At 41.6% G+C, this 246,131-nt stretch overlaps 1 protein-coding gene, 1 non-coding gene and 1 pseudogene across 5 annotated transcripts; 2 read left to right on the forward strand and 1 right to left on the reverse strand.

Moving 5' to 3' along the window:
* Positions 1-457: 457 nt before the first annotated feature.
* On the reverse strand, positions 458-149,286 carry LOC129633733 (neuronal acetylcholine receptor subunit alpha-7). Of its 4 annotated transcripts, none has more exons than XM_055555636.1 (10): positions 149,155-149,286; positions 148,754-148,893; positions 94,015-94,059; positions 85,660-85,769; positions 28,698-28,777; positions 23,847-24,014; positions 15,166-15,360; positions 13,716-13,802; positions 10,090-10,199; positions 458-4,830 (listed from the first exon to the last, which is right to left on the reverse strand). In XM_055555636.1, the coding sequence occupies exons 1-10, from the start codon at positions 149,198-149,200 to the stop codon at positions 4,312-4,314; spliced, it is 1,500 nt and encodes a 499-aa protein (XP_055411611.1). In that variant the 5' UTR covers positions 149,201-149,286; the 3' UTR covers positions 458-4,311. The 4 variants fall into 4 exon arrangements, with proteins under 4 accessions (XP_055411611.1, XP_055411608.1, XP_055411609.1 ...); XM_055555633.1 differs by having other exon boundaries at positions 85,660-85,817; XM_055555634.1 differs by lacking the exon at positions 94,015-94,059 and having other exon boundaries at positions 85,660-85,817.
* LOC129634672 (U6 spliceosomal RNA) lies at positions 50,390-50,498 on the forward strand. Its single transcript, XR_008705841.1, has one exon. It is a non-coding gene; the product is annotated as a U6 spliceosomal RNA (small nuclear RNA).
* A 56,151-nt stretch (positions 149,287-205,437) lies between the features above and the next one.
* On the forward strand, positions 205,438-207,166 carry LOC129633906 (wee1-like protein kinase 2; annotated as a pseudogene).
* The last annotated feature ends 38,965 nt before the right edge of the window (positions 207,167-246,131 follow it).

Consider the following 246,131-nt stretch of genomic DNA (forward strand, 5'->3'; position numbering starts at 1 on the left):
AAAATTAATTTTCTAAAAAAAAAATATGTTCCAAAATTGACTCAGAAATGCCCCAGGACCTAACATGCCCAGTGGGAGAAATCCAAAAGCACCCCAGTGTATGCCCAGACAGCTCCCCACCCTGGTGAGACATTTGACACTTAAGTAGAAGATGATTCTAAAACCCAGTAAATGATTGCAGAATATACAGCATTCTTTGGTTTCTTTCTGTTTTGCACACAAGAGCAAGCTGCAGAATGATTCATCTCCTATGTGAAATGGATAGCAAAAACCATAAGTAGAGATCATCTCAGGAACATAGTCACAGATTGGTTTGAAGCAATCTATTAATATACTATGTCCTATAAGAGCAAAGGGAAACCCTTCTAATCATCTCCATGGATACTGAGAAGGTTGTGACAAAAAAAAAAACAACCCAAAAAACCCAGCATATATTTCCCCCAGAAAGCCTTAACACTTTGAGAATACACAGATACTGTTTATTATAAGCAAAACACATGCTTTCATTCCAGTTAAATGGTGAGCCATTAAATCATCCTATTGATGTCAGGAACAGGTATGCAGCCTGAATCACTATTCTTTAATACTGTTCTCAAATGCAGTTGGCTAAGAGAAAGAAATAGGGGAATTAGTGTAAAGGGGGAGGCAAAAGAAAATCTTAGAAACAGTAAGAAATTACAATTAGGGTATTTGATTATAACACTGATATACAAAATCAACTACTATCCTATATATCTGGTGAGAATACAAAATGTAAAAAATTATTCCATTGAAAATGATAGCCAATGATAAAATATCTAGAAATAGACAATAACAAATTCATAGGATCTATCTGAACAAAACCGTAGAACTCTATGAGTGACACGAGATTTGAATATAAGTTGGATGGCAGCATTCTTGGATAGGAAAACAATTAATCTACAAATTCACTGTGGCCCCATTTTTTAAAAAAAGTTATGTGTGTATGAGGAAGACAGTTAAAGGGAAAGAGAGGCAAGTGTTCCGAGGAGCCTTGACCTGAAAATATTTATATTAATATGAATATTTTATATTAATAGGAATGAAGCCTCAGAAATTAAAGGAATTCATAGGGAGATAAATCAATAAAACAGAAGTAGATTCAAACACTTTGAGGAATTTAGTTACAAATAAGGTGGCATTTGAACAAAGGGGGAAAAGACTATATAATTTTATACCAGAATGCACTGTTAAATATTTTGCTAGCATAACTTACTAAACTTTTGAAGGGAAAAAAAATTACATCTTTACCTTCATTTCCTGCAATAAATGAATTTCTGGGAGGTAAAAGTAGGTAAAGATAAACAGATGAAACCATAAGGATTTAGAAGAAAATATGAGTAAATTTATTTATAATCTTAGAATGGGAAAGGTCTTTTAGAACTGGAAACAAATTCTGGGATCTAAAATGGAAAACAAGGATAAATTGACAACATAAAACTTTAAATTTTATATATGTGACAATAAGAAAATCAATAGAGAACCTCAAAAGACAAAAATATTTTCAAGACATAAGACAGAAAATTTTCAAAATATACATCCAAGTTAATTAAGAAAGAGCCAAAACTGTGTAAGGACATAAATTTACCAAAAAGTGACCAGAAAACATTTGAAATGATGTTCAACTTCACTCCTAATAAAGTGAACTAAGAATAATATTGTAATATTATTCTTCACTAGACTAGAATAAAAGCTGTTTGAGAAAACTGAGAAATTGATCATTTCATTATACTTTTGATAAGTGTAACCACAGATCAATTTTTGAAGAATCATCCGACAATAATTGACAAAAGTGTTAAATACACATAGTCTGAAATTCAGCAACTCCATTTTCAAGTTCCAATCGATATCAAGATACAGTCACAAAAGTATGCCATGATATAAGTACAAGGATGCTAATTCTAGATCTGTGTATAAAAATAAAGACAGGACATATTCTATAGATTCACTAATAAAAGACTAATCAAAGAAATTAGTGCACAGGGACAATGGAAGGCTAAGCAGCCATTAAGAATGAGGTAGATCTTTGTATGTTGTTATGGAAAGATCTCTTAACATCCAATGAAAAAAGCAAAGTGCAGGGCACTGCGCACAGCACAGGTTCTAGAAATGGACAGAAAAGGAGGTTCTCTCTCCACGTCCCCTTTCTCCTTCCTTGGTCTCTCTCCTTTGTTTCTTTCTGGAAATGCCCGTCCCTCCCCAGAAGCTCACTCACTGGTGGTCCCCTATGAGGAGATAAGGCAGGGATGGTGGTGGGGCACTTATTTTCAGCCCTTCATACTTGTCTTTCTACATGTGCATCTTTTCCTTATTACTACGTTTTAAATCACAGAGTAGTTATTTGCATGGTCAAAATCCAAACTCCTTCTGTTTGCCTTTTTATGTTTTCTGTATAAAATACAAAACAAAAAAGGTTTTGTTATTAAAGCAAAATGCAGTAGGGCTCAACTTGGAATAGCAGTAAGAAATGAAGTACTCTGTTTATATATCAAAATACTTCTAGTTGTTTCTAAAGACACTTTAATAATAGAGAAAAAAAATGTGCATTTTTATCTACTCCATATAGAATGAGTGTACTCTGAGGACAGCCCTGCTCCAAACGGCATTATGCTGGAACGCCCTTATTCATCAACTTTCTCACTGTAAACCAGGTACCTTTTCTGAAGGTTCTCACATACACATTATCACAGACACATAGACATAGAGCAGGCACACACCTCCATCTTCCTCAGTGCACACAAATCCACCCAAAAATGAGCGAACTAAATGCTGGAGAAGGGCACGCAATTTCTTGTGCTCTGAAAAATCAAATCTTCCCTCATAACGTAGCCATTTCAGGGGTTAGAAGCAAATTAAAGATCCCCAGGAGTTCAGGCATTTTTCGGCAGTTTTGAGCTCTGCGAGTTTACTAGATGAAATAACAGAACAGGACAGACTGTCTTGTCCTGTGTCTTCCTCTGATCACATTCAACAGTTAAGATGGGAGAAGCAAAGTGACGACTGTCAGGTAGAAAATCTAAGTGGAGAACCGCATCACCACTTGGATTTAAAAGAAAGTCCCCCTTGCTTTCAAAACACAAGCTTCCAGTGAATCTACTCATTCAGCCAGCTCTCTGGGCTGAAGCTGGGGTGCATAAACTGAGCCTTGCCAAACCAGAAACCGGAGTTACTGGGTATGCAGCCACTGCTAGTCTATCAGCCTCTCCTGCTAACCACCACTGGTCTGCCATTCAGGAAAGCCATCAGCCACACCACCCCCTCCCCAGTTCCTGCAACACAGGGAGCCTTTTAGCCTTTTAGCCCTGACACAAGGAGAAAATGCATGGAATACTTTGGTGACTTTATGTTGTGCATTTGTATGGATCCACAAGTTTTATAAGGCTAACCAACTCCAATATATGTGAAACATTTAATACACTGTTAAAAAAACATAGGTGGTTTAATTTAGCTTCAGCTATTATTACATTGGGTGGTAATTCTAATAGAATTCTACTTGTCCTCTACAACAGATTCACTCAACCGCCTGGTGCCTAGGGGCAGCAAAGGAAGCTTGAGAGCATCTGGGATCTACAGAAATTCCCCCGACTTGACTGAATCTGGTCCTGGTTCAGAATCAACACACACCTGTGTACATCCTGATTCCCAAGAGGGTAAGTTGGCAAAAATCAGGCTGGCAAAAGCATAATTTACAAGATAACTATTATTGTCTCTTTTTAAAAGTGCAGACATAGCATAGAAGTGTTTATCAACTGTCTTTGGTAGAGAAAATTAAAGTCTGAATTGAAGAAAAACGAGTAGTTGGGTTTTTAGTTTTGTTTCATCAATCATCTGATGGGTTTACTGAGTGTGGTTTATTATTGTGATTAACTTCAATTTAGGTTTGTACACAGGCAAAAGCAGGTATGAATTTTCATGTAGGCCCTCATGGCAAGTGACATGCAGGCATGCAAACCCGCTGTCCAGGCCTCCCCTGGCAGTCAGTCCTGAGCTACCCCAACCTCTGAAGGGCTCACCAGGCAATGTGGGATGGACAAAACTACCTCTTGGGGGTCCTGCTGACCATAAGGACGGCTCCAAGGATATCAAGTGGCCCACTAAAGAGGGTTAAACTGAAACGTGCTGAGATCCCATTACTGAAAGTAACAAGGAAACTGAAACAGACATGACAGCGATGGGGTACATGTATGTTTTTCAAGGTTTAATGCTGCTGTGGGATCAGCCATCCCAAGTTCTCTTTAAGCCATCATCATGGCATATCTGTGTATGTCCTACACGCTGGGAGCCAGGGCTGGGTCAAGCGAAGTCTTTGGATACAGCTTCAACGAAGTTGGGTGCCGACATCAGGATGCCGATGGTGCAGAGGATGGTGAAGACGGAGAAGGCCATGAGACACAGGCGGTCCACCACACAGGCCGCGAACTTCCACTCGCTGCACACGGCCTCACTTTCGTCCTGGCAGCGGAAGCGGTGGGCGATGTAGCGCACCTCCTCCAGGATCTTGGCTAGGTCCGGGTCCCCCTCAGAGGGCTGGCCGCCATGCAGCAGGTGTTCGTCATGGGTTGGGGAGCAGGCCACGCGGCCGCACACGACCCCTGAGTCAGGGGTGGGCGCGCAGTGCATGGTGTCCAGGCCGCGAAAGCCGATGTACAGCAGGTTGCCATTGGTGGCCGGTGGCCCCGCCACTGCGCTCATCTCCACGCTGGCCAGGCTGCAGCGGCGCTGCTTGTGCTGGCAGGCCGGCCGCACCTTGTCCTCCCCCGGCCTCTTCATGCGAAGGAACCAGGCGCACCAGTTCAGGAGGATGACTCTGGTCTGCGGAGACAGCACAGTCTTAGAGGAGCTGGGCAGGGCCCACAGCTGATCCTGACAGCAAGGGGGTACAACTGTAATACTTGCTAGACTTCGTGGGGGTGGACCCTGGGCGTGACAGGTCGCCACACCTTCCCAGGCGAGTTTACACAGGCAAGCAGTGCCAACGGGGTATGATGGTTCAATCAATTGTGAGGTGATGCTAAAGCAATGCAGAAAATCACCCTGGGAAGAAGCTATGGGCACAGTGCCATCTCAGGGAAGACAGCCTGTGTGGGTGAAGAGGGTTGTCTTCTCAAGGGAGCCCTGAGCTGGGGAACACAGCATTTTACATCTGGAACTAGGGACCATTATCTTCAGCTCTGTGTGAGGTACCCCAGTGTGCAGCAGCAAACTCATAAAGGCACCCCTGGAGATGTTAAGTTTTAAAGGACAACCCTGTGAGACTTGAGACACCATGTGCATCCCTAGCCTGAAGCAGTCCAGACTGTTACATTAGATCACTGCATTCCTTGCATGATATCCTACCCTTGCAAAGCAGATTTTGGAACTTGTCCTGATAAAAGCCAAGTGCCAAAAAAGTCATCATGGAACAGACAAGCAGGGTAGCATGCTCCCAAGGTGTGAGGTTTGCTGTGCCGACAGGTGCTAAGTTGTCAGGGCATAAGTACTTAGTAAGTTGTTTTGACCTGTTTTATTTATAGAACCATTAGGTATTCCTTTTGTCCTAGGTACTCTCTGGAAAACACAAAACCCTGACTCATGAAAGGTGCTGTGAACCATGGCAGCTTAGGAACCTCTAACCTAATCCATTAGGCTGCAGTGAAGACTGAATGAGATGATACAAGACAAAGTGCTGTGGAGTCTGAAGCTGGAGTTGGCAGACTTTCTTTAAAGGGCCAGATGGTAAATATTTTAGCTCTGCTGATGGAGTACAAAATCAGCTCAAATCCTTTGCATTTATGGCTGATGTATACACACATATATATGCACTGTGTGTGTGTGTATATATATATATATGTAAATATATAAATCACTTTACATCAGAAACTAACACAACACTGTAAATCAACTATACTTGAATAAAATAAATTTTTTAAAAAGTGTCTTAGGCTCAAAGAGATGAATAAACTGGCTCAAGGTCATACAGTGAGTCTGAGTCACCTAATGTGTTCTGACTTCCACAGACTCATCCATAAAAAGGTCTGTCTGTTAGGTTCTCCGCAAGCCCCCATGACTTTAACCCAACCCCCACTGGGAAGGCACCAGAAAGCCAGAGCCAGAACTCAAGGAAGCACATGGGTTGTGAATGTGCCCAAACCGACACATTGGTGCAGGGAGACCTGAGCCTCAGATTCAGGGCTTTGCTTTGCCCCACACGTGGGGGTCCGCGCATCCCCTGGGGCACAGCTCAAGCTAAATCTATTTTGAATTTTATGGCCTGAATCATTAGCTTTCAAGGCTAAAGCATCTCAGAAGATGAGATTATCCTCTTGGCACGTTTCAGTCTGTGCTTGTGACCTCTTCTGTTAGGTTAGGGTTTTGTTTCTGGCTGTGCAAATGTCACATAATGCCACCGCGCTGGCAGTGTTTTCTTCATGGCAACAGATTATAATGAAAGCTCCTTGGAGGTTGTTTATGTTTCAAAAACACATAGAAAGAAAGAAAAGAAAAACGCAGTGTGTTATATAAAATGAAAGAGAAATACAAATTTTGTATTTGCTTTGCACCATTGCTTCAACATGTTCTTGTGCTGAGAGGTGAATAACCAGCATATGCTCTAATTCAGTGGAGAAGGCGATGGCACCCCACTCCAGTACTCCTGCCTGGAAGATCCCATGGACAGAGAAGCCTGGTGGGCTGCAGTCCATGGGGTCGCGGAGGGTCGGACACGACTAAGCGACTTCACTTTCACTTTTCACTTTCATGCACTGGAGAAGGAAATGGCAACCCACTCCAGTGTTCTTGCCTGGAGAATCCCAGGGACGGGGGAGCCTGGTGGGCTGCCGTCTATGGGGTCACACAGAGTCAGACATGACTGAAGTGACTTAGCAGGAGCAGCTCTAATTTAGAGTTCTCTGGAACAGTAAAGTGCTGCTGCTGCTGCTGCTACTAAGTCGCTTCAGTCGTGTCCGACTCTGTGCGACCCCATGGACGGCAGCCCACCAGGCTCCCCCATCCCTGGGATTCTCCAGGCAAGAACACTGGAGTAGGTTGCCATTTCCTTCTCCAGTGCATGAAAGTGAAAAGTGAAAGTGAAGTCGCTCAGTCATGTCCGACTTCACAACCCCATGGACTGTAGCCCACCAGGCCCCTCTGTCCATGGGATTTTCCAGGCAAGAATACTGGAGTGGGTTGCCATTGCCTTCTTCACCAGGTCATTAAAAATGGTTTTGTATCTTACTGCCTTAATTTCCTTCTCTGTACGACAGTCAAAACAGAAAAAATAAGAATATGTGTTTATATTTTGGCATCTGCATAAATACTAGAAGGAAAAAGAAATTAATTGAAACGGTTATTAATTGGTGGTGGAAGTAGGGGTAGGAATGGGAGCAGAATTTTCTTATGTATAATTCTTTGATTTTGACTTCTGATACTTGTAAATCTTATTTCAAACAGATGGGTGGATAGACAAGAAGGTCTTTCAAGGTTCTAAGTCAGAAGAGAATGTACGTGAATGTACACAAATATGTCTCAGCTTTTTTTTTTTTTTTTTGAGGGGTGGGGAGTGGACTTCTCAAAACAAGCCTGCAGACTGTGGTGACATGACCTATGTGAGAGGTTGTACCATTTTGGGGAGCCCATTGCTGATGCCATGAGAGAGTTATCAAGTATGAGGACTTGCTGTGAAAAAAATTCAAGGATAGTCACTCTGTAAAGCCAATTTCTTTAAAAAAAAAAAAAGAAAAGAAAAGAAAAAAAAGGTCTTAAGTTAACTTTTGTGTAACTGTAAATTATTGTGCAATGGATACTTTTAGAAGGCCCAGGAACTCCCTGCTCCTGGAGATTAAGGAAATGCATTTTACATCTTGCAGCTGCATTCAGTCCTAAACTGACTCTGAACTTGGACTCAAGATTATGGGTCAGCAAAGACAGGGTTGTTTTGGCATGAGAAGGCTTCTTTAGCTCCCAGTGGTCCCTAAGCCTTGCTCTCTGGACGGGAAGACTGGAAGGTTTGTGGGGCCCCAGAAACAAGTGGGGTGAGGGGTTGGGGTACAGCTCTGCTCTGGCTGGGGGTTTGGTCACATCATCACATGAGGTGGGAAAAGTCCATGCCCTGCTCAGCCCCCAACCAAGGTCTGCCAACATGGCAAATAGATGGGAAAACAGTGGAAACAGTGTCAGACTTTATTTTTTGGGGCTCCAAAATCACTGCAGATGGTGACTGCAGCCATGAAATTAAAAGACACTTACTCCTTGGAAGGAAAGTTATGACCAACCTAGATAGCAGATTCAAAAGCGGAGACATTACTTTGCCAACAAAGGTCCATCTAGTCAAGGTTATGTTTTTTCCAGTGGTCACGTATGGATGTGAGATTTGGACTGTGAAGAAAGCTGAGCGCCAAAGAATTGATGCTTTTGAACCGTGGTGTTGGAGAAGACTCTTGAGAGTCCCTTGGACTGCAAGGAGATCCAACTAGTCCATTCTGAAGGAGATCAGCCCTGGGATTTCTTTGGAAGGAATGATGCTAAAGCTGAAACTCCAGTACTTTGGCCACCTCATGCAAAGAGTTGACTCATTGGAAAAGACTCTGATGCTGGGAGGGATTGGGGGCAGGAGGAGAAGGGGATGACAGAGGATGAGATGGCTGGATGGCATCACTGACTCAATGGATGTGAGTCTGAGTGAACTCTGGGAGTTGGTGATGGACAGGGAGGCCTGGCGTGCTGCAATTTATGGGGTCTCAAGAGTCGGACACGACTGAGCAACTGAACTGAACTGAACTGAAACAAGAGTGGGTATAGTGTTTTGGACGCTGGACTTATATGGAGCACAGCCGTGGCTTGAGAAGCATTAGCACACATCACAAGCCATCAGTGCTGGGAAATGTGGGGACCATGGGGCCTGACCTGGGCTACGATGACAAATGTTTATTTTCCATCCATTTCCTTTTATCACATCCCCCGTCACCACTGTTAACCACTTACCTTTATTTTATAGACTTTTGGTTAAATGACTTTCCTATGTGTATTGTGATAAAATAAAGTTTCATATATTGAGATGGAGGGAAGTCATTCTGGCTTATACATGAGTTAACTTGAATTCCCTGGTGGCTCAGACGGTAAAGCGTCTGCCTACAAGGCAGGAGACCCGGGTTCAATCCCTAGGTCGGGAAGATCTCCTGAAGAAGGAAATGGCAACCCACTCCAGTATTCTTGCCTGGAAAATCCCACGGATGGAGGAGCCTGATAGGCTACAGTTCATGGGGTCGCAAAGAGTCGGACACAACTGTGTGATTTCACTTTTCAAAATAGCCTACGGCCTATCAAACATACATTGTACATCTGCTCTAATTATTAAAGGAAAGGGCACCCTGACCCAAAGTAAAGTATGTCCATGATAAAAATTAAATGCCTCTCTTCCTGGAATGTCAGTGCCAGCCCTCTGATGATAAGACTCCCTTCTCAGGAACCAAGGCCATGCTGAATCAATGTGTACAGGCTGATCTGTTATTTTTACCTTGAAGAAATGTAACCTCAACTTGTAATGTTCTTTGTTCTGACAAGATATAAAACTGTGCTGAAAACCCTGCTTCTCCAGAGCAGTTTCTCAGAGTCATCTGGGAAGCTGGTTTCCAGGCTAGATCTCAGTTTGATAAAATTCCTTTCTATTCTTCTTATTGTTTATTGATTATTTTGTCGACAACTGAATGTATAAGTGTACACTGCTCACTGTTTCTTACTCTTTTCACTCCTCATTCTGTTTTGAAGCTGCAGCCAGCAGCTGTCGTCTTCTGTGCTGCTTCTAACACTGTATGTGCAGAAAGGAGGTTTAGAAACACTGTTCAGTGAGAGGTGCAGAGCAGTGACCTAAGCCCATTTCTGGGATGTCAGATTGTAAGGACAGCCCTGTGGGATCCTGATAGCACTCACCCTATTCCCCTGGATGCAGAGATATGCAGACATGTGAGGAACTGTAGCTTTTTGTTTCGGAATCCAAGTTTTCTAGGGGATTTTTAAAAATAGATGTCATCCTCGGAGCCCCCTCTGGGGAAGGCACCCTGATCCCTCTTCTGGCGGAGTTGCTGGGGAGGAACTCACCCACTTGGGCATCTTGCCACCATCGGGGTCGTGGTGGTGGTACTGTAGCACGATCACCGTGACGACCACAGAGAGGCCCACGATGATCATGGTGCTGGCGAAGTACTGGGCTGCAGAGAGCGCAGATGCAGGGGTGTTACCACAGCACGGTGCGGGGAACCCAGACGGTGGCATCCTGACCAGGGGCTGGGGAGTGAGGCTCAAGAGCACAGCGTGACCTCTTCCAGGCCTGCCGCCCACAGCCCACAGCATACAGAGCTGCCTCCTCCAGTCCTGGTGAGCAGCCTCACCAGCTGGCTGAACTTTCAGGAACCCTGACTGCTTCGTTCTTTGGTGAAAGTTAAGTGCGCCTCACAGGACGGTGATAAGGTTGTCTGATAAGGAAGCATCACTGTCAGAACTGAAACCACTGGTACACAGAGGAGGGGTCACGACAGTTCTGACTGCAGGCCGTGGGCAGGCTGCAGAGGTCTAGCAAGGGCAGATCGGGTGCCACCCAGCTGTCTTTTCAGGCCTGGAAAATGACTCTACTTACAGCAGGCTCTGGCTCCATCAACTCAGGGCCATGGGGGCGGGGAGTGCCAGCTGGCCAGTCTGAGGAAGAGGTCAGCTGCAGTGTCCTTTCAGGCTGAGAACATCAGCTTCAGCTTTGATGGTAAGGATGCGTTTCTCTACCTTGGCCCAGGTGAGCAGCAGCATGGAGCTCCCTCCTGGTACACTGGCTGTCATCTGTGAGCCTAAATGGCCACTTAGCCTCTCTGGGCCTCAGGTTCTTTACTGTATAACACGGACAGAAATGCCTTCTCTGCAGGGTTGGTGCAGAGATTAACAATTTTATGGGCCAAGGGTATAGGAAAAAGTTGGCACAGGTGGGCATTCTTTAACTGTCAACTATGATTATTAAACCTTCAGTGTGGAGGAGTGATAAATTAGAAGATTGGGATTAACACATACACTACTATATATAAAATAGATAACCAATAAGGACCTACTGTATAGCACAGGGAACTTTACTCAACATTTTGTAATAACCTGTAAGGGAAAAGAATCTGAAAAACTATATATAAAAGTATATATATATATATATATATATATAAAACTGAACCACTGTGCTGTATGCCTGAAACCAACAAGATACTGCAAATCAATCATACTTCAAAAAATAATAAAAAAGGGATTAGAAGCATGGATTCAAGTGCAAAACGAGTATTAAAAATAACGAAGCAAAAATATGTATGATCAATGCCTTAAGCAAGCAAAAAAATAAATTATCCTAACATAAATGCAATAAATAGATAAACCTTCATTGTGGCTATCCACTAAGGGGCTGAGCTCTTAAACAGACATCCTTGTACAAGGCTAAGTATGTGGCCATACACTTGGTTAAAAACACCTCCTACCCTCCAGGCAGGCAGGAACTCATTGCTTTCCGATGGAGACCAAGAGGAACATACAAGGAGCTACTGGAGGAGGACATTTGAGACTTGACATCAGCATCAGGGACCTCTGGGAAGGGGAGGGAAGGGGGACCAAACCATGACTGTTATGGGCTGCATACTGTGTACCCCTAAAATTTGTACATTGAAATTCTAAACAACAAGTACTTTAGAATGTGACTATGTTTTAAGAGAGGGCCTTCAAAGAGGAGATTAATTAAAGTGAGAACGTTAGTGTGGCACCTGGCCCAAACCGGCTGGTGTCCTCATAAAAAGGGGAAATTTGGGAACTCAAAGGGGCACAGAGATGTGAAGACACAGAGGAAAGACCATTTCGGGGAACAGCAGAGGGTACCTGTCTGCAAGACAAGGAGGGAGACCAACCCTGCTGGCCCTTTGATCCTGGACGCACAGCCTTCAAAACCAGGAACAAATAAATTTCTCTTGTGTAAGCCACCCAGTCTGAGGACTTTTATTGTGGCAGCCTTAGCAGACTCATACAGTGACCTACAGAGATCCAGGGGGACTGGATGCCACAGCTGAAATCTTGACAACAGAGGTCGAAGGCCAACAGCTGTCCTTCTTCTAGAAGGCCTTCCAGAAGGCCATTCCATTCTTCTAGATGTGGGCTAGGCACCCGCCGAGCCTGTGGGTTCATCAGACATCAGGGCCTGCTGACTGCCTGCTTAAGGGTGGTTTCTGCTGCAGGTCTCTACTAAAAGTTAAAGGATGGGGTCAGAAGGTCAGGTTGAAGTATACTTGTTTCTGGGATGGCTCTGAGAAAAACATGACATCCATAGAGGCTCTTTATACCTATAGGCTCTCTGGTCAAATATTATACATCCAGGAAGCTCCAAGAAGAAGGGCCTTGGCTTCTGAATTTGTGAAGTAAAGCCTGAGGGTATCACGTAAGGACCCCTATTCCTACTTACCCCTGGTTAACTACACAGGACTGCCACTGTATAAACTGCTTTTCTCTTTCTGACCTCCACCATCAAGTGGGAGTGGGGACTCTCATCAAACCTAATATCTACTGGCAGAATGTTTGCTTCCTGTCCTCACAACTGGCTTGGAGGTGTGGTTTCCTGACCAGGAACTGAACCTTGACTGCAATAGCCAGGGTATTGGGTCCTCTCTGGGCCACTGAGCACCCCTGCTCTGCATGTTCCTGTTTATTCCAGTTCAGTCCAGTCCAGAGAGGTGCATAGCAACAGGTGATGCTGCCTCCTGTGTTTGTTATCTCTCCCTGGGCAGAAGATCATCTTTACACCTGCCTTTGTGTGTGGTTTGTTTGCTCTCTCTACATCCCCTTTGCTGGACCAGTCCCTGCTTAACCTACATCACACTCACATGACTGACTGTCTCCCTAATCACAGAGCTAATCAATAAATACCTACAGACTTTTCCCCCATAGCCAGCTAGTGATTGTTTAAATCTTTAGATTAGAATGGCTCCTGATTCATAATTTAACAAGAGAAGACCTCTGTACCTTGAAGGTACTCAGCCCAAAGGGCTAAGAGGGCTGTGACCCTTCACTGGTTTCCCTGGTAACCAATGGACCAATCTGACTTCAATTCTCTTAGGTAACTGATGGGGTGTCACTCCATAACCCTTTTGCTTCAGACGTGTAAGATCTCCCATCTATCAAACCATTGGTGTCTCTGGGCTCTTTCTTCTGTCTAAAGTCTGGGCAAGTACAGGGCTGGGAGGCCTGTGGGGTGTAGCCCAACATGCGGCCAAAATATATTTGTCCTGTTCACCTTCTCTCACAAGCTTTAACTTTCTACAGAGATGTCAAGTTATCTCGGGAAACAACAGCTAAGAGTTAAAGTGTGACAATGAATTTGTGGAAAAACAGTGACTCAAGCTAAAATAATGAATCTCTGATGGTAAAAATCTCTGGCTCCATAACAAGTGTGTGGAGAGGTGCACTGTGGGAGGAAAGGGGGCATTTCTGCATCTTAAGGCCAAACCACAAAGCTGGATTCCCTGTCCCCTTCTGTGTGCCCAGGTAAGCAGAGGCCATGAGTCAACTCTGAGTAATTAAAGCAAGTCATCCCCTCATAGCAGAAAGGGGTGGTGTGCAGCTCTCTGGGGTCCTGGAGGACATGTTTCTGCTCTCTGCCTGTGCTGGGAAATCCCAGGCACTGTCGAAGCCCAGGTCTTTAGAGGAGCCGGCTGCTTGCTTACCTATTAAGGGCACTGAATCAGAGGTCGCAGGCATGATCTCAGCTACCAGCAGCATGAAGACGGTGAGGGAGAGTAAAACTGTGATTCCTGAAACAGAGACACACACTGAGCCCTGAGACAGAAAAGAACGCAAGGCCTGAACTCCAGGCAACCTGAGATTCAAAGGAGGTATGAGGGTGGTAGCCGTTAACATTCCCAACACCAAATGGAATGCCTGGTTTTCTACATTCATAGGAATGGGCATTTTTCTGAGGACTGTTGAGAAATCCCTGGAGAGATAAACTTAGAAGCCAGAACTTAGAACATCTCAAAATAAATCATTGACTTCAGCACACATATCTCTTTTATTATTAATACATTAGTATCTAGAGGTAATTTCCAAGCAGCAGGAAAAACAAGAGATACAGTTGGAAGACATGGCTTCTGGTCTTGACTTTGCTACTTACTAGCTGTGAGACCTTGGATAAGTCATTTATGTGCCTAAGCTGAGCCCTATGAATAAAAATATCACCTGCTATATCAATAAACAATAGATGTTGCAGCCATCAAGCCATCACATTGCAGACTCCCAGATGGTGCACCCTGAGGACACTCAGGATGAGAAAACACAGGATACTGGTCTTGGAGAGCTCAGGTATACATCACAGGAATGATTTCAGTGAACCCAGACTCTTTGCATCTTCCCAAGCATAGGAAAGCACTAAATTTATTAACTTGAGAAGTCTGGTTTTTAAATAGTAATCTTTTGATGTTTCAACTACTCTGTCTGTGGCAAAAACTCCTAAATATATCCTAGTTTCTTCCTTACCTCTTTGGAGCATTCCCTCAGAGCTATCTGGGATGCTTTAGCCCAAGCCTGAAGTCCTTAGAAAGTCCACCAAATAAAACATACTTTCACTTTTTGGTTGAGCTTTGTAGTCAGAAAGTCGACTACAGTAGTCAGACACTTGTAGTCAGAAGTTATAGGTTTGAGAATGATTTCTATGTGTATCAAACACAATCTTTAGTAACTCTTTGAGATGTTGCGGGACTCATTTCACCAATCTAAATCATAGTTTTCTTATCTTCCTATTGGAGGATGGTAAGGAATTACATTGTGTGTGACAATATAGAAATGCAAGCTGATACTATATTAAACTTAACGGTGTTCTGTCCACAACATATCCCAGCTGGCTGCCACCAAGGGGTGTGGAGGGGTGTCAGGAGGGGAGAAGGCACAGACCCCTCAGGGAAGAACTGGTCCTTCCCTTGGCATGCCCATCCTCTCTGCAGGATCAGAGGAGCTTGTGGAATCTCAGGAGGGCCCGGCCACCCCGCACAGGGGGCTGTGGTGTCAGGGAGTCACCCTGGGCTGGGATGTACTGAGCAGACCCTGGATATCTCTGCACTGGGCCCCTGACTGCCACCCTCAAAGCAGGCCCCTCCCATCCAGCTCAGACCCAGTACTCACCCAGGGAGATTTTCTCTCCAGAGTCTGCAGGGAGTAAGAAGACGAGGAGGGCTAGGGCAGAGATGAGCACACAGGGGATGAGCAGGTTGAGGCCATAGTAGAGAGTCCTGCGGCGGATGGTGACTGTGAAGGTCACGTCTGGGTAGGGTTCTTTGCAGCACTCGTAGAACTTTTCACTCCGCTTGCCCAAGATCCCTTCATTGCCGGGGGGCGGGTAGGGAGAGAGGAGGGAACCACCATTGAAACAATGGGACCCTGTTGGTTTTAAGGGGTTGTAACACACACATAGAGGCATGGAATTTGCTAAGTACAGAAAACTGGCTGTTTGAATAAATGCTTTAGTTTTAATATATATTTATTTAAGGGTACCTTAGTGATATTTGAACAAACTGGCAGATTTTTTTTTTTGACTGCAGATTATATGATTTTTTTATTTTTGTCACTTTATTTTTTAACTGAAGGATAATTGCTTTACAGAATTTTGTTTTGTCAAACAACAATAATCAACCATAGGTACACCCATGTCCCCTCCCTCCCGAACCTCCCTCCCATCCCTCTACCCATCCTACCCTTCTAGATTGTCACAGAGCCCTTGTTTGAGTTCCCTGAGTCATGTAGCAGATTCCCACTGGCTATCTATTTTACATATGGTATTGTAAGTTTCCATGTTACTCTCTCCATACATCTCACCCTCTTCTTCCTCCCCATCCCCCATGTCCATAGGTCTGTTCTCTATGTGTGTTTCTCCATTGCTGCCCTTAAAATTAATTCATCAGTGCCTCTTTCTAGATTCCATATATATGTGTAAGTATATGATATTTATATTTCTCTTTCTGACTTACATCACTCTGTATAATAGGCTCTAGGTTCATCCACTTCATTGGAACTGACTCAAATGCATTCCTTTTTACAGCTGAGCAGTACTCCACTGTAGATCTGTACCATAGCTTCTTGATTCATTCATTTTTCATTGGACATCTAGGTTGCTTCCATGTTCTAGCTATTGTAAATAGTGCTGCAATGAACACTGGGGTACATGTGTCTTTTTCAATTTTGGTTTCCTCAGGGTATATGTCTAGAAGTGGGATTGCTAGGTCATATGGTGGTTTTATTCCTAGTTTTTTAAGGAATCTCCATACTGTCTTCTATAGTGGCTGTATCAATTTACATTCCTATCAGCAATGCAAGAGGGTTCCCTTTCTTCACGCCCTCTCCAGTATTTATTGTTTGTAGACTCTTTGATGATGGCCATTTTGACTGGTGTGAGGTGGTATCTCATTGTAGTTTTGATTTGCATTTCTCTAATAATGACCAATGTTGAGCATCCTTTCATGCTAGGTCATAAAGTGTTAGCCATCTTTATGTCTTCTTTGGAGAAATGTTTGTTTAGGTCTTTTCCCACTTTTTGATTGGGTTATTTGTTTTTCTGGTATTGAGTTGTATGAGCTGCTTATATATTTTGGAAATCAATCCTTTGTCAGTTGTTTCCTTTGCTATTACTTTCTCCCATTCTGAGGGTTGTCTTTTCACCTTGTTTGTAGTTTCACTTGCTGTGCAAAAGTTGATAATGTTTAATTTAGTCCCACTTGTTTATTTTTATTTCCATTACTCTAGGAGGTGGGTCATAGAAATCTTCCTTTGATTTATGGCATCGAGTGTTCTGCCTATGTTTTCTTCTAAGAGTTTTATAGTTTCTGGTCTTACATTAGTTTTATAGTTTCTGGTCTTACAAAATGGTCTTTGATCCATTTTGAGCTTATCTTTATGTATGGTATTAGGAAGTGTTCTAATTTCATTCTTTTACAAGTAGCTGTCCAATTTTCCCAGCACCACTTACTGAAGAGGCTATCTTTGCTCCATTGTATATTCTTGCCTCCTTTTAAAAAAATAAGGTACCCGTAGGTGAGTGGATTTATCTCTGGGCTCTCTATCTTGTTCCATTGGTCAATATTTCTGTTTTGTGCCAAACTGTCTTGATGACTGTAGCTTTGTAGTATAATCTGAAGTCAGGACGGTTGATTCCTCCAGCTCCATTCTTCTTTATTAAGACTGCTTTGGCGATTTAGGGTCTTGTGTTTCCATATGAATTGTGAAATTTTTGGTTCTAGTTCTGTGAAAAATGCCATTAGTAATTTGATAGGGATCACACTGAATCTATAGATTGTATTTGGTAGTATTGTCACTTTCACAATATTGATTCTTCCTACCTAGGAACATGGACTATCTCTCCATCTGTTTATGTTGTCTTTATTTCATCAGTGTCTTATAATTTTCCATATACAGTTCTATGTTTCGTTAGGTAGGTTTATTCCCAGATACTTTATTCTTTTTATTGCAATGGTGAATGGAATTGATTCCTTAATTTCTCTTTTGGATTTTTCATTGTTAGTATACAGAAATGTAAGTGATTTCTGTGTATTAACCGTGTATCTCATGACTTTGCTGAATTCACTGATTAGCTCTAGTAATATTCTGATAGTTTCTTTTGGGTTTTCTATGTATAGTATCATGTCATCTGCAAACAGTGAGAGTTTTACTTCTTTTCCAATCTGGATTCTTTTTATTTCTTTTTCTTCTCTGATTCTCATAGTGAGGACTTCCAAAACTATGTTGAATACCAGTGGTGAGAGTGGACACCCTTGTCTTGTTCCTGATCTTAGAGGGAATGCTTTTAGTTTTTCACCACTGAGAATAATGTTTGTTGTGGGCTTATCATATATGGCCTTTACTATGTTGAGGTAGATTCCTTCTATGTCCATTTTTTTTGAAGTGTTTTTTAATCATAAATGGATGCTGAATATTATTAAAGGCTTTTTATGTATCTATTGAATGATCATATGGTTTTTTATCTTTCAACTTGTTAATATGGTATATCATATTGGTTCATTTGTGTATATTGAAGAATCCTTGCATCCCTGGAATAAATCTGACTTGATCATGGTGCATCTGCTTTTTAATGTGTTATTGAATTCTGTTTGCTAGAATTTTGTTGAGGATTTTTACATCTATGTTCATCAGTGATACTGGTCTGTAATTTTCTGTTTTTGTGTTGTCTTTGTCTGGTTTTGGTTTCGGGGTGATTGTGGCCTCATAGAATGAGTTTGGAAATGTTCTTTCCTCTGCAATTTTTTGGAAGAGTTTCAGAAAACTAGTCATTAGCTCTTCTCTGAATGTTTGACAGAATTTTCCTATCAAGCCATCTTGCCCTGGGCTTTAGTTTTTTGGGGGAGATTTTTTTATCACAGTTTCGATTTCAGCATTTGTAACTTGCTTCTTCATAATATCTATTTCTTCTTGGTTCAGTCTTGGGAAGTTGAAGTTTTCTAAGAATCTGTCCATTTCCTCTGTGTTGTCCATTTTATTAGCATGTAGTTGCTCATAATATTCTCTTATGATCCTTTGTGTTTCTATGTTACCTGTTGTAACCTCTTCTTTTCCATTTCTAATTTTATTTTTCTCCCTTTTTTCTTGATGAGTCTGGCTAGTGGTTTGTCAATTTTATTTATCTTCTCAAAGAACAAGCTTTTAGTTTTATTAATCTTTGCTATGTTTCCTATATTTCTTTGTCATTTATTTCTGCTCTGATCTTTATGATTTCTTTCCCTCTGTTGACTTTGGTTTTTTGTTGTTGTTGTTGTTCTTCTTTTTCCAGCTGCTTAAGATGTAGAGTTAGGTTGTCTATTTGATGCTTTTCTTATTTCTTGAGGTAGGACTGTATTGCTATCAACTTCCCTCTTAGAACTGCTTTTGCTAAATCCCATTGTGTTTTCACTGTCATTAGTTTCTAGAAATCTTTTGATTTCCCTTATTTCTTCAGTAACCTCTTTGTTATTTAGTAATGTATTATTTAATCTCCATGAGTTAGTGTTTTTTGCAGTTTTTTCCCCCCTGCAGTTGATATCCAGTATCATAGCATTGTTATCAGAAAAAATGCTTGATATGATTTCAATTTTCTTAAATTTATTGAGGCATGATTTGTGGTCCAAGATGCAGTCTCTCCTGGAGAATGATCTATGTGCACTTGAGAAGAAAGCATATTCTTCCTTTATTTTGATGGAAAGCCCTGAAGATATCAATCAGGTCCATTTGGTCTAATGTTTCATTTAAGGTTTGTGTTTCCTTATTGATTCCCTTTTGATGATTTGTCCTCTGGTGTAAGAGGGGGTGTTAAAGTCCCCTACTAGTATTGTGTTACTCTCAATTTCCCCTCTTATACCTGTTAGCATTTGCCTTATGTACTGAGGTGCTCCTATGTTGGGTGCATAAATATTTACAATTATAATGTCTTCTTGGATTGATCCCTTGATCATTATGCAGTGTCCTTCTTTATCTCATAATATTCTTTATTTTAAAGTCTATTTTGTCTGAAATAACAATTGCTACTCTGGCTTTCTTTTGACATTCAAAAGAAATATGGAATACCTTTTCCCATCCTTTTAACTTTCAGTCTGCATGTGTCTCAAGGTCTGAAGTGGGGCTCTTGTAGGCAGTGTATATATATGGGTCTTGCTTTTGTATCCAGTCAGTCAGTCTGTATCTTTTGGCTGGGGCATTTAATCCATTTACATTTAAGGTAATTATTGATATATCTATTCCTATTGTGGAGAAGGAAATGGCAACCCACTCCAGGATTCTTGCTTGGGAAATTCCATGGACAGAGGAGCCTGGCAGACTGTAGTCCATGGGATCACAAAGAGTCAGATGCAACTGAGTGACTAAATAGCATATTCTTATTGGCACTATCCTAATCATTTGGGGTTTGTTTTTGTCGTTTTTTTCCTTTCTCTTGTGTTTACTGGCTATGTAAGTCCTTTTAGTATTTGTTGTAAGGCTGGTTTGATGGTGCTAAATTCTCTTTACTTTTGCTTGTCTGTGAAGTTTTTGATTTATTCACCAATTTTGAATGAGATTTTTGCCAGGTATAGTAATATTAGCTGTAGATTTTTTTTTTCAGTACTTTAAATATACCCTGTCATTCCCTTCTGGCCTGCAGAGTTTCTGCTGAAAGATCCACTGTTAATCCTATGGGTTTTCCTTTGTGTGTTACTTGTTGCCTTTCTCTTGCTGCTTTCAATGTTCTTTCTTTGTGCTTAATCTCTGGTAGCTTGATTAATATGTGTCTTGATGTGCTTCTCTTTGGGTTTATCCTATAAGGGACTCTCTGCACTTGTTGGACTTGACTATTTTCTTTTCCATGTTGGGAAAGTTTTCAAGTATAATTTCTTCAAAAATGTTCTCAGTGCCTTTCTTTTCTTCTTCTTATTCCTCTGGGGCCCCTATAACTCAAATGGTGGTGCATTTAATATTGTCCCAAAGGTCTCTGAGGCTCTCCTCAATTCTTTTAATTTTTTTCCTTTATTCTGCTCTTCAGCAGTCATTTCCACCATTATATCTTCCAGCTCACTTATTCATTCTTCTGCCTCAGTTATTCTGCTACTGGTTCCTTCTGGAGTATTTTTAATTTCAGTAATTGTGGTATTCATTTCTATTTGCTTATTCTTAATTTCTTCTATGTCTTCGGTGATTGTATTAACTGTGTTAATTTTATCTTGCATTTTCTCCATTCTATTTTCAAGTCTTTGGAGCATCTTTCGGAGAAGGCGATGACACCTCACTCTAGTACTCTTGCCTGGAAAATCCCATGGACGGAGGAGCCTGATAGGCTGCAGTCCATGGGGTCGCAAAGAGTCAGACATAGCTGCGTGACTTCACTTTCACTTTTCACTTTCATGCACTGGAGAAGGAAATGGCAACCCACTCCAGTGTTCTTGCTTGGAGAATCCCAGGGACAGGGGAGCCTGGTGGGCTGTCGTCTATGGGGTCACACAGAGTTGGACACAACTGAAGTGACTTAGCAGCAGCAGCAGCAGCAGCAGCAGCAGGAGCATCTTTACTATCATTATTCTGAATTCTCTTTCAGGCAGACTGCTTATTTCCTCCTCACTGATTTGGCCTTGTGAGTTTCTACCTTGTTCTTTCATTTATGCTGTATTTCTCTGTTTTTTTCCTCTTTTTTTTTTTTCTAACTTGCTCCACTTGAGGTCTGCTTTTCTCAGGCTTTAGGGTTGTATTCCTTCTTCCTTTTGGTTTTTGCCCTTTGAGGGAAATGTTGGTTGAGTAATTTGTATTGACTTCTTGTTAGGGGTGACTTGTGCCTATGTTCTAGTGGGAGGAGATCAAGTAGATCAGGTAGGTAATTACAGAAATGTTGGGACATATACACACACTTCCACACACATCAGATCAGATCAGTTGCTCAGTAGTGTCCGACTCTTTGCGACCCCATGAATCGCAGCACGCCAGGCCTCCCTGTCCATCACCAACTCCTGGAGTTCACTCAGACTCACGTCCATCGAGTCAGTGATGCCATCCAGCCATCGAATCCTCTGTCATCCCCTTCTCCTCTTGCCCCCAATCCCTCCCAGCATCAGAGTCTTCTCCAATGAGTCAGCTCTTCACATGAGGTGGCCAAAGTACTGGAGTTTCAGCTTTAGCATCATTCCTTCCAAAGAAATCCCAGGGCTGATCTCCTTCAGAATGGACTGGTTGGATCTCCTTGCAGTCCAAGGGACTCTCAAGAGTCTTCTCCAACACCACAGTTCAAAAGCATCAATTCTTCGGCACTCAGCCTTTTTCACAGTCCAACTCTCACAACCATACATGACCACAGGAAAAACCATAGCCTTGACTAGACGAACCTTTGTTGGCAAAGTAATGTCTCTGCTTTTGAATAGTTATAACCAAAGTATTCTAAAGAAGAGTACAGGAGATTGACTTGGTGAGCAGGGGAAACCAAAAGTGATATTGACCAATTAAAAGCAGAGCTAACTAATGCTCAATCTGGAAAACTGGGCCTGAGAGGAGTACCACATGAGGAATATAGCAAAGAGAGCTCAACAATTTAACTTACTTGGTGAAAAAAGAAAGTGTATAGGAAAAAAGGGAGAAGAAAAAAAGAGAAAAATAAAAAAGAGGAGAGGGAGAGAAAAGAGAAAAGGAAGGGGTGGAAAATAGGGTTAAAAAGAGAGAGAAGAGAAAAAATAGAAAAGCAAAGATAAATGGTTGTATGTGAGAAAGATTCATATATATTCAGGAATAGCTACAGCCGGTAAAGAATTATAAAGAAAAGCAGTTGAATATATCAAAAAACAAAATCAGAAACATCACCAAAAGAAAAAAAGGTGAAAAAGAAAAAAAATCTTAAAATGATTTTTTTTTTTAAATGAGAAAAACAAAGAGGAAAAGAACACCTCTTTTGCAGGTATGGAAAACCACAGCACCACAAAAGGCTAATATGAAGGTAGAAATATGTAGGGGGAATAAACAGTGGATTTATAAGAAAAAAAGTTCTCAAGGTCATAGTTCTTGGTTGTGGAGTCTGCTCCCATAGATGGGGTTGGATTAGTGTCCTGTTATGTTTTCCTGGTTGGGGGTGCTTGTGCCTGTGTTCTGGTTGATGGAGCTGGATTTCATCTCTCTGAAGGGTGGTGCAGTGTCCAATAGTAGGTTTTGGGGTGTCTATGGGTTCAATATGTCTTTGGGCAGTACTTCTGGCTTTGGCAGTGTTAGATATGTCTATTTCTGCAACCGTGTCAAACTGGCCGTCTCAACATAGCTTCACTGCTGAACTGGAAGATTTTTTTACATATTTGAATTACACATGCTACTGACTGAGTGTGTCCCCCCGAAGTTCACATGCTGAAATCCTAACCTCCATAGTGATGGTTATTTGGAGGTGAGGGCCTTAGGTGGTGATTAGGTTATAGAGGGAGCCTCAAGAATGGGATTAGTGCCCTTATAAAAGGAACCCTAGAGAGATCTCCTGTCCCTTTTGCCATGCGAGGACACAGCCTGAAGACCTTTGTCTATGAACCAGGAAGCAGGTCCTCACCAGACACTGAGTCTGCCAACCCATTGATCTTGAGCCCTTAGTCTCCCAACTTTGAGAAATAAATGTCTGTTGTTTATAAGCCACCTGGTCTATGGCATTCTGTTACAATAGTCGGAATGGACTAAGACACCATGATTATAAATAATACACTGTAACTGCTAAGTCACCTCAGTCATGTCCTACTCTATACAACCCCATAGACGGCAGCCCACCAGGCTTCCCCATCCCTGGTATTCTCCAGGCAAGAACACTGGAGTGGGTTGCCGTTTCCTTCTCCAATGCATGAAAGTGAAAAGTGAAAGTGAAGTTGCTCAGTCGTGTCTGACTCTTAGCGACCCCATGGACTGCAGCCTGCCAGGCTCCTCCGTCCATGGGATTTTCCAGGCAAGAGTACTGGAGTGGGGTGCCATTGCCTTCTCCAATACACTGTAAACTCAATACCATTATAAACATAATTATTATTTTTCTATTTAAATCATTAAATACAGGTTCTCATCAACTGCAATTTGCTGTCCCACCTGATTTTAGGGATGGAGCAGATCTGAGTGATATACAGACGCCCATACTTGCACTGACCTTACCATAACTGCAAGTTCCTCATGGAAAGCACTGCATTTTCCAATTGGTTTTTTGTGTGTGTCTAAGCCTAGAGCTCTCAGTAAATCATGGAGAATGCTGCAGGGTTCAATAAGTGCTCATGCTGAAAAGCAGAGTGGAAAATCCCAGCCTTTTTAAGCCAGCACAGTAATAAAGCAGCTTCCTTCTAGGTTGCCAGTATTGCTGGGCTTACCCACAAGGTCCCATTCTCCATTTGGGATATAGCCGCTAATGTCTGCCTCCTGCATTTGCAGATCCAAGGACCATCCTCCATAAGACCAGGACCCAAACTTCAGTTTGCACTGCTGCACATCAAAGGGGAACCAGCGCACGTCGATGTAGCAGGAGCTCTTAAAGATGCCTACACGGGCAATAAGACAGACCAAGACCTGTGTTAGACACACAGCTGTTGGTGGGAATGCAAATTGGTGCAGCCACTACGGAAACAGTACAAAGGCTCCTCAAAAAATTATAAATAGAACTAAATATGATCTTGTAATCCCACTCCTGCATATACATCCAAAGGAAACAAAATTGGTATCTTAAAGATCTATCTGCACCCATATTCACTGCAGCATTACTCACAACAGTCAAGACATAGAAACAACCTAAGTGTTTGTTGATGGATAAATAAATAAAATAAAAAATATATGTATCTATAATTAAATTTATATGGATTATATGCAATATATTCCTGATGATTATTATTATTCAGCCTTTAAAAAGATGAAAATCTTGCCATTTCCAACAACATGGATGAACCTGGAGGACCTTATGCTAAGTGAAATAAGTCAGACACAGAAAGACACATCCTGTATAATATCATTTACGTGAAGAATTTGAAAAAAATAAATTTGAACTCAGAAACAGAGAGCAGAATAGTGATTGCCAAGGGCTGGAGGATGGCAGAAATGGGGGAGAAGTTGATCAAAGCGTACAAACTTTCAGTTGTAAGAGGAGGATTCACTGTGAGGATCTAATATATAGCACCATGACTAGAGTTAAAATTTCAAGTATGCCTGAAATTAACTATGTGAGGTGATGGGTATGTTAATCTGATTGTTGAAATAAATGGTTTCACAACATGTGTGCATGTGTGTGTGTGTATGCATGTGTAAACATATCATACACTCACACACACACTTACATATAAGTGCATTCATGCTAAGTCACTTCAATCGTGTCTAACTCTTTGCGACTCTATAGATTGTAGCCTGCCTGGCTCCTCTGTCCATGGGATTCTGGAGTGGGTTGCCATGCCCTCCTCCAAGGGATCTTCCCAGCCCAGGGATCGAACCCATGTATATACATACATATATATGACACAGATATATATATACACACACACATATGTATGTGTATATATGTGTGAATGTATATATGATATATACATTTGTCAACTACACCTCGATAATGCTGGAAAAAAAATGCACAGCAATTCCTTGGTCTCCATCTCATACACTGTTCATAATACACACAGCCTGCCCTTCATGGAGTGAAACTCTTGCTGGCCTGATCAAAGGTTGGCAAATTAAATGATGCATCATTACGGATACTCTGCATGTCTCAGGATCAATGCTCTGCACATATCCCCTGGACCATTTGTGCTCCCTTTAGGAGGAGGAGGTGTGAATACCAGAGTCTCTCACTTGGGTGTGACTAAAGAGGCTTCAATCCATTCTGCCCACCCAAACAGTAGCTAAACCTATCCAGAACAAGCTGGGTCTTTTTGGAAAAATCTCTAGAAAAGAAGTTCAGCTGAGGCCCTACTGTCTTTTACATTTCAAAGACTATACTGACATTTTCTATTCTGAGATATCTGTGCAAAAAATTAAATGTTCTGTAAACTTTCTCATGCCATGCACGTGCATCTCCAAATTCTAAACAGTAAGAGACATGTAAAGAATGTTAAAAAATCCAATACAAGCTGATAAAAATAATGAAGCGCTTAGAAACAGACTCTGAAAGTTGTGTGTGTGTGTGTGTGTGTGTGTGTGTGTTTGGTGAGGAGTGGAAGGAGCATTTTCTTTATGTTAAAAATTGAGGAAATATTTGGTTTATCTAGAAATATATGTGGAAGATAATTTTAACTCGCTTGAATTCTAGATTATAAACAGAAGAAAAACTAACAGGTTTTAGATGAGGAGGTAGTGTTTGGACAAAAATTAGTTTCCACTGAAAAGGACAGGACAAGCTGGCAGGGAGTTTCCCAGCACGTCACTGAGATAAGCCCATTCCAGTGGGCTTTTATGCCCTTTTATGCCCATTTATGCCCAAGTGCTCCCTGCTGTCCAGAGAAGGACCAGAAGGCAGTGATGGCACAAACAGCTAAGGGTCCCAGTGTTCTCAGGGACAGGCCGGTGCTCTATAAATCTGCTGCTGCTGCTACTAAGTCACTTCAGTCGTGTCCGACTCTGTGCGACCCCATAGACGGCAGCCCACTAGGCTCCTCTGTCCCTGGGATTCTCCACGCAAGAATACTGGAGTGGGTTGCCATTTCCTTCTCCAATGCATGAAAGTGAAAAGTCAAAGTGAAGTCGCTCAGTTGTGCCCGACTCTTAGCGACCCTATGGTCTGGAGCCTACCAGGCTCCTCCGTCCATGGGATTTTCCAGGCAAGAGTACTGGAGTGGGGTGCCATTGCCTTCTCTGATTTAGAGAAAGGAAATGCCTCAAAACTCAGAGAATAGTTGAAAAAAACAAGTGAATGGAGGAAGGGACTCAGGGACCCCCTCACCCACAACCAAACTGTGAAAGGATAATAGATTTCCTGTCTCCTCAAGTCTCTTTAAACGGGATTTGCAGCATCACATCCAGTGTCTGCAGGAATCTGGAAGTCATTACAGACACTGCCCTCTCATTATTGGGCTAGATCCCCTGAAACCCTCATTGCCGGCAGAAAATGAACTCTGTAGCTGTAATATTCCATTTCTATGAAATGACCAGAAAAAGAGACTCTCTAGAGACAGAAAGCAGGTCAGTGGTTGCCGGTGGCTGGCAGTGAGGGTGGGGATTAACTGCAAACAGGCAAAAGGGATCTTTAGGGGGGTGATGGCAAATGTTCTAGAACTAGATTGTAGTCGTGGTCCTAAAACTCTGTCAATGTACTAAATATCATTGAATCATCTACCTAAAATGGGTCAGTTGTATGATATGTAATTTATAATACATATCAATAATGTAATTTATAATATCTCAATAATGCTGTTAAAAAATAAAACTGTGACGGGAAAAAAAGTCATTTCATAACCAAGTCTATTTCAAAGCTTCCACTTGAAACACCTTTTGCCTGTTCAGTTGCTAGAGCAGAGCAGCTTCCCAGACAGGTCTATGTGACCCCAGGTACAGGCTTGCTGCCCAAACCAGACTGCCCCACACCCTCCAGCCAGGGTAGGGGAGACTCCCACAGTCAAAGCTCAGTGTGCCCTCCTGACGGACTCCAGGGGCCGTGGAGGCTGGGACACAGGCACGGGGCCCAGAGGGGCTGCGTACAGAGGACTCGTGGGTCAGGAGTGCTGCTCCTGTGGCTGAAAATGGCCCCAACCTTCAATACAACCCACAGCCCCATATTCTTCTGCATGGATGACTGCTGGAGATCATTTTCCACAATAGCCCTCATGATAAAAGATACAACTTCTAGGCCTGCTGTAAAAGAGTGTACAGTGATGGAAGACCCTCTCCAAGCTCTGTGTTAGGAAGAAGGTTTGCAAGGCCTGAGGGAGGCGAGGAGGGGTTGAGGAAGAAGCAAGGAAGCACAAGCTGTAAGACAGAAAACCTGAAAAGTCTGAAGTCCTTCCATCTCTGCAGACAACAGTGGATGGTATCTGCTTATGATCAGTTCAGTCCCTCACACATTTGTTTACCTCCACGTGAGCCAGGCCCCTGGTTGATGAGTGGTGGTTCTAATAGAAATAAACACAGCTCCTTCCTTTGGGGTGCTTATCCTCTGTTAACCCGGAAGAGCACAAAAACCACCACCCAGGAGGCAGAGCCAGCTCTACTGTGAGCACTGTGTGTGTGTATATGTGTGTGTGTGTGTGAGTGTGTGTGTATATGTGCAATATGTAGAGTGTGTAGTGTGTGGTATGCTTCTGTGTAATGTGTCTATTTGTGTGATGTGGTGTGTGTATGTATGTGTATGGTGGGTAATGTGTATTCATGTGGGGTGTGTGTGTGTTATGCAGTATGTGTGTGTGGTATGTGGGCTGGTAGTGAGGTGGGAGGTGGCTGCAGGCTGCCTGGGAGCAGGAAGTTAAACAAACAGTTGCAGTAGGGGAAATAACTCTGGGAAAGAACATGTGAAAAACCATCCAGGAGGTTTTTAAAAAATCTGTTAGTATCTCAAGGCCAGGAAGCCCAAGTCTCCCACCACATGGCTACTCATGAGTGGCCCAGGGCCCTGCGAACTGATAGGAATGATGGGCTGGTGAGAGGAGATTCAATCCAAGGAAGCAGTTATCCATCAGCTGTCTGAGAAGAGACACGCTTTCAGGAAGAAACCATCAGATCTCACCTCTAAGATGTGAGAAACCATCAGATCTCACCAGCAAGATGCACTGGGCTTTACTGTGCATGCTCAAGAAGCCAGCCCAGCAAGGTCAACACCTGGAGGGCAGCACCTGCCCGGGTATCCAGTGCAGTGGGAAGGAAAATTGGGGTTGTGAGGGAAGAAATGGCCAAGGGATTGGCTTGCAGATTGTAAGAAGGATGGGAATGACCTAACAAAGGAGATTCGTTTCAGTTGTGGAAGAAATTTAGACAACACAAGACAGACAATAAGGACAGAGGGCATGTGCTGGCAAAGACAGCTTGAGCCATGATCCCAAGACCAAAAAAAAAAAAAAAACAAAAACCCAGGAAGACAGCATTGCCACATTCAGGGAATATACAGGGGCGTGGAGGAGAAGAAGGCAAGAGCAGCAGGCATGTGTGATAGCTAAGGATGCCCAGAGCACAGAGCTAGCTGCTGCCCCTGGGGGCACCATAGGGCACCCCAACCTCCCTCACACTGTCTAAATGCAGGGAACAAAGGGAGTGGTACTTACCTGGAGGGAGGTACTGGCAGTGCCCAGAAGAATTCACTAACACATTGGTGTGGAACGTAGCATCAAACCGTTCATCAGCACTAGAAACAAGAGAAGGATCCATGAACCAAGCCGGCCAGGCAGTGGGTTCCCCATGCCCTTGGGGTGGTTGTTTCCGTGGTCTGAGAAGCTCTGAGAAAGGCTGTTGCTTTCAGGTGGGGCAGCTGGCAGCAGTGTGAGAGCCCCATGTGGGGCTGACCTGGAAGGTCTTCCCAGAGGACAGGGGGATGGGGCCAATGCCCTCCTCCATTTCACAGGGATGCTGATTTTTTCCACATGCATGTAAAACAAAGCTCTTAGCAAAAACGAAACCTGAAGACAACTTAGGAGGTCATTACAGATGAGACATTTCAATCTATCTACAGGAGACAAGAGTGTAGGGAGGTGGGGGAGCAAAGTGCCTCTCTATCAGCCCAGAAGAGTGGGATTTGGACCCACTGTATTCAAGGCTTTAGTTTCAGCCCCATGAATGGGTCCAAAACTCAGATGATGCTTGATAAATCCATCTTGAGTGATTGAGGCTGCAGGTGCCCAGGGGAGCTGGGCAGCCTTTAGGGGTACCAGGCTCCAGGACTGGTGATGACAGGTGGAGAGAACAGAATCAGGTTCAAGTTAAGATAAATGCACCCCAGCCGCACCCCTAACCATGCTCAGAACCTCCTCCAGACGGCAGTGACCAACCTGGTTAAAAGAAGGCACACAAAACAGGAAGGAAAAAATAATTAAGACAAAAAGCCCTGAACATCCAGGTCTTTCACTTTCTGTGTTCTGACACTTTGACATCTGGGGCTTTGCTGACCCTGGACGGACTGTCCCCATCACCCCACTGCCCCAGATTAGCCAATTCCTGGAGATAGCAAACAACTCAATCAAATGAAAACCAACTAATCCAGAGCCCACACCCCAACTAGCTCCTTTATGGAGTTCTTATCTCCTGGCCACCATCCACCCACCCTAATCACCGCAGGGGTAGACACCAGACAAATAGCAACAAGCCATATGCATCAGAGCCTGCTGAAAGCATTCCAAGTTCTAGCCATGCTTACCTTGCCTCACCGCTTCCCTGTGGAAACCACAATAAAGGCTTTTAAGCACGTCTTCTCCCCAAGCCCTCTGCCTTCTGATTGACCCTGGTGCTTCCCTGTGTGGCCCTGTGTGGCCCTGTGTGGCGAGCAAGCCTCCTGTTTCTAGGGAACTGTGAGTATCTAATAAACTTCCTTCCTTCATCATTTCTGTGTCTGCATCTTACCATACCTGATTAAAACATATCCTTAAAATACTGCTCTCAGTTCAGCTCAGTTCAGTCGCTCAGTCATGTCCAACTCTTCGTGACCCCATGAATTGCAGCACGCCAGGCCTCCCTGTCCATCAACAACTCCCGGAGTTCACTCAAACTCACGTCCCTTGAGTCGGTGATGCCATCCAGCCATCTCATGCTCTGTCGTCCCCTTTTCCTCCCGCTCCCAATCCCTCCCAGCAACAGAGTCTTTTGCAATGAGTCAACTCTTCGCATCCTGCCCTATGTATGAATAAAAACTAAATGGCCTTAAGAAAATGTAGGCAGCCAGTCATGGTACCAGCACCATGAGTTAAATTCCCCTCCTTTTAGCAACTGGAGGACCTCTGCTATGGGCTGCCCATGTCTCCAGAGCCTCTGCAGTCTTTTCTGTCTCCAGCATTCTCTAAAGGGGAAAGTCACCATCACGAGATGTCTGAGGCCAGGCTTCATTGTGAGAGACACAGTCAAGGATAGAGATAAGAAAGACCCAAGAAGAAACTGACAATGAAAGGAATGAAAAATCCTTTCATTCAAAAATAAATGAAAATCTTTTATTGAAAAGAAAATAAAAAATAAAATCCTTTCAAAAAATAAAAAAAGTAATACCCTCATAAAAATTCAAATGGATATTGCATTTAGAAAAACAGAGGGCAATATGGAAGTTAAATATGATCTATGAAATACATATTTAAAAATGGGTGGGAGGTTTGGCTGGTAAGAATCACTGAGATGAAATAGAAGACAGAAGGGATGAGGGTCTCAAAGTAAAGGCTGAGGAAATTCACTCAACAGAAGTGGAGGAAACATCAGGGGAGTGGGAGGGAGAGAAATCACATGGAGAAATTTTAGAGCTGAAGGAAACCCCTAAAGTATGAAGACAAAAAAAAAAAAAAAAAAAACACGGTGTTTTCAAGAACATTCAGGTGTTTCTTATGTATATTTTCTTGGCCATGGACTTGATCATCAGCTCCAGAAAAAGGAGAGTGAACACTAAAGAAGAAGAAACAAACTTTCAGACTAAACTTAAAGATCCAGAAAAGGGATTTTCAGGATGAACTGTGTAGAGGGTGTAGTAAAAGGGTTGGAGGTCCAAATTACAGCAAGATATGAGGGGTCTTTGAAGAGAGTAAAGTGTATTCAGAGTAATGAACAGAAGAAACAACAAGATGGAAAACACCACAGATTTGATGACGGACTCATTGTTTTAAAAAACCTTTAATTAAAAAACAGCACCAGAAACTTCAGGAAAAACTGTACAAGCTAGCTTTGGTTTGAAGATAAAAAATGTGATGCTGCTGAAAGGAAGGAGGAAGACTAAGCTATGATAAAATAATAATCCTCCTAGATGAAGGTCACATCTACTCCCTCACTTGTACACACATTCAGGGAGTGAGGAAGAGGAAGGCTCAAGATATAAATATTCTTTGCTTGACAGCAGCCTGTACCCAGGTGTCCTAATGAGACACCAACAGTGACTGGGTGCCAAATAGCTGAGCACGTGGGCCTTCACAAACTCACCCTGGATTTTACCCTGCTTTTTAAATTAGGGTCTCTGGAACTCCAAGATTCTGTGGAGGTGCTTCAGGTTTCTATAAGTGTTTGATTCCAAGTTTCTTTTCCTTGTGTTTCAAAATACAAATAAAAATCCAAACACACTCAAACAATTGTTTTCAAAATCTTAACTCTTCAGACACTCAATGTATTCATTAACATGGCCCGTTTGACTACTTTACTGGGGAAAGTTTAGCTTACAACTCCTGTTGCCATGAATACTGCATGTATTTGGAACTCTTGGAAATGAGTCATCCAGTAAGATTTCAGGTTTGCAGTATTACTCTATTAAAACAATTCACATTGGATCCTACAATTCCAGCATAGAACCTGCATCTGCCTTGACATCTCTCCCCACCTCTGTAGCAACAAAGGCAGAAAGCACAGTGTGATGCTGGCAGAGCTTTGCTTATTTTAAGCTTGGGTGTCAACTTGTCTAATTTTTATAGTAATAATAAAGACTGTGGGCAACTGTTAGTGATTAATTTTGGATGGAAAACATACACACAGCTCCTTCTTCACGGATTTGAATCAATTTAACTGAAGAGACTCTAGAGATCACAAGGCAAGTAGGTAAAAAAGATAAAAATCTGTTACCATTAGCAACAGCTTACCTTTGTGACTCAGTGATTTCTGAATATGGTTCAACCAAAATAGAATACTGAGATAAACGGAACTGTACCACTGGCATCATCATCAAAATTCAAATCTTAATACTCAGTGTGGAAGTTTTAGGTTCTTTCCCACAGGCAAATTGATTTTATATGTAAATGATATAAAAGTAATTCTGGTAATAATTATGTGCTAATACCACTTTATCTGTTTTCACCATTAGGGCTGGAGATAAACTTTGTTTGAAAAGGGGTCCTGTGCTAAAATCTGAGTCTGAAAACAGGAAGGGGATGAAAAGTCCCTGCGAAATACGAGTAACCAAAACTATGTCAAGGACCTGACAGGCGACACCACCAGGAATGCCCAGGACACATGGCACCCCAGCCTTTGTAGGCAGCAGACTCTGGTCACCCTGGAGGCTGGGTGGGCCCATATAACTCATTTTCTTTCTCTGTGCTGGTGTGCATATGAAACCTTCTGTATTCAAGTTTTAGGAACTGGTCAAACATTTATATTTTTTTCTTGACTACTGGAAAACAGGGTGCACCCTCAGAGCTTTTGACAACCCTGGCACATGGCTCTTCACTCCCCTCAAAAGCTCTTCTCTCTGGCTGCCATGGTCCCCGTCCAGCAAGTGATGGATAGATGAGCTGGGCACCCCCACCGAGAGGTGCTCATGGAGAGGGAGGGTTATTTAAGCCCAATATTCAAGGTGCGGGTCCTACATCATCAGAGGACTCCTGGAAGGGCTCTAAAGATGCACAGAAGGCTCAAAAGTGGAAAGGTGAGGGTGTTGCCAGCAGAAAGGGCAGTCTGGTCACACGCCTGGAGATAGACTGGACCAAGGGAGGCTTCACGAAGGTAAGGTGTGGTTGGAGCAGGGGTGAGTGAGATGCTGCCCCAGGCAGCAAGGCAAGTACTAGAGGGGCTTGAGAGCAAACCACCAGTGGCTGTGCCTGCAGGACCCAAGGGCCCATCCTTACAGGAGGATTTCAAACTCTGCTTCCAGATGTCCAGCAGCACAGGCAGGCAGAGCCCAGGGGGCACAAGTGAACCCTGGGGGTCTGGGCTAAGATTGCTCCCTCCTCCTCATCCCCAGGGTGTAACACAGTGCTAGATCCGGCCCTGGGAAGTGCTCCTGGCACTGGAAGCTGCTGCTGCTGCTAAGTCGCTTCAGTCGTGTCCGACTCTGTGCGACCCCATAGACAGCAGCCCACCAGGCTCCCCTGTCCCTGGGATTCTCCAAGCAAGAACACTGGAGTGGGTTGCCATTTCCTTCTCCAATGCATGAAAGTGAAAAGTGAAAGTGAAGTCGCTCAGTTGTGTCCAACTCTTAGCGACCCCATGGACTGCAGCCCACCAGGCTCCTCCGTCCATGGGATTTTCCAGGCAAGAGTACTGGAGTGGGTTGCCATTGCCTTCTCCGACACTGGAAGCAGAGCCCTCCAATCCCAGCTCAGTGCGGTCTCTGCTTATCTCACCTGGCAGCCCCGATCCCCACCTCTGAGCAAAAAACCCAGGGCCAATACACTGCTGCCAAGAGCACACTGCGGGCTCCTGAGGTGAGGACTGTCATGAATAGGGTCTCGGGCACCATCAGAACTGTTTCCCCTGAGGTCACATGGTCCTCAAAAGACAGAAAGAGGGAGAGCAGAAAAGACAAAAATGATCTTAATTTTCCTAACACAAAAAAGAAATCATGATTACATGATGAGGATCGAGATGTCAGTAACGCTACAGTGGCAATTACATTGCAATATAAATGTGAATCAGGGATTCCCTAGTGACTCAGCGGTAAAGAACCGGCCTGCAATGCAGAAGCTGCAAGCGCTGCAGGTGGCGCAGGTTTGATGCCTGGGTGGAGAAGATCCCCTGGAGGAGGATCTGGCAACCTACTCCAGTATTCTAGCCTGGACAGAGAAGTCTGGCAGGCTACAGTCCATAGGGTCACAAAGCGCCAGACACAACTGAAGTGACTTAGCACATGGCACATACACCTGTATCAAATCAACACACTGTACATGGTAAACATACAGTATTTTATATATACCTTAATTATATCTCAATAAAATAATAAAGTTTAAAATATTGTAAGAAAAAAGTATGTAAAGAAAAAAGAGGAAATCCATCTATCTCAACCAACTGTAAATGGAAGGTGTCATTTATCTTAAATCTCTTAATAAAAAATAAAGCTGCCAATTACATGTTAAGATACCACTGATGCCTAGATTTCAGAGGAAAAGTATCTGTAGAGAAAAGATCAATTTTGTTTCAAAAATGACTAGTTAAGTCCTTTATCTGGGTATTTTTATTTTGCTTTATATTTTATTCTAAAGTGTTAGGACAGATTCAAATTATAGCAATGTGACTTGTCATAGATGGTGACCAAAAAGTCTTGAGCAGAACTGAAATTTCATGGTTGTTTCTACCTTTCAGAGATCCTAGGAGGCAGAGATCTAGGCATTAGCAGGAGGCTTCCAGAAGAATTTATCAATATCTTTTCTTTAATCACCAATTTACTGTTACATGGTATATAACATGGATGTAATGATAACAATCAGATGTAACACTGCATAGATTATAACAATGTTACAACAGTGTTAAAAATGATATAACATAATAATGGATGCTTGCTCCTTGGAAGAAAAGCTATGACAAACCTAGATAACATATTAAAAAGCAGAGATACTACTTTGTGGACAAAGGTCGTCCATATAGTCAAAGCTATGATTTTTCCAGTAGTCACGTATGGATGTGAGAGTTGGACCATAAAGAAGGCTGACTACTGAAGAATTGATGCTTTTGAACTGTGGTGCTGGAGAAGACTCTTGAGAGCCTGTTGGACTGCAAGGAGATCAAACCAGTCAACCCTAAAAGAAATCAACCCTGAATATTCATTGGAAGGGCTGATGCTGAAACTGAAGCTCCAATACTTTGGCCGTCTGATGTAAAGAGTCGACTCAATGGAAAAGACCCTGATGCTGGGAAAGATTGAAAGTAGGAGGACAAGGGGATGACAGAGGACTAGATGGTTGGATGGCATCACCAACTCAATGGACATGAGTTTGAGCAAGCTTCAGGAGATGGTGAAGGATGGGGAAGCCTGGCGTGCTGCAGTCCATGGGGTCGCAAAGAGCCGGACACAACTGAGCAACTGAACAACAAATAACAGTGTTATAAATATGGGATAAATGTTACCACGGAATATGTCAAGTTTCTGGGTTCCCAATTTTGTTTCTTGATTAACAAAGGACTATTTCTGATCCAGGACAACATCATTTTAATCACTACAACAGTATGGAAACATTGGTATTTGGCAGGCTAAGTCCTCCAACTTTGTCCTTTGTTTAAAAATTATCTTACCTATCCCTTGGCCCTTTATTCATGTCCAATTCCAAGAAGACTGAGTGGAGCCTTCAGTTGGAATCACATAAAATTTACAGACTAGTTTGGGAGATTTTGACATCTTTATGGTATTGAGTTTTCCCAGAAATAAATATATAACTCATCATTTACTTTGGTCTTAGATTTTTTCAGTTGACATTTTTTAATACCTGCAGATATTAGAAATAAGATTTAATTACATTTTCTAAATGTTGCAAGAGTAAAGATATACATTCATATTTTCATACTTGTATCCAAAATATTTTGTCTAGACAGTCTCTAAGAGTTCTTCATGTAAAAAAGTCATAGAGTCTGAATGATGATAATCTAGTTTGTTGTTGTTTAGTCGCTAAGTCTTGTCTGACTCTCCGCAACCCCATGGACTGTAGCCCACCAGACTCTTCTGTCCATGGGATTTCCCAGGCAAGAATACTGGAGTGGGTTGCCATTCCCTTCTCCAGGGGATCTTCCCAACCCAGGAATTGAACTTGTGTCTCCTGCATTGCAGGTGAATTCTTTATCACTGAAACATATTCCTTTCTAATTCTCAATGTTTTGTTCTTTTACTTTTTTATTATTTAAATTCATACCATTATTAAGATATTTTTAAGTGATCTTTATTCTGCCTGCTTGCTGCTAAGTTGCTTCAGTCGTGTCCGACTCTGTGTGACCCCATAGATGACAGCCCATCGGGCTCCCCCGTCCCTGGGATTCTCCTGGGTTGCCATTTCCTTCTTCAATGCATGAAAGTGAAAAGTGAAGGTGAAGTCGCTCAGTCGTGTCCGACTCTTAGCGACCTCATGGACTGCAGCCTACCAGGCTCCACTGTCCATGGGATTTTCCAGGCAAGAGTACTGGAGTGGGTTGCCATTGCCTTCTCCGGATCTTTATTCTAGACCAGCCAAAACTATGAAGACAGTAAAGTTAAATGGCTTCCAGGAGTTGGAGGTAGAAAGGGATGAATAGGAAAAAGCACAGAAGATTTTTAAGGCAGTGAAACTATTCTGTATGCTACTATAATGCTGGATACATGTCATTATACCTTTGTCCACACCCATACAATGTACAACATAAAGAGTGAGCCCCAGGGTAAACCATGTACTTTGGGTGTATATTGCTGATCCTGTTCACACTGTCCACATTGTTCGCTGAACCCAGGGTGGGTGAGGCACAAGCTAAGAGGCTGGAAGAAGACTTGAGGATCTGTAGGAAATACAGACACATTTATTCTCTTCTGGCAACAGCCATAGCATAACCTAATACAACATCACCTCTCTTCTGGCTGACACAGCAGCCGTAACAGTATTCTCTCCTAGTTGACACAGCAGCCATGGCAGTAGACACGCTATATTCTATCCTCTTGTGGCTGACCCAACGGACAGCCATGACGCAGCAGTAATGCTGCCACTTTCCAGGTGGAGTTCACATATCCCTACAGCACAAAGTAGCTCGTGACCAAGCAAGTACCTGCTTGTGATGGGCATGTGCACTGGTTTAAATGAGCTCAGCTGATACACAGTCATTATTTACAAGATGTGGGGCCAGAGAGCCTGAACATGCCATCTTGGCTAATTTGCTCTCTCCCCACAGGGTGATAATTATTTGTCAGTGTTGGCTCATCAACTGCAACAAATAAACATTGTTGTTCAGTCACTAAGTCATGCCTGACTCTTTGCAATCCCATGGACTGCAGCACACCAGGCTTCCCTGTCTTTCAGTATCTCTTGGATTTGCCCAAACTCATGCTCATTGAGTCAGTGATGTCATTCAACCATCTCATCCTGTTGCTCGCTTCTTCTCTTGCCCTCAATCTTTCCCAGAATCAGGGTCTTTTCTGATGAGCCAGTTCTTTGCATCAGGTGGCCAAAATATTGGAGTTTCAGCTTCAGCATCAGTTCTTCCAACGAACATTCAGGGCTGATTTCCTGTAGGACTGAGTGGTTGGATCTCCTTGCTGTCCCAGGGGCTGTTACGAGTCTTCTCCAGCAACACAGTTTGATAGCATAAATTCTTTGGTGCTCAGCCTTCTTTATGGTCTACCTCTCACATCCATACATGACTACTGGAAAAACCCACAGATTTGACTAGATGGACCTTTGTCAGAAAAGTGACGTCTCTGCTTCTTAATACACCACTCTGGTGGAAGTGTTCATAATGGGGTAGGCATTGCATGTGTGAAGGGAGGGGTATATGGGAAATCTGTGAACCTTCTCAATTATGCTGGGGATGTAAAACTAAAGTATATTTTAAAGAAATAAATAGATTCAATTATGTTAACTATTTTTTCTATTTTCTCTAGAATCAGCTTATATTTTTCTAGAAAAAATAAATCCTGGCTAAATTTCCAAATTTATCACCATAAAGTTGTCCATAATATTCTATTTTAAAAATGCCATCTATGGATATAGACTTCTTTTATATCTAATAAACATTTATTTGTATCTTCTTTACTTTCTTGATAATTATTCCCTGAGGCATGTTCATTTTATTGGTTCTTTTTAAAACTATTTATTCCTTCTTGATTTCTATCTTATTTTTCTCATTTAATAAGTCTGTACTCTTTTCTTTATTTTTGTTTATTTATGTAATATTTTTCTAAGTTCTTGTGATTGGTATTAATAATTAATTCAAATTTTGCTTTTAAAACCTTGTGGATCACAACTAACTGTGGGAAATTCTTAAAGAGATGGGAATACCAGACTGTCTTACCTGCCTCCTGAGAAACCTGTATGTAGGTCAAGAAGCAACAGTTAGAACCGGACATGGAACAATGGATTGGTTCCAACTTGGGAAAGGAGTACATCAGGCTGCATATTGTCACCTTGCTTATTTAACTTACATGCAGAGTAGATTATGTGAAATGCCGGACTGGATGAAGCACAAGCTAGAATCAAGACTGCTGGGGGAAATAACAATAACTTCAGATATGCAGATGACACCACCCTTATGGCAGAAAATGAAGAGGAATTAAACAGCCTCTTGATGAAAGTGAAAGCAGAGAGTGAAAAAGCTGGCTTAAAACTCAACATTCAAACAATGTAGATTGTGGCATCCGGTCCTATCACTTCATGGCAAATGGGGAAACAATGGAAACAGCGACAGACTTTATTTTCTTGGGCTCCAAAATCACTGCAGATGGTAACTGCAGCCATGAAATTAAAAGACGCTTGCTCCTTGGAAGAAAAGCTATGACCAACCTAGACAGCATATTAAAAAGCAGAGACATTACTTCGCTGACAAAGGTCCATCCAGTCAAAGCTATGGTTTTTCCAGTAGTTATGTATGGATGTGAGAGTTGGCCCATAAAGAAAGCTGAGTACCCAAGAATTGATGCTTTTGGACTGTGGTGTTCGAGAAGACTCTTGAAAGCTCCTTGGACTGCAAAGCAGTCAGACCAGTTAATCCTAAAGGAAATCAGTCCTGAATTTATTGGAAGGACTGATGCTAAAGCTGAAGCTCCAATTTTGGCCACCTGATACAAAGATCACACTCATTAGAAAAGACCCTGACGCTTGAATGCAGGAGGAGAGGGGGACGATAGAGTATAAGATGGTTGGATGGCAACACCGACTCTATGGACATGAGTTTGAGCAAGCTCCGGGAGTTGGTGATGGGACAGCGATGCCTGGTGTGCTACAGTCTATGGGATCACAAGGAGTTGGACAAGACCGAGTGACTGAACTGAACTGTCTAATGTAAGCATTTAAGGCTATGGATTTCTCCTTACATATACATACACATGCTCTCACACATTCACACCCACTGAAGTTTTTTTTTTATTCACATTTGGGTTATTTGGTTCTCTAGATATATATTTTCAGTAGATTGAGGACATATCTCTATCTGTGTCTATCTATATCCATTTCTCTACATTAGATGAGGCTTGTTAACTGTGGAATTCTATTGATACACACTTTTTTCCCTTCTTCAACTATCAAGTACTAAAAAAGTACACTAAAATCTTCTATCATAATTATGGATTTATCTACCAATTTTTCATTTGTATCAAAGTAATTTTATTAGGTGTATACATGTGAAATTTGTTATATATTTTTAGAAATTTCATTACTTGAACTTTAACCTTAATAGTACCTCTTTTCTTATAGCAAGTGTGCATGCATATGAGTGTGTATGTGTTTTCCTGTTGTAAACATAGTCATTTAATTCCATCTTGTTCCTGTTAATCAAATACATCTTTTCCTTTTTTTTTTTTTTTTTTTTTTTGCCTCTTGTGTACTTACACTTTATTTCCATCCAAATAATGTATAACTGGATTTTTAAATATATATATAGATAGATACAGACATACATAGATAGATGTGTGGTGGCTAAGTTGCTTCAGCTGTCTCTGACTCTTTGTGACCTCATTGACGTAGCCTTCCAGGCTCCTCTGTTCATGGGATTTTCCAGGCAAGAATACTGGAGTGGATTGCCATTTACCATAGCAGATCTTTCAGACCCAGGGGTTGAACCCAAGTGTGTTATGTCTCTTTCTTTGGTAGGCAGGTTCTTTACCAATTCTGCCACCTAAGAAGCCTCTGATAGATAGTTGATAGACAGATAGTTGGGGAATCTCTGTCTTTTTAACTAACTGCCTAATCCTCTCTCTTGTCTCTTAAAATGCTTGGTTTTATTCTTACTCTTAAATTTTGCCCTCTTTATTTCTTTCTCTTTGATTGCACTTCCCTTGTTTCTTTAGGCTTCTCATATTCTCTTTATTCTTTCCCTACTAGCTTCTCATCTGTCTGGAAATTAAAAAAATATTCTTATGCTTCTGATAGTTATTCTTATGCTTTTTATCCCTTTAAAATGAACATTTATTGCTCTTTTCTAATTACAGAAATAAAGCATATTCACAAAAAGGGAAAACGGAAAGCACTGGTAGGTACAAAATAATTAATGAAATTATTTAAGGAATTAAAAATAAAATTACCCATAATTTTGTAACCCAGAGGTAACCTCTTTACCACTTTTTTCTGAACTTTTTCTATGGATGTGGATACACTTGTTGAATATAATGCAGATGCATACCATATGCATACACACAGATATTTTAAACAAAATTTTGGACCTTACATACAATAATCTAGAATTTGGGTTTTTTCCCCCACCTTAGCAATGTATCACAGATAGTTTTGATTCTTACATTTTAAACATGTATATCTTACTCAAAGCTGGTAACTAACTCTATGCTCTGCTAGAGCAACTTACATCCAACTAAGTGTTTTACCTCCAAGTACCATCCACACAGTGCTTTATTATTCTCAGCATTTTAATCTCACGTTGTTTTTACCCCCACCCTCAAGTTCACTGTTAATATTACATATGCTCAAACTTGTTTATATTTACCTGAATTTTTAACTGTATTTCTTCTCAGACCCTGTTCCTACATTTATACTCTGATAGTTTCATTAAGGCAGTTTACCTCTTCATGGCAACAATAATTCTTGAGTCCTTCTTTTCCTGAAAATGTCCTGATTTTGCCCCTCATGCAAAGAATGTTTAGCGGGTACAGAATTCTAGGTCGGCAATTATTTTCCATCAAACTTTAATGTTACTCTTATCTTTTTCTGCTTCTGACTGTTGCCTCTAAAAGGCCTGCAGTCAGTCTAATCTTCATGCTTTCGTAACAAACTATCTTTTGTTCTTTCCTTGTTTCCAGCACCTCCTTAGCTTCCTGCATTCTGCAGGCTTTAGTAAAATTGTCTAGGTGCCCATTCTTGTTATTTATGTTTCCTCAGACTTCTTGTATCTCCTGAAACTGAGGATTTATGTTGTTCATCAATATTATTAAATTCTCGGCCATTCTTTTCAAACATGGCTTCTGGAGAAAAAAATAGTATCATATTTCACTGGAAAACCCATCCTCTACAAGCACACAGCTCTGAGCTGGCTACCTGAGGTCTGGGACTACATCTGAGATCTTTGGAAGCTCTTTATAAGCTGGCAGGCAGGGGAGAGATGTATAAATTATGTGTTGCCTGGGAGTGATTTCACTGCTGTTGATTTGATTTCCTGTGCCCTCTAAATAAACACATTTTATGTCCACTTACAATTCATCTCAACCTTTACTTCATATACATTTGTCCTGGTTTGACTTTTCCTTTAATTGGATCTAACATCTGCCTGGTTCCCTGTTTTATGAGTAAAATTAATTCTTTAGCATGTGTCCATTTTTTACATATCTGTATATGGGTCACAATTTTATCTTTACACTGAAAAATCATCTCCTAACACTTCTCCCATGTTCTATTATTTCCTTCTACAATACCAGCCACTGCATGGGGGAGCACCTTCGCATGAGAGGAACTCATAAGCCCTGTCTCAGGGTTAATAAGTGTGGAGTCACTCGTGAGTGGGGTTCATGTATCCACAAATATTGCTTTCTGCCAGACCTCAGACATACTGTGCTGTTATTTTGATGACTCTTCCTATTTTTGACTTATTTGAAAAATAGGAATAATAACAGTACCCTTCTCAGAAATGTTGTAAACATATGTAAAATATTTGCAGGACCTGCTACAGAGAAGCACCTGAGAAGCGTGAGATATTCCCACAACTGTTCACTATTCTTTTATATTTCCCAACTATGAAAATATGATTTCATATTTTACTGCCTATGATTCAACCCAGGAAATTGCTTCTACTCTTTCGACTGTCTCATCTGACACTCAATACTTCTACCAAGATTTCAATTTTTAAAAAATTTCATTGGCGTGTCATTGATTTATAATGTGTACAGCACCCTGATTCAGTTATACACACAAATATGTATAACTATATGGGAGTGTATGTGTGTGTACATATACTAGCTTCCTGGGTGGCTCAGTGGTAAAGAATCCACCTGCAAATATAACAGATACAGGAGATGCAGGTTCGATCCCTGGATCAGGAAGATCTCCTAGAGGAGGAAATGGATCCAGTAATCTTGCCTGGAAGATTCCATAGACAGAGGAGCCTGGAGGGCTTATAGTCCATGGGGTCACAAAGAGTTGAACATTACTGAGCATGTGCACATACACACATACATATATTCTTTTTTAAGATTCCTTTCCCTTATAGGTTATTACAAAATATTGAGAATACTTCCTTGTGCTATACAGTAGGTCCTTGTTGTTTATCTAGCTTATATACATTAGTGTATGTTAATCCCAAACTCCTAATTTATCCCTCCTCCACCTTTCTCCTTTGATAACTGTAAGTGTTTTTTTACATTAATGAGTTTATTTCTGTTTTGTAGATAAATTGAGTTTTTTATTGTAACATCTATAATTTTCATCTCTTATTAATTTTAAGTGATTTTTTTCAAAGCAGCTATTCAAAGAGTGTTTTGCTTTTTTCTTGCATTTTCAATTCTTGTACTTGATTATTTAAACATTATTTATTAGTTTCTATTATCTAAAATTCAGAACCAGATCTGCAGTTTGTTGTATCTGCTGATATTTGCTCCAAGAGAGCTGCTGTTTCTTTATATGTTTTTTTGTAAGCTTAAATTTCAACTCATCTATTTGTGCATGTCTGTCTGCCTTTGAGTTCCATTGCTATCCATATGTCTTCAACCCTGACGGTCTTTGCAACATTTGCTGTGAAATCTAATGAAGGCCTATGCAAAGAGCTTAGGAGTTACAAATGCAGCCACAGTGTTGGTGGAAACAAAGGACAGGTGGGGGAAGAGCAGAGCCCTGTGGCTGTCCCCTCACAGCTTTCCAGCCCCCACTCTGGGACACCAACCACTGGAGTTTGTGCTATTTGTCAGGTGGCAGAAAACTCAAGGCTCAAACACCGATGCACCACCGTGGAGCTTGGACAGCACATATCTTGCCTTCCAGATGCCACAGACTGGAATGAATCTTCAGTCTCCAAGCCCCTGGTTGTGACATGGAACTTGCCCTCGCATAGCCAGAAACAGGTTAGCTTCCTGTTCACCTTCCTGTACTGAGAAGGAGATACTCCTCTGGCCCCCTTCTCAGAGAGGGCAGTGCTTCAAAGGCAGTACCTGCTCAGTCCCGGCCCACCGCGTCTGAGAGGGCAGGGCCCAGGTCTCACCCCTGCCTCCCTAGTTTTTGTGTAGTGTTAGTTGCTCAGTCGTATCTGGCTCTTTGCAACCCTAGGGACTGTAGCCCACCAGGCTTCTCTGTCCTTGGGATTCTCCAGGCAAGAATACTGGAGTGGGTTGCAATTTCCTTCTCCAGTGATCTTCTTTCCCGACTTGGGGATCAAACACGGGTTTTCTGCATCACAGGCAGATTCTTTACCGTTTGAGCTGCAAGGAAGCTCCCTACAGGGAAGCTTCCTCCCTAGGAGAGCTTTTTTGTGACCTGGGACACAGGACTGCTCTCTGAGCTTCCAGGGCTACACGTGGGGAAAGCACTGGCCTCTGCCCTCCTGGGCTGCCCAGAGCCCCTACAGTTCCTCTAACACAGAGGTGGGGCAGCCTACTTTATGAACGTGAATGAGGCCGTGAAGTAAAAGTGAATTCTCCATTTCTAAGCTGTGTAACCTGTGACACCCTTTCTTTCCAGGGCCATGAAACCAAGGGAGCAAGAGAAAGCTAGCCACCTCCTCCAGGGAAGGGAGAGCTTCCGCCGCTGGTGCCCTTGGTTACTGTGCACACAAGGACTGTGTATCAGGTGTGGACACTCTCACAGGAGTGAAGGTGACCAGAAAATACAGAGTGAAAGGTGCTGACTGCGCACTCTGCCCACCTGGGCTCGTGGCCTCTGAGCAGGCATGCAGGTCACCATGAAAACCTCCCACCTAACTGGATCCACCAAGTCCCTGCCTGAAGTTCCTCAGTAATTGGCTGAAAAGTGACCAGACTAATTTTTTAAGGGAGTTTTTCCTTTAGGTGAAGAATATAAAGAAATTAATCAACAATAATCTGAATAAATATGAACTCTAAATAAACTAAGCATATGTTTTTGAAAAATACCACTTGCTATGACAATATAAATAAAATCTAAAAATGATAACACAGAAACATTGTTTTTACCTTCAAGAAGTTAATCTGAAGATGTCCTGCCTAAAGTTATACTAAATATTTCCACCAAAAAACTGAAGCAAGAAGGTTAATAATGAAAAATAAAAACCTGGTTTAGATTAAGTGGAACGTATCATCAGGGACCTAATTTGCTTATAAGTAAACTAGGCTGGTATAATGTGTTTGGAAAGAAATTTCATAAAATGGAACAAGAGGATTTAAGAACCTTAAAAAGCCCACGTTTCATCTGGAAAAATATATATGATTAAAATAAATACATTCACAAATATGTTTATTATCATTTCCAAAAAAACAAGAATTAGAGCTCAGACTTTCAGTTATGGATAGAATAGACACTTACTTATTTGCATGGACTGAACTGCCCCCTCCCCAAATTCATATGTTGCTGGAGTCCTAACCCCCAGTATGACTATATTTGGAAATAGGACCTTTAAGGAGGTAATTAAGGCCAAGGGCAGTCATAAGAATGGAGTCTTAATCCAATAGGACTGGTAGCCTTATAAAAATAGGCTAAATTAGTATTCATCGCCTCTCTCTTCTCTTCCATAGGAGAACACAATGAGAAGCCAGACAGGGAGGTTTCTCTTGGAAAAGAATTGGCTGACTATTGATCTTGGATTTCCAGCCTCCAGAACTGGGAAAAATAAAATTCTCCATTTTTATGTATTCATTACAGTCACTTAAGAGTTTTGTGGAACAACAACAGTTCCACAAAATATATATATTTGTCTATATATAGATAAATAAGAAATAAAGTGCAATGGTCTGGGTATTCTGCCCCAAATAAACACCTACTTTGGGGGGGAAAAGCCCAGAGTGTGATATTTTGTTATCAGTGTTTTACAGCACTATTACTTCCATTAACTATACCTAAAACTCCTAACATAATATATAAACACACATAAGGCCACTGTGAACATGCAGAGAAGAAAGCAGAAGGACTGACACGAGGACCCTGGGCTTCCATTTGTCTCATATTCCAAACTGAGTCCTGGAGAAGCATCAAAAGTGTAGACAGAAACAACGAAAACATCTTAAGAAAAGCCAAATGACCAGGAAACAGCAACCAGAGAGACAGAAAACAAAATAAGTAAAAGTCCCACCTCAGCTAAATACCAAAGGAGAAACTCATGTTCTACCACCAACCCCATCAACTGTGGACTGTAGGCTGCCAACCAAATTACATATACCAAGAAAATGTTATTACAACAAGCAAGATTTACAATATTATTTCCAGATAAACTAGACTTTAGACGAAAGAAAATTACAAAGGGCAGATGATAAATTTACATACTGATTAAAAATTCCATCTACCAAGAAGACACAGCAATCATACACTCTTTTCCAAACAAACAAGCTGAAAAATATAGGAACCAAAACCAGAAAGAAGTTTTAAAAAAAGAAAGAGACAAATCCACATTCTTCAACACTCCTCCTCAATACTCGATAAGAGGACAACTAGGAAAGTCATAGAACGCACACCATTAACAAATAGGACCTAACTGACAGAAAACACTTCCCCAACACAGCAAAAACAATGTTTTCAAGTCCCCATGGAACATATGCTAGACAGATCACAACTTGTGCCATAAAATCCTCAACAAATTTAAAAGAATTTAAACCATACAGAATGTGTGATTTTTGTCTGCAATGGAATCAAATTAAAAACAAGTTAAAAAAAAAAAAAGGAGATAAGAGGAGAATTTCCAAACACTCGGAATATAAACACCATTAAAAAAAAAATAATCTATGAGTCAAAAACAAATGCTACAGAGAACTCAAAAGATAAACTGAACTGAAGAAAATAACATACCAAAATTTTTGAAGCACAGGTAAAGAACAGAGAGGGAGATTTGTTGTTGTTCAGTCACTAAGCCATTGATGATTCTTTGTGACCTCATGAACTGCAGCATGCCAGGCTTCCCTATTCCTCACTGTCTTCCAGAGTTTGCTCAGACTCAAGCCCATTGAGTCAGTGATGCCACCAAACCATCTCATCCTCTGTTGTCCCCTTCTCTTCTTGCCCTCAATCTTTCCCAGCATCAGGGTCTTTTCCAATGCGTTGGCGCTTCGCATCAGGTGGCCAAAGTATTGGAGCTGCAGCTTCAGCATCAGACCTTCCAATGAATAGTCAGGGTTGATTTCCTTTAGGATTGACTGGTTTGATCTCCTTGCTGTCCAAGGGACTCTCAAGAGTCTTCTCCAGTACCACAGTTCAAAAGCATCAATTCTTTGGCACTCAGCCTTCTTTATGGTCCAACTCTCACATCCGTACATGACTACTGGAAAAACCATAGCTTTGACTATACTGCCCTTTGTTGGCAAAGTGATGTCTCTGTTTTTTAATATGCTGTCTAGGTTTGTCATAGCTGTTCTTCCAAGAGCAAATGTCTTTTAATTTCGTTGCTGCAGTCTGCAGTGATTTTGGAGTCCAAGAAAATAAGATCTTTCATTATTTCCACTTTCCCCTCCATCTATTTGCCATGGAGTGATGGGATCAGATGCCATGATCTTCGTTTTTTGAATGCTGAGTTTTAAGCCAGCTTTTTCATTCTCCTCTTTCACCTTCATCAAGAGGCTCTTTATCTCCTCTTCACTTTCTGCCTTTATTATAGTATCATCTGCATACCTGAGGTTGTTGGTATTTCTCCCGGCAATCTTGATTCCAGTTTGTGCTTCATCCAGCCTGGCATTTCATATGACGAACTCTGCATGTAAGTTAAATAAGCAGGGTGACAAAATACAACCTTGACGTTCTCCTTTCCCAATTTTGAACCAGTCGGCTGTTACATGTCTGGTTCTAACTGCTGCTTCTTGACCTGCATACAGATTTCTCAGGAGGCAGATAAGGTGGTCTGGTATTCCCATCTCTTTAAGAATTTTCCAGTTTGTTATGATCCACACAGTCAAAGGTTTTTGGCGTAGTCAATGAAGCAGATTTTTTTTTTTTAATTTACTTTTCTTAGAGCTTTTTCTGTGATCTAGCAGATGTTGGCATTTTGATCTCTGGTTCCTCTGCCTTTTCTAAATCCAACTTGTACATCTGGAAGTTCTCAGTTCATATATTGCTGAAGTCTAGCTTGAAGGATTTTGAGCATTACCTTGCTAGCATGTGAAATGAATACAATTCTGAGGTAGTTTTAACATTCTTTGGCATTGCCCTTCTTGGGATCAGAATGAAAACTGACCTTTTACAGTGCTGTGGCCACTGCTGAGTTTTCCAAATTTGCTGGCATATTGAATGAAGTACTTTAACAGCATCATCTTTTAGGGTTAGAAATAGCTCAGCTAGAATTCCATCACCTTCACTAGCTTTGTTCATAGTAATACTTTCTAGGGCCCACTTGACTTCACATTCCAGAATGTCTGGCTCTAGGTGAGTGACCACACCATCATGGTTATCTGGGTCATTAAGACCTTTTTGTACAGTTCTTCTGAGTATTCTTGCCACCTCTTCTTAATATCTTCTGCTTCTGTTATGTCCTTGCTATTTCTGTCCTTTAGAGTGCCCATATTTGCATGAAATGTTCCCTTGGTATCTTTAATTTTCTTGAAGAGATCTCTAGTCTTTCCCATTCTATTGTCTTCCTCTATTTCTCTGCATGGCTCACGTAAGAAGGCTTTCTTATCTCTCCTTGCTATTCTCTGGAACTCTGCATTCAGTTGGGTCTATCTCTCCTCTTATCCTTTGCTTTTCACTTCTTTTCTCAGCTATTTGTAAGGCCTCCTCAGACAACCACTTTGCCTTCTTGCATTTCTTTTGCTTGGGCATGGTTTTAGTCATCACCTCCTGTGCAATGACATGAACCTCCATCCACAGTTCTTCAGGCATTCCAACTCCCAGATTTAGTCCCTTGAATCTATTTGTCATCTCCACTGTACAATCATAAGAGATTTGATTTAGGTCATAAATGAATTGCCTAGTAGTTTTCCCTACTTTCTTCAATTTGAGCCTGTATTTTGCAGTAAGGAGTTGATGACCTGAGCCACAGTAAGCTCTAGATCTTTTCTTTGCTGACTGTATAGAGCTTCTCCATCTTCGGCTGCAAAGAATACAATCAATCTGATTTTGGTATTGACCAGAGAGGGAAATGTATAGTAGTAAATGCTTACACTAGAAGAAATCTCAAGTCTGTAACTCCATGCTCACTCTTCAAGTAACAAGAAAGGAGAAGCAAAAAATAAACCTATAAAAGTAGAGAGAATGAAATATAAATATAGGAAGAAAAATCAATGAAAGTAAGAAAATAAAAACAATAGGGAAAATCAATGAAACAAAAATCTACTTCTTTGAAAAGATCAATTAAATGGACAAGCCAATAGCAGGAATGAATTTGAGTATATTACCACAAGCCCTATACACATCAAAAAAATGACAAGGGAATGTTGCAAACAACTCTTCACATATGCATTTCACATTTTAGATGAAATAAACCAATTCCTTGGAAAAGAACAACCTACTAAAACTTAAATGAGAGAAAATAAACTGAACAGTCACAAAATTATTAAACAAACTGAATTAATAATTTAAAAATTCCTGAAAAGAATTCACTAGGTCCTGATAATTTCACTAGAAAATTCTACTGAACAATTAAGAAGGATTAATACTAGTTCTATAACTTTCTAACAGAAAGTAGAAGATGAGAGAATATCTATCCACTCATTTTAAGAAGCTAATATTGTTCTGAAAACAAAACCACAAAAATGATACTGAAAAAATAATAAGAAAAAAGCTAGAAATGTATAGACTACATTCCCTCATAAACATACATAAAAATCCTTAACAAGAAATAAGAAAATACAATTCAACAGCTTATATAAAGAATTATACACATAACCAAGTGGGGTTTATTCCATGATTGCAAGGCTGGTTGAGCATTTCAAAACTGATCACGGAATCAACTATGTGTGTGTTATGTTAGTCGCTCAGTCGTGTCCGACTCTGCAACACCATGGACTGTAGCCTGCCAGGCTGAACAATAAAAAGCACATGCTTATATCAACTGATGCCAAAAAAAAAGGGGGGACTGATAATATTTAACATTCTTGCAGAATGAAAACTGTCATAAAACTAGAATTAGAGAGGGATTTCCTCAGCCTGTTAAAGAACATCTACCAAAAAAAAAAAAAGAAAAACACAACTAGTATAATGCTAAAAAGACTGAGTGCCTTCCCTCTAAGATCTTGAACTACTCAGAGATATCTGCTTTCAACAGTCTTATTCAAAATAATACTGGAGTCCTCACCAGGAGAGCAGAGGAAATAAAGGCATACAGACTAGAAAGAAACAAAACTGTCTTATTTGCGGTTAACAAGATGATAGAAATCATTTACATGACTATGTGGACAGCCCCAAGAAATCTCTAACAGCAACAACAAAACCCCACAAGTCCAAAAACGAATACATGAGTGGAGCAAAGTCAGAAGATACAAGATCAATATTAAAAAAAGAATTGTGAAGGAGGGTTCGAGATGGTGGCATAGGATGATTCTGAACTCATTTCCTTCCACAGACACAACAGATCCACAACTACATATGGGATAATCTCCTCATAAAGGGGCCTGAAACCTGGATGAACAGCACCTCAACAACAAAGGGTACAAGGACAGCATTGAGATAGTGAGGACACGCACAGAGATGTCTCACCAAGAAAGAAAGAAATCACACCCTGGCTGCAGTGATCCACAATTAAGAAGGATCACAAAGGTCCTGATCTTTTCTCTGAGGAGTAAGGGACTCAAGTTCCATATCATGTACCTTGACCCCTAGATCCTGCACAGGAGAGATGAGTCCCCCAAACACCCGATTTTAAAAACCAAAAGAGAGTGCTCACGTTGGCAGCACATACACTAAAATTGCAACAATACAGAGAAGATTAGCATGGTCCCTGAAATCAAGGATGATGCACAAATTTGTGAAGCATTCCTTATTTTTTGCCTTATTTACAAAACAGAAACACACTCGTAGACATAGAAAACAATTTTATGGCTACCAAACAGGGAGGGAAGGGATAAATTAGGATTTGGGGATTTACATACACATACTACTATATACAAAATAAACACAAGAAACTACTATACAGCAAAGGGAACTATACTTAATATCTTGTAATAACCTTTAGTGGAAAATAATCCAAAAAAGTGTATATCTCTCTCTCTCTCTCTAAATCACTTTGCTATACACCTGGAATCAACACAACACTATAAATCAACTACAGTTCAATTTTTTTAAAAAGCTGAAAGGGAATGCATCTAGGAAAACCACAGAAGTGAGAGAATAGAAGACTTGCTCTTAAAGAGCCCACATGCAGACTCACCCAACTCCAAAACCAGCATGAAAACACCAGATTAAAAAGCATATGTAGGAGGAGGAGCCAAGATGGCGGAGGAGTAGGACAGGGAGAACACTTTCTCCCCCACAAATTCATCAAAAAAGCATTTAAACGTCGAGTAAATTCCACAAAACAACTTCTGAATGCCGGCAGAGGACATCAGGCACCCAGAAAAGCAGCCCAACTCTTTGAAAGGAGATGTATTCTCAGCTTCAAGTGTCTGTTATATCAACTTCTCTGGAAATCTGGTCAGATCTAAATAAGATTTCAACTGATGGGGATGCACATGATGTACTACAAAGATTTGTGTCCTGGAGAGAAAAATCTTTATCACAAAGCTCCCATGATTTGGCATACTTATTAATTTACAGGGACCATCCTAATTATGTAGGAGCAACATATCATGGAATGGCATGTGATCCAAAGTTTGCTGCAGGACTTGCTCTGTATTCGAAGATGATAACTTTAGAGGCATTTTCAGTTCTTTTCACGCAGTTACTTGGAATTATGCTGGGATTAAAGTATAATAATAACATCTATGAATGTTCCTGTCCAGGAATTGCATGCATAATGAATCCTGAAGCAATGTAAGACGTGATTTTTATCAAAACTTTGTCTTCTTTTGGGAGATATTTATAGCATTCCTTGATGTACTATATCTTTGATATAACGTAGATAAAAGCATTTTTACTAAATACCTATGAATTATTTTAATGTTTATTAAAGGAATGAGTATTTGATATTGTAGGAAATGTGCTTCATATTTCTATGCTCAGTGCTGTAGTATCAAGTCATTGATGATGAGTTCTTGTGAAGCACTGGAATCTTGATGTGAGATTTATTCATCCTATCAAAAAAAATTTAAGCATGTACTGTTACAAGAATTGTGTTAGTCTGTCATGTGAATGATTAACAAGATAGAAAAGTGTTATATATTTTGTATTAGTCTATCAGGGACAGAATTTTAAAGTCAACATGAGAATAAGCAAAATTTAAATGACTTATATTAAGTGCTGAGAGAAAAATAAACAGGGAATACATGGAGAAGAGAAACTTTATGATTAAAAAAGAGGGGTCTAGGAAGCTTTCTATGAGACAAAACGCATGTTGGGACCTGAAACAGAAGAAATAAGTCTGGTCACATGAAGAACTCGTTGAAAACTTTTCAGGGAAAGACAGTGAAGTGGTACGTGGATATGAAGAAATGTTAAAAGCTCAAAAGACTGGAAAGGATAAAACAAACCAAAAGAAATGACTGAAATTATATGGGAGAATATTAAAAGCATAGAATTTTTTTAAAGATGGTAAAATACAATCAGGTTAAAGAATCATGATTCAGAGAAAGAGGTCCAGGAAGGACTAGAAAATGTAGGAAAGGAGCTAAGCAAGCAATCATGATGCAGAAATTGGGATTTTATGATAAATGTAACAAAACACATTTTAATTGATTTATGCAGCATGGATAATAAAATATGTTTTGTAACATGAATGTTAAAAATTTCACACAGAATAACAATAGGGTAATACTGTTACTGAATTAAGTCCTATGGACCCTAGCTTCTCTGGCTGGACAGGGGATGGTTCTTGTTTTGTTTTATTCAAGAAGCAGAGTAATGAAATGGAAGCTGAGATACCTCAACAGATAAAATTTCTTCAATGGACAAAGAACAAAAAAGTTCACAGATGAACTTCTCACCCACGTGGTGATACGGATTTACTTTTAAAAAGTAAAGACGAAGGAAGGAAGAGTAAGGCTAGTGATGCAGAACCATATGCATTAGTCCTCCAGGGAAGGGGCAGGGCTTTTTCAAAGGAGTGGGGTGCCTACATTTATCAATCCTTTTTGAACAATAATGTCCATTTATGGGCACTGGTAGGTGTGTCATTTAATACTGTAATGTAGTAAAATAAACATATAATGAGACTCAAAAAAAAAAAAAAAAAAAGCATATGTATTGCAGGTCAAGGGAAACCACTTACCAAGCTTGAAGCATCACCAGAGAGGCAGAAACCAGTTCAGATGCTCCCGGGGGACTAGGAGACATTGGCAGGAAGCATTTTTGCCATTTCAGAGTACCTTGCTAATTCATAAATCGCTCAGTCGTGTCCGACCCTTTACGACCCCATGGACTGTAACCTATCAGGCTCCTCCATCCATGAGATTTTCCAGGCAAGAATACTTGGAGTGGGTTGCCATTTCCTTCTCCAGGAGTTCTTCCCAACCCAGGGATTGAACCTGGGTCTACCTTGCTAATTCGCAGGCACCATTTTGAAAGTCTCCAAGTTTATAGCACCAGTGAGTGTGTCCCGCTGAGAGTTCCATCCACTCCTGCACATCAGCCAAGTGACAGCCTCGCCTACCAGTGGTGCAGCCCTTGCAGGAAGGTCTCAAAGCCGGTCTGGAGGGTGTACCTCATCCACCAGCACAGCACGGCACCCGTGGCTATGTCCCTCAGCCATCTGGGGGGTCAGCCTAGCTCACTAGCCCGCCACAGAAGCAGCTATGTCCCCACAAGAAAGTGGGGTACATGCAGCCCACATAGAGGACACCTGAATGCCTGGCTCTAGTGGCCAGGCAGAAATGCACCTCTGAGCCCCATAGGCATTTCCTAAATAAGGTCACTCCTTCAAGACTGGGACGGATAGCTGATTCACCTAATACATAGAAACAAGCACAGAGAATTAAGAAAACTGAGACAGAGGAATATGCTCCAATGGGAAGAATAAGACAACATCTCAAAAATAACTAAATAAAGTGGAAATAAGCACTCTATCTGATAAAGAGTTAATAGTAATGGTTATATAGATGATCACCAAACTCAGGAAATAAATGGATGGGCACAGTGAGAATGTCAACAGAGATAGAAAATACAAGAAAGTACCAAATAGAAGTTATACCCAAACTGAAAGATACACTAGAGGAGTTCACCACAGCAGACTGGATGAGCCAAAAGAACAAATAAGCAAACGGGAAGATAAAATAATTGAACTCATCCAGACAGAACAGTAAAATGAAAAAGAACTTAAAAAGTGAAGATACCTAAAGGGAGCTTTGAGATACCATCAAGCAGAAGAGCAATTTGCATTATAGAGGTTCCAGATGGAGAGGATAAAGAAAAAGTACCAGAAAAATTATTTGAAGAAACAGTGGCTGAAAACTTCCCCAATCTGTGAAAGGAAATACACATCCAGAGAAGTGCAGATGATTTCAAATAAGATGAATCTATAGACACATACACCAAGACATAGTAGAATTAAAATAACAAAAGTTAAGGATAGAGGAAATTCTAAAAGGAGAAAGAGAAAAACAAGGTAACATACAAGAGGTCTATCAGTAGAATTCTCTGCAGAAACTGTACAGACCAGAAGGGAGTGGCATGATATACTAACGGTGCTGAAAGTAAAAAAAAAAGAAAAATTCTAGCCATGATTCTCTGCCTAGAAAGCTTATCATTCAGAATTGAAGAAGAGATCAAGATATTTCAAGATAATTAAAGCTAAAGGAGTTCATCATCACTAAACCAACCCAACAAGAAATGTTAAAGGGACTTTTTAAGCTGAAAAGAGAAAAAGAAATGGCATAATTAATAATAAGAAAACAAAAGTAAAAATCTCACTGAAAACGTTAACATATAATAAACACAGTGAACTAGTCCCTTATAAAATAAGCAGGAAGGTCAAAAGACAAAGCAATAAAATTAACTAAAATTAAAATAATTACTTAAGGGATGCATAAAATAAAGAGATTTAAAGTGAGTCATTGAAAGTATAAAATATGGGGCTTGCTGTGTTTAGTCACTCAGCTGTGTCTGACTCTTTGTGACCCCATGGATTGTAGTCCACAGGTTCCTCGGTCCTTGAGATTTTTCAGGCAAGAATACTGGAGTGGGTTGCCATTTCCTCCTCCAGGGGATCTTCCTAGCCCAGGAATAAAACATGGGGGAGTATCAAAAAGATAAAGTTTTGGAATATATTCAAATTTAAGTTGCTACCAACTTAAAACAGACTAATTGTATAGGATGCTATATGTGAACATCAGAGTATGGCAACACATACCTATTGATACTCACTTTAAATGTAACTGGACTAAATTTATCAATCAGAATACATAGAGTGGATGAATGGACAAAAAAAAAAAAAAAAAAAAAAAAAAAAAAAGACCAAAATACAGGCTGCCTACAAGAGATTCAATTCAGAAGAAAGGACACACATAGACTAAAACTGAAGAGATGGAAAAAGATATTCCATGCAAAGGGAAAGGAAAAGAAAGTTGGAATAGCTATACTCATATCAGACCAAATGGAATTTAAAACTAACAGTGAAATAAAAGACAGAGAAGGGCATTATGTAATAATAGGGTTGTTACTGAGCAACCAATGGGTCATCTATAAAATCAAAAATTATCTAGAGAGAAATGAAACAGAAATATGACATACTAAAATCTATGGGATACAGTAAAGAGACTACTCTACACATGGACACCACCAGATGGTCAACACCGAAAATCAGATTGATTATATTCTTTGCAGCCAAAGATGGAGAAGCTCTATACAGTCAGCAAAAACAAGACCAGGAGCTGACTGTGGCTCAGATCATGACCTCGTTATTGCAAAATTCAGACTTAAATTGAAGAAAGTAGGGAAAACCACTAGACCATTCAGGTATGACCTAAATCAAATCCTTTATGATTATACAGTGGAAGTGACAAACAGATTCAAGGGATTAGATGTGATAGACAGAGTGCCTGAAGAACTATGGACAGAGGTTCATAACACGGTACAGGAGGCGGTGATCAAAACCATCCCCAAGAAGACATGTAAAAAGGCAAAATGGTTGTCTGAGAAGGCCTTACAAGCAGCTGAGAAAAGAAGAGAAGCAAAAAGCAAAGGAGAAAAGCAAAGATACATCCATCTGAATGCAGAGATCCAAACAATAGCAAAGAGAGATAAGAAAGCCTTCCTCAGTGATCAATGCAAAAAAATAGAGGAAAACAATAGAATGGGAAAGACTAGAGATCTCTTCAAGAAAATTAGAGATACCAAGGGAACTTTCATGCAAAGATGGGCACTATCAAGGACAGAAACAGCAAGGATGTAACAGAAGCAGAAGATATTAAGAAGAGGTTGCAAGAATACACAGAAGAACTGTACAGAAAAGATCTTCACGACCCAGATAACCATGATGATGTGATCACTTACCTAGAGCCAGACATTCTGGAGTGCAAGTCAAGTAGGCCTTAGGAAGCAGCACTATGAACAAAGCTAGTGGAGGTGACTGAATTCCAGCTGAACTATTTCAAATCCTAAAAGATGATGCTGTGAAAGTGCTGCACTCAATATACCAGCAAATTTGGAAAACTCAGCAGTGGCCACAGAACTGGAAAAGGTCAGTTTTCATTCCAATCCCAAAGAAAGGCAAAGCAAAAGAATGTTCAAACTACCACACAATTGCACTCATCTAATACACTGGCAAAGTAATGCTCAAAATTCTCCAAGCTAGGTTTCATTAGTACATGAACCAAGAATGTCCAGATGTTGAAGCTGGATTTAGAAAAGGCAGAAGAACCAGAGATCAAATTGCCAACATCCGTTGTATCATAGGAAAAGCAAGAGAGTTCCAGAAAAACATCTACTTCTGCTTCATTGACTACGCTAAAGCCTTTGACTGTGTGGATCATTACAAACTGGGGAAAATTCTTCAAGGGATGGGAATACCAGACTACCTGACCTGCCTCTTGAGAAATCTGTATTCAGGTCAAGAAGCAACAGTTAGAACTGGACATGGACAACAGACTGATTCCAAATTGGGAAAGGAGTATGTCAAGGCTGTATATTGTCACCTTGCTTATTTAATTCATATGCAGAGTACATCATGTAAAATGCTGGACTGGATGAAGCACAAGCTGGAATTAAGACAGCCAGGAGAAATATTAATAACTTCAGATATGCAGATGACACCACCATTATGGCAGAAAGCAAAGAGTAACTAAAGAGCCTCTTGATGAAAGTGAAAGAGGAGAGTGAAAAAGCTGACTTAAAACTCAACATTCAAAAAACTAAGATCATGGCATCCTGTCCCATTACTTCAAGGCAAACAGATGGGGAAACAATGAGAGACTTTATTTTCTTGGGCTCCAAAATCACTACAGATGGTGACTGCAGCCATGAAATTAAATGATGTTTGCTCCTTGGAAGAAAAGCTATGACAACCCTAGACAGGATATTAAAAAGCAGAGACATTACTTTACCAACAAAGGTCCATATAGTCAAAGCTATCTATGATTTTTCCAATAGTCATGTATGGATGTGAGTTGGACCATAAAGAAAGCTGAGTGCCTAAGAATTGATGCTTTTGAACTATGGTGTTGGAGAAGACTCTTGAGAGTCCCTTGAACAACAAGGAGATCAAACCAGTCAATCCTAAAGGAAATCAATCCTGAGTATTCAATGGAAGGACAGATGCTGAGGTTGAAGCTCCAATACTTTGGCCACTGGATGTGAAGAACTGACTCATTGGAAAAGACCCTGATACTGGGAAAGATGGAAGGCAGGAGGAGAGGGGAACAACAGAGGATGAGATAGTTGGATGGCATCACCAACCCGATGGACATGAGTTTGAGCAAGCTCTGGGAGTTAGTGATGGACAGAGAGGCCTAGCGTGCTGTAGTCCATGGGCTGGCAAAGAGTCAGACATGACTGAATGACAGAACTGAACTGAAAGCATCTTTAAAAGTTCACATCAATACAGGTTTGCCTCATAAAACAAGAAAAATTTCTCCAAAGTAATCTAACTTTACACGTAATGGGACTAGGAAAAGAAGAACAAACAAAGCTCAGAATTAGTAGAAGAGAGGAAATAATAAAGCTTAGGGCAGATATGAAAGGAATAGAGAAAAAACTAGTAGAAAAGATGAATGAAATGAAGACCTGGTTCTTTGAAAAGATAAACAAAGTTAACAAACCTTTAGCTAGAGTAACCAGAAAAAAAGAGAGAAGACTCAAATGAATAAATCAGAAATGAAAGAAAAAAATGCTACAACCTCAGAAATATAAAGGACCATAAGAGATCCAACAAACAATTATGTGCCAACAAGTTGGATAATCTAGAAGAAAGGGATAAATTCACAGAAACATATAACTTCCAACACTGAATCTTAATGATACAGAAAATCTGAAAAGACCAATCAATAGCAAAAAGACTAAAACAGTAATAAAAAAATACAATAAAAAAACCCAGGACCAGATGGCTCACTGGATAATTGCACAGAGTATTTAAAGAAAATTTAATATCCATCTTTCTCAAACTCTTCAAAAATTGAAAAGAAGAGAGACTTCCCACATATATTTTACATAGGAAGCATTACTGTGATACCAAAACCATATGTGGTCATGACAGAAAAAAAATAAAGGCCAATATACTTGACAAACATCTGTGTAAATATCCTCAATAAAATAACAGCAAATCTAATCCAACAATACATTAAAAAGATCATATATGATAACCACGTGAGGTTTATTCCAAGGATGAAAGAATGGTTCAAATCCATGTATCAATCAATGTGATACATCAAAATGAAGAATAAAAAGCATATGATCACCTCAATAGATGCAGAACAAGAATCTGACACAATTCAACAACTATTGATGATAAAAATTCTCAACAAAGTGGCCACAGACATAATATACCCCAACTCAATAAAATCCACATATGACAAACCCACAGCTAACATCATACTCAATGGTGAAAAGCCAAAAGATTTTCCCCTAAGATCAGTAACAGGATAAGGGCATCCCTTCTTGCCACTTTTATTCAGCACAGTTTCAGATGTCCTAACCCAAAGCAATTAGGGAAGAAAAAGAAATGAAAGGCATTCAGATCAGAAAGAACAAAGTAAAACTGTCACTACTTACAGATGATATGATACTATATAGATATAACTAAGTTTCCATCACAAATAATCATGAATAACCAAAACAATCTTGACAAAGAAGAAAGCTGGAGGTACCATGCACTTTGATTTCAAACTACAATACAAAGCTATAGTAATCAAAATGGTATGGTACTGGCACATAAACAAACACACAAGTCAATGGAATAGAATTGAGAGCCCCAAAATATACTCACACATATATGCACAATTAATTTACAACAGAGGAGCAAACAACACATAATGGAGAAATGATAGTCTATTAGATAAATGGTGGAAAAACTTGACAGAAACAAGCAAAACAATGAAACAAGTCCACTATCTTACACCATCTGTGTGTGAGCTAAGTGGCTTCTGTTGTGTCTGACTCTTTGTGACCCTATGAACTACAGCCTACCAAGCTCATCTGACCATGGGATTCCCCAGGCAAGAATACTGGAGTAGGCTGCCATTTCCTCCTCCAGGGGATCTTCTCAACCCAGGAAGTAAACCCTCATCTCTTATATCTCCTGCACTGGCAGGCAGGTTCTTCACCACTAGTGGCCACCAGTGGGTTACAGTCCATAGGGTCACAAACAAAGGACTACATCACACTAAAAAGCTTCTGAAAAGCAAAGAAAAATTACCATCTAAATCAAAAGGCAACCTCCTGAAGGCAAATAGATATTTGTAAATTATATATTTGATATGGACTTGATATCAAAAATATATAAAGAACTCACACAGAAGATGGCAAAGAATTAAGACATGGAGATAATTTTCCTCCCCAAAAATACATCAAAAATACATCTGCATGTGGAACAACTCCTACAGAACACCTGCTGAAAGCTGGCAGAAGACGTCAGACTTCCAAAAAGGCAAGCTAAACTCCATATAAAGCAGTAGGGAAAAGGCAGTAAGAAAATAAAGAGACAAAACAGACACCTTGGGGAGAGAGGTGTGAAGGTAGAAAAGTTTCTATATACTTGGAAACTTCCTCAGGGGCAGGGACAGGAGGGAGATACAGAACCTCAGAGAGGAGCACAGCAACAAGTGCGTGCAAGACAAAGTAGAGAGAATTCGGTAAGAAATCAAAGTTGACCAGCACTTCTCAGCCAAGAAGCTGTTTGCACACTCAAATGACGAGTATGGGCTGGGTGCTGAGGCTCAGACTTCCTTCAGGGGTTGGACTCCAGGGAGAGGAATGGGGTTGACAACTGTGGAGATACTCGGACGGGGTTAATACAACACAGCCAAGGGAGTCCAGGGGAAAACCTGGGTCTGCCCAGAGAGGCAAGAGATCATTGTCCCAGGAACCCTCTAACTCCATGTACTCCCAGACCACAGGACCACCCCCCACTACCACTTTGAGAGTGCTGTAGGAGGGATGAGCTGGCTGTGGTCTGTGACTGCAGAGGTGGGCATGATGGCCACCTCAGCAGTTGCCAAGCTGTATGCAGGGGCAGGTCACTACCCACAGCTTTCAGGGAGCCTTTGCATCTTGGCTCTTCCTAGAGACCCATGACCCAAGGCCAATTCATCTGGGAGAGCACACAACATGGCTTAGCCTGTAGCAACATCCAGCAGGCCTCTACCACCTGAGGCACCCCCTGAACATCCCAATGGTGGCTATCTTATCCCTCCCTCTCCCCAGTACAACTGAGCAAGGGAGTCCTAATAAGGGAACAGACACCAGAGGGCAGCCTACAATGAGGGGTGGGACCAAAACAAAAGCAGAGCACCAAGAGGCTGTGTGACCAAGAAGAGGAAGGGAATGCACTCCTGCAGCAGCAGGTGCGGTGGATTATCCCCACAACTAGCTTGAGACTGTGGACTTTGGGGGCAATAGTGAACCTTGTGAACAAGCCGGAGTAAGGCCAGATCTGAGTAGGACCTGACCCTACAGTGCCCACAGCAAGTCCAGAAACTGTACAATAAATACTGGAGGATTTTCTGAGTAGATAGATTGGAGCACACCGTATGGCGAGGACAGCTGACATCACAGGGTAATATTCTTATTATTTTTTGTTCAGTCACTAAGTTGTGTCTGACTCATGGTGCCATGGACTGCAGCCTGCCAGTCTCCTCTGTTTTCCACCATCTCCTAGAGTTTGTTCAAACTCATGTTTATTGCGTCAGTGATGCTATCTAACCATCTCATCCTTTGCGGCCCCCCTTCTCTTTTGCCTTCAATCTTTCCCAACATCAGGGTCTTTTCCAATGAGTTGGCCTTTCACATTACATGGCCAAAGTAATAGAGCTTTATCATCAGCATCAGTCCTTCCAATGAATATTAAGGGTTGATCTCCATATGACTGATCTCCTTGCAGTCCAAGGGACTGTCAAGAGTCTTCGCAAGCACCACAATTTGAACACATCAATTGTTCAGTGCTCGTCCTTCTTTATGGTCAAATGCTCATATTGATACATGACTACTGGAAAAAAACATTGCTTTGAATATATGGAGCTTCATTGGCAAAGTGGTATCTCTGTTTTTAAATAAGCTGTGTAAGTTGGTTATAGCTTTTCTTCCAAGGAGCAAGCATCTTTTAATTTCATGGCTGAAATCACAGTTCGCAGTGATTTTGGAGCCCAAGAAAATAAAATCTGTCACTGCATCAACTTTTCCCCCTTCAGTTTGCCATAAAGTGATGGGATATATATATACATACATACATATATATATATATATATATACGAACACACACACACACACACACACATACATACACACATACATACACACACACACAATTATGACTGATTCATGTTGTTGTATGGCAGAAGCCAATACAAAATTGTACAGCAATTTTCCACCAATTAAAAAATAATTTAAAATTTAAAAAAAGACCTCACACAAATCAACAATAACAAAACAATGCAATCAAAAATAGGCAGTGGATCTACATAGATATTTTTCCAAGGAAGACATAGAAATGGCCAACAGAAACATGAATGAAAAAAAAACGTGCAGCATCACTAATTATTCAGATCAGATCAGTTGCTCAGTTGTGTCTGACTCTTTGCGACCCCATGAATTGCAGCACGCCAGGCCTCCCTGTCCATCACCAACTCCTAGAGTTCACTCAGACTCATGTCCATCGAGTCAGTGATGCCATCCAGCCATCTCATCCTCTGTCGGCCCCTTCTCCTCCTGCCCCCAATCCCTCCCAGCATCAGAGTCTTTTCCAATGAGTCAACTCTTCACATGAGGTGGCCAAAGTACTGGAGTTTCAGCTTTAGCATCATTCCTTCCAAAGAATTCCCAGGGCTGATCTCCTTCAGAATGGACTGGTTGGATCGCCTTGCAGTCCAAGGAACTCTCAAGAGTCTTCTCCAACACCACACTTCAAAAGCATCAATTCTTTGGCATTCAGCCTTCTTCACAGTCCAACTCTCACAGCCATACATGACCACAGGAAAAACCATAGCCTTGACTAGACGAACCTTTGTTGGCAAAGTAATGTCTCTGCTTTTGTTTTTTGTTTTTTTTTTTTTTTAATTTTATTTTATTTTTAAACTTTACATAACTGTATTAGTTTTTCCAAATATCAAAATGAATCCACCACAGGTATACATGTGTTCCCCATCCTGAACCCTCCTCCCTCCTCCCTCCCCATTCCATCCCTCTGGGTCGTCCCAGTGCACCAGCCCCAAGCATCCAGTATCGTGCATCGAACCTGGACTGGCAACTCATTTCATACATGATATTTTACATGTTTTGAATATGCTATCTAGGTTGGTCATAACTTTCCTTCCAAGGAGTAAGCGTCGTTTAATTTCATGGCTGCAGTCACCATCTGCAGTGATTTTGGAGCCCAGAAAAATAAAGTCTGACACTGTTTCCACTGTTTCCCCATCTATTTCCCATGAAGTGGTGGGACCGGATGCCATGATCTTTGTTTTCTGAATGTTGAGCTTGAAGCCAACTTTTTCACTCTCCACTTTCACTTTCATCAAGAGGCTTTTGAGTTCTTCTTCACTTTCTGCCATAAGGGTGGTGTCATCTGCATATCTGAGGTTATTGATATTTCTCCCGGCAATCTTGATTCCAGCTTGTGTTTCTTCCAGTCCAGCGTTTCTCATGATGTACTCTGCATATAAGTTAAACAAACAGGGTGACAATATACAGCCTTGACGAACTCCTTTTCCTATTTGGAACCAGGCTGTTGTTCCATGTCCAGTTCTAACTCTTGCTTCCTGACCTGCATACAAATTCTCAAGAGGCAGGTCAGGTGGTCTGGTATTCCCATCTCTTGAAGAATTTTCCACAGTTGATTGTGATCCACACAGTCAAAGGCTTTGGCATAGTCAATAAAGCAGAAACAGATGTTTTTCTGGAACTCTCTTGCTTTTTCCATGATCCAGCGGATGTTGGCAATTTGATCTCTTGTTCCTCTGCCTTTTCTAAAACCAGCTTGAACATCTGGAAGTTCACGGTTCACATATTGCGGAAGCCTGTCTTGGAGAATTTTGAGCATTACTTTACTAGCGTGTGAGATGAGTGCAATTGTGCGGTAGTTTGAGCATTCTTTGGCATTGCCTTTCTTTGGGATTGGAATGAAAACTGCCCTTTTCCAGTCCTGTGGCCACTGCTGAGTTTTCCAAATTTGCTGGCATATTGAGTGCAGCACTTTCACAGCATCATCTCTCAGGATTTGGAATAGTTCGGAAATCCAAATCAAAACCACGAAGACATATCATCTCACATCTGCCAGAATGGGCATCATCCAAAGGAGAAGAAATAACTAATGTTGGAAATGATATGAATGAAAGGCAATCTTCTTACACTGTTGGTGGGACTATAAATTGGTACAGCCACTATGGAAAACGGTAAGGAAACTCTTTTAAAAATTAAGACTAGAACTACCATATGGTCCAGCTATTTTATTTCTGGTCATTTATCAAATAACTCAAGAACACTAATCTGTTTAGATACAGTCACTTCTGTGTTCACTGCAGCATAATTTACAATAATCAAGATATCATAACAACCTAAGTGTCCACCGATGGAGAATGGATAAAGAAGACACACCCACACAATGGAATACTACTCAGTCCTCAAAAGAATGAAACCCTGCCATTTGCAACAATATGGATGGACCTTGAAGGTGAAATAAGTCAAACAAATATGGTAATATTTCACTCATGTGTGGAATCTAAACAAACTAATAATGGAACAAAATAAAGCAAATACAAACTCATAGGTACAGAGATCAGATTAGTGGTTACCATAGGGGAAGAGGGTTTGGAGGATGGGTAAAATAAGTGAAGTGGGTCAACTATATGGTGGTGGATGGTAACTAGACTTGTAGTGGTCATCACTTTGAAGTGTATACAGATTTCAGATTATAATGTACACCCCAAATTAACAGACTGGTTCCAAATAGGAAAAGGAGTATGTCAAGGCTGTATATTGTCACCCTGCTTATTTAACTTATATGCAGAGTACATCATGAAAAATGCTGGGCTGGATGAAGTACAAGCTGGAATCAAGATTGCTGTCAGAAACATCAATAACCTCAGATATGCAGATGACACCACCCTTATGGCATAAAGTGAAGAAGACCTAAAGAGCCTCTTGATGCAAGTGAAAGAGGAGAGTGAAAAAGTTGGCTTAAAGCTCAACATTCAGAAAACAAGGATGATGGAATCTGGTCCCATTACTTCATGGCAAGTAGACAGAGAAACAGTGGAAACAGTGGCAGACTTTATTTTTGGGGGCTCCAAAATCACTGCAGATGGTGACTGCAGCCATGAAATAAAAAGACGCTTACTCCTTGGAAGAAACGTTATGACCAACCTAGACAGCATTTTAAAAAGCAGAGACATTACTTTGCCAACAAAGGTCCATCTAGTCAAGGCTATGGTTTTTCCAGTAGTCATGTATGGATGTGAGAGTTGCACTATAAAGAAAGCTAAGCACCGAAAAATTTATGCTTTTGAACTGTGGTGTTGGAGAAGATTCTTGAGAGTCCCTTGGACTGCAAGGAGATCCAACCAGTCCATCCTAAAGGAAATCAGTCCTGAATGTTCACTGGAAGGACTGATATTGAAGCTGAAACTCCAATACTTTGGCCACCTGATGTGAAGAGCTGACTCATTTGAAAAGACCTTGATGCTGGGAAAGATTGAAGGTGAGAGGAGAAGGGGACGACAGAGGATGAGATGGTTGGATGTCATCACCGACTCAATGTACATGAGTTTCAGTAAACTCCGGGAGTTGGTGATGGACAGGGAGGCCTGGTGTGCTGCAGTCCATGGGGTTGCAGAGTCTGAGTGACTGAATTGAACTGAACTGATGTCTATAAGCAACCATGGAAAGTGAAAATTCAATATAATAAATTGTAATTAAATGATACTCTTAAATATAAATTTAACAAAACATTTACAGAACCTGTATGCTGAAAATTACAAAATACCCATGAAAAAAATCATAGAGTTAAACCAGAATCAAACATTGGGAGAGGCAATACTAGTTGATGGAGGGACACAGATCAAAATTGGGAGAGGCAATTTTTCCCCAAATAATCTTTCAATTTAACAAAGTGACTATCAAATTTCCAGTAAGTTTTTTTTTTAATTTTATTTTATTTTTAAACTTTACATAATTGTATTAGTTTTGCCAAATATCAAAATGAATCCACCACAGGTATACATGTGTTCCCCATCCTGAACCCTCCTCCCTCCTCCCTTCCCCATTCCATCCCTCTGGGTCGTCCCAGTGCACCAGCCCCAAGCATCCAGTATCGTGCATCGAACCTGGACTGGCAACTCGTTTCATACATGATATTTTACATGTTTCAATGCCATTCTCCCAAATCTTCCCACCCTCTCCCTCTCCCACAGAGTCCATAAGACTGTTCTATACATCAGTGTCTCTTTTGCTGTCTCGTACACAGGGTTATTGTTACCATCTTTCTAAATTCCATATATATGCGTTAGTATACTGTATTGGTGTTTCTCTTTCTGGCTTACTTCACTCTGTATAATAGGCTCCAGTTTCATCCACCTCATTAGAACTGATTCAAATGTATTCTTTTTAATGGCTGAGTAATACTCCATTGTGTATATGTACCACAGCTTTCTTATCCATTCATCTGCTGATGGGCATCTAGGTTGCTTCCATGTCCTGGCTATTATAAACAGTGCTGCGATGAACACTGGGGTACACATGTCTCTTTCCCTTCTGGTTTCCTCAGTGTGTATGCCCAGCACTGGGATTGCTGGATCATAAGGCAGTTCTATTTCCAGTTTTTTAAGGAATCTCCACACTGTTCTCCATAGTGGCTGTACTAGGTTGCATTCCCACCAACAGTGTAAGAGGGTTCCCTTTTCTCCACACCCTCTCCAGCATTTATTACTTGTAGACTTTTGGATCGCAGCCATTCTGACTGGTGTGAAATGGTACCTCATAGTGGTTTTGATTTGCATTTCTGTTTTTTGTAGACATAGACAAGGTCACTCTGAATTTATAGAGACATAGGCAAATGAACTAAAAGAGCTAAAACAATTTTGAAAAATAAGAATAAACTGAGAGGAAAAACACTATTTAATGTTAAGCCTTACTTAAAACTAAAGCAAGGAAGACAACATCGTACTAGTTGATGGAGGGACACAGATCAAAAGAACAGAACAGAGAACCCAACAGCAGACCCACACAGATATGCCCAACTGACTTTGACAAAGACTTAAGGCAATTCAAAGGAGGAATATTATAACCTTTTCAAAGAAAGGAGTTGGACAACCTGGAAAACCACAGGCAAAAAGAATTCTGAATGAAGTCGCACACATTATACAAGATTTCACAAAAATTAACTCAAGATGAATCACAGACTTTTATGTAATCCTTAACTATAAAACTCAGAAGGAAACAGGAGAGAATCTTCAGGACACAGGGGTAGATTAAGATTTCTTAGACTTGATACCTAAACACAACCCATCAAGAAGATTCATTTAAATAAAAATGTTTAAAACTTTACTCTGTGAAAAATCCAGTTAGGAATGTGACAAGCTACCAAAGGATAAAAAGTATTTCAACAGATATCCAACTAGACTCATAGTTAGAATATAATATATAAAGAATTATCAAAATGCAAAAGTAAAAAATAAATAATAAAATCAGCAATGATCAAATTAGAAAAAAGGCAAAATAAATGAACAGATACTTGATTAAAGAGGATATGCATACCTAATAAATACACAGGAAAATGTTCAACATTTTCCCATCATTAGTCATTGTAGAAATGCAAACTAAAACCACAATATTACTACATACCTATGAGAATGATCAAAGTAAAAAATAATGATAACATCAAATCCTTGTGAAGATGCAGTATAGCTGAGTCATGTATTTCTGAGGAGAATGTAAATGGTACAGGACTACTGAAATGGATAGGTAGTTTCTTATAAAACTCAACAGCCATGAATTATACAACCCAGCAACTGTAATTTTGTCTAATTTATACCAGAGAAATAAAAATTTATGTTCACATAAAAACCTATACATGAATGTTCATAGTAGCTACATTTACAATAGCTTAAAACTATAAACAACACAAATGTCCCTCAACGAATGGATATTTAAACACATGTTGTACATCTATACTATGGAATGTTATTTAGCCCCTCTCAAAATGTTAAGAGTTCATTTATATAATATTATTGAAATGTCATAATTATATATACATCAGTGCAGTTCAGTTCAATCGCTCAGTTGTGTCTTACTCTTTGAGACCCCATGGATTACATCACGCCAGGCCTCCCTGTCCACCCCCAACTGCCGGATATGTGTGTGTGTATATATATAAAATGACACCACTATTGAGGGAAGAGGGGGATGGAAATGAAGCAATTAGACTTTGTAATGGCTATTGATACTAGTCGAACCATGAAGACTTTTTTTTTTCTTGCCCTTAATCTGGCCATCATGGTCAACAAAAGAGTCTGAAATGCAGTACTTGGATGCAATCTCAAAAACGACAGAATGATCTCTGTTCGTTTCCAACGCAAACCATTCAATATCACAGTAATCCAAGTCTATGCCCCAACCAGTAACGCTAAAGAAGCTGAAGTTGAACGGTTCTATGGAGACCTATAAGACCTTTTAGAACTAACACCCAAAAATGATGTCCTTTTCATTATAGGGGACTGGAATGCAAAAGTAGGAAGTCAAGAAACACCTGGAGTACCAGGCAAATTTGGCCTTGGAATACGGAATGAAGCAGGGCAAAGACTGATAGAGTTTTGCCAAGAAAATGCACTGGTCATAACAAACACCCTCTTCCAACAACACAAGAGAAGACTCTATACATAGACATCACCAGATGGTCAACACTGAAATTAGATTGATTATGTTCTTTGCAGCCAAAGATGGAGAAGCTCTATACAGTCAGCAAAAACAAGACTGGGAGCTGACTGTGGCTCAGACCATGAACTCCTTATTGCCAAATTCAGACTGAAACTGAAGAAAGTAGGGAAAACCACTAGACCATTCAGGTATGACCTAAATCAAGTCCCTTATGATTATACAGTGGAAGTGAGAAATAGATTTAAGGGCCTAGATCTGATAGACAGAGTGCCTGATGAATTATGGAATGACGTTTGTGACATTGTACAGGAGACAGGGATCAAGACCATCCCCATGGAAAAGAAATGCAAAAAAGCAAAATGGCTGTCTGGGGAGGCCTTACAAATAGCTGTGAAAAGAAGAGAAGTGAAAAGCAAAGGAGAAAAGGAAAGATATAAACATCTGAATGCAGAGTTCCAAAGAATAGCAAGAAGAGATAAGAAAGCCTTCTTCAGCAATCAATGCAAAGAAATAGAGGAAAACAACAAAATGGGAAAGACTAGGGATCTCTTCAAGAAAATCAGAGATACCAAAGGAACATCTCATGCAAAGATGAGCTCGATAAAGGACAGAAATGGTATGGACCTAACAGAAGCAGAAGTTATTAAGAAGACATGGCAAGAATACATGGAAGAACTGTACAAAAAAGATCTTCACGACTCAGATAATCACGATGGTGTGATCACTCACCTAGAGCCAGACATCCTGGAATGTGAAGTCAAGTGGGCCTTAGAAATCATCACTACAAACAAAGCTAGTGGAGGTGATGGAATTCCAGTTGAGCTATTTCAAATCCTGAAAGATGATGCTGTGAAAGTGCTGCACTCAATATGCCAGCAAATTTGGAAAACTCAGCAGTGGCCACAGGACTGGAAAAGGGCAGTTTTCATTCCAATCCCAAAGAAAGGCAATGCCAAAGAATGCTCAGACTACCACACAATTGCACTCATCTCACACGCCAGTAAAGTAATGCTCAAAATTCTCCAAGACAGGCTTCCGCAATATGTGAACCGTGAACTTCCAGATGTTCAAGCTGGTTTTAGAAAAGGCAGAGGAACCAGAGATCAAATTGCCAACATCTGCTGGATCATGGAAAAAGCAAGAGAGTTCCAGAAAAACATCTATTTCTGCTTTATTGACTATGCCAAAGCCTTTGACTGTGTGGATCACAATCAACTGTGGAAAATTCTTCAAGAGATGGGAATACCAGACCACCTGAACTGCCTCTTGAGAATTTGTATGCAGGTCAGGAAGCAAGAGTTAGAACTGGACATGGAACAACAGCCTGGTTCCAAATAGGAAAAGGAGTTCGTCAAGGCTGTATATTGTCACCCTGTTTATTTAACTTATATGCAGAGTACATCATGAGAAACGCTGGACTGGAAGAAACACAAGCTGGAATCAAGACTGCTGGGAGAAATATCAATAACCTCAGATATGTAGATGACACAACCCTTATGGCAGAAAGTGAAGAGGAACTCAAAAGCCTCTTGATGAAAGTGAAAGTGGAGAGTGAAAAAGTTGGCTTCAAGCTCAACATTCAGAAAACAAAGATCATGGCATCCGGTCCCACCACTTCATGGGAAATAGATGGGGAAACAGTGGAAACAGTGTCAGACTTTATTTTTCTGGGCTCCAAAATCACTGCAGATGGTGACTGCAGCCATGAAATTAAACGACACTTACTCCTTGGAAGGAAAGTTATGACCAACCTAGATAGCATATTCAAAAGCAGAGACATTACTTTGCCAACAAAGGTTCGTCTAGTCAAGGCTATGGTTTTTCCTGTGGTCATGTATGGCTGTGAGAGTTGGACTGTGAAAAAGGCTGAGCGCCGAACAATTGATGCTTTTGAAGTGTGGTGTTGGAGAAGACTCTTGAGAGTCCCTTGGACTGCAAGGAGATCCAACCGGTCCATTCTGAAGGAGATCAGCCCTGGGATTTCTTTGGAAGGAATGATACTAAAGCTGAAACTCCAGTACTTTGGCCACCTCATGTGAAGAGTTGACTCATTGGAAAAGACTCTGATGCTGGGAGGGATTGGGGGCAGGAGGAGAAGGGGCCAACAGAGGATGAGATGGCTGGATGGCATCACTGGCTCGATGGACATGAGTCTGAGTGAACTCCGGGAGTTGGTGATGGACAGGGAGGCCTGGCATGCTTCGATTCATGGGGTCGCAAAGAGTCGGACACGACTGAGCAACTGATCTGATCTGATCTGATCTGAATATGAAGTTGGTTTTTACATTAAGTGAGGTAAAGGGTCAACAAAGCCAAGACAAAAAAGAAAATCACAACATCCTCTGGAAGGCCAGGAAGATGCCACTTGCCGCAAGTCTTTACAGGCACTCACTGGAAGTCTAGGGCTTCCCTCGTAGATCAGTAGTTAAAGAATCTGTCTGCAGTGCAGGAGACCTGGGTTCAATCCCTGGGTCAGGAAGATCCTCTGGAGAAGGAATGGCAACCCATTCCAGTATCCTTGCCTGGAAAATCCCATGGACAGAGGAGCCTGATGGGCTGCAGTCCATGGGGTCGCAAAGAGTTGGGGGTGACTGAGTGACTAAAATTTTCACTTTCTTTACTGGAAGTCTATAAAATGGAGCCCATTCTGTGTTCTGCTAAGAACATCAAAGGAACTCTGTTATAGTCATAACACATCTTGCCTGTTGATTACAAAGTGGATCAGGAATCCTGTAATAATTCACTAAAGTTCTCTGAAACTACTACATCCTGGAAAAATGAAAAGCAATACCCAAGTACCAGGGAGAAGCACTCAGATGGTTAGAATCAAGTCCCATTTGTTCTTTCGTCATTGGCCACCTTCATCATTCAGTTTCTCTCTCTCCCTCTGTCTCTAGACAGCAAGAGAGAGACAAGAATTTAATTAAGGTTATTGTATGGGCTGAAATTCCTGATATCAAACCCCCAAATTCCTCCTAGTTTCCACCTAATTAAAGATATGCAAGTGTATCTTGGGTATCCATGCCCCGCAGGTCGAAGTCTATCCAAGTTTGGTCCACGGGCCACTAGCAGCATATTCCTGAGCTGTACTCCACATCTGCTGCAGCCTACCCTGGGAGGGGTGGGGAGGTAGAGATGAAGCCTTCACTGCTAGCAAGTACTTAGGAGCTTCTTAGGCAGAGCTGCTGCTGCTGCTGCTAAGTCGCTTCAGTTGTGTCCGACTCTGTGCGACCCCATAGACGGCAGCCCACCAGGCTCCCCCATCCCTGGGTCTTCTCCAGGCAAGAACACTGGAGTGGGTTGCCATTTCCTTCTCCAGTAACCTCCCTGCTGCTGCTGCTGCTGCTAAGTTGCTTAGGCAGAGCAGAAGTCAGAAAATCAAATCAGAAAAGTCAAAATGAGTAGGAGGATCGAGAGTACCCATATGGGCTGCAACGACTCAGAGGACTACCCCAAAGAAAACTCTGAGCAGCCTGGGAATTTTTAAAGCTCACTGACTGTCTCCTCATGAACCTTCTGACAGGTGCAGGAGGACTGCAGATATTGCTAGCATGGGGGCAGAGCGGTTCTAGGTTCTAGATCCTGGCCCTGGAACTTCCCTGCAGCAATGGTGCTTCCGGTTACAAACTCTTTTAGGTGCAATAGCTCAGATGCTGAAGAGTCTGCCTGCAAAGCAGGAGACCCCAGTTCGTTCCGTGGGTTGGGAAGATACCCTAGAGAAGAGAATGGCTACCAACTCTGGTGTTCTTGCCTGGAGAACCCCATGGACAGAGGAGCCTGGTGGGCTATATATAATCACAGGATCGCAAAGAGTCGGACACGACAGAGCAACTAACATTTTCACTTTTCTTATGTGCTTTGATGAGTTTTTAATCCCAGATAGGCAAAGATGGATGAAATTCATAGACTTACTATATACTCATGTTAGACAAGGAAGCAAAGACATAATCTTAACAGAGACAGAACTACCATTAAATTCAGCTCTCATGGGCTGGTACAGTTGTCCCAGATTTACCCCTCAATATTTCACAGTTATCCTCCTCACTGTTTTCCATTTTGCTTCCCTGTTAGTCACTGATGTGTAGCTATTATTTCATCTTCCTTACTCAACTCTAGCTCCAAGTCTGTCAGCAGAATCTATTTTTAAGCCAATAATCAACTAGAAGTAACAGGCAGCCCTTGTGTCTTCCTGCTATATTTAGATCTTATTTTTCATTTTTTATTATCCGTGCTCTGGCTACACCCTCCAGCAGACTGCTGACAGAAGAGATATCTGCTATCTTTGCCTTCTGTTTGACTTGGACGTGGATCTAACTTCTCAACTGCAAGTTTATGTTTGCTGCAGTTTTCCTGTGGATTGTGTTTATCCAATCATTAAAGTTTCCTTTTAGTCTTGCCTTATAATGTGTTCCATGAAGAATCAGAGCTGAATTTAATATTGTTTTTCTGACTCTGTTAATTTGTTTCTTTTTTTTCAACATGGATACAAACTAACATGAACTGTTACTAAACCGACCAAATTAATCCATCCTTGCCTACCTGGGATAAAAATTATGTGGTATTTTTCATTCAGCATGCTGCTGGAATTCATCAGGGTATCTGCATTCTTATTTACATGTAAGATCTGTCAGCTGTTCCCTTCTGTTGAGATGTCTTCACCATGCTACCTAATATGTGTTAGCTTTATAAATTTTCCACTTTTTAATCCATGTTCCAGAATAATTTATTCAACATATATTTATCTATTCCTTGATACTATGTAAAAACGTACCCTTTAAAATGTAAATATTTCCCAAACTTTTCCACTTTTATGTATTTTAAGTCTATTCTGATTTTATACCTCGTAGGCATATTTAGTAATTTTTATTTCCCTACAAAATCACCTGCTACCATCAGGTGTTCAATTTATGTATATGTTCTTTCATTCATTCACTTTTCAGATGTTTTCAAAGAACTAGATTTTCATTTAGAATTTCTGTTTTTATAAATGTGTATGTTTTTGTTTTAGCCTTGGAAAGATATCAGATTTAGCAGTATTCTTATTCAACAAATAAAAACTAAAGACAAAGGACAAGAAAAGAAACAAAATGAGTATCTTTTGTATTTCTCAAGTTTACTGAGAAAACAGTGTGATCCTGAACTGCTAAATCTGCTGTCTTTCTGTGGCATTTTACAGATATACCTTCTTCGATGGCTTTATTTTCATTATGTTCAATAATTTTGATTAAAATCTATCTTATGAACATGTTATAAAGTTGGTTTTTGTTTGTTTGCTTTCAACCAATTAAGAGAGTCTATTTTGTTTTGGGAATTGTTATGGGACTTAAACCTACTTGCATGTTTCTAATTAGAGATTGTCTTACTTTCTGTTATTCTGTAAGCTCTTTTTACTATTGATATTGCTTATTTTTCTATTCAGGCATTAGGTGCACTGACAATTTTTTATTCCTTATTTTGTGTCTAGTGGTTTGGAAGCTATTACCACTTCTTTTCCTGTTAGCTACTCAGATATTTAACACACTGATTCACTTGTACTATTTAAAGTGCTGTGCCTTTGTGCATCTAACTAAGGTATGCGTATCATTCAGGGACCAGAGAAGCCCCACAGCAAACTTCTACTGTTACTGCTCTGTGTCTCCATCTCTTACCAACCATATCTCTTGCTATTATTCATATTTAAAATATTATCAAATATTTAAACTTAACTATGACTTTCAGAGGTTCTTTGTTAACAATTTCAGACTGTACTCCAGTCAGTATTTGAACCAAGATTTTCTCTCCCATTTCTTCCCCAGCTCAGCAAGTTGGAGATTGACTGCTGACCATGAAGCCAGCACCATAGGCCTCCCTCTGTCTCCAGCTGCACCTGAGGAGTTTTGTTCCCAGAATTTCCCAACCCTTCCCAGCTACCTGGGGGAGGCAACGAAATTTTACTTGGTTTATTCTTATATTGCTGAAATATATCCTTGAGTAATGCTTTCAGACAGAACTGAAATGACTTGAGTCTTTACAAACTTGAAAATTTCTTGTTTTTTTTTTTTTTTTTTTGTCTGCTGTGGTGAACTCCTGTAGTATATTTTTCATCTTATTTATGACTTCTCTTTGGTTGTTGTTGTTCAGTCACTAAGTCATGTTGGATGCTTTGCAACCCCACAGATTGCAGCATGCCAGGTTTCCCTGTCCTTCACTACATCCCAGAGTTTGCTCAAACTCATGTCCATTTAATCAGCGATGGCATACAACCATCTAAACCTCTGTTTCCCCCTTCTCCTCCTGCCTGCAGACTTTCCCAGCATCAAAGTCTTTCCCAATGAGTCAGCTCTCCGAATCAGGTGGTCAAAGTATCAGGGCTTCAGCTTTAGCATCAGTCCTTTGAATGAAGAGTCAGAGTTGATTTCCTTTAGGATCAACTGGTTTGATGTCCTTGCAGTCCAAGGGACTCTCAAGAGTCTTCTCCAGCACCACAATTTGAAAGCATCAATTCTTCAGTGCTCAGCCTTCTTTATGGTCCAGCTCTCACATCCATACATGACTATTGGAAAAACCGTAGCTTTGACTATATAGACTCTGTCAGCAAAGTAGTATCTTTGCTTTTTAATATGCTGTCTAGGTCTGTCATAGCTTTCTTTCCAAAGAGCAAATGTCTTTTAATATCATGGCTGCAGTAACCATCCACAGTGATTTTGGAGCCCAAGAAAAGAATCTGTTACTGTTTCCACTTTTTCCCTATTTATTTGTCATGAAGTGATAGGGCCAGATACCATGATCTAAGTTTTTTGATTGCTGAGTTTTAAGCCAGCTTTTTTACTCTCCTCTTTCACCTTTATCAATATTCTCTTTAGTTCCTCTTCACTTTCTGCCATTAGGGTGTAATCATCTGCATATCTGAGGTTATTGATAGTTTTACTAGAAATCTTGATTCCAGTTTGTGATTCAACCAGCCGGCACTGTGCATGATGTACAACGCACATAACTTAAATGAGCAGGGTGACAATATACAGCTGTGACGTACTCCTTTCCCAATTCGGAACCAGCCCATTGTTCCATGTCACTGTTATCTTCAATAAAAGACTATAAATCATGCTAAAAGATAACTGGAGCAGTTTAAATAGGATACTCCTTCATAACAGATTGGTATGGAATGTGAAGGAGAAAAGAGAATGATAAACTCTATGGGTTATGACCCATAAGCCACACTGCTGCCCCAAACAAGCCAGAATTACTGGTGCTGGGACTGAATCTCTCCATCTAGAGCTGTGAGTGCCAAGCATTAAGGCCTCCAGCAATCCCCTACTAAACCAGGGCCATGGCCCCCAATACTGCATCCACTCACTCTAATTTGCTGCCTTCTATGTGCTTTTTGCCACATTCACTTTTGGTAAAAACAAACAAACAAGCAAACAAACAAACAAACATATGAATAGAACATAGTCCCTTTGACAAAGCTCACTGGCTAGAGACGAGAAACCTGAGTGTTAAACTGTATTTGCCATGTGACATGATGCTGAGAAACACTAAGTTCTCTGAGGTCCACTGCATCCCAGAGGCAGAGACAGCACAGGGTGTCAAGGGCAGAGTCCTGGAGGAGAAGTCCGGCTGGATGGATCTGAATGACTTACTGTACTTCATCCTGGCCTAATATCCTGTTCATTACCCTCTTCCTTGAATTTAAAGCAATGCATTGGGGGTCCTGCAATATTTGTTCCCTCCCAAGATCGTCACTCACTGTCTGCTCTAAGAGCCCCTAGCCATGGCCTCATCTAGAGCTTCTGAGTGAGATGTCCTGTCCTGTCAGCTTCCAAGCCTTCATCCAACTGTTGTCTCCTTGTAGCCACTTGTCCTGGGAGGACCACATACATTATTACCTAAGCTGGGCCACTCTTAAAAGTGAAAGGGATACAGTTAATAGCTGTGCCAGGACTGCCCCCAACAGATGGCTCCTATCTGGCCCCTTCCCAGAAACAACCTCTCCCCCCTCCCACTAGATGACGATCTCTCTCCTCCAGAGCTTTCTAGATGCCAGACCCCTGACTCACATTATCTTTTCTATAAGATGATCTTTTCTATAAGATGAGCCCTTGTCTTAGACCCATGATGAGGTCATCAAGTGTTGCAAAAGTCAAAGGTTTGGGAGTCTGTCCTGTGTTTCACACACACCAACACCTTGGTTCTGTGTTTCAGAAACAGTTTCTTTAATTGTGAGGGAGGAAGAGTAACTCCACAAGACTTCACTGCAGTCAGAATTCAGATCAGGTGAGCCCACCAGGATACAGCCATGTGTGACTGACTACAAAAGCCTCAAGGACAGTGAAGGTGTGTCCTGAGACGATTCCCCTGAGCAGAACTGACAGCATCAGCTACACACCCGCCTGGAGGCCCTGCCCCCCAGCCTGGTTCCTCCAGATTTCAAGGCATGCCGTGGACACACTCAGCTTGACCTTGCCCCTGTACAGCTGAGGTCCTGAGGGCTTCAGAAGAACCCAGCACCCGCTCCTACCAAGTCTTGTCCTTGTCAATCACAACTTCCTCTGCTCTCCTTCCTCTGTGTGGGCAGACAGTGAGCATAGCCTGGGTGTGTGTGTGGGTTTGTGTGTGTGTTAAACTGCTTAGTCATGTCCAACTCTTGTTACCCCATGGACTGTAGCTGTAGCCTGAGTAGGCAGTGGAAATCCTGTAGGAACCCCCATAGCAGGCTGGGGAGAGGGCACAGTGAGAGCTGACCTTGCCCCCTCCACTCCTGCAGGAGGCTTTGGAGGATGACCAAACTCCCCATTGAATTCCTGTCTCACCTATTTACTACACAGACCCTTACAGCCAAGTTGGCTCCGTGTCTGATGCCAGGAAGATCAATAAACTCATCTGCCAAAGCCAGTCTCTTGGGCTGGATGGATCTCACAGCCCTCAGGGTGCAGGGAGCAGAGGGCTTCCTGAGGTAGCCTGGCACCACGGGTAGGAAGACAGTATTAAAGGGCCACCCTGGATGCAAAGCCGTCCCTAGAAAACTCTGCTGGCTGCAGTGCCTGGCTCTCTGAAATTCTGTTCCAGCTCTCACCCAGCAGCTTGCATTCTGTCATTCCAAGCTGGCCAGCAAGGGATTTGTTCAAGGAAAAGTCGGTTGTCGATGATGAGGCAAGATCATCAAGAAGTGATGGTCTGAAAATCCCTCAGTGGCTCTGAAACTGGGAGAAGCCAGACTCACTCCTTCCAGAAAGAAAGAGAGGCTGAGACAGAATGGCCAGAGAAGGTCTGAAAATGCAGTCTATTCTGAGGGAGGGAGAGAGGAGTGACTTCAATTTGTCTAACTTGTGGAAAAATAAAACACAAGAGCTCTAAAAGCACAACTAGAGGCAAGTACTCTGGAGTCAGGCATGTCCTGCTGGGGGATCTCAGGGAAGTGGCTGAACTTCTTTGTGCACTGGTTTCCTGCACTTGGGCCTCCCTGGTGGCTCAGATGGTAAAAAAAAAAATATGCCTGTGACATGGGAGACCTGGGTTCGATCCCTGGGTTGGGAAGATCCTGTAGAGGAGGGCATGGCAATCCACTCCAGTAATCTTGCCTGGAGAATCCTCATGGACATAGGAGCCTGGTGGGCTACAGTCCATGGGGTCACAAAGAGTCAGATACTACTGAGCAACTATGCACACACACATTCTTGCCCTGAGATGTGAATGCTAATGCAGACTTCGGAGCCATTCAGCCCTTTGCAGAAAGAGTGGAGCAAAGCAAGGGCACTAAAGATCTGCAAGTGCAGTCCATGCTGTGAGGAGAGGCTGGGCTCCAAATCAGGATGAGGCAGCCAGGTCTCTGGGCTCCCAGCAGCTGAGTGAGTATGCACATCCATGTGCCCTCCATCCCCTGATTTTACCAAGATACTGGAGGAACAAACACAGATAAAACACAACCACCGCCGTAAGCTGGGAGGGGTGTACAAGCAGAAAAGAAGCGATAATAACTTTCAAACAAGATAACCATGGGATGGAAATCAGTTGCTAGCAAGTCAGAGAAAGAATATGAATTCGAATTTTGACCGTTACTGAGAGCAAAAATGGAAATGCAATCCTACAGAGGCTCTCCTGTCTCATTCAAAGTAAAACCAAAGACCCAGTAGACTTGGGCAGCACCTGCTGTATCTCTGATCATCTCACCTGACTCATGCCCACCAATCTGGCCCCTTCTGTTCCAAGGACAGATCTAGATGACAAGTTCCTGCCTCAGGGTAATCCAAAAAAGATACATCTTGTAAAGATAAAATCATGACACACAAATATAAAATGAACATATTTGTGTCAAAGATGTTTTTTAAGTCATTAATTAATGAGGGAAACAGCAAGGCATGAAAATCCAATTCTGAGGAGCATCCAAAGGGCAGACATGGACACAGGCGACCAGGAAGGCCGATCCCATCTATTCACAGAGAAGTCAGTCCATCAGACAGAATCCATTTGCTTCTCAATGGACTGGAATCATTTCCATCACTCCCAGTCCGAGAACTTGCAAAGTTGAAAGGTGGTTCAAGGACCATGGCCTCCTGACCACTAGAGCATCTGATAACCTGGGAGGTGCAGGTGACCTCACACGGAGATGCCACAGATGCCCGCTTATCTTTGTCTCCTTCACCATTTTATTTATTTTATGATGGTAATGATGTTTTGCATTTCAAAGCCTTTCACCATCTTTCCTGACAAGCCTAGGCGCCTGTTCTTTCTGCCAAGAGCATTCGTCACCCTGATGCTCTGATTTTTTCCATGGCCTCCCTCTCCGGTCTCACAGCCCACATCTGGCTCCAGCATGTGTGAGGCTCCCTCCCCAATTCTTGCAGCCCCCAAAACTGAGTGCATGTTCTCCCCCCCCCCTCCCTTTCTCTAGAGTGCAGGGAGTTTTGCCCATCTTGATGGCTGCTGTATCCTGGGATCCTAGAACAGTATATGACAACAGCATGTAAGCCTTCATTAAATATTGGTTGAGCAAAGAGACAGATGAAAAACAAACATCAACAGCGGCAGTGGTGAGAAGGGGTAGGTCTGGATGGACACAGGTTGGCAGGTTCCACTCACTTTCTAAACACTGCTTTGCCCTCTTGCCACGTCACATTATTTACAAACAGCCTCCCTCCAGATTAGGTCAGATTTGATAATGGAGGTACTATCACAGCATTCCCCAAAGCCTCCTTCTCTAAGAACCCAAGCTGAAAAGTTACCTTTGTTCACCTGGAGATTCCTGTCCCCATCAAGAGACATGATGTCCTTTTAGTGATACCTCCACCCTGACCCCCACCCCCAGACCAGCCACAGCTGCACGATGGGCCTGGGAGCACCAACTCCAGAACCCCCTTCTGGAGCCAATGGCAGCGACAGCACTGAGTCTAAGATATTCACTCCCTAAGATCCCGTTCCACACATGGACCGTTATACCATGATGTGACCCAGGGGAGCAACTGCCACTCACAAGGATGCAGGTCCCTGCTCATCTCTATCACCTTTGCTACCTACCTGCCTCCTCCACTTTGCCTGAGTCCCAGGATGCTTCCCCATCACTCAATCACTGCTGCCCTCCCCCCAAGAGCCAGGATGGGATGTCCAAACAGGCCAAGGTGAAAACAACTGGAATTTCAGTGGCCAGCTCACCTGCACTGAGTTGACCATGCCGACAGCCATCCTGCACATGTCCGAGGCCCTGACAGCTGCCCAGGCAAGAACTGGCATGGCAGCCCTGTTCATGCATGGGACAGGCAAGCAGAATGACATTCCTGGATGCAGCTGTCAATCTATCACAGAAGGAAGTTGGCAGATAAGCATCCTGGACATCCCCACTGCCCATAGCAGTAGCTTTTTAAAGTATCCTGTATTGGTTTCCCTCCCTCCCCTGTCCCACTTAGTCTCTCAAATTATGTGTGCTCAAATCCTCGTCTTGGGCTGATGTCCAAGGGACCCTAAGACACTTAGGGAAGGGAATAAATTCTATGTCACTGGTGACTCATTGATCACAACTGCAAACCCTTGGGGGTCAGATCACACTGCACCCAGGTGTATCCTTTGTGTACCACCCTCCCCTCCCTCCAGGCTCTGCCATCAGCCACAGAGTCAGGGGGATATGTGAGAGAAAGAGGGCTGGGGCCAGAGGCCCACCCTCCCCTCCCTCCAGGCTCTGCCATCAGCCACAGGGTCAGGGGGATATGTGAGAGAAAGAGGGCTGGGGCCAGAGGCCTGCAGCCTCAGAGCCAGGCAGGAGCCTGCACGGCCTATAAAAAGAAGATGGTTGACACCACACGCAGTTCTAAAAATACAGAGTCAACAAAAACATCAGCAAATTACATTTATCAATGAAGATTCCATTACTGTCACAGGATTTTCTGATGAAACAGCTCAAGAACTGAGAAGTCTAGAGAGACTGAGGCAGCCACCCAGGGTTGCACAATGTAGGGGTGGCTGAGATGTTGCTGGGGTTCAGACCTTTCTCTGCAAACAACGCTGATACCAGTTAGGCCTTTCATTCCACCCAAAAGGCATTGGAGCTTTTCCTAGGTCATGACTCAATCTGAGGGAAGCCATTCGCCACACCATGAGGACATTCAACTAATAGAGAGGCCCATGTGTATAAGAATTAAGGCTCCTAAGGGCCAACATCAACTTGCCAGCCATCTGGGTGAGTCATCTGGTTGGATACCCCAGTCAGCCTCCCTGTTGACTGCAGCCCCAGCCAATATTGGGCTGAAACTTCATGAGACCTGGAGCCAGACCACCTACTGGACCCCTCCCCAAATCCTTGAGCCACAGCAACTGGGAGAGGTTACAAAAATTCTTCTTATTTTAAATTTTGGAGTGATTTGTCCTACAAAGACAGGAACTACAGCAAATACCATTTGTCCCAATTAGGATTGGTTGGGATTCCTTTACCTGATGACTGGTATTTTTTATAATTTCTGGAAAATTCCAAGCCATTATTTCTTTAAACATTGCTTTTCCCTCATTTTCTCTATTATTTCTATCTTAGACTCCAGTTAAACACTTTAAGAACATCTCAGTCTATTCTGCAAGTCACAGCATTTCTCTTATTTTTCATCTTTGTGCATCTCTTTTCTACGCTCTGTATCGACAGCTTATCGTGTCTTTCAGTTTACTGTGAACCATCTGCCATTTAACCTATTACACTTTTTAAACTGATACACAATTTACAAGCAGCAAACACAGGTTTTTGGTGTGTGGCTTTCACTGAATTTTGATGCAGATTATATTCATGTAACTATAACCACCATAAAGTCAAGATACAGACACTCCCATTATCTCAGAAAGTTCCCTCATGCCCCTTTCTTCTGTCCCTCCCAGAGGTAACCATTTTATTGATTTGTATCCCCTATTCTAGAACATGAATAAATGTAATCACACAGAAGATTAAAAGCCAAAAAGGAGGGAGGAAAATGGGAACAAGCCATCCAGAATCGCTACTCACTTTGAGTAAGGTTGTGTTCAGACAAATCCTTGAACTGCAGGCTTAAACTAAAGCAGAATGAAGCAAACAAGAAACCACTGGATTCATCATCTAGCAGGGATGCTGCTATCAGCCCCTGTCCTCCCCTCACAGCCACCCAGCCAGCCGGTGGGCAATAAACTTGTTCACCCTCCATCAGGAGAATACAGCAGCCCCTCCCAGAAATGATGCAGAGACCCTATTATGCAGTGACCCAGCCTCTTCAAAGCACAGAAAATGGATTCTATCTCAAAAACCACGTGGGGCTCACACCTGGACTACAAAATTGAGCTGGAATAGAAGGAGAAATGTTACATACATGTTGGTGATGTTTCCCCTGACGTGAATCAATGCTCCCCTCCAAACCACGGCTCACACAGAAGGGCGGCACGTCCCCTCCTTCAGGAAATGCCCCCACCCTCGCCACACATCTGTAATGAAACATCGCATGGGCTCACTGAGGAAATACATCAGTTTGAGAATCTTATACTTCAGTTTGAGATCTTTTGCTGGTGGAAAGTACCAAACTCAACATCTCTCAAAATCTCCCATAACAGAATATCAGAAAGTCAGGATCTCACTAAACTCAGGCCTGTTTTTGCTACTTCCCGTGTTCATTTCTAGACTCAGATGCCTAGGCTCATATCTCCCAGGCTGCCAATGTGACTTTCCTCCTCCTCTTTCTTCCCTTGTTGGCTTTAGCAGCACCAGCATCACACAGGTCGTCCCCTAGGCTCCCCCGCCTCATGCCTGTACCCCACCCTCTTTCCATCTTGTCTGGACACACACAGTTGTGAGGTGCTTTCCAGGAGCCCATGAAGGGGGGGCAGCACCTGCAGGCAGTGGGGCACAGGAACCTCTTTCTAGGAGAGCATGTGACAGAGAGAGGTGTCTGGAGTCAAAGGGGAGTTCAGTTGAGGTCTGGGGGTGAGAGAAGGTGAGAGCCCCACACTGAGGGGGGCAAGGATAAATGATGGGAGTTGGGGGACATCCCTGAGCTGACCAACCGCAGGTGAAAGGGGAGGCAGTGAAGTTTGGGGTAGTGGTGTCCACACATACCTGGGGCAGGAGGATTGGCAGCAGAGAGAGCCCCCGGAGGCAGGGGTAACAGGGTCATCCTGCCTCTCCCTGTCCACCTGGCCCCACAGGCGCCCTGAACTGAGTGCTCCTTCATTATTACGCATGCCTGCTTTGGTCCTTCCACTCCTCCCAGTCTTCACTCTGACCTTCCTGTGTTGTCACTGTCCCCACTCAGTCTGAACAGCTGGTCTCTCCAAGGCAACCTCCCTGCCTCCCTCCCTGGTGCCCTGGAGAAGGGGACTGATTTCTCCTCCCTTCTCTGGACCCCTCCCTACTTTGCCCAACAGGACCAGGTGAAGGGCTGGTCTGAATTCCTACTCTGGGTCCCTAAGGGCCAGGCAGCCCCCACTTCATGCCTCTCCAAAACTCACCAGGCCACATGGAAAAGGCTCAGGAGGGGAAGAGGCACTGGAGGTGGTGCAGCTACAGCCCCATCACCATCACCATCAGCTCCGGGGGTGTAACCCCACACAGAAGCTCATCTGAGCCCCAGCCACTGCCTGTTGCCAACATCTCATAGAACAGACAAGCAGCCATGCAGGCCCAGCCAGCTCCCATGGTGAGAAATAAAAGGCATAGTGTTTTTTTTCCTTAAGCCATTAAATTCAGGGTCACTTAAGCAGTGAAAGATAACTGATGCTCTGTCTCCAGCTGGCTTTGGTAACTTTTTAACCTTCCTTCCCCACACTGTGCTAATGTGGACATGCCAGCCACGTAGTCAACAGTTACTTTAGGTAAAAAGTCCCACATCTCACTTCTCAGAAGAAAATTAATGCAGAAAAGGAGGCAGTCTCTACAGACAGTGTGCTGCAGGCTGCTGCAGGCAGCCAACAGGTATATGGAAAGGAGAAGAAGAGGGGAGATGGTTATATGGAGCTTCAAGGGAAACACAAGAGGAAGAAGGAGATGGATTATTCCTGGGGGCGTGGCCCCTGGTGGCATCTGTCAGAAAGAGATGGCTGCATCTTTGTTCCTTGAAATTCAAGTATGTATAGAATACTTGGGAACTCGTCATTAGTTAGAATGTCAGAAACGCCAAACATTTACTGGGGTTTAAGATCTTACAAGTAAATCATAAGAACCATCACTTAAAGCTTCATTGTTAAAAATTCTATCATACTTATTTTTGATTTCAGTTGAAAAAACTGCGTTGGGAACAGTGAAAAACATTATTGGCATTTCTTTTTAAAATGTCAAACCATCTTACTTAAAGCTGAGATTCTCATCCCCGTGCCTTTGAGCACACAACTACCTTTACAGATTGTTCACTCTTTACTGAGTACCACACCAAGCGTGCTACATACATCCGCAGTTCATTCTTCCAGACTGTGAGGTTGGCACTTACCCTATTGGGCAAAGGAGGCATCTGAGACGTACAGACATAGCAAATATTATGGCTAAGATTTACACCCACTTAGTCCATCCAAACCCTTGTCCTTAACCAGTCAACGGCAATATTGCTGTTATAGACTGAACTGTCTCCCCATGAAAGTCATAGGCTGAACCCCTAATTAATTCACACGCTCAAGTATCTCCAAGTGAAACTGCAGTTGGAAGCGGAATCTTTAATGAGGTAAAACTAAGGTAAAATGAAGTCATCAGAGTGAACCCTAATCCAGCGTGACTAATGTTTTCACAAGCAAAGATGAGGACACAGACACACACACAAGGGGAGAGCATGTAAGGACACAGGAGAAGATGGCATCCACAAGCCCCGGAGAGAGACCCCGGGAGAAACCAAACCTGCAGACCTGAGACACCTGGGACCTCCAGCCTCCAAGAGAAAACAAATTCCTGTTCTTTAAGTCACCCAGTTAGTGGTTATTCTGTTCTGGCAGCTCTGGGCAACTAATATAGCCCTTAGAAAACAGAGGAGCCAAGGAAGAGGCATGGGAACGCACGTGCTTCTACTCAATAGGGGACTGCTTTCTCGGACCTGAGACACCTTACACAACTCAGCTGCTGGAACTAAGTCAAGGTACTGGAGAGGGGTGGCAAATCAGCAAAGGTAATCTCCTGGAGACAGGCCCAAGGATTCAAATGAAATGTGATACCAGGAAGAAAGACAGAGAACAGTGCACACGAGACATAAAATCACTCAGCCTTCTGGAAGCAGTCCTTGTAGGACAAACCCATCAGCTGGCCCTGAGGGATCACTGTGCCCACAGGGAGCAGCTGATGGCAGCACTGTTTTCGTGAGTCACAAAGGTGCTGGGATTCCTTTTTCCCAAGAGGGACCAGAGACAGCAGCCGTCACTAGGAAATAGCTTTCGTGCGTATTAAGACAGTTATCACATCCTGTATCTTATTGGAAAGAGAGGCTCTGGGTTCCCTTAGTTTACTATGTAGTTTAGCAAGAAATTTTAGTGCTTCAGGAAATTTAATCTGCCTGGATAGATACCCGCCGTGTGGAGCGGGCTTCCACTCCACAAATCAGATGGCCTTGGCTGACTGACAAATCCTTCCTTTCCTGACCTCAGGAGACGGACTATTAGAAGACGACGACTGTCCTCCCATCAGGTACAGGCTTCCGAGTGTGGCTAGAGATGAGTCTCCTGTGCTTAGCTGCCCCGCAGTGCTCTCAGTGCACAATGGCAGTGCATTAAATGAGGACCTGAGTCCAGACAGTGGACTCCAGCCATGTATCCTGTTGACCAGCAATTTCTCTTGCTGTGACTGTAACTGCTTATTCAGAGGCAAACTTATGACCATATGCAAAAATGTCTCAGTGCCAATATGTACACAAGTACCTACAAATCTGTAATGCACAGCCCTGTGGACACAGCCATTGAGGGCAGCATGTTCGATGCTGCAGGCCTGTGTGCTGGGACAGAATGCCAGACACGGGACAGAGCTGCTTCCCACAAAGCCTCATGGGAATCCATAATCCCAAATTATATAGATAACATACCCAGCATTTCTATAAAATATTCAAATATACTTGACTGTTAAAACACATCCAAGAATAAACTCATTTCTTTCCCTTTTGTCCACTGAGCTTACCTGTTGTAGAGGAGAATGTCTGGCTTCCAGATCTGGCCGTCTGGGAAACGAACCGTCTTCACGCCTGGATACTCGGATGCATTCCACTGTAAATAGTGATCTGTCCAAGTCTGACAAACACAGACGGCAGCATTATCAGCACTTTGCTTTCTTGCCTGCTAATATATATTTTGAGAGATTATTAGATAAGTTCAAAACCAAAAAGAGTTCCAGACACTCATTTACATAATTGAGTTGCTATCTGTAAAATATATGGAAACTGGGAATTAAATAATCCTTACTAAATGACCATGAATAGCATAAAAATTACATTTAAGATCCTGCTATCACCATGACCATAGTCAGAGGGTAGCCATTAAAGTTAATTCCAGTCCACTGCATGCCCCCAAGCCCTTCTCTCCTGTACCAGATGGATTTTTTCCCTAGCCAAATGAAAACTGTTTCGCTTTCAAAGTTTTGGAACACTTTGGACAAATAAATTCATTATTTCAGTTAGAATAAGAACTAGGTTGGAAAAATGTTGAAGATTTATTTCCATACAACTTCATGCAGCTGCAGGGGTACCTCTTAGAAATGTCTAAGGGCCTATGTCTGGATTTGAATTATTATTTCCAGGTAGGAATACTGCTTCTGACACCACAACTCAAAAATGCAAACATGGGCATTGGTACTAAAACACTGAGTCAGGACACGAGGGTCCAGAGTAAGACTCAGGAAATATTTATAAGCACGTGAACATGAGTGTGTCTCTCTGAAATTGCTTCTTGAGGGATCTTTGTAAGAGGAAGGTCCATTGCTGGAGTTCTCTGCCCCCAGACCAGGCACCCCAGAGCTACCTGCGGCCCACTGGCTTTGTAAAGAGTGCTCAGGTAGGCCCCCACCTGCACTGCTGGGCAACCAGCAGCACCCAGCGGGACTGCAAGGCTGCCAGGTTTGGACTTCCCAGCTCCTACAGGTGTGCATTATCAGAGCAGATGCCATAAAGGCCTCCATCCTGTATTTGGTCCCCCTGGAGCCACCTGCTCTGAGTGCAAACTTTCTCAGATTTAAAAAGGTATGTGATGCAACACCCCAAGCTGGCCCAGGGGCAATTCCTCATAATTAATCATTATTTCTGCAGCAAAATATGCATATTTATACTTAAATGCCTCGACTGAATATCAATTTGATTTTAGACCTGATCAGTTTGATGTAAAGTCATAAAAACAAAAACAAACAAACAAAAAACCCTGTCATGTTCAGAGCTGCTGAGATTTGAGAATTGCCGCCAAGGGGTTGTGGGTCTAGAGCTACTGAAACTGGCAATAGCAGTCAAAGGGCATGCCCTAGAGATGCCACCATCCTCTAGAAAGGGCAGACAAGCATCCCAGTTAGTCAGAGAAGAGGGAATATGCAGGTAAGTATCAGCATTTCTCTACTTTCAATACTTCGGCCACCTTATGCAAAGAACTGACTCATTGGAAAAGACCCTGATGCTGGGGAAGATTGAAGGCAGTAGGAGAAGGGGACATGAGCTGGTTGAATGACATCACCAACTCGATGGACATGAGTTTGAGCAAGCTCTGGGAGTTGGTGCTGGATAGGAAAGTCTGCTGTGCTGCAGTCCATGGGGTTGCAAAGAGTCAGACATGACTGAGCGACTGAACTGAACTAACTGATCAGCATTTCAGAGTCATGGACCATGAGGAGGAGGATATATTGATACTTAAATTGTTGAAGTATCCCTGGTAACTCAGTGGTAAAGAATCCACCTGCAATGCAGGAGATGTGGGTTTGACCCTTGGATTGGGAAGATCCCCTAGAGAAGGAAATGGTGACCCTTGCCTGGGGAGATCTCATGGACATAGGAGCCTGGCAGGCTATAGTCCATGGGGTTGCAGAAGAGTAAGACACGAACTAAACAACACGTTGCAGTATCACTGGGGGCATTTAGGATGGTGACCCACCTGGCAGATGTTGCTAAATTAGAAGTGTGTGGCTGGGGGAGGACAGAACAGCACAGCACCCAGAAAGAGCCAATCTCGTTCAAGTGGTTTTGCAGGAAGGCCTGGGTAACCAGCCACTCTGTTTGCTCCAGAGGCTCCAGCTCTGCCGCCTTTGCTCAGTGTTCGCTTCTTTTCTCTCTCATGTTCTAGACATAAGCCCTTCTGTGCCCAACACCTGTGCTTTCCTGACCATGTTCTCATATCCGGATGCTCCTCTGGGTCAGCAGCTGATTAGCACAGAGTCTGGTATTCATCTTCCCCATTACCCTGCTCAGGGCCCCAGGACTCCCAGAACTGCCCAGGAAGGTAGGTGTGGCAGATAGATGCCCATCTACTCTGCCTGCTGATAGGATGGCCACAGCAAGAGGAGAAGCAGGGAAGAGGGAGCGCTTTGTTGTCAAACACAAACCTCTCTTAAGGGTACCAGGTCTGAGCTGCAGAGAACCTCCCTGGCAATTCCTCACCCCTCCCATCTCCCCTACCCATGCTCCTACTTAGCCACATGTGCCCCGGGACGTGTATCTCAGCCAGCCTGCTTCCTCAGTGTCTGCTATGTGTACCATGCTCACCAGAACACCGGGATGCCAGCATAACTTCCTATTTACCAGAGAAAACTGGGGCCTGGAGAAGTGACAACTTTCTTGTCGGTCACTGGGGTCAGGACTCAGAACTTATTTGACTTCAAGCTGGGTGACTCCCAGGCTCTACTCTGGTTGGTTCTTCCCCACTAATCTGTCTGCACAGGCAAATTCTGCACCCCGCCAAGGTGGGCTGCTCTTCTAGGAGTCTCCCTTAGTCTAAAGCCAAGTTCGGTCTCTATCATCCTCTCAGCAGAAAACAGAGGGACACTGGGAGCTTTAGGATCAAACAGACTTTGGTTTGTACCCAAGGCTCCAGCAGAGAAGAGCTGTGTCTAGCAGGTAAACCACCCTCTCTGAGCTGCATTTTGCTCGTATGTAGCACCTCATCAGGCACTATGAGGATGCAATGAGATAAAGTGTCGAAGCAAGTAAGTCACATGGCCTTGGGAGGCGTGTGATAAATGATGACTGAGAGAAAAAGGGATCCTCCCTTTCACAACATCCAAGAGGACATTAGAGCTGTAACAACTGAGCTTCAGCCGAAGGTGGAGAGAGCAAAGGCCAGCTCAGCGTCAGGAGTTGGAGCAGGAACCTCAGTGCAGCATTGTCCTGGGTTTTCATGAAGATTCCCTAAGAATGGATGTGGAAAAGGGCCCATAAACAAGCAGGGGGTAGGGTTCTATCCTCTAAAGTACTCGGATCACAGAGCCTTGAGGGCAGAGATGCTGAGCAAAATCTGTGTATAGACAGCAGCTGGCATGGCTCCCACATGCAGGCACCTGGAAACAGGCATGAACCTAGAAGTGCCAACCCTCCCAGAGCCAACAGGGAAGCCCATCCTTTATATTATATATTAGATTATATACAATAATACATTTTAAACAAAGATAAAGGTTTCTCTTGAGTTCCAGGAGCTGTTCAAGGACAGTACTGAATATGAGGCAGGGAATGGGAGTGTCTGAATGTGAACTCAGCTGGACAGAATGTGGGTCACTCGGGCCCCGTCTGCAGTTGGTGTCTCAAATGGGGGCAGTCTATGGGAATGAGCCCTTACCTGAAGGATCAAATGCTAACTCAGAATAGAGCCAAGCTGTTGGAGTCAGGAAACACCTCACACACACATGCCCTGAACATTCTTTCGTCAACTGTTCTGATCTCAGAGGAAGAGGGTGGGTCTCCTCCTTTCTTCTGTCCCAAAACTTTCTTCTCTCAGTGGACATAGGTTTTGCTTAATGGTGGGTTGTTCTTACTGCCCTAAGCAAGCCACTGACCTCTTATCTCTAAGCAACATATGTAGAATTTCTATTTTGATAAAGAATGCAGAAATGAAGAAGGTAATAAGCATTTTAGAAATAAATATGGTTTAGAATCTAACATTCTACGATGCTATTAATTCCATAATTAGAATTAGGAGGTGGAAAATAAGCAGAAGGATGGGAAATCTGAAACCAGAATAATGGTCAAAATTTCAAAAATTCAAAATTAAAGAAGATAGGTTTTTTTTTTTTTTTTTTTTTTTAAGCAAGTTCTTTTTTTTAAGTCTCCGAATGGCTCAAACATCTCTTTAGAAACTGAAATGGCTTCTGTCAATTCTTCTTATAGATTAAATCAGATTATGTCTGACAGGACTCCCCAAATGATAAAACTAATATGCAGAAAAAATACCCTAGCTGCTTCCTCCTAGGAATATAAAGAAGTAAACAGAGAGATCAAATGCTTTCTCTTCCTTCAGGTTCTCTAAATAACTGTAAATTCCTACAAATCAGGGCAGGTAAGAGAAAGGAAAACACAATCAACAAACCGTACGTCAAAGAGAATTTTTTCTGCCTCTTCTCTTTGAATGTATAGAAAACACATCATTTGTAGGATGCTGACCTCAGAGTTTAAACATCTAGAGAAAAGATTACGTGGATTCAGTTTTTCAGAACAGGAATTCAGCAACATGAAATAAGGGAGAGTAAAACCAACTGCTGAGAGCAGTCTCCTGGGCCCTCTGTCCCTTCCTGTCCGGGTTTCTGCCCTACCTCCCTGGGGACTCTGGCCTTGGCCCTCTTCAGCATGGAGCCTCACTTCTCTGTCCCCATTACCCAGGCTGGGCAGGCCAGGCTGGTCACCAGTTTGGGAAACACAAAGAGCAGGAATCAACGTGGTTGTCTTATAAATGGCTCTGGGGCAGCTTCCAAGGCCTGTGGGGGTGATGCCTGAGTTCCCCAGGTCCACGCTGAGGCCACAGTAGGAATACCACGGCTTTCCAGATGGAAACAGAGTAGGCAGAGGTTTTGTTTAGATAACTGTTCAGGTCTGTTCTAAATCCAGGATTCTTGTGATTCCTTAAAATTCAGCTGGGCGCTATTACTACAGCTGCTCCATGAGCTATAGGTGCCAGATAAAATGTGCCACCCAGCTTTATAAGGATATTCATTACAAAGGTGCCCAGCTTGTTTTCCACAGGGTGGGCACCTGGAAAGAAACATTAATTACTGAGCTCACACCTAGAAACACTTGGGCTCCCCATCACCACATACAGAGTCCTTGCCTTTCCTCCTCTTCCTTTGATTTCTGTACTGCCAACTCCACGGTCTACACGGCCAGCCTGCCTCCTGCCAATTCTCTAGGTAGGTACTTGGTCTTGATAAATGAACCTTCTTTAGAGTGTAAATTACACAGCCAGATTGGAAATGGTTTGCAAGTAGAAACTGGGTCTCATCCTTTTCTGGGCCCCCCAACGTATGGCCTCACAAAGCTTTTCCACAAAGCAGGTGCTTGAAAAGATTAGTTGAATAGGTACATGAGATAAAAAGGTGAGTTTTAAAACGAAGCTGCAGATGCTTCCACAAGTCTTAATTAGAAATATGCTGTGCTTGAAAGAAATGTAGAGGTCTCTGCTGACATCCTCCAAAGCGAAGATGTCTATTTATGGACCACCTGAACTCAACACAGTAAGTAATAATCCAGTTATGTTTTTTCCTGGAAACCAACATCCGTTTAAAAAAAAAAATGCCAAATCACATTCATTGCTGAAGACAAATCACTTACTGAGGACTAAGAAATAGAGGCTCAGAGAAACATGATCTGACATGTCAGGAGCAATTTCAGTGTCTCTCTCCTTCCAGGAGAAAAATGTGCACATCAGCTCTGTACTTTAGAGGGCATGGGAAATGGACAGTTTTATGTCAAAAAGAAAGTATTCACATTATGCCCCAGAATTCCCAAAGCTATATGACAGTCTTGATTGCATGGGACAGGGGTGGGGGCTGCAGAGATGAAGGCATTATTGGCAATTCACCATCAGATATACTTTTAGGATTTATGTAGTGCGTTGTATGCAAATACTTTTACCTTGAAAGAAAGAAAAAGAAAGAAAAAAACCTCTGGACTCTGAGATCTCTGTGAAATATGTGGATGAAAAGACACCACTGCCCACTCTTCTACTTTCGAGCTGAATTTAAAAATAAACTAGATGAATAGAAGGTCAGATACGGGCTAAAGCAAGTATAGTAAAAGTAATCATAGAATCCAGGAGGCAAGTATATGTGTGCTCACTATAAATTCAACTTCTTGGTATAGTTGAAAATTCTCATCAAAAAAAAATCATAATATGTAGTAACCTGGGTAGGGGTTAGTGATTTGTTCACATACAGCCTTAAAAAATCAAATGGCAACCCACTCCAGTATTCTTGCCTGGAAAATTCCATGGACAGAGGAGCCTGGCGGGCTACAGTCTATGAGGTTGCAAAAAGTCAGACACGATTGAGCACGACTGCACACACAGCCAGATGAAGGTGAGTTTAAGTGAAAATGCAAAGGGAGAGACTGAAGACAGTTGGGGTGGGAGGGCACTGCTCAGGGGAATGTTGCTGTAAAGGTGAGAGAAAACCAGGGAATCACTAGGCGGCTTCATGGGGACAGAGGGCAGTATGCTAAGTCACTTCAGTCGTGTCCGACTCTATGTGACCCCACAGACAGCAGGGATTCTCCAGGCAAGAACACTGGAGTGGGTTGGCATTTCCTTCTCCAATGCATGAAAGTGAAAAGTGAAAGTGAAGTCGCTCAGTCGTGTCCGACCCTCAGCGACCCCATGGACTGCAGCCTACCAGGCTCCTCTGTCCATGGGATTTTCCAGGCAAGAGTACTGGAGTGGGGTGCCATTGCCTTCTCCGGAGGGCAGTATGCATACATGCTAAGTCACTTCAGTTGTGTCCGACTCTGTGCGGCCCTATGGACAGGCTCTTTGGTCCGTGGGACTCTCCAGGCAAGAATACTGGAGTGGGTTGCCATGACCTCCTCCAGGGGATCTTCCTGACCCAGGGATCAAACCCATGTCTCTTTTGTCTCTTGCACTGATGGGCAAGTTCTTTACCATTAGCGCCACCTGGGAAGCCCCAGGGGGCAGTATATCTGTATACTGAGAGTGACACAGACACTATTATGATGCTTGAGGCAACAGGGGCAGTTGTGAAAGCCCTGCTCTCAGCAGGTGCCAGGAAACAGGACCACATCCACTGAGGAAGGGCTAGCTTCCATGGGAGAACAGACCCTGCGCCCTTGGCAAAAGGAGTGAAGCTGGAGTTGGAGGGTTAGGTGTGCAGGTGGGATCCACGCACTGAGGCAAGTTGCTTTAAATCTTGCAGGGAAGACCCTCAAACTCTTATTATTTTGGGCATATAATGCATGAAGTTCAAGGAAATGAGTAATGCTGCTATCACAAACTGCCCTTCATTCTGAACTGTACATGTTACTACCTCTATTTTTAACAGTTATACAATTGATGGTGAAATCTGTATCTACGTCTCAATTTTAGCAATAAAAACTAATTGTCTATGAATGTATTAATGAATTTAAAACAAAGCCCCATCTTTGGTAGAGAGGTAGATTTCCAATTTTTTGTTTAATAATTATTAAAATTTATAATTAGTTTCACCTTGATGAATTATGTACCAATAATCACTGTAATCCTAAATCAATCAAGAAGAAAAATTCTTAACACTTTTCTGAAGGAATAATTTTTATGTAAATATTTACATTGGAAAGAACCAAGTCAGAATCATTAATCAAAAGACTTTCAAGGATAAAATTCTGTGTGGAAAAGAAAGGTAAGAGTAGAGAGAAAAAGGGACTATGTAAAATATCCACCAGGTAAAGAAAGGCATGTTTGCATATGTTTTTTGATTACTGATAGGCGTGTCAAATTATATGGAATTTAAATAGATTCAATTTAAAATAGAGACTGACAGTTTTTCTTTTAAAATGTTTATATTTACAATTGGATGGAAGTGACATATTTTGTAGTTAATTAATCTAGGTTAGAACTTTAGATGGCAAGGTAAAAAAATCCACGAATGAAAAAATACAGCATCTTGAAATTCTTGCAGAGATCACTAGAGCAGAAAGTGTGAAGGCTTCTGGCTTGGCCATTGCTCCGCCATATTAAGACATGCATGGCTAGAGGCAGGGGGAGCTGGGCAGGCACTCTGGAGCTCTGGGGATCAGTTATGGTACAGGCGGTGGACATTCACATGCAGACCTGCAACTTACAACTGAGGTGCATGTTTCTGCTTTTGAAACTTCCCCAAGTCACCCTGTTATGAAGCAGAAGTGTGCACTGAGCCTTGCAGGGTGTACTGCAGGACACGCAAAGGTAGGGTGGTCTCCTTCGCTGTTGGCAAACGTGGAGGCAGGCAGGACAGTCCTGGATACTCTCAGGGACCCTGCCTGCAATTCCAGCTCATGCATCTCGGATGTAAGAGCAGGAAGCCCCATGGGCGAGGACCGCCACTGTAGCCACTTACCATTTGTAGCCAAATGTTGGTGGTCAACACTTGGTTCTTCTCATCCTTTAAAGGAAAAAATAAAAAGAGTCAAAGATATGGTTTATACAGTTTACCTAAGAGGAAATGATACCATTATTCATGCATCAGTCTGATGGTTGGGACGGCTGGTGTGTGTCGAAATTAGAATTCACCAAGCACTTCCAAATATACTCCAGCATTTCCCTGGAGTGAAGCTTTTCTATTTACACATTCATTACAGAGTTCTTACACAAGACAGAAAAGTAGAGAGAAGGAAATTAAAACCCTGCAACCCCGCCATCCAGAGATGGTACCTGCTAATGGTTTAGCTTATTTTTACTTACACTTTTTAAAATCACTTGTATACTTAAAAAAATGAGACTGGGTGCAAATTTCAGTCATTTAAAGTCAAGTTTATTACAAGAATGGATAGTTTTAAGCAAATTGAAATATTTTAGGCTTCCCTCCCCGGGGGGAAGGGAGCCCTCCTGTGGCAGCTGCTGCCCCTGTGCTAACAATGCTGTGTGGCCCCATTTCTTCCTGGGTCTGCCTACCTTTTCTTCCATCCTTCATCAACCAGGCAGCACACCAGACCCTTAACACACACAAGCGAGGTAAATCCTGTCCAGGTGAGCAAACTAAGCGTCAGAAAGGTGAGCTGACTTTATGAAGGAAACATTCACACCCGGATCTGGGTCAAGAGCCCTCTTTCCACATTTCCGACCTGAGTGTGGGCTCCAGAAGGGTGCCAAGTCTGCATTCTGTCCAGGGAGCGTGAGGCAGCATATCAACAGTGGCTTTGCCCTTGCACTGGGCACCCAAAGAAGATGCTAGCCAACTTCAGGCCTTTCCAACTGGGATGCAATCAGCTTTTTTTTTTTTTAATCATGGCTGGCAAGGCCCAAAAGTGGCTAGCAAAAGCCAGGGTGGGCACGGAGAAAAATGAGCAAGTTTCTGCTGTTCAGGTATTTTGTGTTCAGTTCCCACCAAAAAAGACTCCACAAACTAGCATTTTCATCCCCTCCAGGAGAAAGTGCTTATTAATGCTGAGATGCCCTGAGGCTGAGACCATGAGCTCCTTCAACAGGAACTACCTGGCCCGGTTCCCTGGTAGCATTCACATAAACAGACCCAGTGGCAGAAAGAACACCATCTGCTGGGGCGTGGTCACAGGGCAGGGATGCAAGTGAGAAATGAATGCTGCTTCTCATTAAAATACAAATGTGTTGAACACGTAAGGAGCTGGCAGAGATTCTTGGACACATCAATGTCCCTGCCCCAGCAGCTCGCCCTGGGCGCCTCTGAGAGATGACAGTGTGGGTAGGAAGGTAAATCGCGTAGAGGGGACCAGGCTGCCTGGAGAAAGACAGGGGACCAAGTCCCAGGGACCTCAGGCCAGGGGCTGTGTCCAGAAGAAGTTGCCAGTCTGGTCACAAGAAAAATATATCCCCCTTTTGCAAAATAACATCTGCCAGGGGTTTCGGTAGAAAAATCTGTGGAGCTAACCTCCCTCTGTGCAGAGTGAACAGTCCCTGATGAAGCCATGCATCTGCACTGCACGAGGGCTCCAGTTCCAGTCTGATCCCAGTGCTATTTGAAAGCGCTGATAAACTCTTTCAGGACATATGTCCCTTGCCTTGACTTATTAAGGAATTGTTGTTTTTAATAGACTTAAAATTAGCCAGTGTTCCATTCAGGTGGCTTCTTTCTCTTAATTGCATCCATGTCTTTATCTTCTGAGAGAAAGGCTTCTGTGGTTTGGGAGCTCAATTACGACCAATCTAATTAAAAGCCTTTCTTCTTTCCAACACGCCAGCTGAAACCTCATTAGAGGGAAACGGGATTTCTGTGGTGTGCTGTGGCATGGGACTGAGCAAGCGTTTCAAGCTGTAATCAATGCAGAGCAGCAGCCAGCCTCCAATGGAGGGAGCAGCAATGCAGGTTGGGGGGCCTCCACGGAGACCCAGGAAAAGCCTGCAGGACCAGAGGAGAGGCTCCTGTCTGTGTTCCCAAGGTGGGCCCCCACCTCCCATCCCAGGCCACCCACTGGCTGAGACTCAGCTCTCTCAGCCTGCATGGTGACAAGGCACAGTGGCATCTCCTTCCCACCCCCATGTGAAGCATGTCCTTTCCCCTTCAAAGACTGAATGCTTGTGTCACCCCCAAATATCCTATGTCGAAACCTACCTCCCACTGGGATGGTATGGGAAGGCAGGGTCTTTGGAGTGTGTTTAGGTCACGGGGGTATGTTCACTCTCAGAACCAAGACTGTTGTCCTTATTAAAGGGACCTCAAAGAGCTCCCTCACCGCTTCTGCCATGTGAAGACCCAGCAAGGAGACAGGCATCTATGAACCAGGAAGTAGGCTCTCACCAGACATCAGAGCTGTAGGTGTCTTGATCTTGGATTCCTCAGCCTCCAGAATTGTGAGAAATAAATGTGTGTCATTAAGCCACTGAGTGGTACGCTGGTTACAGCAGCCAAGCCGATGGAAGAAAGGACCCTCACAGTCTGACCTCTGCTCAGTTCCAGAATAGCTCTCTGCCCTCCTCCAGCTGCATTGCTAAAAGAATTCAGTCTCAGATCCTTAGGGCAGCACACAGCCCCTTCAATAAGCCATAGTCCAACCAAGTGTTCATTTATTCACCCGTGCGACAAAGTAATTGTGAAGCACTTCCTGTTTCAGGCATTATGCCAGCCTGACATGCAACGCGGTGAACTGAACAGACATGGTCCCTGAGCTCACAGAATATAAAATCTGGGTGGAGGGTGGGGTAATATAATTTGACAGTGACACACCTGTAATTACAAACGGTGACAAGTCATGGAGGACAGGAAGAGGGCACCTTCAGAAAGGATGACAGGGAGATATAAACATTACCAGAGGGATGAAGATGGGGCCCTGAAAATGAGACGCGACTTTTACTCCCTATGACTCCTCAGCACCAAAGCCACGGCCCTTCACACCCACCGTATGCACTTTCCACCTCCCAAGACCTTGCTCCCCCTCAACTCCCGGGGGCCCTTCCTGCCACACACCCTCCTCCTTCCTCTTTCGCAGGCCCAGGGGCTCCAAGAAGGAAGCTGCAGCCTGGGCAGACCTGTGGCCTCAGACTACAGGCACCAGAGAGGCAGAGTGCAATTCAACCTGAGGAGGAACCTTCCTGCTGGTGGTCCAGCTGCATCAGAAGGGACTTAGCTCTACTTTCTGTTTCTTCCCACAAGGATAACGAGTTATATGAACATCATTTCATGTAAAATATAAATCTATGTTACATAAAAAAAGAGACACCTGGCCACCAGTTTCCAGTTGTGAGTACAGAAGATGGCCACCCTCCTGGTCCACCCTGGGCTGGCCTCCGAACGCACAGCCAGGTAACCAGGACCTGCAAGATCTGCACAGCAAGGTCCCCTCCCACCCAGTGCCCTGTCACACCTTCCCAGCCTTGTCCTCACCACCCACAGCTCTGACTTCCTATGGAGTCAGGAGTGAAGCTTCTCCTCTCTTACCTCGTCCTCCTCCACTGACATGGAAGCTACCAGCCTCCCGTGCTGCGCTCGCATTTGTTTGAAATCAGGAATTGGCAAATGAAGCTGAACTCAGTGGTCATGCCCCACACAGGCTGCAATCACACGGGTCCAACACTGGGACTCTTGGTGGGGGGAGGGGTGAGAAGGGGGTTTCCAAACCCTGACCCTAGACCCAGGCGATTTGAAAAACAGGCAGGTACAACCCCCTGGGGCTGTATATTGTCACCCTCCTTATTTAACTTATATGCAGAGTACATCATGCGAAATGTTGGCCTGGATGAAGCTCAAGCTGAAGTCAAGATTGCCAGGAAAAATATCAATAAACTCAAATATGCAGATGACACCACCCTTTCGGCAGAAAGCAAAGAGGAACTAAAGAGCCTCTTGATGAAGGTGAAAGATGAGAGTGAAAAAGCAGGCTTAAAACTCAACATTCAAAAAACAAAGATCATGGCATCCGGCCCCATCATTTCATGGCAAATAAATGGGGAAACAATGACAGACTTTTTTTTCTTGGGCTCCAGAATCACTGCAGATGGTGACTGCAGCCATGAAATTAAAAGACCCTTGCTCCTTGGTAGAAAAGCTATGACCAACCTCAGTTCAGTTCAGTCGCTCAGTCGTGTCCGACTCTTTGCGACCCCATGGACCGCAGCACACCAGGTTTCCCTGTCTGTCACCAACTCCCGCAGTTTACTCAAACTCATGTCCATTGAGTCAGTGATGCCATCCAATCATGTCATCCTCTGTTATCCCTTTCTCGTCCTGCCTTCAGTCTTTCCCAGCATCAGGGTCTTTTCAAATGAGTCAGTTCTTTGCATCAGGTGGCCAAAGTATTGGAGTTTCAGCTTCAGCATCAGTCCTTCCAATAAATATTCAGGATTGATTTCCTTTAGAATGGACTGGTTGGATCTCCTTGCAGTCCAAGGGACTCTCAAGAGTCTTCTCCAGCACCACAGTTCAAAAGTATCAATTCTTTAGCGCTCAGCTTTCTTTATAGTCCAATTCTCACATCCATACATACTGGAAAAACCATAGCTTTGACTAGACGGACCTTTGTAGGCAAAGTAATGTCTCTGCTTTTTAATATGCTGTCTAGGTTGGTTATAACTTTTCTTCCAAGGAGCAAGCATCTTTTAATTTCATGGCCACAGTCCTCATCTGTAGTGATTTTGGAGCCCCCCAAAATAAAGTCTGACCAACATAGACAGCATATTAAAAAGCAGAGACATTACTTTGTCAACAAAGGTCCATCTAGTCAAAGCTATGGTTTTTTCATATGTGGGAGTTGGACCATAAAGAAGGCTGAGCACCAAAGAATTGATGCCTTTGAACTGTGGTATGGGAGAAGATTCTTGAGAGTCTCTTGGACTGCAAGGAGATCAGAGGATAAAATGGTTGGATGGCATCACCGACTCAATGGACATGAGTTTGAGCAAATTCCAGGAGATGGTGAAGGACAGGGAATCCTGGTGTACTGCAGTCCATGGGGCTGCAAAGAATCGGACATGACTGAGTGACTGAAGAACAATGACGACCTTCTGGGAGCAAACAGCACAGGATCTGGGCACGGGCTCCAGGGACTCCAGACCCTCAGCAACCATCTGTCCATCATGGTCCTGACCCAACCAGGCTGGCTTGCACAGAGGGCAGAGCCCACACTGGCTGTTGAGAAACCTCCTGGGCTCCAATCAGCTCCTCTCATTAAGCATTCATGGTCCACAATTTCAGTGTTCACTCCTGGGAAATGGAGAGACAGCAGCTGCCCCCACAACCTCCCAGTGTGGGAGGGACGAGGGCAGTGTCACACAGGCTGTGACATGTGACTCAACTCCAGTGCATCCCCATGTGGTGGCTCTCACTCTCTTTCTTACACACACACACACACACACACAGCTCCCCCACAAGACCCATGCTCCTTCCTGACCCTGGGATCTCATAGGAGGACACAGGACCCCTGGCTGCCATGGAACCACAAAGATCAGTACACAAAGCACTCCCCAAACTAACCTCTCCTTTGCTGTTCAGTCTGAGTACTTCAGAATAGTATTTAGTCTCAAAAAAGAAGGAAACCCTGCTCTTTCCAACAGTGTGATGAACCTGGAGGACATGATGTTAAATGAAAGAAACCAGACACAGAAAGACAGACTGCATGATTCCGCTTGTATAAGGAATCTAAAATAATCTAACCCATAGAAGCATGAAGCAGAATGGTGGCTGCCAGAGACTGGACCTGGGGGAGAGGGAATAGGTCTCTGTTCAAGGGTGCAAAGTTGCAGTCTGTAAGATGAACAAGCCACAGAGACCCCCAGTGAGGCTCAGTCTATAACTAATAATGCTGTAAGGTAGTCTTAAACATTTGCTAAGAGGGTAGACCGTATGTTAGGTATTCTTATCACAGAAATAATAATTCTAACAATAAATTTTAAAAGACTGTGGGAAGAAACTTTGGGAGGCGATGGCTATGTTTACGTCATAGATTGTGGTGAGAGTTTCACGGGTGTATGCTTATCTGCAAACACATCAAATTGTATGCATTAAGTATGTACAGCTTTTGGTATGTCAATCATACCTCAATAAAGGGATTTTTAAAGTACACTTTGTGCTTTTTAAAAATCAATCTCTTGGAATAATCACATGGCTGCTTTAGAGCACGACCACTCTGATGATGTCTCATGTACCATCCTGCACTTCTACAGCAATTATTCTTCAGGAAGTTACAGGGTGACATTATTCAACTTTATTTTGAAGAGCTTCCAACACGTTCTCTTTGCTTTTGTGTAAATGCTGAGGAAAAAAACAGGTACTAATAGATCTGTGTATCAATTCTTGTTTGCAGAGAAAGTTGCTGGATAACATAAATCCTTATTTTTGTAGTCCTCTGTAGTTTATAAAGAGGGTTACTTCTCTTATCTAATTTAATCTTTACACCAGCCATGTTTTTGTCCTGTTTTTAACAGAAAAATAAATTGAGAGGCTGTGATTTTCCCTGAGTCAGCAAGATAAGAGGTTGAGAAAAGATTCATATCCAGAATAAGAAATAAACGCCTACATATCAGTAAGAAAAAGGCACGCAATCAGAAAATTCTGTCCAAAAGAAAGAAAGGGCAAAAGATGAACAAGCCCATGATTTTCATCACAGAGGATACTAGTAAATGCCATCTGCAAAGAACATAGCTAGACTCGAGTCCACAGTCTTCTGAATGTCATACACACACACACTTTTTTTTTGAAACTCATTACAATCTTAGGAAACAGACCAAGTCAGTGCTATTATTATTCTCATCTAATAATGGGAACTGGAGGAAGAGTTCCCAAATTTAACTAAATACATCACTGTTCTGTTTGAGTGTTTTGCAGTGAGCCTGTATCACCTTTATAATCAAGAGGGAAGGATACATAAAGATACCAACTGTGAAACCCAACAAGCCCATGGCCCCAAGTCTCACAGCTCATGCAGAAGCTGAGACCCAGGCCCTTACCTGTTTAGCTCAACACCTGTGTTTCAGCCACCAGGCAACTCTGCTCCCAATGTTCTTCCTAACAAAAAACACTTTGGTGATGGTCACAGTAAATGGTTCCCTTTGATTTCTGTACATCACAGAAGTTCTCAAAGTATAGACTGGGAACCTGAGTTTAGTGAAGCCACAATTTTTCACACCCATCAGAAGTGCTTAGCCTGTTTCACCCTCACTTCCTCATGAGCAGCTGGCAGAGCTCTGCAGAGCCACGTGACATACAGTGCAGCAGACTGACTGCAGAGCAGACCAGAAAATCCAGTCTTCTGTAAAGCTGGGCCTTCAGGAGATTTGCAAAACATGAAACGACGCCACCCTTCTCACTAAATGTGTTTTGCTTGACAATATAGTTATTTTTCTTAAAATATTAGTTATGATTACAAGGTACAGGTTTATGATCATTTTAAATCGATTCATGGACTTGAAAATGTTTTCTTAGGTTTTATTTCAAACATGGCAATAAATATGGATAGATGTAACACATGTTAAAAAAAAAAAAAAGAAATGGGAAGGGAGAGAATTTGCAATAACTTTTATGAAACTAGAGGGCTCCTGAAGCTCAGAAGTTTGAAAGTCACTGGTGCAGGCTTGGTGTTCTTAATACATCCTGGTTTTTGGATCCAGGGGCCTAGCCCCATCTCAGTGCTCATTTGCAGGTTGCCCAAGGTCTGTATCTTGGGGTACAGTGTGAAAGGCCTGCCCTAGCCTTCCCAGGGAGGGATGAGGGATTCAGGGGCGCACTTTTAACTAGGACTGAAAGACATTCTTTCTGCTACTATTAGAGGAACAGCCTCCCAGTCTCCCCCAAAGGACTCAATAGACGAATGAAGCCTAAGATATGGAGAAGGAGAGCAGAACCAGAAAAGAAGCTCCATCCTGAGTCAGCAGAGCTGGAAAGTGAGGAAAGGGTGGAGGGGCTTGGGAGGGGATTATGGATCCAGGGGAGAGAAGGGGGAGAGAAGCAGACTCTGGCCACTAGAACACTTGTGTGGAACTTTCGGGAAGGGAAGGAAAGGAGATGATATATATAAAAGAAGGCAGGAGCCAGAAGTGAAAGCAGTAATGTTTTCTTTTTGTTGTTATTATTTGACATATATAATATTTCCACAAGCAATGTAGATTAATTGGCTTAATAAATTAAGAAAAAGTAAAAATCACATAAAACGAAAGAATAATACAGAAAAAAGTTTATACCATTATACTATAGATAATTAAAAATTATGAGTAAACATACCCTCGTAAGGCATGGGCAAGATAAAAAAAAAATTGGAATGACAGATTCGCAAATATAGTTTGGAAGTGAATGAATCAATGAATACACAAATAATTTAAAATAGCAAAGCACGAAAGAAAAGGCAAACAGATGAACACAAGAAATACAAAGTATAATCTGGAAAAAAGCCTAATTAAGACAAGTATGCTTCTTGTGAGTTCTTTCTACTATATAACTCAATAAAACCTTGGATCAAATTAAACATGACTTCAAAGATGAGACTATAAAAGACCTGAATGAAATAAAAGGGAGACTGAAGAGCTAAACAAATAAGCTTAGAGCAAAAACAACACAATTACATGGCTAATAAATTAGAACCAGGAAGGAACAAAACAGACCCAGCTTAAAATTGAGTTAATGGCATGAAGGCAAGGCATGAGATAACCACAGTGTGTGTAGAGGAGAAACACAGAGATTAATTAGCAAGAGGACACAGAGGTGCCAAAAGAAAGACACAACTTGAGCTGAAATGGAGAACATGCATGTGGGAAGCAGAAAGTGTATCGGGACCATACACAGGAGATATAACTCTAGTTCTAGCAAAACAGCCGAATCCATGACCTGAACATTGTCCTGCTACCAAACACCTAGAGATGTTGGAGGAAACTACAGAAAGATTTTCTTAAATGTAAATGGAAACAAAAAAGGAGAGAAATCTTCAAAAACAAAAAATCCGAGAGGTAACCGAAAATGACACTGTTAGTGCATAAGCTGGTGTAGGGAGAGTGGTGGCCAGTTATATTCAGAGAGCTTGAACAAAGCCTCTGTGGGACTGAATGCTAAACCCCCACTCCATAGGTGAGGGGAGCTAACCCCGTACCCGTCCATCCAGCCATGATACACAAGGATCTTTAAGAGCCCACTGCCAGAAGGAAACACAGGCAAGTCTGTCTCAGTCTGGGCTGACAGTGGAGGAAAAAAGCCAGCACTTAGGGCTTCCCTGGTAGTTCAGCTGGCAAAGAATCCATCTGCAATGCAGGAGACCCTGGTTTGATTTCTGGGTTGGGAAGATCCCCTGGAGAAGTAATAGGCTCCCCACTCCAGTATTCTTGGGCTTCCCTGGAGGCTCAGCTGGTAAAGAATCCGACTGCAACGTGGGAGACCTGGGTTTGATCCCTGGGTTGGGAAGATCCCCTGAAGAAAGGAACAGCTACCCACTCCAGTTTTCTGACCTTGAGAATTCCAAGAACCAGTCTATGGAGTTGCAAAGAGTCCGGCATGACTGAGCAACTTTCACTTTCATTTTAAAATAATTCCTCAGAAAGTTTAGGTGTTCTTTCAGATGGAGAACTCAAATATAAACAATCCACAATGCCTGGGGACTCTGCAAACTAAGAAAGTAGCATAAAAGCTATTCCATAGCAGTAAAACTTGAGGTACCAGACAAAAGCAGAGAGAATAAACAACTAAGCAAAAAAAAAAAAAAAGGGGGGGGGGCAAAAAAAAATTGTTTAGAAATCACAACCATGATTATGTCCTTCTGATGCAAAATATAAAATATGTAAGTGAAAAATCTCCCATGACCAAGAGACAGAAAACCAAGTCAGCAGGAACAAATACCCCAAAATTCAGACCAGAGAAATATCAGAGGGAAAATACTGAATACACAGATTTAAAAATGATTAAACATATAAAGATATCAAAAGCACAAGAGAAGAATAAGATACTCAGGGATAAAACAAGACAAAACAAAAGCATAAGTTTTGCAAAGTGAAAAATGTAGTCACTGAAATAAACACTCAAAGGATAAGTTACAGACTAAAAAAACCTGAAACAATAATTAGTAAAATGAAGACAGACCTGAACAGATGGCCTAAAATACAGGATGACATGAATGCTTAAAAGACATGAAAGATAAAATGAAAATATCTAATGCACATCTGAAAAAGCTTTAGAAAGAGAAAATTTAAAGAGATAATGACTGAGAAATTACCAAAATCGTTACACAAGAAATTTTGACAAGTTCCTCAAGAAGATAAGTATGGCTTAACAACTAATCAAGGTTTAATTTTTTTTCAGCTCCTATATGTAAAGAGCTTAGAATTAATCACAGCCACACTTACAGCTTTCCTGGTAGCTCAGACGGTAAAGAATATGCCTGCAGTGCAGGAGATCCGGGTTTGATCCCTGGGTTGGAAAGATGCCCTGGAGAAGGAAATGGCAACCCACTCCAGTATTCTTGCCTGGAAAATCTCATGCACCGAGGAGCCTGGTGGGCTACAGTCCAGGGGGTTGCAAAGAGTCAGACACGACTAAGCAACTAACACTTTCACATAACAACAACAAACAACACTGAACATACTGAAAATCAATGACCTTAGCTGGACCCATGAGAGATCGATACTGCAGGGTAAAGTGCCACACAGAAATCTGGAAGCAGGCGAATTCAGAGAGTCACAGCCAAGATCTGCTTAGTTGGAGCAGATGCCATTAGAGCCATAAATGCCCACATGGGCATTTCGATGAGTCTGCTGAGGATGAACTTGAGTGAGAATAAGAAACTCCAGGGTCCCACAATCACATGGGCACCTACACTTTCATGAATTTTATCTCCACGATCCCTATTAAGTTCTCACGGTAAATATCCAAGAAAGATCCCCTATAACTCTGGCATGAGGAAGGAAGAGTAACTCTTGGAAAATAGGCCACCCAGAGCCTTCACCATAGCAAAGGCCATTCTCCAAGCTTTCCAGCACTTGATCCCCACCATTCTTCCAACACCAGCACTCTGTAGCCTTTCTGTTTCACTGGGGCAGGGTAGGGGGTGGTAGGTAGCTCATACTAGCTATAGTAAGACAGAAACACTTGCGAAGGCCACAGCCCAGGAGCACAGGCCCATGAGCACAGGCCCACTGAAAGACTGGGATTTAATCCTAACACCACAGAATCTACAGAACACCTCCTCTCTCCCACATCTTTCTACCACACTAACCCTCCAGAAGAAGGACACTGGGTTCCCCTGAAAGAGCTGCCAGATCACCTCTGAGTAGGGGTACTGAGCAAAGATCAAAGTCAAGAGGGGAGACAAAAATAGACAATAGAAGAATCTGAAGCCTCTGGCACCAAAAGCTATAGCAAACATTACAGCCCAACTACTAGTCAAACATAAATTCTCAAATGATAGGTGTGCTTATTTCAATTTCAATTATTTTATAGCTGGTTTGCGACTGAATAGCTATAAGGCAACTAAAAATAAGAAAAAAGTTTGAAGAAACAAAGCAAGAATCAGAAAGACTCTGATATGACACAGATGTTAAAATTATCAGACATGAAATTTAAAATAATATGATCACTGTGTTAAATGGTTCTAAAGGAGAAATAAACAACAATCAAGAACAGATGGGTAATGTCAGCAAGAATATGGAAATTCTAAGGAAGAATCTAAAGGAAATACCAAGAATTTTTTAAAAAGTAACAAAAACAAAGAATGCCTATATGAAATTTGAATATATTTTATCAAAAATGTACAAAATTCTATTCAATGTAAATATTTTTAAATTAAAGAAAGAAAGAAAGTCTTTGATGGGCTCATGAGTTGATTGGACAGAGCCATGGAAATAATTAACAGGCTTGAAAATATGGCATAAAAACTTCTGAAACTGAGGGACTTCCCTGGTGGTCCAGTGGTTAAGAATGCCAACGCAAGAGATGTGGGTTCGATCCCTGGGTCAGGAAGATCCCCTGGAGGAGAGCATGGCAACCCACTCAAGTGCTCTTTCCTGGAGAATCCCATGGACAGAGGAGCTTGGCGTGCTGCAGTCCATAGGGTCACACAGAGTGGGACACGACTGAAGCGACTTGGCACGCATACATGAGCTCACATTTGCTGATGAAGCTTTTGAATAACAACTGCAAAGGGATGATGATCCATGTAAAAAATAAAGCTCTAGGCTGGATTTTATTAAACTTGCTCTGTGAAAGACACTTACCAGAATGAAAAGACAAACTACAGATTGGGAGACAGTTTGGCAAAATACATCTCTGATAAAAAACTTGAATCTGGAATACAGGAGAAAAAGTCAACAATAAGAAAACAAACAACCTTACTAAAAAGTAGGCAAAAGATGTGAACAGACACTTAAACAAAGAGGATATACAAATGGCTAATGAGCATACAGAAAGATTCTCAACATGCCATTAAGGAATTATAAATTAATAAACTAAATGGGAAAAGAATTTGAAAAAGAATAGATACATGATAAGATAAAAACTTCAAATAAAAACAACCACAAGAAGTGGTGAGATACTACCACATGTCTCTCAGAATGACTAAAATCCAAAAAACTGCCAATACCAATTGCTAGGAGGGTGTGGAGCAGCAAGAACTCTGCTTTACTGCTGGTGGAAATGTAGACAGCACAGCGAATCTGGAAGACAGTTTGGTTGTTTCTTACAAAACTGAACCTGGTGTCACCAGACTATCCAACAACTGCACTCCTAGATATTTACCCAGTGATTTCAAAACTGATATCCACACAAAAACCTTCATGTGAATGTTTACGGCAGCTTTATTCATAAACGCCCGAACTTGGAAGAACCAAGAAGCCCTAAAGTAGCCGAACAGATTAAACTGTGGTACCTTCATACAGTGAATTATTATTCAGGGATAAAATTAAATGAGCTATCAACCCATGAAAGATACAGATAAATCGTAACTATATATTGCTAAGTGAAAGAAGCCAGGCTGAAAAGGCTACATACTCTATGATTACAATTATAACACATTCTTAAAAAGGCAAAACTAGGGCTGCTAAACACATCATCACTTGTGTGCGTGTGAGGTTATACGGATGAATAGATGGAGCACAGGGGATTTTTAGAGCAGGGAAACAATTTTGTATGATACTGCAATAGTGAACACAAGACATAAAGCATTTGCGAAAACCCATATAACTTTACAGCACAAAAAATAAACCTTAATGTATAGAAATTTGAAAGTAAATCATTTCGGAAGTCAGAGGTTCCAAGATGGAATGCAAAAACGTGAGAAACTGATGTAAACATATTACAAAGCTAAAAACCTCCCTGACAGGGTTGGAGTCAGATTAAAAAATTAGTGTATCACTGACACCACCTCATCTATGGTTTTACTATCAGGTGTATTCTTGGCAGAAGAATAAATCAATTGAGAAGAAAAGAAAGTGATGCAAAAATTTGACTCATTGTAGTTGAAATTCTGAAAATACTTAAAGATAAATATAAACTCTTTATAGATTATTTCTGACTGTTGAGTTTATAGAGAAAAACAATTGTATTGTTTATCCTCCAACTAAAGATTTATTCTAGTTTCATACTGCATCATATCTAAGATGCCATTAAGTTGTAAGACATCTGTTTTTTAAAAAGTTAAAATACGAAAAAATGCACACTTTAAAATTGATAGACCCTGGTGCAAACTTCATAGATAATGTAAGATAAAGAAGATTCGTGATCAGTAGAGACTTCTAATGATCCATCTTAATGTCATTCAGTTTAATATTTGCAAAACAAATTGGGGTACAGACAGTCTAAATAGCCGTTTCTCCCAGAATTAACATTGAGATTTTTATAAATTATCTGAAAAATATGGAAATGTCTAAGTTTCCGGAAACTCTTAAAGTCACTTAAACAGAGAAGATTCATAGGAATCACCTATAGGAAAGTGTTGCTAAACTACAAGAATGAGCGAGAAAGGAATGATCTTCATAGTAGTGATTTCAGGACATTAAGGACTTCAATTTAGGGGAAAAAAAAGTCAAGAGTCACCGTCAACCATTTCTTGGATTCACATTATCCATCACACCTTAATCAAGAAGGATGTGAAGAACACAATGGGACATTTTCTCTTCAAATACTTCAATAGGAACACAAAGAAAAGAAAAAGACAGGCATTTAAAGCAATTAAAGATATATTAATAATAAAGAAGAGGCAGGATGGTGGGATTCCTGAGGGAAGACAAGTCAGTGCCCCTGGGCCCCTTCAGTGGTGCTGAACACAAGCAGCCTGAGGAGTGTCTCACAGCAGCTGACCCCGAGTATCTTCCTCTCTAAGCTCATTCTGGGATCTAATACCCAGTCCAAAGATTCCCTTTTATTAACAGTCTACTCTGCAACGCAGATACATGAGGGAGAGGCAGAAGCACAATGGTTATCGGCCAACATTCATCTTCCACACATCCGACCACGACCCACGGAAGGAGCTCTGCCCATGGCCATTTGTGGCTGTTCTCATGCTACCCAGGCAGTGTTAACTCCAAACCTAGGAACACAGTGGCAGAGAAAACTGCATTTAAAGCCCTTGTGAAACCTGGCCAGGGTCATCTTGGAAACCTGTGGGCTAAGAGCACTGTCCAAATGAAAGTGTCACTGAAAGTGGGGTCCAGCCATTCGCTGCTCAAAAGCCAATCAAGGGGCAAAGCTGGTAAGAGGAAAGTTCTGCTTTATTTTGGAGGCTGGAAACTGGGGTGGCATTAGCAGAGTGAACTCCTGTCCACAGGCCAACTCCCCCCACTGATAATCAGTGGGCAAGAGCTTTCATAGAGAGAGGGGGAGACACACAGAAACAGCACAATCAGCTCTGAGAGTCATCTTGAAATTAGTCATAAGGTGGTCTGATCAGCATCATCTTGATTAAGTACAGTTAATCTTTAGTTCCAGGATTGGTCTGTTCCCACTTCTTTGAGGCCAGTTCTAGGAACTGTGGCAGCTTATGTCATGGCTATAGTCTGGGCCTCATGTAGTTAACTTCTTTCACCTGGTGGGGGTTTCATTATCTATAAAACTGCTCAAAGGACACGGCTCAGCATATTATCCATAATCCTTGAGGAGAAATGAAAAGTCCTCAAGATTGCTTGATGACTAAACTATTATTGTTTTGTCCTGTTGGACTGTTTTCCATTGCTTCTGCATTTTCTTCACTTCTCTGATTAAACTAATTCTTGGGCTAAAGTCTTTACACAGACAAAGGGAAGGCTGAGGACATGGGGGGAAGGCCCATCGGGTTATGCTCCATTTCAAAAGCACTATGATGCTCTCTCTCAGATTCCTAGTTCACACAGTTATCACAAGGGCTCTAAGAGGTCTTGGAGAACCTGATTAAGCCTGTGCTTCCCAAACGCGTTTATAGAATCCTGTGTTTTTGTGTGTGTGTGAAATCTATAAATAATGAGTCTCCTATGGATCTTCAGGCTTTATTCCTTCTCTTACAGAGTTTTAGAAAACTACTAAGTGACTGATGCCCAGAAATAATTTGTCAATCCATTCTATCTAATCACCACAGAGCCTGAACAGTCAGAAAGGAAAATTTGACACTTCTTCCTTCCCCAGTCCCAAAGTCCATTTCCCGTCTGAGTCAGAACATATTCAGATTCCTATTTTATAGGAAAAAATGAAAAGCTAAATAACCCAAACCCAGACTACTCACAGACCTATTTGTTTCCTCGGAGAAGTACAGTGAAGTGACTCGGACCATAAAGCACACGACACCAATTACCAAGAAAAATGTTCCTATCACAGAATCAGGAAGGGAGTTACTTCAGAACTTTTTCATAATTCAGGTGATTAAATAGCTTGGATAAAGTTCCAAAGTAATTTCTTCTTTTATAAATGACCTTTGGTTAAGTGTGAGACCCTTAATATGTCAGGGAAATTTACTTCATTATAAACTCTGGGAGAGCGGGGGCAGGAAAAAAGTGCTCATGTAAGGGGTACCTGAGTTTATATCTGCACAACAGACACAGCTGAATTTCTATCCCAACCTCTTCACATCAGGTATCAATGATCATAGTTCTCACTTGTAGATCAAAACCAATCTGTACCTATTTTTATATTATCATCCAGAACCACCACCAGTCTCTGTTCAGTGTAAAGTAGTAATGTATTTGCCCTAATCTGATTCCATAGATACATTATTCCAGAGGCTTAGGTTATGAAATGCCTAAAGAACTTTGGACAGAGAGATTCATAACACTGTATAGGAGATAGTGATCAAAACCAACCCTAAGAAAAAGAAATTCAAAAAGGCAAAATGGTTGTCTGAGGAGGCCTTACAAATAGCTGAGAAAAGAAGAGACGTGAAAGGCAAGGAGAAAAGAAAAGATATACCCATCTGAATGCAGAGTTCTAAAGAACAGCAAGGAGAGATAAGAAAGGCTTAAGTGAACAATGCAAAGAAACTGAGGAAAATAATAGAATGAGAAAGATTAAGAGATCTCTTCAAGAAAATTAGAGACACCAATGGAACATTTCATGCAAAGTTGGGCACAATAAAGGACAGAAATGACAGTATGGACCTAACAAAAAAGAAGATATTACGAAGAGGTGGCAAGATATACACAGAACTGGACAAAAAAGGTCTTAATGACCTGGATAACCATGATAGTGTTCACTCACCTAGAGCCAGACATCCTGGAGTGTGAAGTCAAGTGAGCCTTAGGAAGCATCGCTACAAACACAGCTAGTAGAGGTGATCTAATTCCAGCTGAGCTATTTCAAATCCTAAATGATGATGCTGTTAATGCTGCACTCAATACACCAACAAATTTGGACAACACAGCAGTGGCCATAGGACTGGAAAAAGTCAGTTTTCATTCCAATCCCAGAGAAAGGCAATGCCAAAGAATGCTCAACTGCCACACAACTGCACTCATTTCACATGTTAACAAAGTAATGCTGAAAATCCTTCAAGCTAGGCTTCAATGATAACCTGAACCGAGAACTTCCAGATGCGCAAGATGGATTTAGAAAAGGCAGAGGAACCAGAGATCAAATTGCCAAATCTGTTGGATCATAGAAAGAGCAAGAGAATTCCAGGAAAACATCTACTTCTGCCTCATTGCGGAGAAGGCAATGTCACCCCACTCCAGTACTCTTGCCTGGAAAATCCCATGGACAGAGGAGACTGGTAGGCTGCAGTCCATGGGGTCCCTAAGACATGGGGTCACTATGACTCAGACACTACTGAGCAGCTTTACTTTCACTTTTTACTTTCATGCATTGGAGGAGGAAATAGCAACCCACTCCAGTATTCTTGCCTGGAGAATCCCACAGACAGGGGAGCCTGGTGGGCTGCCGTCTATGGGGTCGCACAGAGTCGGACACGACTGAAGCGACTTAGTAGCAGCAGCAGCTGTTTCATTGACAATGCTAAAGCCCTTGACTGTGTGGATCATAACAAACTATAAAATTCTTAAACAGATGGGCATACCAGGCCACCTTACCTGCCCCCTGAGAAACCTATACAGTTCAAAAAGCAACAGTTAGAACCTCATATGGAACAACTGACTGGTTCCAAATTGGAAAAGAGGTATGTCAAGGCTGTACACTTTTACCCTGCTTATTTAACTTCTATGCAGAGTATATCATGCAAAATGCCAGGCTAGATGAATCACAAGCTGGAATCAAGACTGTGAGAGAAATATCAATAACCTCAGATATGCAGATGACACCACCCTACTGGCAGAAAGTGAAGAGGAACTAAAGAGCCTCTTGATGAAGGTGGAAGAGGAGAGTGAAAAAGAGGGCTTAAAACTCAACGTTCAAAAAACAAAGATCATGGCATCTGGTACCATCACTTCATGGCAAATAGATGGGGAAAAAGTGGAAAAAGTGACAGACTCTCTTGGGCTCCAAAATCACTGCGGAGGGTAACTGCAGCCATGAAATTAAAAGACGCTTGCTCCTTGAAAGAAAACCTATGACAAACCTAGACAGTGTATTAAAAAGCAGAGACATCACTTTGCCAACAAAGTCCGTATAATCAAAGCTATGGTTTTTCCAGTAGTCATGTATGGATGTGAGAGCTGGACCATAAAGAAGGCTAAGTGCCGAAGAACTGATGCTTTTGAACTGAGGTGCTGAGGAAGATTCTTCAGAGTCCCTTGGACTGCAAGGAGATCAAATCAATCAATCCTAAAGGAAATCAATCCTGAATATTCACTGGAAAGACTGAGGCTGAAGCTGAAGCTCCAACACTTTGGTCACCTGATGTGAAGAGCTGACTCATTAGAAAAGACCCTGATGCTGGGAAAGATTAAAGGCAGGAGGAGAAGGGGATGACAGAGGATGAGATGGTTGGATGGCATCACCAACTTGACAGATATGAGTTTGAGCAAGCTCCAGGAGTTAGTGATGGACAGGGAAGCATGGCGTGCTGCAGTCCATGGGGTCACAAAGATTCGGACATGACTGAGCAACTGAACTGAACTGAACCTCTGCTGAGCAGTCTCATGCCCCGGGTCTCACCTACCCTTCTGCCCTTAGGAGAGTTTCCCAAGATCCCACCTAAGCTTCTTCACCAGGAGTTTGAGGTCATTCCCCTCTGCATCAGAAAGGCACTGGGAAAGGATTTTAAGATAGTAAAGACCACACCTTCCCTCCTGGGTCTTGCAAACTGAATACAACACACTAGTAAGAATGAAAATCTTGTCCAATAAATGGATGGATAAAGAGAATAGGACTAATATTATAAAAAATTATGAATAGAAAGCACTGCTTTGGCCAGAAATAGTCAAATGAGGATCCTCAAAATATCCAACGGGAAAACAAGACAGAACGGCATTCAATACATTTGTTTTCTCTCATCTCACTGGATTAACTCTAACATCACAATCATGAGTAATGCACGGAATTGCCAACTGCTGCTACATTCCCACTTTTGGTTTCTTCCTCCTCTGCATGTGGGCTCATGGATTTTTCACCACAGACAGATAGTAGAAAATGATGCTGAGAAAGCAAAAGAAGGTTCCCACAACTGTGGACCATTTCCTTAAATCTGTATCATACAAAGGTGTGTGTTTAATAAGCCAAGTCACCTGTTAAGTATTTTAAAACAAAAAGCCTCAGAGCTAAGAGGGTTTAGTGAAATAAGCATTTTCTAACACTATGAGTCAATGTATAAATTAATACATACTTTCTTCATAGCAAATTTTAAGTTACTTTAGGTCAAAAAGCTTTAAAAATATATTAACTTTTGGGGCTAAATTCTATATCTAAGAAATGATCCTAAAGAAATAATCAGACATTGGAATAAACATCAAAGTTTAAAAATGTTATAGTGCCAACACTATTATAAAGAGGTATTTGACAAATAATAAGTTGTGGCATATCCATGAAAGGAAACACTATGTAATTATTAAAATATTTTCAAAAGAATATAGTCATGTGAATAACACAATAAAATATTAAGTGGGAGAAAAGCATCCCATAAAATTGTACTTATAGCATTATTTAACTGTTAAGTGATAGTTGCTCAGTTGTGTCCGACTCTTTGCAACCCCATGGAGCCTGCCAGGCTCCTCTGTCCATGGAATTCTCCAGACAAGAATACTGGAATGGGTTGCCATTTCCTTCTCTAAGTTAATTGTTTTAAGAGTTGTTTAAATTCTGTTCTGTGATGTCCTTATCTCTCATCTCCAGTCATGAATATGGTCTGACTGATTATTTCAATACTCAACCTCTCTGTGTAAATTTTCTCTTATAGTCAACCCACTTTACTAAGAAAAACACAGGTAGGATGTAATAGTGACCTTAAGATACACATTCAGATCAGATCAGATCAGTCGCTCAGTCGTGTCCGACTCTTTGCGACCCCATGAATCGCAGCATGCCAGGCCTCCCTGTCCATCACCAACTCCCAGGGTTCACTCAGACTCATGTCCATCGAGTCAGTGATGCCATCCAGCCATCTCATCCTCTGTCGTCCCCTTCTCCTCCTGCCCTCAATCCCTCCCAGCATCAGAGTCTTTTCCAATGAGGCAACTCTTCACATGAGGTGGCCAAAGTACTGGAGTTTCAGCTTTAGCATCATTCCTTCCAGATAAATCCCAAGGCTGATCTCCTTTAGAATGGACAGGTTGGATCTCCTTGCAGTCCAAGGGACTCTCAAGAGTCTTCTCCAATACCACAGTTCAAAAGCATCAATTCTTCAGCGCTCAGCCTTCTTCCCAGTCCAACTCTCACATCCATACATGACCACAGGAAAAACCATAGTCTTGACTAGATGAACCTTTGTTGGCAAAGTAATGTCTCTGCTTTTCAATATGCTATCTAGGTTGCTCATAACTTTCCTTCCGAGGAGTAAGCATCTTTTAATTTCATGGCTGCAGTCACCATCTGCAGTGATTTTGGAGCCCAGAAAAATAAAGTCTGACACTGTTTCCACTGTTTCCCCATCTATTTCCCATGAAGTGGTGGGACCGGATGCCATGATCTTCGTTTTCTGAATGTTGAGCTTTAAGCCAACTTTTTCACTCTCCACTTTCACTTTCATCAAGAGGCTTTTGAGTTCCTCTTCACTTTCTGCCATAAGGGTGGTGTCATCTGCATATCTGAGGTTATTGATATTTCTCCCGGCAATCTTGATTCCAGCTTGTGTTTCTTCCAGTCCAGCATTTCTCATGATGTACTCTGCATATAAGTTAAATAAGCAGGGTGACAATATACAGCCTTGACATACTGCTTTTCCTATTTGGAACCAGTCTGTTGTTCCATGTCCAGTTCTAACTGTTGCTTCCTGACCTGCATACACATTTCTAAAGAGGCAGATCAGGTGGTCTGGTATTCCCATCTCTTGAAGAATTTTCCACAGTTTATTGTGATCCACACAGTCAAAGGCTTTGGCATAGTCAATAAAGCAGAAATAGATGCTTTTCTGGAACTCTCTTGCTTTTTCCATGATCCAGCGGATGTTGGCAATTTGATCTCTGGTTCCTCTGCCTTTTCTAAAACCAGCTTGAACATCAGGAAGTTCACAGTTCACATATTGCTGAAGCCTGGCTTGGAGAATTTTAAGCATTACTTTACTAGCATGTGAGATGAGTGCAATTGTGCGGTAGTCTGAGCATTCTTTGGCGTTGCCTTTCTTTGGGATTGGAATGAAAACTGACCTTTTCCAGTCCTGTGGCCACATTACTATATGAGTTATGATTTTAAATACATTTTGATTTCATTTTGTTTCAATACTATATATTTTTATTTATTATAGAATTTTTAAATGATCATTTCAAGAACAATAAGAATGTATGGGTTCGAGACAGAGTAGATACAATTTTCCCTATCCCTATCACTAAATACAATGGAAAACAACTAAACCCCCTAGATGGTATACATAAATCAAATATAAGAAGACTCTAAAAAGTGCAAAGGAAGCCTCAGGAGTCAAGAGACAACACTGCAGTGAACTTTCTGGATTTTCTTTTTTATCTATATGTTCCAGACTTAGAAACAAAGAAGCTGGCCACCCAGAAAGGCATCAGGCGCAAACAACAAAAAAAGTGCCTGCTATCTCTAATCAAAAAGCCAGGAAATAAGCATCCTAGCAAAATTTAGTTTTATGTAACAGACACTTTACCCAGACACCATGGAAAAAAAGATGGCCCCATGATTAATCAGGTCCACAAACACCAGACGTGTACCGTCTTTAGGCTATAACAAGACAGCCTAACACTCCCACCAGGGTTAGGTCAGAGAAGGCCAGTTTGGGAGCAGTGACTTTCATTTAATAAGCTATGTCCAATCACACATTGAAGACCATGTGGGGAGCCTGGACTTCCATCCTCACCTGGCAGTAAAGAGACAACAACCATCCCCTCCCCCTCCCCCATCTCCCTTCCTCTTCATTGGACTGATGTCACAAAACATATGACAGAGAGTAAGGATTCTAACCCCTGCCCAGCAGTCATGGGGACACACACACACACACACACACATTGCTAGTGAAGGCCATGTGGAGAACAGTTAACGAGCTTCTAGACGGTAGGATGGTAGCAGGAGACTCAGCGGGCGGGAAGAAGGAATCCCACCTTGACCCAGATCATCGTCCCTCCTCTCCCATGTGAACAGAAGGTAAGCAGGAACTCTACACTTAAATGAAAGTAACAAAGCTTTCCCCTCCTTCTTCTACAAGAGTGGTATCTGAGAGCCAGCTAAACACAAAGTTCAAATAAGACTCAGAGTCTCGTAACAAAATAAACTGTTTAGGGTCCTACTGAAAACCACTCACCAGACAAAGAGATGGGAAGATGAATCTAAAAAGACAAACTGAATCTAAAAGACAATCAGCAGATGTCAACAAGATGACAATCAAGAGACATTACAATTATGTGATGAAGATTTTAAAGTAGACATCAAGAAGCACTTCAAAGAGCAATTGCAAACATGATAGAAATAAATGAAAAAATAAAAAGTCCCTGCAGAGAAATAGAAGATATAAAGGAGACTCAAATAGAAATCTTGGAACTGAAGAACAAAATAATCTAAATAAAAACTTAATTGAGGGGCCTAATAGCAGAATGGTGAAAGAATGAGTGAAATGGAAGACACAGATTACACAATTTGATAAACGGAAAACAAATATGGGGAAAAAAAAAAAAGTGAACAGAGCCCAGGGACCTATGGGACTTTATTTATTATTAGATAATAAATCTGTAATTATAGACATGGATGAAAAAGATGAAGTTTAAAAAGTGCATGAAGATGGCTGACACGTCCCAAATTTGATGAGACACAATCTATAGATTCAAGAAATGGTGTTGGTGGTGGTGGTGGTGGTCAGTCACTCAGTCATGTCAAACTCTTTGCCACCCCCATGGACTGCAGTACACCAGGCTTCCCTGTCTTTCACTATCTTATGGAGTTTGCTCAAACTCATGTCCACTGAGTTGATGATGCCATCCAACCATCTGTCACCCCACTGTCTTCCTGCCCTCAATTTTTCCCAACATCAGGGTCTTTTCCAGGCTTTTGCATTAGGTACCCAAAGTACTAGAGCTTCAGCATCAGTCCTTCCAATGAAAGGTCAGGGTTGATTTCCTTTAGTATTGACTGGTTTGATCTCCTTACTGTCCAAAGGATTCTGAAGAGTTGTCCCCAGCACTACAGTTTGAAATCATCAATTCTTCAGTGCTCAGTCTTCTTTACGGTTCAACTCTCACATCCATACATGACTACTGGAAAAACCATGGCTTTGACTGTATGTACCTTTGTCAGCCAAGTGATGTCTCTGCTTTTTAACATGCTATCTAGGTTTGTCTTAGATTTTCATCCAAGGAGCAAGCATATTTTAATTTCATGACTGCAGTCACTGTCTGCAGTGATTTTGGAACCCCGAAAAAGAAAATCACTGTTTTCATTGTTTCCCCATCTATTTGCCATTAAGGGATGAGATCTGATGCCATGATCTCAGTTTTTTGAATGTTGAGTTTTATGCCTGCTTTTTCATTCTCTTCTTTCACCCTCATCAAGAGGCTGTTTAGTTCCTCTTCACTTTCTGTCATTAGTGTGGTATTATCTGCATATATGAGGTTGTTGATATTCTCCTGGCAATCTTGATTCCAGCTTGCAATTCATCTAGCCCAGCATTTTGCATGATATACTCTGCATATAAGTTAAATAAGCAGGGTGACAATATACAGCCTTGACATACTCCTTTCCCAAGTTTGAACCAGCCCATTGTTCCATCTCCAGTTCTAACCGTTGCTTCTTCACTTGCATACAGGTTTCTCAGGAGGCAGGTAAGTTACTCTGGTAAGTTACTCTTTAAGGATTTTCCACAGTTTGTTATGATCCACACAGTCAAAGGCTTTAACATAGTCAATGAAGCAGAAGTAGATGTTTTTCTGAAATTCTCTTGCTTTTTCTATGATCCAACAGATGTTGGCAATTTGACTGCCAACATCTCTGGTTCCTCTGCCTTTTCTAAATCCAGCTTGTACCTCTGAAGTTCTCAGTTCACATATTTCTGAAGCCTAGCTTGAAGGATTTTGAGCATTACCTTGCTAGCATGTGAAAAGAGAGCAAATACCAAATAAGATAAACCTAAAGAAATCCCTACCAGGATACAATCAGACTTTCAGAAGTTAAAGACAGTGAAAAAAAAACTTAAAAACAGCAAGAGAAAAATATTACCTTATCTATAGGGTAAAAGCAATTGAAATGACAGTTGTTTGCCTTGGAATTTAAAGAGAAACTCTCATCGAGAGATGTATGTCAGTCAGACCATTTTTCTTACCCCATTATGTCAGTATCTGTCTTTCAAGTGGAATGTTTAACTATTTAAATTTAATATAATTTCTGATAAAAATAGGATATGTCTTATGTGGCTCCCTCCACCTTATCCCATTTTTTATTGCATTATGATGTGTTAAATCAAAAACACACTTTTGTCTAGAGTACTATTTTAAGCTCCTTGTTATTTCATTTACCATATAATTAACTTATTTTAATAATTAACTTGTTACAATATTGATAATTAACTTATTACAATCCTTTTTTGATTGATATGAATGTAAATATTAAAAACTCTGCTCCTCTGTAGTTCTGCTTCCTCTGGTGAAGCACACACAAACTTTCTATGCAGTGTGCATATCAACACATATTTATAATTATTGCTTCACAGGGTTGCCTTTCAAATGAAAGGGGGAGAAAAAAGTGATAAATAAAACATATATTGGGTTGGCCAAAAAGTTCCTTTGATTTTTTTAAATAAAAATATACATTTTTTTTTCATTTTCACCAAGAACTTTATTGAACTCGTATTCACTGTTTTTTCCATCACTATCTGCCATTTTCATAATTCCATCTTCCAAAAACTTTTATCTTTTTGAGAAAAGACCTGTCTGAGGTGCCTTTTACAGTCTCCCAAAGAATTGAAATATTTTTCATTAAAAGAATTTTGTAAAAACTGAAATAAATGAATATCCAAAGGTACAATGTTTGGCGAATACAGCAGATGAATCAGAATTTCCTAGCCAAGCTCTAACAGTTTCTGCCTGGTCATCAAAGAAACATGAGGTCTCGCATTATTCTGATGGAAGATTATGCACATTCGGTTGACTAATTCTGGATGCATTTTATTAAACACTGCTTAATTGCTGGAATTAATTGTTAATTTTTCCGGAAGGAACTCATAATAGAGGATACCTTTCCAAACTCACCATATACACATCACCTTCTCTGGATGAAGACTGGCCCTTGGTGTAGATGGTAGTGGTTCATTTCACTTGGCCAACCATCTCTTCTGTTCCACAGTATTGTACAGTATTCACTTTTCATCACTCGTCACAATTTGTTTTATAAATAGAACTTTTTTTTATATTTCAGTAGAGAATCACAGGTGGAAATACATTCAAGAAGGCTTCTTTTCTGCTAATTTATGTGGAACTTCAACATCAAATCAATTAACATAACCAAGCTGGTGCAAATGATTTTCAATGCTTGATTTGGATATTTTGAGTATGTCACTATCTCTTGTGTGGTATAAACGTTGATGGTTTTCAATTTGATCACTATTAACTTCAACTGGTCTATCCAACCATGGAGCATTGTCCAGCAAGAAATCTCTAGCACAAAGCTTCACAAACTGCTTTTGACACATTTGATCACAGTACATTCTCCATACACTGCACAAATTTTTTTGTTGTTTGCAATTCAGTTGCATTACCTTTCTTGAAATAATAAAGCACAGTATGCCAAAAATGTTGCTTTTATTCTCCCATCTTCAATATTAAAATTACTCAAAAATTCACCAATTTTATACATTTTTACAGCACACTGATATGACAGTTATCACAATACAATCTAACAAAATTGTTTACAATGAAATTAAAGACAACTAAGTGCTATGAGAGCTATCTTATGGAAGAAAACCGAATGAATCTTTTGGTTAACCCAGTATTTATCCTGTCTTTTATATTTACCTAGTTAGTTATCTTACTGTTCCTCTTTATTTATTATGCATGTGGATACAAGTTACTGTCTACTGGCCTTTCAACTAAAGGATTCCCTTTTATTATTTCCTGTAGGGTAAGTTTACTAGCAAGAATTACCTCAGCTTTTTGTTTTTATTTTTTAACATCAGTTTTAGATTCATGGCAAAATTGAGGGGAAGGACCGGAGATTTCACTATCCCCCACACATACACAGCTTCTCTCATTATTGACAATCCCTCCCCGACCAAAGTGATAGAATTCTTACAACTGATGAACCTACAGAGACATATCATTACCAACCAAAGTCCATAGTTCACATTATTGTCCACTCTTGGTGCTGTATATTCTATGAGCTTGGACAAACCTATAATGACACATATCTGTCATTTAAGTATCATTTAGAGTAGTTTCACTGTCTTCAAAATTCTCTGTGCTCTGCCTATTTATCATTCCCTTCCCTAGCCCTTGGCAACCACTGATCTTACTATCCCCACAGTTTGCCTTTTCCAGAATGTCATATGGTTGGAATCATTCAATATGAAGCTTTTTAGGGATCCCTGTGCAACCAGGTAGGACATGGGGGAAGAGGGGTTAAGGAGAAGTGGAGGTGGGAGGGGCCAGTGCCCCTTAGGGGCAGCTAGGGGAGGACAGGGGTTCCCATGCCTGGACAGGCACACTCACCTCAAGGGAATCAGTGAGGATAGGAAGGGACCCTTGGGGGTTTGGCGTATCACAGGGGAACACGGCTAGTATTTCCCCCACACACTTGGCCCCTGAGAGGCCTACTAGGGTCGTGGGCCTGCTCCTCCATCCTCCAAGGCATTTTCTACCCAGGTGGGCCCATGGGCATGAGAGAGGGTTAGGAAGAGCAGAGCCAGACAGGGAGGGACTTTCAGGGGTTGGAGGATCAGGGGGAGTGCAGTTAGCATTTCTCCCACCCAGCCAAACACCAGTGAACTTGCTAGGGGTCCTGATCCTCTGTGCTCCAAGGCAGGCACTCTGGGGCCCCTCCAGGCCAGGCTGAGCCTATCCCCTACCCCTCATAGCCCTAGGGCCTTTGCCAGATGCAGAGGGTGTGTCCTGAGCAAACCCCACCTCTACTTAAGCCCTGCCCCTAGGGCCTTTCCTGGCTGCTTGGGTCCTGAGCCTAGACCCTGCCCCAGTCTAAACTGCACCTCTGCCTGAGCTCCCTCCCCCGCCCAGTCAAGGCTTTTTCCAGATTTATTCTGTTTTTTGCTATTGGGGTTCCATTTTACCCTCTGATGGTTGTTTCATTTTTTTTTCCCCAAATATATCATTAGTTCTCTAAATTTATTTTACTTTTTATTCTTTGTTATTGTTCTCCATTTTGGTCTCTTTTCTTGTTTTTGTCACATAGCTTGCAGATCTTGGATCATGAGCCAAAGGCTGGGTCTGAGCTCCTGTGGTAGCATTATGTAGTCCAAATGGCTGGACTAACAGACGACCTCAGACCCCTGGGCATATTAATCAGAGTGAGGTCTCCTGAGGTTCTACATCTCAATACCAAGACCCAGCTTCACCCAAGTGCCTGCAAACTCCAGTGCTGGAAATGTCTGGCCAAATAACCAGTAAGACAGGAACACAGCTCTACCCATCAAAAACTTGTATTGTGCATACTCATTCCTGCCACCTTATGGACTGGAGCCTACCAGGTTAACTCTGTTCACAGAATTTCCTAGGGAAGAATACTGGAGTGAGTTGCCAGTTCCTCCTCCAGGGGATCCTCCCAAGCCAGCGATTGAACCCGTGTCTCTTGTGGCTCCTGCATGGGCAGGCAGGTTCTTTACCACTAGCACTACCTGGGGAGCAAAATAATACAGTACAGATGAAGAAGCAAGGTAAAAACCTGCAGCACGAAATAAACGCAGAGGAAACAGGGAACCTACCTCAAAAAGAATTGAGAGTAATGATACTAAAGATGATCCAGAATCTTAGAACAGAGGCACGAATCGAAAAAATGTAAGTAATGTTTAACAGGGACCCAGAAGAACTAAAGAACAAACAAACACAGATGAACAACACAATAAATGAAATGAAAAATACACTACAAGGAATCAGTAGCAGAATAACTGAGGCAGAAGACCAAATAAGTGAGCTGAAAAATGGAACGGTGGAAGTTATTGCCAAGGAGCAGAATAAGAAAAAAAAAAAAGAATTAAAGACAGTTTCAGAGAACTAAGAAAACAATAAATGTACTATTTACAACTGCCAGGACACAGAAAAAACCTAAATGTTCAATGACAGATGAATGGATAAAGAAGAGGAGGTACATATATACAATGGACTATTACTCAGACACTAAAAAAAATGACATAGGGTTATTTGTAGAGATGTAGATGTACCTAGAGTCTTATACAGAGTGAAGTCAGAAAAGCAAATATCGTATATTAACCCATATATGTAGAAACTAGAAAAATGGTATGCTGTTGCTGCTGTTAAGTTGCTTCAGTCGTGTCTGACTCTGTGCGATCCCATAGACGGCAGCCCACCAGGCTCCCCCATCCCTGGGATTCTCCAGGCAAGAACACTGGAGTGGGTTGCCATTTCCTTCTCCAATGCATGAAAGTGAAAAGTGAAAGTGAAGTCACTCAGTCGTGTCCGACTCTTAGCGACCCCATGGACTGCAGCCTACCAGGCTCCTTGGTCCATGGGATTTTCCAGGCAAGAGTACTGGAGTGGGGTGTCACTGCCTTCTCCAATGCATGAAAGTGAAAAGTGAATGATGGTATAGATGAACCTATTTCCAAGGCAGGAATAGAGACCCTGACACAGAGAAAAGACATGTGGATACAGATAAGTAAAGGGAGGATGGATGGATTGGGAGATAGGAATTGACATATATACGCTACCATGCGTAAAACAGATAGCTAGTGGGAATCTGCTGTAAAGCACATGAAGCTCAGCCCAGTGCTCTGTGGTGACCTAGAGGAATGGAATGGGGGGAAGGGGTCGAAGAGTGGGGGCGATGTATGTATGCATATAGCTGATTCACTTCATTGTACTGCAGAAACTAACAATATTGTAAAGCAATTATATTCCAATAAAAATAAGTAAACAAATAAACTAAGGCAAACTAAAAAAAATTAAATAATCATGAAACTTAAAAACAAAAACATGATTTGGACACAAGCATACATCCTCTTCCCAAAATTAAAAATAAGTGCAATAAGTAATGTGTTAAGGAATAAATTCAATCTTACCAAAATAAACATGAAAGGAGACAACACAGACAATAACTTGATCTGAATAGTAAATGGATGAGAAATGATGACTGACAGGGTCCTCCAAATATAGATCCAAGTCCACACGGAGGAGGCTGAGAAGGAGCCCAGAACAGCTCACAAGTCGGAAGGAGCAGGTAACCATGAAAGCACAAGTGTAGAGGAGGTTAAAACGGGAGGACTGGCATCCAGTGTTTATAAGAATCACTTAGATGCCCCAACATACTCATATGCAGGACTGGCAGCTGCTTCTCCCTGCCCTGGTGGGATATGAGAATCTTACTCTCTGGAGAAGACAGACCAGAAGGACTCTGTATGCCAGACTCTGGCAGAGCTACAATGGAAGTGATACGCTACAAACAGAGGTAGGTTTAAGAACAACTGACTCCTCCAGCCCTTATCCCCTCTCAGCTCTCAGAACGCTGATTGCCTGGCTCAGGCTGCCTAGATGAGAGACAAGAAAAATTTTCTCTGGCCAAACTCATCCACCTGAGAGAAAAGATCTAATCATACTAACATCTCCAAAATAATACCTTCTGAGCCAGACTGTGCTGTAGTGAAGCCTCCACCACCAATCTCTCTGAGACTCTCATACACTCACACATAGACTCATACACTCACACAAAGTCACAAAGCATTATAAAAAAGCTTCTAATATAAAAAACAGGGTCAAAAATATAAGCAAGTAATAAAGGAGCTTTGAAGAAATGGACAATACTGGGAGCAGATAAAAATATCCAAAACTTCCAAAAAAAAAAAATTTTCAGAAATCTAAGAGAAGCTATTGCATCAATGTAAAAAGAGATAGGTTTATCAGGATGCAGTTGCTATCAACAAGGAACAATCAGAGTGCAAGACAGTTCTTGGAAACTGGAACACTGAAAGATAGAAAAAGAAACAACAATATTCAGAGGGAAATTTTCTTTGCTGTTGCAGATACTACAATCCATCAAGTAGAAGGGAAAAAATAAAGCCACATAAGACCTGGCTCACAGATTTCAAAACAAACTTTTGGTTACCAAAGGGGAATGTTGAGTGGGGAGAGGGCTGGATTGGGAGTCTGGAATGAACAAATACACACTACTATACATAAAACAGATAATCAACAAGGACTTACTATAAAGCACACAGAACTCTACTCAATATTCTGTAATAACCTATATGGGAAAAGAATCTGAAAAAGAGTAAATATACTTTTGTGTATAACTGAATCACTTTGCTAATACAAAGTTTTAGCAGTGTTAATCACCTGAAACTAACACAATACTGTAAATTCAAACTTTTTTTTTTTTTAAAAAGCTAGAAACCATATTCTTCTACGCTCCCTTTCTCAGACCACTACTGATGGGCACCACACACTAGAATGAAAACATAAATCTAGAAAGGAGACAATATAGGACCCTGAAAAGGACATAACTAGAAAAAAGCAACAGGAATTCTCTACTTGAGTTGTGGTATATTAAAGTACAAAATATTTTTTTCCCTTTGTCCCAGCTTCCTGACATGACACATGCTTCAAAAATGCTTGGAATTTTCTGATAGGAATGTCTTCATTATGCTAAAAAAGTAACTGGTGGCATGGGTTACCCTGAATAGCTTCAGGATGGGTGCTGGTCAGGAGAAAAACCCTGGGGGAGGTTAGAGGGCTGGAACTTTTGGCTTAACCTTCAGGGAGGTGAGGGAGTGCTGGAGATGGAGCTCAATAATGTTGCCAATAATCCAATCAATTCTAGCCACAAAAGGGGATTTCAATAAAAATTCTAGACGGTGAAGCTTGGGATCTGAATTCTCAAGTTCTGTTTTTTGTTTTTTTTTTTTTCTTTTAAAGTTTCAGAAGTTTTCATCTGCTCCCTGTATTGTCTGTTTCTTCAAATCCCTTTATTCCCTGCTTATATTTTTAGCTCTGTTTTTATGTTAGCTCTTAGGAGAGCTTCCTGGCTGGAAGGGTGGTGCAGTATACCAGGAGAGTAACACAGCATAGCTCCTGGGCTCTGGACCTTCTTCCACCTTGCCCTATGTACTCTTCATCTGGCTGCTGATTTGTACCCTTTGTAACAAAATGATCCTTGTCAGTATAGCAACTTCTTGAGTTGTGTGAGTTGTTCCAGTGAATTATCCACCCTGGGGTTTGAAGAGGCCCCAAATTTGCAGCCAACCAGATAGACATGCAGACAGCCTGAAGACCCTGTTTTGAGTCTGAAGCAAGAACACCCTGTTGGGAATTGTGCCTTCATCTCGGAGGGTTTGATGCCAACACAGAGTAGGTCAGGTCAGAATTGAATTGAATTGTAGGACACTCTGTTAGTGTCAGAGATTTGTTGACAGAAGCCAACAGTGAAGGAAAATTCCAGTTCAACAGTTGCTAATTCAGTTACAGGCAGCAAGACAAATATTTCTGAGCACGCACCTCTAAAAACATGGACCATAAAAACCACATGTTTCTGAACATAAGGACATCGATATATACTACTTCTGGAAGGTTTGGGGAGGAAATGATGGTTACATGAAAAATTCAACAACTACAGAAAGACAATAAATAGTGTTAACGCTGAGGAAAAATAAATAGTTATACTAGAAAATAAATGTAATCATAGCCACAATGATTGGCTCATTCAAACTGTGATTTCATAATGATTTTAATACATACATTGCATATTAATTTAACCAAAAATTATGATATAATTTCACCAGGAGGATAAGGGAAGAAAAAAAGAAGTGTATTATCTGGAGGCAGGGCGTGAAGAGACAACTAATTCCTCATCTTCAGTACTGAAAAGTCCTTAGATATTGACCATAACTCTAAACCAAAAAGCAATAGTTACTATAAGCATTTTATTTGGAGATACAAAGCACATTTAGAGACAATGCAAATCTCAAAGAAACATCCAGAGCTGAAATTAGACGCTTCTGGGAAATGTAAACTGAGGCAGGGGTATAAATAAGCATTTAACCTATGTGCAAGAACCATATTAACAAAACACATTTTTACATCATCACCCACAAAGGCACTATGATGTTATCACAGTAAGCAGCATTATATTTTAAGGGGCAGAATCAGAGGTGCAGCAGCGTTCCCAAGCTCACCCAATTATGGAGGGTTGGATCCAGTTTGAAATTGTTATGATCCCCATTCTTGTGTTTCTCTCTCAAGCTTCCTAGTATAAACCTGTCAATCAGTAAAAGTGTTTTGATATCACAGGAATAAAAAAGATTAATTCTGATTGGCAGGTACTGGGATATCTCTTTATAGAAGTATCCTTTGGACTAGGCTTTGAGACTTCTCAGGCTGTTCCCTGCAGGCAGGGAAAGTGCCTGGACCATATGCCTGCCTCCTCTACTACTACTACCTGGCTTCCTGCCTGGGCTTGGGGAAGCATGGAGCTCCTGCAGTCTACCGACCACATGATCCTGATGCGTGTGTCTGATGAGCTCCTGACAGTCTGTAAACCATCTACACTCTCTCAGGACCTAGTGGCCCACTATTACAGCTCCTACGAACTGCACCAATGTTGGTATGCAATCAACAGAATACGATGAATAACAGAACATCTGACAGGGCTGCTGCAAGTACTGTATTTGGTATCACACTCACCACAGAGCCAGGCACTGGTACTGGATCTTACAACCCATGGAGGACTCAGAGTCTGAGGCCCACAGTGCCCCTCAGGATGCCCAGCTCTGCCCATCACTTCTTGACGGGTGTGCTACATCCTCCCCCTGGACTCTGATTCAATACTTTCATGCCTCCATAAGCCACCCTCCCTCCCAGGCGAGCTGCAGATGGCTTTGCATGATGACTTTACATTGTCAGGGTTCTCTAGAAAAAAGGAACCAATAGGATGAATATATATATGTGTGTATGTGTGTGTGTGTGTAAGAAGGAAAAAAATGGGGCAGGAGGGGTGCCACATGGCTCGTAGGATCTTAGTTTCCTGACCAGGGTTTAAATCCAGGCCATGGCAGTGAAAGTGTTGAATTCTAACCACTGGACCACCAGGGAATTTCAAAAAAATTTTTAATAAGGATTGGCTCAGACATTTTTGTAAGACTTGGCTCACACAGAACTGGCAGCATAGTCCTATAATCCACCATCTGGAAAGCCAGGAGAGCTGATGGTGTGACTCAGTCCAAGTCCAAAGGCCAACGGTGTCAGTGTCCCCCAGGACTGTGAAGCTGGAAGGCCCATGAACCATGAGCTCTGATGTGACAGGGCAGGAGAAGATGAACAAATCAGTCCTCGCTCTGCCTTTTTGTTCTATCAGGACCTAAGTAAGTTGCATGAGGCCCACCTGCTTGGATAAAGGTGATCTTTACTCAATTCACATGCTAATCTCTTCCATGATCTCAGCCACAGTCAGCTCCTGGTCTTGTTTTTGCTGACCCCATCTTTGGCTGCAAAGAATAAAATCAATCTGATTTCGGGGTTGACCATCTGGTGATGTCCATGTATAGAGTCTTCTCCTGTGTTGTTGGAAGAGGGTGTTTGCTATGACCAGTGCATTCTCTTGGCAGAACTCTGTTAGTCTTTGCTCTGCTTCACTCTATACTCCAAGGCCAAATTTGCCTCTTGACTTCCTACTTTTGCATTACAGTCCCCTATAATGAAAAGGACATCTTTTTGGGGTGTTAGTTCTAGAAGGTCTTATAGATCTTCATAGAACCGTTCAGCTTCTTCAGCATTACTGGTCAGGGCATAGACTTGGATTACCATGATATTGAATGGTTGGAAACCAACAGAGCATTCGGTTGTTTTTGAGGCTGTATCCAAGTACCGCATTTCGGACTTTTTTGTTGACTATGGTGGCTACTCCATTTCTTCTAAGTGATTCTGGCCCACAGTAGTAGATATGATGGTCACTCGAGTTAAATGCACCCATTCCAGTCCATTTTAGTTTGCTGATTCCTAAAATGTCAACGTTCACTCTTGCCATCTCCTGTTTGATCACTTCCAATTTGCCCTGATTCATGGACCTAACATTCCAGGTTCCTATGCAATATTGCTCTGTACAGCATCAGACCTTGCTTCCATCACCAGTCACATCCACAACTGGGTGTTGTTTTTGCTTTGGCTCTGTCTCTTCATTCTTTCTGGAGTTATTTCTCCACTGATCTCCAGTAGCAATATTGGGCACCTACCCAACCTGGGGAGTTCATCTTTCAGTGTTTTATCCTTTTGCCTTTTCATACTGTTCTTGGGGTTCTCAAGGCAGGAATACTGAAGTGGTTTGCCATTCATTCCCTTCTCCAGTTGACCATGTTTTGTCAGAACTCTCCACCATGACCTGTCCATCTTGGGTGGCCCTACATGGCATGGCTCATAGTTTCATTGAGTTAGACAAGGCTGTGGTCCATTGTGATTAGATTGGTTAGTTTTCTGTGATTGTGGTTTTCAGTCTGTCTGCCCTCTGCTGGAGAAGGATTAGAAGGTTATGAAAGCTTCTTGACGGGATAGACTGACTGAGGGGGATACTGGATCTTGTTCTGATGAGCAGGGTAAATATTTAATCCAATTTTCTGTTGATGAGTGAAGCTGTGTTCCCTCCCTGCCATTTACCTGGGCCAAACTATGGTGGAGGTAATGAAGATACTGGTGACCTCCCTCAAAAGATTCCATGCGTGTACTGCTACAGTCCATGCCCCCAACCCTGCATCAGGCCAGCACTGACCCACGCCTGCACGGGAGACTCCTGGACACCCACAGGCAAGTCTGGGACAGTCTCCTGTGGGGTCACTGCTCTTTTCTCCTGGGTCTTTTCACCAGGGTGCACAAGGTTCTACTGTGCCCTCCAAGAGTCTATTTCCCAGTCCTGTGTAAGTTCTGGCAGCTCTATGGTGGGGTTAATGGTGACCTCCAACAAGAGGACTTATGCCATAAGTCCTCAATGGACTTATGGACTCAATGGACATGAGTTTGAGTAAACTCTGGGAGTTGGTGATTGACAGGGAGGCCTGGCGTGCTGCAGTTCATGGGGTCGCAAAGAGTCGGACATGACTGAGTGACTGAACTGAACTGAATCTCTTCCAGAAACTCCCTCAGAGACACACCCAGATTTAGTGATTTATCAGCTATCCAGGCAACCTTCAGCCCAGGCAAGTGACACACAGAATTAAGCATACCAGTGTTCCTGTTAGGGCAAGATCCAATGCTGTGTCATCCTTAACATCTCCTGCTAGAGTTATTCCCAGTCTACTATTTCTACATCTGTCTATCTAGCTATTTTTGCCCTTCCAAGTACTTAAAGTCTTTCTCATGAATGTGACATACTGCTGGAACTTTTTAAAGCGAACCTGGGGCACTGTTTTTAAATAGGTGTGTCTACCCTTCACAGCTAAAAGAAATGCAAAAAGGCAAAAACTGTGCCCAAAGATGGGCACAATAAAGGACAGAAATGGTATGGACCTAACAGAAGCAGAAGATATTAAGAAGAGGTTGCAAGAATACCCAGAAGAACTATACAAAAAAGATCTTCATGACCCAGATAACCACGATGGTGTGATCACTTACCTAGAGCCAGACACCCTGGAATGCTAAGTCAAGTGGGCCTTAGGAAGCATCACTAGGAACAAAGCTAGTGGAGGTGATGGAATTCCAGTTCAGTCAGTCAGTTCAGTAGCTCAGTCATGTCCAACTCTTCGCAACTGTATGGACTGCAGCAAGCCAGGCCTCCTTGTCCATCATCAACTCCTGGAGTTTACTCAAACTCAGGTCCATTGAGTTGGTGATGCCATCCAGCCACCTCATCCTCTGTCGTCCCCTTCTCCTCATGCCTTTCCAATGAGTCACTTCTTCAAAGGTCAAAATATTGGAGTTTCAGCTTCAGCATCAGTCTTTCCAATGAATATTCAGCACTGATTTCCTTTAGGATGGACTGGTTGGATCTCTTTAGGTATGACCTAAATCAAATCCCTCATGATTCTACAGTGGAAGTGACAAATAGATTCAAGGGATTAGATATGATAGACAGAGTGCCTGAAGAACTACAGATGGAGGTTAGTGACACTGTACAGGAGGCAGGGATCAAGACCATCCCCAAGAAAAAGAAATGCAAAAAGGTAAAATGGTTGACTGAGGAGGCCTTTCAAATAGCTGTGAAAACAAGAGAAGCCAAAGGCAAAGGAGAAAAATAGGAAAGATATACCCATATGAATGCAGCGTTTCAAAGAATAGCAAGGAGCAACAAGAAAGCCTTCCTCAGTGATCAATGCAAAGATAGAGGAAAACAATAGAATGGGAAAGACTAGATATCTCTTCAAGAAAATGAGAGATACCAAGGGAAACATTTCATGCAAAGATGGAATTCCAGTTGAGCTATTTCAAATCCTAAAAGATGATGCTGTAAAAGTGCTGCACGCAATATGCCAGAAAATTTGGAAAACTCAGCAGGGGCCGCAGGACTGGAAAAGGTCAGTTTTCCTTCCAATCCCAAGGAAAGGCAATGCCAAAGAATGCTCAAAGCACCACACAACTGCTCTCATCTCACACGCTAGCAAAGTAATGCTCATAATTCTCCAAGCCAGGCTTCAAAAGTACATGAACCATGAACATCCAGATGTTCAAGCTGGATTTAGAAAAGGCAGAAGAACCAGAGATCAAATTGCCAACATCTGTTGGATCATCGAAAAAGTGAGCGAGTTCCAAAAAAACATCTACTTCTGCTTTATTTACCATGCTAAAATCTTTGACTGTATGGATCACAACAAACTGTGGAAAATTCTTCAAGAGACTGGAATCCCAGACCACCTGGGCTGCCTCCTGAGAAATCTGTATGCATATTAAGAAGCAACAATTTAAACTGGACATGGAACAACAGACTGGTTCCAAACTGGGAAAGGAGTATATTGTCAAGGCTGTATATTGTCACCCTGCTCCTTTAACTTATATGCAGAGTACATCATGAGAAACGTTGGGCTGGATGAAGTACAAGCTGGAATCAAGATTGCCGGGAGAAATATCTATAACCTCAGATATGCAGATGACACCACCCTTATGGCAGGAAGCAAAGAAGAACTATAAAGAGCCTCTTGATAAAAGTGAAAGAAGAGAGTGAAAAAGTTGACTTAAAACTCAACATTCAGAAAACTAACATCATGGCATCTGGTCCTATCACTTCATGGCAAATAGATGGGGAAACAATGGAAACAGTGAGAGATTTCATTTTTTTGGGCTCCAAGATCACTGCAGATGGTGACTGCAGCCATGAAATTAAAAGACGCTTGCTCCTTGGAAGAAAAGCTATGACAAACCTAGACAGCATATTAAAAAGCAGAGACATTACTTTGTCAACAGAGGTCCGTCTAGTCAAGGCTACGGTTTTTCCAGTAGTCATGCATGCATGTGAGAGTTGGACTATAAAGAAAGCTGAGCACCAAAGAATTGATGCTTTTGAACTGTGGTGTTGGAGAAGACTCTTGATAGTCCCTTGGACAGCAAGGGGATCCAACCAGTCCATCCTAAAGGAGATCAGTCCTGAATATTCATTGGAAGGACTGATGCTGAAGCTGAAACTCCAATACTTTGGCCACCTGATGCAAATAACTGACTCACATGAAAAGACACTGATGCTGGGAAAGATTGAAGGCGGGCAGAGAAGGATGAGATGGTTGGATGGCATCACTGACTCAATGGACATGAGTCTGAGTAAACTCCAGGAGTTGGTGATGGACAAGGAGGCCTGGCATGCTGCAGTCCATGGGGTCTCAAAGAGTTGGACACGACTGAGCAACTAAACAACAGAGTGATGATGGATGAGACTGGCCTCGTTTCTATCATCATGTATTGTCATTTCCCCACAGCATTTTGTTGTACTTTTTAAAATCATTTCTAAATATTATTGGAATGTTCAAATGTTTTTGTTTCTTTTTCTTTACAAGATTTGAAAATTTCAGAATATTTTTCCACTTGCATAGTTGATGGTGGTTATTTAAAAATTTTGAAAACACATATTTTCACTTACATTACATACACACACACATACATATACATACAAACATATGTATACAGAGTCATTAAAAAGCAAAGACATTACTTTGCCTACAAAGGTCCATCTAGTCAAAGCTATGGTTTTTCCAGCAGTCATGTACAGATGTGAGAGCTGGACAATAAAAAAGGCTGAGCACCGAAGAAATGATGCCTACAAACTGTGGTGCTGGAGAAGACTCTTGAGAGTCCCTTGGACTGAAAGGAGATCAAACCAGTCTATCCTAAAGGAAATCAATCCTGAATATTCAATGGAAGGACAGATACTGAATGTGAAGCTCCAATACTTTGGCCATCTGATGCAAAGAGCTGACTCATTGGAAAAGACCCTGATGCTGGAAAAGATTGAAGGCAGAAGGAGAAGGGGACAAAAGAGGATGAGATAGTTGGATGGCATCACCAACTGAATGGACATGAGTTTGAGCAAACTCCAGGAGATGGTGAAGGACAGGGAAGCCTGGCAAGCTGCAGTCCATGGGGTCGCAAAGAGTTGGACACCACTGAGTAACTGAACAACAACAACAACAACATGTATAGAAAGATATGTATATGTGGGTTACAGACTACTATCAATATTTCAGGCATGGCTGTTTGACAATTAGGCTTGATGGACATTTTTTCTGATCTCTTACAAGTTTTTCTTACATCCCACTTACTTTGTTTCGGGTTTGTTTTGTTTTTTTTCATTACTAGAATACATTATCCAGCAATGCTTTCAGATAATATATGGGTGGTAAAATCTGGATCCATGCGTATTTGAAAATTCTGTTTTTCTACTTGGCTCTGTAGAGATTTGGGGATAATAATTTCTCACTTGAGCTATGATATTACAGACCATGTCTTTTCAAATCCCAGATTTTTCTGATAAAACCACAGATGTCATTTTGGCAATTATTTTTAGCAAGTGATTTTCCCTCTGTCCTCGATGAATTTAAGGTTTTTTTTTTTGTTTTTTTTGTTTTTTTTTTAATATCCCTGGTGTACTGAAATTGAAGTGTTCAATGAGTCTTTTACATTAAGTTTTTCATGCTTTCCTTGAACTCTAGAAGCTTTTTAAAAAAAAGATCCTTTCTTTATATTTTTACTTTCCATTTGGTCAGTTATCTCTTTCTGAAATATTTTCTAGACTCAAGTCAGAATTTATTCCAATGCCTACTGTCAATCCATGGTTTCCAAATAGAGTTTCCCACTGAAGGGTTTCTTCGTAAAAGCAGATTCAAGCCTGGAGTGAGCAGTACAAGATAGCCTTGGGATACCTCATTTTATTTTGTTCTAGAAAACAGAGTAACTATCAAGGATCAGAGAGAGCTTACCAAAAGACACAGGAGTCACCTTGATAATCTGAGCATCAGAAACAAAAATAAGTAGAATGAAATAATACATATCAAATACCCCCCAAAATAATTCAAATCATTATAATAAAATCTCACTGGTCATCTACTATTTGAGTATCTTGAATATTCCATAAAATGTTCAAAAATTTAAAAAAAGCAAAAATATCCCCAAACAATAAAAATACGAAAAATGCCTGGGTTTAAGTCCCCAAATCTTCTCTGCTTAGACAAGAATGGTCCTAATAATATAGCACTTTGTTCACAGGACCACACGTGTTGATACACACCTAAAAAATGACCTATTAGCAGGGGAGATAGGCCCTGAATCCCCCTAGCCCAGGTTACATCTACCATCCTTTCCAGATTTCTTACAGATATGATGATAAACCCAGGAGTCTCATTTTCCTCCAAAAGAGCAGCATTTCTGAAACAGGTGCAATCTTTCCAATCCAGACAAATCCATACCATGTATTCCATCTTGCTATTCCTTTCCTCTAAGACAAGTTTCAAGCCCTTTAAAAGTATTTCTTTCTAATGCTGTGTGCTTTTAAAGTGATATTAAAAAAAAAAAAAAAGCAGGGAGCCAGTGGAAAGCTGGTGTGATAACACATCAATGACCAGCTGCTCCCTGTGCAGATGCAAACCACCACTGTAAAGGAAACACATTTCCTGTCATGAGTATTCATTCCCTTTCAGTTTTTAATTTAATCCACTGCCTATAAATTCCTTTGTCATCAACAATGAAGGTGCCATCTGCACATTGTTGCTTTAATGCCTGCTCAATGGTTATTGACAAAGGAGCATCCTGGTCCATGGCCATCACATTAAATGTTCCACACATGGAACAGGAGATGGGGTCCACCTGGCCTGATGCCCTCCAAAGGCAGAAAGGAGGTAAGGGGGACCTTCCTGCAGCTGAGTGCCGGTCCAGCTCCTGGTACAGAGATCTGCTTTCAATGCGTCTCACTCCTGAGACCAGATGTCAGTACAGACCACTCCTTTCAGAGAAAAGCCTCTGGTGCAGTTTCTATTCACTCTGGGACTGTAAAACACAAGACCACGGATACAAAGGACAAACCAGATTCAGAGAGAGTCCCCTCTGTTTAAATATCTATGCTGCAGGCATTTTACCTAGCTGAAAAATAAAAAGTGTCTCCTGACTCCAATTGCCTATAGGATGTGACCCTGAAAACTAGCCAGAAGCACTTGAATGTTTGAAAATATTGCGAGTGTCTAGGCTTTGTCTGTTTTTATCAGCGTGTCTGTTATTCTTTAGTTTTCATCAAGGAGTTTTGTTGATCCTCAATCTCCAGATATTTCGGGCAAATACAAAACATTATCCTAAATGATTCATTCACAATTTGATGAGTAACCACAACATTTAAAGCAAAAATAAATTTTAAAACAGTAACATTCTTGGTTTTATTTAAAACAAACAAACAAAAAAAAACCTTGTGAAGAAGTTTTTTAATGTTTTCTCTTAAGTGTTTTAAAGCTTTTGACCAATTGATTTTTAAGACCCATACAATGTTTCATTTATTATATAAGCCGTAAGTATAAAGTCAAGATTTTTCAAGTTAAAATACCAAAAAGTTCACTATCTCACAAAGGCTGCTTTTGAAAATAGTCGGTAGAGAACTGTTTTAAGTTGCTTAAGACACTTTGGGGAAATTTTATTTTTCTCCAGTGTCAGATTATAAGCATCCAAACAAAAATAAAAACAGAAAATCCATCTCTGTCTTGTTTGTGAGCCATCAACATCCATCATGAGACCCTGCCTTGAGGTATACCTGCCAGCTGCAATGAATAAGCTCATCCTGAAAAGACTATCTCTACCAAAAGATTCCCAATAATTGGACTTTAATGCTAACAAGAGTCCAAAAGTATTTGATATTTTAATAGGTTTCTTACAGTAACTTCCTCTCCTTCTACAGGGGCCACAATAAAGAAAACATTCATTTACATTTAAATAATCATAAATGTAAGATGTATATTAAAATGCTCATTCTCTCAGTTCTTGATTGCCCAGGTGTTCACTGCTCAATCAGTTTAAAGGAACACAAATATCAAAATGATATTGCAGCAATGTAGACTGGATCTGTGAATCAAACAATGAATTAAAAATACAAAATAACATATTTTTGCCCATTGGCTTAGTTGCTGATAAGAGTATCCTGTAAGGTTCTAGCTTAAGATGTCAGCTTATACCCATCTATTTCCCCTCTGCCCTCAAGACTACTGAAATTAAAATACAGGAGAGAAATGGTATGCCAATGAAAAAAATGTTGCCTGCTGTATCAGTAAACAAAGATGTTATAGCTATCAAGCCACCTCATTTTAGCCACCTCTGATGGTAAGCCATGAGGGAATTCAGGAACAGAAACAGGATGCCTGCCATCAAGCAGTCAGTGACTGCAGCCACCCCCGGGGGTACACCCTGAAGGGACTTTGGATGAGAAAGCCCAGGATCCTGGCCCCAGAGAGCTGAGGTGCGTATGAAAGGAATGACTTCAGTGAGCCCAGACTCTTGCATCTTCCCATACATAGAAAAGTGCTAAATTCCTGAACTTGAGATGTCTGGTTTTCTTTAGTTAACAGTAATCCTCTGATGTACTGACTACCTGGTCTTTGTTGCAAAACTCCTATAAACCTTGGCTCCTCCCTTGCTGTGCTGTGCTGTTCAGTTGTATCTGATTCTTTGTGACCCCATGGCCTGTAGCCCATCAGTCTCCTCTGTCCACGGGATTCTCCAGGCGAGAGTACTGGAGAGGGTGGCTTCTCCCTTACCTCTTTGGAAAAGTCCCTTAGAGCTGAGATCCTGTCTTCTGGACTTAAGTCCTCTGTTCTGTCCACCAAATAAAGCATAATTCTCAACTTTCGGGTTGTTTTTTTTTTTTTTTTTCAGGTAACAGGTATAAACTCCCCAAAAGAAAGAGAATGGGAATGAGGCCATAAAAAGACAAGATATTTCAACACATCACAAGAAGAGAGCACATACACAGAGGCTTGGTGACTGCAAAAGCCAATGAAGAAAGACCTGTGCTCAACTTTGAGTAGGGGGCTGAAGGGTAGAGGGAGCAGGTCTGCCACGTAGAAGCCCATGGAGTTCAGAAGTGCCCTGAGTCCAGAGGAGGGCAGGGAGTATGGGGTGGGGCTGTCACAGGTGAATTCAGAGAAAGCTTTGTCAACTCCCTCCTGACAATAACAAACTACCAGGTTTCTCCTCACTCCATAGAGCCAAAACTCAAACAAACTGATCTGATCAGTGGGTGCTGTACAGAAGAACATAGCAGCCACTCCAAAACCTGCCTCCTAAGTCCTGGATGGGTGGCCGGTGCTATGAGCCTAACATTCATGGGATTCCCAAGGCTTAGCTGTGCCCTCCCCTAAAAGCATAAACTATCTCATTAATGTTTTTTAATGTTTTCTACTTGTTACATTCTTAATAATTTAGGAATACTAGGTGCAGTGAGGCATCTTACTAAAATCAATGTTCCCTGCACCATTTACTTTTTAAACGTGACCACTGGAAAATGTAAAATCACATCTGGGGCTGACATTACATTTCTATTGGACAGCCCTGAATTAGGAAACAAAGCAGCTCATGTGAAAAGAGATGCCTTTGGAGCAAAGCATTCAGTCCTTGAGCATTGTGGGTCCTCAAAAATGTAATAGGCCCCCTCTGATACAGCACTTCTACTAATGTTTCTGTTTGCTAATATAAAAATAAGAAGAGATACTAAGAATCAGAGGAACTTTAGAAAGTCTTCACAAATACATAGTAAAAATAAATAGAAAGGCAAAGTAAATAAATAAGCAAAATTAAAACAAGGGGAGGAAAATGACCCTAGAAGAAATAACATTGCTTAGTTTAAAACAAATGAACTACAAAAGTAAAGAAGGAAAGGACAACCCTCCAACCAGTACTCCCAGAGAAAGAGGGCCCAGTGTACAAAAGACAGGAACAGTGGAAGGAGGACCTGCTGGATGTACAGCGTGACCAAAGACATCGGGATAACAAGGTAAGATTTGGTGAAGAAGGTAAAAAGGAGACCATCTGAGCTTGACCCCAAATCAGCTGACACCAGGCACACACGGCCCCAATGAATGACACAGAAACATGGCACTGAACCCACAGAGAAGAAAACAGGGGCTTAGAAAAACGGCTTTGCAGAGAACAGCGCTGACACTCACAAAATCGTGAGGGCTGTTTTTCTTCCCCCCAAGTCAAATCAAGCTACTGTCAAGTTACAAAGAAATTAAGTATGACTGTGGCTCAGCTGGTAAAGAATCCGCCTGCAATGCGGGAGACCTGGGTTTGATCCCTGGGTTGGGAAGATTCCCTGGAGAAGGAAAAGTCTACCCACTCCAGTATTCCAGCCTGAAGAATTCCATGGACTGTATAGTCCATGGGGTTGCAAAGAGTTGGACATGATTGACTGACTTTCACACTCACACACACACACACACACACACACAGAATAGAATGTAAATGTTACCAATGTGGACATGGAAGGACTTCAAGAGAAGTAGGGGCAGAACAGGAGTGATTACAGAGAAGGAAAGCTGAGTTCCAGGATTCCAGGCAACAGAAATGACAAGAAGCTTTTTTCTTTTTTCAACAAGTTAGTTTGTAGATATAATTAAGATTACTATAATTTTTACTATAATTTTTAAAATTGATTAACACTAGTTTTCTTTTCAAGTATAGTTGATTGAAAATGCTGTGTTAGTTTCTACTGTTAAGTGATTCAGTTATACACATATGAATTCTTTACCATACTTTTCCATTATGTTTTATCACAGGGTACTGAATATAATTCCCTGTCCTACACAGTAGGATCTTGTTGTTTATCCACTCTATCTATAATAGTTTCAAATCCCTCCCCCTTGGCAACCCCAACCCCTTTTGGCAAGTTTGTTCTTTATGTCTGTAAGACTGTTTCCGTTTCTTAGATATGTTCACTTGTGCCGTATTTTAGACTTCACATATAAGTGATATCACAAAATTGCTTTATAACATATAAGTTTGATATATACAGCATTACATTTCCACTCCTGTACACACTCCAGCAGGCTCACCACTAGAAGTTTAATTTCCATCTGCCACCACCTGTTGACCCCCTTTACCTGTTTTGTACTTTTGAAGGTGCAAATGTGAGCAGTGGAAGAAGTGAGAACAGAGGTAAGAGGGGAGGAGAGGAGAGCTGTGAATGAGCTGAGTTCCTACCTATCATAACAGAAGTCACAGAAATGGGTAAAGTTGATCAATCCAGGAAGGGGATGATAAGATTACTAAAATAGTGTCATATTGGTGTCATAACCAGAAACAGAGGCAACTAAATGTATTTGGGTAACAGTCAGCATGGAGAGGGCCCGGGGCTTTTCAGAAATCCTTTATTATTGGCTCTGTAAATGCTGCATTTTATTGGCATTTATTTGTGTTTGTATTACAATAAAACTTTACTTACAAAAATAGGCAGTGGGCAGATTTTAACCTGTAGGCTATAGTTTGTAATCACTGCTTTATTTGTATTTTACTACTTTGCACCTGCTAACCCCAAACTCTCAATCCATCCCGCACCCCACTTGGCAACAAGTCTGTTCTCTATGTCTGTGAGTCTGTTTCTGCTTCGTAGACAGGGTCATGTGTCATAAGAAGAATGTCATAGCCTGGCATTTTCTCCATATCAGGGACACACTAAAATAACTGAAATGTCTCTCTGGGGGCAGACAAAGTGGATAATACAATGCCTAAAGCAACAAGGTTCACCAATCATGCAATCATTATACTAACAATCCTTTAATTAGCCTTGAAAAACAAAATAATCATCAGTCTAGAGTCCCATGTGAAGGTAAAGTAACAACAAAAAGCCTCTAAATGCAAATATACAGAAAAGCATCTTCATGAACTTGAGGAAGGGAAAGATTTTTCTAAAGATAACATAATAAGCACTAAACATAGAAGAAAAGAATTACAAAATCAAGCAATTAAGAATTTCTGTTCATCTAAAGATACAATTTATCTGTAAGCATGGGTGTGCATGCTAAGTCACTTCAGTCATGTCCAACTCTTTGCAACCATATGGACTATAGCCTGCCAGGCACCTCTGTCCATGGGATTCTCCAGGCAAGAATACTGGAGTCGATGCCATGCCCTCATCTAGGGGATCTTCCTGACCCAGGGATCATCGAACCCTGTTTGTCACATCCTGCATTGGCAGGCAGGTTCTTGACCACTAGCGCCACCTGGGAAGCCCATCTGTAAGCATGTGAAGTATGAAAGTCACTCAGTCCTGTCCGACTCTTTGCGACGCCACGGACTATACGGTCCATGGAATTCTCCGGGCCACAATACTGGAGTGGATAGCCTTTCCCTTCTCCAGGGGATCTTCCCAACCCAGGGATCAAACCCAGGTCTCCCACATTGCAGGTGGATTCTTTACCAGCTGAGCCAGAAGCATATTCTACTTCAATTAAGAGTTTATGAAAAAGAGAAAGAACACGAAAAGAGTGGAAAGACCAGCCAGGGTCAGAGAAGATACTTGCAAAAAACATTTTACAAAGGGCTCAAGTCCATAAAATAGAAAAACACATACAAATCCTAACAAGGAAAGAACAAAACTACACACACATAAAGGGATAGCCAGGCCCTTAGATGGCATGTCTAAGATAAAAACAGGCCAGAGACATGAATAAACACTTTGCAAAAGAAGATGATATCCAAGTGGAAAATTGAGAAATGAAAATGTCCTCAACTTTATTGGTAATCAGGAAACCACTAATTAAAAACACAAGGAAATATCACTCCCCACCCACTAGAATGGTAAATTTAAAAGACTAAAATACAAAGTGTGGGTGATTATGCAGAACAAGAAGAATTTTTCAGACACTGCTGGTGAGAATGTTAATTGGTATAATCATTTTGAAAAGGTTTTGGCTTCATCTGGAAGTTAAAGACATGCCATCTAAGGGCCTGGCTAGTCCCTTCCTATGTATATACACGTGATAGAAATACATAAATATGTGCATCAAAAGACGTGTGCGGTTGGAATATTCATGGCAGTGTACTTCACAAGAGTCCAAAAACTAGAAATAACTTAAAAAACCTCCATCAACAGAATAACAAATCATGCTACATCCAACCAATAAAAATGAATAAACTGCAGCAACAGGCAAGAACTTGGGTGACTCTCACAAAAAAAAAAAATGAACAAAAGCAAACAAAATACATACTACGTTCTTGTGTGATTCCATACATACAGAGTCCCAGAGAAGGGCAAAATTAAACTCTGATGCTTGACATTATGCTGTGGTTTTCCAGTACACAAAAAGGGGGGAAAGAGTCATCTTGGGTGGTGCTTACCTGCATGGGTTCACTGTGACAATTCATTGAGCTGGTTTTGGTATTTTGCCACACAGGGGACCCGTATTACAATGCAATTCAAAGTTCAAAATGACTTCTCAAATGAAATCTGTCTAAGAGCTAGCCAGCGTATTAAAGGTTACTTCAAATGTCAATAAAACATCTTAAGGAAAACAGTGAATAAATGAATGTTTCTGGACCAGTGATTTCAATTGTAAATGTTATCAATTTGAGTTTAATCAATCAGTGAGCAGACTTGGCTTAATTTGCTTAGTCTGAGCCCCTCCATATAACACATTGTTTGTGAGCTTCTGAAGACAGATGCAACAGAATAAAAAACTGTTTTATGATTCTAAAGTTTCAAAACACCTGGAGCTCAACCTGACCACTTGCCTTCTCTCCACAAAATAAAACACATTTTTTCTTGCTCAGAAATACCTCTTTTACCCCAAGACAGGAATCTTCACTGACAATTTGCCCTCAGTGATCCCAGAATAAATTTCCCATGCTGGGAATCATCTCACAGGTGGCCCTCCTTAACCACGGCAGCAACCACCCCCCCACCCCGCCCACTCCCACGTCCACTGGGGCACTGGTCAGCCCATTCTTCTACGGCCTGACTCTGAATCCGGAGTCAGCCCCAAGTCCAGGCCTCTCCCACTACCCCGCTGGACTTTAAACAATTTCTTACTTAATTTCACATTAGTTTCAGTCACTTGCTTGGCTCTCTGGAAGTTGTGACTCTGAGGCTTTTGCTATAACTTCTAGTTTTTTCTCTTGGAAACTTAACAAGCATATTATGTGATATCTTGTGATATCCAAAAAAAATTTCAATAAAGAGAGATAAGAGTAACAGGTGTGTGTGTGTGTATGTGTGTGTGTGTTAATACACACATAAATGTGCACATGCAAGCTTTTATTTTTTTTTAATGGTTTTGGTTTTTACTTTGAGGGCTCTTTTGCTAAAACAGTTTACAGCTGATGTGGAATGCAAATAAGGAAATCACTGAAATAAAGAGAATGAGAATTAGAAGTTTCAGATTAGTTTCTTCTCTAAGGAGTAAAACTCTACCTAATCCTGATAAATCAATAAGTGAGCAGAGATTTTCACTAGCATCTCTCCATGACAAGATCATTTCTCTTCCTTTAACAGCATGTCAGGGATGAATCAGGAGCTTTGAGAGAACTAAGCCTTTGGGGAATATCTTCAGGAGTAGACTTGAAAGGCAACATTTACAAGAAAGCATCCTTTAGTGAAAGTGCCCATAATCCCCAGTCTATAAAGCTAAAAGAATTTTGTACCTTTATGTCCCAGAGCCATAAAGAGGTTTAATAGGGGTACAATTTCTACCATAATAAATACGGATCAATTATAAAGATGCATTACAAACAAGTTTTAATTTAGAATTTCAGTTCTGCTACCTGCGATGAAAGAAATGAAAGAAAGCTTAGCACTGAAGAATTGATGCTTTTGAACTGTGGTGTTGGAGAAGACTCTTGAGAGTCCCTTGGACAGCAAGGAGATCCAACCAGTCCATCCTAAAGGAAATCAGTCCTGAATATTCAATGGAAGGACTGATGCTGAAGCTGAAACTCCAATACTTTGGCCACTTGATGCGAAGAACTGACTCATGTGAAAAGACCCTGATGCTGGGAATGATTGAAGGCGGGAGGAAAAGGATGAGGTGGTTGGATGGCATCACCGACTCAATGGACATGAGTTTGAGTAAGCTCTGGGAGTTGGTGAAGGACAGGGAAGCCTGGTGTACTGCAGCCCATGGGGTCGAAGAGAGTCGGACATGACTGAATGACTGAACTGAACCCACAGTGATGAACTAGGTAGTTCGCACCCACTCTGCAGTGAGAACAACTGGGAAAATACAACGAGAAATACAGTCAGAGAAAGAATAGGGCAATGAGGAACAGCAGGGTCAAGGTCCAGGAAAGGGAGGGAAGCTTAGAGAATAACAGGGTTTGGGGCCACTTTTCCAGAACCATGTGATGATTTCTAAAGCAATGCCTAGGAGGCCAAAAGTTAAAGCAAATCTTGGCAGACTCAAGAGCTGGCAGGACATAGTGGGGTTCAAGGTCTACAGAATAGAGGGAAGACCTTGCTAAGCTCTCTATATTCACACTCTAGAATGTATATGCAAAACTGAGAAACAAACCAGCCCTCTTAGGAATGGAAGCCCAAGTCGTCCTCTTCTCAGTCACTAACTGGATTAGGGTGATTTGTGCTTGCTGGTACCTATAGCCTGAGTGTTGGTCAGAAGCAAACACAAAACTGGAGGGAGGTATTGTCAAGTGTCAAGATCTTCGAATTATCTCTGTGATTTTTCACATACAATATCTGAGACAACATAAAACACAACCAAGCTTTGAAGTAACATTATGAATCATTTCAATAAATACTTTATAAGAGATTTCTAAGACAAAAATACGAATGGGATCAAATATACAGTGGTAGTGAGAGTTACATAATAGTGGGAAAAGAACACAATTTTAAAATTCAGTTTACCACTTGGCCTACTTGTGTCACTTTAAAAGTAATGCCTGCTAATATTGTTTAAGGTGTTATAATGATGTTATGCCATTTTAGTTTTTAAATATTTCTCTAAACAACCTATGAACACAGAGAAAAGACTGAAATGCACCAGAGGGCCTTGAGTAATGGTGATTTGGATGACGTTTATACCCCTCCAGTCCTTCTTTTAATTTGATTTCCTACACAAAACATGTATTTGTAGCTGTAAGAAACATCACTTATAAACACATTATTAGGATAATTAAATAATTGCACCTTAGGTTTTCTTCATAGACTGTCTTCAAGGTGTGCAATTTTTACAGCAAATATTTGATAATGTTAAGCTTGAGTTGTAGCATTTCACATAGTGGCCAGTAAAATCTAAGTCTGACAAAGAAGAGCAGAGCCACCAAGGGATTTCAGGTAACACACAAGCCCTCAGACGCTGGACTCCACACCCAGGCCTGCCTTCTGCAGCAGCAAACCCCAAATGCACAACCACTTAGTTCTGCTGTTCTTGTGACTAAAGTTTCTAAAAACTTGAATCTGCAATCCCAAATGTATAAAATAGCAAAAATCATTCTTGCATCATTATGTATTATACATTTCTATATAATCATGTGTTGATTCTTATTATTCAGTTTAAATACCTTGCCTTCTGGACATGTTTTCCTAACTATGCACATTTATTTTATGCAAATCAACACTCAGAATGGCCTTTAGATGTGTGTGTACAGACAAATGACTAAATGGAATGCAAAAAGGAGAAATATTATGGAAACTGTTGGTAGTTTAGAATCTCACACTTGCATCACTTCAAAATGAATTCTTAGGTATTATCTCATTCCCAGCCCAGTTACAAGCTCATGTAGTGAATTAATAATCACCGTTAAGTCAGACTATGCAGTTAGGAATAATTTAGGTACCTTCAGTTAACAAATTTATCTATGTACCTACATAGAATTCTTACACACAGTTATATATCATAGACAGTATGCCCCAAAGGTCTCTGGAATCTGTCCTTGTCTCCACATTTCCACACTGACCATTACAGTTTTGACCTCTTCATCCTTTGCCTACATTATCTCGTCTCTTTAATCTGTCCCACACATACACTGCCCTCAGCATCCTTGATCTAAACACAGATCTAGTAACGTCCCACCTCTGATTACAAATCCAACACCTTCTCACTTTCTACCTCGTGCCTCACTAAGGGGGCCTGATAGATAGCCAGAGGAGACCACAGCAAGTAAAACTATTCCTCTGAAAACACATGCTTTGTCTTTAAAAGTTTATGTACATTTTTTTCATTCGTCTATAATTTATACCTGTTGGGTTGAATACAAATATTGTGGTTTGGACTGTTTCCATTTCTAGAAAAATATGCAGTGGCAAGATGATCTTGCAGCTTCATGAATCCTCTGGCACACCACCACCACCAAAACCTCCTCATATCCTGGAAGATATACCCTGATGAGGGCCCAAGAGGAAATCTAAACTCTGCAGAGCCACTCAACATACCTTATGTTCAACATTTCTTCTGTCTATGGTATGAACTCACCTTAGCCCTCCTACCAAAAGATAACCCCTGTCCTTCATCTTGCAAGGTGTGTTTCTAGAATATCATTCTTACAAAAGGGTATATAAGAGAAAGTTAGTTGTTTGATTAGTATGACATCCGTCTTTTAAAAATTCTCAACACACGTAAGCACATTCAAGGTTCTGTAAAGCTTTGCAGCACAACTGCAGCCAAGATCAACTGGGAGCCAGTTTCCCACAGAACACACCTTGCTGAGGGTATGGTGTCTTCCCACTCTCATTTTTCTTCATCCTGTTCGCCTCACCGGGAAAGCCCTCCATGTTTTCTCCAACTGGCAAACTCCTGCTCACCTTTAGAAATCTAATTCCTAGCCACCTGGCTGGAAGTAAATATTTCCTCCTAGGTGTGTCTCTACCACATTTGCATTCAGGTATATGTGAGATACTCTTGAATTTACAGGTCAGTCTCCATAGACAAGACTGTGAATTATAGAAGTAGAAATAATCCCTTAACCATGTATACATTCCCAGAATCTAGCAAAGTTCACAAGAAGATTTCAATAAAAAATATGTGTTGAATAAGCTGATGGACAGGTAAATAATCTTCCATGGAAATAAGACATGTAGAATCATGCATTACCTCCCTGTTACTCCAGTTGGGAAATCTCTGCTGGCAGAAAGTGGAACAATAACAAGACTTGGAAGGAAAAGGGTCTCTAGAACAGCCCAGTCAGAATGGGCAAAGGACCTCTGGAACTGAATTTGTAAAGAGAACCTGATACCAGTTAGGGCTTGCTACATGAATCAGTCATGAGTCACTGTATCTCTGTCCAGGGTCCTGAGAGTCCGGCTGGAAAGCCCTGGCTCTGTCTCAAAACCAGACAGACTCAAGTCTGGCTGGAATACAAATGTTTGCATATTGCATTATTTCTGATATAGAGACTTCCTTTTCACTGTAATCTCAGGACAGTCACATTTAATCTGTTACACTCAAGTGGTTTAAATAAATTAAGCTGATTTTTTTTTTCTACAAAAGAAGTTAAGGATTCTAAAGGAGGCCGGACATACAAAGGACTTGCAAGGCAGCTGTGCGTGTTCTACACAGCCCTGCCTCTAACCAGTGAGCAACCCTGGCCAAGAGACCACACCTTTCTAGGCATTGATGTCCCAACCTTTAAGTAGCTACATTATGAAGATAAAGAAAATCTTCAGTGAATTACCAGTGTGTGGCAAGTGCTTTCTCTTATTTAATCCTCTCAAAACCCTGTGAAGTGGACATTATTCTCATTTTACACACGAGGAAACAGAGCTTAGAAAGTAAATTTGTTGAAGGCCACTCCATGACCTCACAGTATTGGCAAGCTGGGAAGTTCCACACATTCACAGCTAGATCCACGGTCAAGGTGAGACCAAAGCTTTCTCCCCTCCCACCCTCCCGTGACCTCTGGCTGCTGACAGTGGTCTTCACGAGCGCTTCTCTCTGGTATTGCAATGTTGATGACACACACTGCTTATAATTCTTCTTCTTCTTAAAATCTTCTAACTTGACAAATGTTTGCATTTCACTATTTTTTTTAGTTGTCACATCATGTAACCCTAGTTTATACCCAAACTTTTCATAAAAGCCAAAATCTCTCATGTAATTTGACTCCTGAAAGGTCTCTTAAAGAGATGGAGGTACTAGGAAGAAGCCTGCAGCTTCCTGGTGAGTGGTCTTCTCTCCAAAAGAGACTGCCACAGCCTACGGCACGTGCTCCCCTCGGTCACTGCTCCCGCTCCCCGGCTGAGTAGCCACTGCCCCTCCACATCCCAAGCATCCAGCTCAAGGAGCAGTCCAAGACCGGGAGTTGTCACACACACACACACACAGTGAGGCCCATTTGTGGCCAACCCCAGGCAAATAGCGTTGGGGCGGCTTTCATTTTCTCACCACTGTGTAGTGTGCTAGCTCCCCTAGTCCTCTGTAATTTGCGTGCGTGTGTGCATGTGTGTGTGTGTTGGGGGTGGGGGGTAATTTTCTTTTATTTAGATGAAAATGAACCCTGTCTTCTAACTTTACAGTCTCTCAAAGTTGCCTCCACAGTCATCACAATGACCGCTGAAGTGCTATCCTGTCCAAGGTATTAACAGGAAAGTACAGACTCAGAATGCTTGAGAAACTTAGCAAAGATCAACCAGGTTTCCCCTCTGGCTCAGCGGTAAAGAGTCCTCCTGCAATGCAGGAGACACGGGTTAGATCCCTGGGTTGGGAAGATCCTCTGGAGGAGGGCATGGCAACCAACTCTAGTATTCTTTCCTGGAGAATCCCCATGTACAGAGGAGCCTGGCAGGCTACAGTCCATAGGGCTGAAGAGTTGGACATGACTGAATCAACTTAACACGCACACCTAAGACCAATCATCCAGAAATAAGCAGAGCTAGAACCTACCAAGGCTCCCAAGGACAAATCCTATGATTCCTAAAGTAACAGAGAAGCTGCTCCATAAAGTCTGCCTCCCCAAATGCCACAGGGCTTGCGCCCACCCCACCCATCCCCCAAAGCCTCTGAGATTCCATTTCTCTGCCCTGGCTCTGCTCAACACCAGGGCAGCTTTGTCAGCACCTCTTCCCCTAACCCCATATCTCTGTCCTTTCCTTCTTCCTACAGTCCAAGCTCTCTAAACAGCAATTTTTGTCCTGGTAACCCACGGGACAGCACTTATCTGCTTTTACAGCTCTCCAGTGTGATAGTTTGTCCATGTCACTGCATACACACTGAATATTTTGAAGCATAGGTCTAACTGTGGGATAGGAGGAACTACACATTTAACACAGGCATCCTGTGGGAAAAGAAGCCATTCATCTTACCAACTGTAACTAGATTAAATGATGCAACATACAACAGTTTAATAGAACAGGCACTCTTTATTTGCAGGATTATGAAATCTCACCAGTCTTCTTACACTTCTGGAGGCTCTTAGTACTTTCCACCTGTTGTAGTTTTTCTCACATTCCTTTCCTACCACATTCTCTCCTCCCTGGGACACCATCATCCCTGTATACTGCTCCAGAGCCGAGTCCAATGCTTTGTACAGGTTAGACACTGAAGCTCACTTATAATGACTTAAATGCTTTCATTAAATATTTGTACTGTATGAAGGATGTGCCAATGAAAATTGAATATCCAAAGCAATCTAGAAGAGCAGAAGAACAAACTTATCCAGATTTTACACAGATCTGACAATTGAAGTGAGCACTAATAAGTCTGCAAGAAGCCCATGGGGCTGGAAGCTGTTGCCTGAACAATCAGATAAGTGTATCCGGGCAGGGAGCCTTGCTCATCTTCAGAGCAGAACCACCTGCATTAACCTCTCCAGGAAAGCAAACCATGCCCATTATTGGAACTGGGGAGGGGGTCTAAATGCTCACAGCTGGCCCTCTGCCTGGACAGACGAGTCAACTGCAAAGCCCAGGGCCAGACCCGTACCCACGGAAGCAGGATAAAAGTCTAGAAATGGCTAAATTGACACCCATGTCAGACTGCATGCCAATACTTATACCAGAAGGGGTACTAATGTGTGATCATTTGGACCTATTCTTGATGATCCTGACTCAGGATGGAGATACTTTCACCCTGAGTTTCTAATCCGAGGGCAAGTCAGGTCTGAAGTACCAGCGTACAGGTGGCCTGGGAACGCCAGGTTTCTCCCTGGGCGGCTGGGGAAACCGAGGCACACGGCGGCGGGCAGGCCCGGGCCCGGCCGGAACTTACCACGTCCATGATCTGCAGGAGGCTCAGGGAGAAGTAGACTGTGAGCGGCAGCGAGTCGTTGGCCACCGGCCTCTCCAAGGGGTTGTAGTTCTTCACCAGGTCCTTGTAGAGCTTCCTCTGGAACTCGCCTTGCAGGGACACTTCGGGGAGAGAAAAGGAGAGACGCGCGGACTGCTCAGAGAAAGCCGGCGGGAATGCGCCCCCTGCCCGCACCCCCAGCCGCCCAGGCAGCGCAGCCCAGAAGTGCCGGGCTCGCCTTCCACCGGCAGAGCCTCCCGCCGCCCTTAGCAGCAGGCGCGAATCCCCAATCCCGTCCCCGGCGCGGGGCGCTCCGAGCCGCCTGGGATGCGCCTGGGATCCCACGGAGCAAGAGTGATGGGTGGAGAGATCGGCGGCTTTACCGTGCAAGATCGACGCTGCCAGCGCCAGGCACAGCGAGCCGCGCATGTTGGGGGCCGGAGCTGCGCGTCTCGGAAACCAGCCCTGGCCTGCGCCTGCGGCCGCAAAGCCGCCTCTCCCGGCTTGGCTGGCGCGCCTTTAAAAAGCCCAGCGCGCGCCCACGCCCCGCCCGCCCCCGCGCGCCTCTCCACGTGACAAGCCCCGCCCCCGTCCCCCGCGCCCCTCCCCCAGCCAGCCCGCCGCCCGACCCCAGCGGTAGGCGGCCGCGGGGGAGACAGTAGCCCAGAAGTCCAGGAGAGGCGCGCCACCTCCCCGCGTCCGTCTCCACCGAGCGGTGCCCGCGTGCCCGAGGCTGTCAATGGCCAGGCTCTGCTTGTCTCTTCTGTCCTTTGTCCCCGGTCCGCTGGCCGCCACTCTCAGAAGCCACGCCGGGTAGCTGGGAGAACGGTGGGACCCTTCTCAATCTGGCTTCCCAGGGCCCTGTCTCCACGCCAGCTGCTGGATGCAAAGCCCAGGAACCAGGCTCTCACAGGTTCGCGAGTCCACCCAAAGGAGAGGAGACAGACAGGAGACAGGTCCCCCCTGCCTCCGCGAGCCGTGGTGGATATTCTTCCAGCAACCATTTGCTGGGCATCACCGGCCTGATTCTCAGATGGTTCTGGAGGTGTCCAGAGGAGAGCCGAAATCTGCCAGGGAAGCATTATTCAAGGAGACGCTGCAAAAGTGTGTGATGGAATTCCCAGTGTATATCTTCTTTATGTTTAGTTCTCTTTTAAAGGCAATTCAAAAGGTTGGGGGGGAAAAGTTAACTCTCAGCTCCTTGCCAGAGGACAAGCAAAAGTTGATGGTGTGATCTAGGCTTTTTTTTTTTTTTTTAGCCAGCGAAAGGTCATTGCCAAGGGAAGCTTCTGAGCAGACACCAATCAAGAGGTCAGGGGCTTAATCATATCCCAGATGTTGAAGAGGGGGCCTGATTCTGGGAGAAGATGGAAGAGAGAATGCTGAGGAGAGCCTTCAAAAGTGGTGGGTAAACTCCATTCCTTTTGCCCTCAGCGAGCATGTTGCAGAAGGCTGAGAGCAGAGGGGTCCCTGCACTCAGGTGGTCTGCAGCTCAGCTTCCTTAGGCCCCAGAGAATCCGAGCTCCACCAGATGTTAGGATCACTATGGACCAGCAGAGGCAATGCCTATATGTCTGAATTGCATAAGGCCTAGAATTCTTGGATAGCACCAAAAACTAGGGGAAAGCTTACCAAAGTGTGCCTGCCCATGAATTTACCCCAGCATCAGGAATGGGCAGCTAAATCAGTTCTTTGATTTGGAAAAATAAAGAAATATGCCAGCCTCACAATGAAGTGTCTTGTAGCAAAAAAAAAAAAAAAAACACCCTGCTTTATATATATATATATATATATATATATATTTAGACAATGCATATATAAATAATCAGTATAGGCTTTGATAAATGTACCAAGATCCTAAAAGAAGGAAGGGTTCATTCTTTCTGGATAATGGTTCATAGAAAAGGTGACTGCTGACCTGGGCCTGCCTCGAAGAAGGTGTTTGATGGGAACACCAGAGCAGGGATTCCTGGTGAGCAGACAGGCGTCGTCTTCACTTCATCTGGTTCCTGAGTTCTACACCATCTGTGGCAGCCAGGATACACACAGAATTGGCATGTGGTAAAGGAAATGAGCTATACAGTATTGGCTGCTGGCAAAAAGGGAGTCAGACAAGGGAAATAAAAGCCAACAGACTAGAGGAATCATAAATATCAATTGGAAAATTGCCAGTGACACACCACCTCCACTGGCCCTATGAGCACAGCTCATACTCGCCTACACATTACCTGAAAGTACCTAAAAGCTCTGCCTTCCATCCTAGAGGGATATGAGCCCAGAGGGGCCAAAGAACTGCATATATGTGTGGTATGGTCGTGGGGATCAAGGTCCTGGAAACATAACTATTTCCTTGCCTCCCCTGTACCTTGCAATGCCAGAAATCTCAAGTTAAACCATTTTCCAATGGGACAGCAGGTCAATAAGTACAGATCTTCCTCAACTTACATTGGGCTTACATCTGGATAAACCCATTGCAAGTTGAAAATATTATAAGTTGAAAATGCGTTGAATACAACCTAACCTACCAAACATCAAAGATTAGTTTAGCCTACCTTGAACATGCTCAGAACACTTATATTAGTTTACATTAGCCTATGGTGCAACTCTGTATTGAGCAAGTTTATTGATGTAATTTTTCCAAGAACATTTGCTCACTTCATGCCACTGTGTCACATTTGCTAATTCTCACAATATTTTGAAGTTTTTCATTAAAATTATATTCTTTATGGTTATCTGTAATTAGTGATCTTCAATATCACTGTTCAAGTTGTTCTGGAGCTCCACAGACCACACTCATATAAGATAGCAAACTTGATAAAAACTGTGGGCTTCCCTGGGGCTCAGATGGTGAAAAAAAAAAATCTGCCTGCAATGCAGGGACCTCGGTTCAATCCCTGGGTTGGGAAGATCCCCTGGTTGAGGTCAGGGCAACCCACCCCAGTATTCTTGCCTGGAGAATCCCCATAGACAGGAGCCTGGCGAACTACAGTCCATTGGGTTCAAAGAGTCAGACACGACTGAAATGACTTAGCACGCCCTTGTGTCCTGACTGCTCCACTAATCAGGAGTTCCTCTGTCTCTCTCCCACTCCTTGGGCCTTCCTATTCCCTGAAAAACAGCAATGTTGAAATTAGGCCAATTTATACCCTACAGTGGCCTCTAAGTGTTCAAATGAAAGGAAGAGTCACACACCTCTCATTTGAAATCAATAGCTAAAAATAATTAAGCATAGTGAGGAAGGCATGTCAAAAGCTGAAAAAGGTCAAAAGCTAGAACTCTTGCACCAAACAGTTAGCCAAGTTGCAAATTAAAAGGAAAAATTTTTGAAGGAAATTTGAAGTGCTGTTCCAGTAAACACGTGGATGATAAGAAAATGAAACAGCCTTCTTACTAATATGGAGAAAAACCGTTAGTGGACTAGATAGAAGATCAGTGCAGTCACAACATTCCCTTAGAGCCAAAGCCTGATGCAGAGCAAGACCCTAACTCTCTTCAATTCTGTGAAGACTGAGAGAGGTGAGGAGGCTGCAGAAGAAAATCTGAAGCTAGAAGAGATTGGTCTATGAGATTTATGGAAAGACACCATCTCCATAACATACAAGTGCAAGGTGAAGCAGCAAGTGCTGACATGGAAGCTGCAGCAAGTCATCCAAAAGATCTTGGTCAGATGATCAGCGAAGGTGGCTATACTAAACAACAGATTTTCAATGTAGAGGAAATAGCCCTTATTGGGAAAAGATGCCATCTAGGACTTTCATAGCTAGAGAGGAGACGTTAAAGCCCTGCTCAAAGATTCAAAGGTCAGACTGACTCTCTTGCTAGGGGCTAATGCCCCTGGTGACTTGAAGCTAATGCTCATTTGCCTTTCTGAAACTCCTTGGGCCCTTAGTGAAAAATGAAAGTGTTAGTCAGTCATGTCCAACTCTTTGCAACCCCATGGACTGAAGACAGACAGACTCCTCTGTCCATGGGATTTCCTAGACAAGAATACTGGAGTGGGTGACCATGCCCTTCTCCAGGAGATCTTCCCAACCCAGGGATTGAACCCAGGTCTTCTGCATTGCAGGAGGTTCTTTATTATCTGAGCCACCAGGGAAGCGCGCTTGGGCTCTTAAGAATTGTGCTAAATCTACTCTTCCTGCTCTCCTTGGTAGCTCAATTGGTAAAGAATCCGCCTGGATGTGGGAGACCTGGGTTCGATCCCTGGGTTCGGAAGATCCCCTGGAGAAGGGCATGGCAACCCACTCCAGTTGCCTGGAGAATCCCCAAGGACAGAGGAACTTGGTGGGCTGCAGTCCATGAGATCGCAAAGAGTCGGACACGACTGAGCGCCTAAGCACACACACTCCTCCTGCTCTCTAAATGAAACAACAAAGTCTGAATGATAGCACATCTGTTTACAACATGCTTATCTGAGTATTTTAGACCCACTGTTGAGACCTACTATTCAGGGGGGGAAAAAGGCTCCTTTCAAAATAGTACTGCTTATTGTCAATGCACCTGGTTATGCAAGAATTCTGATGCAGATGGACAAAAAAATGAATGTTGTTTTCATGCCTGCTAACACAATATCCATTCTGTAGCCCATGAATCAAAGAGTAATTTCAACTTTGATGTCTTCTTATTGAGGAAATACATTTCATAAGGCTACAGCTGCCGTAGATAGTGATTCCTCTGATGGCTCTGAGCAAAGTAGATTGAAACATTCTGGAAAAGATTCACGATACTAGATGCCATTAAGAACATTTGCAATTCATGGAAAGAGGTCAAATATCAACATTGATAAGATTTTGGTAGAAGCTGATTCCATTCCTGATGAATGACTTTGAGGAGTCAAGTCTTCAGTGGAAGAAGTAACTGAAGATGGCTTAGAAAGAGAACTAGACTTAGCAGTTGAGCCTGAAGATGTGACTGAATTGCTGCAATCTCATAATAAAATTTGAATGGAAGGGGAGTCACTTCTTATGGATGAGCAAAGAAAGTGGTTTCCTGAAATGGAATATACTCCTGGTGAAGATGCTTTGAAGACTGTTGAAATGACAACGAAAGATTTAGAATGTTACATAAACTTAGTTGCTAAAATAGTGGCAGGTGTTTAGTGGACTAACTCCAATTTTGAAAGAAGTTCCAATGTGAGTAAAATGCTATCAAACAGCATTGCATGCTACAGAGAATTTATCCCATGAAGGCAAAATACTCATCACCATATTAACAGGCTAATACAATTATCTTGTCAATAATACATTCTAACATAATAAAATGCAATGCCCTTTCAGGATTAAAAAGTACACAGCCAACCTAAGATTAAAGGAAACTATCTTAACTTGATCAAGAGTATCTTCTTAAAGACTACAGCAAAGGTCATATTTTTGTTTTTCTGTTTGATTAAACTTTTAAATTTAGAATAGTTTTAGGTTTACAAAAAGAGTTATAGAGACAAACAGAGAATTCTTATATAGTCAGTATGTAGTACCCACTATTGTTAACATCTCCATTCTAAAGGAGATCAGCCCTGGGTGTTCTTTGGAAGGAATGATGCTAAAGCTGAAACTCTAGTACTTTGGCCACCTCATGCAAAGAGTTGACTCATTGGAAAAGACTCTGATGCTGGGAGGGATTGGGGGCAGGAGGAAAAGGGGACGGCAGAGGATGAGATGACTGGATGGCATCACCGACTCGATGGACGTGAGTTTGAGTGAACTCCGGGAGATGGTGATGGACAGGGAGGCCTGGCGTGCTGTAATTCATGGGGTTGCAAAGAGTTGGATACGACTGAGCAACTGAACTGAACTGAACATCAGTATGCTATATTTTTCCAACTAAAGAAAGAATGTGCTTAGTTGCTTCAGTTATGTCTGACTCTGTGTGGCCCTAAGGACTATAGCCCACCAGTCTGCTCTGTCCATGAGATTCTCCAGACAAGAATATTGGAGAGGGTTGCCTTGCCCTCCTCCAGGGGATCTTCCTGATCCAGGGATTGAACCCGCATCTCCTGCATTACAGGCAAATTATTTTAACCACTGAGCCATGGGGGAAGCCCAAAAGAAAGAATATAAATATATTAACTAACAACGACACTTTATTCATATTTTCTTAGTTTTTGCCACTATTTTTCTGTTCCAGAATTCCATCAGAACACCACATCACATTAGATATGTCACATGTCTCCATGGGCTCCTCTTGGCTGTGATGGTGTCTCAGTCATGCCTGTTTATTGATAATCTTGAGAGTTCTGAGGAGTACCTGTCAGCTATTTTGTAGAATGTCCTTGAATTTGGATTTATCTGATGTTTACTCAGGATTAGACTGAGGTTGTGAGTCTGGAGGAAGACGACTACAAAGTTGAAATGCCATTCTCATCACATCATATCGAGTGTACGTACTATCAATATCACTTATCCCAGTTGATGTTGACCTTGATCACCTGTGTGGATGTAGTGTTGTTGTGTTTATCCCTTGTGAAGTTACTCTTTTGTACCTCCCTCTCTGTTCTGTGGACTTTGGAAGGATGGCAAAATGTGTACCCCACTTTAAGGAGTTGGAAGTTAAGCTCCACCTGAAGTTTTTACATACAAATTAAATACACCCTAAAGTACATACTTACATAAATTATCTTAAATTATTCCACTTGGGCATTCATCTCCTCTCCCACATTTATTTATGTATTTAATCATTTTTTTTATGTCAATGTAGACTCATGAACATTTACTTTCTACTTTGGGTTATAATTGAATACAACTTTATTTTGTTGACCAAATTCTTCAGTCACTGGGAGCTGGTTCAGTTGACTCCTGCGTTGCTCTGATACCCTCTCTTGTGGATTGCTTTCAGTACTTTTGCATTCTTTCTAGCACTACACGATTCTTCATACTTATATTTCTGGCCCCAGTCCTAGAATCAGACATTTCTCCAAGGATCCCTATTTCCTTTTGTTTAAAAATGGTGTTAGAAATGAATATCTGAGTCCTGGGTGTGCATGTTGGTACTGGGGGGGAACGTTGCTTCTAGATCCTCTGAAGCTGTCAGAGGAAGAAGGTATATGTTTATTTAACCAGTGTACATGCATAAACCTATCTATATCCATATTAAGCCACACATAACTCCACACCGAAGTATCCAACTCTAATACCATATGGATCATCCCAGCCTCCTCCACCCTCAGCTCCTATAGTGAAAAGCCTGTATCATACCATTGCATCTATTTACTTACTGAATTTTGAGTTTTGGTACACATCTATAAAGGTTTCAGAATTCTTAACCTGAACCCTTAGGTGATGTACATATGCTTTGATGACTGGAGTTCAGTACCTATATAGTTTTTTTGCTTTTACGTCTCCATGCATTGCCATAGTTACTTAAGTCAGTACGTTTTTCCCTCAACAACTTCACTGAGGATATTTTAGATATTTTTGTCACAATCAATGTTTCATCATGGGTTTCCTCTGAAGCCCTAAGTGATTTTTTAAAATTTGCATCAAGTGAGACTCATTCTTTTTGTTATAAAATTCTATGGATTTTTAAAAATGCAAAATGTCATAGCTTGACCATTAAAGTATTATACAGAATAGTATAATACTTTACTATCTATAAACTCCCCATGTGAGGTCAAGTGGCCTTAGGAAGTATTATTATGAACAAAGTTAGTGGAGGTGATGGAATTCCAGCTGAGCTATTTAAAATTATAAAAGATGATGTTGTTGAAGTGCTGCACTCAATTTGTCAGCAAGTTAGGAAAACTTAGCAGTGGCCACAGGACTGAAAATGTCAGCTTTCATACCAATCCCAAAGAAGGGCAATGCCAAAGAATGCTCAAACTACCATACAATTTCATATGCTAGCAAGGTTATGCTCATAATCTTTCAAGCCAGGCATAGGCAGTATGTGAACCAAGAACTTCCAGATGTACAAGACGGGTTTAGAAAAGGCAGAGGAATCAGAGATCAAATTGCAACGTCTGTTGGATCATAGAAGAAGCAAGGGAATTCCAGAAAAATATCTGCTTCTGCTTCATTGACTATGCTAAAGTCTTTAACTGTGTGGATCACAAAAAATGGGAAAATTCTTAAAGAGATGGGAATACCAGACCATCTTACCTGCCTCCTGAGAAACCTGTAAGCAAATTAAGAAGCAATAGTTAGAACCAGACATGGATCAATGGACTGATTCAAACTTGGGAAAGGAGTTTGTCAAGGCTGTATACTGTCATGCTGCTTATTTAACTTATACTCAGAGTACATCATGCAAAATGCTGGGCTGGTTGAAGCACAAGCTGGAATCAAGATTGGCAGGAGAAATATCAGTGACCTCAGAAATGCAGATGATACCACCCTAATGGCAGAAAGTGAAGAGGAACTGAAGAACCTCTTGATAAGAGTGAAGGAAGAGAGTGAAAAAGCTGGCTTAAAACTCAGCATTCAACAACTAAGATCATGGCACATTCAGTCCCATCACTTTATGGCAAATAGAAGGGGCAAAAGTGGAAGGAGTGACAGATTTTCTTTTCTTGGCCTCCAAATCACTGCAGACAATGAGTGCAGCTGTGCAATTAAAAGATGCTTGCTTCTTGGATGGAAAGCTGTGACAAACCTAGACAGTGTGCTGGGCTTCCCAGGTGGCACTAGTGGTAAAGAACCCTCCTGCCAATGCAGGAGACTCTAAGAGATGCAGTTTCAATCCCTGTGTTGGGATGATTCGCTGAATGAGGGCATGGCAACCCGCTCCAGTATTCTTGCCTGAAGAATCCCATGTACAGAGGAGCCCGGAGGGCTACAGTCCATAGAGTTGCCAAGAGTTGGACATGACTGAAGTGACTTAGCATGCACGCGGTCTATTAAAATACGGAGACATCACTTTGCCCACAAAGGTCTGTCTAATCAAAGCTATGATTTTTCCAGTAGTCATGTATGGATGTGAGGATGCTTTCGAATTGTAGTACTGGAGAAGATTCTTGAAAGTCACTTGGACAGCAAGGAGATCAGATCAGTTAATCCTAAAGGAAATCAACCCTGACTATTCATTGGAAGGACTGATGCTGAAGCTCCAATACTTGGGCCACTTGATGCAAAGAGCTGACTCACTGGAAAACACCATGATGCAGGGAAAGGAGGAGAAAGGGGTGGCAGAGTATAAGATTGTTGGATGGCATCACTAACTCAATGAACGTAAGTTTGAGCAAACTTCTGGAAATAATGTAGGGCAGGGAAGTCTGGCATACTACAGCCCAGACTGGGACACGACTGAGCAACCGAACAACAGTAACAATATAAACTCCCCTGTGCTTCATCTGTTTATCTCTCTCTTCCCAAATCCGTGGCAACCATGAATACATTTATCTTCTTTATAGTTTTACCTTTTACAAAATGTCATATAAATGGAATAATACAGTATGTAGCCTTTTAAGACTGGTTTCTTTCATGTAGCAATATACTTTTAAGATTCATCCATGTTTTTGCATAGCTTGATAGCATATTTCTTTTTATTGCTGAATACTATTCCATTCCGTATATGTGAAAGTGAAAGTCACTCAGTCATGTCTGACTCTTTGTGACCCCATGGACTATACGGTCCATGGAATTCTCCAGGCCAGAATACTGGAGTGAGTGGAGAGCATTTCCCTTTTCCAGGAGATCTTCCCAACCCAGGGATCAAGTCCAGGTCTCCTGAACTGCAGGCAGATTCTTTACCAGCTAAGCCACCAGGGAAGCCTGCAACAAGAGAAGCCACTGCAATGGAAAACCTGTGCTCTGCATCTAGAGAGTGACCTCCCTGCTCACCACCAACTAGAGAAGAGCCAGAGCAGCAACAAAGACTCAGCACAACCAAAAGCAAATAAAATATTTTTCAAAAGAATAATTAATGAATAGAAAATGTGAACATATAGAAACGAAGAATAGCTGTTGGGCCAGGAATTTGTAACAGGCAGCTTCTTTACCAGCTAAGCCACAAGGGAAGCCCAAGAATTCTGGAGTGGGTAGCCTATCCCTTCTCCAGGGCATCTTCCCAACCCAGGAATCAAATCAGGGTCTCCTGCATTGCAGGCGGATTCTTTACCAACAAAGCTATCAGGGAAATGTAAGATAGTTTATTTTTCTATTCATCTATTGAAGGACATCTTGTTTCCAGTTTTGGGTAGTTATTAATAAAGCTGTAATTAATATTCAAGTGAAGATTTGTGTGTGTCTGTGTGTGTATGTAAGGTTTCAAATCACTAGATAAATACCCAGAAATGTGATTATTATAGGATCAGACTATGTTTGATGTGTTAGTTTTCTAGGGCTGCCATAATAAAGAACCACAAACAGAGTTGCTTAATCAGCAAACATTTACTGTGTAACAGTTCCGGAAGCGAGAAGTATCAAGGTACCAGCAACGGTTGGTTCCTTCCAAGGGCGGTGAGGGAGAATCTATTTCATATTTCTCTCCTATCTTCTAGTGGTTTGATGGCACTCTTTGACTTTCCCTGGTAGGGAGCAGCATGACCCTGATCTCTGCTTTCATCCCTGCATTATGGTCTTTCTCTGTATATGTCTCCAAATTTCCTTTTCATAAAGACACCAGGCATATCGAATTAAGGACCAAATGTACTCCAACTAATGAAAGTGATAAGTGAAAGTAGTCTCTAAGTCATGTCCCACTCTTCACGATCCCATGGACTCTAGCCCACCAGGCTCCCTTGTCCATGAAATTCTCCAGACAAGAATACTGGAGTGTGTTGCCATTTCCTTCTCCAAGGGATCTTTCCAACCCAGGGATCAACCCGGGGTCTCCTGCATGGAAGGCAGATTCTTTACTGTCTGAGCCAGTAAAGAATCAGGGAAGCCAGAGTATTATAACTTCAGTATACAACTCCAGTGTAATTATATATCTTAAATGGATGACCGTATTTCCAAATAATGTCATATTCTGAGGTATTGGAGTTTAAGATTTCAACTTGAGATTGGGAGGGGGATGGTGTTGCAATTCAACCCATAACATTTAGTTTCTTAAGAAATTGCCAAATTATCTTCCAAAGTGGCTGTACCACTTTGCATTCTCATCCAGAAATTAGAAGAGTCTCTGTTGCGTGTATCCTTGCCAGAACTGGTATTTGCCATTCTGAGACTGGTACTTCATTGTTGTTTTAATTTGTGTTTCTCTAATGACAAATGATGTTGAGCCCCCTTTTTTTTTATATGCCTATTTTCCATCTACTATCGCTTGGTTGCTGAGGTATCTATTCAGATCTTCTACCCATTTTTAAATTCTTTTTTTTTCTTATGGTTGAGTTTTAAATAGTCTTTTTATATTTTGGATAGATGTCCTTTATCAGACATGTGATTTGTAAATGTTTTCTCCTCATTGGAGAATTGTCTTTTCATTCACTTGACAATTCATTAAGAACAAAAGGTTTAATTTTAGTAAAATCCAAATTATGAACTTTTCTTTTGTGAATTGTGCTTTTGATATTGTATCTGCTGCTGCTAAGTCGCTTCAGTCATGTCCGACTCTGTGCGACCCCATAGATGGTAGTCCACCAGGCTCCCCAGTCCCTGGGATTCTCCAGGTAAGAACACTGGAGTGGATTGCCATTTCCTTCTCCAATGCATGAAAGTGAAAAGTGAAAGTGAAGTCGCTTAGTCGTGTCCGACTCCTAGCGACCCCATGGACTGCAGCCTACCAGGCTCCTCCTTCCATGGGATTTTCCAGGCAAGAGTACTGGAGTGGGGTGCCTAAAAGAAAGCAAACCTAAGATCACAAGGATTTTTTTTCCTACAGTTTTCTCCTATAGGTTTAATTGGGATTGTGAAAGTGAAAGTCGGTCAGTCATGTCGGACTCTTTGTGACTCCATGGACTACACAGTCCATGGAATTCTCCAGGCCAGAACACTGGAGTGGGCAGCCTTTCCCTTCTCCAGTGAATCTTCCCAACCCAGGGATCAAATCCAGGTCTCCTGCATTGCAGGCAGATTCTTTACCAGCTGAGCCACCGATGAACAGACTTTAATTGGGATTATGCTGAATCTATGGATCAAGTTGGGAAGAACTGGCACCTTGCTGCTAAGTCGCTTCAGTCGTGTCCGACTCTGTGCGACCCCATGGCAGCCCACCAGGATCCCCTATCCCTGGGATTCTCCAGGCAAGAATACTGGAGTGGGTTGCAATTTCCTTCTCCAATGCATCAAAGTGAAAAGTGAAAGTGAAGTCACTCAGTCGTGTCCGACTCTTCAGGATCCCATGGACTGCAGCCTACCAGGCTCCTCCATCCATGGGATTTTCCAAGCAAGAGTACTGGAGTGGGGTGCCATTGCCTTCTCTGATTGTTACTTCCAATGAATGAATAGGAATATTTCTCCATTTATTTAGACCTCTTTTGATTTCTCTCATCGAGTTTTCTCTCATTCTGTAGTTTTCTGCATAACATACCTTGTAAATATTTTGTTGGATGTATGCCAAAGCACATCATTTCCTTTGGTGCTACTGTAAATTTCGAATGCTTTTTGAAATTTAAATTCCAATTGCTAGTATATAGGAAAGCAGTTTAATATGGTATATAGACTTTACATCCTGCACTTATGCTGTACTCATTTATTTAATTAACAAGTTTTGAGGGGGTGTTTTCTGTGTATGGATTCTTTGGTGTGTTCTACATAAATAGACATGTTATCTGAGACTAAAGATACTAGTTTTATTTTATCATTTCCAATCTGTGTACCACTTATTTTTTCTTTTTGTATTCCAGGATGATAATGAATAGGAGTGGTGAAAGCAGACATCCTTGTCTTACAGGAAAAGAGTTTAGTTCTCACTATTAATTATGATATTAGTTGTAGGTTTTTCATATATTCACTTGAGTTGAACAAAGCCATTCTCGTCTATTACTAGTATTTTTTTAAACTGGTACTGTGAATGGTAGTGAAACATTTTTTATGCATCTATTGATATTTTTGTTTTAATTTCATTATTGTTGTTTTTAGTTACACTATTTTGCATTTATTGTTGTTCAAGGAACTTCAATATACTTCATTAACTTATGAATATCTACTATGGGTACTATTGTACTACCTCCAATAAAGTGTAATAATCTTATAACAGTAAAATTCTATTTACCTCTCTTATTCTTTTTATTGTTATCATATGTTTTACAACCACATGGGTGATAAACCCCACATTACAATGTTATTAATTTTGTATTTAAATGCAGTGGAATTTTTAAGAAAATAAGAGTATTATCCATAAAAGTATTACATCAGTATGCTGTACCCCTGAAACTAACATAATGTTGTAAATTAACTATATTTCAATTAAAAAAACAATTTGGAAAAAAGTCATATTTTATAATTAATATTACCTATTTGTGGAGGTCTTCATATGTTCAAGTCCAAGTTTCTATCTCATATCCTGCACCCTGTAAAACTTCGTTTTGGTAGTCCCTATAGAGCACGTGCTGGTGATAAATGTGCTTCCACATGTCAGTTTGCTTGCCACTATTCTGCATATTAAAAAGGCTCTGTTTATTTTGTTTCCCATCTGTTTTTTCCTCTGTTCTTCAGATAGGATTATTTCAATTCATCTGCCCTTAAATTCCATAATCCTTTTCTCTGAAGACTGCAATCTGGTGTTAAGCCCATCCAGTGAAATTTTTCATGTACTTTTACTTCTAGATTTTATATTTGTTTATTTTTTGTGGGTTTTAATTTCACCTCTGATGTTTCTAGTTAGCTTATTCCTTATGAATATGTTTTTATTTATGCTTTTTAAACATTCAAGAGTTGCTTTATTGTCTTTGTTAATTCCTACATCTGGGTCACCTTGGATTCTGTTTATATGGACTGTATTTCTCACATAAGTATGGGGCTCAATTTTTTATGCTTCACGTGTCTAATTATTTTTAATGTGTGCTAAACATCATAGATGATACATGGCAGGGAGTGCATTAAAGAGTATTGAGTCATGTTCTGGTAGGCTGTTATTAACAGGTACTGTTCCAGTCCTGCCCAGCTTGGCTTTATACTTTTCTTGGGTGTATTATATTTGTTATAAACTTAGTTCCAGGCCTAGCCCTTACTCTAAGGTGTGATCTTGAATCCTAGACTAGGGTTTTTCTGCGATCTCAACTGAATGACCAAAGTGACTTAAGATCTCTCCATTCTACTTGGTTCAAACACCAACATCCTTCAGCACAACATTTAGCCTCTCTCTACATGTTTTATCCCCGTAACAGGCAATTTCTCTTAGGCCTTGTGACTTGTTTTTTTTTTTTTTTTCTTTCTTTCTTTCTTTCTTTTCACATTTTCAGTCTAGTTCTTGGCCAAAAGCTCATGAAAAACTCACAGATTTCTGGACCACCACTTTCTGCATTACACCCTCCTCTTGGGTATGCTGACACAAATTCCAGCCACTTTTTCAACCTAGAAATCCCACTTTGCCTCCTCAGTTCAGCAACACTGCTTCACCTGCTTGAGTTCCATCTCTCCACCCAAGGTCCCAAAATTTCCCTCGGACAGAAAGTGAAGGAGAGTGCAGGGCTCCCTTTTTTCCTCTAAATTGTGGATCACAGGCCTATACTGCCTGTTGTCCAACATTCAAAAACAGTTTCCTGATATATTTTATCCAGTTTTATGGTTGTTTATGGTGGCAGGTGCTCCTTCATGGCTTGAAGCAGATAGCTTCCCTACCCTAATCTATCCCTCTCCCCTCCCCCTTTTGGGAACTATAAGTTTGTTTTCTATGTCTGTGGGTTTATTTTTATTTTGTATATAAGGGCTTCCCTGGTAGCTCAGCTGGTGAAGAATCCGCCTGCAAAGCAGGAAACCCTGGTTCAGATTCCTGGGTTGGGAAGATCCCCTGGAGAAGGGAATGGCTTCCTACTTCCGTATTCTTGGGCTTTCCTGGTAGCTCAGATGGTAAAGAATCTACCTGCAATGCAGGAGACTTGGGTTCGATCCCTGGGTTGGGAAGATCCCCTGGAGGAACTGAAGTGGACTGACTACCCACTTCAGCATTCTGGCCTGGAGAATTCCATGGACAGAGGAGCCTGGCAGACTGCACTCCACAGAGTAACAGTCAGACACGACTGAGCTGACTTTCACCTTCACTTTCTTTTCATTTGTAACATTCGTTTAGATTTCACATACAAGTGATACCGTATGATATTTGTTTTTGTCTGGCTTACTTTGCTTAGTATGATATCTCTAGGTCCACCCGTTTTTCTGCAAACGGCCGTTATTTCATTCTTTTCATGGTTGAGGAATATTCTGTTGTATACGTGTACCGCATCTTTCTTTCTCTGTCAGTGGACATTTAGGTTGCTTCCATGTCTTCACTATTGTAAATGGTGCTGCAATGGACATTGGGGAGCCTTTATCATTTCAAACTATGGTTTTCTCTAGATATATTCCATACTTTGAAGTTAAACATTATATGTGCTTTCAATACAACTTGCTTAAACACTTTAAATGTTATTTCACCCAGTTCAGTTCAGTTCAGTCACTCAGTCTTGTCCAACTCCTTGCTACACCATGAATTGCAGCATGCCAGGCCTCCCTGTCCAACACCATCTCCCGGAGTTCACTCAAACCCATGTCCATCTAATCGGTGATGCCATCCAGCCATCTCATCCTCTATCGTCTCCTTCACCTCCTGCCCCCAATCCCTCCCAGCATCAGAGTCTTAGTATTGTATGTTATCATTATTGGAAATTTTGTTTCTTTTTTGCCATTTTACTCCTAAATTTAGGCATTATTATTACTGTTCAGATTTTTTGTTATTATTGTAATCCATGTTTATGTTTCTCTCATATTTACTTTTTATTTTAAACATGTCATTGCATCACAGGCTTTTTATAAACTTTTTAAGAAACCTCTCTGTGACATTACCACACTTAAGATATGATCACTTAAAAATCATTCCAGCTTTTGTTTTCTAAATGTACGTTATTTGGGCTCCATTTATAAGATATATTTTTAAAGGAAAACATAATAAAGAAAAGGCACAGATTATAAAATTACAGTTGGATAAATATACACAAAATGAAATTAGATCAAGATACAAAATATTAACTACAAGCAGGAAGATCCTCTCCAGTTTCTAACCCCTCCCCAATAAAGTCATGAGTAACCTGACTTCTAATACTAGAGGTTAGGTTTGAATGTTTTTGTTCTGTTATGAACAGAATCTTACAAGACATATTCTTTTGGATCTGGCTTCTTTCACTCAGCATTATGTTTGAGATCTATTCATGTTGCTGGATGTAGTTTTAGTTTATTCATCATAATTGTCATATAGTATCTGATTATAGTAATATACCACAGAATCCACTATTGATAAAATTAGGTTTTCTCCACTGTGAAGCTATTGTGAATAATGCTGCCATGAGTATTCTTGAACATGTCTTTTGGGGAAATGTGTTCACATTTCCACTGGATATTGTGATAGTCAATTTTATGTGTCAACTTTACTAAGCCACAGACACCCAGAGTTTTTATATATATCAAAAATTATTCTGGGTATTTCTATGAGGGTGTTTTTGGTAAGATTAACATTTAAATTGGTAAACTGAGTGATACAGATTGCCCTCCATAGTGGGAATGACACTCATACAGTTAGTTGAAGGCCTGAGTAGAATAAAAAGGCTGACCCACCCCAAGTAAGAAAGAATTCCCCCTGCCTGAAGGCCTTCAAGCTGGGACAGTGGCTTTTTCCTGCCTTCAGATTGGAGCCTACCTCCGGCTCTCCTGGCTCTCAGGCTCACGGATTATAGCTATCTCATTGGCTGTCATCAGTTTGCTGGGTCACCCTGCAGATCTTGGAACCTGTTGTACTCCATAATCGTGTGAGCCAATTCCCGATAATAGACCTCTTTATACAGACATATAAATCTCTTGATAGATACAGAGATACATGATACATATAATAGGTTCATATGATTACATATAGATGGAGATGGAGAGATCTCCTATTGATTCTGTTTCTCTGGTGAGCTCTGCTAGGTCCCAGAATTTGCAAATGTTCAGCTTTACTAGATACTGTCAATTTCCCAAAGTGCTTAGTCTAATTATACTCCTACCACAATGCATGGGCGATCTACTCACTTTGCATACTCATCCACTTCTTTAATTTAATTTCAGACATTCTGGCTTATGGATAATTTGATCTCATTGCAGCTTTTAATTTGCATTTTCTTGATGACTAAGAAAGTTGGACAGCTTTTCATGTGTTTATTGATACTTTGAATATCCTTTTTTTGAAGTCACTTTTAAGACTTTTGCCCCTTTTTCTATTGGATTGTCTGCCTTTTCTTAGTTATTGTAGGAATTCATTATTTGTTCAAGAGTCCTTAGTCAGACATCTATATTGCAAACATTTCTTACAACTCGGTGGCTTCATTTTTAGTTTCTTAATTCTATCTTTTGAGGAACAGATGTTCTTAATCTTAGTGTGGTCCAATTTATCAACGTTTCCAACTATAGTTTGCATTTTTGGTGCCCTGCTTTCAATTTCTTTGCCTATCCCAAGGTCATAAAAATATCATCCAATGTTTTCTTTTAAAGATTTTTTTATCCATTTGGAATTAACTTTTGTGTATGCTGTGAGGTAAGGTAGGAGTATTGTTGTTTAGTTGCTAAGTCACATCCGACTTTTTTGTGAACCCATGGATTGTGGCCCACCAGGCTCCTCTGTCCATGGAATTTTCCAGGCAAGAATACTGGAGTGGGTTACCATTTCCTTCTACAGGGGATCTTCTCGACCCAGGGATCAAACCCGCATCTCCTGCAATGCAGGCTGTCTTTGCCACTGAGCCATCAGGGAAGTCCAAGGTAGGAATAGAGATTTATAATTTTATATGGATATTCAACTGACCCAATACCATTTAATAAAAAGGTAATTTTTCTCCTTGTATTTCCACATCACCTTTGTGCATAAGACGACAGTATGTAAGTGTGCCTCCGATCTTGTACCAACATCACTTTCTTAACTATTCTAATGTTGATTAGGTTTATGTACTTGGTAGCATACATTTTCTACCCTTTTAGAAATACTTTTAAATTGCTTTGGGTATTCCTGGCCCTTTTTACTTTAATATAATTGTGATTCATTTTATAATTTGGGGGGAATTCTGTGGAATATTTAGACCAAATCTGTGTCTTACTATATGGTTCTTTATCTGTGAACATGATGTTTTCTCCCATTTATTTAAATCTTCTCCAATTTTTCTCAATAATAATAAGAACGACATGAGGGCTAAGGGTGCAAACCTTCCTCACAATCACAGACTTATATATAACTTTAAAATTATCCCTCCATAGTCATGGTTCCCCATCTGCAGATTTAGCCAAATGTGGATGGTGTAAGACTGTAGTTTGTACTGAAAAATAATCTGTGTCTCAGTGGACTGCACAGCTGAAACTGATGTTATTTAAACATCAACTGTATTTTGTAATTCTCAGTGTATAAATGCTGGAAAACTTCACAGGAATCATTCATAATAAATATTGATGTTTTTATGCTATTAAAGCAATATTTTAAAAAATTTCATTGTGTAACTGTGGCATGTGTAGAAATATATTTGATATCTGCATATTAGTCTCATACAGTTTTTTTGTAGATTTTTTTCAAATAGACATAGCCATAACAACTGACAAATCAGTTTTAAACTTTTCTTTCTAATTCGTAAATTCGTATTCTTCTATATCTTTTTCTTGACACATTTCACTAGGTAGAACCCCCCCCCCCAATTCAATATTTAATGCAAGGGGGAACACAATGTCTTGTCTCATTCCTGATCTGGAGCAGAAGGCCCTCAATACTTTACCACTGCATCATTTTCTGGGACTTTCACAACGAAGCACCAAAAACTGGGTAACTTGAAACACAAAAATCGATTAACTCGTAGTTCTGGAGGCTGGAACACTGAACTGAGGTGTTAGCATGTTCCCTCTGAAATTCTCCATAGACTCCTCCCTGCATCTTGGTGGTGTTGAGCTTGGTGTTGGTGGTGGCTGGCCACCATGATGTCCCTTGGCCTGCAGCTGATCACTCCAGTCTCTGCCCATGTCATCACATAGTGTTCACTCTGTGTGTGTCCAGATTTCCCTCTTCTTATAAGGACATTAATCTTATTGGATTAGGCCCTATGTTAGTGTCCTCATTTCATTTTGTTACTTCTGCAAAGACCTTATTTACAAATAATGTCATATTCACAAGTTGGATAGTGGTTAGGATTTCAACATATGTTTTTCAGGGACAGAATTCAACTCACAACAACCACTAATGAAAATGTTATCTATTTTTGTTGCTTTTTGTTTCATTGTGTTTCCTTTTTTATACATGTATATCATCCTTTACACAAGAAAATTCCCTTCTATTCCTACTTAGATAAGAGTTTTTTTAAAATAGCAAATCTGTATGGGATTATATCTTTGTTTAGCATTTTATTAAGCTGGTATTGTTTTCGCCTTTATTTCTAATATTTTGAAGTACACTAACTTTTTATTGTTTTTTTAATTCATTTATTTTTAATTGAAGGATAGTTGCTTTATAATATTTTGTGCTGGTTTCTGCCATATATTAACATGATCAGCCAAAGGCATTCATATTACTTTATTGTTAAAGTAACCCTATGCCTAATACAAAGGCCCCTAGTCTGATCAAAACTATATGAAGTTACAGTCTTGTCCAGCATCAAGTTTACTAATGATTATAGAAGATGTGAAGCAAGAGCTATGATATACAGTGCAACAATATCTGGAGGCCCTAACTCCTTCCACTCAGTCCCCTGAGCGCTCTTCTCCTGTGTAGCATGAATTCTAGCTTCCGAGTGATGAATAGGGACAAGTCAGCACAGGAAAATAGCTGTGTATCTCTCAGCTTTTATATCCTACAACTCATGTGGCCTCATTCTGGCTGTGTGACTAACTTACATTGTTCAATGAAGATGCAGCCTATCAATTGCAGATTTATTTATAATAAACAGGATACACAAACCAAGTGTGCATGTGTGCTCAGTTGCTTCAGTTGTGTCTGACTCTTTGCAACGCTATGGACTGTAGCCCATCAGGCTCCTCTGTCCATGAGATTCTCCAGGTGAGGATACTGGCATGGGTTGCCATGCCCTCTTCATACAAACCAGGTATATCATGCTAAAAATGCCCCTAGATCAGTAATCATAACGGGCTGTATTACCCTCTGCTGAATCTTTATTCACATTATGGCTGGTGAGTTTCATCAGCTCTTAGCAGAGTTTTAGAATTGAAACTGCTTCACAAGTAGGAGTGTGTGTATCTATAAAGACACAGCATTAGCATGTTTCTTTGTACTTTCTAGTCCAGAAAAGTGACCTAATCTTAGTTATTATTATTTTTTTAAATACTGTTGAATTTTTTTTTTACTGAATATTTCCTTTAGAATTTTTAACAAAGGATATTCCTGTAAAGTTGTATGGTTTTGGCATATATATTATGTCAACTTCACAAAGTAAGTCAGGAATTATTCCCCATTTCAGAATATGTGTAAGCTTTCTGTTATTTTCTTCCCAAATCATTAGAAAAAATTGCTGGTGAAGCCATTCAGTTTTGTGTTTTTTTTCATCAGGAAAATTTCATTTTCATAACTTTTTAAATGAAAGCACAAAATAAAAACAGAAAAAATCATATCTGTGAACCTTAATAAGGTTAAGCTTTCTTAACCTTATTGAGGTTAAGAAAAAGAATATTGCCAGCACCCCAAAAGAACTTTTTTCTGCTGCATTCCAGTTTCTATCCATCAAAGGATAATATCATCTTGACTTCTAATATCATAGATAGTTTTGCCTATTTTGAATTTTGTATAAATGTGATTGAATAGTGAACTCTCATTTTGTCTGGTAATTTTTGCTCAGTTTCATATTTCTAATATTAATCTATATCTTTTGGCATGCAGTTGTAGTTCATTGATTCTCTTTTTGTTGTTCAGTAGCTACGTCATATCTGACTGTTTGTGACCCCCAAGGACTGCAGCACTCCAGGCCTCCCTGTCTTTCACTATATTCTGGAGTTTGCGCAAACTCATGTCCATTGAGTCAGTGATGCCATCCAACAATCTCATTCTCTGTCATCCCCTTCTCCTCCTGCCCTCAATTTTTGCCAGCATCAGGGTGTTTTCAATGAGTCAGCTTTTCGCATCAGGTGGCCAAAGTACTTGGAACTTCAGTTCCAGCATCAGTCCTTCCAATGAATATTCAGGTTGATTTCATTTAGGATTGACTGGTTTGATCTCCTTGCAGTCCAAGGGACTCTCAAAAGTCTTCTCCAGCACCACGGTTCAAAAGCATCAATTCTTTGGCACTCAGCCTTCTTTATGGTCCAACTCTCACATCTGTACATGACGACTGGAAAAACTGTAGCTTTGACTATACAGACCTTTTGTCAGCAAACTGATATCTCTTCTTTTTAATACTGTCTAGGTTTGTCATAGCTTTTCTTCCAAGGAGCAAGCATCTTAATTTTGTGGCTACAGTCACTGTCTGCAGGGATTTGGGGGCCCAAGAAAATAAAATCTGTCACTGTTTCCACTTTTCCCTATCATCTGCCATGAAGTGATAGGACTGAATGCCATGATTTTCATTTTTTGAATGTTGAGTTTTAAGCCTGCTTTTTCATTCTCCCTTTCACCTTTATCAACAGGCTCTTTAGTTCATCTTTACTTTCTGCCATTAAAGTGGTATCCTCTATATATATGAAGTTGTTGATATTTATTTATATTTATTTACTGAGCATAGCCCATAGCACCAGTACTCTTGCCTGGAAAATCCATGGACGGAGGAGCCTGGTGGGCTGCAGTCCATGGGGTCGCTAAGAGTTGGACACGATGGAGCGACTTCACTTTCACTTTTTACTTTCATGCATTGGAGAAGAAAATGGCAGCCCACTCCAGTATTCTTGCCTGGAGAATCCCAGGGACAGAGGAGCCTAATGGGCTGCTGTCTATGGGGTCGCATAGAGTCGGACACGACTGAAGCGACTTAGCAGCAGCAGCTGCAGCAGCCCATAGCAAGACTCAGTTCTTCCCACAGCCAGTCCCTCCCATCAGGAAGCTTGGACAAGCCTCTTATCCTCATCCATCAAACAGTAGACAGAAGAAGCAAGAACTACAATCCCACAGCCTCCAGAACAAAAACCACAGTCACAGAAAGCTAGCCAAAATAATCACATGGACCACAGCCTTGTGTAACTCAATGAAGCCACGAGTCATGCTGTGCAGAGCCACCTGGATAGGCCATGGTGGAGACTTTTGACAAAACGTGGTCCATTGGTGAAGGGAATGGCAAACCACTCCACTATTCTAGCTTTGAGAACTCCTTGAACAGTGTAATTCCTTGACTGAGTAGTATTTCATCAAGAGACTATACCAAATATCCTTTTAATGTTAATTGGGCAGAAGGGGGTGGCAAAGGATGAGATGGTTAGATAACATCATGGACTCAATGGGCATGAATTTGAGCAAACTCTGGGAGATAGTGAAGGACAGCGAAGTCTGGTATGCTGCAGTCCATGGAGTCTCAAAGAGTTGGACATGACTTAGTGACAGAACAACAGCAAACTGAGTATTTTCCAGTTTGGAGCAATTAAAAATGATACTTCTGTGAACATTTTTATAACTGATCTTTCAGTGGATGGGTTTATGTCTATCAAACATGATTACTCCATCTCCTTTATTGCTTTTGTTTGAAACATTTTTGATGGTATTAGTTACCAGTTTCTCTGCTAATTAATGAAGTTTAGAACCTTTTCATCAATTTATTAACCATTTAAATATCCTCTTTCATGAAGCACCTGTTCAGAGGTGGGGGGGGGCGGTTTGCCCATTTTTAGTGAATAGATATATTTTTCCTATTTACTTGAAGGAATTTCCTATTTATTCTGGATATGGATCCTTTGTTCCTCTCTGTGGCTTCCTTTTCACTCTCTGAAGACATATTTTGACAAATAAAATTCACTGGCCTTTATATAGTTCAATTGGTATATTTTTCAATTATGTGTATTATTTTTACTATCTAGCATTTGCTTTCTAAATCTAGTATTTTTGATGTTTAAAACAATCAACTGGTCTACTTTTTTGTTTTGTGTCTTACCTTTTTAATTGATATATGTGACATATGTAAACTTATTAAATGTTTACCATATGTACATATTATATATTAAATGGAATACGTATTAAATGGAAACTCTAAAAGAGGAATCATCTCCATTCTGTTGATATAAAGTAAATATAAGTCAATAACCCTATATCCACTGAAGAAATAATTCATTTTCTGGATAAAAGATAACCATTCCCTGCTGGGGTCCAGCCCTGGCTGATCCAGGGTATTCGAAGGAGAGACAGCATAGGCGACCTATTTGTTTAAATATTCATCAAAGATATAAAGAGTAATAGAATGAGGATAGCTCAGTGAGGAAATTCAGTGAAGAAAAGAGGCTGAATAATTCAGCCAGAAGGTCTGAGAAAGAATGACATGGGGAGACCAAGTTTCGGTGAACAAGGCCCATACTTTATTTTCCAAAGTAGTTTTTATACCTTAAGTTATGCATTGAGGATAATGGGGGAAGGGGTAGAGTCATGCAGTAAGCCAGTCTTTCTTCCTGCAAACTTATCATATGCAGAAGTTTAGGTGATTTGCATCATCTTCTGGCCCGGAGGCCTGTTAACACTTCAAGAAACTTATTTTTCTCTAAAGGTGATTATTCCAAAGTCAGGCGCCAGCCTCCAAAAAAGCATTGGACAAAGCTGCATTCCTATAGGGCAAAGGTGAGGTGGGCTCAATCAAGAAAAGAATTAACTCAAGGGTCCAAGGTTACAAACATTGAGGCTACTACTTACATTTCTATACACCCATTATATCAATCAATACACTGCCAAGGACACAGTAGGTAAGGAGTATGGAGACTTAGCAGCAAACATTGGCCCAACAAGTGAAAAACCCTTCACCAATACACTTTCTAATCAATCTTTTAACTACTCAAAGGAATCTGTGTTTAGACAGTTTAGAACATCTCCTGCCTCTCACAGTTGGGAGGCTCTGAACAACCACATGTGGCTGGAAAAACCTATTCAGTCAGGCTAGAGGATTTCCAAAGGAGTTTGTAGGTTGAAACACTGTCACACCCAGGAATTATTAACTGGAGCTGTAAGCTAACTCTTTTTTCAGAGAGAGGTAGTGGGGGACAGCCCCCGTAAAGTCAGAGGTGTAGGTGAAAGCACAAAGCAGAAAGTAGGCAGACTCTGGTTTTGAGGGTAGATGCTCGAGAATTTCCAGAGGGACTCCTGAGGCTCGATCCCGCCTTTGCGTATGCCGAGCCTCCTTCCTCATGACCTTTGCCACGAGCAGAGTTCCTCACGCTGGCTCCCAGCAGTGATAGAATTCCAGTTGAGCTATTCCAGATCCTTAAAGATGATGCTGTGGGAAGTGCTGCACTCAATATGCAATATGCAATATGCACTCAATATGCAATATGCCGGCTCCCAGCAATTCCCTGTCATTCATTTATATTTGAAATATATTTCATCAACTATAGAATTCTGGTTAATAGTTCTTTCTTAAAATATTTTAAAAACATGATGCTATAGAGTAGGACCTTATTTTTTGTCCACCGTATATGTAATAGTTTTTATCTGCTAATCCCAAACTCTCCATCCATACCTCCCCATGCTCCCTTGGCAACAAGTCTCTTCTCTGTGTTTGTGAGTCTGTTTCTGTTTTGTAGTTAAGTTCATTTGTGTCAGATTTTAGATTCCACATATACATGTATCATATGGTATTTGTCTTTCTTTCTTAGACTTAGTTTGCTTGGTATGATAATCTCTAGGTCCATCCATGTTACTGTAAATGGCAATATTTCATCCTTTTTAATGACTGAGTAGTATTCCACTGTATATGTACATCTTCTTTATCCATTCATCTGTCTCATCTGAACATATTTTTAATACTTACTTTGAAGACTTATCAGATAATGCCAATACCTCATTATCATCTGTTTATTGTCCTTTCTAATGCAAGTTGAGGGGTTTTTGTGTGATTCTTCATGTTCTGAATAGTTTTGGATTTTATCCTATAAACTTTGAATGTTTTGTGAGACCTTGGGTCTTGTTTAAATGCTTTAAAGAAAGAAGATGCATATGTTTTAGCCTTCTATAGGCTGTGGTTTCAGTGGCAGGTCAGTTTTGCAAGCCTTTTGGTGCTGTTCAAATTTGTCCTGGAATTTTGCTGCCCAGTGGTCATCAAGGACCTGGGTATAGGTCAACTGGCTATCTCAATTCTCAGGGTTGGTGTGCTGGTTGGGATCAGTTTCATGAATGTGCAGGTTAGAGATGAGTACAAGAAGTCATAAAAAGATTGATGGGTTCACTTTACCAAACTCATCTCTCTGTTGTCTCTCCAGTACTTTTTCTGGTCCCTACAGTTCCCCTTTTCAGTTCCTCAGCCAGAGCTGCCCAGTTCTATGATTGTTCCTTGATTCCACATTCAAGGCCCATATAATGGCTAACGGAGAGAAAAACAACCACCCTGCCCTCTTAGAAGGGTAGGGACAACACATGCTAGGGGAAGCTCCTCTCCTACAGAGATTTAGCTCTTGCAGTTCTCCATTGCTGGGTCCTTTTGCTGCTGCTACCTCCGTTTCACAATTACCTGGGGGCTAGGGTGCAAGACGGAGAAGGCAATGGCAACCCACTCCAGTACTCTTGTCTGGAAAATCCCATGGGCGGAGGAGCCTGGTAGGCTGCAGTCCATGGGGTTGCAGAGTCGGACATGACTGAAGTAACTTAGCAGCAGCAGCAGCAGGGTGCAAGAACCAGAAAGTTAGAGAGAGAAAATGGGGGGGTTTCTCTTGCTTTTCATGCATTTCTGTTTTCTGGTCTTTGAGCCCAGCTGGAGGGTTATGCTGGGCTTTCTGTGTGCACTACAATGCTCAAGCCAGATTTTCAAAGTGCATCCAATTCAGACTGGGAATATCCAAGCAAAAATGGTAAACTCACTGCCAGTTTATAGGTATTTTGAATTCTGGAGATTTCCTTTGATTTGCCTGCTGTTGTTTACTTTTCAGAGTTCTCAGAATGCTGCCTCTTCCTTCTGTTCAGGGTTTATAATTGGTGTTCAGTGAGATGGGAAGATGAGCCTGTGTTTACTCCATCTTGTCTGGAACTGGATCTAGAAAATTACTTTCAAACCTACTCTTAAGTTAAGGTTATCAACATAATTTATGTAGGCAATATTTAGTTAATTTTATCAACATATTGTTTCTTAGTTCAATTGCTTTCCCTCTATGTTTACTACTTTTATGAATATACATCTTTAGTACTGATACTTATTTTAGTGACTGTCTATATGTGGTAAGATCCTGTTGTTAGGTATACATCTGTGTTTTCCTACCAAATCTTGAATTTTTTGATCAAGATAACACAAATACAGAAAAAAGCTTGGAGAAAACATACCACTTAAAGAGTTTTATAAGATTAATGTCCTTTTAATCACACCCATAAGTCAGATAGAACTTGGCAGCAACCCCAGAAGCCTCAAACCTCTTCCTCAAAGTGAGCACTGCCGTCCCGTAACAAGAATAACTACTGCTCTAGATTTTATGGAAATTCTTTCATTACTTTTATTTGTAGTTTTATTACCTAGTTGAGGAGCCCTAGTTGAGTATACTAAACACTATAGTATAGCTTAGCCTGGTTTTCAAAAATATGTGTGTTGCCCCTCTGTATCTTTTTAACCTTGAACATCTTCTGTGGACAAAACCAATTCTGGGCAGCTAAGATTTTGCTGATTGCATTTCTATGCTTTAATTTCACACTTTATTTGTCCTCTAGATTTCCTGCAAAGTGATAAATGAGTATAAACTTAATCTGACTCAGATTTTACTTCAGGAGGAAGATTACATCATAGATACTGTGGAGTTCATTGTCAAGGGGCATCTTACAGTCTAGTTATCTACTTTATTGTGGTTGACAGTCATAGATTCTTAGTGGGAAGTGCTTAGATCTTGAATGTGTTGCAAGATGGAGATGCTCTAATTCTATTGTTCATTTTTGTTTAAATATATTCCCATTTCTGTCCTTTGGTTTCCTAGGCAGTAAATATGTTAAGTCTTTCCTTTTTTAAATGAGTTTGCAGAATAAAGAACTGATTTCCTTCATATTCTACAGAGTTAGGTAATTAGGTAAGAGAAAGAAATAGAAAGAGAGGGAGAAGTTGAGAGAGAGCAAGCGTGCAGACCTCCAAGATTAGGTAGCATAATTCACCGAGGGTTCCAGCTACAAGAACTATGAATTCTGTCTCCCCATCTGTGCTGAAAATAAGCTTCTGATAGACTGTTCCTCACTCCTATAAGACCCTATCCTGGGAGACATTGAAATCCTCTGACTACCTTTGTGTTGAGGTTTCCCAGTGGGCTTGCTGAACCTTCCTAAACGGTAGTCTAGGACTCTGCCACCCAACTTTCTTCCCTTCTCCCTGCACCTGGGATCAGATTTACACTGCAGTTTGATAGTTCTTCCAGACTCCTCCCTCACTATACATTTTCTCTCACTTGTCCATTTCTTCCAGTCAAAGCCTTGCACATTTATTCTGCCTCAGCATTTGCTTCTTGGAGAACATAGATGATTTGCACCTCTTTGGTTTGTCTCCATCCATCTATGGCATAACCTTACTGATGCTCCAGTTGCCCTGTCTTTGCTAAGTGGGAGATTCTCCAGCTTGTCTCCCAAGTCTCTTTAAAACAACTCTTCTAGTCTTTGATAATGCCCATGGTCACTGTTATTCTAAACAAGATATTCTAAACTCACAAGCTCAGCTTGTCCTCTTCCTGTCCCAGAAATCGAATCATTCATTTCAACCATTTCTCTATGAAGCCCTGGTGTAATTTAGTTGGAAATATTATTTTTAGACTTACTCAATGAACTTATTTAGGGTATCTATCTATCATTTATCTTTCCCTATCTATCATCTATTGTCTATCTCTCTACCTGTCATCTATCTATCTATATCATCCATCTTCTCTTTACCTAACATCTATCTACCATCAATCTATCATCTATCTATCTATATATCTGTCATCTACCTATGTGTATCTATCAATCAAACTGATCACATGAACACAGCCTTGTCTAACTCAGTGAAACTATGAGCCATACCATATAGGGCCACCCAATACGGATGGGTCATGGTGGAAGTTCTGACAAAATGTGGTCCACTGGAGAAGGGAATGGCAAACCGCTTCAGTATTCTTGCTTTGAGAACCCCACGAACAGTATGAAAAGGCAAAAAGATATGATACTGAGAGATGAACTACCCAGGTCTGTAGGTGCCCAAAATGCTACTGGAGAAGGATGAAGAAATAACTCCAGAAAGAACTAAGAGACAGAACCAAAATGAAAACAATGCCCAGTTGTGGATGTGACTGGTGATGGAAGTAAAGTCCGATGCTGTAAAGAACAATATTGCATAGAAACCTGAAATGTTCAGTCCATGAATTAAGGTAAATTGGAAGTGGTCAAACAGGAGATGGCAAGAGTGAAGGTTGACATTCTAGGAATCAGCGAACTAAAATGGACTGGAATGGGTGCATTTAACTCAAATGACAATTATATCTACTACTGTGAGCAAGAATCACTTAGAAGAAATGGGGTAGCCATCATAGTCAACAAAAAAGTCTGAATGCAGTACTTGGGTGCAATCTCAAAAAAGACAGAACGATCTCTGTTCATTTCCAAGGCAAACCATTCAATATCACAGCAATCCAAGTCTATGCCCCAACTAGTAATGCTGAAGAAGCTGAAGTTGAATGGTTCTATGAAGATTTACAAGACCTTCTAGAACTAACATCCAAAAAAGATGTCCTTTTCGTTATAGGAGACTGGAATGCAAAATTAGGAAGTCAAGAGATACCTGGAATAACAGGCAAGTTTGGCCTTGGAGTACAAAATGAAGCAGGGCAAAGGCTAACAGAGTTTTGCCAAGAGAATGCACTAGTCTTAGCATACACCCTCTTTCTGCAACACAAGAGATGACTGTATACATGGACATCACCAGATGGTCAATACTGAAATCAGATTGATTATATTCTTTGCAGCCAAAGATGGAGAAGCTCTATATGATCAGCAAAAACAAGACCAGGAGCTGACTGTGGCTCAGACTATGAACTCTTTATTGCCAAATTCAGACTTAAATTGAAGAAAGTAAGGGAAACCACTAGACCATTCAGGTATGACTTAAATCAAATCCCTTATGATTATACAGTGGAAGTGAGAAATTCAAGGGATTAGATCTGATAGAGAGAGTGTCTGAATAACTATGGATGGAGGCTCGTGACATTGTACAGGAGGCAGGGATCAAGACCATCCCCAAGAAAAAGAAATGCAAAAAGGCAAAATGGTTGTCTGAGGAGGCCTTACAAATAGCTGAGAAAAGAAGAGATGCTAAAGACAAAGGAGAAAAAGAAAGATATACCAATTTGAATGCAGAGTTCCATAGAATAGCAAGGAGAAATAAGAAAGCCTTCTTCAGTGATCAATGCAAAGAAATAGAGGAAAACAATAAAATGAGAAAGACTAGAGATCTCTTCAAGAAAATTAGAGATATCAAGGGAACATTTCATGCAAAGATGGGTTCAATAAAGGACAGAAATGGTAGGGATCTAGCAGAAGCAGAAGATATTAAGAACAGGTGGCAAGAATACATAGAAGAATTATACAAAAAAGATATTCATGACCCAGATAACCACAATGGTGTGATCACTAACCTAGAGCCAGACATCCTGGAGGGCAAAGTCAAGTAGGCCTTAGGAAGCATCACTAGGAACAAAGCTAGTGGAGGTGATAGAGTTCCAGTTGAGGTATTTCAAATCGTAAAAGATGATGCTGTTGAAGTGCTGCACTTGATATGCCAGCAAATTTGGACAACTCAGCAGTGGCCACAGGACTGGAAAAGGTCAGTTTTCATTTAAATCCCAAAGAAAGGCAATGCCAAAGAATGTTCAAACTACCACGCAATTGCATGCATCTCACACGCTAGTAACCCACTCCAGTATTCTTGCCTGGAAAATCCCAGGGACAGAGGAGCCTGGTGGGCTGCTGTCTATGGGGTCGCACAGAGTCAGACACAACTGAAGTGACTTAGCAGCAGCAGCAGCAGCACACGCTAGTAAATTAATGCTCAAAATTCTCCAAATCAGACTTCAAAGTTCGTGAACTGTGAACTTCCAGATGTTCATGCTGGATTTAGAAAAGGCAGAGGAACCAGAGATCAAACTGCCAACACCTGTTGGAGCATCAGCAAAGCAAGAGAATACCAGAAAAAACACCTACTTCTGCTTTACTGATTACACCAAAGCCTTTGACTGTGTAGATCACAACAAACTGTGGAAAATTCTTCAAGGGATGGGGATACCAGACCACCTGACCTGCCTCCTGAGAAATCTGTATGAAGATCAAGAAGCGACAGTTAGAACCGGACATGGAACAACAGACTGGTTCCAAATTGGAAAAGGAGTATGTCAAGGCTGTACATTGTCACCCTGCTTATTTAGCTTATATGCAGTGTACATCATGCAAAATGCCAGGCTGGATGAATCACAAGCTGGAATCAAGATTGCCAGGAGAAATATCAATAACTTCAGATATGCAGATGATACCACCCTTATGGCAGAAAGTGAAGAGGAACTAAAGAGCCTCTTGATGAGGGTGAAGGAGGAGAGTGAAAAATCTGGCTTAAAACTCAACATTCAAAAAAAGAAGATCATGGCATCTGGTCCCATATTTTCATTGCAAATAGATGGGGAAACAAAGGAAACAGTGAGAGACTTTATTTTTTTGGACTCCAAAATACTGTAGATGGTGACTGCAGCCATGAAATTAAAAGACGCTTGCTCCTTGGAAGAACAGCTATAATCAACCTAGACAGCATATTGAAAAGCAAAGACATTACTTTGCCGGCAAAGGTCTGTCTAGTCAAAGCTATGGTTTTTCCAGTAGTCATGTATGCATGTGAGAGTTGGATTATAAAGAAACTGAACGCCAAAGAATCGATACTTTGAAACTGTGGTGTTGGAGAAGACTCTAGAGAGTCCCTTGGACAGCAAGGAGATCCAACCAGTACATCCTGAAGGAAATCAGTCCTGAATATTCATTGGAAGGACTGATGCTGAAGCCAAAGCTCCAATACTTTGGCCACTTGATGCGAAGACTGACTCCTCAGAAAAGACCCTGATGCTGGGAAAGATTGAAGGCAGGAGGAGAAGTGGATGACAGAGGATAAGGTGGTTGGATGGCATCACCGACTCGATGGATATGAGTCTGAGCAAGCTCCGGGAGTTGGTGATGGACGGGGAAGCCTGGCGTGCTACAGTCAGTGAGGTCACAAAACCAAACTGAACTGAACTGAGCTGACTGAACTGAACTGAACTAATCTATATCTATGATAAAATGCCTCGAGTTCAAACATTCAAGATTGTAGGGTGTTTACTTAAGATTTTTTATCTTACATTTGCAGCTCCTAGGAAACCTGGTTCACAGAAGCACTAGGGATAATAAAATTAGAAAGAATACATAGGTACTCAGAAAGAGTATTCAGAGGATACCAACACTCTTACTATAAACATTCTTAAATTGCTTTTTTGTGCTTTTTCCATATTCTTTTCCCTTCAAAAAAGTTCTACTGGATGTACATTGTCAAAGCCTGTAGCTATTACATGCTATACTCCCTCCTTTGAATCTCATATTTAATCTTAGTTCTGCATACGAAATAATAGCATACATCCCCAGTTTTTATGCCAGTATCTCTCCAGTAATATTTAATATCTAAAGATCATCCTTCAGTCCATTCCTAAGAAAGGACTCATGGAAGAACATTCTATACTTTTTGCATATTGATGGCAATTTTTTTTCTTTTATATTTGAGAGTCAGTTTGCCTCAATATATAATTGTTGGCTCAAAATTTTTAAATATTTATTTATTTGTTGACTGCGCCTTGCAGCATATGGGATCTTAGTTCCCTAACTAGGAATTAAACCTGAGTCCCCTGCATTGGAAGTGCAGAGTCTTAAGGGACCACCAGAGAAGTCCTTCAAATGTTTTAAAATTTGCATGTCTTTACATATATTACTCCTTTTCTTCTGCACAAGATGCTAATCTTAAAAGTTCTGATGATAATATAATTTTCTTTCTGTTTTATGTCAACTTTTTTCTATCTTCTTTTTTCCTAGGTACCCAAAGGATATTTCCTTTACCTTAAAGTCCAATACTTTAGCCTATGCCTTGTTGGTTGTTCTGAGTTGGCTTTCCCAGGTAGGTAGTATATCTTCGCATTTTGTTTTTCAATCCTGTTTTTTAAATATATTTAAAGTACAGTCCTTGGTATTTGTTTTAGTCCCCTGTTTTGGTTTTTCTTCTTTGGTCTACATGTTTGGTTTTTGTGGTGGTGGTCATTTATAATCTCACTCTCACTCAAATCCTTTATATATCTTCTTTTTAAATGTTAAATTACCCTTTTCTTTTCCCATTTCCCCTAAGACATAACCTGCTATGTTTATGTGTGCCATGTTTATTTATAAGATGCGGTTTCAAAAATATTGTCCCTTGAATTTATGCTCTTTCATCTCTTGTATCATTTTCTTAATGATTTATTTTTAAATGCTAAGATATACAATTTGTCTGTATATTTTTAATCTTTTTATCAAAATGTCTTTCTGGTAAGCTTTTGATTTATTTTTTACATATTAACTGTCTGACTTATCCTTTCCCTTTTAGTGTGTGGACATGAAATCAACACAGTAACAGGAAAGGTTAGAAAGTTTTTGAGTATCACAGCCCTCAAGTACTGTGGTGGCTTTTAACATGTTTACTTGACAAGGCCAAACTGTTTCCTAGAATTCCCTTCACTGATTTTCCTGTTATAATAAGGAGAATCTTGGGGGAGACTGGGAAGGTGAGGGTGAAACAAGAACCAATTTGGAGCTCTTATGTGTTGTTCCTGATATGATGACTCCCTTTAGTTTGTGTGAAGCAGAGTCTGGGTCCCACTTTCCCCTGGACCCTCCCTCAGCTTCAACTCCAGCTCATGACAAACGGCCTTGGCTTCTGCAGGACACCCACACTACCAGTTTCAAAGGCAACAAGCTCTGCATGGGTTTCAGTCCATTTGACAAAGTTCCAGCTGATTTTTTTTCTTCCCCACTGCACATGCCTCCTTCTTTCCTGACTGCCTGCCCTACAAAACTCAGACTCATGTGCAAGGATTTCAGATTTACAGAGTCCTAACCCCTGATCTGGAGAAGGCAATGGCACCCCACTCCAGTGCTCTTGCCTGGAAAATCCCATGGACGGAGGAGCCTGGTAGGCTGCAGACCATGGGGTCATGAAGAGTCGGACACGACTGAGCGACTTCACTTTCACTTTTCACTTTCATACACTGGAGAAGGAAACGGCAACCCACTCCAGTGTTCTTGCCTGGAGAATCCCAGGGACGGGGGAGCCTGGTGGGCCGCCGTCTATGGGGTCGCACAGAGTCGGACACGACTGAAGCGACTTAGCAGCAGCAGCAGCAGCAACCCTTGATCTGGAGAAGGCAATGGCACCCCACTCCAGTACTCTTGCCTGGAGAATCCCAGGGACGGGGGAGCCTGGTGGGCCGCCGTCTATGGGGTTGCGAAGAGTCACAACTGCAGCAACTTAGCAGCAGCAACAACCTTTGATCAGAAACACACACACACACACACACACACACACACACACACACCCCCTAGTGGTTCTGCTTCTCTGAATCTTAACTGCTGGTACAAGTAACCTCTTTGGTTGTTTTTGACAAATGTTAGAAAATAGAGCATATGCTTTCTGACAGATTCTAACTTTCTGCTCCACCATCTACATATGGACTCATTTTCCTTTGCCTCCATTGTCCCTATCTGCTCTCCTTTCGAGCTTACTCAGACAGTGGAATGTGAAGGAAAACTGGACTAAACCACTCCAGCCCCCTTTCTCTTCTGAGGCCTGTGCGTGCACATGTGGGGACATACGGCCTTCCCTAGGAGTTCAAAGTCAGAACCATCTCCTCCAGCTCAATTTTGACTCTTTTCTTGGAAGTTTCCTCTCAGTGGTGTTCTGTCCTGAAAGGGAGGTTTGCTCATTATTCCTGAGAGTTTGTAGGATCTAGTCTGCACTGGCCCCTTTAGACCTTACTGATTTTCACTTGCCCTCACTTGGTTTAAGAGTGAGAAAATCCCTTCCAATTCAGCTGCTTTCAAAGGTTGGACCACTGGACTCTCTATAAAGTAACCAGTAGCAAGGCTTGCCACGTGCTTTGAGGGGGCCCAGTGCTAAATGAAGATGGCAGACTCTTTGTTCCAAAAAAATAAAACCTTTGTTTTAATTTATTTCCCTTTCTTCTACACAAGAATACTTGTAGAGGAGAGAGACCCTCCCAGGTACCTGGGGGTCCCTCCATGATTCACTTCACAGGGTGCACAAGCCCAGCGCCAGTACTGCCTGGGCCAAGTCCCCATCAAGGTGACAGTGGCTTCAGTCTTGGGGTGCATGTGGATAAGCAGACTCCTGAGAATCCTTGCCGGGTAGGCAGGGAGGTGGTGGGAAGTAGGACCACACGTGAGCTTGAGACAGGCTGGGACCTGGGACTTGGTATCCTTTGCTTCAGTGCTTGCACCTGGACAAACATCTCCTGAAGCAACAAAATACAAAGAAACTATAAGGGACTAAAAATAACTGCGTGCATGTGCAGTTGGAACAAAGTATGGATAGTAAGATACAAAGAAACAAAAAACCCAATTGCCATTTCTGAAAAGCCCAGAGCAATAACAGGATGTCAGGAGCAAAAACAGGGCACTGCCCATGCCCCCTGCACAAAATGTCACCTAGGGGCTGGGCAAACCCCCTCAGCCATCCCTCTGGCCTGATACTTGGACATACCTGTTACTCTCACCCTGTATAAGGAACCAGCTTGCCCCACCTCAGGGAGTGAACAAGGGAAGCTGTTAGATGTTTTCATTCCCCTCCTGCTGTAGTGGGAGCCCCAATAAAGCCTTGCCATAGACAGAGTGCCTGATGAACTATGGACTGAGGTTCGTGACATTGTACAGGAGACAGGAATCAAGACCATCCCCATGGAAAAGAAATGCAAAAAAGCAAAATGGCTGTCTGAGGAGGCCTTACAAATAGCTGTGAAAAGAAGGGAAGTGAAAAGCAAAGGAGAAAAGGAAAGATATATCCATTTGAATGCAGAGTTCCAAAGAATAGCAAGAAGAGGTAAGAAAGCCTTCCTCAGTGATCAATGCAAAGAAATAGAGGAAAACAATAGAATGGGAAAGACTAGAGATCTCTTCAAGAAAATTAGAGATACCAAGGGAACATTTCATGCAAAAATGGGCACAATAAAGGACAGAAATGGTAGGGACCTAACAGAAGCAGAAGATATTAAGAAGAGATGGCAAGAATACACAGAAGAAGTGTACAAAAAAGATCTTCACAGCCCAGATAATCACGATGGTGTGATCACTCACCTAGAGCCAGACATCCTGGAATATGAAGTCAAGTGGGTCTTAGGAAGCATCACTATGAACAAAGCTAGTGGAGATGATGGAATACCAGTTGAGCTATTTCAAATCCTGAAAGATGATGCTGTAAAAGTGCTACACTCAATATGCCAGCAAATTTGGAAAACTCAACAGTGGCCATAGGACTGGAAAAGGTCAGTTTTCATTCCAATCCCAAAGAAAGGCGATGCCAAAGAATGCTCAAACTACCACACAATTGCACTCATCTCACACGCTAGCAAAGTAATGCTCAAAATTCTCCAAGCCAGGCTTCAGCAATACATGAACCGTGAACTTCCAGATGTTCAAGCTGGTTTTAGAAAAGGCAGAGGAACCAGAGATCAAATTGCCAACATCCGCTGGATCATGGAAAAAGCAAGAGAGTTCCAGAAAAACATCTATTTCTGCTTTATTGACTATGCCAAAGCCTTTGACTGTGTGGGTCACAATAAACTGTGGAGAATTCTGAAAGAGATGGGAATACCAGACCACCTGACCTGCCTTTTGAGAAATCTGTATGCAGGTCAGGAAGCAACAGTTAGAACTGGACATGGAACAACAGACTGGTTCCAAATAGGAAAAGGAATACGCCAAGGCTGTATATTGTCACCTTTCTTATTTAACTTATATGCAGAGTACATCATGAGAAATGCCAGGCTGGGGGAAGCACAAGCTGGAATCAAGATTGCTGGGAGAAATATCAATAACCTCAGATATGCAGATGATACCACCCTTATGGCAGAAAGTGAAGAGGAACTAAAAAGCCTCTTGATGAAAGTGAAAGTGGAGAGAGAAAAAGTTGGCTTAAAGCTCAACATTCAGAAAACGAAGATCATGGCATCCGGTCCCATCACTTCATGGCAAATAGATGGGGAAACAGTGGTAACAGTGTCAGACTTTATTTTTCTGGGCTCCAAAATCACTGCAGATGGTGACTGCAGCCATGAAATTAAAAGACGCTTACTCCTTGGAAGGAAAGTTATGACCAACCTAGATAGCATATTAAAAACCAGAGACATTACTTTGTCAACAAAGGTCCGTCTAGTCAGGCTATGGTTTTTCCTGTGGTCATGTATGGATGTGAGAGTTGGACTATAAAGAAAGCTGAGCACCGAAGAATTGATGCTTTTGAACTGTGGTGTTGGAGAAGACTCCTGAGAGTCCCTTGGACTGCAAGGAGATCCAACCAGTCCATCCTAAAGGAGATCAGTCCTGGGTGTTCATTGGAAGGACTGATGTTGAAGCTGAAACTCCAATACTTTGGCCACCTGATGCAAAGAGCTGAGTCATTTGAAAAAACTCTGATGCTGGGAAAGATAGAGGGCAGGAGGAGAAGGGAACGACAGAGGATGAGATGTCTGGATGGCATCACTGACTCGATGGACATGGGTTTGGGTGGACTCCAGGAGTTGGTGATGGACAGGGAGGCCTGGCATGCTGCGGTTCATGGGGTTGCAAAGAGTCGGACATGACTGAGTGACTGAACTGAACTGAATTTCTTGTCTGGTCTCTTATCAATTTGTATTGTTTGGAGAAGGCTAAGAACCCTAATCAGTATCAAGTGGGGTCTCCAAGCCCCCAGTGCCTGCTCTATCATCCCAGAATAAAAATTCAAAAATTATTCAGCATTTCTAGATGACCACTATAGATCCTTAGCCTCCACGTGTGAGCCCATTCTGAGAGTCAGCCCTGTGTGACTGAGATAGGCATAGGCCCATGAGGTCAGCCCTGCCTCGAGTTATATTGGAAGTCTTAGCCTTGCAGACACACTCTGTTGCCCTCTGTTGAAGCTACGTGTATCTTTGGCAAGCTGATGGTTCCCCTACCCTCTTGCATTCTGGAATTCTTAGGAAACTGAGTTATCTAGCTTTATTGTATGTTATCTATGGAATTTGGATTGTGCCACAATTCTCTGTGTGTTCACTGGGAATTTAGAGATTCAATATTTTATATATATTGCTACATGCCCCATCTTCCCAGAGTTCTTGAGAAGACTTTTCAACTTATGTAAAATTTGATTTTCACAGTTGTTTACTTTCAACCCTTTTGAAGACATGATTCCACAGGGTCCTGCTGGGTGGAGGTGGGATACAGAATTCCCGTCAGGCTCCACCCTGGCCTGGAACAGGAGGGGTACTCTGGCACTATGAGATAAGGGAGGCCTGCTACCACTTGGTGGGGAATAGAAGTTCAAGACTCCTCATGGACCCCACTGACACTGTGAAATGGGAGGTGTCAGTACCATAAGTAGGAGTGAAAATCCCACCTACCTATTTCCTCTTATGTGATGGGGAGGGGGTGATGGACCCCAGCAGTGCCCACTCATGGTCAGAGAGGGGAACTTTACTGGTATGGTGGGCATGGGGCTAACTCTAAGAAAAGTTTTCCATCTTGCTATGTTGTGCCTTTCTTGGTCTATTGGGTTGAGAGAGCTAGTGTTTATGGAGAATTTTCTGTCTGCACCCATTGACAATCTTTAAACACAAGTTTCTCCAGTGATGCAGAAAAAGAGCCTAGAGGGGTCACTGCTGTGCTCCTCCTGTATCCGAGTCCCCAGCTGGCCTGTTGTCTGTGAAATGGATTTTACTGTAGTTTATTTAATCCTTTACCCATTGAAGGATGTTTGCCTTGTTTCCAGTTTGAGGATGGTCCAAATAAGTTAGGTGGACCACATCAATGTCTGCTTGTGATGATGCAAAGTAGTTTTGCTAGACATTACCATTGGAGGGAATTGGGCAAAGGATACACAGGATCTGTCTGTATTATTTCCCACAATTGTATGTGAATATTCAATTATCTCAAAATAAAAAAGTTTAATTAGAAAAAAGTCCTTAGAGTGATTCTTCTTCTCTATAAAGATCTCATTAATTTTTGTTAAGTTATCCTAAATATATTACAGATTTTCTTTCTATTATAAATTGTATCTTGTAGTCTATTATATTTTCCTGATAGTTATTACTGGTTTAGCAGCATGGTTTCCCTGGTGGCTCAGTGGTAAAGAATCTTCATGCAAGTTCAGGAGACGTGGGTTCAATCCTTGAGTCAGGAAGATGTCCTGGAGAAGGAAATGGCAACCCAGTCCAGTATTTTAGCCTGGAAATCCCATGGACAGAGAAGCCTGGCAGGCTACAGTCCGTGGGACCACAAAAGAGTCAGACACAACTTAGAAACTAAACAAAAAATTCATTTTTACATGCTGATCTCTTATCTGGCAATTTTGCTGTATTTTCCTATTTATTCTGATAGACTGTATGTTTAGTCTTTTTTTCCTGTTAGTTGTTAATGTAAACAGCATTGAACTTGTTAAATGGCTTTTGAAAATATTTTGAGAAGACCATGTGATTTTCTCCTTTACTGTGTTCGGTAGTAAATTACACTGGTAGACTTTCTGATAATGAAATAATCTAATGTTAAATATTTTCTGATGGCATGCTCGCTTTCCTGGGATAAACTCACCACATCATTTTGCCTTGTTTTGTTAGTTTAAAAATATACTATAGAGTTTAATTAGCTAACATTCTTTTTCTCATTTCTGAGTTTATGTTCATCCGTGAAATCAGTCTGTCATTTTCCTTCCTTGTAATTTGCTTCCTCTGTTTTGGTAACAAGGTTATTAACTGACTTCATATAATGAGTTTGGAGGCTTATCTTCAAGTTCTGCTTTCTTCAACAAATTGTGTAAAATAGGGGTTACATATTCTTTGAGAGTTTGGTAGAATTTGTCTATGTAAATTCTACAGTCTCAGTCTACAATTTTAATATTTTCATTTGTTATTGGTTTTCACATTTTTTTTTCTAGCACCAAAGTTAGTTTTTTAAGTTTTTTCAAAAAATTTTTTACTTCCCCTAGATCTTTATATTTAGTCCTCCATAGTTGTTCATAATATTCTTGTCAATAAACTTTAAATTAAATAGCTTTAACATTCACATCGAGTAAACACTCTCTAGTAAAAAAGGGTAAAATTTTCAATACTTCCTAGACACTAATAATTTCTTTTTCTTCCCAGAAACCCTTCCCGTGGAATTGTCAACCAGGTTTAGACACGTTCTTATGCCAATTGTCATACTAAGGCCTTAGCATCATACTAAGAATTATTTATGCTTATTTTTGAATTAGCTAATTTTTTTAAGATCTCATACTTTCTTCCTTCTTTTATTACTGTTACATTTTAGAACAAATCATTTGAAGAGCGGGTATGTGGCCATGACATTTTGTGACCTTACATTCTAAAAGTATCCTCGTTATGTCCTTACCTGAGAATAATTGAATAGCTTGCATAGAAGTCTGGATTGGGAATCGTTTTCTTTAGGAAGGTGGAGGTATTGTTTATAGCCTGAGGTAATTGCAGTGACTTATCTTTTGTATTCATCTCTTTGTCGCCATATTGTTGTCATCTGCCCATAATATATCAATGGTTTCTTATGATTTAGTTTTCCACACTGTGTCAAGTATTCAGTGAGAACTTTTGATCTGGACACTCATTCCCTAAAATTTCAAGAATTCTAGTATTAATTTTTTGTTATTGTTCTTCTTTGCTTTTTATATACTCTCATATTTTGGAACTCCAGTTATTTGCATGTTGGGCCTCCTAGATTGATCTTTCGTTTTTCTTACAGTTTGTCTGTTTATTGTTTTGCTCAGCAATACATGAACCGTGAATTTCCTGTTCAAGCTGGTTTTAGAAAAGGCAGAGGAACCAGAGATCAAATTGCCAACATCCGCTGGATCATGGAAAAAGCAAGAGAGTTCCAGAAAAGCATCTATTTCTGCTTTATTGACTATGCCAAAGCCTTTGACTGTGTGGATCACAATCAACTGTGGAAAATTCTGAAAGAGATGGGAATACCAGACCACCTGATCTGCCTCTTGAGAAATTTGTATGCAGGTCAAGAAGCAATGGTTAGAACTGGACATGGAACAATGGACTGGTTCCAGATGGGAAAAGGAGTACGTTAAGGCTGTATATTGTCACCCTGTTTATTTAACTTCTATGCAGAGTACATCATGAGAAATGCCGGACTGGAAGAAACACAAGCTGGAATCAAGACTGCCGGGAGAAATATCAATAACCTCAGATATGCAGATGACACCACCCTTATGGCAGAAAGTGAAGAGGAACTCAAAAGCCTCTTGATGAAAGTGAAAGTGGAGGGTGAAAAAGTTGGCTTCAAGCTCAACATTCAGAAAACGAAGATCATGGCATCCGGTCCCATCCCTTCATGGGAAATAGATGGGGAAACAGTGGAAACAGTGGCTGACTTTATTTTTCTGGGCTCCAAAATCACTGCAGATGGTGACTGCAGCCATGAAATTAAAAGACACTTACTCCTTGGAAGGAAAGTTATGACCAACCTAGATAGCATATTCAAAAGCGGAGACATTACTTTGCCAATAAAGGTCTGTCTAGTCAAGGCTATGGTTTTTCCTGTGGTGATGTATGGATGTGAGAGTTGGACTGTGAAGAAGGCTGAGGGCCGAAGAATTGATGCTTTTGAACTGTTGGAGAAGACTCTTGAGAGTCCCTTGGACTGCAAGGAGATCCAACCAGTCCATTCTAAAGGAGATCAGCCCTGGGATTTCTTTGGAGGAATGATGCTAAAGCTGAAACTGCAGTACTTTGGCCACCTCATGCGAAGAGTTGACTCATTGGAAAAGACTCTGATGCTGGGAGGGATTGGGGGCAAGAGGAGAAGGGGACGACAGAGGATGAGATGGCTGGATGGCATCACTGACTCGATAGACTTGAGTCTGAGTGAACTCCGGGAATTGGTGATGGACAGGGAAGCCTGGCGTGCTGCGATTCATGGGGTCACAAAGAGTCAGACACGACTGAGAGACTGATCTGATCTGATCTGACATTCTTAGAGAATAACTCCACTTCATCTTCCAGCCCTTTTATAGAATATATATTTTCCCATTATATTTTTAAGTTTTGATAATGTTTGCTCTCAGACCGAGTGCTTTTTAAAAGCATCATGTTTTTACCCAATGGATGCAATATCTTCTGTTATCACCATTGGCTGCATTCCTCATAGACACTTAGCTTTCCCTGGTATGGTAACTCTGACAATTTGTCCTTCTACTTTGCCACTATTAAAGTTTCCTAAGATTGATTAATTGATGCAATTTTATTTGCTTTGCCCTTCTACACTGATGCTATGTTTTTCTTCTTTATTTCAATTTCAGTGGAATTTTGAATGTAATCTCAGTCTGTCATGTTTAAAAGAAAATTTTGTTCATTAAAAATCCTCTAGTATATTTATGCTAATTTTCTTTCAGTTGATATTCTACTTATTTGCATTTTTTGTGAAATAACCATAACTTAGTTTATATAATCAACTTCCAATAGCCAGGCTTTATTTTGAATAATCTTCTTTAGGGAAAACCAATAAACTGATTTTGAAGTGCATAACCTACTAAATAAATTGTGAAAATGAAGCACACAATATGGAGTAATTACCCTACCTTAAAATAATACATATTTTAAAATTCTTTAGTAAAGCAATATGTTACTAGGAGAAGAGCAATGGAATAGCCTAGACAGTCCAAACGGAGCCACATGTGTATTTAGGGATATGGTATATGATATTGTCCATAAGGATGGGTTTTTACTTAGTAAATGGTGTTGCATAAACAGGCTGAATACTTGTACACAGAAAGAAAGCTGGATTCATACTTTACACTATGTGCCTGTGCATGCATGCACACACACACACACACACACACGCTTACACAATAACATTTAATAGGTTAAAGTTCCACTTTAAAAAGTAAGTCTACTGAAACAAACAGGAGAAGATACTGAATGTCTTTGTAAACTCGGGTGGAGAAGTCTTTCTTAACTAAGACCCAAAAGTCATACATAGGAAAGGGTGGGAGGGATTGGGGGCAGGAGGAGAAGGGGACGACAGAAGATGAGATGGGCGGATGGCATCACTGACTTGATGGATGTGAGTCTGAGTGAACTCTGGGAGTTGGTGGTGGACAGGGAGGCCTGGCGTGCTGTGATCCATGGGGTCGCGAAGAGTCGGACACGACTGAGCGACTGAACTGAACTGAACTGAATGGACTTGACCCATTCAGAATTTGTGATTTCTGTTTAGCGAAGTTTAAGTTAACAATGAGTGCCAGCCTGAATTCTACTCCTTTCAGTACCTAGAATATACGAAGAACTTTTACAAATCATCAAGGGAAAGATAAAAAATCCAGTAGGAAAAAATGGGCAAGACATAGGAGGAAGTGTTTCAGGTGGAAAATCAGACAGAACAGCTACTAACTGAATGAGGATGCACTTAACCTCACTAATATTCTGGAATATTCAAATTTAAACATCATATTACAGCATTGCTAACAGATTGGCAAAAAAACAGAAAGTTTGATAGCATTAAATGCTATTGGAGTTTTAGGTGAAACGGGAACATTTGTTTACTTTGTGAAGTGAAAACTGGTGGAGCCATTCTGGAGGGCAATCAGGTGAAATTAGTATCTGTATACCTTCCCACCTAGCAATCTGACTCTAGGGCATGTATCCTGAAGAAGATGTCAGTGGTGGTCAAAAAAAGGACTGATGATGTGGGGGCATTCAGCCTTGATCATGAGAACAAGTGCTGGAGATGATCCGGGTGGCCTTTCTTAAAAGAAATAGATGAGGTTGTGTGTGTGCAAGGGGAAGATCTCAGCAGCAGTCAGAATTAGATGTACATATATCAGTTTGTGTGTGGTTAATGAAAAAAATTGCATTAATCATATACACATGAAATACATCACATGTAGTTTTGAGTGAATGCATGAAAATGGTTTAAATGAACTTTAGGTACAGTGTGTGTACATTGTGAAGGTCAGGCTGGCAAGTGGAATAGGAATGGGGATGATGAATGAAGGGGAAAATTAATAACTAACATAAAAAATGAATGAAGTCACACAAAATGGACTTTGTAGGGAAGACTAATGGTAAGTGTGCCCTAGACTGAAGAATATGGTCGGGTTAATTTTGTTTGTCTGTGGTCTAAAAAGCAAAACTAATTAAAAATTAGATGCCAGTAATCAAAAAGTCATCTCAAGAGAAATTCACAGACCAGTTTGAGAGTTGGGTAAAACAGCTACAAAGATGACTGTTATTCTCAGGAGGACAGTAATCTTGCCACCCAACTGAACATTACTATATAATATGACAGAAAATCTATCTGGGGAAAACAAGACTGTGACCTTTTAGTGATCTTCCAGGGAAAAACGTTTTTCTATATCCCATTAGCACTGAGATTGATGATTCAGGTTTGAAGTATAGGATCTTTGATCATGTGCGTTGGTTACATAAGAGACTTGAGATTGATGGAGCACAACTGGGTGCCCAAATCCAACCAGCTTGTGCTCCATCTAAAGCAGAACTTATTGCTGACTGAAGAGCCCTTATTGTGCTATGTCACGTTGCGTGTGATGGCTAAGGACAAAAGGCAGGAGGATGAAGTGCCTAAGTCCATGCTGGAAACCAGTATTAAGTTTTGCCAGGAGCTTAGGTAGGCAATGTTAATTAGTCTTTATGTGACAAACATAAAAGGCAAGTATTCTTTTTTACTTTACAGATGAGATCAAAAGAAGTGATGCAAATTTTAGAAGGTCAACTGGTAAAAACTTACTGAGGTTCAAACCCAGACATTTCTGACTCTTTTCAATATATAGCACTTTACCTTCACCCATAAGATGCTAGAGTTGCATTTCATTAGCATTCATCCAACAATAAGATTTTATCTTCTTACTAGATATGACAGTTGTAGGGTTTCTCATGGCTTCTCTAATAAACTGCTATGACCACAGGCCCTTTAGTGAACCCAGCCGTAGGTAGTCATACCATGGCCCCCCTCCTAGCTCACAGATAATTGACCAGGGACTTGCAATGACCTAAAGATAACCACTGCAAAAGTCAGTGGCCTAAGATGAACAAAGCTTAGGGAAATATTTTTTCCTGGCAGATAATATGGATATCTACTAAACAAGATACAAGAGTCTTCTTCCCTGGAATTCAAAGGAGGAGGCTGGACAACCATGAGCTCCTTGGTAGGCCAATGGAAGCTGATCCAGAGAGGAGGGCTAGTTTAGTAGGTAGTTAAGTGGCTTTGGAGTGGTCCTTGGATTCCTGCACCTGAGGCTGGAGATGCCCTGGATTTAGGAAACTCTTCTGTTCAGGTCTTCCTGGTGGCTAACTTGGACTTCCTGACCATGATGTGAGGCATGGTCGTTCCATTTTCCCTGGGTTCTTGTGAAGACCTATCCCACAGTTAAGACTACTGTTTTCTGATTTCTTCAATGTATTCTTAAGCTCTTCTCCCATTTACATGAGTTGGCACATCTGTTCCATGAAGAAAAGTAGCCCAAATGAATCATAGTTTTGCTTTCTTAACTTTTCTAGAAAGTTGCCTTCAACTTTGACCAAGGGGACCCAAACAGTCAAGTGTGAGAAGAGACATCTTGGAAGTGAGCTTCATATTTCAGTTTCCAACAGCTTAAGCCACACGTGGAGGGGAGGTCCTAATGTGATTTATAGAGGCACAGTTGGGTGGAGTGTTGTTCTGCTTTAGAGGTGTCAGTGAATCAGGGTCCAGGGATAGTGCTGGGTAAGGCACAGAAGTGAGAGGCAGTCATATGACAAGACTGGGAGCCAGTGAAGGCTAGGATGACATCTCGGTATCTATGCGGGGCTTGTACTCAGAGATCCATGTGATTGAGATAAATTATGATGGTGGTTCATTTATGAGCCCTAATTAGGAGGGTGAAGAGAGCTCATTCCAAGAAATCCAGCAGGAAGTTAAATGTCAGGATGCCTTGATTCCAAGTGGGGTAACAAAATTATACTGGTTTGCCTATGACTGAAGAATTTCCTGGGAAGTGCAATTTTCAATGCTAAAGCCAGGAGGGGGTTAGTGAAGTCAGTCAGTCGTGTCCGACTCTTTGTGGCCCCATGGACTGTAGCCTACCAGGCTCCTCTGTCCATGGGATTTTCCAGGCAAGAGTACTGGAGTGGGTTGCCACTTCCTTCTCCGTGGGATCTTCCCGACCCAGGGATCAAACCCGGTCCCCCCACGTTGTAGGCAGACACTTTACTGTCTGAGCCACCGGGGAGGAGGGGGGTTAGGGAAATTAAATAGTCTTGTTTAGGCTTCAGAGACAAAGCAGAGCAGGCCTCTGACCTTGCTTCTAACCTGCCTGGACTCCTGTGTGACTGTGAGTGACTGCCTGCTGTGAGTGCAAGATTTGCAGCACCATAGATAAAATGCGGAGAAATCTTGAGATTGTTGAGTCCCTGGGGGGGACCTGGCCATCCAAGCTCCAGGCTTAGCAACATTCCAAGTTTTACAAGACAAAACAAACAGGATTAACATGAAACCAGGCTTGCAATTTGGTTACAGATTGAAGAGAATATCAGACTGTCTCTGTCCTGGGATTATAAATAGGAACCCTGAACAGCAATCTTTGAAGTCTTACCCACGGAGCAGATGTGCTACCTAGGACACTTTCCCAGTTGAGACTCTAGATGTGCTGTGACACGGGACTTACCAGCACTGTTTAAGTCTGGATGTTGATCAAAACCCAATTTGGTGATGTATCCTTTGCTGTTTTTATTTTCCTTTTCTTTTAATGTTAGTATATTGAAAATAAACTCTATAGTTCTCTAATAAATATTTGTATTATTTATTTGTATATAATGAGTGGCTTATTTTGTCAACAGATCCTTTGAACCTGAGACGAAAGTGAAAATTTTCGGCAAAACAGAGGGTTCTGAGCAAACTGGGATAGTTGGGCAACTCCAGAACTTGCAGAAGATAGTCACCAGTTAAGCAAAAATAGGTAATTTGTTGACTCACAAGGTTAAACCATGGAGTGGGAAGCTCTAAAACTGAGTTTGAAAAGACCCAGGAAGATTATGCAGTTAAGGGATCGCCTGCCTTAAGCTTTCAGGATTTCATCTCTATCAGCCTGAGAAGATTAGAAAAATCTATGCCCAGACTTCCCGCAGAACCTCTGTTCTCACTGGTCTGAGATTGGACTTTGGCTTCAGAAAGTTTTTTTTTAAATCTCTTTTATTTGATTCTTATTTTAAACCGCTGCTTTGTGTGAATAACAGAATAACCCTTAGGTTCCTTAACTTGTCTTTCCATTGTAATCATCTGGTGAGTTTTAAAAATACTGACACCAGTGTTCCACCTCTTGGAGACAAAGGTTTTACTTGTCTAGGTGTGGCCAGGGCTTTTGGTGGTTTTAAACATCAGCAGGTGTTTCTAATGTGCAGACAAATTTGTGATTCAATTCTGATTGTTCTCAGAAAAGCACTGGGATTTGAGCAGGGGAAAAGTAAGGATTTGTGGGTATATGAGTCTTCAGATAGGACCATTTGCAAACCTGATGAGTTAGTCTGTCATCTGCTAGGAGAGAGAGTGAGGGTGAGTACGTGCAGGTGGATTACAACCTGGGACATTTTGCAGGCTTCTGAAATGGGACCCTGACCAGTTAGAAGCTGAGTCTTCCTCAATCTCACTCTCACCCCAGGCTGTCACAGCAGTTTATCAAGGCTTCTGACACATGAGCAGTTAATGTCCTGGATCTGGCAAGTATCAGCTGACTTTTCTATGTTAAATCATTCTTGGCTTTAATTTCCTCTCCCCTCAAATGAAGATGTCTTCCCAGGTTGCTAGTGGTAAGAATTTGCCTGCCAATGTAGGAGATGTAAGAGATGCGGGTTGGATCCCTGGGTTGGGAAGATCTGGAGGAAGGCATGGCAACCCACTCCAGTATTCTTGCCTGGAGAATCCCATGGATAGAGAGGCCTGGCAGGCTGCAGTCCATAGGGTGGCAAAGAGTTGGACACGACTGAAGGGACTTAGCACGCACAAATGTGGATAACACCACATGCTGTGAATGATCTTTGTGTGGTTACTGCAGAGTAAGACATTAGTATTGCGTTGGCCAAAAAATTCTTTTGGGTTTTCCCATAACATCTTACAGAAAAACCCAAATAAACTTTTCGGCCACTCCAATATTTCCCTCTTTCTCACCACTTTGAATATCTGAGTCCCCCTCGGGGACTTCCTTTAACAACGGGGCATTTCTGCTGTGGGTGACAGACAAATGCTCTCAATTTGTGCATTCACAGCTTGCTCTAGCATTCCTACCTGCATCTTTAAGACATTATGATTCCATGATGCCTCATTTCTTGGAATTTGTGAGTTTGCAGTCATGAAACATTTGAATCAAAGCTTAAGGTTTCAGTGAGAGTGACTGTGGGTTTCCACAGTCATGGTTCTGATGTTCAGCAAGTATTACCAGAGGAAAGTTCTTGTGTCTCACACAAAGTAAGGCCAAAAAAATACCAAAACATCAGAGTTTGGAGCAGAAAAAGGTTTATTGCAGGGCCAAGCAAGGAAATGGGTGACTTGAGCCCAAGAAAAACCCTGAACTCTCTGAATGATTTCAGCAAAACATTTCTAAAGGCCAGGTGAGGGAGAGGCATGGTTAGTTGTTACCAACTTCTTGGTATGGAAGTCCTTTGTTCTTCCAGCTGTCCACATAGGTCAGGTCACAATGTTCCTGTAAACCTCCAACAAAACAAATGCTATTCTCTGTTCTGCAACTTTTTATCTCTATATGAATGGACTCTTAAAGGTCAGAGCCCTGAGAAAGTGTTATCATGTATATTTCAGGCTATGGGCAACATTCTTTTACAAAAGATGCAGAGCCAGCATGACTAAGCATGGGCAGCAGAGGACAAGGGTTAGAGCTAAAGGAATAGATCCAATATGGAATCAGATTGGTTCTTTCCTAGTACATCAGTACAAATCCAAACCTTCAAGTGACCATAATCTTCAAATATCATGACTCAGCAAATTTAAAATTACGTGATTCATAGATATTCAAAATCCATTATTCAGTGATTCTCTGACATTATGACACTGATTTTCTATTTTGGTGATCTGTACACAGAAAGAATATTAATAAATCTAAATCTATAGTAACTGTACCACAAAAGAATAGGACTGTTTCTGGGACCGGGAGGAACAAGTAGATGGGGCTTCTGCAGAGGATTCTGCACTCCATATACCAGCAGATTTGGAAAACTCAGCAGTGATCACAGGACTAGAAAAGGTCAGTTTTCATTCCAATCCCTAAGAAAAGCAATGCCAAAGAATGTTCAAGCTACCACACAATTGCACTCATCTCACATGCCAGCAAAGTAATGCTCAAAATTCTCCAAGCTACACTTCAACAATATGTGAACCGTGAACTGCCAGATGTTCAAGCTGGTTTTAGAAAAGGCAGGGGAACCAGAGATCAAATTGCCAACGTCCATTGGATCATAGAAAAAGCAAGAGGATTCCAGAAAGACATCTACTTCTGCGTCACTGACTATGCTAAAGCCTTTGACAGTGTGGATCACAACAAACTGGAAAATTCTTCAAGAGATGGGAATACCAGACCACCTTACCTACCTCCTGAGAAACCTGTATGCAGGTCAAGAAGCAACCAGTTAGAACCGGACATGGAACAACGAACTGGTTCCAAATTGGGAAAGGAGTATGTAAAGGTTGTATATTATCACCTTGCTTATTTAACTTAAATGCAGAGTACATCATGCAAAATGCCAGACTGGATGAAGCACAAGCTGGAATCAAGATTTCTAGGAGAAATATCAATAACTTCAGATAGGACCTTTTATAATAGGCACTTTCTTGCGTTTCTTCATCTAACTGGGGATTTACCATCTAACTGTGTCTCCAATATTCTATTCTCTTTCAATCTGGAAGTCATGTGTTCATCTCTTATTCTTTTATTCATTACTTTCTTCTGTTTTAAACAATTTATCTGTTGAAGAATTGAGCCACACACCACACCTCCCAGGTCTGCTGCAGCCAGATACCCTATCCCCACAGCAGGCCACTGCTGACCCATGCCTCCACAGGAGACACTCAAACACAGATCTGGCTCAGTCTCTTGTGGGAGTAACTGCTCCTTTCCCTGGGTCCTGGTGCACACAAGGGTTTTGTTTGCACCCTTAGAGCATCTCTGGCTGGTATGAGTTTTAATTTTGACAAATGAATAGAGTCTTCTATCAATCAGCACAGAATCACCTTAACCATTTCATATCAAACAGTTTTATTATGTCCAAAGCTCCCCTGTGCTACCCTTTTAAATAAACCCTCTTCCAATGCAAAACAACCCCTGATCTCCTTTCCTTTCTATAATTTTATCTTTTCCAGTGTTATATATAATTGAATTACACAATAGGCTATCTTTTGGATCTTTCTTATTTCATTTAGCAAAATGCTTTTAAGAGTCATCTATAATTTGGCATGCATGAATAATTTGCTTCTTTTTGTTGATGAAAAGTACTCCATTAGATGGATGTTTCATAGATTAATTATCTATTCATCATGTCAAGGACATTCGCATTACAGGCTTTCGTGTGAATGTACATTTTCATTTCTCTTGGATAAATACACAGGAGTAGGACTCTTTGTCATAGAGTAGGTGTGTGATTAATTTTATACAAAATTGTCCAATTCTCCTCAATCTAGACCAGAGATAGGTAGAAAAAGTAAACAGGCCCCAGTCACAGCAAGCAATCTGGCCCCTGAAACCTCTTAGTCTCTGTGAGTAGAAGACTGTTTCCCTCACCCAAAGACACCGAGGAAGTGTATAAGGCATGCAAACATGGTACTGCCCTCCCTTGCCAAAAAAATGCCCATGTGTCCCGCCTGGAGAGACCTCTTCTGCTCCTCAGGCAGCACTGGTTGACAATACTAGGATCCTCAGGGGGCCAAATAAACCAAACAGGAAAATAGCACTGCTAAGTCCCTGAACCGGAGAAGGCAATGGAACCCCACTCCAGTACTCTTGCCTGGAAAATCCCATGGAGGGAGGAGCCTGGTAGGCTACAGTCCATGGGGTCACAAAGAGTCCGACGCTACTGAGCGACTTCACTTTCACTTTTCACTTTCATGCATTGGAGAAGGAAATGGCAACCCGCTCCAGTGCTCTTGCCTGGAGAATCCCAGGGACAGGGGAGCCTGTTGGGCTGCCATCTATGGGGTCGTACAGAGTCGGACATGACGAAGTGACTTAGCAGCAGCAGCAGCAGCAAGTCTCTGAACACTAAACTGCCATTGGGACCACAACTCACAAAATTTGTATAAGAACCCCACACTAAATCTGCAAAGGGTGAGAGCATGCTAAATCAAAATATTTAAATAGGTCAGAGCCTCCTAATCTAATGAGAAAATAGTAAGAATACAGTTGAAGGTCACCTGTCATACTAAGAATCACCTTAAATGAGAAAAGGCAACTAATTGACACCACCACCAAGATGATTCAGCTCTTTAACTTAGTTGAAAGGACTTTTAAAGCAGTTGTCATTAAAACATTTCAATAATCAGTTACAAATTCTCTTGAAACAAATGAAAAAAATTGAAGTTTTCAGCAAGGAAACAAAAGCTACAAAAATAACTCAGTGAAAATTATAGATTTGAAAAATACAGGACAGAGAAAAAAATAACCCACTGAATGAGCTCAATAGTAGAACGGAAATTGCAGAGGATAGAATCAATGAACTTGAAAATGTACTAATAAGACTCAGCCAATCTGAACATCAAAGAGAAAATATATGGAAAAAAGTGAATAGAGCCTCAGAGATGTGTGGGAAAATAACACAGAATCCAACAATCATATCATCCAAGTCCCAGAAGGAGAAGAGAAAGATAATGGGGCAGAAAGAGTATTTGGAAAAAATAATGGTTTGAACTTCCCTGGAAGTCCAGTGGTTAAGATTTCACTTTCCAATGCAGGGGGTGCAGGTTCAATCTCTGGTCAGGAAGCTAAGATCCCACATGCCTTATGGCCAAAAAACCCCAAACATAACACAGAAACTATATTGTAACGAATTAAATAAAGACTTTAAAAATGGTCCACATTAAAAAAAATTTTTGTAAATAAAATCATGGCTGAATATTTCTCTGATTTGGCAAAAATTACAAACTTAAAGCCCCAAAAGACTAAGAAAATCCAAACAAGATAAACCCAAATAATCATTTTAAGATACATCATAATGAAATTTTTGTAAACCAAAGAGAAATATCTGGAAAGCAAGCAGAGAGAAACAATACATTATCAATAAGGAAACACCAACTCAAATAACAACAAAATTCTTTCTGGAACCCATATCATAGAGGCATAAGAAAGTAGCACAAGATTTCTCAAGTGCTGAAAGAAATGATCTGTCAACCAAAAATGATGTATCTAGTGAAGATATCCTTCAATAATACAGAAAAATGAAAACATTGTCAGATGAGGGAAAACAAGAATTTGATGCTAGCAGACCTATTCTTAAAGAGTGGTTAAAGCAAGTACTTCCCTGATATCAAGGCTTCCCTGATAGTTCAGTTGGTAAAGAATCCACCTGCAATGCAGGAGACCCCAGTTCGACTCCTAGGTTGGGAAGATACACTGGAGAAGGGATAGGCAACTCACTCCAGTACTCTTGGGCTTCCCTTGTGGCTCAGCTGGTAAAGAATCTGCCTGCAGTGCAAGAGATCTGGGTTGGATCCTTGGGTTGGGAAGATCCCCTGAAGAAGGGATAGGCTACCCACTCCAGTATTCTTGGGCTTCCCTTGTGGCTCAGCTGGTAAAGAATCTGCCCACAGTGCGAGAGACCTGGGTTGGATCCCTGGGTTGCGAAGATCCCCTGGAGAAGGGAAAGGCTACCCACTCCAGTATGGCCTAGACAATTCCACGGGCTGTATAGTCCATGGGGTCGCAAAGAGTCAGACACAACTGAGCAACTTTCACTCACTCACTAAAGCAAGTACATCAAACGGAAGGAAATGATAAATGAAGGTAAATAATGGTAAAAGTAAAAATATAGACATTATTTTTTCTTTCCCTAATGAGCTTTATAACTCATATTTAATGATTGAAACAAAAACTGTAACACCATCTGACACTCAGACAATGGCTTTTAAAAATGGGGCAAAGTACCTAACTGAAATTGAGGTTTCCACACATAACACTAAGTTGTAAAATAGTGATATCAGTAGCTATCATAAGTCACATATCTGTATTGTAATACCTACTCAGAGAAACTAGAATGAAAAATATATAAAATGTTACACCCAAAAGCACTACAAATAAATCAAGGTAGAATCTTAAAAAGTGTTCAAAATCCACAGGAAGGCAGGAAAAGAGACAGGGGAATGGGAACCAGAGGAAACAAACAGAAAACATTTTTAAAAGGCAGTCTTAATATCTATAATATCAATAAACACCCTATATACAAGTGGTCTAAATATACCAATGAAAAGACAAGAGTTTGGTAGAGTGGACTTAAAAAAACAAAAACAAAAACAGGGCCCAACTACAAATTTTATATAAGAGACTCACTTTAAATTCAGTGACATAGGTACGTTGAAATGAGGGGGAAAGACGCCATGTAAACATAGCTTTTTAAAAGAAAGATTGAGTAGGTTAATATATAAGTAGACTCCAGAGCATAGAAAATTGCCAGAGACAGAGAAGGATGTTCCATGATGATAATTGGTGGATTTATAATCCACCAAAAAGACACAGTGATCCTGAATGTGAACTAGCCAATCGCAGAGCTTCACAGTACACGAAACAAAAACTGATGGAGGTGCCAGGAGAACTAGACTCATCTACAGTTACAGCTGGAGATTTCAACACCCATCCCCTCCGACTAGGAAAGTAGGAAGGAGACACAAGATTTGAATGACACAAAAAACAGGATGTAACTGACACACAGAACAGTCCGCAAAATGACAGAAAAGAACACACATTTCCCCCCCCAAGTTCTCTTGGAAGTTTCACCAAGATAAACCTGGGGCCAAAAATCAGACTCACTAAATACCAAGGAACCAAAGTTGTATCAAGTGTGTGTTCAATATGAGTGTACTGTGATTATAGAATCATAATAGTCTCAAACTAGAAATTAATAGTAGAAAGACAGCAGGAAAATCTCTATACATGCAGAAAGTAAACAACACTCTAAATAATTCTTGGGTCAAAAGGGAAATCTGAAAGAAAATTGAAAAACACATAGAACTGAATGAAAGTGAAAATATCATATCAAAGTTTGTTGGTTGCAGCCAAAGCAGCATCAAGAGAGAAATGTATACTGCTAAATGTTTATATTAGAAATTAGGAAAGGTCTAATTAAATAACTTAAGTTCCTACCCAAGAACTATGAAAATAAGATAAAAATAAATCCAAAGCAAGAAAAAGGAAGGGACTAACAAAGATAAGATAAATCAGTGAAATTTCAGACATGGGAAAAATAAATGAAACAAGTAGCTGGTTCTTTGGGGGAAAAAATCAATAAAATTGATGAATCTCTAGCAAGTCTGAAAAAAATACAGAGAGAAAATTCAAATCATGAATGTTAGGAATGAAACTGAGGATATTATTATTCAATACGTAGTCTGCAGTCATTAAAAAGATAACAGTGGGATGGTTTGTGCAATTACTCATAAATTTGACAACATAGAAGAAGTAGACCAATTCCAAAATAAAATTCCCAAACTACAAAAACTCATGCAAGATGAAATAGGTCATTTGAATATATCTACAATCATTAAAGGGATTGAGTCTGCAATTTAGAATCTCTGGAAAAAGAAATCTCCATGTTCATATGATTTCACTGAAGAGTTATAAAAAAGCATTAAAAGAAATAAATCAATATTATGCAATCCATTTCAGAAAAAAGCAGAGGAAGGGCTTCCCAACTCATTTTTTTTGAGGCCAGTATTACCCTGATTCTGAAGCTAGGCAAAAATAGTATAAGAGAAAAGACAATTACAGACCAATATCTCCCATGAATTTAGCTGCAAAAATCCTCAAAAAAAAATTAGCAACTGGATCTATCGAAGTGTAAAACTCATGACCAAGTGAGATTTATTCCAGGATGCAATCTTAGTACAACATTTGAAATCAACTGATGCAATCCATCATGTCAACAAGTTAAGGGGGGAAAGTCATATGATTTTATCAATTGATACACAGGAAATACATTTTACAAAGTCTATCTCTCATTTATGATTTAAGAATTTTTTTTTAGCAATTGAGAACTGGGAGGAATTGTCTGAATTTGATAAAAAGCATTTACAGGAAAAAAAAAAACACAACTATAGCTAATATTATACTTAATGCTTCTTTACTCCCCTAGGATTAGGAACAGGACAAAAATACCAACTCTCACCACTCTTATTAACACAGTACTGAAAGTTCTAGCCATTTAATAAATCAACAAGGACCTACTGTATAGCACAGAGAGCTCTACTCAATATTCTATAATAATATACCTGGGAAAAGAATGGATATATGTATATGTATAACTGAGTCATTTGATTGTATACCTGAAACTAACACAACATTCCAACCAGTCCATCCTAAAGGAAATCAGTCCTGAATATTCATTGGAAGGACTGATGCTGAAGCTGAAACTCCAATACTTTGGCCACCTGATGCAAAGAACTGACTCATTGGAAAAGACCCTGATGCTGGGAAAGACTGAAGGCATGAGGAGAAGGGGATGACAGATGATGAGATGGTTGGATGGCATCACCAGCTCGATAGACATGAGTTTGAGTAAGCTCCAGGAGTTGGTGATGGACAGGGAAGCCTGGTGTGCTGCAGTCCATGGGGTTGCAAACAGTTGGACACAACTGAGTGACTGAACTGAACTGAACACAGCATTTTTAATCAACTATACTCCAATATAAAATAAAAATTCAGATCAGATCAGTCGCTCAGTCGTGTCCGACTCTTTGCGACCCCATGAATCGCAGCACGCCAGGCCTCCCTGTCCATCACCAACTCCCGGAGTTCACTGAGACTCACGTCCATCAAGTCAGTGATGCCATCCAGCCATCTCATCCTCTGTCGTCCCCTTCTCCTCCTGCCCCCAATCCCTCCCAGCATCAGAGTCTTTTCCAATGAGTCAAATTAATTTTGTTAAAAAGGCAAAAAAAAAAGCACACTAATCAGAAAAAGGAAGCTATAAAACTATTTCTATTTGTAAATGATCTGATTATCTATGTAAAAATCCCAAGGATTCTCTTAAAAAAACTCCTAGAATGAATTAGTTCAACAAGGTCCCAGTTTACAAGGTCAACACACAGATATCAATCAGATTTTTATATACTAACAATTGTAGAAACCACAATAACACTGACAATCACTCCAAATAAAATGAAATGTTAGGCATGCACGTAACAAAACCTGTGTCCTATCTATGTGCCTAAAATGACAAAACACTGCTGAAAGATATAGAGAAGACCTACGTTAATGGAGACATGTATCACGTTTATGTGTTGAAAAACTGAACATAGTAAAAATGTCAATTTTCCCAAAATTGATCTATATGTTTAATCCAATTCCTATAAAAACCCTAGCAAGAATTTGTGTAGATATAAACAACTTATTTTAAAATTGATGTAAATAGGCATAGGCTTTAGAATAGCTGAAACAACCTTGAAAAGAGGAATAAAATGAAAGGAAACATTGTACTTGATATTAAGGTTCACTATACAGTAATCAAGACGTTTGTTATTGGGGAGGGATGAACACAGATCAATAGAACAGAATAGAGAATCCAGAAACAGACCTTCAAAAACATGCTTAACCGACTGTGGCAACGGTGCAAAAGCAGCTCAATGGGGGACGGATCGCCTCTTCAACAAATGGTGCTGGAGCAACGAGAAACCCATGGGGGGAGAAATGGACCCTTACCTAAACTCAGACCTTACACCTTATACCAAAATTAACTCAAAATTCTTCATAGCCTTAAATATAAAATGTTAACTATAAAGGTTTTGGAATCATATAGGAGAAAAACTTCTGAATCTAGGGCCAGGCAAAGTTTTCTTTGACTTGACACCAAAACATTGATAATTCAGAGCTAGTCGAAATTAAATACATTTGATGTAGCTGTTAGTTGGAAGAAGGAAAGCCAGGCTAGCACTGGGAACTTGAAGCTTACATCCTTTTCTTCTCGTTTCTGCAGTTCTGCAGTGTTTCCTTTTGACAGGTCTTCTTGCCTAGGTTGTGAAGCTCTTTGGCTGAGATGAGTGACAACCGGGAGAACAAAGAACTGAAGCAGAGATTAAACTTCTATTGTGAAGAGATGCATGAGAACAAAGGGCAGAAGGAGACACAATAGAGAAAGGAGGCGCCAAGTCAAACCCCAGGGGAATCTGGAGTTTAGAATTCAGAGGCAAAGCTTATACCTCTAGAACTCCCCCTTAGTAATGCATGTGACTTCAATATATTTCAGGGAAAAGACCACGTGAGTCCAGATCAGGGTCTGACGACTCCAGTGCCACACTCTCTCACACGTCCTGAAGCACAAGCCCCACCAGACAAGGGCAAGCCACCACTCTGTGAGAACCTCTTCACTCCTAAAAGCCGGGTGAGCCAGCCTATGCTTTCTTCAACAGGGAAGCTCCCCTCCTGAAGCTCTAAGCATCTGAAGCTCACACCTGGCCCCTTCATTGGTAAGATGACCTCACTGGCTCTGGTAAACATTAATCCCTTCACCCTGGAGTCTAGAAAACAATTCCTTAAATCCAACGGCAAGAGGAAAACCCAAGGTGATCTAAAGGAAGCTGGTCCAGAGAAGAGAAGACAAGGTAGAACAAGTGTTCCCTGCCAAGAGACATGTTGTATGAGAAACCAACATGGCTACCCGCTATGAAAAAGATTTCTTGGAGGTAGAAAAAAATGGGATTGGGGAATTTGGAACAGTCTACAAGTGCATTAAAAGGCTGGATGGATGTGTTTATGCAACAAAATGCTCCATGAAAACTTTGGGAGGATTATCAGATGAGAATTTGGCTATGCATGAAGTTCATGCCCATGTGGTGCTGGGGCATCACTCCCGTATGGTACCTTACTACTCTGCATGGGCACAAGATGACCACGTGATCATTCAGAATAAATACTGCAATGGTGGGAGCTTGCAGGCTACTATATCTGAAAACGCAGTCTGGCAATCATTTCCAAGAGCCCAAACTCCAGGATATCCTTCTATAGATTTCCCTTGGGCTTCAGTACATCCACAACTCTGGCATGGTGCACCTGGACATCAAACCTAGTAACAACTTCCTTTGTCATAAGATGCAAAGTGACTTTCTCATAGTCCCATAAAAAGGTTGAAAATGAAGCTGATTGGTTTCTCTCTGCCAATGTGATGGATAGAATTGGTGACTTGGGTCATGTGACATCAATAAGTAAATCCAAGTGGAAGAGGGACACAATCACTTCCTGGATATTGAGATTTTGCAAAAGAATTATCAGCACCTTCCTAAAGCAGAAATTTTTGTCTTGGGATTGACCATTGTCGCGGCCGCAGAAGCAGAGTCATTACCCACCAATGGCACCATGAGGCATCACATCCATGAGGGAATCTTCTGGACATTTCTCAGGCGCTCTGCAAAGAACTTCACAGACTACTTAAGAACGTGATCCACTCCGATCCATCAGAGAGAACTTCTGCAGCAAAGGTCAAGTTCTCTGTCTCTCTCTGGGGGAAAACAGAAGAGCTTCAGCAGCAGTTGAGCTTAGAAAGGTTCAAGAGAGTCACACTGGAAAGGGGACTGAAAGAAGCCCAGCTGGCCTGGTCCCTCAAGAAATGCCACAGAGTCCCAGGGGTCACTGGGACCCCCACAGGATCAAGAAGCACCATATGCCTGCTGGGAGGAAAGAGTGCCAAATCAAGTTTCACTGGGGCAGGCTTCCTCATAAGAACTCCTTTCACACCAACTCTCCTTCCCCTCCCCCCTCCTCCCAAATAGATACTGACTGTGTCAACCTTTCTCTTGTAAAGGGAGAAACCAATGGTCTTGAGTGCTGGAGATTTCAAAAGCCACTCCTAATTTAGCATTTTCAGCCAAGATCAGCGCTTCCTAGCAGCACTGGTCACAGGAATTATCACTGGCAGCCATTTCTCTTCTCTCCTGCTACATTCCTAATACCACCTGTCAACGGTTCACTCCTCAGATTTGTTGATGCACAACAAGAAAGCATGGGTTTCTGGATTGAAAGAAACCCCCGTGTAGGATTACAAGGCTGTTTACCTACCTACCAAGGATCCCAGGGACACTCCTGGCAAACAGAAAGGAATTCAGTTTTGTTTGAGTTGAGGTAATATCTGACTTTCACGTGCCTGGATATCAACAATGCTTCCTAGGTTAGATGATTTTATTCCTCAAAGAATTTTCAGTCACTTTGAGCAAGTGGCTCTCCTACTGTATTCTCTGAGTGGAGACAATCCCTTTCTCTGATATTAAATAAATGACTTCACCATTATGTGAGGTGGGTAGAAATAAGACTCTGCATAACTTGAAATTTATGAGCTGTCTATTAACTTATGGAACAAAAACACCAGGTGGAGGGCTTGAGGGAAATTTGATGTGGTTTGTTGTCCCGATATCTATTTGCTTTGACCCTCTTGTAACTGCTATTACTGGTTTTGATTTTCTGAGTGTCACCAATTTCTCCTTTATTGTATCAGAATTTGGCTTTGCTTCCTGTGATTTTATCATATCTTATCCAAAGCCTTTACTCTGTATATATTTTTAAAGGAATAGAATGTTTTTAAATAAAGGTTTCTATCTCGTCCTAAGCCAAAAAAAAAGGGGGGGCAGGATAAATACGCCTGTGAAGAGAATGCATATACAAGCAACTGACTGATAAAACATTTCCAAATCACATGTCTATCAACAGATTAGTAGCTAGAAGATATAAGCTCAGCAGTCAAAAGAAAATCCAATTAGAGAATTGGCAGACTATACGAACAGACATGGCAATGAAGCACATGAAAAGATGCTCAGCCTCACCAGCCATCAGAGAAATGCCAATTAAAACCACAATGAAATATCACTATAAGAATGTCTAAAATTTAAAAATGTGATACCACAAAATACCATTGAGAATGCAGAGAAACTGCTTCACTCATACTTTGCTGGTGGGAATATAAATGGTACAGCCACTCTGAAACACCATTTGACAGTTTCTCAGAATACTAGACATGCAATTTCCATATGACCCAGAAATTGAGCTTTTATCTCAGAGAAATGGAAATTAGTGTCCACACAAAAATCTGTCCTTTAATAATAAGAGCAGTTTTATTTACAGCAGCTAAAAACTAGAATCTGCTCAGATGCCCTTCATCAGGTTAATAAACTGTGGTTGATATAAGTATACCATGGAATACTACTTGCTAATAAAGAGGAACTATTAGCACATGTAACAATTTAGAAACTCTAGGAAATTATGCTGAATATAAAAAATCCCCAGAGGTTATGTACTATATGGTTACATTTATATAACTTTTAAAATATGATACATTTTAGAAATAAAGGACATGTTAGTTGTTGCCAGAATTTAGAGATGAAAGCAGGGTGTGAGGAAATAAGTGGGTTTTAAAAGATCAACAGAAGGCATCTTTGTTGTGTTGTAATTTCTTAGTGTGTTGATGAAGGCAGTGGATAAAGAACATATAGGGGTGATAAAATTCCCCTGAAGTCTTAACACACACTCATACAAATGAGAATAAGTAAGATGGGAAATCTAAATAATGTCAGTGGTTTGTATGAAGGTGAATATCCTAGTTGTGATACTATACTATAGTTTTGCAAAATGTTACCATGTTGGAAACTCCTGCAAACATATGAGGGATATCTCTTTATTATTTATTACTACTGCATGTGAATCTATGTTTATCTCAATGAAAATTTCAATAAAAATAATTTAATAAACCTGTCACATTTTCCCCAAAGTGGCTGTATCATTTTTGCATTTTCACCCACAATGTGTATGAGTTTCAGTTGCTCTCCATCCTTGTCAGCACAAAGTATAGCCATCTTTTTGTGTGTGTGATTTTATAGTCATCCCTCGGTATCCACAGGGGTTTGGTTCCAGGACCTCCAAAGATACCACCATCCCTGCGTGCTCAAATCCCTTACAGTTGGTGCTTGATTATGCATGGGCAGATTCAACCAACCACAGATTGCAAAGTATTTTCCATCTGCTGTATTTTCCATCTTCTTGAATTCTCAGATAGGGAGGGTTGGTTGTAATTTCAATTTCACTAGTGGATAAAGATAGTAAACATCACATCTGTTTATATGTTTACTTGCCACCCTCACATCTTCTTTAGCGAAAAATCTCTTCAGAACTTTTGTCAACTAACATTAAGTTGTTTGTTTTCTTATTGTTGGGTTTTGAGAGTTCTTTCTATTCTGAATGCAAGTCTGTTGTCAGAGATGTGATTAGTGAATATTTTTCTCCTACTCTGTGCTTTTATTTTCACTATCTGAACAGCTTTATTTAATAGAAAGATGTGGGTGAAGATATATCTTTTTTGCACATGGACATAAAATTTTTATAAAACCCATGTGTAAGATGTCTATCTTTTCTACATTGAATTGCCCTTTATATTTTTAAGAATCAGGTGACTGTATTTGTCTGCCTTTATTTCTGATATTTTTGTCTACTATATCTCATATCTTTATCCTATTTATTTATCTATATGTCCATCCTTTTACCAATATCCACTATTCTGAATATTGTAATTTTATAGTAATCCTTGAAATATAGTAGTATGAGTAGTCTATGTTCTCCCAGCCCCAAATTGAATTAACTAGTTTCTTTGCTTTTTGTATAAACTTTAGAATAAGCTTGTTAATATCCTTCCCAAAAACTTACTTCAATTTTTGTTTGTAATTTCACTGAATATATGGTTCAAATTTGGAAAATTGATATCTTAAACAATATTATGTTTCCCATCCCATGAACATGGTATGTCTTTCCCTTTGTTTAGGTTTTCATTGATTGCTTTCATCAACATTTTGTAGTTTTCAAATTGCAGATCTTGCACATATTTTGTTAGATTCATATTAAAATATTCTATTATTGGTGTTATTGTACATGGTACTGATTTTTAAATTTCAAATTTCAATCGTTCATTGCTTTTATATAGAAACACAACTGACTTTTTAAGGTTGACTTTTTGTACTGTGAACTTGGGAAGCTCATTTATTAGTTTTAGGTGATTTTTCTTGATTCTTTGGGATTTTTCTATGCATATATCCCTATGAAAAGGACTAGTTTTATTCCTCTCCTCCATCCTTATCCCTTTTTGTTGTTTTATCACATTTGGTAAAACTTTTCACCTTGACTATGTGTGCTCAGTGATGTCCGATTCTTTGTGACCCCATGAACTGCAGCCCACCAGGCTCCTCTGTCCATGAGATTCTCCAGGCCAAAATACTAGAGTGGGTTGCCATTTCCTTCTCCATTCATGTTGACTAGGAACAGTGAAAGAGGTCATCCAAGCATTGTACCCAGTCTAAGGGAAAGGACATTTTTTTTCTTTCACTTTTAAATATGATGCTCGCTGTTTTGTTGTTGTTGTTTGTTTATTCTTTGTTTGTCGATCGTGATTTTTATCTGGTTAAAGAAGTATCCTTTTTATTCTTAGTTAGCTGAGAGTTTTTATTATGAATGGATGTCATTGTGGATACACTATAGAAAGGAGATAGATCCCAACCAAAATTTGGTTCAGATGATGCCAGACATATATCAAAAGAATAATAAAAATTTATTAATTGCATGATGAAGGCTTTCTGGGTAGAGCAGAGCAGGCTCCCAAGCAAGTCCTTAAGTGGCTTGGGATTTCTATTGTGCTTAGGGCATGGGGCTATGGTGGGAATTCACACTTAACTGGCCAGTGCTTGCATTGTTTGGACTTTTCACTGACACCAATGGGAGGAACACACAGGCTTTTTTATCAGCGTTCGAAGATGTGAATCAGAAGGAAAAGGGGAAACGATGGAGTCGAAAAGAATAAATATCAAACACTGTAAATGGAGTCAGACAGTATTACAGATGTTTAATTTGTCAAATGCTGTTACTATATCTATTGAGAAGATCAAATACTGTTCTTATTTAGTCTGTTAATAAAGTGAAACATTTTGATAGATTTTTTTAAATGGTGATGATCTTGCATATTGGGATAAAATCCACTTGGCTGTGAGGTATTATTTTTATATATTGCTAGTCTTTATTTGCTAGCATTTTCTTGAAGATTTCACATCTATGTTCATTAGGGATATTGATCAACAGTACTTTTTTCTTGTAATGTCTTTGTCTGGTTTTGTTATTAGGATAATGCTGGCATCATTAAGTGTTTGGAAGTAATTAATAATAGTTTAATTCTTGAGAAATTCTATACAACTCATATCAATTTTTCTTTAAATATTTGGTAGAATTCATCCCAGAGAAATCATCCGGGCCTAGTGTTTCTCTTTGGGAAGATTTTAAACTATGAATTTGATTTTTAAATTAAGCTTAGAACTATTTGGGTTGTATAGAACTACGGGAGTTGGTGATGGACTGGGAGGCCTGGCGTGCTGCAGTCCATGGGGTCTCAAAGAGTCGGAAACGACTGAGCGACTGAACTGAACTGAACTGATTTGGGTTTCATATTACTGATCATCATTCATTTTATGAAATCTGATTTTCTTGAAATTAATATAACTACTCTGGCTTTCATTGATTTAGTGTTTTCTCTAGGCAGTACTACTTGTATATCTTTCTCCATTCTTTTAGTTTTTGTCTATCTATGTAGCTATTTTTGAGGTACACTTCTAGAAAACAGCATATACTTAGGTCTTTATTTTATATCTATTCTGACAATCTCTATATTTTAATTAGTGGTTTCAGACTTTTCACATTTAGTATCATTCTTTGTGTTTGAGGATTATAATCTATCTTGTTTGCTATTTTCTACTTGATCCATCTGTTCTTTGTTTTTCTTTTCCTCTTTTTCTATCTTCTGCCTTGTTAATTCAGAGCATTATGAGATTTCAATTTACCTTCTCTATTAATTTATTATTTACACCTCTTTAAAATCTTAACATTGCCTTAGGCTTTATTTTTTAGTTAATCAGTCTACCTTAAAGTAATATTATATTGCTCCACAAAGAATTTAAGAACCTTACAGCAGTACCAATTTCTTCATATGATTCATTGTTGTCTTACTTTTTACTTTTGCATATGCTATAAATGCATTCTGCATTGTTATTCTTTAATTTAGACCAGGGGCTGACACACTACAGGCTAAAGGATCTCATTGCGGGTAAAATTGTATTGTAACATAACCATGCCCACTCATTTATGTATTTTTTATGGATGTAGTATAGCAGCAGAGCTAAGTTTAGCTGAGCCTTGAACAACATGAGGCTCGGGGACACTGACCCTCTATGCAGTTGAAAATCCATCTATTTATAGTCCTTCCTCTGTATATGCAGTTCCTCTGCATCCACGGATTCAATCATACATTCAACATATGGGTGATGTAATACTTTAGCATTACTATTTTTTAAAAATCTGCTTATAAGGAGATGCTCACACTTTAAACCTTTGTTGTTCAAGGGTCAAATACAATTTCAACACACACCCTAGAACTCACGAGCCATCAAAAGTGTGACCCTTTAAAAAACTTTCCCAACCCTGCTTTAGGCACTTATCTCTTATTCAATTAAACATTTTAAAATATGCATATTTTTAATTTACCTTCAATCATTCCATTTACAGAAGTCCTCATTTCTGCATAGATTCCATGTTTAAATATGTGGTCATATTTTTTTGCTTGATCACTTTTTTCCTCTTGTAGTGCGAATATGTTGGTAGTAGATTCTCTCAGCTTTACTTTGAGCATATCTTTATTTCTTCTTCATTTTTGAAAGGTATTTTCACTTTGTATAGAACTTTGGGTTGATGGTATTTTTCCCAGCTCTTTAAAGATGTCACTCTATAGCCTTCTAACTTGCTTTGTTGCTGATGAGTCCACTGTTATTCTTCACTCTGTTCCAATTCTTTACTTTGTTACTTACACTTGGTGTTTCTCTTCTGCAGCTACCTATAATTTATTTTTCTTTTGTTTTCAGTAGTTTTAGTGTAATATGAACAGAGACATGTTTGTGTGTGTATGTGCATTGATATTTATCCTTGAGGTTCTCTGAGCTTCTTGTATCTATGTTTTGGTGTCTGTAATTAATTTTGGAAAATTCTTGGTTACTATTAATTAAAATATTTTTTATTTCTCCATTTTCTCTCCCTTCTTCTGGGATTCCAATAGCATGTAGTTTAGAAAGTTCGATTGTCCCAACTTTTTCACTCTCTCCCTTCAGTTTGGAAAATTTCTATTGACCTATCTACAAGTTCTTTAATTCTTAGCATGGATGGTTCATTAAAGGCTTTCTTTATCCTGTTACTATTTTTTTTTCTACTATTTCCATTAATTCTTTTTTTTTAGCTTCAATCTTTCTGCTCAAATAACTCATCTTATCTTGTATAGTGTCCACCTTAAATATATTAATCATAATTATACTAAATTACCTTTCAGATAGTCTCAACATCTGTGCCATATTCATCAGGCTCTGATGATTTTTGTATGTCTTCTGAGTATTATTTTCTTGCCTTTTCATTACCTCAAAAAACTACCAAAAGATGAATATCTTATGTTCAATTGTTTTCATGCCTGGATAAAAGTAAATTTTTTTTTATTTGATATTTGATACACCTTTTGTGTGGGGATTTGAGTTAATCTAGATTTGGCTTGGTTTAAGATTTGGGGTTGTTGTGGTTACTCTCAGTGAAACCCAAGCTTCAAATTCCAGTAAAGATTCCTTTTGTATAAGGGAAATCATTTTTTCTTTTTTTTCCAGAACAGTGTCTGATTCAGAGTTTAAGCTCTTCCTTTTGAACTTTGACTCACGAAGTGTCTTAACACACATTTTCCTGGAGCGTTTTGCTATCATTTCTCATTTAAACATTGTCATCATAGCAGTGGAAAGGGAATTGAAGTCTCTGTTGTTCTGATTAAGCCTCTGTCATTGGCTTGCACTGGGACCCTGGGTCTCAGATGTGTGGCTTTCCTGGTTTTCTTGCACCACCACACTCACCCCCTGAATTAAGTGGCACCTGACTCCCTATTCCCTTCCTGCCAATGCTCTAGAAGAAGAAGCATTTGTTGCCCTTCTGCCCACAAATGAAGGATCTTTTCCAGGGTGCTGATGGAGGAGGAGGATTCAGGTGGAATTTCTTGCCCCCTCACATGGTTGCTCATCCATGTGAGGCTGGCTCACTGCATAACAATAGGAACTTCAGATCTTCTTCTGATCTTTTCTCTAAGTGCCTGGTAGTCTTTACAGAGAAAGAGCCCACAGACAGACCCTGGTCTCCCAATTTCTGTGGCCTCTTAGGGATTCCACACTGTCTCACCTGCCCTCATTTGGTGGTAACTAATTTGTCAATGATACTAGCTGAAGTTTTCTTATCAGGGCCCAGTTGAATAGACCCCAGGGGAGTGAATACCTGCATCACATCTTCCCTTGCAGGCACTGACCCTCCTTAGATTTGGGGTGGTTTGTTGTTCTGTGACCACAGATTTCCAAAGGGTTCAAAATATGCCGTCAATTTGAAGTCATTCTGCCTCTCTTTTGCTGTAAGTGATGTAGCAGCACTGTTTTTATTGCTCACTTTAGAAGGATTTTACTTGCTTCTGCAGCATCAGCTGGGAGCAATGGGTCTTACAAATAAGATTTGGAGATCTCCTGACTCCAAGATAGTCCAAGCAGCTTGACAACTAGATCTGCTATGTGTCTACACTGCAGGCTTCACAAGGGTGATGTAAAAATTAAAGTGAAATTGATTCCTGGGAAGCATGGAACCAGCCACATCCTCATATTTAAGCAAGCAGCTTATTTGCATGGCATTGACTCTTGGGATGAATTTACATAGGAAAATTTAACTGCTAATACTTTACTCATTCGTGCATGCTTAGTCACTCAGTCATGTCTGATTCTTTGCGACCCCATGGACTGCAGCCCATCAGGCTCCTCTGTCCACAGGGGTTCTCCAGGCAAGAATACTGGAGTGGGTTGCCACGCCCTCCTCCAGGTGATCTTCCTAACCTGGAGATCCAACCCAGGTCTCCTGCATTGTAGGCAGATTCTTTACCATCTGAGCCATCAGGGAAGCCCAAGAATACTGGAGTGGGTAGCCTATCCCTTCTCCAGGGGATCTTCCCGACCCAGGAATTGAACCGGGGTCTCCTGCATTATAGGTAGATTCTTAACCAGCTGAACTACCAAGGAAGCCCTATAAAAATAAGTTAAAAAAATTAACTGCTTAAAATTAAAACTTAATAATATCTGTTCCCTCCCATGCCGGTTAAAATAATAATTATTGGTATTATAGAAGAAAAATGTTTCCTAAGCAAAACAAAAATAAACAAAAAAACCACGATTTGTTTAGTTTCATTTTATATTAATTCTATCTTTTTTATATTGGAGTATAGTTGATTTACAATATTGTGTTAGTTTCAAGTGTACAGGCAAAGTGATTCAGTTACACATATACATGTATCTAATTCTTTTTCAAATTCTTTTCCCATTTAGTTTGTTACAAAGTACAGAGTTCCCTGTGCTATACAATAGGTCCTTGTTGCTTATCTATTTTATATACAGTAGTGTGTATATCGGAGAAGGCAATGGCACCCCACTCCAGTACTCTTGCCTGGAAAATCCCGTGGACGGAGGAGTCTGGTAGGCTGCAGTCCATGGGGTCACTAAGAGTCGGACACGACTGAGCAACTTCACTTTGACTTTTCACTTTCATGCATTGGACAAGGAAATGGCAACCCGCTCCAGTGTTCTTGCCTTGAGAATCCCAGGGACGGTGGAGCCTGGTGGGCTGCCGTCTATGGGGTCGCACAGAGTTGGACACGACTGAAGCGACTTAGCAGCAGCAACACCAGCAGCAGCAGTGTGTTTATATTCATCCCAAACTCCTAATTTATCCCTCCCCACCCTTTTCCCCTTTAGTTACCATAAATTTGTTTTCTATGTTTGTGGGTCTATTTCTGTCTTGTATATAAGTTCATTTGTATCATTTTTTTTAGATTCCACATACAAGTGATATCATATGGCATTTGAATTTCTTTTTATGCCTTACCTTACTTAGTATGATAATCTCTAGGTCTATCCATGTTGCTGCAATTGCCGAAGATTTTAATCCACATTTATGATAGTCTTCTTTTTGTCAAATAATATTAATGCCCAAAGAACAACCAGAAACCATAGCAATTTTTTTAAATTTTAACAAGAAAGAAACTAAAAACTCTGTGCCAGCCAATGTTGGGGTTGCTCTAGAGTGTCTATGAGCCTTGGGAGGAATACATGGAGAAGAGAGAGTATAAAATTTAGACAATCTGTGGGTCATGAGGAAAAGTAGCATTACCAGGTCTCAGAAAATCCACTACTTCCATACAGTTCCTGAGGGGTTAAAAAAAAACTTTGAAGGTTTATTCCAGCAGAGTGAGAGAAACACGAAAATAGAAAAAGCATGAAAACAAAGAATTAAAATCTCATAGAAGAGGTGGAAGTTGAACATTGAAACAGTTTGAACATATGGATTTGGGTATAAATAAATGTTGTAAATATGGTAACAAAGCTGCATGCAAAATTCAAAAATTTTTTTAAATTTACATTTAAATACTGACATTTGAATGTTATTAAGTATTAACATTTAAATATTAATCAGTCTTGCAACTTTAAAGCAGGGTTGATGGACTAAAAGTATGTCAAGGGAGCAAAATTCTTCCTTGAATATGAGGGATAAAAGTAATTTTGTTTATGATTTTGCTAGAAAAATCTGATCAGATAAATATAGGCATAAGCATGTCCTTTCATTTCTTCAAGAAATATATTGAGGGCCTGGGATTTTGAATGAGAAGGAGTGATATCTTCTTTCTTGGACTAACTGATAAACAGAGGAGATAAACAACTAACAGCAAAGTAGGAAACTGCAAACTGTGTAGCACTCAGGGCTTTAAGAGCAGAGAATGCTACGAGACACACTCCTGTGTGTCTGTGTGCTTGGTCAGCAAGGTCCTTTCTGAAAGGGTGGCATGTACACAGCACCCTGAAATCTGAGAAAACCCAGATGCACAAAAAGGCTAATGTGTCTTTCAGGCAGGCCCTGAATTTTGAAGAGAACTGAGGTCAGTGGAGAACTGAGCAGTTAGTACAGGGGAAGCCCATCCCATAGCAGAGTGGAAGAAGAGGGGGAAATTTGATGGTGCCCGTGCTAGGGGGTATAGGTCTCCACTGGATGGCAGGAGAGTTACTGCAGGAAGTGAGTGTTGTGTGTATGTGTATGTGTCAGTAATATATTCAAGAAAGTTCAAAAATCAAAACACTTTAATACTTAACACAATGAAGTGTCTCACTTCTACCCCTGTCTGGTCTACCCCACCAACTTCAACCTCAAGCAAACATAAATTCTTCTTTCTCCTTCTTTCTTATATAAAAGATGACATACTATAAAATATTATTTTTAACTTGCTTTTTTCATGCAACAGGATTTTCTGGAGATATTTTTATAGCAGCATATGGGACCTTCCTCAATCTTTTTTTCTTTTGCTGCTTCAAGGAATTCTGTTGTGGTGATAGACCACAGCTTATGTATCCAGTTTCCTCCTGGTGGGCTTTTGAGTGGTTTGCCACACTTTGCTGTTTCAATGTAGCTGAGGATAAGCTTGTATTTATTATGTATGTATGTATGCCCATATGTAAAAACCCACTCAGGAGACAAATTCCCAGAAGGTACTGCTGAATCAAAAGCTAAGTTAAGCATTGTATCATTTTGATATAAATTCACAATTGCCCTGCATTCTGTGATGTAACATTCTGCACTCCTGATGTCAACAAATAAAGCCTATGCTTCTTTAAGCAAGGAAGTGACATAATTTGTCTTGCAATTACAAGAGCCCAGTCCACCCTCTGAGTAGAGAATGTTTTGGAAAGTGAATGAGATCACTTGGAAGGCTTTTATAACTATTCAGAAAAAGCGTTATTGGTGAGTGATGGGGAATCAGAGAGACATGAACAAGTGATAGGTAGACATAGAATTTACAGGATTTGTGGATGATTTGGTTGTGACAAGTTAAGAAAAGGCGAACAAGAGGAATGGCACAAGCAGTGAGGGCCAGGAGAGCAGTGGGGATCCTGAGTGCATTAGGAACCTGTTAGGTTTGGGTTCCCTGTGGGCCATCCAAGCTGAGCTCTCTAGTCAACTACGTAAGTCTGAACCTCAGAAGAGAGAGAGATCTCAGCTGGAGAAGCGGGTGGGAAATGGAACTTCGAGCATAGAAGGAAGCAGGTCACTGGGACAGATGCAGAGAGAGACAAGGAAACATCCCAGGCCTGAGGCAATCTAACCTCAGAGTGAAGCAGGAGAGGGGCACAGCGAGGGGAGCAGTGCATATGCGTGTCCTGAGAGGTGTCATATGGAGAGAGTCTTGGAAAGGCAGGTGGACTGAGCGCCACAGGAGTTCCCTGGGTGGGACAGCATGGAGACCTTCAGCAAGAACCTGCAGGAGACTTCCATCAACCTAAAAGCAACCACTAGGAGCTCGAAGAGAATGTCTCCTTGAACACCACTGTTAGTATTAGTAGCTCACACTAACACTAAAGAGCTGTGCCCAACTCGGCAACCCTGTGGACTGTAGCCCGTCAGACTCCTCTGTCCATGGAATTCTCCAGGCAAGAATACTGGAGTGGGCTGCCATTCCCTGCTCCAGGGGATCTTCTCGACCCAGGAATCGAATCCCAGTCTCCTGCATTGTAGGCAGATTCTTTACTGAGGAAAAGAGCACATGATAACATTGCATAGAAAAAAAAGTAGAGAAACCAAAACAGACAGTAAGGAAGGCAATGACAGAAAGCATAACAAGGTGCTTGTGTACGGGCAGACAGTCAGAAGCGGGACTTGGCATTCACACTTGGCTCGTGGCTGGAGGACTCAGCTCAGCAGGCCCCACCTTGAGCTGGTGCCTCTTCCTGCAGGGCTGATGGAGCAGACAGTGCCATGGGGCCGCGTAGTGATGTTAGGTAGCTGACACTTCTAGGGCAGTTCTTACAATTTAGGTAAGGGGATGGAAGTCTTGCAAGTAAAAATAACTCTGAGACAAGTGGCGAGGAGGGAGACATACCATTCAATATGGTATATGCGTATATATTATATATATGTGTATACATATGTAAAATAAAATGTCATCAAGGGGATTGAAAAATAAATAGTAAGAGTGTAGCAACCAAAAAAGGCAAAGTACAGAGCACTCACAGAAAAAGAAAACAAAGATGTTATTATTCATGTTAGTCTGCTGAGTAACAGGCAAAGTTTGTCTGTTAACACCTCAACTCAGAAAACCCAAAAAACCAGGCACAATGGCTGATAAAATTCCTGTGACATGTGTAGCTCAATTAATGGTATTGTGTCCATGTTCACGTCCTATTTTTGATAATTGTACCATTATCAGCAATTAGGGGAAACTGGGTGAAGTGTTTATAAGAGTTTTTGGCAGTGCTTTTTCCACATTTCTAATTATAGGATAATTAGAATAAGTCTAATTATTCTAAAATAAAAAGTGAAAAATAAATGAGAGTATCCTTTTTCTCCCTGAACCTGTCACCTCTGCCAAGTGCCCTGTGTCACCAAGAGGTGCCGTCCTTCTCCAGTGTCCAAGCTGTGGAGCTCAGCTGTGAACCAAGTCCTCCTCCTCTCACCTCCACCCCCGAGTCCCGTCCACTCTGCCCTAGACAGGTCCACTGCTCCCGTCTCTCCCCTCCTCCACAGAGCCAGGCTCAGTCCCGTGTCATCCACGCAAAGACCCCAGCACCTCTGCAGTGACAGCGGTGCTGCCCCGTCCTCCTCTGCTGCTGCTGCTAAGTCGCGTCAGTCGTGTCCGACTCTGTGCGACCCCATAGACGGCAGCCCACCAGGCCCCCCCGTCCCTGGGATTCTCCAGGCAAGAACATTGGAGTGGGTTGCCATTTCCTTCTCCACTGCATGAAAGTGAAAAGTGAAAGTGAAGTCGCTCAGTCGTGTCCGACTCTTAGCGACCCCGTGGACTGCAGCCCACCAGGCTCCTCCGTCCATGGGACTTTCCAGGCAAGAGTACTGGAGTGGGGTGCCACTGCCTTCTGCTGTCCAAGTCACTGTTCTGAAACAGACCACATCCTTCCTCTTCCTACCTTATACTGCTCTTCAAAGCACTGTGCTCCTGGAGACCCACCTGCCAGTCCCCCTTTAAGTCCAGCCACCTCCACGAGGCAGTCGACCTTCCAGGGGCAGGTGCCAAGACTCTGGCTGCCCAAACAAGCCCCAGGATTCATGGCCATCTGCCGCATCTGTCCTGGACCCCGACCTGGTTTGCCTCAAGCTTCCCTCAAATTCTGCCTCACCCCTACAGCTTTCCTCCAGTTCATCTACCTCCTGGAAGCGTCAATGGCTCTGTCTCTGTGTTCTCACAACACCAGGGGTCTCTTTTGTTTGCAGTGAGGCTGGAAGATGGCTAGTGTTGCCCAAGCCTCACTCAGCTTTATATCCCAAGAGCACAGCTCAGACCTGGGGCAGAACAGATTTGCAGAGGAATGTTGTCACAGTGAACATGCACCAAGGCTTTGTTTGCGTGTGTGCATGCTCAGTCACTCAATTGTGTCCAACTCTTTGGGACCCCATGAGCTATAGCCCACCAGGCTCCTCTGTCCATGGAATTCTCAGGCAAGAATACTGGAGTGGGTTGCCATTTCCTCCTCTAGGGGATCTTTCCGACCCAGGGATCGTACCCGAGTATCCTGTATCTCCTGCATTGGCAGGCAGATTCTTTACCACTTGAGCCACCTGGAAAGCCCCAAGGCTTTGTTTACACCATGTTTAATCATATTTCAAAAGCCATGGAACTTTCTATGAGCCAGAAACAAGCCATTTTCTGCCCTAGGAAGCGACTCTATTATTCACTTTCTCCAATCCCTCTACCAGCCAACAGAAAATGGCCAAGAATATAAAATTGTAATCTACTTAAATATTCTTTACTTTGGAAAAGGACTCAATTCAACATAACTTCGAGTTATCTTCTGCTTCCTTAACAAAATTGGAATCAGTTAAGTTCGCATTGGCAGGCTGGGGGATTGTGCACACTGATGGCAGCCCAATCACCCTGCTCAGCGGCCCATGCAGAATTCATCCGGGAAGGAGCAGAGCAGCAGAGAAGTGCCACCGTGCAGAATGCAGAGCGGATGGTGGCCCTGTCAGGATCTGCGTCCCCAGGACTTGCAGTGGCAAGAGGTGCTGTGGGATCCAGGAGGCTGGAATGCGAGTCCTGTGACTTTTTCTGGATTTTCAGTGCCCCCTTCTGCTCCCCACTTCCTGGGTAAAGTCGGGGGAGTGAGCCTGGAGATCCCACTTCTGATCCTGTTAATCCTGATGCTCGTCATTCTTAGCAGATAATCAGAGAAAAAAAGGAAGCTTTGCCTCAATCCTGCTTCCATTCTGTCTCTTCCTCCCTGTGCACACCACCCCTTCCCCCAGGAACCCACACACATATGCACATGTGCAGCCTTATAACAAGCAGCTTTGCAGTATGCTTCAGCTATTTGGTTTGACACAAAATGTGTTTGGTTTACATATCTTTCCCAGGGAGGAGTTGTTCTCTGGGGTGATCGACAGGGCTGGCCAAACTTGATTTCCTGGGCTCTGCTCTGGCCATTCTTGTCCTTTTGTTAACACACGTGCCCACGAGGAGAAAACTGTGCAGGGAACGACTGACCGAATAGCTTCACAACTGCTATAACTGCACTGAGACTGACCTGAGCGGGAGGGCAGGCACCCCCGACACTCACACAGACGGTGTCTTGCCTGTCGCTTGGACACATCTTTTTTTTAAATTTCATTTTATTTTTAATTGGAGGATGATTACTTTACAATATTGTGATGGTTTATGTCATATATCAACATGAATCAGCCATAATTATACATATGTCCCCTCCCTATTGAAGCTCCCTCCCACTCCCTCCCCATCGCACCCCTCTAGGTTGTCACAGAACACCAGTTTTGGCTTCCCTGCATCACACAGAAAATTCCCAGTGGCTATCTATTTTATGTATGGTAATGTATATGTTTTAATGCTACTCTGTCACATCATCCCACTTTCTCCTTCTCCCACTGTGTTCGAAAGTCTGTTCTTTATGTCTGTATCTCCTATGCTGAGCTGCTAATAGGATCATCAGTACCATCTTTCTAGATTCCGTACATATGCATTAATATATATTTGTCTTTCTCTTTCTGACTTAACTTCACTCTGTGTAATAGGCTCTAGGTGCATCTGCCTCATTAGAACTGACGCACATGCATTCCTTTTTATAGCTGAGTAATATTCCATTGTGTATATGTACCACAACTTCTTTATCTATTCATCTGTCGACGGACATCTAGTTTGCTTCTGTCCTAGCAACTGTAAATAGTGCTGTAATGAACATTGGGGTACATGTGTCTTTTTCAGTTCTGGTTTTCTCAGAAACTGTGCCCGGTAGTGGTATTGTTGGGTCGTATGACAGGTTTACTCCTAGTTTTTAAAGGAATCACCATACTGTTCTCCACAGTAGTTGCATCAAATTTGCATTCCCACCAATAGTCCAAAAGGGTTCCCTTTTCTGCACATCTTCTCCAGGATTTATTGTTTATAGATTTTCTTGATGATAGCCATTCTTACAGGTGTGAGATGGTACCTCATTGCAGTTTTGATTTGCATTTCTCTAATAATGAGCAGTGCTGAGCATTTTTCGTGTGTTTATTAGCCATCTGCATGTCTTCTTTGGAGAAGCATCTGTTTAGTTCTTCTGTCCGCTTTTTGAATGGGTTGTTTTTCTGGCACTGAGCTTCATGAGCTGATTATATATTTTGGAAATTAATCCTTTGTTGTTTCATTTGCTATTCATTTCTTTCATTTTCAGGGTTGTCTTTTAATCTTGTTTGTTGTTTCCTTTGCTGTGCAAAAGATTTTCAGTTTAACTAAATCCATTTATTTACTTCTGTTTTTATTTCCATTAATCTAGGAGGTGGGTCAAAGAGGATCTTGCTGTGATGTATGTCAGAGTGTTCTGCCTATGTTTTCCTCTAAGAGTTTTATAGTTTCTGGCCTTACAGTTAAGTCTTTAATCCATTTTGAGTTTATTTTCGTGTATGGTATTAGGAAGTGTTCTAGTTCCATTCTTTTACATGTAACTATCCAGTTTTCCCAACATCACTTATTGAAGAGGATGTATTTTCTCCATTGTATATTCTTGACTCCTTTGTCAAAGATAAGGTGCCCATAGATGTGTGGATTTATCTTTAGGCTTTCTATCTCATTCCATTGGTTTATATTTCTATTTTTGTGCCATTATCATACTGTCTTGAGGACTGTAGCTTTGTAGTATAGTCTGAAGTCAGGAAGGTTGATTCTTCCAACTCCCTTTTTCTTTCTCAAGATTGCTTTGGCTATTTGGGGTCTTTTGTGTCTCCATACACACTGTGAACTTTTTTGTTCTAGTTCTGTGAAAAATACCATTGGTAGTTTGATAGGGATTGTGTTGCATCTGTAGGTTACTTTGGGTAGTATAGTTATTTTCACAGAATTGATTCTTCCAATCAAAGAACATGGTATATCTCTCCATATGTTTGTGGCTTGGGCACATCTTAAGAGAGAAGTGCTTCTGGTTAAAAGAAAGAAGCCCTGAACATAGAGGAAAGAGCACAAAGCATTTAGCAATAAAGCTGGAATTAGGGTCACTCCAGCCTTTACTGAGGCAGCCTCTGCTTTCGGGCAGAGATGTTTAGGAGGTGCCTGGATGAAGGCCTGGGAACATAACATCATGCCCTCTGCCCTGATTTTCTATCATCCTGTGCTCACCTGAAATCTCATTTGTAGCCACTGTACTGGCAGGCAACTTTTCTGTTGGCAGATATAAGTAGAGTTCCCTAGACAGAGTAAAGGCTCCCCCTGGGGATCTAGCTAAGCAGCATGGACCTGACAGTGCTTTGCCTGTCCTTCCTGGGCACAGGGATGGAGGCCCAAGGCAGTGTTTATGACTGATTTGCACACCCACGTGTGCAACCCTCTAAGTGAGCTGTTGCATGTTTTCTTCTGCCCATTGTAAATTAGCTGGACATATGCACCTAGATTCTCAGCTGACCACAAACATGCAGTGGAAAAGGAAAGGTATCCAGGAAGGCTACATGTTTGGCAAGTTGGCGTCCTTCTCACGGGCTGTTTGCAGGGGCTGCTCTCAGGGCCCAATTTCGTCTCTGCCACACTGGTGTGCCATCCTTCAATGACCTTTCTGAGCAGACAGCTAGAAAAATGCCTCTTTGTGCGCTCACACTGACTTCATTCAATTTTCTGCCTTTTCTCAGCTAATCTTCAGCCTGTAATTTCCTAATGACTTTCCCAGGGCTATTCTGTTGATCGCTAAAAGGCATAGCTGGCCAAGATCCCCCGCCTGTCTATAGTTAGAATTCTGTCAGCATTTCCTTCCTAATTATGAGCCAGTGTCAGGATGTCCCTGGGCATGCAGCATTCTCTAACCAGGAATAGGGCTTGGTAGGGACCCCAGGGAACAGACTACAGCGAAAACTTGGGGCATCCAACCCTGAAGAGTCCCCAGGGCCTTTCTACTCCCTCCACAGCACTCAGGGAAGCAGGCTTGCCTCTGGACCATGTTTATTCCCTACTCAATCTTAACCTACACAGAAGAGCTTGGAAGCAATTTGCCAAAGCGAGGCCCACCCAAGTCTTCACTTATCTTTGCATGCTTGATACCCACTGGCATGTCTTTCCCCTTGACCCTTCCTAAGCGAGACAGCCAGGTCAAAATGCTAAGTAAATGTTTCCTGATTACATTCAGCAACGTCAAGCTGTGAAATGTACAAGTGGCTTCACATTGCACTTTGTCCATATGGCAACATTTCCAAGTTAATGATATTATAAATCTTAGGCTGACATACCATGTCCTAAAGGTAGCCATTAAGGAAAGCTGTTTAAAAAAAAAGAAAAAACTTATTATTAATATTATTTTCATCTAATTGGGTAAAGGTCCTCTTGCTCCTCACACGCAGGTGACATATGTGACTAAATACAGGAATCCAAGATGAACCAAGGGACAGAGGAGCCAGCCACACTCTCAAGCTCTGAGTAGCTACTCGATCCTGCGTGGAAGCCCAGGAGCCCCGACCCCTCTTCCACTCCCTGACCGACCAGGAACCAGGTTTCATGGAACCCTCACATCCCATGTGCTGTCCACCCCTGCTTCACACCTGCCTCGCGTCCCTCGAGGACTGGTGCACGGCGATGGCTCTGTAGTCTTTCCCCACTTGGATTGCTGTGTGTAGGACAAAAACTCAAGCAAGCTACTTAAAGAGTTAAACCCTTCTGTGATCTCAGTGTTGATCGAGGCCTTCAGGATCTGGCTCCTGTCCACCTTTTCTAAACCTACCTGTGTCATTCCCATCAGCACTAGGAATCCTACACCACCCACTAAAATCCAGGGCTGGCCCCACCTCCATCCTCAACACATGTGTCTACTGTAGCCTGCAAAGAAAACCTTCCTTCTGTGAACGAGGTCCCATCTGTGAGTCCCCAAGCTCATTCAAGATTCAAATGGATCCCATTTCCTCTATGAACTCCCCAAGAGAAGCAAGATACTTTGTGCTCATGACCCATGAATTCCCTGCTGCCCAATAAACAGACTGGAGAATCATGGTAGGCTTCATGTGTGTCTCCCCCCAAAATCAAACAGAAACCACATCAGACATGTCCTAAAATGCCTGGTTGGATACCAGAGTCAGAGCCTGGCACCAGTGGGATCACAAAAACTGACGGCTGTTACTCAGCTCACTCTCCTTTCTGAGAATGTGGAGAAGTGTTTGGAATGAAATAAAGATTAAGAAATGGCCCAGACCGGGACATAAAAAGAGTGTCAAAGAGCAAACAGTGAGACTCTCAGGCTCATAGGCATTCTCCAAGGCTCAATCCTGCCCTTCACGATAGCCTTAGACAAAGACCCCAGCCTGAAGGTCCCCGTCCTCACACAAGCTGAGTCTCAGGGCAGATAATCATGGGTACTGGAAGGCTGGTGCCAGTGACCTTGTCATGAACTGGCTGTCACTCTCTTCATCTCTTAGTTGAACGTCCTCTATTCAAGCACTTTCCGCTCATTCTGTGTTAAAACACACAATTTCAGAGCCTGACTATATCCAGATATCAAATAACTACTTTTAAATGTAAATTTAAAAATTCAAAAGGCTGTTTTCCAAAACGTCCTTTCCAGAAGATGCAGCAAGGGGGATGGACCATAGAGTGAGTTCTCCCAAGGCAGCAGGGACTCTGGAGGACTTTGGTCATTTAAGATGAACCAGATAAGATAGGGCATGGACATAATTAGCTGCAAAATGCAATGTGAGATTTAGTTTCGGACACATTTCAGAACAGACAGGCAAGTCCCCACCCTCACCCTCTAGGAGAGGCACTTTCCTGGACTCCCCAGAGCCAAGGGTGGCACAGGGCTGAGGGGCGTGTGCTCCCTGGGTTCTGGGTCATGGGCGTGGCTGGGGGTCCCCCTGGGAGTGTAGAGGGTTTCCCAGAACAGAGGGCACTGTCCTGGGCCTGACAGGGTGGGTGTTGGTCAGCGATGATCCTAACACACATCTTTGCATCCCATGAAAAGGAGAAGAAATCCCTTAGAAAGGAGAAGAAAAGAGATACATAAGATATATAGATATATAAGAACAAGAAGAATAATATCAGCATCTCAGGAACTGCAGGGCACCTGTGAACCAGGGCAGGACCATAGCACAGCCAGCCAGCAGGAAGGACTGTGGTCTGGATGCTGCAGGATCCAGAGAACTGAGTTCCAGACAACAGCACCTCCATCAGGTCTGCTTCACATCTGAACTGTCCTGGAGTTTCAGGAGGGGATGTCTCTGGTTGGCTTCCTTTCAGTCAGAGGGTCCCAGAGAATGCAGCTCCTCAGCCCTTTCCCATCCAGACCCTTGTCCTAAGAAGACAAACAGAGATGGAGCGCTGGACACCTCCGATGGCCAGCAGGGAAACAAGGCAAGTCCTGATTTAATTTAAAACAGCAAGTTAAAATTACAGCATCTATAGCCCAAGTTAGCTGTCTTGCTCTGAAATCATGTGAAAGTACACACACACATGCACACACACAAGTTGTGTAAATGCTTGGTGTATAGTTGGGTTTGCACTTTTCTGTACATTTTAAAACTCTCCCTGCTTTTCTTTTAATTTTTGAAGTATAGTCGATTTACAATGTTGTGTTAGTTTTAGGTGGACAGCAAAGGAATATATATATTCAGATTCTTTTTCCTTATAGGTTAGTACAAAATACTGAGTATAGTTCCCTATATAGTAAGTGATTATTGTTTATCTAGTTTTATACATGGTAGAAAATATATGTTTTATACATAGTAGTTTGTGTCTGGTAATCCCAAACTCCAGCGTCTGTCTACAATGCGGGAGACCTGGGTTCAATCCCTGGGTTGGGAAGATCCCCTGAAGAAGGAAATGGCAATCCACTGCAGTACTCTTGCCTGAAAAATCCCATGGACAGAGGAGCCTGGTAGGCTACAGTCCATGGGGTCGCAAAGAGTCGGACACGACTGAGCGACTTCACTTTCACTTCCCTATTGGTAACCATAGGTTTGTTTTCTATGTCTGTGGGGTCTATTTTTGTTTTGTGGATAAGTTTATCTGTATCACTTTTTTAGATTCCACATGTAAGCAAAATCACACATTTGTTTTTCTCTGTCGGGCTTATCTCTCACTGAGTATGATAATCTCCCTGTTTTTAATGATGTTCCTGCCTTCCGCTTGTCTGGAGATCTAGGTCAATGAGTAACTTTGGTGTCTACACCTCCATCTCTATTCAGAAGGGATCCGAGATGAGACAGGCTCTGGTAACAGAGCTCGGGCTGCCATCCATGGGGTCGCACAGAGTCGGACACGACTGAAGCAACTTAGCGGCAGCAGCAGCTGTGGAAGAGGAAACAAAGGGTCTGTTTTCCTGGACAGAGGGAGCTCTGCCACCTGGTGGCTGAATCAGGAGATGCCGTGCTCAGCCAGGAGACCTGGGAACCAGGCTCAGTCAAGGCGGGAGGGGAAGCCACAAGGCAGGAGGGGAAGCCGCTTGCTTTTTTATTAATAGTTTTGTTACAAATTCACATTTTAAAATAAAAGTTTCATGGATGGGAAACAGGCTGCTAGTAGGCACATAGTGCTTCTAATCCCTCATCTTAATCATGATCCCTGTCATAGTTGGTGCTTAATAAATGTTCCTGATTTTCAGACAACCTTTCTACACCCCGCCCCTCTCATGACTCTCAGTGTAGCAACAGCTCATTTTTGCCAAACTTTGGCCACCTGATGTGAAGAGCCAACTCATTAGAAAAGACCCTGGTGCTAGGAAAGATCGAAGGCAGGAGGAGAAGGGAACGACAGAAAATGAGATGGTTGGATGGCATCACTGACTCGATGGACATGAGTTTGAGCAGGTTCTGGGAGCTGGTGATGGACAGAGAAGCCTGGCGTGCTGCAGTCCATGGGGTCACAGAGTCAGACATGGCTGAGCGACTGAACAACAAAATAGTTGGGAAAAATTAAAAAGAAAAAAATATGATTGAGTTGAAGCATTCAGACATATTGACTGCACAGGAAGCTACAATCACCTCAAAATTTCAAGGCCCGGCACCCGATGTGCTGGCACAGTCTGTCCTTAGCCTTGGTGTTGGATTTGTGGCTGTTCCTGGGTGGCTGGGCCTGTGGGACTAGACCCCCAGGGAGTTGGTGAACCTACACAAGGTGGACACCCTGCACGCGGGTTTTTGGCAGGACGAACATCACCCTTGGGAACTGGAGGCCCGTCCAAGCCCACGTCTGTGTGGAAAGATGGGGTCAGGGAGGAGGCTGGGAGGAGAGCAGGGATCCACCCCCAAGGAGGCCCCGGGAGCTCTGTCTGGGCCCCACAGGGAAAGGGAAGCAGACGAAGGGGCAGTTTTAGTGGAGATCTGTGAGATGTGAGCTGGGAGTCATGCTGCTTTGGGGACAACGTCGATTTGGGGGAACAAAACTCCTCCACAGTCAGGCTTGGATGGCAGCGCGCAATAGGGCCTGTGGCCTCTCCAGGATCTCGGCTCTGTCTGCAGCCTCCCCAGGCCCAGGAGACAAGGCCTGCTTGGGGTGCCTTACCCTGCTGGGACTCCCCACATGAATGGGGTGTCTTTGAGGTGGGGGTTGATCCCTCAGAGAGGCTAAACTCGGGAGTCTTCCAGCACAAGTGTGCTAACAGGGACATGAGCTCATAGAGATGGAGGGAATGCAGGGACCCTTAAGGGGCCAAGACCAGGATGGGCCCTGAATCCCACTCTGCAGAGGGAGGGCACCCCCACACTGGTGCCCCCAGCAGGTGTAAGTCAAAGCTGCTGGGTGCCATGCACACAATGCATGTACATGTACCAGGCTGGGCACACCACACCGGGCACATGTGCCAGTGCCCAGGCTGTGAACACACACTGGGAAACACAAGGTGTACCTCACAGGGTGTGCATCACCAGGACACAGCACTGGGCACAGCACCAGGAAATACTGGCCACACACTTACAGGCCCACACTCCAGGCACGGGAGAGTGGACACACGTGCCAAGAACATATTGCCAAATAGGCAGCACCAGCAACACAACACTGGCACACAGCTCTTGGCAAACAATTAAGGCCTACAGTGGCAGCCTGGCAAGCTGGGCACACATGCCAGGAACACACACCTTCACACACACCAGGGTCGTGCCTGGCACCCACAGCAGGAACAGAGCCGATACACACCCCAGGGACACGAAGTGAGTGTGCAATGCCAGGTATACATGGCAAGAGCATACGCTAATAACACATACCAGACACACCGAAACACAATGCTGTCGGGGGCACAAAACATTGACACACATGTCAGGCACACACTTGGGGCACACAAGCCTGGCACATGCTCAGAGTATGCCAGAAAATCAAATAGGTACATATACCAAGCACACAACAGTTAGCACACTGCCTGGCACTATGCACAAGACCCCAGGAGATAGACACACACATCAGACAGCCCCTGGGAGGCACCCCAGACCAGGCCCGACCTCTGGGGCCACAGCACTGAGCTCACAAGATGGCAGTGCATGCCGGGTGCACACATCTGATGCACACAGCAGGACCCAGATTCTGGGAACACAGAGCTGGACACCCGATGCTGGGCACACACTCTCAGCTCAAAACGCCAGGTCCAGACTCTGGGAACACAATGCCAGACATGCAACGTCAGGCAATACCATGCTATATATAAGGCTGGGCACACAAAACTAGACACACAACACCAGTCAGAGACTCTGAGAACACAACACCAGGCACACAGCCCATGGCACACAACACTGAATACACAACCCCGGGCATGCACACACACCAACAGCAAAATGCTGAGCACACATGCCAGATACACACCCTGGACATACAACATGTGTCAGATGCATAGCGCTGAGCACACAACTCGGCACACAGAACCACACACACACTGCCAGGCATATGGAGCTGGGCAAACAACAACCAGTGTGCAGCACTGTGAACACAAAGTCAGACACACAGGGCCCAGTGCCAAATGCCAGTGCACTGTATGAGCACGGCAAGTCAGGCACACAGAATCAGGACGCGTGATGGGCGCTCAGCGGGAACACACTGGCCACAGATGCAGGAGACACAACGGTGGGCACACTAAACTGGCACTCAAAGCTGGCTACGAGGAATGAGGTGTACGGAGAAGGCTCACTGTTCACCCAGGGCTCCGGGCTAGCCTTGCTCTCCTTCCCCACTACCCCAGGGACCAGCCCCACTCCCGCCTGGGGTCTGAGTGTCATGTCACCACTGCAGAGCCTGGACAACTGGTTGGAACTCTTTGTGTGGATGTATGTTATCAGGCTCCTGTGATGGGAATGTGAGTCATTCTGAGTCCTTTGCTATAAGAAAAAAATCATGCAGTGCCTAGTGTGTCTATGATGGTGATTTAGTCACTATCAGATCAGATCAGTCGCTCAGTCGTGTCTGACTCTTTGTGACCCCATGAATCGCAGCACGCCAGGCCTCCCTGTCCATCACCAACTCCCAGAGTTCACCCAGACTCAGGTCCATCGAGTCAGTGATGCCATCCAGCCATCTCATCCTCTGTCATCCCCTTCTCCTCCTGCCCCCAATCCCTCCCAGCATCAGAGTCTTTTCCAATGAGTCAACTCTTCGCATGAGGTGGCCACAGTACTGGAGTTTCAGCTTTAGCATCATTCCTTCCAAAGAAATCCCAGGGCTCATCTCCTTCAGAATGGACCGGTTGGATCTCCTTGCAGTCCAAGGGACTCTCAAGAGTCTCCTCCAACACCACAGTTCAAAAGCATCAATTCTTCGGTGCTCAGCCTTCTTCACAGTCCAACTCTCACATCCATACATGACCACTGGAAAAACCATAGCCTTGACTAGATGGACCTTTGTTGGCAAAGTAAGGTCTCTGCTTTTGAATATGCTATCTAGGTTGGTCATAACTTTCCTTCCAAGGAGTAAGCGTCTTTTAATTTCATGGCTGCAGTCACCATCTGCAGTGATTTTGGAGCCCAGAAAAATAAAGTCTGACACTGTTTCCACTGTTTCCCCATCTATTTCCCATGAAGTGATGGGACCGGATGCCATGATCTTCGTTTTCTGAATGTTGAGCTTTAAGCCAACTTTTTCACTCTCCTCTTTCACTTTCATCAAGAGGCTTTTGAGTTCCTCTTCACTTTCTGCCATAAGGGTGGTGTCATCTGCATATCTGAGGTTCTTGATATTTCTCCCGGCAATCTTGATTCCAGCTTGTGTTTCTTCCAGTCCAGCGTTTCTCATGATGTACTCTGCATATAGGTTAAATAAGCAGGGTGACAATATACAGCCTTGAGGTACTCCTTTTCCTATTTGGAACCAGTCTGTTGTTCCAGGTCCAGTTCTAACTGTTGCTTCCTGACCTGCATACAAATTTCTCAAGAGGCAGATCAGATGGTCTGGTATTCCCATTTCTTTCAGAATTTTCCAGTTTATTGTGATCCACACAGTCAAAGGCTTTGGCATAGTCAATAAAGCAGAAATAGATGTTTTTCTGGAACTCTCTTGCTTTTTCCATGATCCAGCGGATGTTGGCGTTTTGATCTCTGGTTCCTCTGCCTTTTCTAAAACCAGCTTGAACATCTGGAAGTTCACGGTTCACATATTGCTGAAGCTTGGCTTGGAGAATTTTGAGCATTACTTTACTAGCATGTGAGATGAGTGCAATTGTGCGGTAGTTTGAGCATTCCTTGGCATTGCCTTTCTTTGGGATTGGAATGAAAACTGCCCTTTTCCAGTCCTGTGGCCACTGCTGAGTTCTCCAAATTTGCTGGCATATTGAGTGCAGCACTTTCACAGCATCATCTTTCAGGATTTGGAATAGCTCAACTGGAATTCTATCAGCTCCACTAGCTTTGTTCATAGTGATGCTTTCTAAGGCCCACTTGACTTCACATTCCAGGATGTCAGGCTCTAGGTCAGTGATCACACCATCGTGATTATCTGGGTTTAGTCACTAAATTGTGTCCAATTCTTGTGACTCCATGGACTGGAGCCCGCCAGGCTCCTCTATCCATGGGATTCTCCAGGCAAGAATACTGGAGTGGCTTGCCATTTCCTTTTCCATAGTATCTCTATATATTATTATCATTTTGCCAGAGAATTTTTGGCTTGGTTCCCTAGAATACCAGGGCAAAGGACAAAAGCACGTGATTCTGTGTCTTCCCTGGTGGCTCAGTGGTAAAGAATCCACCTGCCAGTGCAGGAAACACAGGTTCGATCTCTGATTCTGGAAGATTCCACATGCTGCAGAGCAACTGAGCCCATGAGCCACAACTATTGAGCCTGTACTCTGGAGCCTGGGAGCTGCCACTACTGAGTCCACGTGCTGCAACTACTGAAGCCTGCCTGCCCGAGAGCCCTGCTCGGCAATAAGAGAAGCCACCACAGTGAGAAGCTCACACACCGCAGCTAGAGAGTAGCCCCTGCTTGCCACGACTAGAGAAAAGCCCGTGCAGCAACGCAGACTCAGCACAGCAAAAATTAAAGTAAATAAAATTATAAAAAGCACACGTGATTTTGCTCGATATTGCCGCTTATCTCCATTGAGCTATGCCCCTTTGCATTTCCACTAGGACAGTCAGAGTATGCCCAGTAAATCGGCCTAGGATTGTAATGACATTCAGAGCTTGTACTCTTCCCAGGTCCCAAATCCCAAATCCCAAATCCCAGAAGCCACCATCCCTCCCACCTCTCCGCCTCCCCTTCCTCTCCCCATTTCTGCCCCTCCCTACCCCTAACTCCCCTGGACCTTGAGATGAGCAGTTTGGACCTTTTGCCATTAGGTGGCGCCCCAAAGTAACTGTTTAAGCAATGTGATGCCTTTGACCTTCCTCTCCAGAGATTTCTTTTCCTCCTGAAGATTTGAAATTTAGCCCGAAGGAAAACTGCACCTCCAGAATCTGGCAGGTATGGCAACATCTTCAAGCAACTCTAAATGCTTTGTATACAAGTCTTTGCTTTCCCTGATGGGAAATGCAATAACACAGACTCCTCTGCAGATCACCATTCACCCTTCAGGGCTGAGTGACCTTGTTTCCTACCCAGCACCTGTGTAAAGGAGAACTAGTGGTTGGCAAATGTTTACTAAATCCATGAGCAAATGGGTAAAACTGTTTATAACATCCTTTCCTGAGCAACTCCCCCAACACGCAGCTGCTTCTTGGCAAAGCAGCCATGGGCCTGCACGGTTTCAGGGTGGACAGTCCAGGCTTGCTGTGCTCTGGGGCAGGCCCTGGGCATCACGGCCTTATCTCTGTGCCCTCCTCGGCTCTGGCAGCACCAACAGCATCCTCAGTGAGTCCCTGAGGGACCTCTCTACATGACTTCAGAGAGAGCAGGAAAGCCAGACCCCTGGCAGGCCAAAGCCGGACAGCAGAACTTGAAATTCCCTTCCTTAGGCCCAGGCTGCACACTGCTTGATCTGCATGACCTGTTGGAGTTTCCCGGACAGATGACAGGGGGCGATGCTGAGCACCCCCAGCCACACCCTTCTCAAATGTGAGAAGGCTGCCAGGGTCAGAGTACCAGCCCCTAACCGCTCCCCCCAGGCCAGGGCAGCTCTAGAATTGCTCAGGTATTGATGACAGGGGCCTAAAAACTTCTTAGTGGGGGTCTTGCAGACATCACACTCTACGGAACTATCTGGTGGTTTTTGGTCTGGCCTTGTTTCTCAGCCCTGCAAATTGTGCAGCAAGGGCACAGGCCCACTTGAGGGAGCAGGAGCCTCGCACCAAAAAACTGGGCAGCTGGACTTCAGCCTGTGGGCCTCAGCTTCCTCGTGGGTGAAAAGATAAAAGCAATTTCCCAAACAAGGAGAAAGTTCCCGGCTCAGCGCAGGTACTTAAGTAAGGTCCTGCAAGCCCAGCAGAGGGGCACAGGGCAGAGGGTGCCCCTAGAGCTGAGCCTTCCTGCCGAGCCTCTGCTCCCTCCTTCCTTCTTCCCAGTAATGTTGGCATCATCCTCTCCTCCATCTTGTTGATTCTCCAGGTGCTTGGCCCACAGTGAGGGCAGAGGGCCGTTTCAATCAAGAAGGTGATGACCTCAGCTACACAGCACTTCTCTGTCTGGGGAAGGTGTCTTGACCCCGCAGCCCTCTCTGCCTTTTGTAGATGATTCCCAGAAGGGCTCAGGGCCCTGAGAGTCCATCATCTCACTTAATCTACTTCCATAAAGCATTTTAAGGGGATGAAATAATGTTCTTTCTGAACACCTGCTATGCTCTCGACCATGCAACATTTAAGTTAATTTTGATCCTTTATAACAGTCTGCTGTGTCAGTGGCATCAGCCCTTTTTAAATCTTTCTAAAAACTCTGCACAACCCACTGTGACTTATAATAAGAAATATATATTTGCTGACATTGTGAATTATGTTAAGAAATATGTATTTGATCTCCATCTCTGTTCTGGGCACAGAGATCCTAAAACCTTTGGAATTTCTTAAGTGATAAGAGCTATAGAGATCTCTTGACAAAACCTTTCAACACGCATCTGTTTATCTTAATGAAGTGACTTTTGGAAAGCCCCTAAAGATGGAGGTGGGGAACCATCCCTGTGATTAGAAGGTTGGGACTTTCAGCTCCACCCACTAGGGAGGGGAAGGAGCCTGGGGGTTGAATCAGTCTCCAATAACCAGTGATTTTAATCATGCCTATGTAATGAAGCCTCCATAAAAACCCAAAGGACTGGGTTTGGGGAGCTTCCAGTGTGGTGATTGTGTGGAGATTCTAGGAGTATTGAAGGCTCAAAAAAGGCATTGGACCCTCTGTGCTTTCTCAACACCTCACCCTGGGCCATCTGACTGCTTCTGACTTATATCCTTTTATACAAAACTAATAATCTAGTAAGTAACTATTTCTCTGCATTTTCTAAGCCACTCTAGCAAATTAGTTGAATCCAGGGTGGGGAGCCTTCGGGACCTCTGATCTATAGCCAATGGATCAGAAGCACAGCTGACAGCTTGGACTTGATTGGCATCTGAAATGTGTGTCTGAGCAGGGGGAGGGCAGACTTGTAGGACTGAGCCCTCTCCCTGTGGGACCGGATGCCTTCTCCAGGTAAAGAGTATCAGAACTGAACTGAATTGTAGGACACCCAGCTGGTATAGAAGAATTGCTTTGTGTTGTGGGGGTAAAACCCACACATAGGAATTGGTATCAGTATAATAAACTGAATTCATTGCTGAGATGAATAACAAGACAACAGAAGCAGGTAGATACAAAGGCAAAGTACCGTTACCCAGTCTCCATGTCACATTTTGCATCTGCTCCTAAACAGGTGTGGGTACAAAAGGAACATCATTCCTGGACAGTTTTATATAATCTGTCATTTTCTGTCTGGAGGAAGTTCTGCTTGATTTTTTAATGCAGAAGGAAGACACTGTCTATTTATCTTTACTGAAAATGTGGTTGTGGGGTCCAGATTTTTGAACCGCAGCCCAGCCCTTCTGGGAGCAGGAGTCACTTTTCTTTGTAGCTCAGTGTCACTGGGACAGAGCACTGATCACCTGTCCAATGAGGGTCAAAGAAGTGTCCAGTGCAGGGCTGTTGAGGGCCAGTGGAGACAGTGGGACGGAGACAAAGCAAAGAGGGTAGATGGTAAGCTCTCAAGCTCTGTGAATTTTGACAACCAGCAGGCCAATCCCCAGCCTCCCCATCTGCTACAAAAAACACATCAGGATGTCCCCATCCTCATTCCTCCTTGGCATCCTCATCACCTGAGGGCTGGGGGGCTGGGCGGGGTTGTCTCTACTCTGGCAGTTTATCCACACAGGTGTCACTGCTGCCAGGACACCGTGTAATGTCTGGGTCTGGGATCTCCTGGGGAGTTTGGAGAGACTTTGGAGGTCATCACCAGCCCAGCAAGGCCATCACAACATCAGGCTCTGTAGCCAAACCAGCTAGGTTCCAGTTCCCACCTGGAGCCAAACTTGCTGGGTTCAAGTCTGCACCAGTCACTTAGAAGCTGATTAAATGAGGGAAGCTACCTTACTTCTCCTCCCCACAGTATCCACACCTGTAAAATCTGTAAAGGAAACAGCAGCTCCCACCTCAGAGGGTGGTAGAAAGGATCAGGTGAGTCGTAATGCCTGCCATACTGGGAAATGGACCCAACATGCAGTCCAAATGGGCCAGGATTTGTTGCCCGGTTACTTGTAAACATTTGATGAGTATTAGCTTATTCCAGCGGAGAAGGCAATGGCAACCCATTCCAGTACTCTTGCCTGGAAAATCCCATGGATGGAGGAGCCTGGTGGGCTGCAGTCCATGGGGTTGCTGAGTCGGATACGACTGAGCGACTTCACTTTCACTTTTCACTTTCACGCACTGGAGAAGGAAATGGCAACCCACTCCAGTGTTCTTGCCTGGAGAATCCCAGGGACGGGGCAGCCTGGTGGGCTGCCATCTATGGGGTCACACAGAGTCGGACATGACTGAAGCGACTTAGCAGCAGCAGCAGAAGCTTATTCCAGGTTTTTGTTTTTTTAAATCTATTTCCTCAATCAATTTTGGGTACTTAAAATTTATTAATATTTATAAAACCAGTTTTGTATAAATTCAGATTTGTTGAAATAACACCTATGTATTGTATACCTTTAATATATTTCCTTTTATCTATAGGTATATTTCCTTTTTTCCAGTGTGGTCATTGTTGCAGTATTATTATTATTGTTGTTGTAGTTGTTATTAGTTTGGATCGAGGTTGCCAGGGTCTAGTTTCATTTTTTGAGGGGAGGAGAATCCTTCCAAGAACGAGTTTTTGGTCTTATTGACTATTTTTTCCTCTACTATTTTTTTTAAAAATTTATGTTTCTACTTTAATTTTTAAAATTTTTGTAATCTATTATATTGACACAAGCCAAAGACTATAACATTTATGAAGTTATAACAAATGATAATCAAACCAATACTGAACTGTGAACCAACCTGCCAACTTGAGAAACAGGGCAGACAAAGTACATTCGGCTCCTCCTTGTCTACGGCATCCTCATTCCAAACAGAGGAAAGCACTATTATTCCTATTTTTATCCTTTGCTCCTTGAAAGAGTGCTTACCATAAGCATGTATCTCTAGGCCATATGCCATTCAGTTTTACTTCTTTGTAACTTTGCCTATGGAGAAGGTAATGGCACCCCACTCCAGTGTTCTTTCCTGGAGAATCCCAGGGATGGGGGAGCCTGGTGGGCTGCCGTCTATGGGGTCGCACAGAGTTGGACACGACTGAAGCGACTTAGCAGCAGCAGCAGCAGCAGCTTTGCCTAAGTACTCCTCTGTGTGTGCATGCTCAGTCGTGTCCAACTCTTTGCAACTCCATGAACTGTAAGCCCTCCAGGAATTTACATTTAAGAATCCAGGCTTCTCTGGCCGTGGGATTTCCCAGGCAAGAATACTGGAGTGGATTACCATTTCCCCTTCCAGGGGATCTTCCTGATCCAGGGATCGAATTCCACATCTGCATTGGCAGGCAGAATCTTTACTACTTGAGCCACCTGGGAAGCCTTTAAGTATTCCTCTACTGGAAACTATCTTCTTATTTTCACTTACCATTATGTTTCTGAGATTTGTGTATATTGTTTCATGTAATTCTAGTACATTAATTTTAACTGCTGTGTAAAATTAATGTGTTGTTGTGGATGTGTCTGGTGATAAAAGTAAAGTCCAGTGCTGTAAGAACCATATTGCATAGGAACCTGGAATGTTAGGTCCATGAATCAAGGTAAATTGGATGACAATATACAGCCTTGATGTACTCCTTTCCCAATTTGGAACCAGTCTGTTGTTCCATGTCTGGTTCTAACTGTTGCTTCTTGACCTGCATACAGTTTTCTCAGGAGGCAGGTAATGTTGTCTGGTATTCCCATCTCATTAAGAATATTCCACAGTTTGTTGTGATCTACACAGTCAAAGGCTTTAGCATAGTAAGTGGAAGTAGATGATTTTTGGAATTCTCTTCCTTTTTCTATGATCTAGCGTATGCTGGATCTGAATGCAGTTTCTGAGAATAGCAAGGAGAGATAAAATCTTCTGACGTGAACAATGCAAAGAAATAGAGGAATACAATAGAATGGGAAAGGCTAGAGATCTTTTAAAGAAAATTGGAGATACTAAGGGAATATTTCATGAAAAATAGTCACAGTAAAGGACAAAAACAGCAATGACCTAACAGAAGCAAAAGAGATTAAGAAAAGGTGGTAAGAACACACAGAAGAACTGTACAAAAAAAGATCTTAATGACCCAGAGATCTTAAAGAGATGGGAATACCAGATCACCTTAGCTGCCTCCTGAGAAACCTGTATGCAGGTCGAGAAGCAACAGTTAGAACCGGACATAGAACAACGGACTCATTCCAAGTCGGGAAAGGAGTACGTCAAGGCTGTATATTGTCATCCTGCTTATTTAACTCATATGCAGAGTACATCATGCGAAATGCCAGACTGGATGAAGCACAAGCTGGAATCAGGATTTCAAGGAGAAATATCAATAACCTCAGATATGCAGATAACACCACCCTAATGGCAGAAAGTGAAGAGGAACTAAAGAGCCTCTTGATGAAAGTGAAAGAAGAGAGTGTAAAATCTGGCTTAAAACTCAACATTCAAAAAACAAATATCATGGTATCCATTCCTATCACTTCAAGACAAATAGATGGGGAAAATATGGAAACAGTGTCAGATTTAATTTTTTATGGGTTCCAAAATCCATGTAGACTCGGACTGAAGCCACAAAATTAAAAGACACTTGCTCTTTAGAAGAATAGCTATGAGAAAACTAGGCAGTGTATTAAAAAGCAGAGAAATCACTTTACCAACAAAGGTCCATATGATCAAAGGTATGGTTTTTCTAGTAGTCATGTAAGGATGTGAGAGTTGAACTATAAAGAAGGCTGAGCACCAAAGAACTGATGCTTTCGATGGTGCCGAGAAGACTCTTGAGAATCCCTTGGAAAGCAAGGAGATCAAACCAGTCAATCCTAAAGAAAATCAACCCTGAATATTCATTGGAAGGACTGGTGCTGAAGCTGAAGCTCCAATATGTTGGCCGCCTGATGGGAAGAGCAGACTCACTGGAAAAGACCCTGATGCTGGGAAAGATTAAGGGCAAGAGGAGAAGGGGCAAGAGAGGATGAAATGTTGCATGGCGTCACTGACTCAATTGACATGAATTTGAGCAAACTCTGAGATAGTGAAGGACAGGGAAGCCTGGCATTCTGCAGTTCATGGGGTCACAAAGAGTCTAGGTGACTGAACAAAAACAGCAAAATTCTATTGTGTGAAAGTCGTAATACATCTTCTGTTGTTTTGTTCATAAACATTTGGATTGTGTGCACATAATCACAAGCAATGCTGCAATGCACATCTTTGTGTCTGCTTTCTAGAACAAAGTCTTAAAGACATGACCTAGGAGTGGAGTCTGATGGTCATAAGGTCAGTGTGCACAAAGCAGAGTCAACAGAGGAATAGATAGATACTAGAACATATTGAAAAGCAGAGACATTACTTTGCCAACAAAGGTCCATCTAGTCAAGGCTATGGTTTTTCCAGTGGTCATGTATGGATGTGAGAGTTGGACTGTGAAGAAGGCTGAGCGCCAAAGAATTGATGCTTTTGAACTGTAGTGTTGGAGAAGACTCTTGAGAGTCCCTTGGACTGCAAGGAGATCCAACCAGTCCATTCTGAAGGACATCAGCCCTGGGATTTCTTTGGAAGGAATGATGCTGAAGCTGAAACTCCAGTACTTTGGCCACCTCATGCGAAGAGGTAACTCATTGGAAAAGACTCTGATGCTGGGAGGGATTGGGGGCAGGAGGAGAAGGGGACGACAGAGGGTGAGATGGCTGGATGGCATCGCTGACTCGATGGACCTGAGTCTGGGTGAACTCTGGGAGCTGGTGATGGACAGGGAGGCCTGGCGTGCTACGATTCATGGGGTCGCAAAGAGCTGGACACGACTGAGCGACTGAACTGAACTGAACTGAGAACAAGAGGACCTGCATTTGGATGCTGGCTCTGCCACTTATTTGATGTATCTTGGGCAAAATAGTTAATACCTCTGTTCCTCAATTTCTTCAACTGTGAAGTAGCACTGTAAGCAGTATGTACTTCAGAGGATTGGAGGAATTAAATGAGTCAGACTATGGAAAGCACTTAGAACAGTGAATAGCACAAAATAGTGCTTTATTCATGTTGTCAAATCAATTTAAATATAATTTAGGCATTTAAAAGGTAATGCCAACTATTCTCTAAATTGGTTGAACCAATGTGAGTTGCAATAGAAGTTCTATCTACTATGTTCTTAACCATTCTTAGCATTGTCACACATTTTAAAGATTTCCATTATAAATACAATAGTACAATGTATTGAATTCACAAAAAAATCAAAATATGTACAGCAAGAAACAGAAGGTTTTCTTCAACTTAAGTTGTATGTATAACTTACATATGTCTGGCATACTTGTGTACAGTGTTAGTAACTTTGTAATTTTTTTAGTTCTCAGTATAAGTCCTGCATGTGCTTTGTTAGCTTCATATCTAAGTACTTCTTTATTTTTTCAGTGACCATAACTGGTATTTGATTTTCAATTTCAGTTTCTACATGTTCATTGCTAGTATATATAAATACAATTTTTTTGGTGTGTATTAACTTTCTTTCCTGCAAACTTGCTAAACTCTCTTACTCTAGAAGGGTTTTGGGGTATTTTTTTGGGCAAATCCCTTAGAATTTTCTCCCTCATCCACCATGTCATCTGAATTATAGACACAGGTTTCTTTATGATGTATATGCCTTTTATTTCCTTCACGTGCCTGATTGTATCAGCTGGAGCTTCCAGGACTACTGAGGAACAATGGTGAGAGAAGATGTCCTTCCTTCTCCTCAGTCTAAGGGGGAAAGCATTCACTCCTCTATCCTTAAATGTGCTATTGACTGGAGGGCTTTTGTATATATTCTTTATCATGTTGAGGAACTTCCTTCTTTCCCTAGATTGCTGAGAGTTTTATCATAGAATGTTGAAATTTTTTCACTTGCTTTTTTCTACATCATTTAATATGATCATGTAATTCTTTTTCAGCCTGTGAAAATGGTATTAATTGATTTTTTTAGTATTAATTGATTTTGATTATGGAACCAGCCTTGCATTTCTGATCTAGATCCCCCTTGGTTATGCTGTATAATTTGTTTTATACATTGATTGTATTTCTAATGTTTTTTAAGGACATTTGTGTTCATATTCATGGTGGATATTGGTCTGTAGTTTTCTCTTTTTTTGTACTGCCATTGTCTAGATGATATCAGGGTAATACTGATCTGGTAAAATGAGTCGGAAAATCTAATTCTTCCCAAACTTTCGATAAAATTCTCCCAGTGAAACCACCTGGACCTAAAGATTTTGGGAGGGAGAGCTTCAAATTACAAAATAAATTGCCCCTAATATTTATGGGACTATTTAAATATCTGTTTCATTTTGGGTAGATTGTAATAATTTGTGCTTTTCAAGGAGTTTGTTCATTTTATCTAAGGTCAAGTTTATGTATGTAGAACTGTTTATAATATTTCCTTATTAAGACACTTTTTTGGTCCATATTGATATCCCTTATTTCATTCTTGATGTTGGTAATTCTTTTTTCATTCAAGGTGTTTTTATGATGACTGCTTCAAAGTCCTCATTAGAAAATTCTAACATCTTTGTCATCTCTGTGTTGATGTCTACTGATCATTTTTACTCTTTCAAGTTGAGACTTTCCTAGCCCTTGTTATGATGGGTGAATAAACCTGAATATTTGAAATATTATATTGTGAAATTGGATCTTATCTAAATCTTTTGTTTAGAGGTTTCTTCTGACATCACTTCTATGGATGGAGCGGATTCAGCATCGCTAGTGCCAAGTAGGGATTGAAGTTCAGATTCCTACCTGGCCAATCTTCACTCCTGGAGGGGAGGATTCTTCATTACTGCTGAGCAGTGGTGGGAGGCTCAGCTTCTCATGATGCCCGCTGATATCACCATGGCAGAGAGGCAAGGTGCCTTGTTAGGAACCCATGTGATCTCCACTGGCACCTCAAGGGGACCGGACCTTATTAGCACTGGTCAGGGACTGAAGTCCTGACCTACCACTTGGCCTTCTCCAATACAAGCCAGGTGTAGGGGAACAGGTGTGTCATCTTGTTGCAGCTGGGCAAGCATGGAAGGCGAGGCCCAGCACCTGGCCCTTGCCTTCAAGGGTTACCTGGACCTTCAAGTCTTTCTGTAAAGTTGGGCTGAAGTAGGGTGGTTATTGTCTAGACCTTTCTGTCTGGCTAGACTGACCCTTTCCTGGTGAATACTCATTGGAAGGACTGATGCTAGCGCTGAAGCTCAGATACTTTGGCCACCTGACGCAAAGACCTGATTCATTAGAAAAGACCCTGATGCTGGGAAAGATTGAAGGTGGGAGGAAAAGGGGATGACAGAGGATGAGATGGTCGGATGGCATCAGTGACTCGATGGACATGGGTTTGAGCAAGCTCTGGGTATTGGTGAAGGATAGGGAAGCCTGGAGTGCTGCAGCCCATGGGGTCGCAAAAAGTCGGACATGATTGTGCAACTGAACAACTGGATACAGAAAGCAAGTTTTGTTGTTGTTGTTGTTTGTTTTTTATCTGTGATTTCCTGTTGGCAGGTTTTGGGCTTCTTTAGCAGTAGGTGTGGAATATATAGGGCTTTCCTGGTGGCTCAGATGGTGAAAATTTTGCCTGCAATGCAGGAGACTTGAGTTCAATCCCTGGGTCGGGAAGATCCCCTGGAGAAGGGAATGGCTACTCAGTTCAGTATTCTTGCCTGGAGAATTTCATGGACAGTGGAATATGTGAGGCTGAAAGAAAAATCCAGGGAACTCATCACTGTGTCATTTCTCCAGATCCAAGATCCCTTACTGATCTGTTTTCTTCTTTCCACCTTTCAGAGTCATTTTTATGTTAGTTTTATGTATAATGTTTAAGGGCTTTGGTTGAACTTAGTGGGAGGAATAAGGAAAAGTACATTTATTCCACCTTTCTAGAAGTTTCTATCCCAGAACTTAACTATATATTGTATTTTCATTCAGTTCAGTGTATTTTCTAAACTACCTTTGAGGCCTCCTCTTTGAGGCACAGACTAGAAGAATGTTGTGTAGTTTCTAAAAGCGTGGAGATGTTTCTGTTATTTTTCTGTTATCAATTCCTAGTTTGAATCCACCATGGTCATAGAACAAATTCCAAGTGATTTCAATTATTTTATATCTGTTGAAACTCACCTAATGGCTCATGAGATGTTTGATTTTGGTAAATATTCCATGAGCGGTTGAAAAGAATGTGTACTCCACTGCTGTTGGGTGGAGTGGCCTCTGAATGTTGATTATATTCTGCAGGTTGATGCTGGGCTCTATCAGTTGTAGAGAGAGCAAGGGGTATTGTAGTCTCCAACAATAATTGTGCTGATTTTGCCTTTTAATTTTATCAGTTTTTCTTCACATATTTTGCAACCATGTTGATTGGTGCATATGTATTTAGAATTGCTCTATGCTTTTATCATTATGAAATGTCCCTTTTGGTCCTTGGTAATTTCCTTTACCTTAAGGTCTGTTCTGTGTGATAATATGTCTACTTCAATTTTCTTTTGATTAATGTTTATATATTATATTGTCTCATCATTTTTCAGCCCAACTATATCATTATATTTGAAGTGAATTTCTTGTAGCTGTCATATAGTTGGGTCATTTTTAAATCAACTCTATAAATTACTGTCTTTTGACTGGCATTATTTAGACATTTATATTTAATATAATTTCTGGTGTATTAGGAATGAAGTCTGCCTACTTATATTTTGTTTTCTATTTGTTTTCTCTGGTTCTTTTTTCTGTTTCTTTATTTTGCCTTCTGGGTCTCTTGAACATTTCTTAGGAATTTCATTTTAATTTATCTGCAATTTTAATCTATCTCTTTGTATAGATTCCTTATTGGTTGCTCCTAGGTATTATATTCCAGTGTAGATGTTTATGTAACAGAGGGATTTCTGATGTGTGTACATTCTACATTAGTCATTACAATGAAGAAGTTGCCATTCTAATGTTCATTTATGCTACCTTTACTGTTCTCTTGAATGGTGGGATTGAAGTGAATGAAAATACTGAGACTAAGGTTTTGTGTGTACTGGAGTAAATACACCTTGTTAGTCTTTGGTAAGTAGCCAACCTGGCCACTTCCCAGCCTCACTGGATTCTTTATTTCATATGTGAATGTGGTGTCTTCCCCTATGGTACCCTCTATTCAAAGTGCAAGCAGCAGAAACATGAAGTTCGACTTCCATGTTTAAATTGCCAAAATAATAGGGGCCATATGGTTCCAGAGGAGACTGTCACCATTAGTTGTCATGGACCTTGAAGAAAGCATGAGGAACTTATAATGCCACAGCCAGCACCAAATCAGTTTTGATGAACCATATCTGAAAAGCAGCAAACAAATTTTGTTGAAATTATACTGAGTGTACACACAGCCAGCTTTGTGCTTTGAAATCGCCTTAATAATGAAGAAAAGAAAAAAGCTTGCTAAAATATTGGTTTTCTCAGCAGAGAGTAGGAAAAAAAAATGCAGTATTTTCTGACCTCAAGCAAGTTCTGGATAAATGGCAAAGAATTCAGATTTTGTGGACTCAGAAAGCTTTTTTCAGGGAGTATTGTACTAATTTTTCTAAAACATGCAAAAGGCAATGTAGCATGATGGCAATTCAATTCAAAGAGTTCTAAAAAGAGAAATTAAACTTTAAAGAATGCCATGACTCATCCTGTTGATTTTGTTAAAAATCAAACTAAGTGTTTTTCTTGATGTGTGGAAAAAAGAGTCAGCATCTGTCACTAGTAAAAAGAAAAATAGAATGGGGAGGATTGATGGATCAATATGGTAAGCCTGAAAGTTTAGAAACACTCAGATATTATGTCTGTTCTATAAATCATGTACCACAAAACAAACCACAGGATGTTTGAGGAAAAACCAACAGCATCAAATGCAGTAAACAGATACTTCAGTAGTATTTACTGTATGTTGCAGGATTATTAGAAGTCCGGGGAGAAAACAATCTGAAATCTAACAGAAATGTTTATACATAGTGGGGTGGTTTCATAATGAGTAAATTAAGGTG

Source organism: Bubalus kerabau, chromosome 19 (genome assembly GCF_029407905.1).
Source record: "Bubalus kerabau isolate K-KA32 ecotype Philippines breed swamp buffalo chromosome 19, PCC_UOA_SB_1v2, whole genome shotgun sequence".
Taxonomy (NCBI): domain Eukaryota; kingdom Metazoa; phylum Chordata; class Mammalia; order Artiodactyla; family Bovidae; genus Bubalus; species Bubalus kerabau.

Coding starts and splice junctions, on each gene's coding strand:
- LOC129633733 (XM_055555633.1), bottom strand. CDS start 149,200: ATGCGCGGCTCGCTGTGCCTGGCGCTGGCAGCGTCGATCTTGCACG. Junction 148,894..149,154: donor GGCAGCGTCGATCTTGCACG/GTAAAGCCGCCG, acceptor CTCTCCCCGAAG/TGTCCCTGCAAGGCGAGTTC. Junction 15,361..23,846: donor TGGAGAATGGGACCTTGTGG/GTAAGCCCAGCA, acceptor CCGGCAATGAAG/GGATCTTGGGCAAGCGGAGT.